Source organism: Schistocerca cancellata, chromosome 4, assembly GCF_023864275.1.
Source record: "Schistocerca cancellata isolate TAMUIC-IGC-003103 chromosome 4, iqSchCanc2.1, whole genome shotgun sequence".
NCBI lineage: Eukaryota > Metazoa > Arthropoda > Insecta > Orthoptera > Acrididae > Schistocerca > Schistocerca cancellata.
Genome location: NC_064629.1, coordinates 341,862,306 through 342,106,098, shown reverse-complemented (window position 1 = coordinate 342,106,098; position 243,793 = coordinate 341,862,306). Strand labels below are relative to the sequence as shown.

At 40.6% G+C, this 243,793-nt stretch overlaps 1 protein-coding gene across 2 annotated transcripts; it reads right to left on the bottom strand.

Annotated features, from left to right (window-relative positions):
* Nucleotides 1-3,014: 3,014 nt before the first annotated feature.
* On the bottom strand, nucleotides 3,015-129,728 carry LOC126184826 (26S proteasome non-ATPase regulatory subunit 2). Of its 2 annotated transcripts, none has more exons than XM_049927409.1 (16): nucleotides 129,534-129,728; nucleotides 124,934-124,990; nucleotides 120,676-120,965; nucleotides 110,076-110,300; nucleotides 105,337-105,495; nucleotides 100,924-101,068; nucleotides 85,899-86,106; nucleotides 81,174-81,280; nucleotides 76,328-76,454; nucleotides 67,008-67,259; nucleotides 44,040-44,212; nucleotides 29,325-29,552; nucleotides 26,125-26,309; nucleotides 19,435-19,640; nucleotides 10,145-10,263; nucleotides 3,015-3,710 (listed from the first exon to the last, which is right to left on the bottom strand). In XM_049927409.1, exons 1-16 carry the CDS (start codon nucleotides 129,609-129,611, stop codon nucleotides 3,528-3,530), a joined length of 2,742 nt encoding a protein of 913 aa, XP_049783366.1. In that variant the 5' UTR covers nucleotides 129,612-129,728; the 3' UTR covers nucleotides 3,015-3,527. The 2 variants fall into 2 exon arrangements, with proteins under 2 accessions (XP_049783366.1, XP_049783367.1); XM_049927410.1 differs by having other exon boundaries at nucleotides 29,325-29,549.
* Nucleotides 129,729-243,793: the final 114,065 nt, after the last annotated feature.

The following is a 243,793-nucleotide window of genomic DNA, read 5'->3' as shown; positions in this document are numbered from 1 at the left end:
GTCAGAGCACTCGAGAGCGCAGTGAGACAAAATGGCGACAGGAGCCGAGAAAGCGTATGTCGTGCTTCAAATGCACTCACATCAGTCAGTCATAACAGTGCAACGACACTTCAGGACGAAGTTCAACAAAGATCCACCAACTGCTAACTCCATTCGGCGATGGTATGCGCAGTTTAAAGCTTCTGGATGCCTCTGTAAGGGGAAATCAACAGGTCGGCCTGCAGTGAGCGAAGAAACGGTTGAACGCGTGCGGGCAAGTTTCACGCGTAGCCCGCGGAAAATTGGCTCATGCCAGAACTGGAGACCGACAGCGCCGACTTCATCTTTCAACAGGATGGTGCTCCACCGCACTTCCATCATGATGTTCGGCATTTCTTAAACAGGAGATTGAAAAACAGATGGATCGGTCGTGGTGGAGATCATGATCAGCAATTCATGTCATGGCCTCCACGCTCTCCCGACTTAACCCCATGCGATTTCTTTCTGTGGGGTTCTGTGAAAGATTCCGTGTTTAAACCTCCTCTACCAAGAAACGTGCCAGAACTGCGAGCTTGCATCAACGATGCTTTTGAACTCATTGATGGGGAGGAACTTGATTATCGGCTTGACGTCTGCCGAATCACTAAAGGGGCACATATCGAACATTTGTGAATGCCTAAAAAAACTTTTTGAGCTTTTGTATGTGTGTGCAAAGCATTGTGAAAATATCTCAAATAATAAAGTTATTGTAGAGCTGTGAAATCGCTTCAATCATTTGTAATAACCCTGTATTTCCGTATGTCCTGACAAAATTCCCATAAGAACAATGTTATTTCTCCCCACTATAAGAAAAAGTCCACTGTTAAGGAATAAACACGAAACATTTTGTGAACTGAAACCCAGTTTTTAAGTAACTCCTAACATGTTTGAGTGAGTTTGTGATTTCTCTCCATTTCATCTTATACAGGTCTTTTTTTTTTTTTTTTTTTTTTTTGACATGTGATGCATTAAATGGTAACTGATTCAACCAGTTGACACACAGATCGTAGTCAACAACTCACTTTCTCTTGCAACGATATTGACAGGTGCATTGAAAGAATCAGAAATCGATTTCCATTTGACTTAGTTCACATGATGCAGTGTCATAGTCACTATGTCTATGAAGCGTCAAAATTGTAGTTGTTTGTTTACTGAAGTGCCAAAGTTAATTTTACTTTTGTGAAGGTATCGCCTGCAAACATTGAAAGCCTACAGCTCAGCAAGAGTTGACAATCATCCGTGATGCTGATGACAATCTTAACATAAATATTTCCATGGTGAAGAAATACAATTTAATGGCATCTACATGTGCGGCACATTAAAAAATTAGGATGTGTTCTTAAATGCTGAAGCTAATGATTCTTATGGATCCAAAAAGGGGGAGCATTCATACAGCTATATTCAATGATGTAGAAAATATTTTTCTACTGTAGTATGAAGGAGACAGAAGAGGAAGCATTCCTATAAGTGGAAACATACTGAAGAGAAGTTTCATGAAATTGCTCTGAAGATTGACATAGAAAGTTTCAGTTCATCAGGACTGGTTGAATCATTTTAAAGAACATCACTGTATGTTGTTTCCATGAAGTGAGGCATTGGTCATAGAAAGTGTAAACTACTGGAAGAACATTGCCATGATTGATAGAGAGCTATGAGCTCAGATACATTTTCAGCACTGGAGAAACTTGTGTCTCTTATAACTTACTTCCTGCAAAATCATATTCTGTTAATGGAGGAAAATGTCAAAAATGCCACAGAGGTTAAAAAAAAGTACAGAGGTGAAGATGTTATTGTGTGCAAATAGTAATGGATGTGGAAAGTTGCCTCCCCTATTAATTCCCAGGCGTTTCCAAAACATATAAATGCTACTTTATTAGTAGAAGAGCACACCCTGGGGACATCAGGAATCTTTATGACTGTTTCAGGTATTTAGATGTCCAGATGGGTGCAGCAGGAAGAAATTGGACTTATTAACCTATGCCTAGTACATCCCAAGGCAACATAATTTCTGAGGAATGCAAATGATTTGTTCCATCCTCCACACTGTACAAGTCATCTACAACCTCTAGACCTGGGCATAATAACTGTGTCAAAGCCAAATACAGCAGAGCAGTTGTATAGAAGTCAATTTCATTCTTTGAGATGAGACTCAGCCTTGTAGGCTATGTATATGTTTGTTGCTGTCTGGAATTCTGTAATACAGCAGACTGTGTTAAGGCGTCTCGCAAAGGGTGGCTGTGGTACATTGGTTGCTGCTAAAGAAGACATTGCTCCAGAAGGAGGATGGTGTAGCAGAACTGATATTTCTGAAAATCCAACATTCCAGAACACTGTTGTGATGCTGCTGCCCTGACTTCCATACATGATATAGATGCAAGTGAAATGCTTAAGAAGGAACACAGGTACGAGCTTGCAGTAACAACAAGGAAGAAGAAGGAAAAAGAAGGGCACTGTGTCGAGTTTCGCTGCTGCTAGGCAAGGAATTAATAGTGTCAGAATTTATTTTCTCTTTTAATGTAGATGACTCAATCCTCGCTTAGTGTCAACCAGCTGGAGTGACAACTTCTTTCACTGAAATATTCTTGAAGGACTAAACAAGACTACTACTTTTCTTTTTCTTTTTTTTTCTTTTCAAATAAGAGATATGTTCTGTGACAAGTATAAAAATTGTATACTTACTGCATTTAATATGTAGCACATGATATTGGTAATTTTGTAATTAAGCACTTACATCACCAAAAAATGCTTGAATTATGATTCTGAGCCACTCTTTTCATGTACGCTGGGGCAAAACCTCTTAAGGAAAAAAATAATTGGATCCCCAGAGTCTCATTAAAAAGGGGTTTTACTGTAATTTTGTTAATATTTCATTAAAATTTAAGCATTTTACTAACAGCAAACATGTGGACTGACTTACTCCTAAAAATATTTCAAAAATTAAATAAAATCAGTCACCAACAGAAAAACAATCACCAACTGAAAAATGAGTAATGAAATATTTTACAAGAATCAGTTTTATTATTACAAGCATCTCATTTACTTGCAAGAAGTTATAAATTAATGTACAAAACACTTATATTTATTTCCATTACTCTCACACAAGCAAGTCACACCAGTTACTTTAAGCAAATCTACAGATAAAATTTGTCTTCTTTACAACAGTAGAGGCTTTTAACCACTCACACAAGCAACTCATGCCAAATACTTTTAGCAGCTCTACAGATAACACTTTACTCTTCTTCACAACAGTGTGACCCTTAACCAAGAGGTTCAAATGAGCAACATATCTCAACTCATCTGCATCTTCAAATTTAGCAACAGAATCCTTTCCATATCATGTTCACTGTAGTTATGAAACTCACATTGTGCCTTGCTCCTTATGAGACACAAATGTCACATATCTCAAGATACTAAAAATCTTTGGCATGGCACATGGAGAGACACTACATATCAAAATGCTTTTTCTCCATGAAACCAAAATTCCAAATAATCATCTTCACACAATCCATTTATGAACGGAAGTCTGGATTCTTCCTAAGAATCACGAAACCCTCCATAATTGGTGTCAGAGGTATGTACTCTTCTGTTGCCAATTCTGCTCGTTCACCATACGCTAACAGAACTGGCGTCGTATGTGTCTGAAACCCAGTAATAGTCTTCGGTTTCCCTGCTTGACCCACAACATCCACAGCCTGAAATAAAATGGAAAATTATCACATTAATGGTTTACAAAGTTTGATTATAGATATATAAATGCTTTTAGCGCATCTAAACAGCTGTTTTGTTTAAAGATAGTCATCGAAAAGGAAGGAACAAAGGAAGATTTAGTGTTTAACTTTCCACTGAAAGCATGGTCATTACAAACAGCGCAAGTTCAGAATACAAAAGGATGGGGAATGAAATCGGCTGTCCATTTGCATGGAGTCATTTAGGGGCATCGTGGAAAACCTAAATCTGGATGGTCGGACATGGATTTGGATCATTGTCCTCCCAAATGCGAGTCCGCTTTCCAAACATGGGTTCATGAAAGCAGAAATTCATTACAAAGTCATGAAATGTTTAATTCTGGTTTCCATCGCTGTAGTCCCAGTATTTGTGGGATAGAGGAATATTACAGCTTTATAGGATCTCTGCATTATGACTGGTACTTAGACGCAGGGTTTCCAAAATTCATGGTTACAGTTCAGTTAGATTTATAACTGAACCAATGAACACTTTACGAGTTTTTCAGAGAAGCATCTCCTGGCGCAATCAGTGAAAGCAAAAATTTTTCTGATGGACCACAATGGAGGAAAAGCTAAGCTGCTGGACATAACAACTGCAGCAGGATACACTGGGAACACAACTACATGAATGTTCTCCAAGTGGACCGCGCAGCACAAGCCACAACACAATATCATGATTGCTGCTTGCCCTGTGCACTGCAATATGTTAGGAACTATTATTTCACCTTCTTCAAATGTAATCAGTTATTGCAATGAAGGAAATCAAGTCTGAGGTACACTAGCAATTTGTCACACAGCAGACTGGCACAGACAAGTGATGCAAAACACATGCTCCCTCATTTTAACATTTCTGCTGCTGAGTTCATGCTAGATGTGCACTTGCTGCATGTGACATAGCATGTCCAGTGCCAGTCCCTGCTATGCTGGTCATTTATGTTGCACAATGTGGCACACCTGCCTCTCTAAATTATCATCACTATTTTGTCTCTTTATTTATTTACTTACTGACAGTAACAAAACATTACATGAAGGAGGAAAATGTTACATTTCATCATTTTTTTAGGTACAGTACACATTTCAAAACATGGAATGACACACAGTCCCACACAGCACTGTTTGCCAAAAATCATGATTGATTTTTTTTTTTTTTTTTTTTTTTTTTTTGAGAGAGAGATGATTAAAAATGCTTTCCTTGTTAAGTACAGGGTGTTTTCAGCTTCCGATCAGCAGTCTTTTGGTTTTGATCTCTTTGGTCACACTTCTCTCTAGAATTTCATGAATAGTCAGATGAAACTGTAACATTGATAAACTTTTTTCCCCATATGGAATTTGAAAGTAACATGCGAATCCCATACAAACATATATAAAGTGTAAAAGAAAAAAGTATTTTACACCACATAATAGTTTTTCAAATAGACTAAGTATTATGCTACAGTTGTCTAGTGCTCCCATCCCTATAACCCAGCACACATTTTGGAGATAGCACTGGTGGCCCATTTTTCTAAATGTCATTTCGACAATACGATATGTGGTCAATGTACGCACATCTCTTCATAACACTTCAGTGCCACTGGTATGATTGTTGAACTGATTTTCAGGTCTCATCTCTGAAACTTGCATTAGAGTCTTTTATTAACGGGTGAATCAATTTTTTGACAACAACTGCTGATGCTACACCCATTTGATGCAATTATGTGATTTGTCCGATAGCTTGATACAATGAGACACACAGAGTCCTGTTGGAGCATATTCTGACTTGTCAGTGTTCAGAGACGCTAGATTGAGATTGTGTTTCCTGTGTCTGTCATGAATCATGGATTTTGAAAAATGTGTGAATATTAAGTTCTGTTTCAAGTATCAAAAAGTATCAAAGAAACACATGACACGTCAAAAATTGTGTATGGAGATAATGCTGTAACTCTGAAGACTGTTTACACGTGGTAAGAGCAATTTAAAAACGGAAATGACTCCGTAGAAGATGAGCAACGTTTGGGACATCCATTAACCCCAAAAACAGAAAAAATGTGCAAAAAGTGGCAAAAAAAAAAGAAATTGTTTAAACAGGGAAATAACTACTTGAGAGCTTACTGAGGTACCTAGCATCTTGTATGGGTCCATGCACAGCATTTTAATCAATAATTTGCAAGTGAGACGAATGAGTGCAAAATTTGTTGCCAGACGTTGAGTGATGAATAGAGGGAAAGGAAAATCATGTGTCAGTTTGGACAGAGTAAAAGGATTGTCTTAATTGAGATCTGGACTCCATGTAGCAATCTGTAAGAGGAAATGAAACTGAGGTCTATGGGTGTGGCCCTGAGACAAAACTCCAGACTTCTCAATGGAAAAGAAGTTAATATCCTCGCCCTAAAATAGGCATGTCAGTCAAAATCGAATATCAAAGTCATGCTCGGGACTTTTTGATACTGATGGTGCAGGGCGATAAGAGTTTGTTCCAAGGGGAACAACTGTAAATGCCAAATTTTAAAAGGGTGTACTGCAACATTTGCAAAATGATGTACGTAGAAAGAGACCAGAATAATGGGACATTGGGATAAGTGCATTGCTGGCAAAGGACAGTACTCTGAAGGAGATCAAATCAAATTCCACTTAGGCATATTATTTTGTTTCTAATACCATTGTTCACAGTACTTTTTGATCACACCTTGTAAATTGCATTACTTCTTGTGTTATGAAAATACTGGAATAGATTTGGAATTGTGTACCAGCTGTCTACATATAGGATGTGCCTTCATCCCAAATGAAGTTCCAGAAGTGTTATTGTATTGGTTAATTTTTCCCATCTAGCCTTCACTAGTTGTTATATCAGTCACTGCACCTATGTAAAGTGAACAATCAGTATATATTCTGCTCCACAGCAGCACAGAACATACAGATAAACTACAAAGTGACTTATTTTTTATGGAATGTACTGCTTAAAAGCCAGATGCCCTCACAACAGGCAAAGGCTTTCAACAATAAACTTATTTTTAAATGGTTTAAGAGCACATTTGAACCTTCCTTTTACCCACCCAGCAACTGACTGTATCTTGAACAGCCTGTTCCCTTGAGGAAGAATGTCATCACAAAGGTGTAGAATATGGAGGAACAACAGATATTAGCTTACCAAAAATTGGAGCATGGAGAAGAGAATCTCTTTGTCCTCTACTATCAATATGTATAGTTCAACATCTCCATTCCTGACACAACAGGGTTCCTGCCAAGAAACAATACATTTCATGCATATTTGTATCTCTCTAGACATTAAACAACTGTTTCCTTGATTGTCAACATTCTACACACTGTATTTACGATACTTGGCAGTCCCCCCCCCCCCCCCCCCCAAGCTATTTGTAAGTGTGAAACCAGATTTTTATGAATCAATGTTGAGTGTCACAGGACACAGTTCCTTTCCCACCTACTAAAAATTGTCGACAGGCTGAAGGGTAACTCTCTCTGTTTCATCACCATCATTAGTTTCATAGTTTCACTCCAGGAAGTTCAGCACAGGAAACACGAAGAACTATTTTCTTGGTCCTATCCTCATCAGAAGACCAAGGAAAATTAAATTCTTCCTCACTATCACTGATCATAAGTAACATTTCTACTTCCTCATCTGGCAAACTGGGTAGCACATCTATGAACAGCTTCCTAAACACTCCTGCACTGTAATTCTGGCGAAAGGTATGAAAGAAAATGAATAAAGCTATTTCTACCACTTATGAACAATACAGTAGTGGGAATTAGTATAAAGGCAGGCTTCCTATGGAAGTAATATACAGTGTCTGAAGTGTATATGTATTTAAAAGTAGTAGATACATATCAAAACATAAACAATCATGACAGAGTTACATAGTTTTTTTCATAACATAAGTAACAAAATAAAGCATTTGCAACTCCTGGATGGAAAATGGTATTTGCTGTCCTGTTGTGTTATTGCACTGTTAGTACTTTGTCCAACTTCTGTTCTTCCTGATTACCTCAAAAATTCTCTTTGGCACTGATTTTGTTAGGATTTGTGGTTCTTGCAGTGAAATTGTTGCCCACTCTTCTCGTATTGCTCTTCAGTTCACATACAGCCTCGAATTGCCTTCCATTGCAACAAAAACACCTTGCAAATATTCCCCATTGGTTTTCCACAGGGTTCAAACCAAGTCTATGTTCTGCACAGTGGAAGAAATCACTATCTTTATCTTCAAACCACTTTTCTGTTCTACAGAAACCTGCACAGATGCATCCTTGTTGAAAAAGGACTTTCATCCTATATGTCCTCACACATTATAACCCAGTCTGTCTTTAGCATCTCAGTGTACATATTACAGTTCATTCCAATGTTCACCCAAGCAATGTGTGATTTATCTTTACAGCAGAATGCACTCCGAATAATAACACTTCCACCACCAAAATTTCTGCACACCCATTCTCACCTGCTGAACTACTTCTCATCACTGTAGATCACTTTATCCCATTCACAACTCCATGTCATATGTTTTTCAGCAAATTTCAATCTAGCTTGTTAATGTTTGGGTGTTACAGCAGGTTTCTGCAATCATTTCTAGAATGCAAGATATCTTCATTTGACAAAATTTGTTGTACAAATCTGGCAGTTACTGGCAACTGTAAATCAACAACAAGTTGGGAAGAATAACAGCTAATGGCTCTTGCTTGGTGCAGAAGTAATCATTTCAATGTCTCAGATAATTTTTTACTTTGCCCACATTTTCCATTCTGTCCACACTGTGTGCTGAATCTAATGAAATCATAAATCATTGTACTTGAATGGTTCAACTTCTTGGTGATTGGATGATTAGAGAGGCCCATTGCCTTCTATGCACCAATTTTTGTTTTCCATCACATGAAATGTGGCTATGTCACAATTGTGATTTATGTACACAAAATGCACTGTCACTAATATTATATGTTTCCTATCTGTAGGAAAGACACCTACATACACACTAACACTGCACAGAGCTGACTGTCTTTAAACCGAGTTCCACCTTCTAACACCTGCATTGTTGATGTCTTGTTATATACTGTACTCCTGAAATCAAATGTGATACCATTTGACTGCATCTGTCAGTTACTGGATCTTGTATTACTGAATGCACACTGTACGCAACAATTCCAACTGATAATGTTGATTTTCCTACAAATAACAATGCCTTTATACTGATTTTCACTACTGTAGTAATGCTGTTACTAATATGACTAATAACTGCTTGAAGCTCTTCTGTGAGTAAAACACAAACACATCCATGGCTTCATCTGCGTACACATACAGCACATAAATTGTGCATCTCTCTCTGTCCATTGCCTGCTCCCTTCTCTTTGTCTGACCCTCTTCTCTCATTATCTGTCCATTTCATCCCGCCCCCCCTTTCACCATCCATCTCCTCCTGCCCCCCCCCCCCTTTCTTCAGCCATGGCCATCTGCACATACACCCCATGGAACACGTACCAATACTACCGGCACAACCCACTGGTCATGCTGGGAAGCCTAGATGTCAGATGTTGCCATCTTTTTCACCACACTTACTCTCACCCCTATTGAAGTGAGATGGTTCTTACATTCACAGTACGTCTTTCCAAACAATTAGTATGTGTACCAAATGCTGGTTATATATATTCAGAAGCAGTTAAAAGGTTAAATTACAGGCGATGTTAGTAGCACATGTATGACAGAGTGCTTGTGAGTTTGATGTATCAAAAGCAGTTGTGATTAAGTTGACGTTAACCCTTAACTGAGAGATTTAGTAAATGTCACGGTTTTGTAATACCTTCCATGCTGCAATTTATCATTTTTCTATCAAAAGTCATGTATGCAATAATCATAATAAAAATTAGTGTCCTGGTCTGGTCTGGTTGAGAATCTTGCGAATCAACAGAATAAAATTTGAGAACAGTAGGATTTTGTAGCTCAAAGTTTTTAGTTAATAGTTCAGAAGATTCTTTTAGTATGTATTGATCAAAAAGAAGCACACCTTCCTGTACACACCAAAACTGTTATAATTTATCAACATTTTTCTTTAGTTAACTGCAGTTATCTATAGCTATAGTGGCCGAAATGAACTGACCATGGTAAACTAATAAATGCTATCTAATCAAGGAAAAAGTATGTTGTGTCACATAGCTAAAGAACCCAGTTCTAAATATTATTAAAATTGTTTACTGAAACATTTACTACGATACCTATTGTTCCAATTAGGTCCTAAAGTTTTGATAAGCAGTTTCAAATATTTTTCACAGAGTGCCACATTGTGAAAGCACAATACAGTCAAAAATATTCTTAACTAAGCACATTCAGACTCTACTTACAGTATTTTACTGAAAATAAATTCTAGCTTAACAAGTTGAATATTAGTTTTCAAAATATCACATCAGCGATGGAAACTCTAGGTGCTTACCAGACCAACTCTAACAGCAACAGGCAGTGGATTCAGCTCTTCATCAAATGTAACAAGCATCCTTGGCTGCATTGCTGCTGCTAATGTAAACAGCACATAGTGAGATCGTCCAAGGATTACTGGAAATTTAATGTTTGAAATTAGTTGTTATATACTGAATGAGAATGTCAAGCAATCAACACCACACAGAAAATCATTTAGGCTCTCTCGGTTTGGAGGTAGTTTCTGCTTATGGTGCTTTTCAGTTCAGGTAATTGAAATTTTATCAATATAGGAAATAAGATACAGTTGAATTTAAAATAATTACAGACCCAAGGTACATACTTCTGCAAGAAAGAAAATAGTATTAGTCATATGCTCATTTACTTGAGCAGTTGTGTACGAATATATAGTGGAAATGAAAGTCACTATGGGTGGATATACCAGAAAACAAACATTCCAGCAAAACAGCTGGGTTTTAATGCACAGCAATGCACTTGTGCATGGCCTCCTAGGCAATTGTTAGCCTCAAAGTTGATTGATGTGATACAATACATACATTCTAAATCAGGTAAACTTTAACACTCTTGATTCCAGTCCTAAATATACTGAAATATTTTTCCTTACAAGAATTGTCTAATCACTACTCTTATCTTTGATCACATACCTGGCAAATGTAAATGGCAAACTAGTTGAAGCTGGATACTTTAACTTAGGTTGTCACATTGTTTAGTGGTCTTGTTGCATCCGTATTTTTTTCACTGACAATACAATGTAAAATCAAGTAAAATGTTGCTTGAATCTTCTTAAAATATTAAAAGTAAGCCTCTTCTTTAAATACAAAACCTGTCTACTACTATATGTCACTGGAGCTGGATAAATATCTTCGTGATGCTCTCATACTTTCTAAAGAACTCACGGAACACGCAGATCTCTTTTCAATCTCTACATCGCCCATCAATCTTAACTAGTAAAGATTCCAGACTTACACACAGTTCTCAACAGCTAGTTGAATCTCTCAGTCTGGCATCTACCTTCCCTACAATTAGTTTTATATTGGTTGTGCTACTTTAAGCTAATCCAGATGAAAGTTTCTAGATATTTAACAACTGCAACTGTTTCCAGGTACTTATAACTACTTGTATAATAGGTCTTTCTACCTATTTATGCACAACACATTACATATGTTACATTGAAGGTCAACAGCAAATTCCTGCTCCATGAGTCAAGCCTTCACAGGTTATGTTGTAGCTCACTAACAGTTCACAGCACTGCTAGTTCCTCAGTAACACCATCATAATCATGAAAAGTCTCACACAGCCTATAATATTATTTAGCAAGTTACACACACACACACACACACACACACACACACACACACACACCAAATATGAATAGTAATGGCCTTTTAACATTACCTAAGGGTGACTTGAAGACAGTTCAATATCAGAAAATCTCTCTCCAGTAAGTATGAGGTGCTTAGTTCTATCTCCAACGGAGTCCCCATTTAATTACAAAGCTGTTCTGTAAGCTCTTATTTTGCTCACCAGGGGATACTGTAGAACTGCACTGAACACTCTCCAGAAGAAAAGGAATATGACCTCAACCTGTATGCTAATATCTACTGCCTTCTGGAGCTCATTTACAAACACAGCAAGTTGAGGTTTGAAGGATTGATGTTTGCAGAATACATGTGGATTCCTGAAGAGGACAATTTATGTTTGTAAGGTGCATACAATATATTCTATGACTCTCTAATAGAATGAAGTCAGCAATATAGATTTGTAGCAACTTGCATTTGCCCAATGCAGTTAACAGTTGTTGCTACAACAAAGGCATCTTATCACATCCAGGAGCCTTTCTTCAGGTGAGTGAGTTTAGCCGATTTTTCTATTTTGCAATCACCTATCTCCATTTCTGTAATTGTGATGATTGTGTGATGACTGAGAAGAGAAACTGCAGTACAATTTTCCATAATGAAACAATTCTTGTAGGCAGAATTCAGTATTTTGATCTTTCACCATCCTATGTTTTCATGTCATTATGCTTTTACCAACTTTATGAAAGACAAAAAATTAAGATTTCTCATTTGACTGATGCATAAAATTTCACTTTTGAATTCACTGAATGGTTTTTGTATTGCTCTTGTTATGATAATTTTGGCTTCGCTCATCAACACAGTTTTGACTTCATTACAATTTGTGATGAAGCTATCTTTGCTTCCGTAATAACTTTCTAACACAGCAGCTCTGTTTAATTCCTCACAGCATTTCATGGCACATGCATGCACAAGGAAACTGTAGAATACTCTTGAATTTTATACACCGATAGTCCAAAGTTTCAGCTGCAGGGGCAGTTAATCTACAACTTGTTTGTCATTGTACTTGTTAAGCAGAAATATTTTCTTATCTTTTTTTAACAGTCTTCAAAAAACTGTAGTATTTGATGCAATCTCAGCATTATGATCATCAATTCCTTGCTCTATTTTAACTGAATTCAAATGTTTGTATCTTTTAGTTACTAGGAGATCTAAGACGTTTGGGTCTTTAACCATTTTTGTTCAAGAATCTTCAGAAAAGACATTTATAACAGTCCCAAACAAGTTTCTGTCCCTGGCACATATTATACATTGCCGAGTTGAAATATCTACCACATCATGCTCAGGAAATTTGAGTACAGTACTCTCCAAGTTTTCTCTGAAATGTTCTGCCACTGCAGTTCCCAAGACAAGTGATCTACAAATCATTTTTGACCCACCTTTGATGCATACAAAATTATTACACATTTGGAATCTGTAATGACTCCATTAGAAATGACTGTATCTTTATAGCAATAAATATGCCACCATCACCTACAACACACTTATCCTCACAATATATATGTCAATCAAAATTTGAGATTTTGTTACCATTTACTTAAGGTTTTGTTAATATTTCTGTTCCTATTTGAATGTAGCCATTGTTAGCATTCATAAGAAAGACTAATTCTATGACCTTACTATGATCACTCTCAAGGATTCCTAACACAAAGTCTAGATCATCTTTTTCTTAGCTGGAATTACAAATGTTCTCCTCTGTAATTAATCAAGCTGATATATTTCCACACCAGACTTGACATATATATCTCATCACTGGATCTATGGAGGGCTTTCTGACGTATGAAAACCACATGTGCACAACACACATTAGACTATATTACAAAACTTTTCTACTCATAAGTAACATTTTGTAATTTCTAACAACAAAAAGCTTAGAAACTGTATATTGGCGCATTAATACAATGAGTATTAGGTTTCAAGCTCCCCCTATTGATCAGTTGAATAAATGGTTCTCAGGAGTCCAATCAGATATGATTCTGTAATTCCCAAAATGAAAAAGGTACATTGAAAATCATCAGTCCCATACACAGGGATATAGCATACAAGATGACAGCCAGCAATTTCTCTGCTCCATTTCGTGTGTAGCAACAATCCAAATTTCTACCAATGCAGCTACTATGTGGTGCCGAGACTGAGACCCAAGTAACAGTAGCTGGGAGCAGCAGAAATGGCAACCAAAGAGGCAAGTACAGAAGGTATCCTCTGTATATTTGCTACAAACTCACTCATTGCAATATACTAGCCTCAGCTCACCCAGCAGCCAGAAATGCGAAGATTTTAAGCCACAGTGTATTTCCTTCAGCACCCATCCATCAGCCTTTGCTACCCAACAATTAGTGCAACAAAGTATCATCAATTACTGAACATTATGAAGCTATATGCATGTTCACCACATAAAACATGTCAGCTGTAAGGGTCTGTTTCACAGTTATTTTGGTACGATGCAACTTGGACTGCAAAATTATGCTGTGACATCAGTGTGTTGGCAGAACTGATGTTTGCGTCCTAGTTGCCACATCGGCTATTCAACTTTTCTGTTGGTTCTTACTACAGGTACAACCCGCATTACTGCAATAAACCCACTGTCAATTATGACATGGTCAATGGAGACCTGACGGCAGGAATGGTTTAGGTCACGCAGAGTCTGAACACTGATGAAATGCAGGGCACAAAAGAAACCATTTGTAGGCCTATTCACATTTTTTAAACTTTTTGTTTCACTTCCATTCAAAATATGAATATAGTGCTTCATAAAACTTCGCAAGCTACTCACTGTTCCAGCTTTGTACAATGACTCACATTACTGGCAACAGATAGTTGCCTGCTACTGTAGGCATCAAACTGTACAGACTATCTCGAAACCAACTTATACAAACTATCTTAAAATTTATCATGAACTATTACAACTCACGTTAAAAACCAGAATGCTCTGTACCATAAATTAATAAAGCTTAAGTCTCAGGACAGAGCAAAATTTGCAACAAACACCACAGGAAGAGCCAATGCTAATACATTGTAACAGACTGCTTAGGAAACCCTGATCTATGAAATGTTTAGTCGGGGAAGCTGGATACCTAACACTACTACATTCAGTAGTAAAAAATGAATGCAATACTATATCTGAATGGGTTAAACATTAAAACACACATAAAAAGGAGGAGGAGGAGATTAGCGTTTAACGTCCCGTTGACAATGAGGTCATTAGAGACGGAGCGCAAGCTTGGGGGAGGGAAGTATGGGGAAGGAAATCGGCCATGCCCTTTCAAAGGAACCATCCTGGCATTTGCCTGAAGCGATTTAGGGAAATCACGGAAAACCTAAATCAGGATGGCCGGAGACGGGATTGAACCATCATCCTCTCGAATGCGAGTCCAGTGTGCTAACCACTGCGCCACCTTGCTCGGTCACACACATAAAAAGTTCACAGAGTTGCACTGAAACATAGTAGACCAAACCTACTGTAAAGACACGCTGGATGAATTTAAAATCAGAGAAAGATACATAAAAAAAAGGAATCACAAAACAGCACTACAGTACCTAAATTGTCACTAACTGTAATACATATAAATTTTGGTTATCAAACTGTTTTGCTTAGTAGGACTTCATCATTTACTGTGAAGGTACAGCAACAAATGATTTTTAGGCCACCTTTGTTAACAATGTAAAGCAAACAGCTTCTGTGCACAGTACTGTGATGTAAGTTCTTAATTATGCACAGTAGACCAGAGTGGTACATAAACATCGAAAGAAAATATCTGTGCCAGTTTGTAACACATAGAATATGGTTTAATAAAGCACTCACAAAAACCGTGTTTGTCAAATGTTCAAAAATCCACACAATCTTATGCCAATTACCTATTATTTCTAGTTCTGTACAACCATGCACATTTAAAGTCATATTCCTAGACAGTGTTATAACTTTCAAAACCGGAAATGATTAATTTTCTCCAAAAAACTGGGCATGAGGCCACGGGACCTATAGTATGCACTGCCTAGTGACCAAAGCAGCAGTGAGTTAAAATTGGACTCTGCTGATCAGATACTCTGCATTGTGGATAGACATCACTTGTTTGGTAAAATACTCCCGAAAGAAGGTGCTTGAGGAAAAACACAAGTTGACTGATAAGTTTCAAATTTGTATTAAAACAGAGCATAATTTAAGGAGCACGACTACTGACAAACACGATTAATGTAATAGTTTTATTCTAAGTTCCAAATATATGCATCATGCAATTGTTTGATGACAGCTACCTGCGTGATCAGTGTCACATATTTTGTAGAAACATTACAAGAGCCACAGGCCCAATATGAGAGCGAAGACAAGAAATTCTCACGTAGGCATGTAAATGATATTTTGTTTTTGTTATGTTAGTACATGTTACAAACACCAGAAGTAAAGTATTGAATTTTATCTGCAGACTGATTTGTTTATATTGTATTTTAAGCAGCAGAATTAGTGCTCTCTCTCTCTCTCTCTCTCTCTCTCTCTCTCTCTCTCTCTCTCTCTCTCTCTCTCTCTCTCTGCAAGTCTGCTCCTTGGTTTTCTACATTTATGAAGTAGGTGACTGAACTCAAATGTGCTTTTACTTCTCTTTAAAATGATCCATGACAAAGATGATTTCCCAGAACTGTGACCACAGATTAAAACACCGAGAAATTCCACAATTTAATCATCAATTTAAGGTGCATAAAACAGCTGAACACATAAGTACACCAGAAGAAGAAATACAGGTTATTTTACATAAAAAATAATGAAAAAACTTTGTGCACAATGGCTGTTATATTTTTTCAATGCTGACAAAAAGCAAATTCATGCACAAGCAGGACTTTGAAATAGTTTCACATTCAACCTATTTTACAGATGTGACTCCAGTAATGTGCGAACCATTTTAAAAAGAATTTAAGTAACACTGTGCATTGATCCACTGGATGAGATGCACAGCTACTATTTATGGAAATGAAATGGCAATGAAAGCCCAATAAAAAGTAGGCCAAACACCATAGCTAGTGTTTACTAGGATGCAAGAGGGATTCTTCTCCTTACTGAATGCCTTGCAAAAGGTAAAATAATAACAAAATAATGACTGATACGTATTACAAAAATCTTCTCTATCAATGGGATGTGGAAAAAAAATTACACATGAAGATCGATGGATTGCATCCCAAGCAATGCATCAATACACAAAGGTGTTTTGGAAACTGGAGAAATCGGGTATTTGGAAGCTTAGGGAGGTTACAGCGAAGGGTATACTTTCCAGAATCATATTTTGTAGGCAGAATATACTGACTGGAAACACACCTGACAAAATTAATTGACGTAAAATAGGACCACATCAATAAAGAAGTCTTTCACTGCCACAGCAAGAAACTTTCAAGCTGACCCTTACACAAAATTTTTTGTAACAGGGAATTATCCAAACACATTATATTTTCTATCAAATTATTATTTATCAAACTCAGCAAGCTGTTGCGTCTCATGAGGGGCTACAAGATTCATTTAATTCTGTGCCTATTAAGGATTTTGCTGGTTCTTCTAGAGATGTCAATAAACATGACAAGTATGCCATTTTCATTTTATTCATCATATGAATTCCACTGCCACTCTTGTAATTAGATAATGAGTGATGAGAGATGGTGAGATGGACAGTATGTTGCAAATAATCAAAAAAGAACAAAGTGCAAGAATATTACTAGCATTACATTTGAGAATATTATTGAATATGTTACTTTATTCAGGGTATTGGGTGAATAGTACTAACTAATGCTGTCATCAGTTCAACTGGCTCACTATTCAGGCTTCACAAGAAGATGCACCATTAAGATTAACAGTGCTTTATCAACATTGTGTGCTTTTATGTATCCACCTATATGTACAATTCTTTTAAATATTTCACTGACTGACCCAGCTGTCTTCATCAAGTGTTGTAGCTAATTGCCCTGTGTGTGCTTATGGCCCAGACAGCAACTATACTGTTTCAGCTATTTGGATGATGGCAGAGTTTCATGATAATTAAGCAGCAAGTTAAACCTTTGCAACTTTTGTCACTGACACATTTCTTCGAGAATGCGATGACTGAAAAGGAAAATGTTACATCAAAGCTCCTCACTGATATAATGAAAGAAATTATACAAAGCACTCACCACATTTGAACAGGGTCATCTTCAACAAGATTTAATATTACTTTAATAGAGTGGCTCTGTCATATTATCTAGAAACAGCTTGTCTTGGCCATGACCAACATGTCTAGCAAGGTGGCACAGAAGTTAGGACAATGGACTCATATTTGGGAGAAAGTATGCTCAAAAACATAGGTAGCTATCCTGATACAGATGTGCCTAATCACTTCAGGCAAATGATAGGGTCTTTTATCAAAAGGATTATGGCCAATTTCCCATCCCATTCCTGTTTAAGTTTAGGCATCATCTGTAAGTAAATCAATCAATCTGTAAGTAAATCAATGCTGACAAGATGTCAAACTCTGATCAAATGACTTGACTGGCAAAGCCCTCAGGAAAAACTTGGCTTTTTGTAAGACAAGTTCACCTTAAACAAACACTGTTACATGTTTACCTGAATGAGTGGCTGTTCTGTCATGACTAGGTTGGTTGTTTTGGGGAAGGAGACCAGACAGCGAGGTCATCAGTCTCATCGGATTAGGGAAGGACGGGGAAGGATGTCGGCCGTGCCCTTTGAAAGGAACCATCCCGGCATTTGCCTGGAGCGATTTAGGGAAATCACGGAAAACCTAAATCAGGATGGCCGGACGCGGGATTGAACCGTCGTCCTCCCGAATGTCATGACTAGGGAGTACCAAGGATCTCACCCTATCATAAACAATAAACATGATGGTTATTAGAATTTTTAAATTTCCTCGTTCAGCGAAAAAGTGGAATCCCTTTTTCAAGTATCCTTAGTACATATGTTTGAGGAGGATGTTTTAGAATTATTCAAATGGCTCTAAGCACTATGGGACTTAACATCTGAGGTCATCAGTCCACTAGACTTAGAACTACTTAAACTTAACTAAACTTAACTAACCTAAGGACATCACACACATCCATGCCCGAGGCAGGATTCGAACCTGCGACCGTAGCAGCAGCAGGGTTCGAGACTGAAGTGCCTAGAACCGCTCAGTCACAGTGGCCGGGTTTAGAATTATTCAGATATATACCAGCTTATACACACTTTTATCTTCTTCTTATTCTTCATTACTACTACTACTGCTACTGCTGCTGCTACTACTACTACTACTACTACTACTACTACTACTACTAATAATAATAATAATAATAATAATTACAACAACTAACTCTACTACTGTGATTCTTCAGTTTCTCTCGGTGTATTTCTTGCTCGAACAGTCCACGGGTGTACTGCCGGTCCATAGTGTCCAACGGACACAATATTTTGGCAATCAGACATGTCGCCATTGTCAGGCTATTGAAACTCGTACCAGGGATGGACTCATCAACCAAGATTACGGCTACAACCTCAGCAGGGCATGGGAACCAGCACTGAGTCTAATTAAAAAGACGCTCAGCAAAGGAAACGAATGGGCAACTAGGGTGGATGAGGCAATTACACCGACGCCACCACAGACGTCGATGCCAGCATCTCACCGACACGCTGATGCATGGGCGCGCAGAGATTTAAGATGGCCACCCGCCCTCAGGCCTGACGATGGCGATATGTCTAATCACCGAAATATTGTGCCCGTTGGACACTACGGACCGGCAGTACACTCGTGGTCTGTTCGAGCAACTCTACTACTACTATAGTTACAGCTACTATTGTCATAATACTGTAATCAGTTTTTGTATAATACAAAAACTATTACTATTGGATAGATTTAACTTTCAATTAAACAACAAAAGAAATTTATAATTGCTTTTAAGTCTCAATAACTAAATGTACATGTGAAAGAACACTTACTGTTTTTGACATCAAGGAATCCAACTAGAGTAGCAAGCAATCCGGCAAGTGCTACTGGGCTTAACAACTGACGATCACTGTGGTATGGACTGAGGGTTAATGTGCCCTTACCAAGATGAGTCAAGCCCTGCGCTATGCGGACCATGAAGAGATTATTGGGATCCTTCCCATGGAATTGGGCCAATTGACGCAACATTGCGCTAAGCCTGAAACAGTTCCTTCATGTATTTTCAGATACTCATAAAATCACAGTATTAACAGTGGTTGAGTTGCATGGTTGTGGATTAAATCACGGGGGAGAAAAAAGAAAAACAGCACATAACCATTTTTTTATATAACTTGATTTATGCCAATGTGCATTTCAGGTTTCTAGTTGCAGAATAAAAGTCAGTGTAGCATTCAAAATACGGTTGAATAAAAATGTAGTGCTGATTATAACATAAATGTATTACACCAACTGGAGATGGATGAAGACCTGAAACAAACCTCAGCATAAATAGAGTTATATAGGAAACAGCTAGCTGTTGCATTTCTTGATTAAGTAAAAAAAATAGTGTCAGAAAATTAAAGAGCAACCTATATCAATGTCAGCAATTGAGTTCTGGCAAAAAAAAAAAAAAATTGGCAGTAGGGTGGACAGTAACAACAACAGCGCAACTTCCAGGATTCTCAATACTTCATTTGGGTGTATGTGAAAGGCAAGGGAGTGGGGAGGCAAAAATTAGAGAACAGTTGTAAATACAAAAGATTATCACAAGTCACCTGCCTTTCTCTACCTGTATGTTTAAAGGGAAAGGGGGGGGGGAGAATAAATGAATGAATGACACAAATGTGTTTGTTGCACATTATTTAACTTATTGTTAACCGATTTTCAGCTTATGTGGGCATCGATAAACAGCAACTGACCTTACTTATCAAAGACTAAAGCATAATGATGAAAAATGTTTGACATAAGAATGAAGTCAATATCTGTGTTGGAAATTTGCAGAAACAAATTTATCTTCAATAGAATAGATTCACATTATGTAAAACAGAGCGATAAAGTGAAATTAATCTTTTAATGAAGGAATACTCATTACAAAAGTGCAAATATCAGGGCAGGTTTACTAAATGTACAGGGTGTCATAGGAGGAATGGTCAATATTCAGCTATTTGACTGGAATGATCATTTGAAGTAAAACAGTCTTGTAAACATGGACTCTAAAATGCATACCTTAAGAGCTATGACCACTACTTCGATACTGTGAAAAAAATCTCTCCTACTGCATACTCTTTGCTTTCCATATTTTGAGAGGAGGTAGTATGGACCAATACAAGATAATTTTCTCTAGTAAAAAAGAGCTCTAAAAGAAATACCTTATGAGCTATGGGCACTTGTTCAGTAGAACAGATGTACTTTACAGTACCGAAGGTGAATAAGTGGTCGCAGCTATTAATGTATGCATTTTAGAGCCCATTGTTGCTAGACTCTCTCTTTTTTTTTTTTTTTTTTTTTTTGGATCGTTCCTGCTATTTCCCTGAATACTGAGCATTCCTCCTGGATATCTTGTATACAGGAAAAATAAAACACAACTAAAGACAAAAGGTGCATATGTGAAACTATTTAGTACACACAAAAATTCAAAATGCAGACAAGCAGAGCAGGAGGGATAGCAAGGGAAGCAGAAAGTACTGTTTTGAGGACTGTGTGAAGCTTAGGAGAGGTAAAATGATAGGCTGTGTTTGATCATTTAAAGTCAAGTGAAGACTGTGCGCCAGATATTTAACAATTTTTTTTAAAAGTTACCCAAATGAAGTACACTTCAGTGTATTAGTAGTGGTAATTACAAATTGTACTAGCTAACCCCACAAATTTATTTACATTGTTTAATTTGTATGTAAATAGTTACACAAATATTATTAACAAATTGCAACAAACAAATGACTAGCAACAATCTGACACTCCGAATTCTGAAAAAGAAACACAAGAAAACTGAGTGTGCTACTCAACTCAAATATTTTGGAAAACTTGCCTGGAAAAGACTGGTTATGAAATTCAATGCTGTAAAATGGAAACAGCATTTAGAATCAGAGAACATTTCTCAAATGAAATTACATCAGAAAATACACAAAACTGATACTGCAACACAGTCATCAAACAAGTGTGTCTTCTTGGAGCTGCAACATTCATTTCAAGCAGAAAGAAAGACATTGAAGAATCCCAAATAGGAGAATGATGAGTAAAATGGAAAATCTTAGATCCAAATTGCACTGTGACAGAACACGCAGACTAACCACAAATAGGCAATTAAAAAGTGACCTCAGTACTCATTAGACTTTGTGAGAGAGCATTATGGGGCACTCCACGGAACTCACAGACTTCGAACGTGGTCAGGTGATTGTGTGTCACTTGTGTCATATGTCTGTATGTGAGATTTCCACACTCCTAAACATCCCTACATCCACCATTTCTGATGTGATAGTGAAGTGGAAACGTGAAGGGACATGTACATACAGCATACAGGCCGACCTCGTCTGTTGACTGACAAGAGACCGCTGACAGTTGAAGAGGGTCGTAATGTGTAATAAGCAGACATCTATCCACACCATCACACAGGAATGCAAACTGTATCAGGATCCACTGCAAGTACTATGACAGTTAGGCAGGAGGTGAGAAAACTTGGATTTCATGGTTGAGCGGCTACTCATAAGCCACACATCATGCTGGTAAATGCCAAACGACACCTCGCTTGGTATAAGGAGCGTAAACATTGGATGACTGAACAGTGGAAAAACGTTGTGTGGAGTGATGAATCATGATACACAATGTGGCAATCTGATGGCAGGGATGGGTATGGTGAATGCCCGGTGAATGTCATCTGCCAGTGTGTGTAGTGCCAACAGTAAAATTCGAAGGTGGTGGTAATTATGGTGTGGTCGTGTTTGTCATGGAGGGGGCTTGCACCCCTGTTGTTTTGTGTGGCACTATCACAGCACAGGCCTACATTGATGTTTTAAGCACCTTCTTGCTTCCCACTGTTGAACAGCAATTTAGAGATGGTAATTGCATCTTTCAACACAATCGAGCACCTGTTCATAACGGCCTGTGGCAGAGTGGTTACATGACAGTAACATCCCTGAAATGGACTGGTCTGCACAGAGTCCTGACCTGAATGCTATAGAACACCTTTGGGATGATTTGGAAGCCGACTTCATGCCAGGCCTCACCGACCGACATCAATACCTCTCCTCAGTGCAGCACTCTGTGAAGAATGGGCTGCCATTCCCCAAGAAACCTTCCAGTACCTGACTGAACATATGCCTGCGAGAGTGGAAGCTGTCATCAAGGCTAAGGATGGGCCAACACCATACTGAATTACAGCATTACCGATGGAGGGCATCATGAACTTGTAAGTCATTTTCTTCCAGGTGTAGTGTATATAACATTTGAATATTTAGAGAAAGCTTTTTAAAATGTTGACAGAATCCACTCATCAAAATTCTGAAGGTGGCAGGGATAAAACATATGGAGCGAGAGGTTATTTACAAATTGTGCGAAAGAGAGATTGCAGTTATGACAGTCAAAGAACATGGAAGATAAGCGTTTGTTGAGAAGGGAGTGAGACAGAGTTGTAGTTTCTCCACCACGTTATTCAATCTGTACATTGAGCAAGCAGAAAACGAAATGAAGGAGAAATTTGGAGAGGGAGTTGGGAAGAAAACTCAGATTGTAATTCTGTCAGAGACCACAAACAACTTGAAAGAATGGCTGAATGGAATGCATAGTGACTTGAAATGCAGTTATAAGATGAACATCAGTCAAATAGAACCTGGTAATGCTGAAGGAATTGGTTTAAAAAATGAGATACTAGAAGTAGTAGGGTTTTGCTATTTGGGCAGCAAAACATATGACAATGGCTAGAGTAAAGAGAATATAAATAGCATACTGTCAATAGCAAGTAAAGCATTTCTGAAAAAGAGGAACACTTTAACATCTAATATAATACAGGGTGATTCAAAAAGAATACCACAACTTTAGGAATTTAAAACTCTGCAACGACAAAAGGCAGAGCTAAGCACTATCTGTCGGCGAATTAAGGGAGCTATAAAGTTTCATTTAGTTGTACATTTGTTCGCTTGAGGCGCTGTTGACTAGGCGTCAGTGTCAGTTGATGCTAAGATGGCGACTGCTCAACAGAAAGCTTTTTGTGTTATTGAGTACGGCAGAAGTGAATCGACGACAGTTGTTCAGCATGCATTTCGAACGAAGTATGGTGTTAAACCTCCTGATAGGTGGTGTATTAAACGTTGGTATAAACAGTTTACAGAGAATGGGTGTTTGTGCAAAGGGAAAAGTTCTGGACGGCCGAGAACGAGTGATGAAAATGTAGCACGCATCCAGCAAGCCTTTGTTCGCAGCCCAGGAAAATCGACTCGCAGAGCTAGCAGAGAGCTGCAAATTCCACAATCAACTGTATGGAGAGTCCTACGAAAAAGGTTAGTTATGAAACCTTATCGTCTGAAATTGGTTCAAGCACTGTCTGCAGCTGATAAGATTAAAAGAATCGATTTCTGTGATTTTATCCTTGCTCAAATGGAAACCGATGAATCTTTCATTTCAAAGATTGTGTTTAGTGATGAAGCAACTTTCCACACTAATGGGAAAGTCAACCGTCACAATGTCTGTATATGGGGCACTGAGAATCCGCGGGAAACAACTCAGTATGAACGTGACTCGCCTAAGGTGAACATTTTCTGTGCCATTTCAGCCAATAAAGTTTTTGGTCCCTTTTTCTTCGAAGGTGCTACTGTAACTGGACTACAGTATCTGGAGATGTTAGAGAATTGGCTGTTCCCTCAGCTCGAACAAGAAGCACAACAATTCATATTTCAGCAGGATGGAGCGCCACCACATTGGCACTTATCTGTCTGTAACTATCTGAACGTCAACTACCTGAGGCGATGGATCGGCCATCAGGCAGCCCGTGACAGAGCACTTCATCACTGGCTTCCAAGAAGCCCTGATCTTACCCCCTGTGATTTTTTCTTATGGGGGTATGTTAAGGATCTGGTGTTTCGGCCACCTCTCCCAGCCACCATTGATGATTTGAAACGAGAAATAACAGCAGCTATCCAAACTGTTACGCCTGATTTGCTACAGAGAGTGTGGAACGAGTTGGAGTATCGGGTTGATATTGCTCGAGTGTCTGGAGGGGGCCATATTGAACATCTCTGAACTTGTTTTTGAGTGAAAAAAAAAAAAACCTTTTTAAATACTCTTTGTAATGATGTATAACAGAAGGTTATATTATGTTTCTTTCAATAAATACACATTTTTAAAGTTGTGGTATTCTTTTTGAATCACCCTGTATATTTAACTGCTAGGAAGTATCTTCTGAATTATTTGTCAGAATGTAGCTTTGTGCAGAAGTGGAACAAGGAAGATAAACAACACAGACAAGAAGAGAACAGAAAACTTTTAAACTGTGGTTTTATTGAAGAAAACTGATAAGACGTTGTAATGTAATCGACCGTCGGAAATAAGGTTTATCTAAAGCGAAGAGTGTGATACCAATAGTAAGGAGTTGAAATAATTTCATGACTGTATTATGCTGCCAGAAAACGTGCTTAATTTATTAATTGAATTATGAATATGTTCTTTCGTAATAAATAATGAACTTGTTCAAGGTGTGTGTAAGGTCAGTAGGCCAAAGAAGCTAAGATGCGGGAATATCTGCAACTTCCGGACAGTCGTTGGCTTGCCTGCCACTTCTCTTTCAGTCTTGGAGGAAGACAGTCGTGCTTTTGTAATCAGTGATGTGCAACAGAGTTAGATAATCAATGTTGATAGTAAAAATGTTAAGAAGTGCAAACTTACATGGCAAATAATGTAGTTCAGAACAAAAAGTTTGAATAAATATAATGTTTAGCAAAAATTATTTCCAATCCGGTGGTGTTTATTTAAACAGAAGCCTTGTTTGATGTTGGAATGATCATTTTGCAGACAAAGAAAACGATGAAACCCCCTAGACAAACGAGATCTGCAGTTATTGGGTATGTAATCTTTCAGCAACTACTAACAAATTCCTGCTGAAATTGTGCTGGGACTGGACTTATGGTTCCCATTCAAATAGCTTATTGAATGGAAACCAATAACACGTGTGAATGCTGTCCTACCACACTATGCCACCAAAGGTTCTATAAACAATTATTCAGTTATTTAAGAAACCAGTAAGGTAACAACCCATACAATGTGTAGATTGGATAAGTTATGAAGAAGTTTTGAATCGAATTAGGGACAAAATAAATTTATGCCATAATTTAACTAAAAGAAATAATCAGTTGCCAGGACCCATCTGAGACATTAACAAATCGTCAATTTGGTACTGGAGAAAAGTGTGGTGGTTAAAAATTGTAGTGGGGAAACAAATGTTACACTACAGTGAGCAGTTTCAAGTGTATGGAGGTTATAGTAGTTATGTGGATATGAAGAGCATGAAGAGCTGCATCAAACTGGTCTCAGACTGAAAACTAAAAAAACAACACAAAAGGCCCAATGATCAAGTTAATAGACTGCCATCAAATTTTTTCAACAGATAATTAACTATTATTGCGGCTAGCTGTATGGTCGATGATGATGATGATGATAACATGTTTACAAAAGGAAGTTTACTTGTTATAAATTAAATACAATCATAAACTCCTACTGACCTGGCATTATTCGTGCCTGCACCTACGAGACCCATTGCAAAAATTGAATTGTGAGCAACTTCAGCATCACTATCATGTGAGAATTTACTCAATGTATCAAGAATATTCAATTTTGGATTTGACACAGAGATGAGTCCTAGTGCCAAAGGAACTGCTCTTCTGATCACAGGTTCACAGTACCTCAGCTGAAAGTAAAAGACAATCATATTATATGTAAATATACAGATACTATTTATCTTATGTTAAATGTCAAAATATTTTACTTTTAAGCTGAAAGTAATATAACTCTTCATTAACTATATTGGTTGTTTCATTATTTTAAATACTGCAGGTAGACACGTCAGTAAATATTATATGATGCTTTTTTTTTTTTAGCTCAAAAAAACGAATATGCAATAGTTTGGTCAGTTTTGGAAGAAAACTGGTCAAAACAATTGGGGATGAGATAAAATACCACACATTATGTAAGGCCTTATTTTCATTCAGTCTTGTACCATTTGCAGGGAGATACACTTTCACATACAGTATAACACAACAGAATATACAGTTCCACACCACTCTCTACTTCTTGTTTACAGAACTCACAGCTTACAGGACCATTTTTGCACCAGTGAAAAATCTCATTAACATGTTAAAATCTAACTAGAGTCCTCTATTATTGCTTATTGGCATTCCAAACAGCAAACACTGTATCAAACTTGTGAGGCAAATATTCAAAGAAATTATTCCCTTTATTTCAGAGGGAAATTATACCATTCATCATGAACAGCAATCTCCAGTGATAAAAAATTTACTGATGGCAGTATTCTAGCTGTAAAATGTCATCCAAAACCAGTTCCATGCATGTTCAAAAGTACCGGGCTATTACAAATGATTGAAGCAATTTCATAAATTCACTGTAGCTCCATTCATTGACATATGGTCACGACACACTACAGATACGTAGAAAAACTCATAAAGTTTTGTTCGGCTGAAGCCGCACTTCAGGTTTCTGCCTCCAGAGCGCTCGAGAGCGCAGTGATACAAAATGGCGACAGGAGCCGAGAAAGCATATGTCGTGCTTGAAATGCACTCACATCAGTCAGTCATCACAGTGCAACGACACTTCAGGATGAAGCTCAACAAAGATCCACCAACTGCTAACTCTATTCGGCAGTGGTATGCGCAGTTTAAAGCTTCTGGATGCCTCTGTAAGGGGAAATCAACGGGTCGGCCTGCAGTGAGCGAAGAAACGGTTGAATGCATGCGGGCAAGTTTCACGCGTAGCCCGCGGAAGTCTACGAATAAAGCAAGCAGGGAGTTAATCGTACCACAGCCGACGGTTTGGAAAATCTTATGGAAAAGGCTAAAGCAGAAGCCTTACCGTTTACAATTGCTACAAGCCCTGACACCCGATGACAAAGTCAAACGCTTTGAATTTTTGGCAACAGCTCATGGAAGAGGATGCGTTCTGTGCGAAACTTGTTTTCAGTGATGAAGCAACATTTTTTCTTAATGGTGAAGTGAACAGACACAATGTGCGAATCTGGGCGGTAGAGAATCCTCACGCATTCGTGCAGCAAATTCGCGGAAGGGTCACCACCCAGATTTTTGGCGAAATGTTTCATGTGCAACATGATAATGTACATGCTCACACTTTGTTGTTCCTTTGTAAATTTTTGGCCAAAAATACTACTGAGATGACGTCCCAGACTCCATATTCGACAGACATGGACCTATGTTACTTTTTTCTCTTCCCAAAATCCAGACAGCCTTAAAGGACCATCATTTTACAAGCGTATATGAGATTACAAATGCATCACTAAGCGAGGTAAAAGCTATTACAAAGATCAAGTTCTAGAAGTGTTTATGGATTGGAAAAAATGCTGGTATAAGTGTAGAATACCTCATGGGGACTATTTTGAAAGGGATGACATTGGTGTAGACTAATAAACAAAATTCTTCCCAAAAAACAAAAATTCTGATCTTTTTCCAACACCAGGCTGGGAAGCACCAGACATTTATTTGTTATCAGTTGCATTCCCAGCTATCCCTCAATAATCATTCTCACGGGGTATGAAAATGTTTTCCTCAGTCTATATCAACATGTTTTCACCAACACTGTAATTGTTCTGGCTAGTTTAGTCTATTCTAAACTTAATTCCGTAGTTTAACTTACTTGTCTCCTCTCTTTATTTCTTAGGCTGTATTTTCCCAACTGTGATAGTTATTAACCCTTTCGCTGCTATTGACATGCATACATGTCCTACTATGCCGTTCTCCAGGTGCTGTGGACATGTATACACATACCATTTTGGTTCTCTTACAGTACTGTGGATTTCTGTATGCTTCCAGAGCAGCTGACTCATTACTGATGTGGACAAGTTCCTTCCATATCTTGGTGAATAAAAAAGTTTAAGAGTATTTATCTGACAACATATGTGCCTCATTGTGTTCTATCATCTGCAAGAAACCTTGCTTCAATACCTTGAATCATTTATGAAATATGACGATTGTTATGCCCAAACGATTTGTGATGTGCAAAGAAATGAATGGACACATCGCATATGACCATCCATCGGATATAAAACCTAATTACTCGAGAACGAAACGAGATGTTGTTCTGCCCTCAATTTTAGATGAAATTTCAATATCTTATGTACATTTAATTCATTGCAATGTATGAGCTAAAATCAACTATGCAGTGTGTTTCTACCTCTGAAAACTCTTTAAAATTGCATGCAATATTTTACTGAATTTGATGCGGTGTACTCAGTATGATGGATAATCAGAAGAAATTCAGTTCTTTATCAAGTGGAGATATCAGACCATCAGACCATAAAATTTCAACTGTTTCCGAAAAATCGGATGATAAGTAATTCATACTGGCTGGTAAGCTCTCTCTCAGCACAGGCACCAGCATTTGGCAAGCAGTACAGTCATAACAGAAGCTTCCATCGGCACAGAATGGAATAGAGCACGTCCATAGCAGCGAAATGTTTAAGATTCTTACCATTACTGCTTTTCATCAAAAGTACATTTAAGCTCTTTTTTTAAAAAAAAAACCCTTGCTTAATTGTCAAGTGTTTTGACTAATGTCATTGTAATCACCCTACTGATGGAGTATTTTACAGTGTTAAACTCTCTTGACAGTAGTAGCTTAAAGTGAAGTGTGCAGAAAAAATATTTTATAACATATAATGTATTTCTATTATACTCACCAAGTGACCAAAAGTTCTGAAAGCCATCTCAGCACCAATTTCTTCACCCATGGCAATTAAAGCGATACCTAGAACAGCAACTGCTTGTCTAGGTGAAAGATCTACTTCATCTTTCTTGTCATCTTTTTTATCCTTTTCTTTTTCTTTCTCCTTGTCCTTATCTTTGTCCTTGTCTTTGTCCTTATCCTTTTCCTTGTCTTTATCTTTCTTATCTTCCTTCTTGTCCTCCTTAAACATACAAATGGACCTATTATTACATATAATACACGATAAACCAAACCAAGAATTCTTTTTCAATATATGAAAAGAAGAATCTGACCCTCAGTGGTGCCAGTATAATCCAGCAAATTAATTTTAATTCATGATATGATTGCATTAATTTAAATTACAAAACATAAGACAATATGCAAGGTCCAAATTGGAGGCAATTCAGCAGTTAATATAATGAGCTTGACACTGCCAAACCTTTTGTAAATTAGTGGACACCAGTGGTGTGCAGTGTAGAATGTGAACCACTGCTCCATGGAACCATGTAATTCAGATCAATAGTTTTACACTATTCCTCACCACAAGATGTGTTAGCATAGAGCGTGTAACAAAAGTATAGTTTTCAGACTATCTTATTTAATGATTTTGGTGGTCTTATCATAGTTTTCAATGTATTCTATGCTCACACTATCAGGAATGGTAACTGGTGAGGTCTAAGAAACCAGTTGATGTCAATGTTGTTCATTTAATGGAGCTGGTACTGTTCCAGTTTGATTTTGACTTGCTAAAAGGCACATGTGGATTGAGAAATTCATTCTGCAAACATTTTATAAAGCATGTGTTGTCACTTTGATGTTTATTACTGATATCAGGCACCATCAGTGCAGCCTCAGTAGGCCAAGCTTAAAAATATACCTGTAAGGTTTGAAACTAGTTGGCAAACATTAGTAGTCCAGATAACCTCAGAAGTTAAGTCACATATTGCTCAGAGCCATTAGTAGTCCATCTATTGACAGATTTGTTAATAAATGCTATGTGAAATTTAATAAAGCTGCTGGTTTCTTGTCAACAAAATGAAACTAGGGAAAAAAATATGAATTTATCGGCGAACAGGAGGACATTGGTAAGAGGTAACCAAAATGCATGAACATTCTCTGATCTGTTACAAAAATTATCAACAGCATGTATCCAAGAGTTTGTTGTATCTGTAATGAGAAGTTATTAAGGCTAAGTGAACTTTCTCAATATCAAAACTTGATCATCTGTACTACATTCCATCAATACATCCATTTTTGTTGTGTTTTGCTAAAGGTGATAATGTTGCAGAGTTTTGGCTGGGTTACATCTTGTAGCAGCATAATTAGTGCACTGACTTAAAGAAGGTTCTGTCTGTGGCAGTTCTTGGCTTTTTATAAGCAATACTGTCACCACAGGACAATTTCTCCTGGGCTTTCATACCAAAAACTGGATCTTCGAAGTCAGTGTACTAATTATGTTGCTGCAAGATGTGTGACCCCCAACAAAACATGCAATGTTATTACCTGGGATAAAACATGACCCCAACAAAATGTGCAGTATTATTACCTGGGATAAAATATAACAAAGGTGGATGAATTAACAGAATGTACAAGGTGTACAACTTTGCTTCCGCCGTTTTTAACCCAACATTTGTGGCTTTAATGAAACAAATTGGTTACACATGTATCATTCAAAGTATTTTCCATCACTGGCCACTACTTTCTCCCATTTTCGGGCAGTGTACGAATCCTGGTCGAAAGAATTGTTCATTTTTTGATGCAATCCATAAATTGATCCACTTTGTGACTTCTTCATGAAATCAGAAGTGTTGGTCACCCAGGCCATGCGGCATTGATCTAAACAGATGATGATAGGGAGCAATGTCTGGAGAATACGGCGGGTGGAGTAGGACTTCCCATTTTAATGTTTCCAAGTAAATTTTGACCTCTTTTACAATGTGGGGTCAAGCATTGTCGTGCTGCAAAATCACTTTATTGTGCCTCGCGCTGTATTGCGGCCATTTGTCTTTTAATGCTCTGCTAAAATGCATTAATTGCATTTGATAATGAGCACCTGCGATTGTTTCACTTGGTTTTAATACCTCATAGTATACGACGCCGAGCTGGTCCCACCAAATGCAGAGCATGATCTTGGAGCCGTGAATATTCAGTATGGCCGTCGAAGTGGAAGCATGGCCGGGATATCCCCATGGTTTTTTGCATTTAGGGTTTTGGTAATGAACCCATTTTTCGTCCCTGGTCACAATGCGATGCAGAAATCCCTTCCATTTTTGCCCCTGAAGCAACTGTTCACAAACACACAAATGCCGTTCAACATCTCTTGGTTTCAGCTCACACAGGACCCAAGTACCTTCTTTTTGAATCATGCCTGTAGCCTTGAGACGTTTTGAAATGGCTTGCTGTGTCACTCCCACTAATCGTGCCAATTCTTCTTGAGTCTGACGTGAGTCTTCACTTGGCAATGTCTCCAATTATGCATCTTCAAAAACATTCTTTCTTCCGCCACTATGCCAGTCTACGACGTTAAAATCACCATTCTTGAAGCGCTGAAACCACTCACGACACCTTCTTTCACTAATAACGTCCTTACCGTATGTACTTGAGAGCATTCAATGAGACTCGGCCACTGTTTTCTTCATATTGAAACAAGGCAGTAACACCTCATGCAAATGATGATAATAAGGCTCGTAAACTGACATTTTCAATCAAGAACAACCTTATGATGCAGACACAAATCGACTAATGTCTGGATGAGGTTATGTTGACCGAGGTCCAAGCTAACTGCCTGACATCTGTGATCTGTTTCTTTCGACCGCTACTTACTGCTGTCGCCACCTATCGGCAAACAGAGGAAGCAAAGTTATACACCTTGTGGTTCAGGCAGTCATCAGATTTTTATGCTGTACAAGTTAACTCAGTATCATCACTAAATTCTCATTACATTCTAAATGCTTACTTTTTGTTGCAACCATTTGTTTGGACATGAGGATTAATACAGCAAACGAACAAAAGCTCAATGCCACAGGCACTGATTTCGTACCAGTTGTTTCTTACACTGCCAGCCCAAAAGGACTCCCTTCCAAGGCAACAATACAAGGAATCCATTTCCATGTTCCATTCAACTATTTTGAACACTGTCAATAAAGGTTTCTAACAAAGTTAGTTACAGCCAGATGCAGTTCTATATTGTATTTCACTTTAAAGTACAGGGCTATTACAAATTATTGAAGCGATTTTGTAAATTCACTGTAGCTCCATTCATTGACATATGGTCACGACATACTACAGGTACGTAGAAAAACTCATAAAGTTTTGTTCGGCTGAAGCCGCACTTCAGGTTTCAGCCGCCAGAGCGCTCGAGAGCGCAGTGAGACAAAATGGCGACAGGAGCCGAGAAAGCGCATGTCGTGCTTGAAATGCACTCACATCAGTCAGTCATAACAGTGCAACGACACTTCAGGACAAAGTTCAATAAAGATCCACCAACTGCTAACTCCATTCGGCAGTGGTATGCGCAGTTTAAAGCTTCTGGATGCCTCTGTAAGGGGAAATCAACGGGTCGGCCTGCAGTGAGCGAAGAAATGGTTGAACGCGTGCAGGCAAGTTTCACGCGTAGCCCGCGGAAGTCTACGAATAAAGCAAGCAGGGAGCTAATCGTACCACAGCCGACGGTTTGGAAAATCTTATGGGAAAGGCTAAAGCAGAAGCCTTACCGTTTACAATTGCTACAAGTCCTGACACCCGATGACAAAGTCAAACGCTTTGAATTTTCGGCGCGGTTGCAACAGCTCATGGAAGAGGATGGGAAACTTGTTTTCAGTGATGAAGCAACAGTTTTTTCTTAATGGTGAAGTGAACAGACACAATGTGTGAATCTGGGCGGTAGAGAATCCTCACGCATTCGTGCAGCAAATTCACAATTCACCAAAAGTTAACGTGTTTTGTGCAATCTCACGGTTTAAAGTTTACGGCCCCTTTTTCTTCTGCGAAAAAAACGTTACAGGACACGTGTATCTGGACATGCTGGAAAATTGGCTCATGCCACAACTGGAGACCGACAGCGCTGACTTCATCTTTCAACAGGATGGTGCTCCACCGCACTTCCATCATGATGTTCGGCATTTCTTAAACAGGAAATTGGAAAACCGATGGATCGGCCGTGGTGGAGATCATGATCACCAATTCATGTCATGGCCTCCTCGCTCTCCCGACTTAACCCCATGCGATTTCTTTCTGTGGGGTTATGTGAAAGATTCAGTGTTTAAACCTCCTCTACCAAGAAACGTGCCAGAACTGCGAGCTCGCATCAACGATGCTTTCGAACTCATTGATGGGGACATGCTGCGCCGAGTGTGGGAGGAACTTGATTATCGGCTTGATGTCTGCCGAATTGCTAAAGGGGCACATATCGAACATTTGTGAATGCCTAAAAAAACTTTTTGAGTTTTTGTATGTGTGTGCAAAGCATTGCAAAAATATCTCAAATAATAAAGTTATTGTACAGCTGTGAAATCGCTTCAATCATTTGTAACAACCCTGTAAATATGTTTGTTTGAATAACAGTCCATGCTGACAGTCTCAGATGTAGCTAGTGCTACAGAAACAATATCAAGTTTTTGTCAACTTTATGAGCAAAGTAACAGCTGTAAAAAGGGATTCATCAAATAGTCATCCCAATACATTCCTGGAATACTGGCAATTCAGAAATCATTTTTGTAAGAATTTTTTCATAGTGAATTTCAATTATTTGAATCAACTGATTAGTTTATGGTGATGGAATACACCCCAGGATACTTAGCATTGTGTTAGCTGAAAGTACTGCTGCAATCATGTTGTAGGTTAAGTTACCTATCTGAAATTCCACAATTTATAATTTTTAAGGCTCTCCTAACAAAATCATAGCGAAGTAGAGACTATTTTGTTACACTAATGGCACATGGTATACATGTCACTGACTGGAGGCCAATTTTGATCTTAGTTTGTAAAATAAACCCTGTTCACATATTTGATATGTTGTATGATACTAAACCTGGGCCAACCAAGTGAGGTTCAGAGTTGATCAAAGTTAGCAAGACACGCATTTGGCAAAATGGCTAAATCAGATCTTGACATGATTATTGTGCTTCAGTCACATATATTATTGAAGGTTGTGTGTTGTAAAAAAAGTACCAGTAACTTCTCAAACTTCTTCAGAAAACTACTCCACAGCTGAAAAACACCAAAATTGACAGATATTCTTAAAGTAAATGGAAAAAAGCAACATGATTCTCAGCATTTAAGGTTCCTGAACACAGAACACTGCCCACCACAGTGACCCAGAACACTAAGAAAACAGGAAGTACTGTTAAAACATAGTGTTGTGGTAATTCAGTTTACAAGCAATATCACAGAAGATACATTGTTTGACAGCTTATAATTCATGACCATGGCATTGACCATTAGGTGACGCAGTCATTCTGACTGCAAACGTAACTGTGGCATCAAGTCAGGCTTTTAAAAGTTTGCTAGAAGTCTTTCTGTGTGGACAAAAGCTTCAATAGTTTGTAGTCAATTTTCTTCAAAACTAAAGAACCTACTGATACAGAGAGCACAAAGGAATATATCTGCACCATCTTCTTAGGTAAAGCTGTCATCAAACCAAATGACATTGGTCAGCCACACTGATTTACTGAGTATGGTCCTTCTGGAGACTGTAAACCGGCGATATCCAGGAATTCTGCACACATACGGAGCTCGTGCATGTGTGCAACTCTCTCGTCTGACTGCATGATTCCCCACTATCACCCACACTGTCCGAGTGGGACGGTGTGGCAACCACAAATGTGCTGCTTGGGCAGCAGATCAGTCGTACAAGGGTCAAAGATCAACTTGCATGTGGCTTGGTTTCATATTACGATGTATTAGGAAATTAAAAAAATCTGAAATTATGAACAACACTTCACAAAGAGAAGTATTTTAAAGTTACTGACTGTTGGTACAAGAGAATACACCTACAACAATAAAAAGTAAATTTGGGTTTGCAACTGTATTACAGCAGTAATATTGTGCGAGCCACAGTGTTCCATGTAAAATTCTTACAACATTTAAGCTGATATATGTGTGTATGTGCGAATGTATACCCGTCCTTTTTTCCCCTTAAGGTAAGTCTTTCCGCTCCCGGGACTGGAATGACTCCTTACACTCTCCCTTAAAACCCACATCCTTTCGTCTTTCCCTCTCCTTCCCTCTTTCCTGATGAGGCAACAGTTTGTTGCGAAAGCTTGAATTTTGTGTGTATGTTTGTGTTCGTTTGTGTGTCTGTCGACCTGCCAGCACTTTCATTTGGTAAGTCACATCGTCTTTGTTTTTAGGTATATATATATATATATATATATATATATAGACAGGCAAGCTGATATATAAAAATACAGGCAAAAAGAAAGTCTCCATAGAGGACCATCAGGGATGGAATAAATGATCATAACTACATGTGAAAGAAACAAATTTTACTGCCTAGAACTTCCCTGCTGACACTGCCATGATTACAGTTCTCAACAAAATATGTCACAAACCAAACAAAATTTTCATCATTATTTAATTATTTTTGGTTCGCTGTAGGCATAATAAAATTTAAATTTGGTACAAACTGTCAGCACACAGGCATGCAAAAGCAGTTTCACAGATTTTTGTGATTCAGGTTCCCATGCAATCATGACTTCCTTAGTTTTGTTATAGAAAAAAACCTTTCACACACCGTACATTGTTCCAATCATGGAGATTACTTCTACAGTTCATCATTGAAAAATGGAAGCTCTTCCTGAGGAAAACCTTTGTAGAACTCCTGGACAGCTTTTACATAAAAGAATTTGTATTTTACACAGGAATTACACTGCAGACTGATCAGTTCCATCTGAAAACAGACTGGGGCACTTTCAACTGATGTGGCACACAGTCTTGAAAAATTCTCAAAAACAGATGCAATATTGGCAGTGTTCTGAAAACTACTTGAAAACTTTTCCTGTCTTTCTTCCAATGCCAAAATGAATTGTTCAAAATTACCATTTTCTTTCACACCAGAGAGCTTATAGGGAAATGGTTGGTATTCTTTGTGGAAGTGCCCCTTCCACAATATAATTTTCTTTTTAAATACATCCACTTTTCCTATTAAAGCAGATATTTGTTGCTTCTCATCTTGCGATGCCTTACTGAGGGCATTAAAGTGTAAAATCAAATCAACTAAAAACACAAGATCTGCAGTCCATTCTGTATCATCTACTTTTTGTTCCTGCATTCCTATTTTGTTCATAAATTGAACAAGGGCAGGCCTTAAATTGAAAAATAGTTTGAGGCCTGCACCTCAACTTAATCAGCATACTTCACAGTACTAAATAATGTCTAAATATTCTTTGTTCAATGCCATCAAAAACTGTTGTAACTGAGGGTGTAATAATCCACATGACTTTGTAAAATTTGCTATTTGGACCACCAGCTTCACGACATGCTCCATCACTGCAAATTTAGCACAAACTGTTTCTTGATGTAGGAAACAATGAATGCTGTACAAACTGTCTGGTTATCATAGCAGTTTTTTACACAACAATGTTACAAGCCCATTCACTGCCCCTTGCACTGCTGGTGCTCCATCAGTGGTAACTGAGACCATCATGTTCCAATTCAGGCCAACGGTTTTAATTGCCCCTTGAACTGTTGTCAGCAAGCTGATCCCTCTCATATATTTTATTGGCGCCAAATCTAACAGTTTTCCTGTCACCTGCAAATTGCACTAGACTTCACAAACATAAATCGCAAGCTACGATGTATCTGAAATGTCAGTCAACTTGTCCAAAGTAATCTAAGAGTGCAATGAACATGTTGGTATTATCAACAGAGTGCCTGTAGACATTCACTGCCATGACAGCTATGCGGTGAGTTATTGTTTGTCGTGAAAGACTAATTTCAGAAAACTTCTGTACCTCCAACAGCATCACGAGTTCTGCTGTCTCAACAATGAACTCTTTAATAAACCTACATGTGCTGGAAGATTTATGTGATCTGGCGATTTTGAGTGCTATTTTGTAGCTTGCTTTTAATTATGGTCCATTTTAGTTGGTTGCTGGCTAAAATAAGAAGCTATAGAACAGATTGTAAACACACTGGATTTCTCCAAGCAAATTCATACAAATACAAACAGCACAAAACATTTATTTTCACGATTTACTGATGTCGAGATCGGCTCATCGTGCAGCACTGCAGCTTTTTAGGTGCACCAACTTGTTTGCTCTTTCGCCACCAACTAAATCTTTAAATTCCTTTGTGCATAATGTTGTAATGCTGTTTCTATAGCAAAATTACAGTGCCCGGCAATTCTGCAGCTGCATAATAGACACTGAGAATTTTCATCCTTCTCTTCAAAACATTAACACTCATTTTTAAATGCTTGTGACAATAGGTCACCAGAGTTTCTCTTTTGAGTTTACGTGGCATTGTAACACTCACTGTACTTCTAGACTTCCTTTACACCACAAGCAAATAGTAAGGAATAAACAGCACTGGCACTATGAAAAATACCACACCATATACTGGAAGAAACAGAGCCGCATCACACTGCTACATGAAATGCCGTGCTGTCCCAAGTAGTTCTGAGAAGGACCAAGCAAAGCTGAGACGGACTTAAGAAAGTCAAGATGTCTGAGTAGTGGAGAGGCTGGCTGAGGCAAACTTGTGTTGCATCACGTATGTGTGCAGTTTTGCATGTGTTGGTCAACTCTGTGGTTTCCTTGGTCCTTGTAACAGACTTACTCCAACTTGGCCTCACCGTCCTTCCCCAGACCCCTTCCCAACAACACATACCTCACAACAAAAGAAAGGACAGCCATTCACATCAAAACAGACCAGTTTAATCATTCTTCCTGCAGACAACGGCTACACCACTGTCATGATGATTTGTAGAAATTACCTGACAAGAGGCTTATGCCAACTGACTTCTCCACCTACAAGCTCTGCTATAGTAGTCCCATCCCAGATGTTCAACATAACCTCCAATCCCTGCTGAAATCCTCAGGCCCATCCCAACATCTCTCTCCTGAATCTATCTCCCTCTTCACTCTCAATAACATCTTGCACAACCACTTCTACATGCTCCCCAAAATCCACAAACCTAACAGTCCTGTATGCCCCATTGTAGTTGCTCCCACTGAAAGAATTTCCACTCCTGTCGACCAACATCTCAACCAATTGCCTGAAACCTAGCCTCTCACATCAAAGATAATAACCACTACCTTCACCAACTCTTGACCCTTCCCACCCCTTTGCCGCATGGGTTCCTACTCGTCATTGTCAAGGCCACCTCAATAACCTCCCACTGACCCTAAAAATAATCTACAAAGGATTATCCCCATCACCCAGTATCATCCTGGACTGGAGCAACTGAACCATATTCTTCACCAGGGCTTGATTATCTCTCATCATGCCTGGAAATGAGGGAGAGAACCCAAGATCCTTTCCACCCCCCTCCCACCCCCTAAAGTGTATTACATCTCCCACTTGACAAACACATCATCCTTGTCCATTGCTGAGCCACTCCCATTCCCAACCCCTTGCAACAGCGGTATGCAAGATTCACCCCCCTCCCACCCCCTAAGGTGTATTACATCTCCCACTCGACATACACCTCATCCTTGTCCATTGCTGAGCCACTCCCATTCCCAACCCCTTGCAACAGCGGTATGCAAGATTCAGCCACCCAGCACTTCCTACTCCAGCCCTGTCACAGGCTTATTCTATCCCACCAGAGGCAGCGCCACCTGAGATAGCAGCTAAGTCATATACCAACTCTGCTGCAATTAGTGCACACCTTTTTATGTCAGTATGACAATCAATCGTCTACTCACTAGAACGAAGGGCCACCATCAAACTATCCATGAACAAAGTTGACCATTCAGTGGCATGGCACACCTTGCTGAGCACATCATGCTTGAGTTCAATGGTTGCTTCACAACCCATGCCATCTGCATCCTTCCCTGAAACTTCCAGGCAGATTAAAACTGTGAGCCAGATGGAGACTCCGAACTCGGGACATTTGCCTTTCATGGGCAAGTGCTCTACCAACTGAGCTACCCAAGCATGACTTAAGACCCATCCTCACAGCTTTAATTCCACCAGTACCTCATCTCCTACCTTCCGAACTTCACAGAAGCTCTCCTCTGAATCTTGCAGAACTAACACTCCTGGAAGAAAGGATACTATGGAGGCATGGCTTAACCACAGCCTGAGGATTGTTTCCAGAATGAATTTCCACTCTGCAGTGGAGCATGTGTTGACTTGAAACTTCCCAGCAAACGAGTACCGGCCTGACAAACAGTTTTAATCTGCCAGGAAGTTTCCAATCAGTACATAATCCACTGCACAGTGAAAATTTATTCTGGTTAAAACGTGCTTGTTTCTTTTATATATTTCTTTCAACCATCAACTAGAATGGGCTAAAATATAGGATGTTGATCAGTTGTTTGAACTGTGGAAGATTTCATAATCTCTCTCTCTCTCTCTCTCTCTCTCTCTCTCACACACACACACACACACACACACACACACACACACACACTACATTTAAGGACACGTTGCTGTTTAATTGCCTCTAGACTTTAGAACCCACTTGGGTATGAAAATATTTACCAGTTAGATGCAAAAGCGTGTCACAAAGCCGTTAAATTCTTTTTCTCTCCTGCTGGAATTAGCTCTTGGCATACTGGAATCTGAGGCACTCACTGTTTCCCAGATGGTATCCAAGCTCATTTAGCATTAGGTTAGGTTAATGTTGTGCTGATATTGCTGATAACAGACATACCTAAACACATTCTGCACTTCTGTAATCCTAGTGGCCTCAATCTCTGTTAATACATTGTCCCAACACCCTCTACCCAATGGTTTCCCCTTCCTCTGTCCTGTCACCCCCTCCCAATCCACATCTCCAGGTCATCTCCATCATGTACTTCACCTCATCAGCTCTGGTACCCCTGTATTGCAAGCCTAGTCCATATACCTGCCACCTCTCCCCCATACATACCTCGTCAGCACTCTTGCTCCCTCCTTCTGAGCCACTAACTACCCATCCCCAACTCCTCTCTGTGCTTCCTGCTTCATTCTCCCTCTACCCACCCTATCTGACAAAGCCCCTACCCCATCCTAGTCCACCTGCCAAACCATGACCCTGGTACTGAGTGTTTAGCCAGCACAGAGAGAGAGAGAGAGAGAGAGAGAGTGCGCATGTGCACTCTAGTTTGTCAAAGGATTTCTTCCAAAAGCTAGCAAAGTTTTTATTCACCTGTGTGCCTCGCAAGGACTCTGTGCTTCTGTTATTTGGTGAGTGGTTTCCTTTAATCCTAAATTACTTACATTCTGCCAGAACTTTCCTTACTACACAGTCTAGTCACAGTAATGTGACCACCACCCATGCTGATGTCAACATGCAATAAACACTCACAGATGGCAGGTGGCAGCTCTAGAAGTGGAGGGTATATAAAGCATGGATGGGAGGAGGGTGATGAGGAAAACAGTGCAGTACTTGTCATAATGTGGAAACTCAGAAATTTATCTGACATCCAAAAGGGCATGATCACTGGCTTTCAGGCCACGAGTGAAAGCATTTCCAAAATGAATAAGTTTGTAAACTGTTCACATGCCACTGTGGTTAAGTATACAATGCAAGCAAAATGTCACTATCCAAAACTGGCACTGAAATAACTGTGGTGCACCACAGTACGGGCAGACAGACATGCAACTGTTGAGCAACTGACCACCCAGATGAACCAAGGGACTACTAACAATGTCTCCTCAATGACCATCAGCGAACACTGCTGCATACATGCTTCCGCAGCAGGCATCTGGTTCCTGCACCCATGCTGACTGCTGTTCAACAACAACAAAGTCTGAAATTTGCATCCCAGTACTGCAACTGGACATCCACGGAGCGATGACAGGTGGCCTTTTCAGATGAATCACATTTTAGGCTTCATCGAACAGATAGCTGTTGGCATGTACATTGTCAAATGTCTGAGAGAAAAGGGTTCAGGTGGGAGGAGGGAGCTCTATGGTCTGAGGAATGATTTCGTGGTATTCCCTTGGTGATCTCATCATTCTGAAAGACATAATGGATCAACACAAGTTTGCATCTACCCCTAGGGACCATGTCCACCCTTATATGCAGTTTTTTTTTCCTCAGCATGATGGCATCTACCAACAGCACAATACAAAATGTCTCACAGTTTGCGAGGTTCTAAGAGCACCAGGATGGGTTTCCCATACTCCTCTGGCCACCAAACTCCCTGGATTTGAAGCCAACAGAGAAGCTGTATGACCTCCTCGATCAGGCTGTTTGTGTCATGGATCCTAAACCTTGAAACCTAGGGCAGCACGCCACAGCACTGGAGTCGGCGTGGCCCCACATCTCTGTCAGCACCTTTCAGAACCTCAATAACTCTCCTCCTGCATGACACACAATGGTTTGCACAGCAAAATGTGTTTATTCAGGTTTCTGACAGGTTGTCATATTAATGTAATTGGACAGTATATATTTACACCCAAACTATTCTCTCCATGGTCTCTTGCTTCCTCAGTTCTATGCCTCTACCACTACACTGTGTCACAAATTGCACTGCCTGCGCCATGGTAGGGTTGCTACATTCCAGTCCTGTTTCCCAAGCTGCCACTTCCTTGGCGTGTGTGTGTGTGTGTGTGTGTGTGTGTGTGTGTGTGTGTGTGTGTTGGTCAGCTAGCTCTGACGAAGGACACTGAAATCACTGCTATGCTTTTGTACAATCTTGTTAACTTGCACGTTGTCTGATCAATGCCTCAACTATAATCCTTCCATTCGTAAAATGCGGCTGTTTGGACCTGCTGAGGAGACCAGTGATCTCTGTATCAGATTAGGTTACGAAAGTCAATGTCTTGATCATATGCTACTTTACTAAAATTGGTAACTAGTTTAGGCTCTGGAGCCATGACTGAATCTAACAGTTAGAGCAGCGACACATACGAGGTGCATTCAAGTTCTAAGGCCTCCGATTTTTTTTCTCCGGACTGGAAAGAGATAGAAACATGCGCATAGTTTTAAAATGAGGCCGCGTTCATTGTCAATACGTCCCAGAGATGGCAGCACCGTACGGCAGATGGAATTTTACCGCCAGCGGCAAGAATGAGAACTGTTTTAAATATTTAAAATGGCAACGTTTTCCTTACTTGAACAGCGTGCAATCATTCGTTTTCTGAATTTGCGTGGTGTGAAACCAACTGAAATTCGACAGTTGGAGGAGACATGTGGTGATGGAGTTATGGATGTGTCGAAAGTGCATTCGTGGGTGCGACAGTTTAATGAAGGCAGAACATCGTGTGACAACAAACCGAAACAACCTCGGGCTCGCACAAGCCGGTCTGACGACATGATCGAGAAAGTGGAGAGAATTGTTTTGGGGGATCGCCGAATCACTGTTGAACAGATCGCCTCCAGAGTTGGCATTTCTGTGGGTTCTGTGCACACAATCCTGCATGATGACCTGAAAATGCGAAAAGTGTCATCCAGGTGGGTGCCACGAATGCTGACGGACGACCACATGGCTGCCCGTGTGGCATGTTGCCAAGCAATGTTGACGCTCAATGACAGCAGGAATGGGACTTTCTTTTCGTCAGTTGTGACAATGGATGAGACGTGGATGCCATTTTTCAATCCAGAAACAAAGCGCCAGTCAGCTCAATGGAAGCACACAGATTCACCGCCACCAAAAAAATTTTGGGTAACCGCCAGTGCTGAAAAAATGATGGTGTCCATGTTCTGGGACAGCGAGGGCGTAATCCTTACCCATTGCGTTCCAAAGGGCACTACGGTAACAGGTGCATCCTACGAAAATGTTTTGAAGAACAAATTCCTTCCTGCACAGCAACAAAAATGTCTGGGAAGGGCTGCGCGTGTGCTGTTTCGCCAAGACAACGCACCCGCACATCGAGCTAATGTTACGCAACAGTTTCTTCATGATAACAACTTTGAAGTGATTCCTCATGCTTCTTACTCACCTGACCTGGCTCCTAGTGACTTTTGGCTTTTTCCAACAATGAAAGACACTCTCCGTGGCCGCACATTCACCAGCGGTGCTGCTATTGCGTCAGCGATTTTCCAGTGGTCAAAACAGACTCCTAAAGAAGCCTTAGCCGCTGCCATGGAATCAGAAAAATGTGTACGTCTGCAGGGCGATTACGTCGAGAAGTAACGCCAGTTTCATCGATTTCGGGTGAGTAGTTAATTAGAAAAAAAAATCTGAGGCCTTAGAACTTGAATGCACCTCGTAGATGCATTGTCAGTATGTATGCTTATTATGTTTCTACATGTTGCTGCAGTAATTCTTAGGTATGATGATTCTCACTAAGCCACAACTGGTTATCAATTTTAGTGAAGTAAAATGTGACCAAGACATTGACTCTTCTCATCTACTGCTTCCATAATTTGTATTAGGACTTTCCATTACAATATTTTTCCAGTATCAATAACAAAAAAACAAAACAAAAGAGGTATAACCTTTCCACACCGACGAATACTAAATTTCCATGCCTGGGCTGCTTAATAAACTTTTATATTACCAACACAGTTAAAACATTTCAAAACATACTGCACTAAGTTTTCTCTTCCAGTACCATAATGTATATGTGTGCTTCTTTCTTACATTACCTTCTCTGGAGTTTCATAATGCTCACTGCAAATGTGCAATAACTTCTGAATTTTCAGTACATTTCCCGTACCAGCATATGCACATACTTCAATCATTGTATCTGCCATTGATTTAAAAGGCTCTGGAATAATTTCTAGTGCTGCAACTATTGCCTCGATTGAGTCCTGGCGTCCTGTACAGGCAAGTAACAATGGCTATGAGAAACCAAGCATATAAAAGAATATATAAAATTAAAAAATCATTATCAGTCACAATTAGCTTACCATGTGGAATGTTTACTTTTCTTATTTCCTATGCTAAATATCAGTTCTATTGCAATTACATAACATTATGCTAAATATCAGTTCTATTGCAATTACATAACAAATGTGGTACTAGTCTATGAAATTGCTACAGAAAACTGCCCATTCATTTAATAGGAAAGCATGAAATTCATCTCAACTTTCAATCTCATACTCCCACTCCCATAGATTTAAGACAAGAGTACACTTTTAACATTGTTGTATTGCTTTTATGTTCAACATCCCATTTCTTGGCTAATTCAAGTTTTAACAAACAAATTTGATCATTTCGAAGCATTCAGAGCTACGGCAGTTGACAATATTAGCTTGCAAGTAATCAAATTCAGTGTCTAGCGTGAGCTCAGTTTGTTGTTTAGGTACGTTAGTCCTAAGGGTAGCTTTACATTTGGAATCGCCTGCCTGAATATACTGTTTTTTTGTTTATGTTTCAGTGGTTACTTTCACTTATTTAAAAATAAATCATACTTTGCCAATCATGACATTCAATTTTCAAAGGAGATCATGAAGATGAGACTGGGACAGCAGTACAAGAATGGGCAGAAGTGTGTCACCCGACCTCAATCCATGACACAAAACTACATGGATCTTTAATACCGGCAGATGGAGGCGAGCTTACAATCATCACCTCATATTTGGCAGCAACAATGTCAGCCACCAATGTGTAAAACCTGTCTGTTGCATAATACCCAACTCACAGCACAGATCAATAATGTGCCAATTATTGTGCCCCCAAATCGACCAATCAACCTCCTGCACAGAAGATGAACTTCATCAACATACAGAAAACGACAAGTGGCCAAGTGTTGGGAAAAAGTAGCACAGTCATAACTGTGTATAATATGTATGATTTCGATACAAGAATAAAAATAAGTACATGAAACTGTGAAGATATAATCAAAAAGTAATTAGTTACACTTTCTTGGGCCAAGCGAAAAGTTCAGCTGATGCAGTCTCTGAGCGTGACTGTTGGTAAGGGGCATATGAGGTAACCTGTGTCGTCCAGCTAAGTTTATTCTGACAAGGGAACCTCCCCATCGGACCCCCCTCAGATTTAGTTATAAGTTGGCACAGTGGATAGGCCTTGAAAAACTGAACACAGATCAATCGAGAAAACAGGAAGAAGTTGTGTGGAACTATGAAAAAAATAAGCAAAATATACAAACTGAGTAGTCCATGTGCAAGATAAGCAACATAAAGGACAGTGTGAGCTCAGGAGTGCCGTGGTCCCGTGGTTAGCGTGAGCAGCTGTGGAACGAGAGGTCCTTGGTTCAAGTCTTCCTCGAGTGAAAAGTTTACTTTCTTTATTTTGGCAAAGTTATGATCTGTCCGTTCGTTCATTGACGTTTCTGTTCACCGTAATAAGTTTAGCGTCTGTGTTTGGCGACCGAACCGCAAAACCGTGCAATTAGTAGACGAAAGGACATTCCTCTCCAATGGGAACAGAAAACATTTGATCGCAAGGTCATAGGTCAACCGATTCCTCCACAGGAAAACACGTCGATATATTCTATACGACACTGGTGACGGCATGTGCGTCACATGACAGGAATATATTGTCGACCCACCTAACTTGTAGACTTGGTGAATGGGTAAAAAGATTCTTCTACCTTGCCCGATTTAGGTTTTCTTGTGAATGTGATAATCACTCCCAAAAAAGTGATGAAAACGTAAGAGTTAGTCAGATAAACTGCAACAAATGAATGCAACAGTTTCACAGTCGCACAGTTTTCCCTGTGCTCTGTCTAAACATATGTTTTTAAAGTTTTCAAATTTTTCCTTGTGTAGACCCTCAAATCCTGCATATGTCCAAGCAGATCTGAATATGTCCTGGAATTTTGAAGAGCGAAGTTGATTATGTGTGAGTGCCTGAACTTTGATAATTGACACACGATCACGTAAACAATACTGCTCTGTGTACCTGTGCAGCTTCGCAAAATCATAGAATCTTTTCACAAAGTATTTCACTTGCCGAAAACCAAACACATCTAACGGTTGCACAAGAGGTGTACAACCTGGAGGAATGGTAATCACGTCTACTCCCACACTAAAATTTTACAATGCCTGATCCTTCTGTCCTGTAGAGGTTGTGTAAAAAATTAAACTTTTCACCTCAGGGAAGCCTTGAACCAAGAACCTCTCCTTCCACAGCTACACATGCTAACCAAGGGACCACGGCGCTCCTGAGCTCACACTGTCCTTGATGTTACCTATGTTGCACATGGACTACTCAGTTTGTATATTTTGCTTATTTTTTTCATAGTTCCACACAACTTCTTCCTGTTTTCTCGATTGATCTATGTTCAGTTTTTCAAGGCCTATCCACTGTGCCAACTTATAACTAAATCTGAGGGGGGTGCGATGGGGAGGTTCCCTTGTGAGCATTTAATGGATATGGATTACTTACAACATGAAGAGCTATTTAATCATCATATCATGAGCCAAAATGTCATTAACAAAATCAGCAATACACAATTTTGCATTAACATGAAAAATACAAGATGGTTAGTAAAATACTGACTTCCTATATGAAAGATCCTTGTACTGTAACACAAAGAATACAGAGAAGGGAGACAGAATAAAGAATATACAGAGTATCTCCATCAACACATTACAATGAATGATGTACATAAGATGACACTGATTTCAGATGTTACAATGGTAAGCAGTTAATGCAGTGAAACTGCTCTTTCACACTCTTCAGTGTACTTTAAAAAATGTTGTTAGTTACGGGAAAGAGTAAATGTGGGAAACTACTTTTTAAGCACAAAGCATTTCATAGCCACATTGGTAGTTCAAACTTTTTGACGATAAAATGCAGAATCAGAGTTCAAAAATTTTGCAGGAGTCGGAAAGTGATTACATTACATATATACAAACAACATCAAACAGTAGGCAAGAAGTATATCTAACTTCAGATTATAAAAGTTATACATATGTAAATATGCAATGGTATAATGAAATATAAGTCTGTAGGACATGATACAGAGCAGAATGTATAGTTAAATTTTAAATGGCCAGTTTAAGTCTCCCTCCAAATCAAAGTTAATGCAATATTTTTTATGAAATAATATTACAACAATTCAATGTAGCTCATACTTTTCTCACAAAAGATGCCACATCAACATAGAGAATTTGAAGAGACCGATAAAAAAGTAATAAACAACAGGAAAATGTTTATATCGGACATGTAACAATGGAGTTTTTAATGTATGTGAATTCCAAAACCCACTTTGTGAAACATTGTCGGGACAAAATTTCAAATGCATACAAATTCAGTAAACTTGTTATGGGAGGCTTCTCATGTAGCAAACGTGAAAAGAAAACAATGTTAAAATTTTGCATGAGCTTTAAAAGAAACCGAGTGAGGTGCTGCAGGAGCAAGACACTGGAGTCACAAACATGAGGACCAAGGTTCAAATGCCCATATGGTCATCCAGACTTCGGCTTTTGCAGTTTCCCTAAATTGTTTATTGCATGCAAGGCCTATTACCTTTTAAAAGGGCAGATTTAAGATCACATTGACAGTAAGTTTATCAGGAACTTCAGTTCAATTCCAGAAAGGTGAGTAATAAGCAGTCATCAGATCATTCAAGGAATCATCAAGGCATTAGTTGTGAAGTAGTACAAAGAAACACCAAAAACTCTAAATGAAAGTTACGTCTACAGAATTAAAACTTGTTTCCTCATCAACACATTCAACACACTAATTACTGTGATAACTTATTACCTTTATGTGACTTCCAGACTAGCAGTATATGTAACATTCCCCCTTGAAACTTACATGTAGAGCCATTTGTAGTAATAGCTATATGAGACAAATGACCAAAAAATGTGAGAAAAAAATATACTTCATTCCTTGAACAAGGAACAGACATAATAACTGTCAAACAAATGGAAGGAGAGTACCACAATATAAGTAACAACAAGAGGATCTATATACAAGAGACAGAAGGAGTTATGTTTCAGTGATATGGACGCATGCTAATGTTTGATGAGGCACATGAACTGAAGATGAATGGATGAAAAACAAATACTGCAGAAAAAAGTGTAATTAAAAAATGAGTGTTCAGATGTCATCAACACATACAGTAAATCAGAAAGCTACTGAAAACCACCATAAAACAAAAAAAAGTCAAAGCATAATACATAATCATATTAGATTATATACACAGCTTGTTCCATAAAGCCATAGTGAAGAGCTCACTGACAACGTGAAGCATGCCATAAAAGCAAAAATATGTAGTACACATTTGCAAAAGAACATATATGCTATTTTTCCACCCATGGACTCTAACTGAGAAGGTCTTCAATGATGTGGACGAAGTCAATTTGCAATACAGACTTACAGATATTGCAATACTGTGTTGAAGCTGTGAAAAAGCCATGTATTACTTCTAGCTAATAATAAGTACATCAACTGGTTCTTCTCAAAAATCATCAATGCAGTAGGAGGAGTTGACAACCAATACTTCTTTAGGTCCCTCTTAAATTGTGCTTTATTAGTAGCTAAACTCGTTATGACTTTTTATAACACTGATGACGTGCAGTCGGTATGGTACCAGGCGGGCATTTAAACAGTACTGGTCCCGTTCTTTGCAAGGTTTTCTGTGCAGTCTAGGAATATATGAGGTTTTTCTTTTTTTTTTTAACTTACAAACCATGCAACAGAGAATCACTATATTAACCCCTGTTAGTTGACTCGTATGGACATTCTATGCACCTGAAGCTGGGACTGTTGTCCTGAAACCTGGTTTTGCTCTCCTTTTGCTGGATAATAAAAATTATACAACTGCCGTGGATGTTATCAATCATGAATAACATGTACAAAATGGTTCAAATGGCTCTGAGCACTATGCAACTTAACTTCTGGGGTCATCAGTCACCTAGAACTTAGAACTAATTAAACCTAATTAACCTAAGGACATCACACACATCCATGCCCGAGGCAGGATTCGAACCTGTGACCGTAGCGGTTGCTCGGCTCCAGACTGCAGCGCTAGAACTGCACGGCCACTCCGGCCAGCAATAACATGTACAACAGTTGTGGATATTCTACAAAGATAAACATGGGGGAAAATGACAGTCATACTAGAGGTACCCTATGCTATGTATTGCAAGTGCCTTGCAGAGTATGGATGTAGATGCAGAATTATTGAGAAAACAGTCTTCAAACAATGGTAGAAAGTTATCACCTAATGTGATGTATTTTTCAACCATGCCATGTGCACTGCAAACATTCTTCAGTTCATTTCTTTGAATAATTTCCAAAAATACTCAATTTTTCATGCACTAACTACCCTTCTGAACTCATATTTAGTAGATTTTTATCCTAGTCAATACAATTCACATGTAGTTCACACTTTTCTCTCAAGAGGTGCCACATATGAACATAAGAACTGCACGTAATGATCTGACAGACTATTATCTGTTGTTTTTGTAATATGAAAGCATTATCTATGACTGTCTTTTATGTGTTCATTGCACTTATTAGCTTCTAGATGCCATCCTCACTTACTTCATTCTGTACAAACTGAATGTGACGATGTACGTTGTGCAAACATGGCAGTGAAAGGAGCCTCTGACCATTGGAGATGCCGCCACAGGATGCTCCAAAGTTGTACACATGACATATACATGCCATCAGTTCACACAACTGGCAACAGTAAACGTGTAGCTGATAATAAATGTGGTCTGGACTACAGAACTCTGTCAAAACTAAAACCATCCTGGGCCTTATCAAGACCCAAAGTGGAAATTTACTCAAACCCTGTATTAGGACAGTCAATGGCTGGCAGCATAAGTTTTGACAGGTACGGCTTGGCTCTGACTTTAAACAGGTGCATGGCTCATGGGCAGCTGTTGTACATACTCTCCACACGGTCACACTCAATAGTAATGAAAGCTGATTACTGAGCATATGATCTGACCTTATTGATATTTTGCATCACGAGCTCCTGTCCCACAATGAGCAACGGCAGCTCCCCAGCTTCTATACACAAGCTGGATGTAGGATTGGTCCTACAAGCTCCAGTAGCTAACACATAACCTTGATTGATTGATTGACTGTTTGAGAGGGTTTATGAGACCAAACGGCAAGGTCATCAGTCCTGCGATTCCAAAGTGAATCACAGAAGAAAGAGGGACTGCTAAAACTGGACGGATCCAGTCAGAGGAGTCAAATTATAAAATAATGAACATTAAACACACACAGTAAAGGCATAAACGGTGAGACCAAATCAAAACACTGCAAAAAAAGGAGGGTTGTCATTGGGTCACAGACCGCGAAGACTGCAAAAAAGTCCCAACCACAACCAACCGGCCCCTGCTCCAAGACTACAGTACAATCTTATATCTAAAACTGAAAACCACTTTCACAGAGAAAACTGAGGGCTAGTTCAACCATCTGTGGATTGTCTGCTAATATTAAATTTAAGGAATCAGGAAGACTATACTTAACACAAAGGGCTGAAAGAAGGGGTCATTCCACCAATATGTAAGATATCGTCAGTCTGGCTCCACAACGACATTGTCGAGGTGGGTAGTTACGTAGGACGAAATACTGGGTGACCCGGGTATAGCCAATGCGTAAACGGCACAAAACCGTGGACTCCTTACGAGAGGAGCGGAAGGAAGAGCGCCTAACTGCAGTAGTCTCCTTGATTGTGCGGAGTTTATTATTATGAGCAGTAGTGCTCCAGATGGCATTCCACTTTTCGGCAAAGAGAGATTTGACGCAGATCTGCAGCTGGAATCATGAAAGGAAATAGGGGGTATGTATCTGCTTCTCTAGCCCAACTGTCAGCCAGTTCATTCCCTGGGATGCCCACATGACTTGGAACCCAGAGAAAGGTGACTGAACAGGGAGCATGTTTGGAAGGGCAGAGAGAATGTCATGGATACCAGAGACCAAAGGGTGATGAGAGTAGCATCAGTCGATAGCCTGCTGGCTGCTCATGGAGTCTGAACAAACTACAACACTGTGGAGGGAGGCCTGAGAAACAAAAAAGAGGGCTCTGTGAATGGGTAGAAGCTCTGCTGTGAACACACTACATGATCCCAGTAATAAATGGTGTTTGAAGCCAGTAGGAGACGTGCAAGTGTATCCCACCTTATCGAATATCTTAGAGCCATCAGTGTAAAAGATGGTGGCACCCTGGAACTCTGCAAGGATGGCACATACAAGACACCAGAAAACCACTGAAATGACAGAGATCTTAGGACCTCGAAATAAATCGGTCCTAATCCATGATCTAGGCACCATCAAGGGGGGAGGGGGGGTTAGGAAGTACACATCCCTCGTTGGCAAAGAGCACAGGATACACAAGATGGTCACAGAATTGGCGAATGGTGATTGCACAAGAAACAAGGAAGTGGCCCCATCAGATGTGTAGAGGGGGAATCTCCCCTTCTGTGAGGAGACTATCAACAGGGCTAGTGCGAAAGGCACCAATAGCCAGATGCATCCCACAATGATGGACAGGGTCAAGGAGTTTCAAAGTGGAAGGAGCTGCTGATCCATAAACCTGACTACCATAACCTAATCTGGACAAGACCAGAACACGGTAAAGATGGAGAAGAGTCTGCACCCCCAAAATGTGGGGGCCAGTAGGCGGAGAGCTTTAAGCTTCCGCATACATGTAGTTTTAAGGTGGCAAATGTGGGGCAGCCATGTCAGCTAGTTATCAAAAATAAGGCCCAAGAAACAGGACTGTGCTACAACATCGAGGAGCTGGTTGCCTAAATAAAGTTTTGGATCAGGGTGTACTGTGGGTCGACGACAAAAATACATACTCCGCATTTGGGAGGGAGAAAACTGGAAGCCATGGGCAGCGTCACTCGCAGAGACCTGTCGGATGGCACCTCGGAGCTGGTGCTCAGCAGATGCTACCGAGAGGGAGCTGCACCAGATGCAGGAGGGCAAGGTGCAGGCTTCTGCACGATCTGGAACCGAAAGAGAACGAGCGACCTTGGGGCGCACAGATGGTGCGCCTTGTGGTCAAGTGGTGGTAAGAGTCTTCTGACCTGAGAGATGCTGGGAAGAGGGGTCCCACCAGGAGGCAGCCCAACCACCAGCACATGTCGAAGAAAAGGGGGGTGGGGGGGGGCACCTCTTCAGCCAGGGAGGGGGAACGGCTTCCCGGCAGGAGGTCGTGGGTACTGCAGCGGAGGGGGAGGGGAGAGAGGGATGGGGCTGGGGTAAGGATGAGGGAGGAGGAAATGAAGTAACAGAGGCAAAAGTTGAAGACAGTGACACTGGATGGAGTCTCTCATACTTTTGGCAAACCTCAGCGTAAGGCAGGTGATCGAGAGACTTGTATTGTTGGATCTCCTTTCTCTCTTGTAAGCCGGGCAATTTGGCAAGCAAGGGCAGTGGCGGTCAGCACAATTGACACACACAGGTGGCAGAACACAGGGGCTTCCTTCATGGAACGATCACAGGTATGAAGAGCTGCAGATTGGGTGTCAGAAGAAGCTTTGATCAACAGGGAGCTCAACAGCATCTTACTAAGGGACTCCACTTCACCAAACTTGTCCTCGATATTTTCCACAGAAAATAATGGCTTTGTGGCAGTGAATGTGTCCCCATTCGTCCTAATACAGACGAGGTAACGGGGAAAGGGTTTCATCCCAAGACGGCGAGCCTGGCCCTTCTCCAACGGAGTAACCAGCGAAGGAAAGGTTGCTGGGTCATACTAAGCAGTACTGAAAGATCCTTCACCATTTGAAGAGACGGCCGTTTGAGAATGGCCATATTTTTGAAGCTTCATATGCTTCCTGTGCCAAGCATCCACCCTGATACCACCCACTCCGACCAGGGGCTCTCCCCATGGGCGCCACCCAGCCACAGAAAGTGGCGTCTGGCACTGTGGCTGTTATTGGGAGTTCCGATGCTCCAAGAAGATAAGTAACCACTCCTTGGCATACGTCAGGAGGGTACAGCTCAGGTATCAGAAGTGTGGTCCCTGTGTTGTCAGGGGGCTCAGCCATACGCATACATAACAGCCCCACCACATGGACTGGCTACAGGAATCGACACCGTAGATGCTCGGGAGGGAGTTCTTCCCCATATGGCTCACACCAAAAACAGGAAATTTTGAAGTGGAGTTCAAACCTCAAGTGGGGACCTAAAAGCCAAAAAGGATGAAAGAACAGGCAAAAGGAGCAACACTGCAACCAATACAGGAAAGCAGTTGGATAGCCAGGTCAACATAAATCAGAACACTGAGAGAGGGGAAGGATGTGGCAACGGGCAAGGAGCAAGGATAGGGAGGGAGGGCAAGGTGATGGAAATGCAGCCAGGGACGGAAAAATTGGCTGCAATAGCTCGGAGCCCCCTGTGCATCTCATGCACGAAAGAACTGTGAGTCCCCTGGGGGGCTGGAACCTTCATAGATGCATTTAGTCGAGAATTTTACAGTGTGCAGGTGGTGCTAACCCATACAATGGAACCATATTATCCAATCAGGACCAAACAAAACTCCTACACAACTGCAAGGGGCATAACCCGTCTGCACCTCAGTTCTTCCCATTCAGACATTTTAAATATTTGGCACAGCTTAAGAGGTTCTAAACTTAATGTGAGGCGTTCATGTGATCTTCTTGTGAAATATAAGGCCCAAAAATCTCAGTGATTCTTTAAAATCAAGAGTGATCTCCCTTAGTTTTAAAAGTGATAGGTTAAACCCTTCGTGTTGAACCATGGATCTTGTCATGGGTGGGAAAACTTGTGTGTCTCAGCGATACAGATAGCCGTACTGTAGGTGCAACAACAATGGAGGAGTATATGTTGAGAGGCCACACAGATATGTAGTTACTGAAGAGTAGCAGCAGCCTTTTCAGTAGTTGCAGGGGTGACAGTCTGGATGATTGACTGATATGGCCATGTAATATCAACCGAAACAGCCTTCCTGTGCTGGTACTGCGAACAGCTGAAAGCAAGGGGAAACTATAGCTGTAATTTTTCTAAGGGGCATGCAGCTCTACTGTATGGTTAAATGATGATAGGATCCTCTTCGGTAAAATATTCCAGAGGTAAAATAGACCTCCATTCACATCTGCGGGCGGGGGCTACTCGGGACGACACTGTTATCAGGAGAAATAAAACTGGCGTTCCACAGATCGGAATGTGGGATGTCAGATCCCTTAATTGGGCAAGCATGTTAAAAAATTTAAAAAGGGAAATGGATAAGTTAAGGTTAGATATAGTGGGAGTTAGTGAAGTTTAGTGGCAGGAGGAACAGGACCTCTGGTCAGTTGAATACAGGTTTATAAATACAAAGTCAAATAGAGGTAATGCAGGAGTAGGTTTAATAATGAATAAAAAAAAAATAGGATCACAGGTAAACTACTACGAACAGCTTAGTTAACGCATTATTGTAGCCAAGATAGGCACAAAGCTCAGACTCATAACAATAATACAGATGAAGAGATTGAAGAAATATATGACGAGATAAGAGATGTTATTCAGATAGTTAAGGGAGACGAAAATTTAATAGTCATGGGGGACTACAATTCAATAGTAGGAAAAGGAACAGAAGGGAAAATAGTAGGAGAATATGAACTGTGGGAAAGGAATGAAAGAGGAAGCCACCTTGTAGAATTTTACACAGAGCACAATTTAATCACTTTGTTTAAGAATCATGAAAGAAGGTTGTATATGTGGAGGACACCTGGATGGTAAGACAGAAATTTCGGAACCAGATTTTAAATTGTAAGACATTTCCAGGGGCATATATGGATAATTTATTGGTTACGAACTGCAGATTAAAACTGAAGAAACTACAAAAAGAACTAAGGAGATGAGACCTGGTTAAACTGAAATAAGCAGAGGATGTAGAGAATTTCAAAGGGAGCATTAGAGGACAATTAACAATTACAGCAGAAGGAATACAGTAGAAGAAGAAAGGGTAGCTTAGAGAGATTAAATAGTGAAGGCAGCACAGGATCAAGTAGGGAAAAAGACAAGGGCTAGCAGAAATGCTTGGGTAACACAAGAGATACTGAATTTAATTGATGAAAGGACTAAATACAAAAATGCAGCAAATCAACCAGGCAAAAGGGATCATAAATGTCTAAAAAATGAAACTGCCAGGAAGTGCAAAATGGCTAAGCACGAATGGCTAGAGGAAAATGTAAGAATTTAGAAGCATTTATCACTATGGGAAAGATAGATGCCACCTACAGGAAAATTAGAGAGACCTTTGGAGAAGACAGAACCACATGTATGAATATCAGGAGCTCAGATGGAAAACTAGTCCTAAGCAAAGAAGGGAAAGCAGAAAGGTGGAAGGAATATATAAAGGGTCCTTACAAGGGAGATGTACGTGAGGGCAATATTATAGGAATAGAAGAGGACACAGACGAAGATGAGATGGGAGATATGATACTGCATGAAGAATTTGACAGAGCACTGAAAGACCTAAATCGAAACAACGCCCCAGGAATATACAACATTCCATCAGAATTACTGATAGCCTTGGGAGAGCCAGCCATGACAAAACTCTTCCATCTAACAAGCAAGATGCATGAGACAAGCAAAATACCCTCCAACTTCAAGAAGAATATAATTCCAATTCCAAATAAAGCACGTGCTGTCAGGTATGAAAATTACCAAACTATCAGTTTAATAGGTCACAGTTGCAAAACACTAAAATGAATACTTTACAAAAGAATGGAGAAACTGGTAGAAGCCGACCTTGGGGAAGATCTGTTTGAATTCAGGAGAAATGTAGGAACACACAAATCAATACTAACCCTACGACTTCTCACAGAAGATACGTTAAGGAAAGACAAATCTATGTATATAGCATTTGTAGACTTAGACAAAGCCTTTGACAATGTTGACTTGAATACTCTTTTTCAAATCCTAAAGGTGGCAGAGGTAAAATAAAGGGAGAGAATGGCTATTTACATCTTGTACAGAAACCAGATGGCAGTTATAAGAGTCGAGGGGCATGAAAGGGAAGCAGTGGTTGAGAAGGGAGTGAGACAGAGTTGTAGCCTATCCCCAATGTTATTCAAACTGTATATTGAGCAACCAGTAAAGGAAGAAAAAGAAAAATTTGGAGTAGGAATTAAAGTCCAAGGAGAAGAAAGAAAAACTTAGAGGTTTGCCGATGACACTATAATTCTGTCAGAGACAGTAAATGACTTGGAAGAGCAGTTGAATGGAATGGACAATGTCTTGAAAGGAGGATACACGAACATCAACAAAAGCAAAACAGGGATAATGGAATGTAGCCGAATTAAATCAGGTGATGCTAAGGGAATTAGACTAGGAAGTGCGACACTTAAATTGGAAGATGAGTTTTGCTATTTGGGCAGAAAAATAACTGATAATGAGACAGATACCAAACCAGAAGGACCTCCCAATCACATACTGAAGAAGAAGAAAAAAAAAAAAGAAAAAAAAAAAAGAAGAAGTAGAGAGGATATAAAATGTAGACTGGCAATGGCAAGAAAAGTATTTCTGACGAAGAGAAATTTGTTAATATTGAGTATAGATTTAAGTATCAGGAAGTCTCTGCTGATACTATTTGTATGGAGTGTAGCCATGTATGGATGTGAAACATGGACGATAAAACAATAAATAGTTTAGACAAGAAGAGAATAGAAGCTTTTGAAATGTTATGCTACAGATGAATGCTCAAGATCAGATGGGTAGACCACATAACTAATGAGGAGGCAGTGAATAGAACTGGGGAGAAAAGAAATTTGTGGCACAACCTGACTAGAAGAAGGGATCGGTGGTTAGAACACATTTTCAGACATCAAGGGATTGCCAGTTTAGTACAGGAGGGACTCGTGAGGGGTAAAAATCGTAGAGGGTGACAAAGAGATGAATATGGTAAGCATATTAACAAGTCTTCAGACTGAAGACCGCAACAGAACACAGGTTAAAATGATGACGATGAACACACACAGTTTTTCCAAATGCAAGGCTAAAACTTGTTTTCTCTGCCCATAACCCTAGTCCCTCAAGTTTCAATTCTAGTTGACGAGTTAAATTCATGAATAGGTTTCTTACAGACTGATCCCAAGAACCCCTTTCATCTAAATTATCTCATTAGCCTGAAGTTCTGCTTTAGATTATTTCTACATCTACACGGCTAGTCTGTAAATGCCTGGCAGAGGGTTTAGCGAACCACCTTCACAATAATTTTTTATTATTCAGCTCTAGAACAGCAAGCGGGAAAAACAAAAACCTATATGTTTCTGTGCAAGCTCCGATTTCCCATGTTTTATTATGAGCTCTGACTTCCCTTATTTAATCAGGATTATCACTTGTCCCTATGATGATCAGCGTCAACAAAATGTTTTCACATTTAAAGGAGAATGTTGGTGATTGAAATTTTGGAAAAAGAGATTGCAATGAGAAATGCCTTTGTTTTAATGATGTCCACCCCAAATCCTGTCACATGTCCGTGACACTCACCCCCCCCCCCCCTCCACAGTTTCTGATAATGCAAAACATGCTGCACTTCTTTGAACTTTCTCAATGTACTCGATTAATACTCTCTGCTAAAGATCCCACACCACACAGCAGTATTCCAAAAGAGGACGAACAAGCATAGTGAAGGCAGTCCCTTTAGTATATTCTAAGTGTTCTGCCAATTAAATGTGGTCATTGGTTCATCTTCCACATAACATTTTCTATGTGTTCTTTCCAATTTAAATTGTTCATAATTGTAATTAGTAGGTATTTAGTTGAATTTATGGCCTTTATATTTGACTGATTTATCATGTAACCGAATTTTAATGGATTCCTTTTAGCATTCATGTGGATGACCTCACACTTTTAATTATTTAAGGTCAATTGCCAATTTTCATACCATACAGATATCTTATCTAATTCATTTTGCAATTGACTTTGATCTTCTGATGACTTTACTAGATGATAGATGACAGTATCATCCGCAAAACAACCCATGATGGCTGCTCAGACTCTCCTAAATAGTTTATATAGATAAGAAACAGCGGAGGACCTATAACATTACCTTGGTGAATGCCAGAAATCACTTCCTTCTGTTTTACTCGATGATTTTCCTTCAATCACCATGAATTGTGACCTGTGTGACAGGAAATCATGAATCCAGTTCTGGTGTAAAAACCCTTCTGGAAATCTAGAAATACAGAATCAATTTCAAATCCCTTGTCGATAGCACTCAACACTTTGTGTGAGTAAAGAGCTAGGTGTGTTTACCAAGAATGTTGTTTTCTATATGTGTGTTGACTGTGTGTCATGAGCCTATTCTCTTCTAGGTAATTCATACTGTTCGAACACAATATAAGTTCCAGAACCCTGTTGCAATCATTGTTAATGATCTTGGCCTGTAATTTAGTGGATTATTTCTATTTTCTTTCTTGAATATTGGTATGACCTGTGCAACTTTCCACTCTTAGCATACGGATCTTTCGTCAAGCAAGTGGTTGTATATTACTGTTAAGTATAGAGCTATTGCATCAGCATTTTCTGAAAGGAGCCTAAGTGGTGTACAATCTAGACTGGAAGACTTGCTTTTATTAAGTGATTTAACTTGCTTCACTGCTCCGAGAATATCTACTTCTAAGTTACTCATGTTGGTGACTGTTCTTGATTCGAATTCTGGGAATATTTACTTCATATCTCAATCTACTTCACCAGCAACTATTTTATTAATCATCTAAATATGAGAAATACTTGACCAAAAATGGTTTCATTTCCATGTTTGCTTCCGATAGTATGGAGGTAATACTGAAAGTTGAAACCTGCAAAAATGGTAAAACTAATTGAAATTAATGAAATCAACACCGTATTATACAGGGCAGTGAGAAACAGTCTGAAAAGCTTCTAAGGGTGTTGGGGTGGAGGTTGTGCTGAGAACCAGTTGTTGAGGAAAAAAAATCGATACACTGCAAAGTTTCAGAGTTACTTAGCATTGAAGTTAGCCAATCAGGTCATTGCCTGTGCAAATTCAAGCTGTCTGCCAGAGGCAGTGTTGTCAAATATGTTCTTCGTTTGGTTTCCTCAAACAGAAGAAACATTGGTTTGCTCACTAGCTTAAAATTATCACTTCTGAAAAAGCACATTTTAACTGGTAATAAGCATTTCAACAAGCGGTAACTCATGGGACAACAGATGTCCGTGCATTACTGCATTTTAGTGCAAGCAAGTGCTTGAATTTGCATGTGCTATGATCTGATTATTAACTTCAATTCTAAATAACTATGAAACGGAGAAATGTATTGAATTTGTTTCTTAACAATTATTTCTCAACATAGCCTCCCCTGCGACACCCTTACAAGCTTTCCAGGCTGTTTCCAACCACCCTGTATATACTACAGTCTTGATTTTATATAATACTTCTATAACTATAAAGGTCGTGTTAATAAGTTTGAATGTATGAACGAAAAACTAAAAATGATATAATACAGCAAAACCAGTAGAAATTTGTTAAAACAGGAATAGGGAAATGTTAAAGAATTGAATCGAAATTTGCATTTCGATGTTCGTAGGACTATTTGAGGAAGGACTACCAAAACATGCAGTCAGTTAATGGAGTGAGACAAACATAATTATTACCAAGATTATAGAGAGCAGCAACTATTTTGAGATAGCAGCTCTTAAAATTGTGGAAGTGGAATTTTCTAACACAATTTGAAGACTAACTTCTTCTTTATAATGACAATATAATAAAAAAAATGTACTTGATGGTCGTGAGTGAAGACAATAGTGTAGATAAAAATCTGCAAAACTATTGTATGTAATAATTTGACTATTATTAGAATTTTAAACTGAATCACATTTCTTATGATTTTCTCAGATTGACTCACAGAACCAAGTAAAATATTTTAGGTGCATACAAGAAGGCCACTGTTTAAAGATAATTGGTAATGTACAAATATTAAAGAATTCTGTGTGTCAGTAGAATTAACTTTTAATTTGAAGTACAAAGGTATTCTGAAAAGTGAAGCCTCCACATTTTCTATTTTGATCTCAACATTGTTTGAGGTATTACATGTCATGCATATAGCTGGGTCTACTTGCCCACGTCACTAACCCAGGTTGCAACACACTGTCGCTACAGAGCTTTGAATTTTAGTGTGTAACATGGCAATGTGTAATGTAACTATGTCAGTGAGTAAGTTCATCCACACATGAACCACCCTCTCCTTCAGCATGACAATGCCAGACCACATACGAGCGCTTCAACATCTGCAATAACACGGTGCCTTGGGTTCAGTGTCATCGATCATCCTCCATACAGTACCAACTTGGTCCCATCTGATTTTCATCTGTTTCCAAAACTTAATGAACACCTACGAGCACTTCACTATGATAGTGATGATGTGGTACAAGAAGAGGTGAGGTTGTGGCTCTGTCAACAAGGCCAAACAGTCTACAGTGACGGTATCAACAAACTGGACTCTCATTGGGAGAAATGTGTTGGTTGCCACGGTGAATATGTTCAGAAATAAATATGTAGAGATGAAATACATAGATGCAGAATGTTAATAAAGGTTGTATTATTTAAAAAGCATTACTATTCAGCACACTTTCATAAAAATTTTGAGATTCAAGTAACCCTTTTTTTCGCCCCCTTTAATGAAGAGTAATAGATTGACTAATTTCTGTATTATTAATAAATGTGCTTGCTTTACAACAGCAAATAACTAATATTCAATTCGTTTATTTGGGTGGAAAGTTGAAGTGAATTGCTGAACTGTTTATATATATTTTGTGGGTTGGAGAATACTGTTGTGTTCTCCCCTACAATTACAACTGAAGTCGAATGACAGTAAATTGATGTTATGAACATAAAGTATTTGATTATTTTTTTCCCTTAAGCAGACTTCTTTTGCACAGTATAGTTTGGCTGTGTGAGACAAGTAATTCCATATTTACTCGAATATAAGACAACCCCTTTTTTCAAGGAGATACTTTGAGAAAAAAAATTATTTTTAACATATTCTGACTAATCAGAATTACAAACTGTTTCACTGACAAAGTTTCTGCCTAAAGAGTTAACATTATATCTCTCCTAAACTTATACCATTTATAGACTGTTTACATTCTGACAATAGGAGGAGAAATAGAAAACAGAAAGAAATGGTTTGCATTAATTTTTTTCTTCACTTCCTTCTTTGCTTTCTACCTAAACCACTCATGGGAGTTACTATTTTTAATCATCATTGTCGTCGTCATTATCATCATGGTTAGGGGGGACCTAATAAACTAAACTCCATCCGAACAGGCCTTGGAAGGCTCGGTTGTCACAAATATCTCACAGTTTCTTTCAACTACCGGGTGATCAGAAAGTCAGTATAAATTTGAAAACTGAATAAATCATGGAATAATGTAGATAGAGAGGTACAAATTGACACACATGCTTGGAATGACATGGGGTGTTATTAGAACCAAAAAAATACAAACATTCAAAAAATGTCCGACAGATGGTGCTTCATCTGATCAGAATAGCAATAATTAGGATAACAAAGTAAGATAAAGAAAAGATAATGTTCTTTACAGGAAATACTCAATATGTCCATCATTCCTCAACAATAGTTGTAGTCGAGGAATAATGTTGTGAACAGCACTGTAAAGCATGTCCGGAGTTGTGGTGAGGCATTAGCGTCAGATGTTGTCTTTCAGCATCCCTAGAGGTGTCGGTCAATCATGATACACTTGCGACTTCAGGTAACCCCAAAGCCAATAATCGCACGGACTGAGGTCTGGGGACCTGGGAGGCCAAGCATGACGAAAGTGGCGGCTGAGCACATGATCATCACCAAACGATGCGTGCAAGAGATCTTTCACGCGTCTAGCAATATGGGGTGGAGTGCCATCCTGTATTTTGGTTCTAATAAAACCCCATGTCATTCCAAGCATGTGTGTCAATTTTTACCCCTCTATCTACATTATTCCGTGGTTTATTAAGTTTTCAAATTTATACTGACTTTTTGATCACCCGGTACATTGTATTGTCCATGGTTTTGATTATGGTGGGACCTGAGAACACAGCTGTTTTTTCTGAATAAATAGCGGATTTTATAATATATACAGATATGAAAATTTGACAGTATTTTTATTTGCCTCTCTACTTCCAAACATGTCCTCTGCCTGCTGCTCTCTCACTAGCTGCATTGAACCAGCAGCTGCGAAGCTCACTTTTATTCCTCTGATACCTCCCTGTGGACACTGACAACATTGCTGCATGAAACACATTAGGATGCCACTGGCTGTTATCTAGACTTTCAACATCTCCTGCATAAATATACCGTATTTACTCGAATCTAAGCCGCACTTTTTTTCCGGTTTTTGTAATCCAAAAAACCGCCTGCGGCTTAGAATCGAGTGCAAAGCAAGCAGAAGTTCTGAAAAATGTTGGTAGGTGCCGCCACAACTAACTTCTGCCGTCGAATATATGTAGCGCTACACAAGCATGCTTTGTGGGTACAAAGATAAATACTGGCGCCAAAACCTTTTTTTTTTCTCCGCCCCGAGTTTCGACCACTGCATTTTCATACATTGTCCAACGAAGTAAATACAAATTCCGTATTGTTCATCTTCGAATGTAGCAGAATTTCAATGTACTACGAAAATCCGACTGGCAAGACTGTTAGGGATGTTTGTCAATATGGCCAACTCTACGTTCCGAGTTTTTTCCTACCCGTGAGAAGAGATGGTTGCTAATAGGAACCTGATGAAATGTGAATCACATGCAATATTCTCTTCACCATAAAAATAATACGAAAATAAACATTTTGCCATGTATTCTTTCGTGTTTGCTGCTCTCATTTAAATCCTGTCTGCCTAATAAACTACGAAACTAGAGTGAAACAACAGCAAACGCGGAAGAATATATGTATCGTGTCATGTTTATATTCGTATTATTCTTATGCCTAATAGTGATATAGTCAGAAATGAAGCACGGCAACTGACTAGATTTTAAATGTAAGATGACTAATTTCTGTGCAGAATTTGATGTACTAAAGAAGCGGCCACAAAGATTTTCAAACGGAGAAAAATTTGCGCCTAACTCTCGTTCAGAACATGTTCTATCATACACAGTCTATTATTTGGTTCTTGTTGATCATTATCAAAGAAAGCAGCAGTGTAAGTAACAACAAACTGCAGTCTCTTGCCATTTTTTCGCTAATGAGACGATTCCTCTTTTTTTTTTTAAGCGGCGGTAGCGCGCACTAAAGCAAGTCATGCCGCGAGCGGCGACAGGCCGTACACACGCACTATCAGAATGCGACAAACAATGCATGACACAGTACAGTAATGCATTTTCAGCTTAGAGTGACGTAAACACCTATAACAAAGAAAACGGCACTTATCAGATCAAAGCAAAATAAGCAATTGATTCAAACTAGACGAAGCACGTGAAAAAGGAAGGGTACCCGTATAAATACGGACGGAGCGCCTGACGCATAGCAATGGCTACCTGGTAAAGCTTAACTGCTAAGCTTACGACTCGAACCAAACTACTGTAGCTGTATCGTCTTTCATTCGACCTAAATTGTATCTCGTATTACAATGGACCAACTTTGTTTAGATTTGGAGGTGCGGCCTAAAACTTTTCTCTCCCCTTGAATTTCGAGTCTCAAATTTCAGGTGCGGCTTAGATTCGGGAAATATTTTTTTCCTTTATTTCGAGTCTCATTTTTCAGGTGCGGCTTAGATTCGAGTGCGGCTTAGATTCGAGTAAATACGGTATACTATTGTTGAGTATTTGTCCACTTTTACAGTCAATTCAGTCCTGACTACAAATGAAAAGGCAGCCGATGCAGAAAAAGGTTTAGTTGTGATCTCTTTTTATCATTACTACAAAAAATAGTCAAGTTTTTTCTTTTGCTAATGTATAATATATTTTAGTAAAATCAATGCTGCATTTCTTCAATGCAGCTAATTAAAAAGTATTATTAGTTTTATGACAACTTTCTCTAATCAATCTAGAAACACAATTAACAATAATTCATCATAAAAAACAGCATATATGCAGCACAAGGAGGTTAGAATAGATTTTAACCTCCTTGAAGCAGTTTCATGGAGCTCAACGTCATTGGCCAGTGTGGCAGGTGCAACAGCGGCCATTCTACAATACACAGTTGACGTGTAACAATCAGTGGCAGTGCTCGCTCATCTCACATGAAGTTAAATACAATCCTTGTGAAAGAAATATTAAATAGATTAAATAATAGCCCATTAAAACAAATCATAGGCAAATTAGACATTGCTTGGCAAAAGTATGAACACTAGTGTCAGCAATTTTGTGATACTACACAATCATTCTGAATTGTTTAAAATAAATCTTCACATGAACTAATTTGTCCAAACTTCATCTGTAAATGTACGATGAACCCTATATCAATATATTACACAATGTAAAAACTTTTACCTCAGCAGTAGTGCAGGATGGTTATAATTAAACTTTCACTACTTGAGTCGACCACTATGAAAAGCGAGTGATCATAGGACACTGAAACTTTGTAGAAACATTTGTAAGAACATGTGGAAGAGACATAATGAATAAACCACTGATAAAACACATTTTAGTTTTCATGTGAGAGGGTAACATTTGTTAACTGTATACCAAGTTTCTATTCTGGGTTACATATGTTGCTCAGTGTGATGACTATCTCCATCCATATCAATTCACAATCGTTTGCAGTACTTTTTGAATGGTGGGCCATGGAATTTTCAGCTGTCATGACACAGCTCATGCACTGCTTAAAGATTGCACAGTGCATCCAGCATTCTCAGTCATGGCAAAAGTCACATCTTCAACAATTTGGGGCACAATTGCAGTTGGCCTCTTCCAAGAACAGTTCCCAAATCACCAATTGATTCAAACTTCTGAACCACATTCTTCAACACCAATGCAAAAAAAGAGGACCTCTCCGTATTCCTTTAATACGTTGATACTCGCGAAGAGCAGCAGTGCTATTGCTGTCATTCTGATAAAACAGCTTTACGAATAAAGCCCTGTTCGCTTTGTCCAGACTCATGTTGACTGCAACTGTAATGAACACTAATGATTGATGCTTGTGTTTCAATTCTTTGTTTCCACACCAGTACTGGCGCATAATGGTAAGTCTACACTATTAACAACACAAATCCTGAAGCGCACAGTCTAAATATCAATCTTATGACGTTGGGTACCCATATGGTACATAGTTTTCCACCTACACTGGTTCAAGTAGCAAACGTTTAACTATATCCACCCTCTAGTTTAATCTGTGAATGCAAGATAACACTGCATTTTTTGAATGATGAATCTGGGAAAAACCTCATCTTATAATCGAGCAAATAAGGTAATGTAAGGCCTGGCGGTTTTCATGCAGTAGACTTGTGCGTACATGTGCGTAAACTGGCTCTGTCTCGGAATTCTGATTACTGATGGTTGACGCTTGCTACAGGGCACCTCCACACATACAGTTGAGTCACTGGCCACCCACATGCAGTACTGCTGTTTTCAACTATTGTGGTTCAGACGTGGAATAAGAGTCTTTCTTGGTTCGCAATGGAATCTCGATAAGCCATAATTATCCAGTGCTAGGGTGAGACATTGTTATGAGAGGTCAGCTTAGCACGTGTGTTATTATAACCGTTTTTAACAATTTTTATGCAATATATTGGTGAAGGTCACTTATTTGGTCTTCACATATTTTTGTACCTCACGGACCCAATGTTTACATATCCTGACAAATGGCATAGAGGGTCATCAGCTGAGGACAAACCCCCATTACACTAATTGAATCACATTGCACATCTGTGATCAGAAATAGAACAAATTGCACAGATAAACACATCAACACTATTTATGACATTAATCGATTTTACCGAAATTATTGCAAGATTTTAACGATTACCAAGGGGCAAAATTTATATCATTTTTCTAATTAATAATTTCTTAGTGCTGGAGCTGCGATGCTGAACTGCTTCTACTGTAAGTTTTCAAATTGTTATGATTGATAGCCTGTAGTGAACAGTCAATACTTACAGTTAAAGAGAATCTAATTCAACTCAAATACGAAGGCAGGTTTTTGTCAATAACAGCTGTAAATACATTAACACACATGTACAAAATGCTCCCAGGCCCCAAATGTGAGTAATTTTTATTATTCAAATTTTACGAAAAGTCCATCTTTTTGTCAATCGCCTTTCAGCAGATGCGATAACAACTGACCAGTTCCTACCAGAACAGGCCAAATTGTTGTCAGCAAGACCACACTTGTGAATCAAATCACTTTGCAGTATCACCTGGCTAGTGAGACGGAGGGCTCTCGGAGCCATGACGGAAAAACATCTCTTTCCATGCTGCCACCTAGAGCAGACGCTAAATGGCTTAGCTTCTTTATCTTGGCATTCTCTTTCTTCTCTGAGATGTGTCTGGCTTTATCTTCTCTTGTCCCCCTGCCAATCCTCACCATTTATCCCCATAAGCAAATAAATCAATATGGTTCCTTCTTCTGAACTTGAGTACTGTGTATTAATTCCAAGCCCACAGCACTTTCCAATTCAGACTACATCCCTGAGGGAGTGTGAATATAATTAAGGAGTGTGTTGACTTGGTTTTTTTATTTGGCAAAGGGAGAGGTCACAAGATTTCAGCATCTCTGAAAATGAAGCAACAAAATAAAAATAGATATGTAATATTAGCTTCAGGGTAGACTTACCTAAATGACAAAGTCCTAACCCGAGAGGAAGAAATTTGGCATAGCTTTCAGTAAGTTCTGCCTCAGGTCTTTCCATTATTAGCTGCATAAGTGTCTCAGTAACTTCAGCATTACACGAGCCCACAGATATCAATCCACAAGCTAAAGCTGCCATGGCAAGAACCTCAAGGCTCGATCTTGGATCACTGAACACAGGATACAGAAGAGTTAAAACTGCCTCCCTATTGGAACCAGCATATGCCAACCCAAGCCCTGAAACAAGTAAACAACTTTAAATCAATTATTTTCATAACACACTATTAAAATTACGTAAAAATAACATTATTTTATCATTCTCTATTACATCAGCAAATTTCATTAAAGTTGTAGATACTATGAAGATACTTTTCTTGCAATGAATTTTAACTGGCACACAGCAAATATTAGTGTTCAAGATCGAAATAGAGTGGTTTCCCCGCTTGGGTGAGCTTAAATTTGATGCACCTTTCTGAAGATACTTTGCACGCAATTAAAAAAATTACCAGCAGTATAAGAAATGACAGTAACTCCATATGTAAATAGAATTTCTGTATATGCAGTCAGTTACATTATATGTAGAAAGTACAGTATATATACTTTTAAACAAGATCGACCCAGATTTGAAAATTAATACATGGAAGATAGTCACAATACCAATTCATACAAAGAGAAATGTGTGGAAAAAGGCATAAAATTGAACTAATCACTGAAAGACTATGTTTTGCAGAACCATCATTAACAAGAGTCTTCAGGAAAACAAAATAAGTCAACAAGTACAATAAAACAGTGTGGAAATCGGTATAAAGCAGAGTTTGCATGTTTAATTGTAGATATTAGCAGTCTGTTTATACCATGGATATGATGGTTAGGTATTTACAAATCATGACACTAAAATTTATGGATTAATACAAGGAACTCTAAATGGGTGAGTTTCCTTTCAAATTTTACACTGAATATGTTGCGAAGCTGCTCCACATTTCTGTTTGCTGTTTAGGGCTGATCACTCCTACTACTGGTATGCCACCTGTGTTCACAAGAGTGTTCATTCTGCAGAACTTTAGACTTGCATCACTAATTCCACAATGCTTTTCAATACTAAATCATATTTTATGCTCAGACATGATTTTTCTTGGGCTCTTTTTCATAGAAAACACGGACTGGAGTAACAATATGTGAAACAAAGATCTCCCGGGCAGAAGCTTATGTTCAAATTTGGAACTTATTTGTACTCATGAATACGAAATTAAATTAGCACAGTGAAATATGACAGTTTACGTGTGACATGTTACGATAGAGAAAGGAGCTTGTGATCACTGTTTACAGTGTCACAAGTTACTCCAAAATCATAACACAACACACATATGTAACTTCAACTGATGACGGAGGTTTAAACCTTCAAAATGCATTGCAAATAAAAATAAGCAGTGACTGGTAACAGTGAACTTGTTGTTTCATTTGGTATCAATAACAGTCACGATAAAGCATTTAAAGCATTTGAAGTGAAACACTTATTATTGTTATGCTGAAAAAATTGGCAGGGTTGAAAAAGGCTCAACACATACACTATGAGATCAAAAGTCTCTGGACACCCTCAAAAACATACGTTTCTCATATTAGGTGCATTGTGCTACCACCTATTGCCAGGTACTCCATATCGGCGACCTCAGTTGTCATTAGACATTGTGAGAGAGCAGAATGGGGTGCTCCGCGGAATTCACAGACTTCAAACTTGGTCAGGTGATTGGGTGTCACTTGTGTCACACATCTGTACACGAGATTCACACACTCCTAAGCATCCCTACGTCCACTGTTTCTGATGTGATAGTGAAGTGGAAACGTGAAGGGAGACATACACCACATAAGCGTACAGGCCAACCTCATCTGTTGACTGACATGAGACTGCCGACAGTTAAAGAGGGTCGTAATGTGTAATAGGCAGACATCTATCCAGACCATCACACAGGAATTCCGAACTGCATCAGGAGCCACTGCAAGTACTATGACAGTTAGGCGGGAGGTGAGAAAACTTGGATTTCATGGTCGAGTGGCTGTTCATAAGCCGCACATCACAGAGGTAAATGTCAAACGACACCTTGCTTGGTGTAAGGAGTGTAAGCATTGGATGATTGAACATTGGAAAAACATTATGTGGAGTGACTAATCCCGGTACACAATACGGCAATATGATGGCAGGGTGTGGGTATAGCGAATGCCCAGTGAACGTCGTCTGCCAGCGTGTGTAGTGCCAACAGTAAAATTTGGAGGTGGTGGTGTTATGGTGTGATCGTGTTTTTCATGGAGGGGGCTTGCACCCCTTGCTGTTTTGCATGGCACTACCACACCACATGCCTACATTGATGTTTTAAGGATCTTCTTGCTTTCCACTGTTGAAGAGCAATTCGGGGATGGTGACTGCATCTTTCAACATGATCGATCACCAGTTCATAACGGCCTGTGGCGGAGTGGTTACACAACAATAACATCCCTGTAATGGACTGGCCTGCACAGAGTCCTGAACTGAATCCTATAGAACACCTTTGGGATGTTTTGGAACACCAACTTCATGCCAGGCCTCACCGACCAACACTGATACCTCTCCTCAGTGCAGCACTCCGTGAAGAATGGGCTGCCATTCCCCAAGAAACCGTCCAGCACCCGTTTGAACGTATGCCTGCGAGAGTGGAAGCTATCATCAAGACTAAAGGTGGGCCAATATTATACTGAATTCCAGCATTAGCGATGGAGGGCACCACAAACTTTTAAGTCATTTTCAGCCAGATGTCCAGATACTTTTCAGTACATAGTGTATCAATGTGTGCCAACAGCTTCTTACTGGAATTGGAGCTGTCGAAATGTAGAACTATGCCAATCATGCTTGGCAACTTCTGCAACTTTTTTAAAGACATCCATTTCTAAGGTGTGTATGTAAAGAGATTTATTTTTATTGCTTGGAAAACTGCTAAATTCACAAATGAGCAATACTAAATGTTAATTTCCCCCATGACAGAAAATAATTAACATTCAATACTCAAAACAACAATCAAATAGTCCATAATATAGAAATTACTGATGGTAGTTGGGTTTGAATTGGGGACCCATGGCATGCCACCCAGTGATGCTAACCATGCATCATGCATGCATAACAGCTTGTGGCATTCCTAGTTCTCTCTCTCTCTCTCTCTGAAACTCTCAATGGAACTGACTATGAAACCCTAAATCTAAATCTTGTCAATGATCCTCTAAATGGTGGCATTGGCAGATCCTTGCATTCTGGCCAGGTTGTTACATCCTTTCACTATAATGAGCATCAAAGGTATCCCCTCCTGCTGAAGCTTTTTGATTGTTAAGTCTATTTTCAGTTTCCTTGAAGCTACACAGACGATCTGCACCTCTAGACTGTAATAGCACTTCATACAGAGGATATGAACAATGTCTCAGTGTTTTTGTCTTCTTGATCGAATGAAATAATCCTCAACTCCATATGTGCCATCTGATGAGAACTCTCATTCTTTCTCCTGAACATACAGGGCCTGTATGTGAACCAGTCGTCTCAGTTCACTCCTGATCATGGGGTGTTTCATGTAGCCATCCTGAGTATAACCTGGTTGGAAATGTAACAGCGTATCCACTGTTGTTCCCATGTACTGACAGTGGAGCAAAAAGAATGGTGTGAAGCCTGTAACATCCTGCTTCGCTGTGTTTTATACAAATGTCACTATGGGCAGTACTGTGTCCCAGTCTCTTTGTTCAACAACGACATATGTCAAAACCAAAATCCCAACACCTGTGAGGCTGTTCACCTGTGGATGATAGGCAGTTATCATGTGTGGGATGTGAAACTACCTCTGATAATAGTCTCGACTGAAAGACTTTCAGAGATTGTCAGACGGGATGCTCCATTTTCAGAATGATGTCTTCTCCAAGGAACTTTATAATTTCCAGGGTTTCGGCAGTTGGCATAACTTTAGTAATAGCATAGCATGTGAGGCAGTCAATTCAGACTATCATCCATCGATTCCCATTTGTGAACATTGGGAACCTCCTCAAAGACTTTGATTCCAATCCAGTGAAATGGTGCTGCTGTGGACAGGATTGTTATCATATACCTTGGTGCTTCAGTCACTGGCGTTCCTTACAGTAACTCACATATTGTCAAATGGATTGCTACAGGTCTACCCAGTGATAATTGCATCTGATCCTGTCTAGAGTCTTCACGAATCCCAGGTGACCATATGTTTCATTGTCATGGAAATAGTTCAGGATAGCTGGCTGTAGATAAGCTAGGATAATGGGCAAACATTTCTGCCCTATCACACCTCAGTTTCTTTTATACAATGTTATGTTTGTTACTTGGAATTCTCATTTGGTTCGTTTCTCCTTCTTCGAGACTTCTATGCTTCTCGGCAGTGCTTGATCTTCACTCTGTTCTGCAGCCATGTCACGCACTGCAACGATGATCGATATTTCATCTATGTTGCTTTGTCCCAAAGTAGTCCCTGAAAGGGACACTGTGGTATCATATACACAGGCTAGTCAGCCAGCGTAGAGAATGGTGGTCATCACAAGTGAATGGTTTGCCAGATAAATATTTCCGGAATTTGTTGACTGCTGAAAACAATAGCAAGGCACTCTTTCTCCAGGGTGTATAATGGGACAAGGAAAAAAAATTCCCGGATTATTCCCGGATTTCTCCCGGATATTCCGTTTAAAAAATATGCTTTTTCCCGGGCGAAAATACACTTTTTCTGTGCTAAGTGACAGTAGGTTTTCCATAGATTTTCCCTCGGAACTGTAAAACTTATCAATCCATTGAATGGTTAACGTTTTATACAATCGCGCAGAACTTCCCGGAAAAAAAAAAGAAAAGGCGGGGCAGAGAAGTTTTGGAAAAACCTTTGATTTGCAGCAACATATACGCTGCATATTTTCGTATTACGAAAGTATAAATTCGAATTGCACCAAACACAGCGCGTTAGTTTCCGGAGCGTTGAAACCGAGATTGCGATGTCCTTTTGTAAGCGAGTCATATCTCAAGCCACAAGATCTCGCCAGCCGATGACAGCAGCTATTCAGACCATAGGACACGTGTTATAGTCAGCCAATAGCAAGATCACTGGTTACATAGCGCGAACACGCAAGAGGAAAAGTTAACGGTTTACGTTAATGTACACAGTACCGTATATCTACAATAAAAGGTAAGCTTTCACATATAATTTTGGTCTCTAAGATTAACATGCTACAACAGAAGCTAAGTTTTCACATGTAATATTGATTTTTTTTTTTTTTTTTTTTTTTTTTTTTTTTTGCGTGTGTTACATTTTAAGATACATCACACAAATGTACCAGTCAATTTAAAATTCTGACATAAATGTCTCGGCTCGAAATTCTTGTAAGTGGCTGGTCCTCAAACTGTTCAGTTACGAACGCTCTGTGATTTAGATATCCATCCCACTTTCTCACACGTAACATAATTCAGAAATTTACTTTGAAAGTAACGTTTTTCTAACCACCGTTCGTAATATTATCTAGAGACCGTTAGAAATAGGTTCGATTTACCAGTTGCCAGAGAGCGCCAGAAAAACAGGCATTATTGTGCGTGTGCAACTGTATTGGTGTAGGAAGCCCGCATGTTCGTGTGTATAAAGTACTAACAGAGCTTACATTACAGCATACAAGAAACAGGTCATCAGAGGGTACTCCAAAGAGCATCGGAATTTCGTAAACTATACTAAAATCCATAATTCGGCTTGAGTGCAAATTGGCTTTTTCCAGATTCACAATGAAGTAGGTCCCATCTGATATTAAGCTTTTCAGTGTGGTTTTTGGGATGTAAATTTTCTTGGAGTACCAGTACTCTGCGATCTCATTTTTGGTTCTTTATCATGGCATAATGCCATGTATGGCAGAAGATGATAACGTGCACTTGAAATTCAGCGAACAGTTGGAACTAGGCAATACTGTAGAATGAAACACTTCGTTTCAAATAAAATGACTGCCTCAGCGGAAAGATTAATAAAGACAAATTTCTTTAGCAAACTTGCAAAATTAACTTCACTGTTCTGCAAGGCGATTAATGTTTGACTGCTACAAACTTGGAAATAAAATAAAATCAGAAAACTGAAATTAATAATATATTTTTGCCCTCCGTAATTATGTGAATGTATTTTAATTCACCTGATATCCGTTTTGTTTTCATTTGATGTGGGAGCAGTACACGAAGAGAAGCAGCGAAATCACTTAACGTAAACACGGGTCACGTGGAGGTTAACCCCCTCCCCACTACAACTCTGTGCAAGAGTGAATCTGGCAGCTAGGGTGGGGGAGAAAATTTTTTCTCGTTTGCATCTGGCTGCTTGCTGCTACTACCGATACAGCTAACAGCCAAACTTCAAGTAGCGGGAAGTGGGAGAAGGTACTCCTTATACGCGAGTCAAATGCGCATGCGCAACAGACCGCTGGCAATTGGTCAAACGAACCTAATGTGAACAGTTGTGACGTCATGCTCATAGTAAGCAGTTTATTGTTACGAAGAATTACAGTCTGCGCCCTACGGCCTTTGACATACTTTTGCTATTTGCAGACGCTTGTGCGTGCACGGTGTTTTGTTGTAAATTGCACATTTCCTTTGCCACTAAAGTTTTATTTTTTTCCCTCTCCTTTATATTTTCTTGCTGCAGTATCATTCTCCAGTAGCAGGATACAATAACATTCTTTGCTAGAGAATCAATTCTGCAGTCAAAGTTACAAAAATTTAACTGAAAGCTAAAACAATGAAAAATTCCCGGAATTCCGGAAAATTCCCGGGTTTTTCCCGGTTTTCTCCCGGATGAAAAAATTCCCGGGTTTTTCCCGGATTTCCCGGTTGTCCCGGGTCGTAGACACCCTGTTCTCAGTTGTTGAATAGTTCACCTCAAACTTGGAGAGTACTCTGGAAGCACAAGCTATCACCTTTTCAGCACATTAGTCAATTTGCATTAGAGCTGCACCAATCTCATAACCACTAGCGATGGTCTGAAGTTATGACTCAGCATTCTCATCATAGAATGCTGGGATTGGACAAGCAAAGATTTTTCTTGCACCCACTTCCAGGAAAATTTGGTATCTCTCTACAGTAGTTCTTGCAATGGATGTGCCTTGGTATTGAAGTCCTTTATGAATTGCTGGTAGTACGAGCATATTCTATGAAAATTTCTCACATCGCAAATGTGCTGAGGAGTCAGAAAATCTGACTGCTCTTATTTTCTTTGGATCGTGATGGACTCCATTGGCATTCACTTAATGCCCCAATATTTTTATTTCTTGGGTGAATTAAGGTGGAGGCCTGCAGTCTGCAAAACACTTCAACAAGTGGCTTAGATGTTCTTTAAATGTCGTTGAAAAAATGACAATGCCATCTAGATAGCAAAGACAAACCATCCATTTAAAGAGTCAAAGCGTGTTGTCCATCACAAGTTCGTAGGGGGTTGGGGCGTCACACAGTCCAAACGGCGTAACTTTCCACTCAGAGGTCATCAGGAGTTCTGAAGTTTTTTTCCAGGTCAGCCTCAGCAACCTGGCAGTCTTTTCCCTGTCAGCCTACTCAATTTCAGTTCACCAGTAGCTGGTTTGCAGGCTGACTGTTGAGAAATACTTTCCCCCTTTTGAGCATTCTAGCGTGTCATCAAGGTGCAGCAATAGATAGAAATCTTTCATTGTGACTTAGTTAACTCATCAGTAGTCACTACATAAACATCATGTACCATTTTTTTCTTCACAAGGGCCACAGGAGACGACCGAGGACACACTGAATGTTCAATGATGTCATCTTGCAACATCTTCTCCACTTCCTCCTGGAGTATATGTCATTTTACTGGTGACAGCTAGCTTATTAGTAAATGATCCTCAGTGTTGATATGATGTTTTACAATGGGCTGCTTGGTCTGTCTTTTTTCCACGCTGGATTGGGAAGCATCCAAGAACTGTCACAAAATGGCTATCGCTCACCAACGGCAAGATCCTACTGGCAGTTCGACTGCAGCTTCATTGACTGTGTTTTCTGTAGTGGTAGCAGAGCACGATTCTTTGTCAATGACACTAAGCTGTAGTTCCTGGACTGGTTCGGCTGTCCCTATGCACATACCTTTAGGGGTGAGTTGTGACTACTCATGACAACTAGTGATCCGTAGTTCTGCTTGACCACCTACAATGCTTCTGACTGTCACTGGCATGTAAATTTCTTTTGTGAACCTCAGTAGCTTTTTCCATCTGACAAAAACTTGACAGCTTAACTAAGCACCTCGACTGTCAACTGGAAATGTCTTCGTGATAAGGGGATGGTCTTCAACGGCAAACAACCATCCAGAGCAATCTTTTTTGTGTGTCCTTGTTGGTATAGCTTCATCAATCTGGAGCTAGGATCTTCCACAACCTCTGATTGCTTGTGATGCCTGCAAGAAGTTTCATTCAGAACAACACTGTGACTACATTCTGTTAAAAACGACAAATTTGAAGGACTTTGTTCTGCCATTGATAGTTATTCTAGCAATTCATGTTCCTATCCCAACAGAGGCAGGGCCATCTGCGAAAGCAGCCACATCTATCAGACCTGCTGCAATTTCTACACAGCATTTTGTGCAGGCATGACCACCAACCCACTGTGAAATCTAATGAAAGGCCACTGGCAAACTGTTGCCAAGAGCAGAGTTGACCACCAAGTGCCAGAACACATTGCTGAGCAAAACATGCTCGATTTCAGTGACTGCTTCACAATCTTTGTCATTTGGAACCCCTCCCCACCCCCTCCAGCAGGAGGTTTGGTAAACTACTTATATGAGAGTTATCCTTACAACACAACCTTCATTCCCATAATCCTCCTATCCTGCAATTGCATCTTCTTCCAAATTGTCACTCCTTCAATCAACTCCCCTAAATCTTAATCACCACCACCACCACCACCACCACCACACACTGCACAAACTCACCAGCTCTGATGCTCATACATTACATCCCTACCCTGTGCACCTGATGCCTCTTCCTCCTGCATTCCTATCTCACACACCTGCTTCTGGGCCATTTTTCTCCCTTCACCCACTCTACATGGCATAACCGCTCTTCCTCCCAACTGCAGTCCTGGCATTGTGTATTTAGCCGCCACAATGTAACGTGTGTGTGTGTGTGTGTGTGTGTGTGTGTGTGTGTGTGTGTGTGTGTGTGTGTGTGTGTGTGTGTGTCTAGAACATACTATACTGTACTAATTACAAGTCAACTACAGACAGTTAATTATAAGTCCACTTTGAAATTATTAAACTGGTAAGATTACTTACCTAAAATTGCTCCTATCCGCATGACATTGCTACTATGAAGCACATAATCAGAGAGAAGTGCTAGAGCTGGATCACACTCATTTCTGACTCCACAGTTAACAATACCACAAGCCAACAATGCACCAGACTGAAAACGGTTAAAACTAAATTAGTGTGAAGTCATAAACCATAAAATTAACAACTAGTCTTTGGTTTATCAACAATTAAAAACAAAAATAATATTAAATGTATGACATAGCAGACTGGGAGAAAAGCATTGTTTACAGATGCTCAAAAATTTTACTCATTCTATACACACTACAGTATTGTAAGTCTGTATTTAAAAATTACTTTGTAACAACAAACATTGCCACAAAACCTATACTTCCAACTGACATTATTTCCTCCAATGTTTGTAATATCATATTTTGAATCCAATCTTCAACAAATAATTTAATATACAATTTATTAACCAAAGACAATAACAGAGTATTGGCAATCACAGTTGCATGGTTGTAATCAAGCAGTGTCATGTTCCTACTTTAACAGATCACTCTATGACGACTAAAGATCTGAAGACAATCATTATAGACTGAAACTAATAATCTTGCAAATGTTTTGTACTACTGTGACTGTCAGTAAACATTATTAATATTATTACTACATCAAAAATTGCTGATTTCATCCAGACAATAAGTACACTTTAGTTAAACTACACAAAAATCTCCTCTTAACAGATTTTGCCACAAACGCCCGATTTTAACAGCATTACAGGTATCACAGTTCTAAGACGAAATGAATAAAATGCACTGTAATAACTGACAGGTGTGTAGCAACCCCACAAAGATTATTTTTTTGCTATCTTATTAGAACTGTGATCAACTGACTATATTTATTTTTTGATAATTTTATTTTTTTGATTTAGCACCAAAAACTATGGTGGTACATATATCACCATGACACCTTTGTGAAGTATTAAAACTATGGTGGTAAATGGATTTCCCACTTCACTTTTGTGAGCTGTTATGTGTTGTTATTACACGTAAAAAAAGCAATGAACAGGGTTTACTGTTTTTATTTTATGTTTTCTTTTACTTTATTTAAAAACTACTTCTACATCTACATCTACATTTATACTCCACGAGCCCAACAGTGTGTGGCGGACGGCACTTTACATGCCACTGTCATTACCTCCCTTTCCTGTTCCAGTTGCGTATGGTTCGCGGGAAGAACGACTGCCGGAAAGCCTCCGTGCGTGCTCGAATCTCTCTTATTTTCCATTAATGATCTCCTCAAGAGGTATAAGTAGGGGGAAGCAATATATTCGATACCTCATCCAGAAACGCACCCTCTCGAAACCTGGACAGCAAGCTACACCACAATGCAGAGCGCCTCTCTTGCAGAGTCTGCCACTCTAGTTTGCTAAACATCTCCAAATATCCCTGTGACGAAACGCGCCGCTCTTCTTTGGATCTCCTCTATCTCCTCTGTCATCCCAACCTGGTACGGATCCCACACTGATAAGCAATACCCAAGTATAGGTCGAACAAGTGTTTTGTAAGCCACCTCCTTTGTTGATGGACTACATTTTCTAAGGACTCTCCCAATGAATCTCAACCTGACACCCGCCTTACGAACAATTAATTTTATATGATCATTCCACTTCAAATCGTTCCGCACGCATATCCCCAGGTATTTTACAGAAGTAACTGCTACCAGTGTTTGTTCCGCTATCATATAATCATACAATAAAGGATCCTTCTTTCTATGTATTCGCAATACATTACATTTGTCTATGTTAAGGGTCAGTTGCCACTCCCTGCACCAAGTGCCTATCCGCTGCAGATCTTCCTGCATTTCGCTGCAATTTTCTAATGCTGCAACTTCTATGTATACTACAGCATCATCCGTGAAAAGCCGCATGGAACTTCCGACACTATCTACTAGGTCACTTATATATATTGTGAAAAGCAATGGTCCCATAACACTCCCCTGTGGCACTCCAGAGGTTACTTTAACGTCTGTCGACGTCTCTCCATTGAGAACAACATGCTGTGTTCTGTTTGCTAAAAACTCTTCAATCCAGCCACACAGCTGGTCTGATATTCCGTAGACTCTTACTTTGTTTAACAGGCGACAGTGTTAACAATATTAAAGTTTACTTATCACTATGTGAAAACAGTCCTTGAAACATTATCATGCACAAAGGTATGAGCTGATACAGGTCACAATAATGTATATTACAGAAGTGAAGCAATGTGTTCCTACAACAGTAGTGATTCCATGACACGCAGAAACTGATGGTTGTAACAGTTTTCATACACCTGGTGCAGTGTACCACCACAAAATATCAGGCATAGACAGAGGTGGTAAGATATAGTCCCAAAAAATTTGGATACCCCTAAGTTGGTGGTAAGTATGCTTCCTGAGGATCACAGATGACAGATTAATTTTGTGGTAAGTACAGTATACTTCCCAAGCCCCTTCCAGAAACTATTCTGGTGGTAGCCATACTTTCCATTAACAATTAAAACACTGTTGTTTGGTGGGACATATACTTCCCACAATTCTGGAAGGCTATATTTCACAACAGAAACTGCAGCTTGTGCAGCAGACTGCCATTGGATGCCAGGAGCATACAGAAGTGGCAACACATATTCCCTTAAACGTTTAAAGAAATATATTTAGTGGGGCATACATCCCCCCATGGCCCGCAAAAGGGCTAAATGATACGATATCACTACAAACATTCGAATATGCTGAAAATGTGATGTAATAAATATGTATAGACAACTGAAAATCTGTGCCAAAGTGGGACTCAAAAGCAGAAAACATGGGTTTGAGGCTCAGTTTGACGCAGTTTCTGAATTCTCATAACACCACTTTTTATGAAATGTGTATTTGAAGATTTTTACTTTTTCTCTCTGTTCTGCCCCCAACCAATCTACACAATTATTTCTACAACATGAAGGGGATTCTGAAGTCCTCATCTCATTGTCAGAAATTCTTTCTGTCAACATCTTCTAAACATTAAGACTTTTGTGATCTTTGAGGCTTTCTTGGCGACACTGATGGTTTACAAGTTTTTGGATTTGCAGCCAAGTGGTCATTTTCTTTACATGTTATTTTGATGACTCCACTAGTGTTCTTCCTCAGGTGCTTACAGTTTGAACACCAACTACACTGTGAACAGAACACACTGTGTGCCACCCTATCTATTATTGCCTCATGCTGTCAAAGAATGTAACAAACCAAAGGAGTGTGCCAAAATGTAGAAATGTTACAAGTAAGAAATATGTTATAAGACAATACCATTCCAAACAGACAGCATCGATATGTTTTCTGAATTGATTTACGCAAACTGAATGCTGGGTCCCACAGTTTAATCCCAAACCCTCTGTCCTAGGTAACTAAAGTATCTCAACTGCACTTTTTATTACACTGTCCCAGAAGTTTGCTGCCTGCATCACGATGCTGGTATTTTTGTATTTCATTCCATGCTCGCAGGTGATGCAATGTTAGGTGACAGTTGATTTTGTTGGATGCTTGAGTTGACTGTAATGCTTGTGTTCTTTAAAACTTCAAGAGTTCTTATGATTTTCTCAATACACTACATCACATTTGCGCAGTATGTGGTATACAGCGAAGCTTTGGAGCCCTAGATTAGCTTTCACACAACATAGTAGATCTTTAATTTCATTCGATTTCATTGGATTTAAATACATTTGAAACTGTATTTTTGAAGTATTTTCCTGATCTTCCCAAAAACTGAGCCAGCATATGGAAGACCTACCATTCTGACTTCTCCTTTATTGGTGTCATTTCCCTTTACAGGCAGTGTTGACTTGCACTGCAGGGCATACTCAATCTGTTTTTCTGAGTACCTGTTCTTTTTGTAAACTTTTCACAGGAGTGTCAATTCTTCAGTGTAGTTTTCATGGTCTAACAACATATACGCTCTGTGGACCAGTGTTCTATGCATCTCAACTCAATCCATCGATATACAAATTTCATTACGTTTCACCACGCAAATATAATAATAAGGAAAGCTACCTATTTTTGACATTTTGGTTAAGAGAAGGTGGATACCTGGGACACAGTGTCTAGAGGAAGGTCAACCATATCAAACTCTTCTGCACATGTCAAGAGCCATTGACACCCATCAGAAATACATTCCATGTTCAGAACACTGGTCCACAATGTGGAGAGTAGTTTCCAAAAAGAATGGGTACCCAGAACAACAGAACAAGCATATCCAATGTCTTTCTTAAGAAAACAGCTTGGTTAATTTATTTCACTCAATAATTGAAGCCCATGCATCCAATTTAATAGTTGTTGGAAAAGTTTTGCTTCTCTTTTAGCTTAGAGTCACAACACTTTTCAAATTTTGCACTTCCTTAAAAAGAAATACGCCATGGCTCAATAGCCAGCAGATAATTATGTTGTTGTTATGAACATCACTTTTGAGAAAATATATGTAGCAGTGGAAAAAAAAGCTTCATAGAAGTATGGGTCTACAGAAAGAACAATTTTTTTGCCTACTGTTCAAAAAGGGAGGGGGGGGTGATGGGGGTGGCGGGAGGGGGTGGGGGGAGAGAGAGGGGGAGGGGTGGGGGGAGAGAGGGGGGGAGAGGGGGAGGGGGTGGGGGGAGAGAGGGGGGAGAGGGGGGGAGGGAGGAGAGAGAGAGAGAGAGAGAGAGAGAGAGAGAGAGAGAGAGAGAGAGAGAGAGGCGCGCACAAATAATGTACGAATATACTTGATAACAACTGATGGCCCAAAATGTTACACCCAAAAGAGAACTGAAAAATCATATTTAAGATATGAAGCTTTGATACTTAAACTAAATAATAGGTGACAAATACATACCTTGATGTAATCCTCAGAAGAATAAAGGTATTTGTCTATTGGTGTCAATCCTCCATCTACATCCCACAGAAGTACCAATCCAAGAGAGGCTGTGGCACTCAACATACCTGCAATGAAAGGTGTTGTTGAAGATATAGAAAATAAAAGCAAAAAATGAAACCACTACCAAATACAGACGTGACAGTATCGTAACCACAATCCAAGTGCAGTACAGCATGAAAATAAGAGACAGGACTAAGACAAAATATCCTTCTTGAATCACAATGGATTTATAGTTCATGAAAAGAATGACTGGTATTAACATTTCATGTGGCCAAGTGGCACTGTTACCGGATGTAGCATAGAGCATCCTAGTCACTACTAATTGTGTACCCTAGTAGCAAAACAAATACCATAACATCATGCAGTTTGTATTTGTATGCACAAACCTGTTAACAGTTACTGGTTATAACACATAAACTTGAAAAATTGCAAAGAATTACTGACTATCTAGTATACAGAGACTTACTTTTTATACATACAATAGATATGCAAACTATTTTCACAATAGTGTAGAATATTCACAGCTTTTTTTCATTGTCAAAAATTTCCTTTATTAACAATATTATGAAAATGATAGCTGCTATTCACCATATAGCGGAGATGCTGAGTCGCAGATAGGCAAAATATATATATAAACCACAGTCTCTGGCAGCTGAAGCCAGACTACGAGAAGTAGCAGTACATGATGGGAGAGGCAACTAGGTGGGGGTAAGGAGGCTGGGGCACGGAGGGGGAGTGGTACGGGTAGCAGGGTAGAGGTGAGGGACAGTGAAGTGCTGCTGGGGAGTGTGCAGGGACAAGGTGGAGAGAGGGTAGGGCAGCTAGGTGCAGTTGGGAGGTTACATGGAGGGCGGGGGAGTGAGAGCGGGGGTAGGACAGGAGAGAAATAAAAAGACTGGGTGCATTGGTGGAATAGAGGGCTGCGTAGTGCTGGAATGGGAAAAGGTAAGTGGCTAGATGGGTGAGGACAATGACTAACAAAAATTAAGTCCAGGAGGGTTACGAGAACATAGGATACACTGCAGGGAGAGTTCCCACCTGCGCAAATCAGAAAAGCTGGTGTTGGTGGGAAGGATCCATATGGCACAGTCTGTGAAGCAGTCATGGAAATGCAGAATGTCTTGATGGGTGGCGTGCTCAGCAAGAGGGTGGTCCAGTTGTTTCTTGGCCACAGTTTGTCGGTGGCCATTCATGCAGATAAACAGCTTGTTGGTTGTCAGGCCCACATAGAAACATAGAATGCAGCACAGTTGTGCAGCTTAACTTGTAGATCACGTAACTGGTTTCACAGGTAGCCCCGCCTTTGATGGGAGAAGTTATGTTTGTGACCGGACTGGAGTAGGTGGTGGTAGGAGGATGTATGGGACAGGTCTTGGGTCTATGTCTATTACAGGGATATGAGTCATGAGGTAAAGGGTTGGGAGCAGGGCTTGCGTTGGGATGGACGAGTATATTGTATAGGTTCAGTGGATGGCAGAATACCACTGAGGGAGGGGTGGGAAGGATAGTGAGCATGATGAGAGGTAGAGTAAACCCTGGCAGAGAATGTAATGCCTACCCACAATCACTTCTCCTTTGACGGCATTAACTACAAACATATCTGAGGTATAGCTATGGGCATCCGCATGACACCATCCTATGCCAACCTACTCATGGGCCATCTAGAGGAATCCTTCCTAAACACCCAGAATCCTAAACCCATCACCTGGTTCAGATTCACTGATGACATCTTTGGGATCTAGGTTGAGGGTGAGGACACCTCATCCACATTCCTCTAGAAGTTCAACAGCTTCTCCCCCATTCGCTTCACATGGTCCTATGCAAACCAATAAACCACATTCCTAGATGTTGAGCTCCACCTCAGTGATGGCTACATTGGTACCTCTGTCCATTTAACAATGGTAAAGTTACTGATGACAGCTCCTTTAAAGTGGAGTTATTGAACACAGTTTTCTGAAATTCTTTAACTAAAGAAGATGCAGTAAATATTCAACAATTTGAATAAAAAAAAGCTGTCAACATGAGTATACCAATTAGGTTCCTTTAAGAGTATACTGATGAAATAGCTCCATTTTACCAAACATATATCATACACAATCACTTGTTTGATGAAACAACTGTACCTAGAGACAAAAGTTGCACAGGTCACACTGATACACAAGAAAGGAAGTAGGAATCAATTCGCTAAATTACACACATATCACCGACATCAATTTGCAGTAAGATTTTGGAATATATACTGTTTCCAGAATGAGATTTTCACTCTGCAGCGGAGTGTGCGCTGATATGAGACTTCCTGGCAGATTAAAACTGTGTGCCCGACCGAGACTCGAACTCGGGACCTTTGCCTTTCGCGGGCAAGTGCTCTACCATCTGAGCTACCGAAGCACGACTCACGGCCGGTACTCACAGCTTTACTTCTGTACTGCCAGATACTGGCAGAAGTCAAGCTGCGAGTACCGGCCGTGAGTCGTGCTTCGGTAGCTCAGATGGTAGAGCACTTGCCCGCGAAAGGCAAAGGTCCCGAGTTCGAGTCTCAGTCGGGCACACAGTTTTAATCTGCCAGGAAGTTTAATATATACTGTGTTTAATCTTTATGAAAATCTCTAAGATTGCTGGTATTTTACAGAAGCTAGAAGTTTTGTGCAGATTTCAATGCAAAATTATGTAATATCTGGAAGAAAATGATCGACTGACACACAGTGCACAAGAATTTGGAAAATATAGTTCTTCTGAAACACAACTTGTTCTTTATTAACATAAATTAATGAGTGCTACTGATAAGGGATTCCAAGTTGACTCCATATTTCTATTCTAGGTCTCCAGAAGACTTTAGACACTATGGCTTCTAATTAAATGGTACCCCTATGGAATACCACCTCAGTTTTCCTGTCAGAAAGAACACAGATTGTAGTAAGTGATGAGAAATCATCAAGTGAAACTGATGTGATATTTCGCTCTCCAAGGAAGTTTTATAGGCACTGCTATTCCTAATCCACATAGATGAATTTGTAGAGAATCTTAGAGGCTCTCTAAGACTGTTTGCAGATGACATTGTCTACAGTCTAGTAAAGTCATTACAAGATCAGAATGAATTGCAAAATAATTTGGGTACGATATCTGTATGGTGCAAAAAGTGGAAACTGACCCTAAACAATAACAAGTGTGAGGCCTCAATGTGAGTACTATAAGGAATTTTGGTTACGCAATAAACTATACAGATCTGAGTGTTGTCAATTCAACTAAATACCTTGGTATTACAATTACAAACATCTCAAACTGGAACAATCACAGAGAAAATGTTGGAAAGGCTTGGTATTACAATTACAAACATCTCAAACTGGAACAATCACAGAGAAAATGTTGGAAAGGTGAACTGCTGACTGGTTTACTGTCACAACACTTATAAGATGCAACAAATGACCTAAATGTCTGTCTATACTATGCTTGGCTGTCGTCTTCCAGAGTACTGCTGCATAGTATGGGATCATTACCAGATAGGATTAGTGGAAAACATCGAGAAAATTCAAAGAAGAGCAGTTCATTTTGCATTATCACAATATAGAGGAAAGAGTACCAACAATGTAAGGAATAAATAGATTGTTACTTACCGTAAAGATGACACGTGAAGTTGCAGACAGGCACAATTAAAAGACACTTATACATTAGCTATTAGCCACAGCCTTCATCAGAAAAAGAAAGAGAAACAAACACACACACACACACACACACACACACACACACACACACACACACACACACATTCATTCACACAAACAAGCACACCTAAAGTCTGAGTTGCTGGAGATGGCGGTCCTATATGCGTGAGGTTTGCTTGCTTTTGTGAATGAATGTATGTGTATGTGTGTGTGTGTGTGTGTGTGTGTGTGTGTTTCTCTTTCTTTTTCTGATGAAGGCTGTGGCCAAAACTAATGTGTAACTGTCTTTTAATTGTGCATGTATATAATTTCATCATATCATCTTTACAGTAAGCAGCAATCTATCTTTTCCTTACATTGTTGATATTCGAAGCCAGAGTTTCCATTGTTTGAAAAAAGGGCATCTTTTGTTCAGCAAGATATGTTCACGAAATTTCAGTCACCAACTTTTTCCTCCGAATTTGAAAATATTTTGTCCTCCCCCCGTGTTATTCAAGAATGTAATGGTTAGAAAGACTGAAAGTGGTTCCATGAACCCTCTACCAAGCAGTTAAGTGTGATGTGTAGTGTAGTCACGTGGATGCAGATTATCTACACTCATCTTTTCAATCACTGATAACCTCTTTATCTCCAAGTTACACTTATTAGTGCTACTTACTTGCTTCAAACAATTTCAATTTACCGTGCTGTTTTACTAACAGTAAATCTTAATTCCACTTTTTTGTTCCTAATTTTATGTTTCCCTACTTTTTTTCATTTTTATTCTTTGTCTTTCTCAGTATTTCTCCTCTTTTCATATGAAACAACACAGCTATCTTTCCGACTGTATGTGCGACCCCCCCCCCCCCCCCGCCCCCTTTCCCACAAAAACTGTGGTTTGCCAATGAGACTTTCTCTTCAAATACAGAACTGACTGCTCTTATTTAACAAAGTTTGATTTATAATAATAATAATAATAATAATAATAATAATAATAAGTCATCACATACAGATAAAGTAGAGTAATTTCACATGAAAGACCCACCATGTTCTTTGTTTTTATACAGCCACTTATTTCCATCTTCCATAAGTAACTTATCACGACCAAAGGCTGCATTAACAAATCCATTAACAAAACTTGCACCTAAATTCTGTCGGGCCGAGTCCACCTGGCCCCCTCCAAATGGTGGTCGGTTGTTTTCAAGATGAGATTTATAAACATCTTCTGGAGTTTTCGGTTCCATGATATCAAGCTGCAACAGTACAAAGGCAATTAGCATTAATTCTGAAATAAATCACTTACAGAGTACATACAATAATTAATTGCAAGAATAAGAGTCCCTGTGTTAATAAACAGGGTTGTAAAATTGTTACACAGCAGTAAAGGAGAAATTCACATAACCTTTCAGTCAAAAGAGTTAAACTGAATTACCTGTTCCTGTTAAATGCCACTAGTGGTGCAAATTAGTGTCTATTATGAAATATATCACAACATTAGACTACTGTTATATCATGCACATCCAGCCCCACCTCTGTATTCTCTAACTCTATACTAGTGCACTACTTGCGAGGTTTGTTCAACGAATATGCAAGTTCCGCCTGACAAGCTACAGTAAAATGCAGGCAAAATTCTGAGATTTACTGACAGAACACTCAGAAGATGGAATGGATCTACTAGAGAGACTGCCTACACTATGTTTGTTGGTTCTCTTTTGGAGTACTACAGTGCTGTGTGGGATCCTTACCCGATAAGATTAACAGAGTACAATGAGAAAGTTCAAAGAAGAGCAGCACATTTTGTATTATCAAGAAATAGGAGAGAGTATTATCAAGAAATAGGAGAGAGAGTGTCACGGATATGATACAGGGTTTGGGGTGGACATCATTTAAATGAAGACACCTCTCATTGCAGCAAGACGATCTCACAAAATTTCAGTCACCAACTTTCTCCTCCAAATGTGAAAATTCTTGTTGATGCCGACCTACATAGGAAGAAATGATCATCATAATAAAATACAGGAAATCAGAGATTGCACACAAAGATATAGGTCTTTGTTTTTTCCACATGCTGTTCGAGAGTGGAATAATAAAGAATCATTGTGAAAGTGGTTCTATGAATCCTCTGCCAGGCACTTAAGTGTGATTTGCAGAGTATTGATGTAGGTATACATGTACAAAGTGATACAATATGGATCAAACACAGAAATTAGTTGCACAGGGGTGGGGATATGAAAGCCTTACATTTAATGAGAGGATTCTGGATACACGTAGTGCATCTCCAAAAGAGATCACATACTAGACTCACGTGGACACAATTCAACTTAGCCAATGCAAAAACGTCAGTGACACCTACAGAAGTATATGAAAATTCTTCCCTCATATCACCATGTGCTAAGTACTACCTTTAACATCTGCACAGATGGGACAATGCGCTACACTACATGGTCATGGTGGATACTTCCTGGTGCAACAGTGACTTGGTGTTAGGCACGTGTAATGGTACTTGAATTACATAACCATTACGGCACCTCAACTCAACCTCTCGATACCAGCAATATTCTACTGTTTTTCTGTAAAGTAGTTGACATATTTCTGAGACAACATTCAGATTTGATTTCATTAATGTAGAGGTACTTTGATACATCAATATGTTTATGTTGCAATGATATTATTCTTATGTATATTCTTTCTTTTGTCACTATGATCTTTGATGTACTTGTAACTCTGATTTTTGGGCGCATAAGCAATTATTAGTTAGTTATTAGAGAGTGGGACCTTGAAAAAGTCAAGTCTTGGACGTGATGTTGCAAAGACGCGAATTATAGTCAGTTTATAAAATGTGAACTTTAACAGTGAGGAAAATGTTTTCAAGTATGTTTTGTATTGTGAAGTAATGTTTTGTGTGTTACGTGATATTGCAACAAAAGCAATAAAAAAGAAGTATAACTTAAATTCGGAGTGCTGATTACTTTTTTACATCACCATTGTCCTGCAAAAGTGTAATCTTCAAGAATGGTTTGTGAAGTGCATCTACAAAACTTTTGAATATAGCAGATTAAAACCTAGGTCTCTTTGCATCCAAGCTTGGAATCACCACTACCTAGATTTTCGACAATTGAGCCATGATTTTACAACGAGACCAGCGTGGGAAACACGAAAAGATGAGTGCCTAGTTTATTCATTATTATATGAAATGACTTTATTAACTGTGCTCTAATGACATCTGCCACATAATATGACTGTTGTTGCCCAAAAATGCAATATTTAGCAGCATGAGCAACACCACAATTATAAATAAATTTTGACCTTTGTTGTGGTAGGGTTGTTAGACACACAACAGAACCCCATGAGAAGAAAATTAACCACAGACCTCATAAGAGGAAAACGAACCCAGTGTGCAAGTAAATCTATGGAAAGCAGAGAGTCCACACCCATGCAGAGATTGGCATGGGAATCACTCAGCCTGTAACAGGTGTGAATGGCTAGGCACTAAGCAACAACATACGTAATGAAGCACAAGGCTCTGTGTAAGCACTGACCTGCTTGGCCTCTTGTCGCCCATAGGTAAACACCTCCCATCAGCAGGTCTGTTCCTACTACACGTCACATGCACCTTCAATGGTAGGTTTCAGCACTATCTCGCTGTGCTATCCCTGTCAACTCATCTCCATTGCAATGTCCACTGGCGGGTTTATTAACTACTTTATGAAGTATATAGGATATCCCATTTACCTCTTTCACCACAAACATATTTTGGGACATTAAATACACTCCTGGAAATTGAAATAAGAACACCGTGAATTCATTGTCCCAGGAAGGGGAAACTTTATTGACACATTCCTGGGGTCAGATACATCACATGATCACACTGACAGAACCACAGGCACATAGACACAGGCAGCAGAGCATGCACAATGTCGGCACTAGTACAGTGTATATCCACCTTTCGCAGCAATGCAGGCTGCTATTCTCCCATGGAGACGATCGTAGAGATGCTGGATGTAGTCCTGTGGAACGGCTTGCCATGCCATTTCCACCTGGCGCCTCAGTTGGACCAGCGTTCATGCTGGACGTGCAGACCGCATGAGACGACGCTTCATCCAGTACCAAACATGCTCAATGGGGGACAGATCCGGAGATCTTGCTGGCCAGGGTAGTTGACTTACACCTTCTAGAGCACGTTGGGTGGCACGGGATACATGCGGACGTGCACTGTCCTGTTGGAACAGCAAGTTCCCTTGCCGGTCTAGGAATGGTAGAACGATGGGTTCGATGACGGTTTGGATGTACCGCGCACTATTCAGTGTCCCCTCGACGATCACCAGTGGTGTACGGCCAGTGTAGGAGATCGCTCCCCACACCATGATGCCGGGTGTTGGCCCTGTGTGCCTCGGTCGTATGCAGTCCTGATTGTGGCGCTCACCTGTACGGCGCCAAACACGCATAAGACCATCATTGGCACCAAGGCAGAAGCGACTCTCATCGCTGAAGACAACACGTCTCCATTCGTCCCTCCATTCACGCCTGTCGCGACACCACTGGAGGCGGGCTGCACGATGTTGAGGCGTGAGCGGAAGACGACCTAACGGTGTGCGGGACCGTAGCCCAGCTTCATGGAGACGGTTGCGAATGGTCCTCGCCGATACCCCAGGAGCAACAGTGTCCCTAATTTGCTGGGAAGTGGCGGTGCGGTTCCCTACGGCACTGCGTAGGATCCTACGGTCTTGGCGTGCATCCGTGCGTCGCTGCGGTCCGGTCCCAGGTCGACGGGCACGTGCACCTTCCGCCGACCACTGGCGACAACATCGATGTACTGTGGAGACCTCACGCCCTACGTGTTGAGCAATTTGGCGGTACGTCCACCCGGCCTCCCGCATGCCCACTATACGCCCACGCTCAAAGTCCGTCAACTGCACATACGGTTCACGTCCACGCTGTCGCGGCATGCTACCAGTGTTAAAGACTGCGATGGAGCTCCGTATGCCACGGCAAACTGGCTGACACTGATGGCGGCGGTGCACAAATGCTGCGCAGCTAGCGCCATTCGAAGGCCAACACCGCGGTTCCTGGTGTGTCCGCTGTGCCGTGCGTGTGATCATTGCTTGTACAGCCCTCTCGCAGTGTCCGGAGCAAGTATGGTGGGTCTGACAAACCGGTGTCAATGTGTTCTTTTTTCCATTTCCATGAGTGTATATTGGTAATGTGTTTTTGCACAGACAAGTAGTTGCAAGGGGCTAATAAAACAGTGACCTGTTAACCACTGGCACAGAGACATCCCCCCCCCCCCCTCCCCCAAGGAACTCTTGATGATTTTTGGCACCAAGAAAGCAGTAATCAATGAGGCAAATTAAGTGATATAATTATTTCATGGTATGACAAAAATTTATGGATTAAAAATTCACTTCAAAGTTGGATTTCCTATCATTCTTTTCATGGGTTGAATAAGGTACCATCCACTCAATAAAAAAATGTTTCACTGAGATAGAATGACTTATCAGAAATGCCCTTAAGCAGATATGACACAACAACATTGAGGTATGCTGGAGTTTATTTACAATGACAACAATCACTTTTTGACAAAATAATTTAATTGGATAGATAAAAAATCTACTCACCTAGCAGCAGCAGAAAACACATAAACGAAGGTTATAATTAGGCAAGCTTTCAGTGCCAGTGGCTCCTTCTTCAGGTAGAAGGGTTAAAGGGGAAGAGGACTGGAGAGGTCTAGGAAAAGGGGTAGATTTCAAGAAAGTCATGCAGAACCACAAGTCAGGGGAGACTTACCAGAGGGCATAAGAGAGCTTTCCTCCAAGAAAGTCACCCAGAACCGCAGGTCAGTGGAGACTTACCAGAGGCGATGAGAAAGCTTTCCTTCTCATGCTGTCTGGTACATCTCCCCTGACCTGCGGTTCTGGGTGTCTTTCTTGAAATCTACCCATTTTCCTAGACCTCTCTAGTCCTTTTCCTTCACCCCTCTTCCTTCCTCTTCAACCCTTCTGCATTAAGGACGAGCTGCTGTCTCTGAAAGTTTGCCTAATTATATGCTTCTTTTATGTGTGTGTTCTGCTGCCACTTGGGGAGTTTATTTACAGTACTATGTGCTAGACCAGGTTCAGGTAGTGAGTTGGGCTTGGGTACCTCAGTCAGTAAAAGCACTATCAATGAAAGGCAAGGTACTGGGCTTGTGCCCCAGACCAGCACGGTAGTTTGAAATTTTAACTTGATGATGTCATCACAATGCACAAAGGCAGCAGAACTGAATGCAGAACAGTCTATTGCTACAAGGGTGGATCAAAAAGTAATACCTAATGTGACACAAAAAATTTAATAATGGACACACAACAGCATAATCGATACATATCATAGCCTAAATTGTTCTCTACACAACACTACAGTTCAACATAGTAACCACACATCTTTACACAACTGCACTGTCGTTGATCCCAGACATCAAAACCTGTATGGAAAAATTCAGGATTTGCTTCTTGACCCACGATTTTAAAAACCTAGATTTTGCTGTTGTCTGAGCACTTTAACAAGTCTGTCTCCTTAAATCACTTCATCAGTACATCCTCAACTGGCATCTGTGACAGATACTGTCAGATTGTTGGTCAGCTGCTGCATGGCTTATTTGCAATGTCTGTTTCTCTGTTACCAAACATCCTCACTCAATATTGCACACTTATGATATCCATTAGAGCATCCCCATATGTGTTCTTCACAGATGAGATGATTGGGTTCAACAATGGCACAAATGTGTACAACACATGGTGACTATGTGGAATGGTAGCACTGAGTATAAACAGTTCAGGCTATGAGCTGTACAAACTTTGCTGTAACATGTTCATTATTAACTTTGTTATGACAGACACGGCATTAATTTTTTATTCACTGTCATATGTGCTGTCCAGCTCATGTCATCTATATCAATAATGCCAAGTCTTCTCCAAGCTAGAAGTATTTGCCCGAGGAAAAAAATATTATCAGTGCACCTGAAGAAATAGTGGTTGTTCCAACTACTGCAATAAATCTCAATGATAATTCTCATCAAATGTAAATATGAGGGCAAGCTGAAAAACAATGCCTCTGAATTCTTTCTTAAAGCTTTTTAAATCAAACAATTTTTTTTAATTGAATAACAAGTACACTGTTTTTGTTCTATTGACATGTCCTACATCAGGGCCGGCCAGAAATTCTGCACGTGTGCAGTGCTCCTGCACATGTGCAACTTTCGGGTCACAGCGCGCACGCCGCAGCCATCGGCGTTCATGTAGTGCATGTTTCTACGCACAGATGTCGCTTTATCCACTTGCTGGGATACTCTGTACTGGCACATTCTAGTGCTCTTTCCACAGCTTGCAAGCCAACCATGGGAAGGTATTTCGCGTATTAAACATTTAAAATACTGTCACAGTCTACTCATTGAGACGTCTACTTTTATGGTAACGGTTTAACCCAGCAAGACAAGTAATACAGTTAACAACCGCGGGTTTTTATTAAGGCAGGTTGATTGACGGCACGTAAATACGCGTAATGTTTTTGATCTAGTATTTAAGAAAGAGAGCACTTACCAACTTGCAACAAACCTTATTCATGATTTCAAATAACATTAAACTAATGCAAGGTTTCCTATAACTAATTCTCAGTGCCCTCAGTTACACCCACATAATTTCTGTCTCACTGACCTCTGAACAGAATGATAACCGCAGACCTCTCGATGATCACCTGTTATTTCAATACCATTATTGCTACATTTTTTGTCAGTTCCGTCTGAAATTTGCATAATAACCAATAGATGAATGTTACGTTTTATAGACTTCAGCTGAGCGTAGCCCTCCATATATTTAAAAAAAAAAAAAAAAAAAATCTAAATGTAAGTATACATTGGAACAATCGGTTTAATGACCAACTATCCTGATAGTAATGTAACATGGAGCAGAATGAGGCAATAATGCACAGTTAGTAAACAATAATTTTTCATTATGAAAGGAATAAATCCAAACACGTTTATCACTGGTCATGAGAAATGATAATCGAGTTGATGTGTCTCATCCACTTTCTTAAGGACATTTAATTTAGCTTGCCGTTCTTCACTGTTGAGTACACTACACTCGTCTTTGTGATACGTATTGTAGTGTCTTTCTATTGAAAACTTACGCTGGACGCCTATTATTCAGCGGCATAGCAAACATTGTGAGTTTTCACCAATGGCTACAAAAAAGAATTGCAGTTCCCAGTCATTTTTAAATGACTGAGAACATAGATCTCCCGTCCTTTGCTTTTTCACAGTACCTGCCATTTCTCACTACTTCTCTGTTCATGTTACGGTTACCAGGGGTAAACGAGACTGGGTATGTTGCGCTCTTGCTTGTGCCACATAAACAGGGAAGTGGAGCTGCCGCCATTCATTTAGGACACATGTCTAATAACAGATGTCGCTGTTGCTTGCTGTTGCACATGTGCATTACTTCCGCACGTCTGCACACTGTGCAGCGTTTGGCCGGCCCTGTCCTACATAATGAACCTCTCAGTGATAGTATCAAATATTGGTACAGATATGTAGATGATGTACTGTGTCTGTGGACTGATACCAAAAGACAACTGAACACATTCCAAGAAAAACATACAGTTCACCATGGAGATAGGTGAAAAATCCCTTATATATCACTACACACACACACACATTGAGTTGGGTGAAAAATCCCTTACATATCACTACAAACACACACAGTTTCAAAATTTACAGAAAATCTACCACAGTAGACATGGTAATGCCCTCATGTTCACAACACCCAATATCGCACAAACATTCTGCCTTCCATTTCCTGTTTCTTCCCCTTACATGAACCACAATCAGACACCATAAAATGTATTGCATCAACCAATGGCTACGCCTGTGAATTAATTGACAACAGCCTTAAAAAAAGATGTAGAAGAAGAAGAAAGAAAGGAGAAAAATGTTTGCCTTTTGTGTATGCTCCCACTGCAGCACCAGTCATATCTAAAACCAACTGGTGTGCTTTCCATATTTAGCCAAAACCCTCAAATCCTGCAATTACAAAAATTCATTTTGTGTAAGATGCACTGCAGCTCATACCCCATTCAACAGAAAGGACAAAACAGATTTGTTAAGTAACAGTTGTGTTTATAAAATCACTTGCAATGACTGCAACAAACTGTATATTTGTCAGACAGGCAGGGCCATAATAATTCAGCTGATTGAACACAAAAACGGCTGGAGATTACGTAAGTCAGACTCCACCTTTGCCAAACATGTATTGAAGGAAGGACACAGTTACCCAGTCCACATGGAAGTACTACATACAGTCAACACGGGAAGAAAACTAAGCCCCTTAGAAGCACTTGAGATAAACAAACATGTAGCTCAAAATCGCCGGCTGGTTCCAAATGATCAATTACATCTGAGCACATCCCCACTCTTAAGCTTCAAATGATGCAATCAACCAACCACTTACATATTGCCACAGTGACACATACTGCTACACAAAATTAAAATACAATAATTTCCTATTCCTTACCTTGCTTACCCCACAAATTTCAACACCATAACTTATAATACTGTAATATTGTGTATTTTAACCAAGCACTATGTTCAATATTGCCCATTGCATAAAATGTAATTAACAAACTAAAACATGATTGTTGCACAACATAAATGAAGAGTGCTCTGTTTAACAAATGGAAATGGAAAAGAGCGTATGGCATCATTGGCCAGGAGGCCCCATCCGTGGAAGTCCAGCCACCAAGTGCAAGTCTTATTTCAGTCGACGCAAGCCACATTGGGCGACTTGCGCACCGGTGATGAGGATGAGATGATGATGAGGACAACACAACACCTAGTTCCCGAGTGGAGAAAATCTCCAGCCCAGCCGGGAACCGAACCCGGTCCCACCTGCATCGGAGGCATGCACATTACCACCTAGCTAGGCAGACAGACTCTATTTAACAGTTTCTCAGCCAATGTCAAGACCTCACAAACTTTAGTGTTATAACCATTTAACCTGTAATATTGCGTAGTTTAATTATTTATTGTGCTTAATACTGTCCATTGTGTAAAGTGTAATTTCACCATTAAGAAACAAATTTGATGTACAACATTCTATGGAAGTGGATTGTCTCTTTGCTTATGATGGTCGCTTACCTAAGAACTAGTGTCCCATTCAGATGCTAGTCACTTGTTTCCTGAAGCTGGCCAAATAATCTCAAAACAAGTTTGAAATAAACAAAAATCATTAGAACAAAAAAAAAGTGTACTTGTTATTCAACCTTAAATAAGGAATTGTTCTACGTAGAATTAACAGAAGACTCCATACATAAAAAAGATCTTTAACATACTACATCATTATTCTACATGTTTACATATTTATTTCTCAACATAGTCACACTGGTGATGAACACCTTTCTCTTAACGAGAGAGAAGTTAGTTGAGACCGTCAGCATAGAATGTTTGACTTTGCTGATGGAGCCACAACTTCACCTCTGCTTGCACTGCTTCATCACTATCAAAGTGATGTCTTCAAAGGTGTTCTTCAAATTTGGAAACATGAAAATTGGATGGGGTCAAGTCAGAACTGTATGGAGGATGATGACTGACAGTGAACCCAAGATGTCAGATTTTGTTCCAGATGTTGCAGCACTTGTTCGGTGTGGTGCTCCACGTGTGGACAAACTCTTTGAATTCGAAACTGGATTACAGCATGATGTTTATCACGCACTGACATAGTTACACTACACAACACCATGTTACATGCTCTGCAATTCAGAGCCCTTTAGTGGCAGAGGGCTGAAAATATGTAGACATGCAGTCGATCCACATGGTGATATCGATGTAGCACTGCGAGCTGCACTGTCACAATGTCTTTGTGGTTTTATTACATAAAATGCCGGATTCCATGATTTGCCCAAGCTGAAATCACTATCTCTATTAATTAAATTAATCGCCAACCGAATTTCAATTGCTTCCTTTGCTACTGAGTGCCAGAAAGATGAAGTCAAGGCTAAAATTTCGACATTATCGTACACCAGAGTGTGCCCATTAAAAGAAGAAGTCGAATTTATGTGGCTGCACGCCTGAAATTTTATGGATCAGTCACTGCGCCATGAAAATATGAAGATGCATATATGAAGAAGTTATTGCATCGATTTGACACCAAAGCTGAAATACTTATCTCATTGGTTAGTAAAATGTCATGAAAATACATCGGTTATCATTTGACAAGATCCTTGTGACTAAGTGTGAATGCAAATCATTACAGGACCATGACAAAACTTGAGGGTTAATAAATAGATCCTGAAGGTGAAATCCCATGACTACCAAGTAAACCTGTTTAACTTCATCAGAATCCTTTCATTGTTACGCAAGTTTTACACTAACCACTAGAAATCCAATTTGACAGGATTTACTAAAATTAAATGTTGGCATGACTTTCACAACAGATTTGTGTTTGACAAACTTCAAACTGATTCTACAAAAGAATACAGATTATAGTAAGTAATAGATAAGTGACTTAGTTTATACACCACAGACATTAACACACATCAAAAAAAAGTTTTGGTATCACCTCTGTTCAGAGTATTCCAGACCATGTAGAGAAAACTGGAATAGAGATCAACATAAACATCATTTCCGCCATTTTTATTGCTCATGAAAACCACACACTGCATGTTGTACCACCACACAGCGAGACCTTCAGAGGTGGTGGTCCAGATTGCTGTACACGCCAGTATCTCTAATACCCAGAAGCACGTCCTATTGCACTGATGCATGCCTGTATTCATCGTGGCATACTATCCACAAGTTCATCAAGGCACTGTTGGTCCAGATTGTCCCACTTCTCAATGGCGATTTGGCGTAGATCCCTCAGAGTGGTTGGTGGGTCACGTTGTCCATAAACAGCCCTTTTCAATCTATCCCAGGCATGTTCGATAGGTTTCATGTCTGGAGAACATGCTGGCCACTCTAATTGAGCAATGTCGTTATCCTGGAGGAAATCATTCACAAGATGTACATGATGGAGGTGCAAATTGATGTCCATGAAGACAAATGCCTTGCCAATATGCTGCCGATATGGTTGCACTATTGGTTGGAGGATGGCATTCATTCACATATCGTACAGCCGTTTACAACGCCTTCCATGACCACCAGCGGCATACGTCGGCCCCACATAATGCCACCCCAAGACAGCAGGGAACCTCCACCTTGCTGCAATCGCTGGACAGTGTGTGTAAGGCGTTCAGCATGACCAGGTTGCCTCCAAACAAGTCTCTGACGATTGACTGGTTGAAGGCACATGCGACACTTAATGGTGAAGAGAACTTGATGCCAATCCTGAGCAGTCCATTCGGCATGTTGTTGGGCCCATCTGTACCGCGCTGCATGGTGTCATGGTTGCAAAATTGGACCTCGCCATGGACGTCGAGAGTGAAGTTGCCCATCATGTAGTCTACTGCACACAGTTTGAGTCATAACACAACATCCTGTGGCTGCACGAAAAGCATTATTCAACATGGTGGCATTGCTGTCCAAGTTCCTCCAAGCTACAATCTGTAGGTAGTGGTCATACACTGCAATAGTAACTCTTGAGCAGCCTGAGCGAGGCATGTCGCCGACAGTTCCTTTCTCTCTGTATGTCCTCCATGTCCAAACAACATCGTTTTGGTTCACTCCGAGACTCCTGGACACTTCCCTTGTTGAGAGCCCATCCTGGTGCAAAGTAACAATGCGGACACAGTCAAAACGTGGTACTGACCGTCCAGGCATGGTTGAACAACAAACAACACGGGCCGTATACCTCCTTCCTGGTGGAAGGACTGGAACTGATCGGCTGTTGGACCCCCCTGTCTATTAGGCACTGCACATGCATGGTTTGGGTGGGTTTAGTGACATCTCTGAACACTAAAGGGACTGTGTCTGTGATACAACATACACAGACAATGTCTATCTTCAGGAGTTCTGGGAACCGGGGTGGTGCAACACTTTTTTTTGTGTGTGTACAATGAGAGTTTACTGCCTCCATGTAATTTTATATGGGAATATCTGCAAACATTATTAGTATGTATGACAACTCCACTATCTTCTTTATCAACTTTGTGTACTAAAAATTAGTATTAAACAATGGAAAGTCCAGAGTGGCATAACAACAATACGGAAAGGACAGACTCCAGCTAATCACACACAGGAGGCATTGAGTTACAGAAAGACACAATGAAAACAATTTGTCTTTTTCTCACTGTGCCTGTCTGTGACTCAGTGCCTCCCCTACGTGGTGAACAGCAATCTATCCTTTTCAAAAATTAATATTATAATTTTGCCACACACAGACTCTAAACATAACAAAATCCCAGATTTCTTTATGTTGTACCAGGTAAAATTAAGGATGCCAAAGCTGTGACTAACTCAGTTCAGTGTAATACAATTAAATGAACAGTGCATTAAATCTGAACATGTTAACTAAACCCTTATACTGGTGAAAATGTTCTATCAGTAGCAGTATTTCATAGCTTTCTTTCTCTTTTTAATTTAATTTTTATTTGATCATGCATCATTTAACTCCAAGAACCTCTCTAATTCTATGGTCAATTTTTTATCCTCATAGTACATGCATTATGCACACACTGTGTTCAGTTTCCAACTGATGATTTTTATACCTGTCTTTAAGGTTTCATATTTTATCAACATCAAGGCTGAGAGAGTTATAACACGATTTGGTTTCATGAATGGACAATATATTAAGTCTCAGAGCTGCTGAGATATCTTCCCATGATTTGCCGGGAGTGATTTAAATCCACATAAAATCTCAATCGTACCAGTTGCACTAGCATACGACTTAAAACATTAGCACTTCCCTAGTGTACCATCTTTCACACACTACGCATACTGCTTTAGGTGAACACAATGACCATCTTTGAAATGAATTTTTTATATTATACTTTTCAGCCTTAGGTTGACAAATGATACCATAACCAGTTTTAACATCTTTGCAATACATCAGTTTAAAAAAGAAAGAAAAGGAGGATAGTGAAACATTAGGAAACTAAATTATAAAATCAAACAATCTTCCACAGACAACTACATACACTTTAATATGTTAGCAACTTGTCAAAGTACAACTGGAAAGGCCAGGAGAGGCACTTACAATGTTAATATACCTGTGCTCTGATTGTCAGATCTCAAGGCTACACCTGACCTCATAATAGTTTACAGCTGGTTACTTTTAAATCACAAATACACTGTCTGGTCACTATAATGGGACCACCTGTCACAAGCCTGAATACCACCTTTTGCAGTGCGGAATGCTGAGACACACACAGCAAGAGAGTCAGTGAGGTACCGACAGGGATGTGAAGCCCTGCTGACTCCAGTGCCAGTCCCAGCTGCGCTAGGTTGCTCAGTTGAAGATATATGGTACAAACAACCCGATCGAGATGTCCCACTGATTCTCAATTGGATTTAAATCCGGGGAGTTTGGTGGCCAGTGCAGTACAGCAAACTCATCCTGGTGCTCTTCGAACCACACATGTACACTGCAAGATGCATGTCACATTGCACTGTCCTCCTGGTAGGTGTCATTGTGCGGAGGAAAACCAGACTGTAAATAGGGGAGCCTGTAGCCCCCAAGGATAGAGGCACACTTGTGTTGATCCATTTAACCTTCCAGAATGACAAGATCACCCACAAAAGCCACGAAAGTATTCCCCAGATTGTAAGGCTCCCTCCTCCAGCCTGGACCCCTTTGCTTTCAGACATTTGACGCCGTACATGCCAACTGCCACCTGTGCGACCAAACAAAAAATGTGATTCATCTGAAAAGGTCACCTGTTGCCATTTAGTGGGTATCTGCCCAGGGTACTGGTGTGCAAATTCCAGCCTGCACCGCCAATGAACAGCAATCAACCTGAGTGCGTGAACCAGGCACCTGCTCCAGAGACAGTGTTCACCGAACAGTTATTGAGGAGACACTGCCGCTACTCCCTAGGTTCATCTGGATAGCCTGTTGCTCAACAGTTGCACATCTGGCCACCTGTATGCATGTCCGCAGCCGTCGTTCATCCCTGTCATCTACAGCATGTGGTGCACCGCAGCTGCCTCAGTGCTGGGTTCAGATAGTGTCACTTTGCCATGCACATATACTTTAACCTTAGCAGCACAGGAACAGTTAACAAATAAACTCAGTTGCTTCGGAAATGCTTCCACCCTTGGCCCAAAAGCCAATGATCATGCTCTTTTGGATATCAGATAAATCGCCGCGTTTCCAAATTATGATAATAACTCCACTGTTTTCCTCATCCCCCGACATGCTTTATATACCTTCTGTTGCTAGTACTGCTATCTGTCATCTGTGAGTGTCTATTGCATGTTGATGTCAAACATCAGCAGAGGTCACATTAATGTGACTGGACAATATAGGAAAAGAAATATCCACAATCTAAAACTGATTGTGAGATATGCCATTCTCAAAGTGAAATACTTACCCATTGGGGTATGTGACCTAGGAATTACTAGAAGTGGGTGGACTTCATTTAACCTGCTTATAGTGGACCCCAGTGTGCAGATGTGTTTCCATTGTGTGTGCCTCTCCTGGCCTGTTCAGTTGCTATGTAACATATTCAAGTGGGCATAGTTGTTTGTAAAAGTTTGTCTAACTTTGTAATTTAGCTTTCTAGCATTTTACTATCCTTACTTTCCTTTCTTTTTAAACAGATCATCTGATGAAGGCTGGCTAAGAAGTCACAATCAGTTAATGATACCATTTGAGTGACCCGAACTGTAAATTACAATAAAAGAATCTCATGCCATTTCTTATGTCGCACAGATGAACGCACAAAGCAAAAACTGAAATAAAATTCTCACATGTACTGATTGTGCTTGCGATAGTAATACTTCAATAAGGAAAAGAAATTAAGAAATAAGAGAAGAAATTTTTGGATATACATGTTAGCAACATTTAAATAATATTAGAAAGTTATTCTATCAAATGAAATTATTCCACAAAACATATCACTTAACTGACATTTTTAAAATGTATTTGGCAATTTAATAAATAGATTACCTCTCTTGCTAAGCTCAAGAAATGATTGTTTAAGTGTGAATTGGACATTATTTCCACTAAGTCGTCATACTCTGGCATATTTTCATTCAATTCTAAATACACCTGCTGCCTTCCCAACATAAATGCCAGCTGTTTCTGGACAGACCTATAGAAACAACAACAAAATATGCAATGTTTTATTCACAAACACTTCACATCATATATAGTATCTCAATGAATACTCAAAAATGAATTCAAAACATAATATATAGTAACAATAAATAATGTCACAAGGAATTAAAGCTGAGCAAAAATAAATAATGCACCAGATACTCAATTGGCATAAAGAAAATGCCACAAATTTAGAAAAAAATTGAAGTACAATAGAAAAGTCTGAGTGGTACTTCAGTTAACAAATTTTGCATGAAATATAAATACGATTTTAACACTACAGTGCTTTATTAGGCATGGTAATGCTGGAGGTGATACATGCCTACCTTTCTCCAACCTTCAAACTGACTTACCAAGCTAGTTGTAGGGAAACATGGAGTCTAACATGGACTCCCAGCCACAGCACAACTTGCCAATGGCATTTTTCACATTAATATATCATTGCTAGAGGTGTGAAAAGATAAGTAACAGATAAAAGTAGGGCTAATTGAAGACTGAATCCCGTAACTTAGGATTTATAGTCTGAGCTGGACTGAAATATAAATACATAACAATCATGAAATTTATTAAAATTGTGTTCTTGTCAGTTTATGGGGAAAATTAGTTTCCATGGCGAATTCGATTAATAAGAAATCTTTCTCACATAAAGCACCACCAAACACATCTAGGGAATTTCTGTCACTAAAATAAAAATTACCACAATTTTCAGACTTATGGAGAGAAAAAACTGATGCCTAGAATGCAGGGAAAAAAGAATGAAGAGAAAAACAAGAAGCATGGACCCATTACACGAGAGATATATTCCTAAGCCCTTGCATGTACAAACAGCAGTTGCTTATTTCATCACATCTGTGTGGACCTTGCAGTTTACCTTTGATCAACATCTGAATACAGGAATTCACAATAAACAAATAATAGCATTATTGTCATGAACATTATTTTCCAAAATAAAAGTATCTCTGGTTTGCTTTGTGAAACACCAGTGACTGACACTGAAGTAATAGTGTATGACTTCTATAGGTCACATATTATGTCTTTTCTCATAGCTTTGAAGTAGGACTTGTGGGGGCAGCTAAGTGAGAGATTGATGCTGAAGAATGTAGATGGGAAAATGACAGGGTGTAATTAAAGTGATTGCTGACAACACACTACACACAGATTTCAAAATTTAAATATTACATAGGAAAAACCTATTTAGCGTACATGATGTGCTGGTGGAACCAAATGATATGAAAACTGGGCTGAAGATTTCGTTAGGAAACCATGAAAATTTCTCTGCCTAAGTCTATGAAAACAAAAAAATATTAACTCCCTGGATGAAAAATTCAGATCGCAGTTGAAATGAATGATGATTTTAACACAGAAATGTAAGCATAACATTACAGAATATGAGGCACCTTGTGGTACAACTTCTACTGCAACTTACTTGGATAAGCCCTTGTAAAATTGGATAGAATCCATGTCAAAAGACCATATTTGAAGACAAGACGAAAACTTTTTCACCTGGCATATAGATGGTGCAGCTGATCAACGAATTTTTTTTATACTGCTAAATGTTGTTTAACAATGCAATTCAAACATCAATTTGATTTTTTGAATAGTCCTGTTTCTAAGGCTGTCTACAGCAGTCATGTACTGGATGTTTCAGTCCAATGAATTAACTAGAACGCCACTATGAAACTGTCAAAATCATCGACTCCAATGATTTATAAACAACAAAAATGAATCCAAAATTAGAGCAAGTTTGCAATGAGTCTGCCCTTTCCTTTCCAACAATAAAGAAATGGGCAACTGAGTTTAAACGTAGCCATTTTTCTCGTGCAGATTATCCGCAAAAAGGAGTCTCAAAATCGCAACCACAGGTGAAACCATGAAAGTGCAAACCACAATATTGGGTTAATATGATTGAACACAGAGGAGAAGAAAACATGATTTGTCCACTGACTGCAGGCTGTTGGTTCGGCACAAAAAAGGTGGATTTTATTGCATATTACAGAACTATTATGACTATATTTGATGTGGTGCATAAAGATTCACCTTCTTGCTTACTGTGCAAAGGGTAAAACAGTGATAAAAATTTCACAGGTCAGATGATGATGTTTGGTTTGTGGGGCGCTCAACTGCGGGATCATTGGCACCCATACAAAGTCTCAATTTTTTACACAGCCCAATTTTTGTACACAGTCCAGTCTAACCACTGTCACGAATGATGATGATGAAATGATGAGGACAACACAAACACCCAGTCCCCGGGTAGAGAAAATCCCCAACCCGGCCGGGCATCGAACCTGGGACCCTGTGATCCAGAGGCAGCAACGCTAGCCACTATACCACGAGCTGCAAACTTCACAGGTTAGGATCAACTGTAGTGAAAAATATGAGAAAAACTGCCCTGATTATTGCAAAAGTGGGGAGGGAGCGCTTTAACTGGAAAATCCATCAGCCCTTACAGGTTAAAGTATGAATCACTAGAACATACATCCCAAATCACCAAGTATGATGTCCTTGCACTTTTACTAATGTGCACATCTAAAGGAATTTATGGCTGGAAACAATGAGTCCAAAGAGGAGGTAGATCTCTTGGCATTATAATTCCGGCATGGAATCTACTTACTGGAAAAATGTTGGACAATATATAGAGGTTTAAAAGGAAACGATCTCAAAATGTAAGAGCATTTGGGAGAAAATGTTATTTCAATGCCAGACCAAGAAATTTCATGTTGCACTTGCATAATGGAGTGATGTCTCGATTACACACATGGATACCTAAAATAACACTTTCATGAATAATGAAATAAATGCAGCTTCTTATGTTACCGTATCTGCCTTTCAATTTGAAAAGACCTGGTTAAAAAGCTGTTTAGGAGCAAAGGAGACCCACTCTCTGAATAGCAGAGGCACTGAGTCATCGACAGGCACATACAAATGAGAATGAAAACTTGCTATCTTCTGGAAACTGCAGACTGTTAACAAAGGTTCTAGCATATGGAATAGGCTCCTAGATATGTGACTGACTCGAAGAGTACTTAAGTAATAGGACTCAGTATGTTGTCCTTGATGGCGAGTGTTCATCAGAGACAGGGGTAACATTAGGAGTGCCTCAGGTAAGTGTGATAGGACCATTGCTATTTTATAGAAACATAAATGATCTGGCGGAAAGGATGGGCAGCAATCTGTAACAGATTGCTGACGATGCTGTGGTGTACAGGAAGGTATTGAAGATCAATGACTGACCTAAACAAAATTGGTGTAACGAATGGCAGCTGCACTAAATCCCGAAAAATGTAAGTTAAAGCAGATGAGTAGGGAAAACAAGCCCGTTCAGATACAGTATTAGCAGCATCCTGCTTGACACAATCATCTCGTTTAAATATCTGGGCATAATGTTGCGAAGACATATGAAATGGAATGAGCACCTCTCCCTGTGACCAACATTTGGCCAGCATATTTAAATCTGTGTGTGTGTGTGTGTGTGTGTGTGTGTGTGTGTGTGTGTGTGTGTGTGTGCGCGCGCGTGCTGGGGGAGGTGGGGGCACGCATGAATGACTCAATGCTTTTGCGTTTCAGTGAGTGGTGCCCTTTACTCATAAGTTATTGACAATCTGCCAGACCTATGATTAAAATATTGAAAATTGTCTCTGTGCAGCAAATGGTTTTTAAAAATGAAGACTTTCCTGCAGCCCTTCACAAAAGTATCAGCAACAGCATTTGTTCTGTAGAAAATGAGGAACATTCAAAAAGTTTGAGTATGCAGCCACGAAGAACTATAGTTCTTGACTTAATACTAGGGAATCTCTCCAGTGACTGTAGCTCTCCTGACAGTTATCCTATAAGGTAACACAAACAGAAAACAAAAAGTTGAACTATAGATCGAACAAAATAACTTTGTGCTTGATAAATTTTATTAGATGGAGGGAGTGAAGGGAGGGAGGAGGGGAATATTACTGGCTTGCAGCTATCCACACTTGCCGAAGCTCTGCGGATACAACCCAAAGAGGCAGCATAGCAAGCATGTGACACTTGATACAGAGCTATGATTGGCTGGCAGTTGATCCCTTGACTGGATGAAATGCCAATCACAAAGTTATTTTAGTAAAACCATAAACCATTTAGGAAATGGTACACTAGATCACAGTCTTATCTGTCTCGATAAATTTGAAATGAGCTGCAGTAATCTAGTGGATGGCTGGTAGTCTCATCAGAAGAACAACCATCTGCATAAATTCTAAATGTGTACATTACATTCCATAACTTATTACTTACAGATCAGGACAAGACGTGAATATTTTTTCTATTAAATTATGGTCATTTAGTTGCATCGCAACTCGCAAGGCTTGTGGGTATTGATTGAAACGGCGAAAAAGTTTAAGAGTTGCTTGTAACAATGTAGTATTCTCTGGATCAGCTACATATGGCACACAGCTGAAAGAGAAGAAATAAGATTACCACAATAAAACAGTGCACTGACAACAAAACACTATGTAAATTAAGTAACATTGCAGAACTGATAGCTTAAGCTCAACATGTAAGTCACTCAGCTCATGATACAGTAAAATAACTGACCCATTTCTGAGGCACAATACTCTAAGAGTGGTGGGGATATTGTGTCAGTGAAGAATGCATTTGTAAGTGAATGCCATGCCATTTTCTGTTGCCACAACAATTGAGATTTTTTAAAAACAATGAATCTTTTACAGTGACATAAAGAACTTTTGTGTGTACTTTTTAAACTTCATTAAACCTTTACTTTCCACACCACAACAAGTCGATAAATTATGGGAGAGGCAAGAGCCTCAGTTAAACAGTCTTCATGTCATTTAAGAACATCAACAAATAAATTTCAGATACTGGGTGCACAACCCTCATCAGCTGCAGAAATGACTTGCATAATCTTTGGCTGAATACATGGTGCAAAGCAACAGTTTTCACCACCTGGTATCTGCATTTCTTCAAAGAAGATAATGTTACAGTGATTGTGAAGTTTGATAGTTATTGAAATAAGATGGTATCTCATTGCAATGTAAAGCAAATAACTTTTGGTTTCACAGCCCACACACTGATGTGCTATGGGGACATCTACCTCAAGTAGAAGTTCCCTGGCCATTACATCTCATTGTGAAGTAACTTTGGTCATTGATGTCATCGATGTGTAATTTTTTTCTGCATGATGTTCAACTCAAACATGTACCATCACAGTCATCAGCCTACTGATTAGTTAAAAAACATAACTTCCCTAGAAAACATTTTCATTGCACACAAATTGACTGACTGGGGGTGATGGACAACTTTCATGAATTACTTCAGCAATATATGGACTGTAAATGTACCCCACTTCTTTGATATAACTTTTAAATGTGAATAAAACAAAATGGCATAACAAGTACTCTTAGGACATAAAAACAGACTGTTCATTGTTTGCTCTATTTAGTATTTGTTAGCCACAAAAATGTGTCAATTACATATGTTTTGAGTGGGGTCAATTACTTTTGCTGTACTTATATCAACACTGTAGTTTATTACAAACAGATTGCTAGTTAGAGATGAAAATTTCAACATAATTTTTAGATAAGTAATAAAAATACTTAGGAGCTGAAACCAAATTATAATACTAAAACAAGTGTGCCTTTTTTTCTTAATCCAAAAGATTTATATGCATTTCAGTAGGCAGAATCCTCCCGGCATCTACCTCTTTTCTTTTTAACTATCAAAAATATCATATTTACTTTGTCTACAGAAAACTTAACTGCAAGAAATAACATACTACAACTCTGGAGGTGAATCACTGCCAGTGCAGCATTTTTGTTGGCATACCACAAGTACAGAGTTACCTACACTTTGTGTGTGTATGTGTGTTCATGATCAAACTGCAGTATTATCATGAAAATGTCTACAAATTGTAGAAATTATTAACTTTTAAAAGTTATTGTGCAACCACTCGAAGTAATTTTGGTGCACTTCACTTCATGGTGGAACCTATTCTGTCAGTGACTATTAATTATCTCACTGACACACTATTGCAACAGATATGTTCTACAGCAGTCAGTGTTCCCCTTTAAAATGTAGACTGCCTAAAACACCAAAGAAATTGTTGCACAAAAACTAATTTTCATATTTAAAAGCAGTTATTTACTAAACCCAAACATGCTATCTCAATTAGTTTGAATAGTGTATAACACCCCATCTGAGATTTAAAAAAATTACGACAAATGAAGTGCAGGACAAGAAATTGCAAGAACACTGTTGATTTACTTCAGTACATATCCTACAAGCAGACAAAGTCAACTTGTAGGTCCAAAAAGTTTTTTCTCTTAAATAAATAAACTTTAAAGTTATATACAGTTATTTAAAAAAATAGTATTTTGCTTCACATTCCATTATACTACCACACAAAATTCTTGCACAGTAAGAACATTCTTTAGAATACAAAAAATTCTTTATTGAGATGAGTTGGAAAGTTGTGAACAACTATTTCTTTTTCAAACAAGAATAAATAGTCAAAACTTTTCCTTACTTTCTTTTCATTTCGTATTCACATTTGAAACTTTCAGCTAGCAATAGAAAAAAAAAAAAAAAAAAAATTACACAGCAGACTTCTACCAAACTGATACTCTCTGGAAATGCAAGGCAATATTCACATGAACTGGTTTTCACACGGACAAGTAAGATATCCATTTCCATTCAGCTCACAAATCTTTTGTTGATATCCCAATTCATTTCTATGTTGAAATAGCTTCACTTTAGAAGGCAGCACAACTAAATAATGCATGTTCATCTGTTTTATATCAAGAAATTATATCAGTCACCAAAATGAATTCTTTATTAGGCATCTCTTTATGGATCTCAAATCAATTATAGCTATAAATAGTTGCTACCAGTAAATTAGAAATATATTTAGCTTATTTTCATTGATAGTTTCAAGCCATTTCACACTCATCTTCAGATTTAAGTAAACCTCTGCAACTGGAGTGGCTCAGAACTAGAAAATAGACTAATATATCATTAAGTGACTCACTGCAGCTGTAGTTCCTTACATTCTAAGCTTCAAATTCTTACAAAAACCTACTCTCACATGTGTCTACATAAGGATGGATACAGAAAAGAAACACAATTTAATTTATACTTATGAATGGCATGAAACACAACATCAAGCTATCAACTAAGAGCCAAATCCGTGTAGGCGCATTTTTCCATCCAAGTGAAATACTGTATTTTTATATACTGTTAAACTGACTCTATAGTAGAACAACTTTACTATATTCCAACAATAATTAGCAAGTAATGCGATGTATCAAGCTCCATTTGTTAAAATTTTATAATCCTACCCCCTACACAAAACCTTGATGTGTTAACTATAGTAAACACAGAATGTATGTATTCTAATCAGTTAGCAAACCATATGATAAAGGCACTGATGCTCTCTGCTGAATGTCTCACAATCTGCATTAAATCACTTTGATAAAGTCTTCTATGATACTCCTGAGATGAGATGCTATTTGATAACAAAGAAATAAAACACTACAGACTAATAAAAATCTCTTTTCTTGTTAAAAAGGTTTGCAAACAGTACCAACAATAAATTGCTTACCTTATTTTAAGACCATGTGAAAAATAAAACTTCAATGCACCATAAATATATTACTCATGAACATATGCCTAATGTTAGCATAATTACAACTCAGGTTTCTACAAAACACAATTTGTGTTTCAAGGAATTGTTCTTACACTCTCTACATTCAACTGTATCCTCCCTACAGAGGTAACACGATGAAATATTGCTCTTAACCAAAACAGCATCCAGAAAATGGCCCAGTCAGCAGGGAATAATACCAATCTATGTAAGAAACACAACATATTTTGCGCAGTTGGGACACAAACCAACAGCTGTTCAGAAATATGCACCTGTAGACAACATAGCAACCACACAATTTCTGCTTAGTCACATCATATGATAGAATTCATTCATCATACACAAAGATCCCTCTGCCAACAAAACTTGACTGTATACTTCTATTCTCTACACAACTATGTACACTGGGAGAGAAGACCGGTAATTTTTTCATAAAGATGTGCCTAGAAAAGTGACACATACATCAGAACTAGAAAAAAGTGAATTCAACCAATGCCAAACATATTTTACAATCTTCTTCCCTTCAGAAATCTCGAAAACTTTTTCATACGAAACATGAAACAAAGGATAAATTCTGGATCATAAAGAAGGGTGAGCACAGTTGTGGGAAAGATCGGTGGAAAGGCCAGACAGGTTACAAAGAAAAGGCTTCAGCAAACATCTCTACATGCTTGAGATCGTTAGAAGCACAGTTCAATTTGGAATGAAAATGGATGGGGAAGGAATTCTGTCATAATCTTGTTTGTTAAAGGAACCATCCTGAAATTCAACTGAAGTGGGTTATAGTAACAAATGAAAATTTATATATAAGTCGTTATGTGGAGATTTAATCTTCTACTCCGGAATACATGAATAAGCAGCTTTACTTGATGAAGGAGGATTAAACAGTGTGAGAAAAATTAAAACCTTACGCCAGGAACACCTTTCACACACATTGCTCCAATTGCGCCATCTGAGCACGCTTCATGAACTGACAAAGTAGCAATTTTCCCCTAGTTATTCTCCAAATCTTCAAAAGCTTTTGAAACTACACAGAAACTCTCCCATGATGCTGCAGGTCTTGGAAACATGGGAGAAAGATTATAATAGAGATTTTGAATTAGCCACAAATTCAGAATTTTAAGAGAAAGTCTGCAGAATTTGCAAAGTATGAGGAATAACTAATGGAAAATCAGAGCTCCGAGTCAGTCAATGAGACATGCTGTGAATTGGCAGCATACTTCCCACGAACGGTATGACAGCCTCCTTTCAGTCCAGATGATACATAAACATTTAAGTTGTAACAAATATTCAGTGCAGCATATACTTCCCTAAAGGGAAAACATTTATCATCTTAGAGAAAGCTAGATTCAGTATGTAATATATGATACAGTACCTGCTAAGATATAGACAAACACGAGGATATGCACTTTCATCAACATATTGTTCCAACATATCAAGCTGTTCAATCTCCATCAGAAGATCACATGCCTCTGCTTCAGCATTGTGAGCCATATGATACCGAACTATTTGATGAGCTAATCCAATTAACTTCTGCTTCAATCCTGTATCTTCACTATTCACATCTGACCATTCCTTTGCAATCTCACCCGCTAAATGCCTGTAAAAAGTAATTACCTCTTTTCAGTGGAACATCAATAAATTTAAAACTAGCAATACCTATTTTCAGTGGAACATCAATAAATTTAAAACTAGCAATAGCAATAAAAGCTTGACATTACATTTCGCCTACTGTATCACTGTCTCAGAAACCAGTAAATTAGAAAACTACATATTATCTGATCACAGAAAAGAAAAATGAAACCCTACATGCAGCAGTGTGAGGATGCAATACTGGTGACAAACTCAATTAAATACACTCTTAGGCATAAAAAGACGACACACCACAAAGGTATTACTTGAATGGGGCAGAAATTGATAGATGTGATGTAAATGTACAAACAAATGAGTACAGTTTCAGAGAAACTGAATAATTTCACAAATTAAGCAAGTCAGTAATGCATTGGTCTCTCTCTGGCCCTTATGCAAGCAGTTATTCAGCTTGGCATTGATTGATAGAGTTGTTGGACATCCTCCTGAAGGATATCATACCAAATTCTGTCCAACTGACACATTAGACTGTCAAAATCCAAAAATGGTTGGAGGGGACTATGCACAATGCCCCAAACATTCTCAATTGAGAAGAGATCCAATGACCTTGCTGGCCAAGGTAGGATTTTGCAAGCACGCAGACAAGCAGCAGAAACTCTCATCATGTGCAGGAAGGCATTACCTTGCTGAAATGTAAGCCCAGGATGGCTTGCCATGAAGGGCAATGAAATGAGGCATACACTACTGCTGTACTGTTGTACTGTAACGGTGCCACAGATGCCAACCAAAGGGGTCCTGCTATGAAGAGGGATGGCACTTCAGATCATCACTCTCGGTTACTGGGCTGTATGGCGGGGGACAGTCAGTTTGGTAACTCATGGCTGTCCGGGGCATCTCCCGATGTTTTGGCTGGTCACTGGGACTCAATTTGAAGCAAGACTCATCAGTGAACACCATTCCACTCCAGTCAATAATATTTTAGGCCAAAGACGTCTCTGGAGGTACTTTGGACAGCAGTAGGATACCAACCTGACTGTTGCCTGCCATATGGCCCAACAATCAGTAGTGATGGTCTGGGGTGTCAATTCTTTTCATAGGAGGACTTTGGCTGTCATCCTTGGCACCCTTACAGCACAACAGTATGTCGACGATATTCTACACATCAATTTGTTGCCCTTCATCCCAAGCCATCCACCGATGGTAGCTGAGTGGTCAGCATGACGGAATGTCACACCTAACGGCCCGGGTTTGATTCCTGGCTGGGTTGGAGACTTTCTCCACTCAGGGACTGGGTGTTGTGTTGTCCTTATCATCATCATTTCATCCCCATTGACACGCAAGTCATCAACGTGGCGTCAACTTGAAAGACTTGTACCAGGCGAACGGTCTACCCAACGGGAGGCCCTAACCACATGGCATTTCCATTTCCATGCCAACCCATCCTGGGCTTTCATTTCAGCAAGGTAATCCCCACCTACATCTACATTTATACTCCGCAAGCCACCCAACGGTGTGTGGTGGAGGGCACTTTACGTGCCACTGTCATTAATCCCCTTTCCTGTTCCAGTCAAGTATGGTTCGCGGGAACAACGACTGCCGGAAAGCCTCCGTGCGCGCTCGAATCTCTCTAATTTTACATTTGTGATCTCCTCGGGAGGTATAAGTAGGTGGAAGCAATATATTAAATACCTCATCCAGAAACGCACCCTCTCAAAACCTGGACAGCAAGCTACACCGCGATGCAGAGCGCCTCTCTTACAGAGTCTGCCACTTGAGTTTGCTAAACATCTCCGTAACGCTATCACGCTTACCAAATAACCATGTGACGAAACGCGCCACTCTTCTTTGGATCTTCTCTATCTCCTCTGTCAACCAAACTTGGTATGGATCCGACACTGATGAGCAATACGCAAGTATAGGTCGAACGAGTGTTTTGTAAGCCACCTCCTTTGTTGATGGACAACATTTTCTAAGGACTCTCCCAATGAATCTCAACCTGGCACCTTCCTTACCAAACCTGCACATGGCGAGAGTTTCTATCGCTTGCCTTCATGCTTGCCAAATTCTAGCTTGGCCAGGTTGTCGAATCTCTCCCCAGTTGTGAACATTTGGAGCATTATGGGCAGGGTTCTCCAACCACCTCAGGATTCTGATGACATAACGCGCCATTTGGACAAAATTTGATTTGTTGGTTGTGGTTGGTTGGTTTAAAAGAGGGGGGAGGGGGGTGGGGGACCTAACTGTGAGGTCATTGGTCCCTTGTTCCCAGTAAAATAATTACACAAGGGAAAGAAGGAAAGAAAGCAGACGTACAGCACAATAACAGGAGAAAGGAAGAACCAAAAGAATGACAGAAGGACAACCAACACTACTATGGACAAAACAGGAAAAGAAAGCCAGAGACAGAAGCAAGAAACAGGTAGAAGGGGCAACAACAAGAGAGCAGATGACCATGAGAATAAAAAGGAAAAGCCAGCCATGTGCAGCACATTAAAACATTCGCCCTAAAAGCATTAGAGTGGAGACCACAAAGTGACAAAGGACGTGTGCTAAAACTTATATAGAAATATAAAACCCACCGTCACATATAAAACGTAAAACTAAATTAGCTGATGAGGCGCTGTCAGCTAAAATTAACGAGTCCGATAACTGAAGAGTCCATCGCAAGGCAGCCAAAGGACAGCTTGCCAAGATATGGGCCACTGTCAGCCGGGCGCCGCACCAACACTGAGGTGGGTCATCACGGCGCTTGAGGTAGTCGTGTGTCACCCAAGCATGGCCAATGCGGAGCCGGCAGAGAACCACAGAGTCCCTGCGAGAGGCCAGCATGGAGGACTGCCACACATCCATAGTCTCCTTAATGGCAGGCAGTTTGTTGTGCGTGCTGAGGTTATGCCACTTCGTTTCCCAAAGCCGCAAAACTTTGCAGCATAGTACTGAACACATGTCAGTTTCAGAGAAGCCAATTTCCATAAGCGGTTTCCGTGTAGCCTGTTTGGCCAGAATGTCGGCAAGTTCGTAGCCTGGGATTCCAACATGACCTGGGGTCCAGACAAACACCACTGAATGACCGGACCGTTCCAGGGCATAGATGGACTCCTGGATGGTCGCTACCAGAGGATGACAAGAGTAGCACTGGTCGATAGCTTGTAGGCTGCTCAAGGAGTCATTACACAGAAGAAACGACTCCCCAGGGCATGAACGTATGTGCTCAAGACCACAAGATATATCCACCAGCTCGGCAGTGAAAACACTGCAGCCATCAGGCTAGGAATGCTGTTCAATATGTCCTCCATGGACATACGCAAAGCCAACGTGACCATCAGCCATCAAGCCACTGGTATAAACCACTTCGTGGCCTCGGTACATGTCAAGAATCAAGAGGAAGTGGCAGCGGAGAGCTGCAGGGTTAACTGAGTCCTTAGGGCCATGTGAAAGGTGCAGGCAAAGCCGCGGCCTAGGTGTACACCAAGGAGGTGTATGTGAATGGACCTCAAGTATAGATGGTAAAGGCAAGGACTCCAGTTCGGAAAGAAGGGATCAGACACGAACTGCAGGAAGCCCTGACCTGGGCCGCCGATGCGCGAGATGAACCGCTGTGGTTGGGAAAAGGAGATGGTGATTCGGATGCAGAGGAGAACTACGAACGTGTGAAACGTAACTGGCCAGCAGTTGTGCACGCCTAACCTGCACTGGAGGGACTTCAGCCTCCACAAGGACACTGGTCACTGGACTCATCCTAAAAGCTCCTGTCGCTAGGCGAATACCACAGTGGTGCACTGAGTCGAGTAAACACAATGCTAAGGGCACCGCCGAACCATAAACCAGACTCCCATAGTCAAGGTGGGATTGAACAAGGGCTCTGTAGAGCTGCAGCAGCGTAGAGCAATCTGCACCCCAGTTGGTGTTGCTCAGGCAGTGGAGGGAATTGAGGTGCTGCCAGCACTTCCACTTAAGCTGACAAAGGTGAGGAAGCCAAGTCAATCGGGCATCGAAAACCAGTCCTAAGAATTGATATGTCTCCACTACAGTGAGTGGATTGTCATTAAGGAAAAGTTCTGGTTCTGTATGAACGGTACGATGCCAACAGAAGTGCATAACACACGACTTTGCTGCTGAAAACTGGAAACCGTGGGCTAGAGCCCATGACTGCACCTTGCAGATGGCTCCCTGTAGGCGACGCTCAGTAACACCAGTACTGGTGGAGTAGTACGAAATGCAGAAGTCATCTGCATACAGAGAAGGTGAGATAGACGGCCCTACAGTTGCTGCTAGACCATTAATGGCCACTAAAACTAGAGAGACACGATACAGAGCCCTGCAGGACCTCATTCTCCTGTATATGAGGGGAACTATGGGAGGCACCAACTTGGACACAGAAAGTACGAAACTACAGGAAATGTTGGATAAGAAACGGGAGCGGGCCTCGACTCATATAATGTGGCAAGGATATGATCATCGCCAGGTCATGTCAGATGCTTTTCATAAATCAAAAAAGACAGCAACCAGGTGTTGGCGAATGGAAAAGGCTGTTTGGATAGCAAACTCGAGGGACACAATATTATCAGTGGTAGAGCAACCCCGACGGAAGCTGCCCTGACATGGAGCCAGTAGGCCACATGATGCCAGGACCCAACCCAACTGCCAACACAACATACGTCCCAGCAGCTTACAAAGAACATTGGTGAGGCTCATGGGCCGATAGCTATCCACATCAAGCAGGTTTTTACCAGGTTTGAGCACCAGAATGATGGTGTTCTCCCGCCATTGCGACAGAAAGACACCACCGCACCAGATCCGGTTTTAGATGACGAGGAGATGTCACTTGTAGTCAGATGAGAGATGTTTAATCATCTTACTGAGGATCCGATCTGGCCCCTGCTGTGTCAGGGCAATGTGCAAGGGCACTGAGGAGCTCCCACTCCATAAATGGGGCGTTATAGGGTTCACTGAGGTGCGTAGTGAGCAAGAGGACTTTCCTTTCCATCCACCGTTTGAGAGAGCGAAAAGCTGTGGGATAGTTCTCCGACGCGGAGGCTCGAGCAAAGTGCTCGGCAATTGCGTTTGCGTCGGAAGATAACATGCCAGTGGTGTTAACTCTGGGAACACCTGTTGGGGTCTGGTACCCGAAAACACATTTGATCTTTCACTATATATGAAGGTAGTATCTGTTCCCAAAAGAACAGATACCATTGATGACCGTGCAGCTTCTCTAGAATGAAATGATAATTAAATCGACACCCTAGTTGCAAACAGGCTTTGATATACATCACTGGGGACATGTTGAAAATGTGTGGCCTGACCGGGCTCGAACCCGGGATCTCCTAATTACATGGCAGATGCTCTATCTATCTGAGCCACCGAGGGCACAGAGGATATTGTGCCTGCAGGTAGTTATCCCTTGCATGCTCCCCGGGTTCGAGTCCCGATCAGGGTACACACATTTAACATGTCCCCAATGACGTATATCAACGCCTGACTGCAGCTAAGGTGTCGATTTAATTATCATTACATTTGATCTTCATCTAGACTTGGGAAGGTGACATATGGTAACCAATGGTCGAGACATATCTCTCCCAACACTCCTGCTTCCATCGTTTGATAAGTTGGTGAACACGGGCACAGAGCCATTTAAAGGCTATGAGGTGCTCCAGGGAAGGGTGCCGCTTATGCTGCTGTAGAGCTCACTGACGCTCCTTAATTGCTTCAGCAACTTGCAGTGACCACCAAGGGACTACACAGAATTTGGCACGATATCCCTCAGGAGGACATCCAACAACTCAACCAATCAATGCCAAGCTGAATAACTGCTTGTCTAAGGGCCAGAGATGGATCAAAGTATTATTAACTTGCTCAATTTGTGAATCTCTCTCTCTTGAGTAAATGACCCATTTTTTTCTGAAATTGTAATCATTTGTTTGTTTATACACATACATCACATCTACCAATTTCTGTCGCATTTGGATAATTCCTTCATGGTGCATCTTGTTTTTTCTTTTTGTCTTAGAGTGTATGTGTTAAACAATTAAACATTATGTGAATCTACAGAACATTATTACATCCTGCTGGGAACATATACGAGGTGCGACAAGAAAGTAATGAGACTGATTTTCTTTGCAAGATGTGGCAACCCTGCAGGCTTGTGCAGGCACAATACCTTTGACCTTGGTCTATAAGCTGCTTCTAGTCCAAGCGGCACACCGATGCAACTGCTCAGTCATGAGTTGTGCTGTAATAAGTTAACATGTGTTTGTGTCTCTCGTCACGGAAATGGAACCGCATAATATTGCGCGACGGTATGCGATTTCTTTTTGCGTTAAATTGGGTGAAAACACGACGACAACTTACGGTAAGCTTCAGAAGGCTTTTGGAGAGGAAGTTATGTCAAGAGCTCAAGTTTTTCATTGGCATAAAATGTTTAGTGAAGGCAGAACGAATGTCGAAGATGAAGACCGCAGTGAATGACCATCAAACTCACGGACGGATGTCAACTTGGCCAGGATGCATGAACTCGTACGATCTGATCAAAGATTATCCGTGAAAATGATTGCAGAAGAACTGAACATCAATCGAGAAACTGTTCGTCTAATAATCACTGAAGATATTGGTATGAGAAACACAGAAAAATGTGGCAGCCGATCTGTTAGAGAAAATGGAAATCAATCCAGAATAGTTGAGCCGTGTCATCACTGGTGATGAAAGTTGGAGTTTTCAGTATGATCCAGAGACAAAATGCCAAAGTTCGCAATGGTGCTCAAAGGGATCACCCAGACCAAAAAAAGCTCGCATGTCACAGTCACAAGTGAAATGCATGCTTGTGTGCTTCTTTGATTGCAAGGGAATTGTTCATAAAGAGTGGGTGCCTCCTGGACAAACAGTTAACAAATATTATTACAAAGAAATTTTAGAAAGGCTTTCTAAAGGAGTTCTTAATGTCCATGCCAACATTGCTGATAATTGGATTCTGCATCACGATAATGCGCTATCCCATATTGCTCTGTCAGTACAGCAATTTTTAATCTCAAAACAAATTTCAGTATTACCACAGCCACCTTATTCACCAGATATCACTCCGTGCGACTTTTTTCTATTTCCAAGAGTCAAAACGGCAGTCAAGGGACACAATTTTCAAGCAACAGTAGATGTCCAAAAAGCTGTGACGAGGGTCTTGGAGGATATTACAGAAGATGAGTTCCAGAAATGTTACCATCAATGGCAGAAGTGCTGGAAAAAGTGTGTGCAATCAGAAGGGAACTACTTTGAAGGAGACAACACTAAACTTGACTAAAACGGTAAGCAAACTTTTTTTTTTTTTTTTTTTTCCCACATCAGTCTCATTACTTTATTGTCGCACTTTGTAAGATACTAGGAAACTGAAAATGAGTAGATGTTAAGCAGTTTTTATGTATAATTAAAACATAACACCAGAATCACTTTTATTTACCAAGATACTGATGACAAGCTAGAGTCAAAATCCTTGCAAGAGATTGACTTTTTTGTATTACGATCCCCCATTCCATTATCAATTTAGTTGATTACTGCTTTCCTATATTTTAAACAATAAATTTGTGGTAAATAAATTTTATCACTTCATTAGTCAATGACTTGTCATTAGATTGTGCTATGTTACTGTTTGTAACTCTGACGCATAGTTCCCACTGAGGCCATACAATACGTGATATGATATGCGATGTGACTCATCACAATACAATACAAAAGCAACCCCCAATGGTGAAGTGTGTAGAGAAGTAGTTTAAGCAACTTAATTGGTACACACTGGGATGACAGCGATACAACGCAGACATGTATATCTATCGTATCACCAAGAGCAACAGGGAGTGCTGGTTGCTCCACGAAACTGTATTATAAAATACAAAGTTTGAGCCATCTTTATGTAAATGAAGCAAAGCTACATCCATCTCTTTACTTAAGTTTTCTGGAAAGCTTTTACTTTCTGTGTGAAAACTAAAAATCACAGGTTTTAGACTCAGATGCGTATATATAAAATTCATGTTATAGTCCAACATGACAACATGGTAATGAACTGCTTTTCTTTTCGCTGTTGCCCGTAGTTATTGCGATACTTCACAAATACTGTAAGTAAACTATAGGGCATACTTTGAAAAGCTTGCTGTGGCGTATGTTGTCGCTGGACAGTTTATGTTTGGTGGGTTTTAGGTCATGCACTGCTGTGTACAAAATATATCAAATATATCAAAATTGTTTTTAACAGTGGAAGGAGAGTAAGAGCTCTTTCCATCCTCAAGCAAATAAGTAAGATATAGTGGAAGTTGTCCACGACTAAGATGGCAGCTATACACTATGCGCTACACGCAAGGCTATTTCCCTCTGCTATGCTGTCGATACAAATCACAAGCTACTGAAATGAAAAGTGTGGTGTCACCGCCAGACACCACACTTGCTAGGAGGTAGCTTAAATCGGCCGCGGTCCATTAGGACATGTTGGACCCGCGTGTCGCCACTGTCAGTACTTGCAGACCTAGCGCCACCACATGGCAGGTCTAGAGGGGCGGACTAGCACTCGCCCCAGTTGTACGGACGACATTGCTAGCGACTAGACGTACAAAGCCTTCCTCTCATTTGCCGAGAGACAGTTAGAATAGCCTTCAGCTAAGTCCATAGCTACGACCTAGCAAGGCGCAGTTAATCATATCTGGAGAGAGTCTTACTTGTATTCACCATAAACGATGTATACCAAAAGGATGGATTAAAGTTAAGTATTCCCAAAGCAACGTACTTTTCTTATTAGCATTCATTGAGCATCCTGTTTCAGACTTCACGATATTCTGGGTGAGCTTATAGCGTGCCTATTCGGCCCCTTCAAAATAACACTGTGTCGGCACTTCTGTCGACACATAACAAAAAGAGACAGGGAGTCATCACCTGATGATACTGACTGGATGTTTTTTCAGTCCACGCTCCCTGATTTCAGGAAACTTGGTGATCAGAATAAAAGAAATCTGAATGCTAAATTCCTGTTACTTCTGAATGGGCAGCTAGACAAAGCTGAGGACACACTGGGATTTTCCTTAACACCATGAGATTCTTCCATTTTTTCAAACACACTGCTTACCTCTAAGCAGCATTCACCACCCACTGGTATATCACTGATGGTGACTGGTCTCATTTCAAGTCCAGCATTTCTTCTGAATATTCTCCAGGCTGGATCATATGCTACTTTGTGAAATTGAAAATACTGTCCCAGCAAAATTAATTTGTAACCATTATATATGTATAACACTGAACCAAGTATCATTCTATGTGGTCTTACAGAAAACAAACTTTTAATGGCAGCTTTTTTAACTCCATTCACACACTTTCACAAACTTATCGTATTGTAATGAGTAGGTTCTCAGCAGGAGAAATGTCAAGTCAAAAATTTGTGTGCTGCACTGTCGGAGAAGCTAATACTGGTCGCTCCAAAAAGTGCCTGGACTCATTCTGTGGAATTTCTGTTCATGTTGAGTGACCTCACAACCAAACTATGTATAGTATTTATAATTTATAGCACTGTATGAGTGCACTCAGTACTTTCTTTTATTTGTTAGTGTTTTAAATAATTATAAATCACAGTAATGTTCTCTTCAGAAGAGCTCATGATTGCAAGTGAAACAGAAATGTGATTTGTGCTGTCTTGTCTGTTGTATCATGAGTTGCATTGTGTATCATATCACTTATTGTAACTTCCCAGTGGGAACATGAGCATTGCGCCGATAAGCATCATGCAACCTTTACTGCAACATATCACATAACATATCATATAGCCTCCACCATGCCTAAGAAATTTCTTTTACTTTGGGAACTTAGGCAACAAACTTAAAGCTTGCTACACAGTACACTTATAGTGGTTATCATCAATAAATTCGGACTTCACCTATTATAAATTTCCATACCACAACATCCTTCCTGTCCTTTAAAAGCTTTGCAAATAATACCTCTACCATAAATAACTCTTCTAATACGTTTCACTGGGTTAACTCCAATATTTTTTGCTTTTGTATGTGTTCCAAACAGTAGTATACGTATCAAACATTTGTAAATGGTATGACTACACAGATTCCAATAGCTACACAAGACTGACAGATCAATCTTCACTGCAGGAAGGAAGATAAAGGATTCTTCCCAGCATTTACAATCATTTAGAAAACTCTGGAAAACCTAAGTCTGGAATACATCACAGGAATTTGACTCCAACTCCTCTGGAATGCAGATTCAGTAAAGCAAACACTGCACAAGCTCCCTAAATTTTTTTCTGCACGACTCTATTCCATTATACAAAGATTGAAACTTTGTTCCTCATAATTTTTACACTTTAGCAATTGGGAACCACTTCAAGCTCCTTAATACTATAAAAATGCAATTACCTTACATATTCGTGACCCCAATCACCAATTTCACAAACAGATCCAAGTAGCCTATACTTAAGACATTCAGTCTTATCTCCAGTGACTGTCATTGCTAGCACTGATATCACATCAGCACAAAATTCTTTTGTCTTCTGGTCTTTAATTTTATCATATACAGTCTTCATTGCTTCAAAATGTTGCCTCATAAATTTCAGAGGTTTTGGAACACTGGTCATTGATGTGGTTGATGCTTGAATCTGGCTCCTCAAGCTCTCTAGAGCGGGCAAGTACTGAGTTTCATCATTGTCCTGCAACAGATGCACAGTAAAATTAACAAAAAACGGCAGCTGATGAATACTCAGAATACTGCAAAGTAAGTTACCACTGTACAAACTGAGTAAATACCAGTTGCAACTAGAGATAATTTAAACATTGTGTTTAATTTGTGCAAAACAATAACGAGCATTACATAAATTAATTTGAATGTCCCACTGGTATTCGGTAAACCAGGGTAACAATAATAGGCAGTCATATACATAAAAGGAAACAGCGGACAGTGTTTGCGATTTTAAGGTTCCTTCTGCAGTGCCAAACAAGGACTAAAAGTCTGTAAAAGAAAGAGTTTGCAAAGCAGCTCAATGGAAAAACTAGCTATAGCAAACCTGCAGCAAGAAAGAGATCATATACAACATGACAAGAAAAATGATAAGAACAGTTACTAGGATAATTAAAGAACACAACAGAAGCCTCAGGCTATACTATTGTTATGTCTGTCTCTACAACCACAGCCAGTTTGCTGGCAAGCAATGCGGGAGAGAGGGGTGGCAGGTGTTCGGGCCAGGCATGTGACGCATGGGTGCTCAAGCTAGTAGGATAGATGACAGAAAGATGTGAACTGGAAGGGAATTATACGATAGAGGAAGGGGAAACTTTTGGGTGGAGGGTGCGGGTACAGTGGGTTAATGGAGATTGAGGCCAGGAAGGTTATGGGAGGGAAGGATGTTTTGCAAGGATAATTTCCATCTGGGTAGTTAAAGAAATCTGGTGGTGGAGGGAAAGATCTAAATGGTACAGTTTGTAAAGTAGCCATTAAAACTGAGTGTGTTGTGCTCAGCTGCATGTTGCGCCACTGGGTGGTTAATTCTGCTTTTGGCCATAGTTTGGCAGTGGCCATTCATTCTGTTGAACAGCTGGTTGGTTGTCATACTGACATTAAAAACAGCACGGTGATTACAGTAGATTTGGTATATGACATGATTGCTTTCTCAGATGCCTTTGCCTCTGATGGGGTAGGATAAGTGTGTCACTGGACTGGAGGAGGAAGTGCCAGGAAGGTGGATTGCGGTCTTGCACCTGGATCGTCCACAGGGAGTGAAAGTGGCTCTGGCATGGCATGGACTGGGATGTTGTGTAGGTCAGATGGGCAATGGAATGTCATTTCAGGAAGAGTGGGAAGGATTTTGGCTATGACCGTGACCAAAAATAAAATTGACAAACCAGTGGCATGACGTAGCAGGTTTCAATGGCTGCTTCACATCACAGGCTGTCTGGATCCTTTCCTCAACAGCTAGCTTTTCTGAACTATGCAGATGGGAGTTATCTCCTTTGGCCCCTTAATCCTCCTGGCCTCAATCTCTCTTAACTCACTGTGCCCACATCCTCCACCCAATAGTTTCCCCTTCCTTTGTCTAATAACCTTTTCCCAATCCATGTCGCGACATCATCATTTTCATCTACCATGTGCCACTCCCTACTGGCTCCCACACTTGTGCATTATATGCCCAGCCCATACACTTACCACCCATTACTCCCATATTCCTAGCCAGCCAACAGGCTGCCTCCCACCAAACCACCAGTCACCCACCACCAAGCCCTCTTCTCTCCCCCGCTACCTACACCACCCAACACAGCACCCACACTACCTACAGTCTTAGTACTGTGTGTGTGTGTGTATGTGTGTGTACACACTCCAGTTCAAGACAGGTTTGTCGAAAAGCTAGCACAGTCTCGTTTATTTCTAAGTTATTTATATTCTACCAGAACTTCCCTATGTTACATCACTTTAATTATTTGTAAAAACTTTTGTGGAGACTTGTTACTCATCAAATCACCTCCTTGTCACCTTTACCCTTTGTTTGGAGGACAACACAACTGTGGATCTCACCACTTCTGTATATTACAGTACAGGAAGTTAATATGCACTACAACAGTAAGGATATTCCAAAATTAATGTGTCAGAAATTGGTAAGGAAAAGGAGATTGCATTATATGAGTTTGTTTTAGCAAGGAAAATAAGAATGTAGGCACATTCAATGTAAATGACATTACTCACAAGGTACCAAACAGTGGGTATTTGATATCACCAATGAGGAGACTTGTCTCACAGAACTGTATGGTAAGAAAAAAAAAGAGAGAGAGAGAGAGAGAGAGAAAAAAGACATCAAAAGTAAATATTGTTTTGTTTCTGCAATAAGAGTCCAAAACAAGCTCCAGAAACTTAACTGTCACAACCCGCTGGCAACATCAAAATCTCCGGTCACCACAAAAATGAGTTAGCATGACAAACATTGGGCCTAGATCATGTGCCATTGTCTAATCATTGTAATACACTTAGATGCGACATCTTGTACTAGTTTCCAATAACAAGTAAGGTTTATGTATGTAAGACAAAGAAAGTAGCTTATGCACTAAACTGCATATTTCCTGCCATTAAACTTGCAGACAAGTTTGCTAAAGTCATTGACTACACTTTCAGGGGAATCAGCTAGTACTTTCTTTACTTTAGACTTACAAACAACAGTCAATTACACTTTGCAATACTGATTGTTACCTACCAAAAATGATAGTGCCCAACCATACTATTATTTTCAGCTATACAGTTTGAAGTGCATCAACACCAACCCTGGCCTGATAAACGATTCAACTTGAACATCACACAGCAGTTTTGGTTGTCTTTGTAGTGCAAAATCTAGTGCATATTTCTTTCCCACATTATAATCAATGGATGTTTCACTCTGACAAATGTTAAAAAAAGGTCCCACAAGTCAATTGATATGGTTCTTCTGTTGCAATTATGTGATGGATCACACGTGGTCACAGCACATCAAGGTGACCAAGCAATGTGTTAACCATGCCCTCCCTGACTGTATATCTTATAATTGGAAATTGCCACACTGTTTTACAACTGAACCTTGTTAAAGTGCACTTATGGTGATGAGGCTCTTGTGTCACATACATGGCAATTTGTTGACGTTGGTCTTAGCAAAATGTGTGATAGTACATGGTAGCAAACGAGAATCACTCAATCTAATTCCTTTCAGCACAAGATACGACTTGATTGTATTGTTTTCAATACAGAGAGCACAAAAATACTTGTTAGTCATCCGGTTATTTTGAATTTTTAGGTTGCTACTTCTTATCATCATCATCATCATCATCATCAGGATTTCCTTCCAGCGAGCCAGATAGGAACTTTGTGAATGAATGCTTACTAATTTTCGTATTTCTTTGGAGACTGGAAAAAACTACATATGCTGACATATTAATCTGTAGTCAAGCCTGAGGCCTAGGTTAGGTTGGAATGTGACAATGAGTTTGTGAGTTGACAATGTCAACAAAATGAATAGAAGAAAACTAAATGAGCTGACAGACTAGCCTGTAGCGTAGCATAGGGCATGTGTTATGATGGAATGTGACTGTCTGGTTGAGAATTAGCAAAGGCAATTAATGTGAATGGAAGAAAACTAGATGTGTGGGCAGTGCAACCTGTAGTGTAACCCATGGCCTAGGTTATGTTCAAACTTAATAATTTTCGTGTGAGTTGGCAAAGCCAATGAATTTCAATATGAAAAAATGATTGCTATGATCGAGATATAAATTAGTCACTGAAATTACCTACTTGTATGCCTTATTTATAATTTTGCTGAAAATTCCAATGATGTGGTTACTTTTTAACCTAATAGAACAAAATATGAGCTACATTTATTTACAAACCATAGGAAATTATGAACAAGAATCTCATTGACTACCTACATTTGACTTGTGATTCATAGTGATACCTTTCCGTGATTTACCATGCAAATCATTACCAATAGCAGTACACAACAGAAAGGCAATGACACTTTAAATGCACATTTACCACTGAACTCTCCACTCATTCATAAGAGAGGAAAAAAGTGGTTTTTGTGGAGATTGAAAGGCACATGAAAGAGTATTTTACTTATTAATATATGATAAAGCATAATTACTTTGACATAGAAATATAAAATTTACTTACCAACAGTTTTTCTACCAGCAAGTTAAGTTCTTCCTGCAATTGTTTGTCTTCTTCAGACTACAAACAAATAAGAGAAAATGCTAAGTATGCAGAATGCTCTGCAAAAACACCAATATATATTATGCAAATAAGTAACTCTGTAGCACTATTCTAAAAACAAAATCTTCTAAGTTGGTCTATTAAATGAAAAATAAGTTTCTCTAATAAAAATGTGATTGAAATGTAACAGTATTAACTAAAGCATAGATCTGTCATTACCACAAATGATATAATTGCAAAAAGGCTTAATGGACACTGCAAGTGATCTCATGGTAGGCCTATACTTCACTATAATGCTAAAGTACAGGAACAAACACAGTGAAAAGTGTGTTTACACATACTCGTGTCAGCATTTACTGCACACAAATAGATAATAGCTTAACACAAAATTATATCAGTCACAGAAATTGAGGAAATACTGTAAGTTTTTTGCATATGGTACTTAAAGACGTTAAAGGCACGAGAAAGGAAAATACAAGAGGTTAGAATATGTAGAGATGACAACGTCTGCCTGGAAGCAAATTATGACAGAGTAAATAACAAACAGCAAACTAGATGGAAGAAGATAATAATGAAAAAATAAATGCAAATAAAACTGCAAAACTGACAAGTTTATGAAGTAAGCAGAGAACTTACAATGAAAGTAAGATGTTTGGTTACAAACTGTGCAAATTTGTAATCCTACTGCACCAAGTGAGTGAAAAATATTCCTCTGAAAAGAAACAAATGAGGAAGATTAAATATTAGCACCCTATTGATGACTAGGTCATTGGTGACAAAGCACAAGCTTATATAGAGGAAGAATGCCTTTTTCCAAAATAACAATCCAAGTATTTGCATTCAGTAATTCTCGGAAACCACAGAAAACTTAAATATATGTGGCCAGATAGAGATTTGAGACACCGTCTTCATGAATGTAACTCCAGTATCTTACCACTGTTCCACCTCACACAGTGTTATCCTCTACAACAGAAAAAGAAAATCGACCTGGATTTGCTTAGGCCAACAACTCAACTCACATGTGGTCCAATTTTGTAATGGGTAAAACGAATGGTGTACATGGTATGATAAACAGGGACATAATGGCATACAAGGAATAGGGTGTCTCAGTTCAGGTAATGTGAGTTACCAAACAAGTCACATCAGTCAAAATGCCAGAACTGAACGTATAAAGGGACTGATAAAGTAGGTGTGGCTTGGTTACTGTGTGCAGTGGTCTTTGTATCTCACTGTCAGCTTTCTACATACACCTTTATCTATATGAAGAACATTGTGATAATACCGTACTGAAAAAAAAAAAAAACTGCCTTCAAACTAATATTTCAAAATGATAATAACTGTCTCTAACAATTAAGATTCTTTGGGACATCAGTATGGAAAGATGTATACAATGTTATTAAGTACTTCCTGTTGGTCACGGGTAATGCTAAACATTGAACATCGTATAACAATAAACTAGATAAGTGTATAACAAATTACGAAATGCAGAATGTAGAACAAGACAACTTCTACAAAGAAATTTCAGGCAAATCACATGGACTTTGGGTTAAGATGATGTATGGGCCAGAGACAGCCAGTTGTTCTCATTCTAGTTGTTTTGTTTGGCATATTAGATCATCATGACTAGTAGTATGACAAGATATATTACCCATTGATACAGTTACCTTCAAACACAAAGCACACCAAGGATGCAGGAAGCAAGCATTGCAAAGGCAGTACAGAAAGGAAGGAAGATTGGGTTTAACATTCCGTTGACACTGAGGTCATTGGAGATGGAGCACAAGCTCGGACTGTGTCATGAATGGAGAAGGAAATCAGCTGTGCCCTTTTAAAGGAACCATCCCAGCATTTGCCAGGTGTGGTTTTGGGATATCGTGGAAAACCTAAATCTGGATGGACGCACACAGGTTTGAACAGTCGTCCTCCCAAATGCACGTCCAGACAGTAAAGAGACAGTTGTTTGTGTTCTATGTAAAGTTACATAACAATTTTATTTGAAACATTAAATAATATCAGCAGCTGATTAGTGCAAAAGAAGAATAGTGTCTTTTGTCAAAGCCACTTTTGTATCAACCCAAATACAACAGGACTAGTTGAAACTGTTTATTAGTTAGTATATATTGCAGAAGTAGCCTGCAGCGATTTCTTCTACCAATCAATGAATAATATGGGCTAAAGTGCACTTATGATATTGGCAGTTCTTGCATTGTGTGTGGATATTGGCTATTTGTTGTCACCTGTCAGAGCTAATCAGATGCAAATTTGATGGTAGCAAGTGAGAATCGCCAAATCTAATGATTCCTTTTGGCAGAAGATACAAATTGATTACATCTGCACACCTTAAGTGCACTTCTACCACTCTGGTTACTATGAAATTTAAGCTTTCTTGCTGATTTTAGTAGTCCTTTCATGACTGTAAAGACCAAGATGTGCCAAGAGAGAGACCTGTAGTGAAGCCTGCAGCCTCAGTTACATTGGAATGTGATAATTTGTTTCTGAGCTGGTGAAGTTAATGAATATGAAAGCAAAAAACCTGGTTGTGGTGACAGACCGACCTGTTTCACAGCTCGAGGCATAGGTTATGTTGGACTGTGACAGTCTGGTTGGCAGTTGGCGAAGTCAGTGAATGTGAACGTCAAAAAAACATGATTGTAGTGACAGACTGATTTGTAGTTTAGCCCAAGGTCTAGGTTAGGTTGCAATGTGATAATTTGCTTGTGATATGGCGAAGCCAATGGATCTCAACACAAAAATATAGTTACCACAGTAGACTGACAAGTAGCGTAGCCTGAGATATACATTAATCATTACAATAACCTACATGTGTGTTCTTTCCGATTTTGCAAAAAATTCTGATGATGTGGTTACACTCAAACCTTACAGAACAAAATACCAGCCAAATTTATTTACAAACCATATGCAATTGTGAATGAGAAGCTCAGTGGCTATCCTTCATCTCACTCGTGATTTGTCATGTCGACTTCCCATAATTCACTGCGTGAACCATTACCAACAGCAAAACACAATCGAAATGCCACACTTTTACCATAATTTTACATTTTCCATCTCTGAAGGCACATCTTCATGTGGAGCTTTATGTATGGATTAACAGAGCAGCTGAGTGAGTGACGCAGTGAGGGCAATGGAGTATAAACAGTGTCTCAAGAATTAGGATACTGTTGTAACGTAAGTTTAGTGTATTATACCTTTAATTTGGTATGTCATTAATGCATGGTAAAGCTGTCCTCAAATGCAAGTGTGTTTTCAATCATGCTTTGCTTTATTCGGAACAGTCCAACTACGTGTATCATGCCCTTGCTTCCTTTGGGCTTTAAACAGGCCCACCTTGCTAATTATTGGGGAATCCACAGGTTAATAAGCAGTTTCTCACATTAAAGAACCATTGCCAGAGGTATAAGAAGCAACAGGTGATCCATACATGTCACTAAGAAATGACTGTTACCCATTGTAAGTTCAACTGTATGTACCATTCTAAGACATGTAATTAGCAAACACGCGAATGGTGCAATGTTTCTGAATGACCATTTACCACAAACACAGCTACAGAAAGGTACCAACAAGATCATATCATAAAAGTCTGGCTTTGTAGTTAAGTGGAACACTACAAATCCAAAGGTTCAGGCTTCCATTTTAAGTTTCTTACAAATTTTATCTGTCACTTAAATTTTCTTCGACTCTAATAAACACTTGTGTATTCGCAAAATACATACAGTTCATGTCAGACTGTTGGTCCATAGTTAACTGACTGGTAGGTAAGATATCAGGAAGACAATGACATACAACAGGACCAAGCCTAGTAAAAGCATTGCTTTAACAAAATGGTTTAAATGGACAAATTTTTTATGTAAGGCACAAACACGAGTCATACAATTAAGCACAGTCCTTTTCACAGATTGTGATGAGGAGTCGATATGAACTCCAGAAGGCTTATTACTGGCGGAGGATTATTTATTGTAAAGAACTGGAGTTATTCGTCATTGCAGCAGTGTACAAACTACCTTGAGATTCATATGATGTAATTCAGTAACCCACGAAAACACGATTCTGGCTTGCCAGGCAGGTATTTTCATCCCACTGCTCCCGAATATGCATCCAATGAAATACACACATTATTGATATGCTGGCATTTATAACTTATCAATTATATTAGTGTTCCATCACCTGATTAATCAACTTTTTAACGTGGAATAATTCTGCTTAGGCTGAAAGGGCAATAATGAGTTTGGAAATTGAATTTTAGTGAAACCATTGCCAGAATCGTGTCATCTGCAGCTGAACACTGTTATAAGTATTGGAATTTCTCTAATTCTCTGTTCTAGCTGGCGCAGAATACAAGGAGTAGTGATATGTCTTATCACAAATATTGGGATCCGACAGTATTTTACACACGAAAGAATAGGGATGAAATGCATTAGTATTACGTTCAATAATCGGAAAAGTGCCACATGCTCATTACTGATGTAATATATCACTTAAATACTCTCGATAAATGGTACAGCACATGCTATACACAAACAAAAAATATAAAACTGTCGCTCACCAGTTCGGCTGTTTCTTCTTCGGGTTTCTTTTCTTGCTCCTCCTTCGTGCCTTCCGTCATTGTTACGTCGTCAGGCATTATGCTATAGTTTATTTACTAACTCACAACAAAAGATAAACAAAATCACTACACATTACACTCAAACGCCAGTCATCACCCGCAAAGAGTACAGTAGCATACCATACCAACGTTGGCTTCAAAGATATTAAGATTGCCATAAAGATATTCATCTAATGTCATACGGCAAACAAACGCATTCGTGTGTGTCCACAGGCTCAACATGTTTTGAGAATGAAATCATGGTCCATATAGGCTGTATTGTTTTTATTATCTGTGTGATTGGCCAATTTCAACCGTGGGTCATTTTCAAGCACGTGTTTTCGTGCTTCATTTTACATTGTGATGCGTGTATCGCAAGATAATGAATAGAATACGGCCTACTTGGACCATGTCGTTACTCTCAAAACAAACGGTAGTTTGCTGTTGAACAGAAACAAAATTTCCTTTGGAAGATGGAAACTTTTACGTAATTTGTAATCAAGTATTCTAACTCTGCAATAGGCACGCCCTGAATTGTCACGAGGTCAGGCGCGTGAGGGACTCCTGTTCCCCTTGGGGTTTTATTAATTACTGATGGAGACAGTTAACACGTATGTTATGCAAATGAGACAAACAGATCCGCCTTTACATTTATGACAACATTTTCTAGGTGACCTGTCTTTCTGCCACCCACACTTCTAGCAATGTCCTTATGAAACCTCTTGCGGTGTAACTGTTGAATTTATGCCCAGTGGAACACGTGCATGCAGCCACAATTTAATGGGAATTTGAGAGATAGCAGATATGTGCTGAATTTGAGCTTTGATCACTTCGCGGACCAACCTCTACAGAAATTCCGTTCTTCACACTTACTTAGGTGTTCTCGAATTTCCTCAGTATGTGCACAGTGCACTCACAGCAGAGACATTAAGCAAATTGTAGAAAACAACCATAGACCATCTCTGAGTGTTTCACGACTCGTCATTTTTTTTAATTACAGGTAGCTGAACAACTATATCAAGTCTCAACTTTGTCGTATTGTAAAAAATTTACGATTTCTTGTTTCAGTGAATCTTTTGTATCTTTATCAATGGTATCATTATGATATAATGTAGATATCAAGAGAAATCTTGATGAACTTAAGGGTAGACTAAAACTAGACTACAATTCTCTTGGAAGCCAAACAACGAAGAATATTGAGTTCTTTGCTTATTAGGTAGAAACCTACTTCTTGTTTTTTCTGAGTGTTCCAGTGAATGTCAGTCCCTTGCCTTCTAGTCGCTTCTTACTTAGTCAGTGGTACTCTGCTGAACCAGTAGTTACCATAAATGTCACAGTGAGAGCCGCTGAGAGGTTCCACCAATTTTATTAGTACATTTGTAAGAGGATACTTCCCTTGAAAGGACCCTCTGGCCAAGTGGCAACATAAGTTTCTAAGTTAAAAGTATAGACAGTTATAGCATCTACCAAAGCAAATGTCATAATGCCATATTTAGCTGGCCTTTTAGGAAGGTAGTATTTGAATTGTCATTGACCTCGAAATTGTAAATGTCAAATATTCACTTGGCACAAGGTGGTTTGAAAAAATTAAGAGCAACAATCTCAGAAATTTCTCTGATTGAGACTAATTTATCAACTTCTTTTCAAAGAAGGAGAAGGAAATGAGACGACACCGACTTCGAATTTATATCCAGATTTCGCTTCTTATAGGAAGCCATATTTCGTCCTTTCTAGCCTGTTTGAGAGAAACTCGAGCGTATAGCAGGCAGGTACCACTGTTTCCCCGTTTTCTTAAATAATTCTGTTTATTTGTAGTAATAAGAGTTTGAGTTCAATACTTGATGGATTCCGTCGTGTTATTTATGTACATCATGCATATTAAAATAATGATCTGTGTAAAAATAGTCTTGTTTATCTGGCATGTGTTACAATTGCGTCTGTAGTGGAAATGACTATTTCGTTTTATTTAGTGTAAGTGCTATAATAGACTTATCCAGATCGAAAAATCACACCAGTTATGTGTACTATTTGTTTAACAGCTTTTTCTGTTTTATACAAAACATCGATTTTTCATGTTTTAAAACGTTTTGATAAAACGGTAGTGCCCGAATTTCGCGCAGCCACATTTCATCAGTAGCAGAAAATACTGTTCCACACTCTGTTTTCTACTGGGAATGCCCCTTTTTGTAAACACTATAGCAGTGTCAGAAGAAATTTCCGCATCTTAGTGAAAATATTAGGATCACAGGTCCATTAATGCTACAGAGCAAAAAATTGTCTCCCACCCACAATTATTCACTGAAGCCTGTGAATTACTTGGGTGTACTCAGGTTAACTTTAGCACAGGAAAATTAAGAGGAAAGTCAGCATTAAAAAAAAGTTAGGCTTTCCCAGCAATAGAGCATAGCTTTTATGCTTCTCAGTTATTGTTATTATCCACAAAGCCCACTCATATATGTCATAAAATAATAACTACATATGAATATAAAGCAGGACAGGAATATAATTACTGAATCTGCATAGTTGTAGCATAGGGAAGGCATGCCTAGAATGCTATGTTTTTCACTTTCCTTGAAACTCAAGTAACTTTCAGTTTCCTCCTGGCCTAAAGAATGGGGGGGGGGGGGGGGGGAGGGGCAGGGGGATTGGGAAATTAGAGAAGTAGAGGAGGGGAAACTCTGACAACCAACAGGACAATGCCCCTTTGATTTTTCCCACTCTGGTTTGCCACACAATTGGCCCACTAAAGTTGGGAGAAGGGAGGGGAAGAAGGAAGGGGTATGAGGAAGGGGAAGATGGTGACCTTGACCTTGAAATTGAAAGTGACAGATGATAAGTCAATGGGGTTGAACCTGTAAGGTTCTCATATGTTTTCTGCTATTGTAATTAAATCACCTTTGCTGTACTGGGACAAAGGTGAATGAGCACGCTGTAGGAGTAGTAAATAAGATCCTTGACTGTGTGTTTAGTTTTATCTGTGGTTGGCTTGCTAGGTATTGATTTGTGTGGAGCTGAGACATTCTTATTTGAGGCAGAGTAGTGTGCAGTTGAGTTTTTCAGAGAATGAGAATTGTTGTTGCGAATCTGGGAGAAGCTATGTGGAATACTTTATGTTGGAGATGAAATTTATTTAACACTTTCTTGTTATTTGTGTTACTAGAGAAGTTTTTGGACAAATTTAAAGGTATCTGTCTTGTTTCTTTGTAATGAGAGAATTCTGTAATTGTTAGAATCTCCTTATTTTGTGCAGTCCTTTTCCCAATAATCAGAGTTTGACTTCACAAAAACGATTTTCTTCAAAGCAGCATTCTGAGCAAGAGGTAAGTCACTTTCATTTCAAGGCAGATCCTACCTTGCATTCTTGAGCAAAGTGTGTGATCACAATAGGGTATTTGACTGTTTTCTGGAAACTGTCTTAAATGATTAATCATGTCATTTTATGTCCCTAACACGCTTTTTTCCCTTGTATCTCAGCATTCCTTTAAAAAAAGGAAATGAAATTAAAGTAATTTGAAACCTCGCTAAAACGCCCCATTCGATTGATGTGACGCCTGTGACGTCACTGGATAACTCGCTACTCCTACTGGCAAAAAGCTAATTGGCATTGCTATTTTGTTTTGGATCTTACGTTTTGGGGAAATGGGTTAACAAGCGGTGTGTACTACCATACTGTCCAAATACATCTATAAAAACTCTTGAAAAGTTTTTTTTCAGTTCCAGAGAATTAGAAGACGAGTAACATATTGTTACACTATACCAGAAAATATCTACCACGTCGATGCACAGCGAAGATAACATTGACTTTCCTCTGAGATATGCTTTCCCGATGTTACAGGAAGAACAGCGTCATTTAGCGATATTAAAATCTTAGTGAAAAATTGTCGTTTTACCCAGCTTTACATAAATTGTTCAGTAGCTCAGTTGTGCTGACATGGTAGCACATTGTGTTAAAGCAAAGGGTTAGTTGCCCTCTGTGAACTGAGTGAATGGATCAATGATAAACTTGAATGGGTGTCATCACGAACAAATACAAAAACCAATAACGAACAAAATGAGATTAAAAAGTTGTTACAGTGATAGATAGATGAATTTCTCAAGATTATGTCCTTAGGTCACTGGTTCAAATCCAGCCTGAAAGAAGGCTTTAAGTTATTTGTGAAACGACTCCACAGTCTTCTCATATGAAAACGAAATCCTAATTACGAGGTGCATTCAAGTTCTAAGGCCTCCGATTTTTTTTCTAATTAACTACTCACCCGAAATCGATGAAACTGGCGTTACTTCTAGACGTAATCGCCCTGCAGACGTACACATTTTTCACAACGCTGACGCCATGATTCCATGGCAGCGGCGAAGGCTTCTTTAGGAGTCTGTTTTGACCACTGGAAAATCGCTGAGGCAATAGCAGCACGGCTGGTGAGTGTGCGGCCACGGAGAGTGTCTTTCATTGTTGGAAAAAGCCAAAAGTCACTAGGAGCCAGGTCAGGTGAGTAGGGAGCATGAGGAATCACTTCAAAGTTGTTATCACGAAGAAACTGTTGCGTAACGTTAGCTCGATTTGCGGGTGCGTTGTCTTGGTGAAACAGCACATGCACAGCCCTTCCCGGACGTTTTTGTTGCAGTGCAGGAAGGAATTTGTTCTTCAAAACATTTTCGTAGGATGCACCTGTTACCGTAGTGCCCTTTGGAACGCAATGGGTAAGAATTACGCCCTCGCTGTCCCGGAACATGGACACCATCATTTTTTCAAAACTGGCGGTTACCCAAAATTTTTTTGGTGGTGGTGAATCTGTGTGCTTCCATTGAGCTGACTGGCGCTTTGTTTCTGGATTGAAAAATGGCATCCACGTCTCATCCATTGTCACAACTGACGAAAAGAAAGTCCCATTCCTGCTGTCATTGCGCGTCAACATTGCTTGGCAACATGCCACACGGGCAGCCATGTGGTTGTCCATCAGCATTCGTGGCACCCACCTGGATGACACTTTTCGCATTTTCAGGTCATCATGCAGGATTGTGTGCACAGAACCCACAGAAATGCCAACTCTGGAGGCGATCTGTTCAACAGTGATTCGGCGATCCCCCAAAACAATTCTCTCCACTTTCTCGATCATGTCGTCAGACCGGCTTGTGCGAGCCCGAGGTTGTTTCGGTTTGTTGTCACATGATGTTCTGCCTTCATTAAACTGTCGCACCCACGAACGCACTTTCGACACATCCATAACTCCATCACCACATGTCTCCTCCAACTGTCGATGAATTTCAGTTGGTTTCACACCACGCAAATTCAGAAAACGAATGATTGCACGCTGTTCAAGTAAGGAAAACGTCGCTATTTTAAGTATTTAAAACAGTTCTCATTCTTGCCGCTGGCTGTAAAATTCCATCTGCCGTACGGTGCTGCCATCTCTGGGACGTATTGACAATGAACGCGGCCTCATTTTAAAACTATGCGCGTGTTTCTATCTCTTTCCAGTCCGGAGAAAAAAATCAGAGGCCTTAGAACTTGAATGCACCTCGTACTTTACCACACCGATCAGAAACAGAATATTATTGTGTTTTGCATGTTGTTTACGTGCTCGTACATTTGAAGTCGGTGTTCACACACATCACATTCAAAAAAGATATTTCATAGTTAATGTGATCACACACTTTTTACTTAATTAGAAAAATTTTTTATCTTTGTATTGCCCTGTTAGGATCCCTATTGTTCAAACCTTTGAAGTTTCACCATCTTACATAAAGATGAAGTAAGTCTGTCTGAAACACTCGCATTAGTTTACACTCACAAACATCACAGACCTTATGTTTGTGTTACGGTATGTGGATGTTGTACATGCTTTATATCTCTCTGTACAGGAAACCTCATTGCCACACACCTTATTGTAAGGTGTGTGTTTGATGATATCTTCACTGCTAATAATGTTTTCCAAAAAAGTTAGTTGTTTGTTCGCAGAGGGATTGCATTCCACTGCTCTTCATTTCTCAGTCTAAATAAAATATGGAGCTGTATATAATACATCCCACCATCGATATGCTATCCATTGCGTCACTGAATGCATCAGACCTATAGCTCTGCTGAGTACCCTCTATATAGGAAATCAGCACTAAGATTGGTTAAAGATAATTTCATTGTGCATTGGGCCTAGCTCATGACTGATAGCTGACAATCTAATTATAATATAGTGACCCATTTGCAAAAGCTCTACAACTCCTTAGTAATGAGCACGTTTAATGATGCTGAAGGGAGCAGAGAGAAGAATGTCCAGCGTTGGGCATACCATCGCTCTAGATGGGATGAGCATAAACACATCGACTTTTGCAGGGTTTCCAATATCAGCATTCACAAAATTCCTTTCTATTCTTGCTTAAAAATCGTATTTGCGTTTCCATAATAAATAGCTAAACTGTTTGCAGCAAAAATGTGTAGATGCCTTCTAACTTGGACTTACACTCCTATGACACAATATAGATCCATCTACTCCTAGTCTGTGATGTCACTGGAGAATCAACCAACAACAGAGCGTTTTTGATCATGTGGCCAAATCTCGATATTTAATGATTTTTAAGCTTTAATTACATAAAAACAACAGACATTTTGTTAGAATATTTACTATAAATACTATCTGAATTTTATAATCAATAATTCTGGACCATATTTTTAACACAGGAAAATAGCCTATTGTCAGGTGTCTTGCAAGCAAACAGGTTAATTTTCTACGAACAGTTTTGATAATTTCAAACAGTTATTTTCTTCCAAGTAGAGCAGTAATTTATTTTTTCTGGATATTCTTAGTTTAACTTTGTACTTCAAATAATGCATCGTTCATAGTGTGCTTTGGTATTGAGGTTTAGTTATATAGCTTGAATTGAGCACCCAATTAATTTCTTTTGGCATTTAATTAGATTCATTTTCTTTATTTCAAATTTCGCAAGTTTAAAGTTTTATTTCATGACACTGTTTACATGTGCAACACAGGATCAACCAACAGTAAGTGTTGTTCAGCAATTGAATACATTATCTAAATGACTCGTTAAATGAGTAGAAAGTTTTTTAAATCAATGTATTTAGTTTTCCCTTATAGAGAAAGCATTTAACAGAAAGCTTACACATGTCGACCCTATTCGCCTAGGATAGACCTCTGGGGTTTAAGTGATTATGTTGTCAGACTGCGACACAGGTTCTCATAAGAAAGTCAGCACTATGCATACATGTGCTAACATTTGTATTTTTTCTTTTAGCTATTGTAATTTCATTGTTATTTTTGTGTGTGACTTTTCTTGTGACTTTTTTTTTAATTCGTGAAAACCTATTCTGTGCGACATTGTAGAATGGATTTTGTGTCCAGTTTATTTTGTGTAAAGGTTTCGAATTCGTTTCTCTTGAATTTACAGAAACACTTAATCTTATTTTTTGTGACGTGTGTGAAAAGAATTTATTTTTTGAGTGATAAAAATTTTGCAAGAGCTGATTTTTTTACTACTTGTACAACTTGTTACAATGGCTTATTGTGCACAAAATGTAACAGTGTTGGGTTCTGTCGGCACTTCTGTTGAATCTGAGAATGCAATTACTGTAAATTTGATGCTACAGTTAAAGAAGCGTGTGGGTGATTATAATACACCAGGATAAGATATAAAGTCACTGGATGAGTATAATAAATCACAGAAAGAATTTATTAGGTCATTGAGAGACGCGTGTACTGCTTGGAAAGAAAATACTGTGTCACGGGTAGAAAATACCAAGAATCAGAAAGAAATGATTACTTCACATAGGGAAAATGTAGGTATGATTTGGGACAAAACTGGTGATTTACTATCAAAACGATACATTTGTCAAACAATACAGAGAGAAAGTCTGGTGACACATCACTGATTCTCTTTTCGAAAATAGTAGAATGCAAAGTTTCGAAACAATGTAATGATGATCCGACGAGAATAATCCGACAACAGAATCATGAAGTAAATACTGACACAAAAACAACGAACATGAGTTTAAACGGTGAAACAAAATCACACATTTAAAGTAGTAGAACGTCTATCTAAAGAATGAAATGTAACATACTATACCATTATAGCTCATGGGGAACAACAAATCGAATATCTTGCTATCCCAATCTATTAAGAACACGAACAGACAGCTATCATTTCGAGCAACATTAGGAGAGACTCACATTACACTTTTCTAGTTTGTTCTTCATGTATAAAGAAACGTGAAGCTTTTAAACAGTATACAGATGATCATATAAGAATAATGGAACAACGTATTAGGCCTAAACGAAAGTGCCATGATTTTGGTTATTGTTATTTACATTTTGGCACTTTCTGTATTTTTATGTATTCAGGACATTTAGGTGACTTCTCGTGAGAACACAGTTTCTCTTGCAGTCGAAACAGCGCACAGCCTTGGCGGCATACAAAAGAACTTTTATGGATACAGAAAGCTTACAGTTACGAGTACAAAGATTTTCATGCAGTCAGCTTTAGGCGTTTATTTTCTTCTACAAAAAGGCATTTACACACAAGACAATGAGCAATTTGTGCGCTATTATACAGGGCATTTGAGCAGAAGAATTGCGAAAGGGAGTAACAATCTGAATTCTATGCACTTTCATAAGTTTAAAAATAGGTAGCGTATTCATTATGCTTTTTTGGATACATCGTTTGGCGAACGATGCCTCCCCGAACTGGGTGTTACCTGTTTTTCAATTTCTTGGTACACTCGTCTTCCCCTTCCTTTTTAGTCGATAAATACAATGAATTTTCTTCTACTATCCTAATGAAAATAATTTAATGGCTCATGAGCTATGATTAAGCACGTATCATATTGGCGGCAAAGCAGATTCCGATACTGATGAAACTGAAAACTTTGATTGCACGAATTTCGTGACAGTTACAAAATTTTATGCAGGTAAAAACAATGTTAAAATGAAACATTACTCGCATTTTATGAATATTTGATCCTGTTACGAATCTAAAGAAAAACTAGTGGCATTTTATTGAAGTTCGACCGAGGCACATACGTAACAATACTCAATGGGAATGTACCGTGACTTGTAATTTTGCAGTAAACAATGCGTTACATCACAAAAAAATATACCACTCCTACAACACTAAACTTTGTTCATTTAAAAAAATATCTGGGACATTTTACTGATCATCCTATGCACAACAAAAAAAGGAACTGAATTCTAAATAAATATTTTCAAATAGGAAATTTTTGAAAGTGAAACATACTGACGAACTAAGTATAGCATTTCGAACACCATTGTTTTTGCATATTGGAGTAGCAGTCTTGAGTTATAAAATGAGAGATTTACTATCAGTTCTGATGAGGTAGACAGAGTATTGAGATCATAGTTGTGTCATCCAAATGAAAAGACGGTTTTGCAAATAGTAGTGATATTGAAGAATTACAAATGTATGAAGGATTTTCTACTAGTTCAAGGAATAGTTATAGGTTGTTAAAGGTAATATTGTGTTGTCTGAAGGAAATAGTCAGTATCAGAAGTAATATGTATTTTTGTGGAGATATCCTTTTCATGATCAGTTGTGAAGTACTGAAGGTTTGTTTGCTCAGTAGTGTTATTTATGAAGTGTAGCTGTGGAGTGTTTCTCATATAAGAATTGATCAATGTAACGGAAGAGGGAGTATTTACTTGTGATTATTTAAGAGATGTGAGGATATTATGAGATATAAGATTAGCGACCCTGTTTTTATAGAAATTGATTTTTCTTTGTATCTATATATTTTATTACCTTCCATGTAGTGAAAGGAAGGTGATGAACAGTTGTATGGACAGTAGCACAACAGATATCTAAATGGTAAGTAACACAAATATGGTAAAAGGCAACACAATTATTTTTATATGAAGATTTTTTGGGTCATCAGGTACAACTGGGATGGAATTCTTTTCTGGCATATTTATATTCTATGTTGTGGCATCAGTCTTTTCATTTGCTGCATATGGCATATGAGAATAACAAGTGTGTATCTTTTTTCTTTTATAACTAACTACCAACCTTTTTGTCTTCAGGTCAGATTATGACAGATGTTATGATATACACATCCAGGGTGTCCCAGCTATCTTGTCCACCCAAAATATCGCGATGTGATTGACAAGTAAGTGTCCCTCTTGATAAGTATGAAGGTGTGATTACACATGTCAATCACATCACGATTACAGGCAGCATGGGGTTCACGCCTCAGCCTCAGGACGTGCGCTAGCAGCGCATGTCGGGTGTTTCAAGCGTCAACTTCGTGTCTCAATATCTCGGGATGTAATGGGAATATTGTGATGCAATCAACACAATTGTGTATGTGCTTTGTCATGCTATGTATTGCTGAAGAAAAAATATAGGAGGTCCATTTAAAAAAACATAAGTTTGTGTTAAAAAACACATATGCTTTCGTTTTAGAATGTTTCCAAATATGTACATTCATGGGCCCCAGCCCTGCATTGATTCCGGTGAAAGTCGTTTTCCAATAGCTGTTATTGTTCCAGAGATATTTTGGGTGGACAAGATAGCTGGGACACCCTGTATATTGAAATGAACTTGGCTACTATGCATATATTCCAGGTTTATGAGACAACTGCATATAGGATGCACCATTGAATGATAAGTTTTTATGATGACACTATGGGGAGATTAAAATAAGTGAATGAGAAGACCATTAAGCAAAATATGGATGTACTTAGTGGTAAAAAGAATATTTCAATGAATTAATCTGTAATGTTTTCTTCCTTTTCACATTTTAGCACTTATTAATCAATTGTTCGCAATGGCTTAGGTTAGTGAAATACTTATGATGTTGTTGTATAATATGACCATCGCTTAATATAGCACTCTGTCTTCAGGCCACGAATGGCCTACCAGGACCTTCCGACCGCTGTGTCATCCTTGGTAGAGGATGTGGATAGGAGGGGCGTTGTGTCATCATACCGCTCTCCCGGCCATAAGATGGTATTCTTGACCGAAGCCGCTACTATTCGGTCGAGTAGGTCTTCAATTGGCGTCATGAGGCTGAGTGCACTCCGAAAAATGGCAACAGCACATGGCAGCCTGGATGGTCACCCATCCAAGCGCCGACCACGCCGGACAGCACTTAACTTCGGAGATCTCACGGGAACCAGTGTATGCACTGCGGCAAGGCCGTTATCACTTAATATAGCTTTTGCTTATTGTGAACTCATCCATTACACAATCATTGGTGCACCAACAAACTTCTGACACTGCTATCTTATTGGCATTTTGTAATGACACTGGTATCTGGCATTCTTTGATCACATACTTTGCCTTAGTTCCTGTATCGCTTTTATGATGAAACTTTTGTGTATGATTTGTCTTAGCTTAAGAATATGCTTTTCATTTTGTTTACTGATTTACCATAATGATTTTTTGCTACATATGCACAGATACTTTGCTGCACTGCTTTTGTGATGAAATATTTGTCGCATTTGTATGTGTGTATAATGAATTTGGCTGCATTGCTCTTCAGATGAATTATTTTTGTGAATAGTCTTAGGAGAGCTCATGTAGGATAAGCATTTGCTGTTAGAGGCTATAAATAAGGTAAATGTCATGACATAACAGAATTATGGAAAATGGATGTAGGAAGAGAGTAAGCTGAAAATGTAACAGATGCATCTAGAAATGAGAAAGAAATGTGACTGTAATATGCATGTTGAATAATGATTATTTTATGTGGGTATTGTAATCTCCCCACGGAAATTTACCCTCTACCACGCAATAATTAATAATGGTCAACCAAATCATCCACATTTATTCACTTTTGGAAAGTATCTGATCGGATTTCTAGTAATATATGCGCCGACAGCTCGTCGACGCCAAGGTATTTTTCTAGTAAGATTATTCTTTGGAATAACAGAGATACATAGATGTATTCTCCATGGTTATTATAGAGGGAGAAGGAGTACAGCTTCGGAAGTATCTGTTGGAAGATTGTCGGGTTGCTAAAAGAGACATATTTGCTCTTCTTCTTCTCGCTAAAGCGAGCTATTAAAGTTTGTGCCACTAGCGGGTTATTGGTGGATAGAGAAAAACGGTAAACGAAAATTAAGTAAGACTTGGAATCAACAGAAAACGGGACATGTAATGGAGATGGATTGAATATACTATTTTCCTCAGAAATAAGGTTTCTGACCCTTTTATTCTAGAGTGAATGACGAATGAGTTCTCTGTCTGAATCATTGATGATTGCCTTGGCCCTGTAATTAGTGGGGAAGTTTCAGCTGTGACGAAGAGAGCCTGCAGTCACCGAGTTTTGATAAAATCGTCCAAAAAGGCTTCGTCCACATCTGAAATTCTAAATCTGTCGTAAAAATGAACGAATGGTTCAAACGATCGATTTTTCCCAACTGAATGCAGCGCTTAACAATAATAACAAATGTAAAGATCTTTTCCAGCAAACCAGCCGCTGAATATTAAGACGAAGGGCTCCACCAGAGATTCTATTGGGCTGATTCCACGTAAATGAAATAATATATTTAAAACTGTACACAGATAAAGGACAGAGAGAGAGAGAGAGAGAGAGAGAGAGAGAGAGAATGAAATTCGAGAAAATACTCAGAATCCTCCATTAGCATAATTGTTTGCCTGTCTTATCACGGATCAGCCTCAAGATAAAACAGGAGGCCCTAACTGTATTGTACCGATTAGTGTGTGAGAGTGAAGGGGTAATAAAGGCGACAGATACACCTCTGTACAGACAAAACATTACACCAAGTTAGCGGCAAGCTGCATTCACATACTTTCATCAATTACAGTAGAATTCATTATAGTATGATGGTGTGATAATGAAATGTAGGCAGATTGACATAATATTTTTAGCAGATAAATTGACATGAAAGGTATAATTATGTGAATATGATATTTTTGGCACGTAAATTGAGATAAATGATATTAACAGGAATCTGTGAGGTTCAGAGAATATGAAGTATGCATACAATAGAGAAGTTGGAAAACTGATCAGAACACTAGAGTAGTATATGATACTAGGATACACACAAATTGACTGGCAGACGAAGGCCGGGGTGGCCGAGCAGTTCTAGGCGCTTCAGTCTGGAACTGCGTGACCGCTATGGTCGCAGGTTCGAATCCTGCCTTGGGCATGAATGTGTGTGATGTCCTTAGGTTAGTTAGGTTTAAGTAGTTCTAAGTTCTAGGGGACTGATGACCGCAGATGTTAAGTCCCATAGTGCTCAGAGCCATTTTGACTGACAGACTTTGATTTTGCAGTGTACTTAATTCCATTTCATTTTCCTTTACATGAACAACGATACATTTGTTTGTTTGGCCTTTATTTCTGGTCTATATATCTTCTTTCTCTTATGTTGTGTATATATTTTTATGTATGTAATTTTTTATTACTGTTCCTCTGATTTACAAGTTACTTATTAGTTCTGAGTAACTAAACATTTTATGTAATGTAAGATAGATTCTTTTGTGCATTTTCATGGCCATTGTCACCATTATAAGGTAATAATGTTTTGTCAGTTGCTTCTCTTGTTAACATTAGTGTCTATCTGGTACAGAATATTGTATAATTCTTTCTGTATTTAAATGTTTTCTGATCATGCTGATTATTGTTAACTTCAAATACTCGTATTTTGTACATAAGCTTCATCTTACATTTTCATACACTGCTCTTATATTGTGTCAGATATTTGTTAGGAATACGGCAATTTCTTAAAGAGATAATACTGCATATGCAGTTCAGATAGCTTATTTGTAATATAAATCACAAATTCAATGAAGTTACCAGGGATTTAAATAGGTTTTGCACACATTTAAAGGAAACAGTAGTAATTAGTTTATTCCCAAGACTCTAGTCCCCTACAACTCACTGAAGATTGCATAAACTTAATATTTATTTTAGCTTCTTAGTGTAATCTGTTGAGGTGTAGGCCATTTAATAGCATGAAGGGAAGTGGGCAATGAAACACATGTTTAATAGCATCTTATGTACTAATATTTTATACCTGTTAATCAAATTTTTATGCCCCATAATTATGGTTCACAGTCAGTCTGTTGATTTCTTTTTGACTTACTTGCAAAGGTGAAAATACAACTGAGGGCTGAGGATGCCCATGCTGTGATAAAAATAAATGAAGGAAGTGTTGTGTACCAGACCTGTGCATAAAATGTATTTAAGATAATTGCTTAATTTTCACTCAGTGTAGCAATTCATATTTTCATACTTTCATATACTTCATGGAGCTCCTTTTCACATTGCTATTAGTATATACTTAACTTCTTGTTTACGTTCAGTTCTCACATTCTCTTTCTCTCTCTGCCTCTCTGTCACACACACACACACACACACACACACACACACACACGAAATTACGCAGGTATGAGCTATCATAAATGTATAAAGAGGAACAAAGTCTAACTTTCCCCCCTTTTTTTTAGATTCACCACTGTCAAAAGAAAAGGCCAGTTTTTGAGCTGGGGGTTTCTTGCCATTTATGTCTACAAATACCAAGAAATGACTGCTTCAGATGGCCAAAGACTTTGCTCAACAACCCTACATGCCTTAGACAAATAATAATAGATTTAAAACATTTATTCAAAATGCAGTCAAAAACGCACAGAATTGTGCCAATATGTGAAAGTATTCATTCAGCATCAACTATTTATCCTTCCATGTATTTCTCTTTGTATTTGTAGTAAGTACAGTAAGTAACCATTGCTGTTATAAATAAACGAATTGTGAAAATGCAAAAAATGCGTGTAAAATTAGATGTTTCAAACTCAGACGCAAATACAAACAACCACCAACGTCCCAAGATCACGTGACACTCATCATTTAACAATGACAACATGTGCAGAACTTAGTGCTCACTCCAGAGATGTTTCTACTCTATGGTTGACTCGCTAGTCAATAAGTTGTTTGGTGCTGAGACATTCCAATTTGATATATACTTAAATGGATATGGTGTTGGTTCTTTCGGACAGGTCCAAAAGAACAGACACCATTGATGACGTGCAGCCATCTAGAACGAAATTACAATCATATTAATACCTTCAGCTGCTGATGGGCGTTGATATATATCAATGGGGACAGGTGAAAATGTGTGCCCCAACCGGGACTCGAACCTGGGAAGTTCTGCTTCCATCGCAGATGCCCTATCCATCTGAACCACTGATGGCACAGAGGATAGCAGGGACTATCTCGTGCACACCTCCCGAGAGACCCACATTCTCACCTTGTATGGCCACACACTACATTCGTAATGTCCCACCCCTACACTCTCATTACTCGTGGAAGATATTCCTACCAAGTCCCGTAAGAGTTTGGGGAATATGCGTTCATCTGCACAGAAGAAGAACGTCTCATGGTCGGTATTGCCAGAACTATATACTTATATGGATATGGTATCTGTTCTTTCTTTGTAAGAATATCTTCCATGAGTAATGAGTGTGTTGGGGTGAGACACTACGAATGTAGTGTGTGGACCTACAAGGTGACAATGTGGGTCTCTTGGGAGGTGTGCACGAGATGGTCCCTGCAGTTGCACTATCCTCTGTGTCCTCGGTGGCTCAGATGGATAGAGCGTCTGCCATGCAAGCAGGAGATTCCGGGTCCAAGTCCCAGTCGCGGCACACATTTTCACCTGTCCCCGTTGATATATATCAACGCCCGTCAGCAACTGAAGGTATTAATATAATTCTAATTTATTCCTATTTGAGGCACAGTGGCTCGCAGTTGGAGTTTTCCAGAGAATGAGATCTGTTATTGTGAATCTGGGTTATGCTCTCTAGAATACTCTATTTTGGAGATGAAAATATATCTAATAATTCCTTATTATTTATGTTACTAGAGAAGATTTTGGAGTAATTTTAGAGGTCTGTTTGTAGTTTCTTTGTAATGGGAGAATTTTGTAGCTGTTAGGGTCTTCTTATGTTGTGCAGCCCTTTTCTGAATAACTAGTTTGATTTTTCAAAAACGATTTTCTTTAAAGTAAAATCCACCTCCATGATTCATAGGAAATTTTTGAATTTTTATAGTGTGTGTATTGCACCGTATGCCACACAAAACAATAGGCTGTTCCTGACAAATAAATTTAGAGTACATTCTTTATGTTCAGCTGCTGCATCTGCTGATTTGTATTTGCTTTTGAGATCATCAGTACTGCATACACTACAACAGCATGCTGAGCAAGAGGTAAGTCACTTTCATTTCAGGGCAGGTCCTACCTTGCATTATTGTGCAAACTGTGTAGTCAGAATTGTCAGGTGTCAAGCTAGCGAACAGGAAGCTAGCAAACATGTTAATTTTCTATGAACAATGTTGATAACTTCAAACAGTTATTTTCTTCTGAGTAGAGAAGTGATTTATTTATGTGGACATTCGTAGCCTACTTTGCCCTTCATATCACACATGGTTCATAATGTGCTTTGATACTGAGTTTTAATTTTATAGTTTTCATTGAGCACACTATTAGTTTATTTTCACATTTAATTAGATTCATTTTATTTATATCAAATTTTGCATTTAATGAAGTTTAAAGTTTTATTTCATGACACTGTTCACATGCACAATGCAAGGCCAACCAAAAGTCAGTTTTGCTTAGCAATTGAATACATTATCTAAAGTACATGTTACATGAAGAGAAAGGTTTTGAAATCAATGTATTCAGTTTTCCTACAAACAAACAAAATTTTTATAGGAAGCTCACAAACTAGCTTTGCTCCTCTACTACTTTATGCAGCAGTCATTGCATCAGCTCATGTAAGATAGCACTGAGAGAGCTCACTGTCTGCTACTACATCCCCTAAGATGCCAAGATGTGCTACTCCTCCTTATAGTTTACCGATGAGTGCATAGTTGCTTTTACTGTGGTATAATTTGACCCATGGATGAACAATATTGCTGTCTGTCAGCTGTTAGTGAAATGTGGGAAGTAAGGAAACTTTCATAGCACAGAGAAAAAGTGCCTGTAAAATATATAAAGGCATGTGGTCTTCACATGTTAGTCAGTGAGGTAATAACTACTTACTCAAAAAAATATGTTATCTCTGTAACAAATCTGCAACTGATGGCCATCATCATTATCAACATTCGTGTGGTATTCATATGCAGTACATTTATTATATGTAATAAATGTCATTGCGTTAAGCAAAAGTAAAATGACTAAATATTAATAACTAGGTTTCTGATCCATTTCACTACTGTGGCATTGGCATTCATAAAATCATTCGACATGCCCTTATAGCAACATAGGATGCAATAATTTCTTATATGTCCGATAAATTGTTTCAGTTCACCACAGCCACAACTCAGAGAATCCACAGCACCCCATTTTTAGAGTGAGCCAGAGTACCAACCACATACAGTGTAGATTCTCTTTAATTTGACACACAGTTTCCTGTCAAGTTGACAACCACATTATCACAGTTATATTTCTTGCACCATTCCAATTCTTGGTAATTCCCTATATGTTGACAGTTCTTGTTTCAGAGATCTCTTACTTTGGTGGTACTTATGGCTAGCTGTTCAGGAAACAGTAGTGATGGGCGTTTTGAATGAAGCCTATTTCTTCATAAGACAGGTATGTTGTGGGGAATGGGTAGTACGTTATTCTCTTGTATATTGTGAGAATCTCTAAACCGGGTCTCAGTTGTGTGAATATGTGGTGGGTAGATATTGCTGACAGGGGAACCCAGTAGACAGTAGTTAGTCTGTTTTACCAGTAACCTTGAGCGTCATGTTGCTGAGCTGAGTACTGATGAGGCTGATATGATAACTACATATTACACCACACTGAAGCACAGTACTCTGACCGAAAAAACCAGTGCAAGAGCTGGTATATGCAAAGTCTCCATTGAATCTCATCACAGTGTGCCACACAGCCACTGAATGATATGACGACTAATTCATATAGATTCATCCGAAAAACAGGTAACCACTCCACCATAAGTGGCTAGGTTGTAACAAGCACACATTTTGTCTCTTCTAATATTACCCTCTAACGAGTCCTTTATGCCAAAGTATGAACCCAGATAGCACAGTAAGCCGGTTTCAAACTTGTTTCCAGAAGTAAAGTTCAAGTATATAAGCTTGATCAAAGCTGGAATATTCAGGCCTGTTAGTTGGATTCAAGCTTGAAACAAACATCAAAGTTGGCAGAGTTCAAGCTATATTTCAAGCTTGACTTATCAAGTTTGGCTCCAGCTGTATCTACACACATGGAATACAGCCTGATGATGATGTTTGGTTCGTGGGGCGCTCAACTGCGTGGTTATCAGCACTCGTACAAGTACCCAATCTTTTGCTCAGTCCAATTTTGCCACTTTCCTGGATGATGATGAAATGATGAGGACAACACAAACACCCAGTCATCTCGAGGCAGGTGAAAATCCCTGACCCCGCCGGGAATCGAACCCGGGACCCCGTGCTCGGGAAGCGAGAACGCTACCGCGAGACCATGAGCGGCGGACAATACAGCCTGATTTTTACAGCTTGTTTTAAGCTATATAATTATTAATCTGAATTTATTGAACCTAATTAATTAAATAAATATCAGAATGGAAATGGTGTGAAAAAAATTATCAAGACATTTATGTTTAAAATTTTTTATTTTCAAAGTGTTTAAAATTGTTTTATTTTAAAATTTTAATTATTCTGAAGCCCCTCTGGCCCCAGCACACAGACCAGAGCAGGATCAAATATCGCTGACTTCTGCCGGTATAATGATCCTGTAACAGGTAAAAGAAAATGTTAGCCATACCTAAACATAAAAAATGTAAAAAAGTTGAAACTGATCAACCTAAATATAATTTATGCCCCAGATTAGCCAAATAACTTCAAACTCACTGATGTAGTAAGAATCATTAACTAGTATAAACGTCACTGAGTAAGCATCTGCTTCTGGTGACTTCATTCCAAAGAGTTTTAAAGTAATTTGAAATAACTTTTTTGTTTGAAATTTTTTAAAGTAAAGATGACATATGGGTAATTTTGCGATGACTTCATGAAGAAGCCACACATCACTATTTCTAACAGTTTCAGGGCCATTTAATCTAAATTTGAATTATAAAGAAACAATTACTTGAAGTCATATACACCTCATACTGTAAACTTATAAGGAAACTACCGTTTAGAAAAGTGTAGACGTTTTATTCTACCCACAATTATATTTTTGGCGAGTGAAACAGAATCAAAATGAAATAAAAGATGAAATCGAAATTAATTTCAGAAATTACCAGTTCAGTGGAACTGAAATGTAAAAGAACAAAAAAAAGGCGACATTTTAAAAAGGTAAAATAACATTAAGTTTTAATTTATTGGTGCCACGTACTAGAGAGCTAGTTTAAAATGACCTCTTTTTGCTGAACATCTTGTAATATGTATTCTTAGCTGGTAATCCATTTCACTTTCATCCAGGCTCAATTTTTCTACGTAAAATAATGTGATATTTCTTTACATTACGTAATAATATTTAACATTTCTAATATTAATGTACCACCAGATAAAAATGCACCAACGTACCTGTAATACACTATATATCCTCTTCAGACTCGGTGTAGCAGTAAGGCAGGAGACGCCACACACTTTCCGAACTATTTTCTAGTATAAAACAAACTTCACAACAGTCAACAATCATTAACGCGCGTCACAAAGGTAAAATGGCCGTAAACCTAGCAGAGTCAGAGCAAGGCTTATAAACGCTTGTGGCGCTTCCCGTGGACGTCTATGGAAGCTATGCTGTGCGCGCATCTGCTGTACAGTCTTCCAGGGAAATTACAGTTTATTTCAAGCTTGGAAAAATTATTTTAATTCAAGCTAAATTTTTACAGCTTGATGTAAACTGTGTAACAGGTTGATTTTTCAATCTCGAATTTTCAACTGAACCTAAACTCAATATCCACCTTGAAATAAGCTGTGTAACAGGCTGATTTTTCAATCTTGAATTTTCAACTGAACCTAAACTCAATATCCACCTTGAAATAAGCTTGAGTGCTAGCTGGGAAGAGTTATACCAAGATGCTAGCAATCCAGGTTCTGATTTATTATTTCGAATATTAGCTAAGAGGCTGTTTGCTAACAGCCTTAAACACTCGCCAGAAATCAAAACGTTATCTATTTACACTGTACAGGCACTGGACGTTTCCACAGGATCCCTACATCATTTCTGATGAATGCCAGTGTGGTTTTCTCAAGACGGTCACTAAAGATTTATACTGTCGGCCGTGTGAATTAGCTATGTCACTAATGACATTGATGTCGATAGTACATTAAACTCCAATTCTCCTTCCGATAAGCAGCGTAGTCGGGATCATAGCTACACTTTGTGGAGGAGACGCTTTGTGCTCTTGTCAGCATTGCATTTTTAAGTGGGTTTTAAGCAATATCTCTCATCAATTTTAATGAGCGACTCGGTTTCTGTCTTACATAGCGTGTCCAGGAGGAACAGTCAATATTCAGGGATATGAGAGGAATGATTGTAACAAAGGCTTTTTGAAGACATACAACGTGCACAGCGCACCCACAACAACTGTACCAGCCAGTCCACATCAGAAAAAAGAAGAAAAACTTAATTTGATAATTGCAACCACAGATTCGAGCTGCCTACGCATTTCCGAACTCATTGGTAATAACCTGAGACCGATCGGATTATTTACGAACAGTTCATCAAATTAAATCAATCATTTTATGTCGTTAGATTGATTTTCACCCGCCAATTAGTATCACTAAGGATTGTCTACATGGAGGACGATGTAATGGAGGGGTCAGAATAATTTTCACATTCTGCATTATGTACAAAATGCTCAAAATAGCGAATTTCCTTTACAAGTTTTTACAGTTACATTTGAATGATCGCTGAAGCCACGCGGTAGTATAGGATTACCAGTCCTCTGTCTGAACCTGCACCTACTGTTCTTTCCGTTCCCCTGTCGCACTAGCTGCAGGAAAGTACTAAGCCCATTTAGGATCAGGTAGACGCAACTATATTTTTACCACTTTTGAGCTGTTAGAACCATAAGGTTCACGGAATCAAGACCTAGGTTACGATCAAACAAGCTAACTCTATCTTATGCAGTTTCCGTTTTAGTTGACAATGTATCTACATTTTACGAAAAGTAGTAAGGACCAGACAGACGGAAGATCTGATACGTCCAGAATGATATTTTCACTCTGCAGCGAAATGTGCGCTGATATGAAACTTCCTCGCAGATTAAAACTATGTGCTGGACCGAGACTCGAACTCGGGACCTAGCCATTCGGGGGCAAGTGCTCTACCAACTTTTTTTTTTTTTTAATCTCATTTTGTTCGCTTTTGTTCGTTGCATCTGCTCGGGGCGGACGTCGTAAGACATCCGATCCGTTTAAGTTCGTTGTTGATCGATCAGCTCAGTCTTTTTTTTTATTATTATAGAGGGCAGCTAACCCTCTGACCGAACACGCTGAGCTACTGTGCCGACTACCAACTGAACTACCCAAGCACGACTCACGCTACGCCCTCACAGCTTTCCTTGCTTTCAGGAGTGCTAGTTCTGCATGGTTCGCAGGAGAGCTTCTGTAAAGTTTGGAAGGTAGGAGACGGGGTACTGGCAGAAGTAAAGCTGTGAGGAGGGGGCTTGAGTCGTGCTTGGGTAGCTCAGTTGGTAGAGCACTTGCCTACGAAAGGCTAAGGTCCCGAGTTCGAGGCTCGGTCCGGCACACAGTTTTAATCTTCCAGGAAGCTTGATCTGATACGTTTTTAGACCACAGGAAGCAGTGTTAATTTGTGAAACAGAACAGCTCTTACGTTTCTCTGATTCTAACAGAACTGTTAAGATCGATATCGTTTCAGTAGTGAATGGGTCTACAAGCAAGTAGGAGCGCTGTGGAGTCCAGGGGAAGAAGGATGGTGAAAATGTGCCTGGAGAAGGAACAGAATTTAATGGAACCTTGTATTAGAACCTGTTTCTTTGTGTATGTATTTCGGTAGTACGTACTATAATAATTATTATTATTATTATTGCTATTACTGCTGTTATTATTATTATTATTTCTTTCCTTTCTCAGATGTTATGTCTGGTTAAAAATGGAAAGTGACGTGGACCTTGACCAAGCGTGCCTTCCTTTAAACTGTACGGTATATGTTACATTGCATTTGGAAACTTTCGGGTAGTTGAACATGTATCAATAATTACAGATTTCTGTAGTTATATATATACGTTTGGATGTAGCTGTATTGCCTTGATGTACTGGTGGATATTGTGTGGTATGACTCCTGTAGTTGATAGTATAATTGGTATAATGTCAATTTTATCCTGATGTCACATGTCCTTGACTTCCTCAGCCAGTTGGATGTATTTTTCATTTTTTTCTCCTGTATTCTTCTGTATATTTGTTGTATTGGGAATGGATATTTCGATTAGTTGTGTTAATTTCGTCTTTTTATTGGCGAGTATGATGTCAGGTTTATTATGTGGTGTTGTTTTATCTGTTATAATGGTTCTGTTCCAGTATAATTTGTATTCATCGTTCTCCAGTACGTTTTGTGGTGCATACTTGTATGTGGGAACGTGTTGTTTTACTAGTTTATGTTGTATGGCAAGTTGTGATGACATTGTCATGTCTTCTGGGGTATTCTGTATTTGCTAGTATTGTACATCCGCCTGTGATGTGATATATTGTTTCTATTTGTTGCTTGCAAAGTCTGCATTTATCTGTTGTGGTATTGGGATCTTTAATAATATGCTTGCTGTAATATCTGATGTTTATTGTTTGATCCTGTATTGCTATCATTAATCCTTCTGTCTCACTGTATATATTGCCTTTTCTTAGCCATGTGTTGGATGCGTCTTGATCGATGTGTGGCTGTGTTAGATGATACGGGTGCTTGCCATGTAGTGCCTTCCCCTTCCAATTTACTTTCTTCATATGTGTTGATGTTATGTGATCTAAAGGGTTGTAGAAGCGGTTATGAAATTGCAATGGTGTAGCTGATGTATTTATATGAGTGATTGCTTTCTGTATTTTGCTAGTTTCTGCTCGTTCTATAAAGAATTTTCTTAAATTGTCTACCTGTCCATAATGTAGGTTTTTTATGTTGATAAATCTCCTACCTCCTTCCTTTCTGCTTAATGTGAATCTTTCTGTTGCTGAATGTATGTGACGTATTCTATATTTGTGGCATTGTGATGGTGTAAGTGTATTGAGTGCTTCTAGGTCTGTGTTACTCCATTTCACTACTCCAAATGAGTAGGTCAATATTAGCATAGCATAAGTATTTATAGCTTTTGTCTTGTTTCTTGCTGTCAATTCTGTTTTCAGTATTTTTGTTAGTGTTTGTCTATATTTTTCTTTTAGTTCTTCTTTAATATTTATATTATCTATTCCTATTTTTTGTCTGTATCCTAGATATTTATAGGCATTTGTTTTTTCCATCGCTTCTATGCAGTCGCTGTGGTTACCCAATATGTAATCTTCTAGTTTAGTGTGTTTTCCCTTGACTATGCTATTTTTCTTACATTTGTCTGTTCCAAGAGCCATATTTATATCATTACTGAATACTTCTGTTATCTTTAGTAATTGGTTGAGTTGTTGATTTGTTGCTGCCAGTAGTTTTAGATCATCCATGTATAGCAAATGTGTGATTTTGTGTTGTTATGTTCCAGTAATATTGTATTCATAATTTGTATTATTTAGCATGTTGGATAGTGGGTTCAGAGCAAGGCAGAACCAGAAAGGACTTAATGAGTCTCCTTGGTATATTCCACACTTAATCTGTATTGGCTGTGATGTGATATTATTTGAATTTGTTTGGATATTAAGTGTGGTTTTCCAATTTTTCATTACTATGTTTAGGAACTGTATCAATTTAGGATCTACTTTGTATATTTTCAATATTTGTAGTAACCATGAGTGGGATACACTATCAAAAGCTTTTTGGTAATCTATGTATGCGTAGTGTAGCGACCTTTGTTTAGTTTTAGCTTGATATGTCACCTCTGCATCTATTATCAGTTGCTCTTTACATCCTCATGCTTCTTTGCAACAGCCTTTTTGTTCTTCATTTATAATTTTGTTCTGTGTTGTATGTGTCATTAATTTCTGTGTAATGAGTGAAGTTAATATGTTGTATATTGTTGGTAGGCATGTTATGGGGCGATATTTTGCTGGGATTGCTGCTTCTGCTTGATCTTTAGGTTTCAGATAAGTTATTCCATGTGTAAGTGTATCAGGGAATGTGTATGGGTCTGCAATGTAACTGTTAAATGTGAATGTGTTGAGGTGAACTTCTTTAGCCAGAAATTTGCTGTTTTATCTTTTCCAGGGGCTTTCCAATTGTGAGTAGAATTAATTGCTAGGGTGACTTCATGTTGCAAAATTATCACCTCAGGCATTTGTGGTATCATCTTGTATGTGTCTGTTTCTGCTTCTATCCACCGTGCATGCCTGCTATGTTGTACAGGTTAGACCATATGTTGCTCCAGAAGTGTTCCATGTCTGTTATGTTTGGTGGATTGTATATTTTAATGTGTGTGTTATCTATTGTCTGCCAAAATTTGTGTTGAATGTTTGGTTTTGTTACCTTCTATTTTCACTTTTTTTGTATCTTCTAAGTCGTTTGGCCAATGCTTGTCATTTCTGCTTCTTTTCATCTAATTGCTCTATCACTTCTTGTTGTAAGATTTTACCTAACCTTTTTCGTTTTCTGTTTGATATTTCATTTCTTATAAAGTGTGTTAGCTGTCCGATGTCTTTTCTCAGTTTTTCTATTCTTATCTGTAGCCTGTGTTGCCATGCTGATTTTGTGGGTTTCTTCTGTGTGTTGGTTGGTTCTGATCTCTGCCTAGTGTGTATATTTAGTCTAGTGAGTGCTCCTATATAAACCAGTAGTTGTAACTCTTCCATAGTTGTATTTTCATTTATTTTGTTCTGCATGATTGTGTTGATAGTTGTTATTGTTGTTTCGACTTGTGGGTTATTTGGTGGTCTATGCAAGAATGGTCTAATGTCTGTATTTGTGTCTTTGTATTCTATATATGTCAGCTGAAGTTTCTCTTCTATATCTAACATGTGTGTCTCTTCGTGTTCTATTTGTGCTTGTTCTGGTGGCTGTCTTAAGATTTCGTTTTCCTCTGGTTGTTTAATTGATGCGTGCTGATCCTTGTTTGTTTACTCTGGGATGTTTGAGTCCATTACTGTATTTTCTTCTTATTCTGATTGCACATTATTTTGTTCCAGTATTTGTTGTACTTGTTGTTTGATGTTTTCTAATTCTGACTGGGGTATCCTGTTATTTTTGATTTTTACACGGATCTGATCAGCTAGTCGTTGTTCTGTTAAAAATTTTAATTCTGGGTATCTGGTAATAAATCTTGTGTATACTTGTGATCTGTATCCAGTTGTGTTGGTTCCTAAGTTTGTTGCTTGGTAATAACAGAACATAAGGCGTCAGTTAACTTCATCTGACCATCTAATCCTCTGTCTTTGTTTTCCTTCTAGAGTGGTTGCAGGAAGCATATCCTGCAAAACACCTCTATTTTGATGTAAATCATTTTCCATGTGGCTAGCAGTGTCGTTACCATTGTGGATGGGCGCAGGGTTCAAGCTTCGTCCACGACCGTGACAGTGCTTGTCCGAGGCTTCATTAGTTCTGTCCTGAACCAACTAATCACACTAAAAGGGGGGTTAGCCCTATTAGTGGTTTGTTCTTTTCGTCGTTTATTATTATTATTACTATTATTATTATTGCTGTCACTGCTGTTGCCATTATTATTATTAGTATTATTGTTTATATTCATAGCTGAGGAAGAACATGATGTGGAGATGCTCAGGACGTTCAATGGTTCAGATACAGATGATGATGCTTCCTATGAACCAGACAACACTACAGATTCTGGTGAGTAGCCAAACAATTACTAGACACTGTGGCAGTTCCACTTAATTTTCTTTTCTCTTCCTCTGAATACCTGTCATGTTATTGTTACAGACAGCAGTGTTGAACATGGACCGTCACTTGTAAAGAATGTCACAAAAACTGCTGAGGACGCAACTAGTGCGCAAGTAAATCATCGCTATCAGGATGGGGAAATTGTAGATGACAATGCTGGTACTGAGAATAGTAACAAAAGAAGAAAACGAAAAAGGGTAGCGCTTAAAGAGAAATGGAAAAGAAATAAAAGAAAAATCAATCGACAGCATGCTAGGACATATATTTCCTTGGAGAATTCCGAAGGTCCTTCAAGAAATGTGAAGCCGAAAGATTGCTCTAAATGTCCACGACTGTGGAGCTCTAAGTTTACTGAGCAAGACAGACAAAATATCCATAGAGCTTACTGGGATCTTGGATCAGTAGAGCTACAAAGGCAGTACCTAAACAAGTTAGCTGAAGGAGAAGAGAAACAAAGTGTGAGGAAAAAATCGGATAACTAACGAAAGAAGAGGACCAAGAAATTCTATCTAATAGAGGGATCCGATAAGATTCAAGTGTGTATGCAGGTTTTTCTCGAGACATTTGATATTTCTAAAACCTTTGTAAGAAATACTATTAAAAAAAGATATGAACGTCATGTCATTGAGAAAGAGCGAAGAGGATGTCATGAGCCAGGTACAAGGAGACCAGAAGAAATTAAAGAGGCTATAAGAAAACACATTAAGTGTTTTCCTAGCCTTCCTTCTCATTGCAAGAAAAGAATGTAGAGCAGATAATGTATGAGTTATATTGGGAACAATGCTATGAGGATGGACAGACAGTCGAGAAATTATGGATGTATAGGGAGATATTAACAAAGGAATTTAATCCGAAATGGCACATTCCATGAAAAGATATGTGTGATAAATGTTTAAAGTTTTCACACTTTTTGGCTGAGAAAAGGAAGACAAAGATTTTAAAAGGGAGCAGTAGGAGCATTTGAAAAGGAAAGAAATGGCGAGGGTATTTAAGAACATTAAGAAAGAAATTGCAAGAAAAGGCGAATATTTGCAGGCTGAATTTGACTTACAAGTTGTGCTTTACTGCCCCAAAGTGAATGCAAAGACAGTATTCTATGAAAGTAGGCTCTCTGTGTACAATCTCACAGTTCTTAATGTAGGAGAAAAAAAAACCGACTGTTTCATGTGGGACGAGACAACAGCAAAAAGGGGCTCCATAGAGGTGGCTTCATGTCTGTGGGATTTTTTGAAAAATCATGCACAAGGAAAACCGATAACCTTATTTTCCGATACAAGTGGGGGCCAGAACAGGAATGCCAACATGAGCACTATGTGTTTACATGAAGTGAATACACTGGACATTCCAACTATCGACCAATGCTTTTTTGAGGCTGGACATTCACCAATAGAACTAGACTCAGTGCATGTGAGCATAGAAAGAAAAAGTAAACATGTGGATGTTTTTGATCCCATTGGCTGGTGAACTATTGTAACAATGACCTCCAACAAGCACAGAGTGACAGAAATGGATAACACTGAAATTTTAGATTTCAACCAGCTGCAGAAGAAAATAATTCGAAATAGGAAAACTCCTGAGAATGGAGAAACTATGAAATGGCTTAAGATTGTTTGTATGCAGTATAGGAAAGATCAGCCTGACATGATGTTTTTCAAGTATTCCTACGATGGGCTGGGTCGGAGAATTTCTCCGCTCAGGGACTGGGTGTTGTGTTGTCCTAATCATCCCAATCGACGCGCAAGTCGCCGAAGTGGCGTCAAATCGAAAGACTTGCACCCAGCGAACGGTCTACCCCATGGGAGGCCCTAGTCACACGACGACGACTCGTGGCTTTCAAGTTTTGCTTACCAAGAAAAGACCTGGCCCACTAAATTCTTCGAATTCAGGACCTGAAGACAATACTCTGTGTCCAGCATATAACAATCCTCTCTGCATAAGTAAAGTAAAGAAAAAAGACCTTATAGATTTATGTAATAAGGGTATTATACGTCCTAGGTATCACACATTATGTCAAGGACTCAATGCTGCTAACGATTTAGAAAATAAGGAAAACGTGGAAGAATCACAGTATTAGACTTAATGTTTATTTTCTGTTTTTTTTTCTCCTTTATTATTGTTGCTAGTTCATCGCCTTAGCTATCTTATGTAAACCGCCAATTTTGGCTCGTTTAAATACCTGTGTTGTATTATTTTCGAAACAGTATTGCACAAACAGAAAAATAGGGGTGAGAGAGTACTGTGTTTCATTAAATTGATTTTTCCTATGTTTGTTATGTGAAGATTAAAAAACAAAATATTGTTTCTGTTACCTGTAAATAATTTATTGTAAATTCAACGTTAGTGCAGACAAAAAATGCAAAATGAAAATAATAATGGCTTTCATGTATTCTCCATCATAGACTGATAATAATCTTCCTGAGAAACAGTTCTCTTGCTTATAGTGCTCACTGAATAGCACTGACACACATTCCCATAGCTTGTTCCGTGTAATCTGTATTTATAAAGACATTATTAACACAACTTCAGTAATCTTTAATATGATAATATTGCTTAAAACTGCATATAATTTGTTTGATGTTGAAACGTTATACAGCAGTAGCCGTTAAGGATCGGACAAACGTAACGACGTGTATAATTTCATAAAACATTTCACTGAGGCCCACCTAGAGACTGGAATGTGTAACATCTAGTAGAAAACAAGAGCCAATGAAGTATACTTTTTGTTTATGATAGAAAGGTTTGTGAAAAACTATTAGAAAGTACTCAGTTTTTTCGACAAAACATTTAAATCAAATTGTCTGAAAACACTGTTTTTGGAGTTACGTTTCTTTGATCCTAAATGAGCTCTGCGGACGCACACTATGGCTCAGTGCACACGTTTACAAATAGGATCGGGATCTTTTGACATGGTTCACGTTCGGAAAATTGCAGCTGTCACATTGGTTGCGACCGCGAAATTACACCGTTTGTACCGCGGGCACCCTGAATCGCGGCCTCATAAAATGTAATGAGGCAAGCTTTACTGTTCGGCTCCTGCACCTGTTTTCGTAATTCGGACCTGATGACTAGTCTCTTATAATTCTCTTGTTCAGCCATTCCTCACTCTCACCAAGGACTGGAGGTATTATCAATTACCATAAGGTGTTCTTTTATGTACTACACTCCTGGAAATTGAAATAAGAACACCGTGAATTCATTGTCCCAGGAAGGGGAAACTTTATTGACACATTCCTTGGGGTCAGATACATCACATGATCACACTGACAGAACCACAGGCACATAGACACAGGCAACAGAGCATGCACAATGTCGGCACTAGTACAGTGTATATCCACCTTTCGCAGCAATGCAGGCTGCTATTCTCCCATGGAGACGATCGTAGAGATGCTGGATGTAGTCCTGTGGAACGGCTTGCCATGCCATTTCCACCTGGCGCCTCAGTTGGACCAGCGTTCGTGCTGGACGTGCAGACCGCGTGAGTCGACGCTTCATCCAGTCCCAAACATGCTCAATGGGGGACAGATCCGGAGATCTTTCTGGCCAGGGTAGTTGACTTACACCTTCTAGAGCACGTTGGGTGGCACGGGATACATGCGGACGTGCATTGTCCTGTTGGAACAGCAAGTTCCCTTGCCGGTCTAGGAATGGTAGAACGATGGGTTCGATGACGGTTTGGATGTACCGTGCACTATTCAGTGTCCCCTCGACGATCACCAGTGGTGTACGGCCAGTGTAGGAGATCGCTCACCACACCATGATGCCGGGTGTTGGCCCTGTGTGCCTCGGTCGTATGCAGTCCTGATTGTGGCGCTCATCTGCACGGCGCCAAACACGCATACGACCATCATTGGCACCAAGGCAGAAGCGACTCTCATCGCTGAAGACGACACGTCTCCATTCGTCCCTCCATTCACGCCTGTCGCGACACCACTGGAGGCGGGCTGCACGATGTTGGGGCGTGAGCGGAAGACGGCCTAACGTCCACCCGGCCTCCCGCATGTCCACTATACGCCCTCGCTCAAAGTCCGTCAACTGCACATACGGTTCACGTCCACGCTGTCGCGGCATGCTACCAGTGTCAAAGACTGCGATGGAGCTCCGTATGCCACGGCAAACTGGCTGACACTGACGGCGGTGGTGCACAAATGCTGCGCAGCTTGCGCCATTCGACGGCCAACACCGCGGTTCCTGGTGTGTCCGCTGTGCCGTGCGTGTGATCATTGCTTGTACAGCCCTCTCGCAGTGTCCGGAGCAAGTATGGTGGGTCTGACACACCGGTGTCAATGTGTTCTTTTTTCCATTTCCAGGAGTGTATTTTTTGACCTACATCAAGATGGCTTCGTACCAAATCTCTCATATTAGAGAGTGCATGTTAGAAAACATGTAACTGGGCTACCTCCCATTCGTGTGCCTTACAGCAAAATACACGTCTAATTTATCACATTTACAGCCTATGATGTTTTGTAACACTCATTGTCCAAATGGTTCAAATGGCTCTGAGCACTATGGGACTTAACTTCTAAGGTCATCAGCCCCCTAGAACTTAGAAGTACTTAAACCTAACTAACCTAAGGACATCACACACATCCATGCCCGAGGCAGGATTCGAACCTGCGACCGTAGCGGTCGCGCGGTTCCACACTATAGCGCCTAGAGCCGCTCGGCCGCTCTGGCCGGCCTCATTGTCCAACTGTGATTAAATGAAGTTTGCAATTAGACTATGAAATACCTGGCGAGGGTAGTCTGGGGACAGTAGATCAGCAGGTAAGTGTAACTTCCTGTTTCATAGGATATGGTGGCAGGCATACCACTATAGACACACTGATCAACCCACAGACCTGATAGTTACAGACAGTGGCGGCTGCTGTGTAAGCACATGAACACCTTAACTTTTGACACCTTGCAGACTTTGTTATGTGTGTCGACAGAAGTGCCGACACAGTGTTATTATGAAGGGGCCGAATAGGGCACGCGTCAACTCACGCCGTCCTGCGTTAAGTCTGAAACAGGATACTTCATAAATGCTATAAAGAAAAGAACGGAGCTTCTCGTATACTCAACTTTATTCTCCTGTGTGGTACATCTCCATGGTGAATACAAGTAAGACTCTCTCCAGATATGGTTAACTGCGCCTTGCTAGGTCGTAGCTATGGACTTAGCTGAAGGCTATTCTAACTGTCTCTCGGCAAATGAGAGGAAGGCTTCGTACGTCTAGTCGCTAGCAATGTCGTCCGTACAACTGGGGCGAGTGCTAGTCCGTCTTTCTAGACCTGCCATGTGGTGGCGCTAGGTCTGCAAGTACTGACAGTGGCGACACGCGGGTCCGACATGTACTAATGGACCGCGGCCGATTTAAGCTACCACCTAGCAAGTGTGGTGTCTGGCGGTGACACCACAGACTTATTGGTTAATTTTCTTTGAATGTTGTTATATGTAATATAGATGTGGTAATCTGAAATACACGGCACTAAATCTACAGCGCTGTGCTACATTGCTCTTCTAGGTTCGGTGAAACTTGTGATGGTTCACAGTGTGCACTGCCAGCCCTTACCACTCATCTACAAGTTTACATCAATGCCACCAGGTGGTAGCATACTGCAGAAGAGCTTATTGACATTTGCTTGGCATAAATCCTGCTAGGCTGTAGCACACTCCACAGATATGCCAATCCACTCACTTTATAGCAAAAGTAGATCAAACGTCACTATATGTTATAGTTACACTGATATAAAAACCTATTTTGAATGAGATATAGTACATTAAGTTTTGGATTTTACCTTACAGCAATCCATTTGAGGCGCTGAGAACCATAAAGCACATCATCGTCGATTGTGAGACTGTAACCTTTATTCATGCTTCTGACATCTGTTGATCTTATGGTGGGTCAGGTTTATCTGTACTGTAGGCCCACATTGTACGTATATCTGAACATCACGAAAATCTGTCTCACTGGTTTCTCTGATATCAGCTTTCCTGTGCAGTGTCAACATGAACTCTGTTCAACCTGTATTAAGCGCTGACAGAAAAGAAAATTACCAGCAAAAGTTAGCCGCAAAGGAAGAAGGGTCTCCTAGGCCAGATCCGTTGTCTGAGAAAGTGACGAAATGAAATAAGCGTGACTACAAGCGAACATTTAACAAAAAAATGGTTCAAATGGCTCTGAGCACTATGGGACTTAACATCTGAGGTCATCAGTACCCTAGAGCTTAGAACTACTTAAACCTAGCTAACCTAAGGACATCACACACATCCATGTCCGAGGCAGGACTCGAACCTGCGACCGTAGCGGTCGCGCGGTTCCAGACTGAAGCGCCTAGAAGCGGCCGGTGAACATTTAACAAAGAAGATGTAATACGCTTAAGTTGTTGTGCGAGTGCAACGTAAGACTGCCTGATTTCCAGCCCGGAAGTGAGTTCATTAACTAATACATGAATTAGGGATCTTGTACATTTTTTCCGATGAATAAAAAAGCACGAAAATTCCCACTTGTACAAAAATGCGAAACGGAGAGTTGCGAAAGCTTAAACATTATTTCGTGCTTGCCATAAACTTTACTTAATTATGTACATTACAACAAAATTCCACAAAAGGAATTCTCCCTTTTTCAGACAATTTATGCATATTATTATTATTACTATTATTATTGACAGCGGTTGAAGCTCACATAAATATGTTGATAAGCATAACTATTATTCAGCAGAGGCTATTAATTTCGCACTATCATATTCATCTGAAATTACAAAACTTTGAACACCCAGACTGTATACCTACGAACCGCCACTGGTTACAGATGATGGCGACCATGGCAGGTTCCGACCAGGTTTCATGATCGTCAAATTTTCTTCGCAGTCTCAGCGAGTGTTTATATTGTTTCCCACCAATTACATATTGTAGGCGACGACCGAATTTTTTCATTCGATTTTAAATCATTGAGAGAGTATTTTTCTATGGTTGCTTACTGCAAATTTCCCAGCCATGAGAGATCTTTGCCGAACAGAGCAGGTGGCTCTGCAGGTGAGAAATGAGAACCGTGAGACATCCTGCTAAGCGTGGCGTTGCAACCCGCCATCCTCGCAGAATCAGGCGCTTTTGTTGGTGCGAATGCCGCTACCTGCATGAGGGAGTCGGCCCGTTTGTATAGGCAGGCCATCCTCATGCCCTGGAACTTGACGGCCCGTTCCCAGTGAAAACCACGGATAGGGCCAGCTCGCTGTCCCTTCGTGGAACGAAAGTCGACGCCGGCACCACCGTCGTCGCCGATGCGTAGGTGCTGTCGCACGACCTCGACGCAGGCGCTTATTCAGTTACATCTGCTAAAGGCAAGTATCGCTACGGAGCCAGCTGTTGCGACTGACGCGGTGCAGCCTATGTTGGGTCAGTTGCTGGCCATAATTTCCAAGTTAGGAGAAAAGCTTGATCAGCAGTCGCACACTTTAGAGGAAGTAAAGAAAATCGTTTTCAAACGCCCTTCAGGCACAGAGCCAAGAATTTTCTAGTCACCTGGATTCTCATGATATAGAACTGAAGAGGCAGCGAGAAGTGTCGGGTCAAATACTCACTGAGAATAAGGAGATCAAGGAAAATCTTGAATCTAAGCTGGGCTCAGTGGAGAAAAAATTCCAGGGAATAGACCTGTAAGCGGCTGCTATTGTCACTTAAATAGATACCCAACAAGTTACTCTGAAGTCACTGAACGAACGAGTAGGCGAGACTAGCAATGTTATTTTAGGTGCCATTGAGACCAAGTTCCAAGAGACTGAAGGGACATGGGAAGAAATTCAGACGGGGATGGTTGCAAAGATTTAGAATTACATCTACATCTACATGGATACTCTGCAAATCACATTTAAGTGCCTAGCAGAGGGTCCATTGAACCACCTTCACAATTCTCTATTATTCCAATCTCGAACAGCGCGCGGAATGAATGAACACCTATATCTTTCCGTACGAGCTCTGATTTCCCTTATTTTATCGTGGTGATCGTTCCGCCCAATGTAGGTCGGTGTCAACAAAATATTTTCGCATTCGTAGGAGAAAGTTGGTGATTGGAATTTCGTAAGAAGATTCCGTCGCAACGAAAAACGCCTTTCTTTTAATGATTGCCAGCCCAAATCCTGTATCATTTCTGTGACCATCTCTCCCATATTTCGCGATGATACAAAACGTGCTGCCTTTCTTTGAACTTTTTCGATGTACTCCGTCAGTCCTATCTGATAAGGATCCCACACCGCGCAGCAGTATTCTAAAAGAGGACGGACAAGCGTAGTGTAGGCAGTCTCCTTCATAGGTCTGTTACATTTTCTAAGTGTCCTGGCAATAAAACGCAGCCTTTGGTAAGCCTTCCCCACAACATTTTCGATGTATTCTTTCCAATTTAAGTTGTTCGTAATTGTAGTACCTAGGTATTTAGTTGAATTTACGGCTTTTAGATTAGACTGATTTATTGTGTAACCGAAGTTTGATGAGTTCCTTTTAGCACTCATTCACATGAAATGCTGAGTGCTATTGACAAGGGATTTCAGATCGATTCCGTATTCCTGGATTTCCGGAAGGCTTTTGACACTGTACTACACAAGCGGCTCGTAGTGAAATTGCGTAGTGAAATTAATATTAGATAATAAGATTATTGATAATACCTGCAGCGCTACGGCTGCCCGACAGGTCTCAGAGCCTGGTGCGGTAGCGCCTCTGTCGATCGAAACATAGGAAGTCTCCTCTGCCTGTACTGTTGCTGCTGACGGCGCCATCAAACAACAAAAGGTTCATCAAAGGCCACGGCTCCGCACGCGAACCCTTTGCCTGTTACCGATGCTTGTTCAGAGCCACTCGTGCTTGTGACAGCATCTGCGTTGGCCAAGCCGGTATTACACTATCATATTTCTTTGTCAATGTTGATATGTCAAATGTCTATGTCAAAGAAATTTAACAATGTAATAGGGAACTTTCTCGAAGCTCTCATTTCGACAAAGAAATATGATCAAATCTAGGGCCTCGCTGTAGATTTGATCATAAAAGCCGTTCGTCTTCTGTTCCCTGCAATGCGAAATTTAACTGCTTGGACCGCTGGCATCGCTACAGCTATTTGGCATCTGTAGTGTGTTTGTAAAGATGACTCCAAAGTTTAGTTGGTATGTTCCTTCGACTCTTTATAATAACCTCGCATCGACTAGGGTGGGGGGCGAGCAAGGGGCACAATGCACGCTATTAATCGTGTGCTGATGGGCATGTGGGATATGCTGTAGGCGACTTCAGATCTACAATCACAGCAACAGCCATCTGCCTCTACATCTGTAAACATCCAGATAGCTTTTCAGCGAGCCGGAATAGAGGACGACACGCTCTAAAATAAAAAAAAAATATCTCTCCATTCTACTTTGTCTATTTATGAACTCTGAATGTTAAAAAGTGCTTTAGCTGTTTCGCACTTTCTATTAATTTTGTAGTTGTCATGCACACACAATGCAATTGTGGTGCAAGCAACTGCAACGCTTAGTAACATGTTTTTGTCCGCCACCTTGAACTTTGTCGAAAAATATGATGATAGTGCAATACCGCTTTTTACCACCACATCAAAAATCTCTGTCAAAGAAATTTGACGATTATTTGATCATATTTAGTGTCAAAGGAAAATGATCAAATTCTCAAAATACTATCAGAGAAGAGTTAGCTAGCTCAGTTACTGCCAGCCACAGTATCCTCCTGTTCCATTCACTCCCCCTACTTGGGAACATTTCAGTGGGTTGAGCAGTAGAACCTATTCGGTACACTTTTTACAGAATTTCCGAGACTGTTAATGACACCGTCAGTATCAGTCACTGGCAACTGTTGAATGCATTCGGGCAACATCTCGTTTCCGAGGGGAGCCTTTGCTGGCGGACTGCCGGACGCTGCACAGAATCTGGTGCAATACTGGAATTGGGCGCGACTACAGAGAGTTACACGCTCTCTAATACCCTAATAAAGGGTGAGGAGCATAGTCCGAGTGGTGGAAGTCTGCTAGAGATTTTTTTTTGTGTTAAGTGTCCGCAGTGCGACACTTGGAGCCGCCAACAGAAAGCGAGGAGATGATGCCGCTAATTGGTCACCGGATGCCAGAATGGCCAAGGAGGCAGCTGCTGAACCCATGTTTGCTAGACATGTTTGTTTCTAATGATTGTGTAACCATCGTCAGGAAAGAACAGACTTGATAGTTACACGATCATTCGAAGCAAAAATGTCCAGCAAACATGGATCTCGATGCATACCTAAACAGCTATGAGCACTCCATCTTCGATACAGCAATACAAATCTCTTCTACTGCCTCTTTGCTTTCCATATTTTAGGAGGAGATAGTGTGGATCAAAACAAGAAAAAGTTGTGCAGTAAATCTGGGCTCTGAAGTGCATACCTTAAGAGCTATGCGTACTTGTTCAGTAGAAGAGATGTGTTTCACAGTAGCGGAGATGAAGAAGTGCTCATAGATCTTAAGCTATGCATTTTAGAGCCTATATTTACTGGAACACGTTTTACTCGTATTGGTCCATATTCTCAAAGTATGGAAAGCAAAGGACTTGTAGTAGAAGAGATCTGTTTCACAGTGTCGGAGATATAGAAGTGTTCATAGCTCTTAAAGTATGTATTTTACAGTCCATGTTTACGGGAGATTTTGCTTCGAATGATCGTTCCTGTCATACCCTGAATAGTGACCATTCCTCCTGAGACATCTTGTATACAGGGTGAACCAGAATCCCAACGACAAACTTTCAAAAGTTATTCAGGGATACCTTCTGAGTATTTAGTATGAGGGACCCGTGGTCTACGGCATTAGGTTACATACTTATTGCATTTCGTTTGGTTTCTTGCCCAATTAGCTTTGTATCTATATTGGACGGAAAATAGTTTAAGATAGTACAAATGTCTAAGGCGCTGCAGTCATGGACTGTGCGGCTGCTCCCGGCGGAGGTTCGAATCCTCCCTCGGGCATGGGTGTGTGTGTTTGTCCTTAGGTTAAGTAGTGTGTAAGCTTAGGGACTGACGACCTTAGCAGTTAAGTCCCATAAGATTTCATACACATTTGAACATTTGAAGTACAAATGTAGACGGTATCACTATGGGTAGGTTTACTGATGAAAAGTTGGACGATACGCACCTCGTGTATAGGTTCACTGAATGCAATAGAAGAGCAGCACAACGGCCCCACCAGCAAAAACCACATCACAGTATTTTTGCATGTGTCTGAGGATTGTTGCATTACTCCGTGTTGAGTGTTGTAGGTTTTGCTTATTGTGTAAGGTTACAGGTTTGTACGCAGTCGCCTTGTGGCGGTACGAGTGCGAGCTGGCGCTATCTTGGAATGCTGACGTACTGTGGTGTCGATATACGCCGACCGCCAAGCGCCGCCACACACGCTGTAGGCGCGTCGCGTCGCTGACCCCCTGCACGGGCAGAATTGTTTCCAACGCGGACGTCAGACACAGTTATGACGGGTCGGCGTAGTGAGCACGTTATTATAAATGTCCTTTTAGAAATAAAGTGGTAATGATCAATAACTCGTAGCTCGCATCTTTCTGTATCTCATGGAACAAATGCCTGGACGGAATACACAAACCTCATAACCATCTTATAGAAGTGGTGTAAACATGGGGATTAGCTGTGGAAATCCAACAGTCTACGGGAAGTTGGAAAAGAGAGAGGAAGATATATATGCGGATACGATAAACCCCTTCCCACGAAAATTTCTCTCCTTCATACTAAATATACCAGTCACGAATCCTGCCGCTCTTCTTTGGAACTTTTCAATCTCTTGAACGAGACACGACTGGTAAGGGTCCCATACAGACGAAAAATACTCTAAGAGTGGACGAACTAACCTATTGTGAGCAATTTCCTTTGTTGAAGGACTGCATCGCTTCAGAATTCAACTAATAAACCGGAATCTAGAGTTCGCCTTGCCCGTTACTTGTGTAATCTGATCATTCCATTTGAGATCATTTCGAATACTCACACCCAGATGATGTTACCGCTTCCAAAGACTGGCCATTTATTTTGTACTCGTACAATAATGGGCATTTTCGCCTTGTTATACGCAGTAGGTTACACTTACTAATATTGAGAGATAACTGCCAGTCATTACACCATGCATTTATTTTCTGCAAATCCTCATTGATTTGTTCACAACTTTCGTGTGATACTACTTTCCTGTAGACTACAGCATCATCGGCAAACAGTCTAATGCCGCTGTCAATACCATCAACCAGATCGTTTACGTAAATCGTAAAAAGGAGCGGACCTATTACGCTGCCCTGGGGCACACCTGAAGTTACGCTTGTTTCTGTTGAAGTCTTTCCATTCAGGACGAGATACTGCTCTCAGTCTGTTAGAAAACTTTCTATCCAACCGCATATGTCATCGGATAGACCGTAAGCGCGCACTTTTTGAAGCAAGCGACATTGCGGAACTGAGTTGAACGCCTTTCGAAAGTAGAGAAATACGGCATCAACCTGGGAGCCGGTATCTTGAGTCTGTTGTATATCATGCACAAAGAGGGGCAGCTGTGTCTCGCATGACCGTTGTTTCCTAAAACCGTGCTAGTTTCTGCAGATGAGCTTCTCAGAGCCTAGAAAGGTCATTATGTCTGAACACAAAATATGTTCCGTGATTCTACAACAAATCGATGTCAGTGAAATTGGCCGGTAGTTATGTGCATCCGATTTTCTACTCTTTTAATAGATTGCTATGACCTGGGCCTTCTTCCAGTCCCGTGGGACTTTCCGCTGTTCCAATGAACTCTGATAGATGATGGATAAGAATGGTGCTGTATTTGTAGCATAGTCAACATATAATCTTACGGGGATACCGTCTGGGCCAGATGCCTTCCTGGCGTCTAAGGATCTTAACTATTTTACAATCCCAGATACACTAAACACTATGTCAGCCATCCTTGCGTTTGTTCGATAATTGAAAGGGGAAATGATGCTGCAGTCCTCTACCGTAAACGAGTTTTTGAAAGCTAGGTTTAGAATTTCGGCCTTCTGTTTATCATCATCCGTTACATTACCCGTACTGTCACGTCATTGATCTCATTTGTACTAAGATTGCAGTACACGCGATGTGCCTATTTGTTTCCACCGCCCTGTGTGGAATGTATAAGTTCTGATAAGTGTTTACCAACCTGCAGTCTTCTATAGTTGTTCTCCTCTGCGCAAGAAACAGCACGCAGGTCGTGAATCCGTTATCTCCAGGCTGTAGTAAACTCTTAACGAGGAACTGATATTGTGTGAGTAATTACAATTTCAATCAGTTAATTTATACAGGATGCCACTCGCTTTTTATTAGCGGAATACGAGAAACTGCACAATTATTCCACATTATGAATCACAAACAATTTCTAGCCTTCACACTTCCATAAAAAAAATAAGCAAAACAGTGAACTGCTTGTTTGTGTAGATTCCATCAAACTGTCCTCAATTACACACCCAAATAATGAGAGACTGATAATAAAGCCCTTAACCGATACCGACTAAGGCAGACATGTCTGTCTTCCGAGATTGCCGAACCAGTTCTGATCTTACAGCCGAACCCCTTCGCCCGCCATCCAATTTAGTCGCGATCCGAAGATCTCCGATGTGCTTCGTCTGTCTTTTCGTTTAGCACCTGTTTACTATTCTGCTGGTAATTAACACTTTGAAATAATGGAATGATAGCCTACTATGGTGAGATGCTTTTACATGAAATGCAAGTAAAAACACTGTTTAATTTTTCTAATATTAAGAACTGAAGATTATCATTTTGGCGCGCAATTTCCGAATGCAGCAGCCAATCACGGAGGGGGACCACAATTTAGGCGGTCTCTCTCACGATACCCATACCGAAAAAACCATCTGTCAACCACATTACGTCATCTTCCCACTGCTGCCTTCTCAACTGCTCTATGAAGAGCTTCAAGTAGCTGAATATGATGGCTGCAAAGCCAGAAATATTACATTTCCTAAGGAGGTGTAGCGATGTGTGAACTTCCGAGAGCTTCCGAGTTCCTGCCATATCTCCATGGCGAATCAGAAGCAGCAGCAGCTGTTGCAGCTGCGTGGACGTCATCCGACATCACGGGGTGATCCAACGCTGGAATTCAGATTAGTCTACTGGAATTTGCTACAATACGGAAGGCAGGGATAGATTTGTAAACCTTTTGCTGTGAATGATTTTGTTGGTGTACATAAATCAATATGGCAGAATCTAACCTGAGTGACACGGTCGATCTCCAAACTGTTCTAAACGATTTGCGAAAAGACATTCAGTGGTTAAAAACAGATAGAAACAAGCGCAGCCGTCCACGTGATTTTTCAAATGACTGCTTTTGCAGTACTGTTCCAATAAAGAACCTCTCGTTATAGCTATCAGCACTAGTACCAGTGCTTATCGGTAAAGCCGTAAACTTGAAGAAGCTGTCTTGTTGGATTCCGGGACTGATTCAGATAAATTAGGAATTGCCAAATTAAGAATTCGGGGAGCCGCCCGAGATTTCATCAGCGCAGAAATACTTGCTTGAAATCAGACGGTTACAATGAATTCAAAGCGACAGTTGTTCTGAGATTCCAACGAAAAACGGTACCAGATTCTACAGAGAACAACTCCATAATCTGCGGATGCGTCGGGACGAATCTATTGTACAGTTTGCCGACAGGATCCGAAACATTAACGCTCAAACATATGGGGTGGTCGAAGACGAGACTGAGAGTCACATTCAGCTGTTCGAAGCCGACCAGAGGGCTTTAGACACGTTCATCCACGGGTTGTGTGGCGAGGAAGTAAGCAAATAATTCAAACTGGCGCGCTGTACGACGTTTCTGGAAGCAACAGAAGCAGCTGTTGGCTTCGAGGAAGCATTAAGACGACTACATGATATGCAAAAGGAAGAGCGTCGCATATTAAACGCAAATGCAAAATGTTACAGATATAACAAGCCTGGTCATAAACGTAAAGACTGTAAGCAGAAACGAATTTGCTTCTATTGCGGGGTACAGGTCCACCTATCGAGAGATTGGCACAATAAAAGGAAGGGCAATGCGAGCAACAGACATCTTGACAGATCGTTAAATACACTCCTGGAAATTGAAATAAGAACACCGTGAATCCATTGTCCCAGGAAGGGGAAACTTTATTGACACATTCCTGGGGTCAGATACATCACATGATCACACTGACAGAACCACAGGCACATAGACACAGGCAACAGAGCATGCACAATGTCGGCACTAGTACAGTATATATCCACCTTTCGCAGCAATGCAGGCTGCTATTCTCCCATGGAGACGATCGTAGAGACGCTGGATGTAGTCCTGTGGAACGGCTTGCCATGCCATTTCGACCTGGCGCCTCAGCTGGACCAGCGTTCGTGCTGGACGTGCAGACCGCGTGAGACGACGCTTCATCCAGTCCCAAACATGCTCAATGGGGGACAGATCCGGAGATCTTGCTGGCCAGGGTAGTTGACTTACACCTTCTAGAGCACGTTGGGTGGCACGGGATACATGCGGACGTGCATTGTCCTGTTGGAACAGCAAGTTCCCTTGCCGGTCTAGGAATGGTAGAACGATGGGTTCGATGACGGTTTGGATGTACCGTGCACTATTCAGTGTCCCCTCGACGATCACCAGTGGTGTACGGCCAGTGTAGGAGATCGCTCCCCACACCATGATGCCGGGTGTTGGCCCTGTGTGCCTCGGTCGTATGCAGTCCTGATTGTGGCGCTCACCTGCACGGCGCCAAACACGCATACGACCATCATTGGCACCAAGGCAGAAGCGACTCTCATCGCTGAAGACGACACGTCTCCATTCGTCCCTCCATTCACGCCTGTCGCGACACCACTGGAGGCGGGCTGCACGATGTTGGGGCGTGAGCGGAAGACGGCCTAACGGTGTGCGGGACCGTAGCCCAGCTTCATGGAGACGGTTGCGAATGGTCCTCGCCGATACCCCAGGAGCAACAGTGTCCCTAATTTGCTGGGAAGTGGCGGTGCGGTCCCCTACGGCACTGCGTAGGATCCTACGGTCTTGGCGTGCATCCGTGCGTCGCTGCGGTCCGGTCCCAGGTCGACGGGCACGTGCACCTTCCGCCGACCACTGGCGACAACATCGATGTACTGTGGAGACCTCACGCCCCACGTGTTGAGCAATTCGGCGGTACGTCCACCCGGCCTCCCGCATGCCCACTATACGCCCTCGCTCAAAGTCCGTCAACTGCACATACGGTTCACGTCCACGCTGTCGCGGCATGCTACCAGTGTTAAAGACTGCGATGGAGCTCCGTATGCCACGGCAAACTGGCTGACACTGACGGCGGCGGTGCACAAATGCTGCGCAGCTAGCGCCATTCGACGGCCAACACCGCGGTTCCTGGTGTGTCCGCTGTGCCGTGCGTGTGATCATTGCTTGTACAGCCCTCTCGCAGTGTTCGGAGCAAGTATGGTGGGTCTGACACACCGGTGTCAATGTGTTCTTTTTTCCATTTCCAGGAGTGTAGTACGGGGACGTACGCGCCACCACACCGTCCGCTCCGCGGTCGAGACTGTGATTCCTTTTAGCTCCACCGAAAATCAGGTCGACAATGACTTTGTGATAGTTGCTGCACATCGTGGACGACAGATCGAGCTACTTATTGCCAAAGGATCACACCTCACTAATATGGTGTTACATTGACAAAACGGATAGGTCAAACCTCTTAAACGGCGGGAAGTCACGTGACTACGGAGGAGTTGACGTAGAATTATGTTTAGACCAAGAAAAATGCACAGCTAGGGTGCAAGTAGTTTCAAACAATGAAACGCGCTACGACGGTTTATTTGGATTTGGTTTCTTTTCCGCTAAAGGGGCAGTGAGATTTGTTGCAGATAGAAGGAACAGACTAGGCTGTAGAAACTATGACCTAGGAAATCATTCTTCAGATCGTACTCAAAGGAGCGGCAACACTGACGTTGTGGGATCGATCAACGCGACCGACGCATCAGGCCAGACTCTCCGAGTCTATGTACGGATTGACCAGACTCAGCAACTTCCCCAGGGAGCAGGAAGTCGAGTCACACTGATGCAGAGAAGGAACTCTATTATTGACCGAACGGTCGGATAAATGTGAGTTACTGGACAAAATGCATTATGTTGCTACAAGTGTGGGTGTAGCTACGGTGGTGAGACAGAATGTAGTTAAGAGTCCCAATAACAATAACGAACATGAGCAATGAAGATGTTGTATTGGCACGAGAAACGTAAGTTACTGAAGTATTGAGCATAAGTAAAAGTGATGTCACACAGATTCTAAATAAAGTTTCAAATGTCGCAATTACGAAGACAGATATTTGTAGTGGTACCGTAAAATTGCAGTCAGGAGTCGAAATTAATAGCGAACTAAAGAATAAGATATGGCGGAAGGTAGAACATTTGACAGTTGAAGAGCAGAAGATTTTAGCGCCTGTTTTGTTAGAGTATGCGGATCTGTTCCGAGAACGTCGAAATTTACCCGTCACTCACGTGGTTTAGCATCGTATACGTATTGGAAATGCGACACCGATCTCTCAGAAACTTTACAGAATACTATTCCGTCAAAGAGAGCTGGTAGAAGAAATCGTAAAAGAAAAACTGGAGGCAGGAATTGTAGAACCAAGAGATCCTTCAGATGCACCATGATTTTCAGCGGTCGTCATTGTTAAAAAATAAATCTGTTTCCAGAGAACCAAAGTTCCGTTTTTGCGTGGACTGCCGAGCTTTGAATGCAGTAACCACATCAGACATTTACACCTGACCAAACCTGATAGCAATCCGGGATTGCTTGGGCAGATGTCGAATTTTTTTCGGTTTATGATCTAACAAGTGGATATCATGAGTTGACAGTTCATCCAGATGATCGGGCAAAGACTACGTTTGTTACAAACATAGGACTGTATAAATATTTGCGTATGACATTTGGACTTCGAAATCCGCCAGCCACCTTCCAGCGCCTGACGGATTCAGTTTTTACGAGGGCTCACACCAACACAAGCTCTTGTATACCTCTATGACGTAATAATTTTCGGTGAAAACATGAAGCAGCATACAGAGAGGCTTCAAGCGTATAAGAAGCGCAAATCTGTCTTTGTCAATAGATAAATGTCACTTTGCACAAAGTCAACTGAACTACCTTGGGCATGTTATAACTAGTGAAGGTGTCCATCCTGATCCAAAATTACTTGAAGCTCTCAAGAACTTTCCTGAATCACAGAATTTAAAGGAATTACAATCATTCTTGGGATTAACAAATTTATATAGGCGTTTCATAGCTGGTTATGCAAATATAGCACGTTCAGTGACACAGCTACTGAAAAAGGGAACTACATTCAATTGGCCAACAGAATGCACAAATGCAATGGAAGAATTTAGAACTGTCCTAACCACAGCTCCAGTGTTGACTTATCCAGATTTCAGCACGCCCTTTATTTGTTCAACAGGTGTTTCAAATTTTGCTGTTGGTGCTATTTTGTATCAAAAAATTTATGCCCATGAACATCCAATATAATTTGCTTCCAGATAATTAAACAAAGCAGATTGTAATTATACTACAACAGAAAAGGAGCTTTGAGCTTTGGTTTTTGGTATAACACATAACAGATGTTTTTTGACAGGAAGAGAATTCACAATGATTACAGACCATGCCACACTGAAATGAAATGAAATGTCGTGTGGCTAAGGCCCCCCGTCGGGTAGACCGTTCGCCTGGTGCAGGTCTTTCGATTTGACGCCACTTCGGCGACCTGCGCGTCGATGGGGATGAAATGATGATGATTAGGACAACACAACACCCAGTCCCTGAGCGGAGAAAATCTCCGACTGGCTATTGAGTTAAATGACCCAAGCTCCAGACTAACAAGGTGTGCTTTGAGACAGAGTGTGTTTCAGTTTAAAGTTATTCATCGACATGGCATACTATATGTAAATGCTTGCACGATGAGCCGAAAGGTGCGTGTTTGTATTATAATAAGTCGCGAGGAAAAGTTAAAAGCAGCTCAAGAGGAGGCTCCACAATGCACAACATGGAAAAATGATCAACGTTTTGACAAAATAGATGTATTACCATACAATATCGCTAGTAAAGGAAACTGTCTAGTCATTACTGAAAGCATGAGAGAGAAAATCATGACAGAACAACATGATTCTTTATTATCTGGACACTGCAGTAAGAAAAGCAACAAACGTTGAAATAGCTAAGCTATATTGGTGGCCAAGTCATAAAGCTAAAGGTTTTGAGTTTGTTTCACAATGTGCCTGCTGAAAAGATGGAATAATTCGGGAAAAATTAAGGCACCATTAGAACAACTGCCAGAGATTGATGAACAATTTGAAACAGTAGGACTCGATGTCGTTGGACCTTTGCCTAAGGATGGGAATAAATACAAATTGGTCATGTTAGATCACTTCTCCAGATATCTTCTCATGATAGCAATACCTGATCAGAGAGCCGAGACCATAGCCAAAGTTTTTGTAAAACAGTGGATTCTAAAGTTTGTATCACCATTAAGCATAATCAGTGACCAAGGCTCGAATTTCATGAGTGAATTGCATAAGCAGACTTGTAAGCTAATGCAAATAAAACAACTAAGAACCACACTAGCACACTCTGTAGGAAATGGGCGTGTTAAGCGTGCTCACAGGACAATAATTAAAATGGCTAGCCACTACATAATCAGCAATCATGACAACTGGAATATGTGTCTTCTGTACCTCGTGAGTGCTGACAATGTAAAAATGTACATGTCAATTGGCCTAAGTCCATATGGAATTGTATATGGAAGAAGGATGAATACACCCTTGGTATTTGCACCATCGACTACTGTAATCAGCAATGAACACATAAAGGAATTAGTGCGCAAGCTAAAGGAGGCATGGAAAGGAGTGGAACAGAGGAACCATCAGTCTTTTCTGCAGGAAGCGAAACAACATGATCGTCAAGCAGGTGTGCCACAGTATAGAGTCGGAGATCTTGTCTACCTCAGCAACGTAGTGTTAAAGAAGAGTCAGGTCAAAAAGTTTAAGAAGTTTTGGAAAGGACCGTACCCAGTCTTGGAGGTGTTGTCACTCTTAAGCTCCAACTGCTTTTTCGTTCGACTGCCGTTCATATCAATCGTGTAAAGCCATTTATGGTTGGACTCCCTGTAGCATCGAGAGACGACGACGAGGACCCACCGAGGGATGAACCAGCTGTTCCTAAATCCAGGAAACGAGCAACATGGGGTCTCACTCCAGTCTTCGAGGCCAAGGCGTCACCATACACTGAGCGATCCAGACTCAGACACCCCTAAAATCTTCGTAGACGTGTGTAGTGAGAGTGAGTGTAGAGCGTGCGTTTATTTCTCAGCCATGTGCATATGTGAATTCGGTGTGCAAATATAGATTGCATTTATTATATAAAGTGTGCAAGTGAAAACTACATGTTATTCAACGGGTTATTACAAGAGGCACATTTGTATTATATTCATTGTTTAACTCTAGTGTATAGAACTAATTAACCATGTTTACAGTAATTCTAATTTTTGTTACGATAATGTGCTCCATTAAGGCTATAGTAGTAGTACCATAGACAACAGGTGTGTTGAAACTGAAGTTAAAATCTTCTGGGTTATTAGGCCGCGTCATGTTTCTTTTAAAATGATCGACATTTCGACCCCTCTGCTGGGCTTTTCTTCAGGATCTTCTGGTGTCCACTACTGCTAGAGCACTGCTAGTGGACACCAGAAGATCCTGAGGAAGAGCCCAGCAGAGGGATCGAAATGTCGATCATTTTAGAAGAAACATGACGCGGCCTAATAACCCAGAAGATTTTAACTTCATTGACAACGGCCACGAAAGCCAGCAGACTTACATAATACAGATGTGTTGTCTGAACCACGATTAGACATGGTAGTATCAACAAATAATATTAAGTTTGTGCTTAAATACAGTTCGAGTGAAATTCAACAACAATTAAATTCTGTTAAGAAGCAAATTGCCTTAATTCGTTCATTCAAAGATAAGTTTTAGAAATAGGAAGGTCTCGATATAACAGTTGGATTACCGCCAAAATGCAGGTAGAGTCCACACTTGCTAATTATGAAAAACGGATTAACTGTTGCTACACAAAACCCTGATTAGGCGCAAACGTGCCTGGTTTGAGTTTGAAGGACGTGTCCTTCGTACCGTATTTGGTACTTTAACCAGTCGAGATCTAGTGGACATTAAAGACAAAATTTCAGCCTTTGAACAAGAGTCTAGTACAAATTCAATTCACCTCTCTAATGAAATAATTGAGTTATGGAATATGCAAAGAAGCATTACTAATCATACAGTTTTTTGAGCAAATTGAAAAGCAATTTATTGTACATTTCAGCATAGTTTGTGATGAGATAGATGCAACCATCCACGAGTTGTCGGAAGGATTAAATGATGTGAGTGCTCACCTAGATTTAAACACTCTGCTTTTAAGAATTGCTGACAGTCTATCGAATGCTAGAACTGATGTTCTTAATTTAAGAATGGCTCTAGAAAGTAGTTCAAATGATTGCTTAAGCAGTGTACTGTTGTATCCAGGCCAGTTCTTACAGACAGTGCTATTAATTGAACATAAGTCAGATGCAACATCTATTATGATCTACCCTGTTAATTATCATAATTTATATATTTACTACAAGTTAGCTACCACACGCTCTTCAAAGAATGAAGATGAATTGACTGTTATTGTTTCTATACCTACTGCTACATCAAAGTGTAATTTTGAAATATATAAAATTTATACTTACCCTGTCATCTGGCAACAAGGAGGCCTTCATGTCATGTATCAGCTACTGATCAGTAAGGATCGAAGGTATTATTTTGTCTCTGGATGAGCTTGATCTGTATATATGCAAACGTAGTCATGAGTTAATTTGGCCAGAATCGGCAGTATTTTTAAATAGCAGAGTGTACTTCCGTGAGAAAGAATTGTTGACGAATAATCTTCTGAGAGATGATTGGCCTAGGAATTTAATGCATCTGTATCAGCAATTTCTTAAACTATGTTCTGAAGGTATAATTTACTTTTCAGTTCTTCTCTCGATGTCAATTTTAGATGTACAAAGTCTGGTACCCTGGATCAACCTTTTACACTCAGATTAAATGGTAGTGGGTACCGCTTGTTTTGCTTATGTCCAGTTAAGATTAACCTTTAATACGCGTTCATCTGGAGATAGATTGGGTTGAAAGTTGAACGAAGAGTAGCAGTTTGAAGGGCAGAAGAAGACAAGTGCCAAGGCAAGAGCCAAGGGAAAAAAACTTCTGAAATAGTCGTGTCGAGTAGTAAGAGCAGTAGCGGATTACTTGCTATCTGCGACAGATCATGCAAGGGTTAGGTAAGTTAGTGGTGGGTACCATGCAGACGGATACCTTTGACGTAGCGAGGCGTTGTTACTCGGTGGCTGTAGCGGGGTGCCGGCGTTGACTTCTCTACCAGCATCAGCATACCTGTAACAGTTGGGTTCATCATCGGCTAGTTTCCGATAGGTCATACACAGGATTCACAGTGCAGGGTAGTGTTGGCGGTTTGTTTGTGGGGTAGTGTGCGAGCTTGCTGGTTTCCCTGACGTTGCCTGTTGGTCGGCTGTGACAGCAGTATTGCTGATGTGCAGGGGCTTGTGGATGTTGTCGCCTGTGAGTGTGTGTTAGCTCGCGTTAGTCGGTTATGCCCTAGCTAACAGTATCTTTGGTCGCTTATGCTTCCACCTATTTTACTATCATAGTTCCTCAGAGTAAGGATGAAACAATTGATCGAGTTCCTGTATAGCCGTGTGGTGAGTTTTTTGAATACATCCTTGAGGGTTTCAAGGCGGTATTCATTGTGAAGATCTATGGTGCGAGTGTAGCATGGAGCGTTGCTAATGATGTGTAGCACTATGTTCTGTTTGATCTGCAGCCGGTCGGTGTGGCCGAGCGGTTCTAGGCGCTTCAGTCTGGAACCGCGCGACCGCTACGGTCGCAGGTTCGAATCCTGCCTCGGGCATGGATGTGTGTGATGTCCTTAGGTTAGTAAGGTTTAAGTAGTTCTAAGTTCTAGGGGACTTATGACCTCAGATGTTGAGTCCCATAGTGCTCAGAGCCATTTGAACCATTTTTGATCTGCAGGCGGCGCAGGCGTGTAGGAGCTGCATATCCCCAGATGGGAGCTGCGTACGTCATCAGACGTCTGATCAGTGTCATGTATATGGACCTCGATACCCTCCTATTTAGTGTGCTTCCCCTTTTGAGCATTGGGTAGAGTTGTTCAAAATGTTCAAATGTGTGAGAAATCTTATGGGACTTAACTGCTAAGGTCATCAGTCCCTAAGCTTACACTCTACTTAACCTAAATTATCCTAAGGACAAACACACACACCCATGTCCGAGGGAGGACTCGAACCTCCGCCGGTAGAGTTGTTTGAGCCTCGAGTGCACACTGTTGGCAACGTATTCTGTCTTCCCCCCTCCCCACCCCATGTAAGTTTCCGGTCCAGCCAACCACCAATTTCTCTGACTTTCTCTCGGAAACGTATTGGGTATGCATATAGAGTTACCCGTCTACAGTGTTGATGTTTGCGCAGCAGTTCCAGTCTGCGTGTGAACAGAACTGCTTCGCAGTTGTCAATATTTACTTTAATACGTCATCTTTCCAACAAGGATCGACATTTTGTAATCCTGAATTAAGTTCGGTTTCCAATCTTGGGCAAGGATGGTTGTGTCACCAGCGTAGGTGGCCAATGTCGTGTTTTGTTTTGCTGGGAGATCATTAATGTAGAGGTTCAATAAGAAGGACCCCAGTACGCTTCCGTGGGGTATGCCAGCTTGGATACCGTGTTGTGTCGATTGTTTGTCCTGCAAGTCGATGTTGAAACACCTGTTCGTGAGATATGAGTCTATGAGACGTACCAGCCCGTCGGGGAAACCAGCATCGCTTAGTTTGCGTATGAGGCCGTTTTTCCTGAGACGGTCGAACGCTTTTTCGATGTCCAGGAACATTGCCCCTGTGGCATTGTTCATGTTGTAGCCGAATGTTGTATGTTCAGCTACCTGGAGGAGATGTTGTGTTGTTGAGTGGTGATTCCTAAAGCCGAATTACTCCGGCCTTAGGGTGTCATTGGCGGTCCAATACCTAGTGATGCGTTTTAGTATTACCTTGTCGACAGTCTTTCTTGCCGAGCGCAGCAGACTGATGGCTCGGTACTTTTGTGGGAGGGAGTGGTCTTTCCCCGGCTTCCTGAACATCACGAACTTGGTCGGGGAAGTGTTGGTGTTGTAAGATGGCATTCCTTATGTGTGCAAGGTATTCTCCGGCTCTATCCATAAACTGGAGACACAGTTCTGAATGCCATCGGGACCAGGGGTTTTCCTAGCATGGAATGCTTGATAGCCCAAGCGATTTCGTTTGTGCTAGTACGTTTGATTTTGTTGCCCGTGAGCTGGGGTACAAGTCGTGTACCCTCCTGGTCCGTTTCGAGTGTGAATATGGGGTCTGCAGGAGCCAGATCCGGCATGAAGGACGGTGCAAGTGTTGTGGCCATAAGCTCTGCCTTCTCGTCCGAGAAGTATGCAGGGCCATCTGGGCGTTGTAGAGTAGGAATGCAATGTTTCTATCAGGTGAAGTGTCTTGCTAGCTTTCACATGTCATAAAGTGTGGCATCTTACCCTAAGAGTTTCTGGCCCCAATGCTCGTTTTTGATTGTTTGTGGTTTCTCCTGTATTAGTCTCTGGAGTCTGTTAATGTGCAGTTTATAGAACGGACGCATGGTATGCTGCCAGTATCTCCTGAGGCGGTTCCTCATTGAGATAAGGCCCAGGATTTCCTGGGGCAGGGCCGTCGAGTGTTGTTGTGTTGTATGTGAAATGGCGTTAGACATTGCGTCTTGGGCAGCAGTAGAAAGCACTTTCACCGCTCCGTCAATTTATTGCGTGTAGTGCGAGCTGGAGTTATCTTGGAAAGCTGACGAACTGCGGTGTCGGTATACGTCGACTGCAGAGCGCCGCCACATACGACAGAACTGTTTCCAACGTGCGTAGTTTCAACGCGGAATTTATGTCTTTTTTCGGTTCACAGTGGAGTCTTGACATATCAGTATTTATTCGTGGTAGGACGTCAGGCACAGTTATGACAGGTCAGTGTAGTGAACACGTTATTATAAATGCCCTTATAGAAATAAAGTGGTGATGGTTAATAATTCGTAGCTCATGTCTTTCTGTATGTCGCGAACCCAATACCTGCAATTATCCTGACAAAGTATACATTCAGGGATAAACCTACTGTTCTTTTTTGATTGACAGGTCTTCACCTTTTGTTCTGCTCAGAGGATTAAGACCCTTTGGCGACGATCCATCTTTTTGCTTGACAGGTCCTTAACCTATTTTTTGCTTAAGTGGTTTTCCATGCCACCCCTGCCCCTCCCAACCTCTTGGAAACCCAGCACCACTTCTGATATCAAATTATTTGATTAATTCATTAAATTTATTAAAAATTGGCAAGAACTAGCTCAGTTGTGTCACCTTTGGTATTCACGAGCTGCTTAAGGTTATTCGAATAGTTCCCACCGCCTCTTACCACTGTAACAATGTGATTGACTAATTATAAGTAAATCGAGATCCATCAGTTTTCCTTGCCTCCATCCCCCTTCTGGAAATATTGACTGCTCGATTGCATTATATGGAGTATTGTTTAAGCAGTTTAGAAAATGTGTTGAATAATGATCGTTTAAAAAATTAGTAGATGCGAGGTGGTGTATGGAATATAGTTTATTTAAAGAACTTGTCAGGAAATCGATTGCAGCGCGTGGAATATTTAAACAACTGCGGCGCTTTTTGCATCCCGATCGCGTAAAGAAACACGTAATTACGTCGTCACAGATCACTTAAACATATCTCGGCACCCGCGCAGGCTGCCGCAGCTCGCATCCCAGAGCCCACGCCGCAACAGCGAAAGCCTGAGAAGTGGTTGCGCCCTCAGGCATGCACTAATCCTAGGCACACTTTCTGTCGGCAGCCGTCTCAAGTGATCTGTATGCTTGAACCAACCTGTCTGATACCGGCGCTCACGAGAGACGCTTCTTTCCAAAGCACGTGCCTGATTGGGAATCGATCCAGAAATGCTACTTACATTAATAAATAATTAATTCCCGATAACATGATCGTGATATAGGGGATATAAGACCGACACGGTAACTATTTCACACACACAGATTGATGATGTGACAAACTGGTAGTAGGCTGACTCGAAATACACTCCTGGAAATGGAAAAAATAACTCATTGACACCGGTGTGTCAGACCCACCATACTTGCTCCGGACACTGCGAGAGGGCTGTACAAGCAATGATCACACGCACGGCACAGCGGACACACCAGAACCGCGGTGTTGGCCGTCGAATGGCGCTAGCTGCGCAGCATTTGTGCACCGCCGCCGTCAGTGTCAGCCAGTTTGCCGTGGCATACGGAGCTCCATCGCAGTCTTTAACACTGGTAGCATGCCGCGACAGCGTGGACGTGAACCGTATGTGCAGTTGACGGACTTTGAGCGAGGGCGTATAGTGGGCATGCGGGAGGCCGGGTGGACGTACCGCCGAATTGCTCAACACGTGGGGCGTGAGGTCTCCACAGTACATCGATGTTGTCGCCAGTGGTCGGCGGAAGGTGCACGTGCCCGTCGACCTGGGACCGGACCGCAGCGACGCACGGATGCACGCCAAGACCGTAGGATCCTACGCAGTGCCGTAGGAGACTGCACCGCCACTTCCCAGCAAATTAGGGACACTGTTGCTCCTGGGGTATCGGCGAGGACCATTCGCAACCGTCTCCATGAAGCTGGGCTACGGTCCCGCACACCGTTAGACCGTCTTCTGCTCACGCCCCAACATCGTGCAGCCCGCCTCCAGTGGTGTCGCGACAGGCGTGAATGGAGGGACGAATGGAGACGTGTCGTCTTCAGCGATGAGAGTCGCTTCTGCCTTGGTGCCAATGATGGTCGTATGCGTGTTTGGCGCCGTGCAGGTGAGCGCCACAATCAGGACTGCATACGACCGAGGCACACAGGGCCAACACCCGGCATCATGGTGTGGGGAGCGATCTCCTACACTGGCCGTACACCACTGGTGATCGTCGAGGGGACACTGAATAGTGCACGGTACATCCAAACCGTCATCGAACCCATCGTTCTACCATTCCTTGACCGGCAAGGGAACTTGCTGTTCCAACAGGACAATGCACGTCCGCATTTATCCCGTGCCACCCAACGTGCTCTAGAAGGTGTAAGTCAACTACCCTGGCCAGCAAGATCTCCGAGTCTGTCCCCCATTGAGCATGTTTGGGACTGGATGAAGCGTCGTCTCACGCGGTCTGCACGTCCAGCACGAACGCTGGTCCAACTGAGGCGCCAGGTGGAAATGGCATGGCAAGCCGTTCCACAGGACTACATCCAGCATCTCTACGATCGTCTCCATGGGAGAATAGCAGCCTGCATTGCTGCGAAAGGTGGATATACACTGTACTAGTGTCGACATTGTGCATACTCTGTTGCCTGTGTCTATGTGCCTGTGGTTCTGTCAGTGTGATCATGTGATGTATCTGACCCCAGGAATGTGTCAATAAAGTTTCCCCTTCCTGGGACAATGAATTCACGGTGTTCTTATTTCAATTTCCAGGAGTGTACACATTAAAAAAAGATGTTTGCAAACAAAGAGAGAGAGAGAGAGAGATTGCTTTCTGCCATGAACTCTAAACTGTCCCTGCCTTCCCGGTGCACTTTTCTTGTGGTATACTTCATGAAATGTTTCACGAGCTATTAAATCTAGTGCGGAATATCACATCTTGAAGATGTCACAAACGGTGCTTCAGAAGAAGTGTCACGGGAAACATGAATTAAATCGTTATTATAGGCGTTTAAACAATTTGCTTTACACAGTTTAAAACAACTAGAAATGATAAAAGTTCGACACTGTACGGTACTCGACAGACTAAAGGCCGAAATACCAAATGTCTTTTTTCCAAAGCTGTTTCACAGAGGAAGACTGCACTGTAGTACCTTCTCTAGATTGTCGCACAGATGACAAAATGGTAGATATCGAAATAGATGACAGAGGTATAGAAAAACAATAAAAATCGCTCAAAAGAGGAAAGGCCTCTGGACCTGATGGGATACCAGTTCGATTTTACACACAGTACGCGAAGGAACTTGCCCCCCTTCCTGCAGCGGTATACCGTAGGTCTCTAGAAGAGCGTAGCGTTCCAAAGGATTGGAAAAGGGCACAGGTCATCCCCGTTTTCAAGAAGGGACGTCGAACAGATGTGGAGAACTATAGACCTATATCTCTAACGTCGATTAGTTGCAGAATTTTGGAACACGTTTTATGTTGGAGTATAATGACTTTTCTGGAGACTAGAAATCTACTCTGTAGGAATCAGCATGGGTTTCGGAAAAGACGGTCGTGTGAAACCCAGCTCGCGCTATTCGTCCACGAGACTCAGAGGGCCATAGACATGGGTTCCCAGGTAGACTCCATGTTTCTTGACTTCCGCAAGGCGTTTGATACAGTTCCCCACAGTCGTTTAATGAACAAAGTAAGAGCATATGGACTATCAGACCAGTTGTGTGATTGGATTGAAGAGTTCCTAGGTAACAAAACACAGCATGTCATTCTCAGTGGAGAGAAGTCTTCCGAAGTAAGAATGATTTCAGATGTGCCGCAGTGAAGTGTCGTAGGACCGTTGTTATTCACAATATATATAAATGACCTTGTGGATAACATCGGAAGTTCACTGAGGCTTTTTGCGAATGATGCTGTAGTATATCGAGAGTTGGAACAATGGAAAATTGTACTGAAATGCAGGAGGATCTGCAACGAATTGACGCATGGTGCAGGGAATGGCAAATGAATCTCAATGTAGACAAGTGTAATGTGCTGCGAATACATAAAAAGAAAGATCCTTTATCATTTAGCTACAATATAGCAGGTCAGCAACTGGGAGCAGTTAATTCCATAAATTATCTGGGAGTAGGCATTAAATCTAATCTACATCCATACTCCGCAAGCCACCTGACGGTGTGTGGCGGAGGAGTGATTTAAAATGGAATGACCATATAAAATTAATCGTCGGTAAAGCAGATGCCAGACTGAGATTCATTGGAAGAATCCTGAGGAAATGCAGTCCGAAAACAAAGGAAGTAGGTTACAGTACACTTGTTCGCACACTGCTTGAATACTGCTCACCGATGTGGGATCTGTATCAGATAGGGTTGATGGAAGAGGTAGAGAAGATCCAACGGAGAGCAGCGCGCTTCGTTACAGGATCATTTAGTAATCGCGAAAGCGTTACGGATATGATAGATAAACTCTAGTGGAAGACTCTGCAGGAGAGACACTCAGTAGCTCGGTACGGGCTTTTGTTGAAGTTTCGGGAACATACCTTCACCGAGGAGTCAAGCAGTATATTGCTCCCTCCAACGTATATCTCGCGAAGAGACCATGAGGATAAAATCAGAGAGATTAGAGCCCAGACAGAGGCATACCGACAATCTTTCTTTCCACGAACAATATGAGACTGGAATAGAAGGGAGAACCGATAGAGGTACTCAAGGTACCCTCCGCCACACACCGTCAGGTGGCTTGCGGAGTATGGATGTAGATGTAGTTTGCGCGCATAAACAATAGTGTTTTGTTTTTGGTGAGAAATTTCATTAAATAATGGAAACATATTATTTGACGTCACGGTTGGAGCGGTGATGTATGAAATGATAGCTGGAATTTCAAATTTCGGTGTGAATTTATACCGTCACAGTTATAGAGATCCCGACCACTACGGATCTGCTAAATATATTTTCTTCTTAAAAGTGGTATAGAATTCCTAAGCTGACTGGTTGTCTCAGCTACACCAGGATGAAGAAAGAGGGAAGAAAGGATCTACCATGTAACAGGATAGTGACAACAACAAATACCGCTGCGATGTATAGAGAAACACGATCCGTTCGTGGCTAGATGACTGAGATTGTTGAAATCAATCTTACGTGTCATGTACTCACTTTCCAGACGCCCACACTCACTGTGCCGCAGTACAGCGCCAATACTCAGAGATCGGAGGAAACTACCGCCGTAAAAGCAGCCCAGGGCCGAAGTCGCGGAAACGCGTGTCAGCCAGAAAGAGGCCTGCCAGCTGTGGAGGGCCAGGAGGACCTGAGTGGTAGGAGTTCGAATTCTATCAATACTCCCAGCGTAAACACTCATCACAATGAATCTTCTCAAGTTACACGCAACACATGCGATCCCAAAGGCGACTCAACGATCACTGGATATTAGTTCACTGTTCACCATCCAGGGGGAGCTGTGAGCCAAATTGTGATAAGCCGGAATTTTTCCTGGGCTCTCCGAACTGGTGTACAAAGGATGGGCTAGTCCCAGCTGGAACGAAGGCGTCCGCTGAGGTACTGTTTCTGGCCCCGACTTGCTTGCTTGCTGCTATGCTTTCTACGGCCATCTCAGGCTCACAAGAATATTGGGAACCAAGCACATATTTATCAGTGTAACTACAGTCAAATATTACGTACGATTGCTGCGGCCGTCTGACACCGATCAGTCTAGTGGAAACGTCTCTTCTTGATGGCTGTGGTTCTGGAACGAATCTCACGTTGAAATTTCAATACCTGGAGCACAAGTAATTTTCCACACAAGATCTCCCTCATATCCTTACAGCAGTCGATGCGTTGAATCTATACCTCCATCACGATAGGACAGTCATTTTCTTCGCACATGCCGGAACATAATCGACAGTAACTTAACACTGCCATGCATACACATATCAGACAAGCAGTGCAGTTATCGTTTATATGTGTACATCACCCGAAAAAAATTATCGTATGCCCACACTCACACCAGCTACGTGTCTCGATTTCCCTCGGTTCTAGGAAATGATTTGACGCTTAAGTCTTCCAGTCAGCGCTTCTGGAAGGTTGTGCATCCTGACAAGACTCTCTCAAACAAGTGCTGTAAAAGCACAAGCGTCCGGTACTATGTGATAATCAACAGCATCCCGTGGACGAAAGGGTTCGAAAGACATCGCCGATACGGGTTGGTGTACTGTAATCAACGTCGCAGTCGATAGTGCAACAAGGAAAACATGAGGTTATGCTTAGGAGATTCGATGAGGGATCGTTCTAGGTATCCATTTTGTTATAGCCGTATTGCACATCCAGTTTGTACACTACAGCAGATCCAGCTGAACCGTCGCATTGCTATATTGTGCAGCTGTTTATAAAATTAATCTATCACTCCTTATGTTCGGATATACTCGTCAATGCGTTGAAATCACTATTTATCACGTTAAATGTATCCTCCAATCACGACTAGAGATATGTAATTTTTTTTACTTCCCACAAACGTCTGGTGATATATCGGAATATAAGCCACAGTACCTATACGTTCAAGCAGCATAACATATATGACTACCATTTATAGATATATAAAAAGAAAATGTATTATACATCCACATTCACACCAGCTGGGTGTCGTTTTCACACTGACCAGTAGCAAAACAGTCGCCCGTTATCACATATTTGTCGATGAGTAAAGGATATAATTAGAAATTAAAACAGACCTAGCGTCTTTTAGTTTGTTTTATCGATTTCACCACTTTCACGAAACCTTTTCGTATTTTTGATGCCTGTAACTCCAGCAACACGCAGTGACGTCTTATATATGTTCAGACAGCCAAGTAATTGTTTGCGTCAGTGCATTCCATGCATAGCTACCATAGACCTACCTACCACCACGCAGATCATGCAGATCTCCACTGACTAAGAAATCATTGCGAGTGGAATATATACTAGTGTACGTCCATTCGTAGTCAGTTTTCAGGAGCCAAGCAGATGGGTGGACAAACCGCAGAACTGTTCTAGTCTAAGCATATTTTTAAGTTTCTACTGCTAAGCACGGTACCTGTTCAACGCTTTGGAGCAGAAAGAAAATCATTGTGAGACGGATCTGTTGTTGCAGCTGGCAAAATTGAGTTTATTATAAAAAACAAAACAGTCTGTTAGAATGACATACAAAGATTTTGTTTGTTACATGTACGACTAATGATTTAATGATATACACCTGTTTAGATCCTATAACGTGTGTGTGGAAGCTGAATTCTCAACAACTTTATGAACTGTGCACATTAGTAACAAATTTCCACAGTCTAAATAGCAGAGGTTTTTACAATAATACTAATTCTTGTGGACTGTGAGCTGTATAGATATATATACGCTTAAAAACTAATCTGAGTTGGATGGCTATCGGCAGGTGAAAACTTATAAACTATTCTACTTACAAGACGCACATGGTGTGACTATTTTATTTACAAGACACACATGCTGTGTAGATATATATTTACAGGGTACACATGTGTATGAATAAATAAATATACTAATACTTTTTCTGTTTATGGTTTTTTAAAATAAATATAAATACATTTTTTGTTTATGATTTTTTAACTTTTTTTCTTTTTCTCACACACACACATGTTTATCTTTTTCTTTCGCACATGGTGTGTGTGTGTATATCCACGTGTACATAATACACATAAATAAATATTTGCACGACGCACACGCGCGGACACACACACACACACACACACACACACACACACACACACACACACACACACAGAATTACTTGCAGTATGATAAAAGGGTCATACTCTCCAGACACAGTCTCTCTCTCTCTCTCTCTCTCTCTCTCTCTCCCTCAATTTCAACCCTGTCGTCACAAATGACCCTTTTATCATCATGGGGCGACAGGCCGCTTTTAGACTGCAGCACAGTGTACACTTCGTGTCCTCTGGATCGAATACTAGTTTGCCATACCATATGCGGAGGCTGTGGTGCAGCATTGCGAACACCACTGTACAGACACCGCAAATAGTTTTTGATAGAGAGGGCTCTCGATGCCATACGATGCACTGCCTTAGCCAACCTCTGGGCGGCACATTCCAATGTGCGATGCGCATACATTTTTGATCGCAGACCTACAAAATCCACAATCGGCAATCCATTCGCCACGTCTTTCATAAGGCCGATAACGTTCTTGGTCTGTGGAACAATTCTGTCAAGATTATCGGCCGTGTATGTGTCGCGTGTGTCGAATTCATTACCGTGGTACCCTCATAACTTCATATAGAGCACAGTTCTTCACCCAATAGATGAAGCTATCTGTATCCATATAACGTAATTTAGGATCTGCGAAATGTGTTTTCGCAAACTCATGATGAAAGCGGTACATGTCGAGTTTGGATAGGTCTAGTATGCAAATCCGCACAGTAATTAGATTTCATGAACTCTACTGCAGTCTTCGCCATCTCCACAGCAACAAAGTTCTTATTGAATATGGTGACCCACTTAAAATTTGGTCTGGCAGTTCATTTTCTTGGCCATAGCGCCCATCCCATTCAGTTATAATCAAAATTTCATGTCGATCACTCCCTCAAATTCTCCATTGTTTTACCTAAAATTGAATTATTCATTATTTTATAAAAATCTTTCTCAAAGTCATACGTCGTGGAAACTCTGTCTTGTATTCAAATCAATATGCTCCTTCAACCAGAGGAGCTACTGGAAGGAATAGCCCCAGTGATTCTAACCAGTTCCATATCCACGCTGAGACACTGCTGGAGATTACGAGAATGATTAATGTATCTCCGCTTATTCTCTAGCGTTGTCATCAGTTTTGGCGTGGAGCCTCCTCGCGGAACTAGTTGCTCTGGACACAGCGGCAAATCAGCGAAACATTGTCTCAAAATGTGATAGAAAACCCAAAGAGATTCTGGTCGTATGTAAAGCACACCAGTGGCAAAAAACAGTCAATACCGTCACTGCGCGATAGTGATGGAAATGTTACTGATGATGGTGGAACGAAAGCGGAGTTATTAAATACAGTTTTCCGTAATTCCTTCACGAAAGAAGATGAAGTAAATATTCCAGAATTCGAAACCAGAACAGCTGTTAGCATGAGTGACATAAAAGTAGATATCTTAGGTGTTGCGAAACAACTCAAATCACTTAAGAAAGGCAAGTCTTCCGGTCCAGATGGTATACCAGTCAGATTCCTTTCAGAGTATGCAATCATATACAACCTCTCACTTAACGAAAGGTCTGTTCTTAAATACTGGAAAGTAGCACAGGTCACACCAATATTCAAGAAAGAAATAGGAGTAACCCATGGAATTACAGACCCATATCACTGACCTCAATTTGCAGTAGGATTTTGGAGCATATACTGTACTCGAACACTATGAATCACCTTGAAGGAAATGACATAACCAACACGGATTCTTGTGCAACACAGCTAGCTCTTTATTCCCATGAAGTAATGAGTGCTGTCGACGAGGGATCTCAGATCGATTCCATATTCTTAGATTTCCAGAAGGCTATTGATACCGTTCCTCACAAGCGACTATTAATCAAATTGCGTGCATATGGAGTATCGTCTCAGTTGTGTGACTGGATTCGTGATTTCCTCCCAGAGAGGTCACAGTTCGTAGTGATAGATGGTAAAACAGAAGTGATATCTTTAGTTCCGCAAGGTAGTGTCATAGGCCCTCTGCTGTTCCTGATTTACATAAACGATCAAGGTGATAATCTGAGCAGCCCCCTTAGATTGTTTGCAGATGATGTTATAATTTGCCGTCTAGTAAAATCATCAAACGATCAATTCCAATTACAAAATGATCTAGAGAGAATTTCTGTATGGTGCAAAAAGTGGCAACTGGCACTAAACAAAGCAAAGTGCGAGGTCATCCACATGGGTACTAAAAGAAATCCGATAAATTTTGGGTATACGATAAATCGCACAAATCTAAGGGCTGTCAGTTCGACTAAATACCTAGGAATTACAATTACAAGAAACTTAAATTGGGAAGACCACATAGATAATATTGTGGGGAAGACGAAACAAAGACTGCGCGTTGTTGGCAGAACACTTAGAAGGTGCGACAGACCAGCTAAAGAGACAGCCTACATTACACTTGTCCGTCCTCTGCTGGGATATTGCTGCGGGGTGTGGGCTCCTTACCAACTAGGATTGACGGAGGACAGCGAAAAGTGCAAAGAAGGGCAGCCCGTTTCGTGTTATCGCGTTATAGGGGTGAGAGTGTCACTGATATGATACGCGAGTTGGGGTGGCAGTGACTAAAACAAAGGCGGTTTTCTTTGCGGCGAGATCTATTTACGAAATTTCAGTCACCAACTTTCTCTTCCAAATGCGAAAATATTTTGTTGACACCCACCTACGTAGGGAGAAATGATCATAATAATAAAATAAGAGAAATCAGAGCTCGAACGGATGATTAAGGTGTTCCTTTTTCCCAAGCGCCATTCGAGAGTGGAATGGTAGAGAAGTAGTATGAAAATAGTTCGATGAACCCTATGACAGGCACTAAAGTGTGAATTGCACATCAGAATCAGTCGCTATACCGCTCATGATTTTTTCACCTAATCCCTTGCATTCGCCTCTGGGTAGCCAATCGGCAGCGATTGTTGCATGCATGCCCGTATAAGTTATTCACATCCATGTACATTATGTAACTCGAATCAAGGGATGCACTGAATCTGTCAACCATCCGTGGGTTATTTGCCTTCGCATACCTATAGACACATTGGCAAAGTCCCCCACAGATCCCTCGCTCAAAGAAAAGCATTTCAGCATCGGTAAATAATTCGATGCTGCTCCTTCGTTTCCTTTTGCACTGCGTCCCAAGACAACTCAGGTGTTGTGTAATAAAAGGAGGGATCCAGAGAATATGCGGCCGAGCATAGACTCCGGAATTTGCCGAAAACGTCCACAATCAAGCGCACGTCTGTGTCCATGTAAAGCTGTGCGTACTCTCCTAAAGTGGAGATGTTGAATTCCCGCCAGATATTAACAGCATACTCCTATTCTGCATGTGTTATGGCATCTCCCGCAAGGTCGCTGGAGAACGCAGTTATGTTGGATAGCCTGGTTTCGTTGAGTTTTCCCATACTATCCGCATACTCATATGGGAAAACCCCCTTCCTAGTCATATGTTGAAACTTTTCCACAACAGGAAATGCAACTCGAGTGATATGCATATCCTTCTGAGGTAGAGTTTCAACGAGTTTCTGGAGTGGCACCTGCATAAAACGTAGTCTGTCAAGGAAGCGGAGTGTAATTCTTGGCGTCATTCGTTTGGAGAATGAAATGTATTTCTCGACGCCCTCAGGTAGGACACTGACCTGATCTTTCTCCATGCCGGAATCAGCCAAGTGCTCAACTGGAAAATGATTGTCGTACCCACTTAAATTATGGAAGAAAACGGGTATGTACTTTGGTAACCAGTATTTCAAATTCCACGTATTGTGAGCTGCGCCGCAGAACTTCCCCGTAAGATGACAGTGGTCCCATGAGGAGTTTCCGCTTTTCTATCTAGAGGCAGCTCACACATATGACAGTCATCCGCGTTATTATACAAATCCTCATTCTCCTTCGATTTGGTGATGGGAACGTTGTCGCTGTGAAACTTATCAACCTCCCATGAAAGCTTTGCGAGCTCATTTAGCAGCCAAACCGCAGGATTATCCCCGACATAAGATTTGCAGCAGTTAAGACTTGAGTCATAGGACGATACAATTTGGTAAGCTGTCACAAATGGTACATGCTTTTCTGTAAAGCTGGTATGTGAGGTCGTGGGGTCACCTTCACAGCGGGTCACAGGAGTGAGTAGGGATTCAGAGTTGGCATGCATTACAAATGGGCATCATTCCTGGTGGAGAGCGTTTTTAAACTTTATGAATTTGTTTTCCTCAGTGGCATAGTAACACGTATCAGCTCCTCGGAAGCGCAATGTACTACATGCTCTGCTAATAACTTGTCCAAGGAAAAGGCATTAGGCACCTTAAGCAAATATGCTGCTTATATGCATATTTACTCAGCTGGGCAGAAAGGAGTCGGGACATGTCTTTGATCCAAACATAATGATAATTGCCTTTCTCGTTATTTTTCTCAGCGGAGAAAAAGAGCATGTTACATACATCTCACGCTCACTGACAAATTTTGAGAAATGGAGGGGGCCTACGGCAGTATGCATGTCCTGCTCATACCGATATTCTGGTATTGTGCACCTCAAATTTAGGTATGTCCTGGATCTCGATGGGCAACTCGGTACCATTAAGTTATACCCTCGAGGGATAATACCTTTGGGTACATTGTAAGTACGTGTACGCTGCGGATGTATCTCATACTTTCTCTTGCAAGTCACGATTGACCATGCAAAACAAGCCTGATATTTCCTATTTTCGACATTAATGCATGCCCTCTCATCAGCTACATCTTTAAGTAGCTCTGTATAGCTGGACCTTCCATTTACCGGATCACAGACATGTGTATGGATGGCCAGGTGTAGTATTCGGCTGAGTGCTTTAGCTGACCCCCCTAACTTAAATCTCAGTCCATTATAGCACTCAACGCGTTATCACGCCATCCCCCCTCCCTCCCTCTCCCCTCCCCCCCCCCCCCCCTAGTAGATAATGAAAACTTGTCTCTTCAGTACCAGAATCAACTTTGGGGAGGTGCGACAGTTTGATGCAGAGCACTGCACCGCATTTATTGGCGGGATACTGCGGATCATTGATTGCCTTGATGAGCTCCTTTTCACGACACGAAGGCACGCTTTTAGAAGCCCGACAGGGTCGCTGTACCCTCCTGCTGGATTCTGTATCCTTGTGGACGAGATTCGCACTTCAAAGGCGTGTGCAACCACCGAGTATTGTAACTGCGGTATGGTGTCACTGACCTGATGTCCTTCGTTAAAAGGACAGGAGAGAGACCTGCCACTACGCACAGGTCGTTGCTATTACTAATACTGTAACTACCACTAGATGACGAAGCTGCTTGCGGTGCTGTGATGAGCTGTATGTGCTGTACCAACCGGCCGCGGTGGCCGAGCGGTTCTAGGTACTTCAGTCAGGAACCGCGCAAGTGCTACGGTCGCAGGTTCGAATTCTGCCTCGGGCATGGATGTGTGTGATGTCCTTAGGTTAGTTAGGTTTAAGTAGTTCTAAGTTCTAGGGGACTGATGACCTCAGATGTTAAGTCCCATAGTGCTCAGAGCCATTTTTTTGTGCCGTACCTCGTGAGATCGGAGAGGACGGGGTGGTGGAGGAGGAGACGCTGCGGAATCGAGCCAGTGCGAGCAGTCCTGCTGCTGCAGCTCTGACCCGCTTTCCAGAGGGAGCGTCGCCCATGGACGCCAGTGCGGAGCCGGTGTGGGGGTGGCGTTGGGAGCGAGTGCGGCGGCGGCGGTGGCAGAGGCGGCTTCCCGCTCGGCGACTAGCGTTCCGCAGCGTTCCGCACAGGACCTCGCCTCGATGCTATAGGCTTCGCCGCCCCCTGCACCCGAGCCACGGAATATTTCGGGAATTGTTCCCCTGACGCAGCCGCTGTAGTAGAGAGAAACCATAAATAAAACAATTAACCCTGTGGTGCATGAATTTCACTGCAGTGGACGACTTTTAATGGTCAATTCTCTGGCGTTTTCAATCAGTCATGAGGCTGAAAATGCATGCAGGACACAACACCACTAGAGAGCGCCCACTGCAGTGAACCGTGTGCATTTGCAGCCTCAAGACTGATTGAAAATGCCAAAGAAACGACCTTTAACAGCTGTCCACTGTAGTGGACGCTATGCGCCACAGGGTTAAGTAGTACAACGTTCTAGACACCGCCTTTTGCTGCTGTTGGAAGGAAAGAAAGATTGATTATTTGTAAGCAGACAAATTATGAATCAACTATTTCGCTCTGACTCCTTGGCATCTCCCTTATCTCCTTATGACAACGAGGGTATCTCTCCATCTCCTCCACCCACCGTGGCATTTCGTCCTCGCCTGAAGTGGGGAGGGCCCATCGATTCATCTCACTGATATCGTTTATAACTTAATGATCTAATAAACATATATACACAGAAACTACAAGAAACAAAAATTTTGTTTAGAATATACACTTACACAACATCCGCGATGGTACCTGCATATCTCCAGCAGATACTCCCCCCCCCCCCCGACCCTCTTCTTCATCTGCCAGAAAATCATCTACACACCATATGACATATGCGATGAAATTTAATACACAGTACTATGGAGATGAAAAAAATAATAGCTATAATAGCTATATATATAAAAAAAAGTTTTGTATCACCCCAGTTCCCAGAACTCAGGAACATAGACGCTGACTGTGGATATTGTATCACAGACACAGTCACTTTGTCTGCTCAGAGATGTCATTAAACCTGCTCAATGATGCAAACAACCGAGCATGAGCAGCGCCTCTTAGACGGAGGGGGTACGACAGCCGATCAGTCAGGTCATTCCACCAGGAAGGAGGACCACGGCTCTTGTTGTCTGTAGTTCAACCAAGCCTAGATGGTCAATACCGCGATTCGATCGCGTCCGCATTGTTACTTTGTGCCAGGAAGGGCTCTCAACAAGGGAAGTGTCCAGACGTCTCGGAGTGATCCAAAGCGATGTTGTTCGATCATGGAGGAGATACAGAGAGACAGTAATTGTGGGTGACATGCCTCGCTCAGGCTGCCCAAGGGCTACTACTGCAGTGGATGACCGCTACCTACGGATTATGACTCGGACGAACCCTGACAACAACGCCACCATGTTGAATAATGCTTTTCGTGCAGCCACAGGACGTCGTGTTACGACTCAAACTGTGCGCAACAGGCTGCATGATGCGCAACTTCATTCCCGACGTCCATGGCGAGGTCCATCTTTGCAACCACGACAACATGCATCGCGATAAAGATGGGCCCAACAACATGCCGAGTGGACCGCTCAGGATTGGCATCACGTTCTGTTCACCGATGAGTGTCGCATATGCCTTCAACCAGACAATCGTCTGAGACGTGTTTGGAGGCAACTCGGTCAGGCTGAACGCCTTAGACATACAGTCCAGCGAGTGCATCAAGGTGGAGGTTTCCTGCTGTTTTGGGGTGGCATTATGTGGGGCCGACGTACGCCGCTGTTGGTCATGGAAGACGACATAACTGCTATACGACACATGAATGCCATCCTCCGATCGATAGTGCAAACATGTCGGCAGCATACTGGCGAGACATTCGTCTTCATGGACGACAATTCACGCCCCCATCGAGCACATCTTGTGAACGACTTCTTACAGGATAACGACATCGCTCGACTAGAGTGGCCAGCATGTTCTCCAGACATGAATCCTATTGAACATGCTTGAGGTAGATTGAAAAGGGCTGTTTAAGGACGACGTGACCCACCAACCACTCTGAGGGATCTACGGCGAATCGCCGTTGAGGAGTGGGACAATACAGGCATTCATCAATGGAAGAGGACATGCTACTGGGTATTAAAAGTACTGTTGCGTACAGCAACCATGGACTACCACCTCTGAAGGTCTCTTTGTATGGCGGTACAACATGAACTGTGTGGTTTTCATGAGCAATAAAAAGAGCGGAAATGATGTTTATGTTGATCTCTATTCCAATTTTCTGTACAGGTTCCGGAACTCTAGAAACCGAGGTGACGCAAAACTCTTTTTGATATATATATATATATATATATATATATATATATATATATATATATATATATGAACCGAGGTGATGCAAAACTTTATACATATACTGAAACAATACGAAATCTCAGCGAAAAGAAAAGAGTATGTTACGTAAACAACGAAATTTTTTAGAAAGATACTACGTATACACGACATATACTGCAGCAATACGAAATTCTTAGTGAAATAGTAACATTTATCGATTTTGGTCCCTCGAAATCATATACAACAACCTCAGAGTCGTTGGTTACACATGTCACGTATTCGATTAAAAATATATGTACTGCTTATGATGACATTGCTGCTACTGCTGCAGTTCCTGTCATTGCTGGTGCTGCTGCTACAACTGCTGCAACTGCTGTTGCTGTTACTGCTGGTGCAGCTGCAGCCACTGTTGTTGCTGTTGCTGCAGCTGTTGCCTCTCGGCCTCTTCTACCACCCGCTAGACATACACTGAAACATGTATTCAGTACGAAATTGTTTGTGACAAAAAAGTTACAGTTATCGAGTTTGATCCCTCGAAATCATATACAGATTCGCTGGTCACACCAGTACTACAAAGATGAAATATACTTACAATGCAGCTGCCACACTCCCTGCTGTTGCACCACAGCACTCATTTCATCCACAATTTGGTGTTGGTGGACATTCGCTGAAACAATAACAAGAAGAAATGTATTCAGTACTACCACATTCTTAGTGGAAGGGAAATGTTAGAGTTACCGATTTGAATCTTTACTTACCAGCTAATTCCCCATCCGGCTCTGACGGTCTCTGCCGCCAGTGGCACTGCTTGCTGCAGCTGAAATTTCCATTTTTCACACAGACTGGTAAAACTCACGCAAAAAGGAGCAAACTGACGATTAACACACACAAGCGAGAGCAGGACTATCGACCTAACACTACGGCGGTGGACGACAGAATAAGGGCGACCTGGAGTTGGCAAATGGTTCAAATGGCTCTAGGCACTATGGGACTAAACATCTGAGGTCATCAGTCCCCTAAACTTAGAATTACTTAAACATAACTAACCTAAGGGCACAACACACATCCATGCCTGAGGTAGGATTCGAACCTATGACTGTAGCAGCAGCACGGTTCCGGACTGTGGTTTTATGCAGTAATAAACAAGAAAAAAGCCAATGCAGTTTTGCAAGAACAGAAAAGACATAATCAATCAATGTAGGAACAAAGGCGCAGAATCTCGAAAAAAAATTCGAAAAAATAATCAAAAAATATAACAATTCTTTATCTATTTTCACATAGAAGATTTAGTTAAACAATTAAAAATTAAATATTTTCGTGGCGTTTTTATGATTGATGAATTACCTAATGAGCCAAAAAACTTAGAATGTGGAATAGTTAATTTAAATGTATCTGACCATTCTGAAACTCATTTGGTTTCTTATTATAAGACCAAAAATTTAAATTGATGCATTTGGTGGAAACATTCAGAAATAATTGTTTAAATATCTCAGTTCAAGTGAGTTGAACTAGAATGGGGATCGAATTCAGAATTTTGATGAGGTAGTATGAGGAGATTTTGGTCTGTTTGTTTCTAAACTATTATGCCTGAAATACTAGTTTAATGATATTTTGCTTTAATAAATGGACATTTTTGGAAATAAGGCACAGCCTAAAGGTCACATGATTAATGCACAAATAAATTTAGAGAACATAAAAGATGAATTAGAAGCAAAAATTGATCCAAAGATAGAAAGTTTAATTATACAATTTCATAAAGAATTATGTTCCATTTTTAAAACAACTAAAAGATTTATTAATTTTAAAGGTAGAAGAACTGTGAATATAAATGATCCAGTAAATAATTATAATGCTATTACTACGGAATAGAAAAAGGTTGTGTAACAAAATCTGAGCATATGAGTACTTTAATGCAGATGGATAATCATGTCAGTAAACGAGATTTAAATTCATACATAAACGATTTCAGTAATCTTAAAGGAAAGTACATGTTAAATAAACTATAAAGTTTATTTTTATGACTTAGGCGAAATAATACACAATTTCGGATATAAGTTTATTTTTTAAAAAAAATGTTGTTGTTCGAAATATAAAGGAGGAATTATCTTTCAACAGATTTGATATTACAGTAAGTGTTTATCATAATCTTTGTGAAATAACTACTACTAATCAGATGATAATAGTAAATAAATCAAGTTTTCTAACTGAAAGATTAAAAGATTCTGTTAAAACTTTTCCAGTTGATGTGAAATTCATTACATTTGGTGTAATAATTTAAATCTGATTAAATTTTTGTTCTACATAAGTGGGAAACTATATATACTGTTTTAAGTCAAAAAAATTTATTGAAACAAATAATCCTCACAGAATAACAACTAAAAATGGAAGACAAAGTATTGAAGGTCTTCATACACTACATACAACTGAAAAGAATAAATTAGTTAAAAAATTTAATAGGCAATGCAGTGTGCATATCGCACACCTTTAATATTTATGAAGAAATTATTAGTGAATTTCATACCAGTGAGAAAAAAATTTTAAAAGAAGAAGTTTAAATTTGGAATAGAAGATTTATGGCAAGCTGATTTAATTAAAATGGAGTCAGGTAATCTGAAAGGAATTTCAAAAATATATAAAGCATACAAATATTTGTTAATTGTTAAAGATGTTATTTGAAACTTTGCTTGGGATAGTCCAGTTAAAGATAAAAAAAGGTAAAAATGTAGTTGATTGTTTTGAAAAAAATTTAGTAAAGGCTGCAATCAAAAAAATTTACAAACAGATAATGGTAGAGAATTTTATAATAAAGATTTTCAAGTATTATTAAAAATATATCAATTAATATTCAAGTTTTACAGAATAAAAAAGTTTATGTTGTTGACCCAGATAATGGAACATTGAAAGAGAAAAATTCGAGGAAACTTGCTCTTTGAGAAAATTATAAATTAGTTGATTTTGTTAAAATCCAGTTGATGAATACAATACTACAAGACATTCAACTAGAAAAATGAAATCAACAGAAGTTAATGAAAATAATTATAAACTAAACATTGTTTTTGATAAAGATAAAAATAAATTTAAAAAAGGAGATTAAGTTGAATTATTGAACTTAAGGTATTTTTGATAAAGGATATACAGCCAACTGGTCGACATAAATTTTGGAAATCGAAAATGTCATTGTTTCTGGCAGCAGTCAAAGCAGTCTTCAGACTGTGTCTAATCCAGTAACATATAAAATAAAAGCTTTCAAAGGTGAAGAAGGGAAAGGAAATTTTCATGAGTGCGAATCACAGATGTATACCTTGTTGAAAAAGTTTGGAGAAAGAAAGATGACCAAGTTTACATTAAATGGTTATGATTTGATAATTGACACAACAGCTGGGTAAATAAAGATGGAGTATTTGGACTACTTTACCTGCAGCAAAATAATACTATCTTATAAAAATTTTTATATATAAATGGAAGCCTTTATTGAAACCTTAAATGAGTTTGACATTGATTGTAACATTCATCCTGGTAAGCGTTTTATTAAAGAAGATAAAGTATATTTTGATGTTCAAATAAAAGTTAAAAAAACGATGCAATGTCAGAATTATTTGAAAATTTTAAATTTGAGCTGATGGAATTAAATGATGGATTTAGTCAGTTTTGCTTATTAAAGGTATATAAAGATAGTTATGAATGTTATATGAAATTTAATTATGAAAAAATTAATTGAAATTTACTTTTTTGAGAAATAATTAAGTTGCATGTTCGAAAATCCTTGTTCTTTGTATTTTCATCATGTCCATCAACTACCTAAATTTAAAAATATCTTATAAAAATTTTTATATAACAATGTACCAAATGCCATGAATGAGAAAATTAGCTCTTTCATTTTTTCTGTCTGTATGTTATCCTGATGACAATGCAGATATAGTCTCTAAATTCAATAATGAATTAACCGTCAAAAATGTGTATTACTTACACAGTCTCAATGGAGAGAAAATTTGTATTGATTATGAATACTTTAAATAGCAAATTACTGTGTAATGTTTACTCTTAAAATATCTGCTGTCCCTTTACATATCTTTATCTTTCTGTTAATTTTATACCCTTTTGATTCTAACAGTACTTTGAAAGTTTATTTAACCACATTAATTTTAGTTGGATATTCTTCAAACACTTCAGAACCAACTGAAACCAGTTTTCTTTACGCAAATTATCTAGCACAGTACCAATCTACAACTGTACAATAATTCATTTTGTTGAATAATAATTGAATCGAATTCTATCAGTTCTTTGCTATGAATATTTGAATAAATTGTTTCTCTATTCGTATTAATTAGATCAATTTTTAGTATCTTCTCAAAATAAAATAATGTAATGTTTTAAATCATCAAAATGAATTTGATTCGTTTCCTCCTCTTTATTATCTTTATGTACATCTAGAAAGTTTTCAACTATTTTTCCAATTATTTTGTAATTTAACTTACTAGTGTGTATACAAAAAATAATTTGTCATTAGCTAAGCGACCACTTTTATAAGTGAAAAGTGCACATTCAAGTGTAATTTCAATTAAACTCCATGATTTTTTAAGAAAATTTCTAGAATAGTGTTTAGTAGTTGCTATATAAATTATTTCCTATTTTTACATTTTGACGATTTATTTATTACCTCTTTTAAATGTAAACATTCTTTCCCTTTTCTTCTACTTTCTGTTGTTTTTCTTGTTCATCAGTTTTTAATTGAGTTGAAACTCGATAGCAAGTTGTTTCGTTTCAGTATTTTCATGTTCTTTTGTATTGTTCAGATAATTAACGAATATATCGTCCATTGTTATATAATAATCTTCTATTTCATCAGCAACTTTAGTTCTTAAACTCATTACAAGTTTTCTAAAATTTCTGACATTCAAAATGTACGCTTTTTGAACTACATTATTTGTCGTTAATTGTTTGATCGCTTTTTGAATATATATCAAATTCTAAAGTTGAAGATCATCATATTTTATTTCAGTGTATTCTAGGTTATAATTTGTCAATGATTTAATTAAATCTCCTTTGAAATTTTTAATATTTTTTGGAGTGCTGCTCCACACCCCTGGCTACAATTTTTTTGATGCTAGGATTGTAGCTTCTGCAATTCCATAATGAATAAAACATAAAACATCATTACTAATCAAACATTTTTTGTTCAAATAAAGGAATACAAATATCTATAAATCAACTTCCTAAATTTAACTCATAATTTTCCGTTTGAGTAAATTCAAATATATTCAACATAGAAGATTCTGAATTAGATGTCACTAGAATAGCTGGCATTTATTAAAAATAACGTGAACTAGATTTTTCAATAAAAGTTATGGTTTTTCTTATTCTTATTTCAGTGATCATAATATACAACTGCTGACTTTTTTGTGTAAATTGTTTCATGTATTTTTGCAGGGTGTCAAATATTTGACACTCTGAAAATATTGTATTGGCACCTCAGCTTAAGACAGTAAAGTTTTATTCAGTGCAACATTTCTGAGCACACAAGTTATAGCCAGGTGCGAGCCAGTTGACAGTAAGTTATGCTGACCAGCAGCTGCGAAGTAGAAAGGAGACTGTAAGGCCGTTAAACTGCTGAAAAGAGTAAACACAGCGGTCTGCATGTCGCAAGTTATAGGCAGAAGGGGCCCCCTGGCGCAACCCAGATGTGGGGCCTATGTGATTCGGAGTGGTGCGTTAGCAAAACAGGGGCGCACACCAAGTATAAATAGGTACTGTTTTCTAATGAAATTCATAGATGTGTGATAGCTCTCCTGCACGACGGGGTGGGGTGTGTCGCATCACTGGCTACACGCAAAGCACATGGGGCGCCAGCATTCCAGTCCATGGCAGGTCACTGGTTCGACATTCTGAGGCCAACAAGGGGCATTCAAGGGTGGCAGCTCTCATTGACAGTGGGGCATGTCACACCACCGTCTACATGCAGCAACAGATAGGTCACCAGCATCCCAGTCCACAGCGTGTTGTTGGTTCGATCCCTCTGAGGCTGACACAGGATCCACAGCTATCCAGCGGTGGGCCACTCCACAGCTTGCTACTGCCAGCTATGGCAGCGAGGAAGGATGCAGCGCATGGCTCGGTGACTCCCAGAGGAGCATCGCTGTGTAAATGGGGAAGATAACCGCTGAGCCAGCTGCAGGAGCAGCACTGACAACGCGTCCCTACAAGGCCGACACACAGCTGCGTGTTGCTCTGGGTTGCTAGGAGGTGGCCTCAGCATTATGGGACCCTGTGACATGGACCGAGGAGAATGGGGTGCTGTAGTGTGTGAGGTAATGGGCAAGTTGTGGAGCCCTGGAAATATATGTTCGGAGTAGGGGCGGCCACACAGGATGCTCGTCAAAGCTGCAGCCCGGCAGCAACCACGTGGTGCCAGACATTGGCCGAAGCAAGAGGGGTCCAGCTCGTCCGCGTGGCTGGGAATTCCATGGCGACGCTGTGTCAATGAAAGAGACGTGTATACAAGTAAGACCCAGTTATTTAAATGTAAATCCAGTACTTCGAATGTGTTTCATTATGTTTGTGTAGGTGCATTGGCATGAAGACATGGCATGTGTGCTCTAGCCAATCACAGCACTCGTGAATGGGGAGACTGGATGGAAGGGAGTTCGAGAGAGTGAGGCGTGAGGGACGGGACAGGACACAGAAAGTGCTGGACGGCATGGTGGACGCACAGTCGCGTGAGAGACTTGGAGAGTGTGGAGTGGTTTGCATGTGGTCGTGGCAGATAGAAATACTTACATGATTATGATGTGATTTTAATGGCTGAAAAGGGAATAAGAGGAGGACTATCACAATGTTGTAAAAATGTGTTAAAGCAAACAATAAATAGGATTTTGATAGTAAAAGTTATCAAATCATCCAACATGTTTACATGCAACTAATTTATATAGGTATACTATGAGTCAGTATTTACCTTATGGAGAATTTGATTGGAAATCCAGATTCTTTTGATAGTGAAATTTCAGATACTGATGAAATTGGATTTATTTTTGAAGGAGATTTAGAGTCACCTAAAGAATTACATGATTTACACAAAAATTTACCACTCACTCCTGATAACAAAATTGTGCCTGAATTAAAGCAAGTAAATTGTTAACTACTTTAGAAACGAAAAATAAGTATGTAATTCATTTTAGAAATCTTAAGTGGTATTTATCATTAGGCATGAAATAAACAAAAATATGTAGAGTTTTAAAATTTAAACAATTGGATTGGTTGAGGAGGTATATAGGTTTAATTACAGAAATGAGAACTAAAGCCAAAAATGATTTTGAAAAGGATTTCTATAAATTTATGAGTAATTCAGTGTTTGCCAAGACAATGGAAAATATTAGAAATAGAGTGGATATAAAATTAGTGTCAGATGGAGAAGATGTGATACATTAATAGCAAAGCCAAACTTTAAAGCAAGAAGTATATTTAATGATAATCTTGTTGCTATTCATATGAATAAGACATAAATCACATTTAATAAACCCATCTGTGTTGGTATGAGTATACTTGATTTATCTGAAGAATTGATATAGGATATTCACTATAGAATAATGAAACTGAAATATCGAGAAAATATTGAATTGTGTCATCAAGATATGAACAATTGTATCTATAATGTACAAACTTCAGGTATTTATGAAGATATGAAAATGATTATTGATAAATTTGATACTAGTGATTATCCCGAAAATAATATTTATGTATTTCGCAAGTTAACAAGAAAGTTGTAGGAAAAATGAGAGATAAATGCAATGGAAAAATAATAGAAGAATTTTGCGATCTGAGAGAAAACATGTGTGCTTATAGAGTTGGTAATAAAATAGAGAAAAAATCTAAAGGAATACAGAAATGTATTGCCAAAAATAGAATAAGCTTAATAAATTATAAAGATTGTTCTACAATAGAGAACAGTACAGAAGAATTAATATGATTTGAAGTGAAAAACACCAAATATACACAGTTGAAATAAACAAGAAAGCACTGAGCCCTCATGTTGACAAAATATATGTTTTGGAAAATAAAATAGATACATTACCATATTGGCATTACAAATTATAAAAATCTAATTAGAAATTTTCTATATAAATGGGGACCATAACCAAGGAGCTCAACAACGCAAGTGTCTTGAAAGAGATTAATAAATGTATGAGCTAACACCCTGGAAAAATTATAAATACTGTTAACATTCACCATAATTCATTGTAATTATTTCCTTATGTTCACCTTTTATAAAGCAATATTAAATTTTATTTTCTTACATTCATGTGTTATAAAGAAATATTAAATTTTATTTTCTTGCATTCACATTTTAGAAAAAAATATTAAATTTTGTTATGTTCACCTTTTGTGTTAAAAAATAATTATTTTGAAAATTGGTGAACGTGATATGAAAAAATAAACATTTTTATTAATTTTCCTAAGTAATTTAAATGAAATTAAGTGAGCTACTCCTGAAAAGTGGATTATAGTAGTGAGTTTCAGTAGGTTTTGGGTAAGTTCTCATTTTCTAGTGAAAGAACGAGTAAACCGAGCGAGTGAGCTAGAAAATGGAAAGTTAGTCAGAACTTACTGAATTTAGCTACCCCTCTGAATGTGGAAAACAATATATCAGACAGATGCTACGCTGCACCACACAATGCCTCTCTGAACACATGAGAAACGTTCACCTCTGACAAAAAGAAGAGCACACGTTTTAGTTTGAACAAACCAAGGTGCCGTGTGGAGCGAATGTTTTCTGGGACTCTATTATTAAAGACGCAGTGAAGATACGAGTGAATGACAATCTAGTCAACCGGGATAGCGGCATAGCTTTGCAGCGCATGGGGCGCATTGACTTGGCTGTCAACCTTAGAAGATTTTATCATAGAGATTCGCCGAGAAAGCCTGCATTCTCATATAATCTATGAGGAGTGTTCAAAAGAAAAGGTATGAAACTACACTGCGGGTATAATTAAAGTCTCCTTTCTAAATTAAGCAGTAGGAGCCTATCGCAACTATCCCACTGTTTCAAAGCCATTGTCTTCCTGTTCAGAGAATTCCTGTGGGTGGAACAGGAGACAGTCCTCCAATGTGTCCTTCCTCTCTTCGTCGTCCGTGTTAAAGCGCTTCCCTTCGAGATGCTTTTGTAGCGGAACAAACAGATATAAGTCGCAGGCGACATGTCCGGGCTGTACGGTGGATGATCAAACTGCTTCTCCTCATTGAACTTGGCCATTATACTTTGTGTGATCTAGGAGATGTGCGGACTCGCTTTTTCGCGGAGTAGAATCATTCCCTCCGTGAGCAGCCCAGTCCGTTTGCGCTTGATGGACTTGCGTCCCACATTACACGTCACTATTAATGGTTTTTCCGTGCTCGAGGAATTCAATGAGTACCGAACCTCGGAAATTGAAAAAGACGGTGTTCATCATCTTGCCTGCTGAGGCCAGAGCTTTGAATGTTTGAAGGGGAGGTTGACACACGTGTACAACCATGCTGTACACTACTTTCGCGTCCCTAGATGTCTCACTACGTTATCCCAAAGCGGCATATGCAAGTTTCAACCGGTTTGGTTGTTACAACGTTACGGATCTTTTCGACTGAACACTCATTATAAGCAATGAGCGAGGGGAACGAAGAAGACTGTCTATATGTCTCTTTACGCCCCCTAATCTCTCTTAGTCTCATTCTGACTGTGGTATCGATAGCTACGATGCCACGACGTAGGTGCAAGTTCTTAGGTTGGCACTATGACACCGACACCGACGATAGCGCCCTCTAGCCAGCGCTGTGCAGCTCTACGAGCGCCGCTCCAGATTCAGCCCAGTTGATTCCGAGGAGACGACCAAGCAACATTGTTTCTATTTCGTAGTGGGCGAGCCACTTCAGATTTTGCCTTTGTACCTTCTAGCCGATGTTTGATTGATGTATAGCTTCACATCTACGTGCTCTTCAGTGCAAAGTTACGTATGTCAGTGACTAATATTCTCTATTACATGTTCTGTTAAGTTAATTGCAGTACCAAGTGTTCTACCACACCTGCTCCTCCTAGCTTCCTATATTCGGCCTACCCTTTAGTTTACAGGAGCAGACCCACGCGCCGCCTTACAGGCGGAATACGAAACTGAAGATCCCTACGCGAGGCACAAGATAGTGGCAGCATGACGGCTACATAGTTTTCTCTGGGAATAGGTTCTCTAAATTTACCCAACAGGGTTTTGCGAGAGCAACGACGTCTTTCTTCCAGGAATTCCTATTTAAGTTCTCCGAACATTTATGTCATATTTTAGTATAGCCTATATCGACCTGTAACGGTCCTAGAAAGTATCCCTGAATTCGCTCTGTGTCTATAGTAACGTCTACTTGATAACGACTCCAAACACTGGAGCAGTACCTTGGAAAGGGTCGGACTCAGCGTCTTGAACGCGATTTGTTTTACCGGCTCACTGCAGTAAGAGTACGATAAAAGGCAGCAGGACAGCTCTCTTCTTCTATGAGACGTTGACCTTTTACTTACAGAACTAGGCAATAATAAATACAAGAATTGCTACACTTACAACTACGCTGTTTGTCGATAACACTAGCTTGGTACTGACGGATGCTGAGTGCAACATGGACGAGATATCAGTTTGTGCAGTTCAAGACACAAGTTCATAGCTTGTGCAAACTAAATTGATGCTAAATCACAGCCAGACTCAGTTTTCACAGTTTCTAACACACAATTCAGCTGCAACTAAAATTTGAATTAGACAGGCTGAACATACGATTGGTCAACAGGAAAAATTCAAACTCCTAGGTGTTCAGATAGATAATAAGCTATCGTCGAAAGCCCATGTTCAAGATCTTGTTCAAAAATTCATGCTGTTGTATTTACCATTAGAACGGTATCTGCTATAAGTGGTAGTCCAACAGGAAACTGATCTACTTTTCTTATCATCATTCGCTTATGTCATACGGCATTATGTTCTGGGATAACTCATCCCATTTCCAGTGGATATTTTCGTCTTAGAAACGGGCAGCCCGCACAATGTGTGATGTAAGTTTGCGAACCTCTTTTCGACTCGTATTCAGGAGTCTGGGTATTCCGATATTGGTCTCTCAATATTTATTTTCTTTAAGGCTGTTTGTTGTTAAAAATATGAAGTTATTCCCAAGAATCAGCAGCTTTTACTCGGTTAATACTACGAACAAATACAATCTGCAGTTATATCGCAACTCCTTGACTCGTCTGTAGAAAGGCGTGCAGTAAACTGCAGAATCCGTTTTCAGTAAGTTATCAGAAGAATTATAAAGGTGTTAGCAGTAATCCTCGCACAGTCAAGTCAAAACTAAAGAATTTTCTCATAGCTCACTACTTCTATTCTGTCGGAGATTTCCTGAAAAAAAATTAATCTAATTACTGTGTTATATCGTTGATTATGCTAATAATTGCTCGCAGGTTGTAGGTTATATCGGATTCGTGTAAGTTTTATGATTCCTGAGGAGGGGCAGCAGCCTTTTCAGCAGTTGCAGAGGCAACAGTCTGGATGATTGATTAATCTGCCCTTGTAACATCAACCAAACAGACTAGCTATGCTGGTACTACGAAAGACAGAGCTCTACTGTATGGTTAAATGATGATGGCGTGCTCTTGGATAAAATATTCCGGAGGTAAAATAATCCCCCACTCGAATCTCCGGCAGGGGACTGCTCAGGACGATGTCGTCGTCAGGAGAAACAAAACTGGCTTTGTACGGATCGGACTGTGAAATGCTAGCTCTCTTAATAGGGCAAGCAAGTTAGAAAATTTAAAAAGGAAAATGGTTAGGTTGAAGTCAGATGCAGTGGGGATTAGTGAAATTCGGGGGGAGGAAGAGGATTTCTGGTCAGGTGAGTACCGGGTTATAAATACAAAGTCACGTGGGGGTAATGAAAAAGTGGGTATAATAATGAATAAGAAATTAGCCCCCCCCCCCCCCCCCCCCCGTGAACCATGGACCTAGCCGTTGGTGGGGATGTATGATGAGATAAAAGAAAATATTCAGATTGTGAAGAGAGACAAAAATTTAATAGTCATGGGTGACTGGAATTCGGTAGTAGGAAAAGGAAGAAAAGGAAACGTAGTAGGTGAATATGGAATGTGAGTAAGAAATGAAAGAGGAAGCCGCCTGGTAGAATTTTGCACAGAGCAAAACGTGGTTCAAGAATCATAAAAGAAGGTTGTATACATAGAAGAGGCCTGGAGATACTCGAAGGTTTCAGACAGATTATGTAATGGTAAGACAGAGATTTAGGAACCAGGTTTTAAATTGTAAGACATTTCCATGGGCAGATGTTGACTCTGACCACAATCTATTGGTTATGAACTGTAGGTTCAAACTGAAGAAACTACAAAAAGGTGGGAATTTAAGGAGATGGTATCTGGCTAAACTGACAGAACCAGAGGTTGTAGAGAGTTTCAGGGAGAGCATTAGGGAACGAGTGAGAGGAATGGTGGAAAGAAATACAGTAGAGGAAGAATAGGTAGCTTTGAGGGATGAAATAGTGAAGGTATCAGACGATCAAGTAGGTAAAAAGTCGAGGGCTAGTAGTAATCTTTGGGTAACAGAAGATGTATTGAATTTAACTGACGACAGGAGAAAATATAAAAATGCAGTAAATGAAGCAGACAAAAAGGAATACAAACGTCTCAAAAATGAGATCGACAGGAAGTTCAAAATGGCTAAGCAGGGATGACTATAGCACAAACGTAAGGATGTAGAGGTACATATCACTAGGGGTAAGATAGATACTGCCTACAGGAAAATTAAAGAGACTTTTGGAGAAAAGAGTACCTCTTGTATGAATATCAAGAGCTCAGATGGAAATCCAATTCTAAGCAAAGAAGAGAAAGCAGAAAGGTGGAAGGAGTATATAGAGGGTATGTACAAGGGTGATGTTCTTGAGGACAATATTATGGAAATGGAAGAGAATGTAGATGAAGATGAAATAGAAGATATGATACTGCGTGAAGAGTTTGACAGGGCACTGAAAGACCTAAGCCGAAACAAGGCCCCGGGAGTAGACAACATTCCATTAGAACTACTGATAGCCACCATATGGTGAGCAAGATGTGTGAGACAGGCGAAATACCCTCAGACTTAAAGAAGAATATAATAATTCTAATCCCAAAGAAAGCAGATGTTGACAGAAGTGATAATTACCAAACTATCAGTCTAATAAGTCACGGCTGCAAAATACTAACACGAGTTCTTTGCAGACGAATGGAAAAACTGGTAGAAGCCGACCTCGGGGAAGATCAGTTTGGATTCCGTAGAAATTTTGGAACACGAGAAGCAATACTGACGCTACGACTTATCTTAGAAAATAGATTAAGGAAAGGCAAACCTATGTTTGTAGCATTTGTAGACTTAGAGAAAGCTTTTGACAATGTTAACTGGAGTACTCTCTTTCAAATTCTGAAGGCGGCAGGGGTCAAATATAGGGAGTGAAAGGCTATTTACAATTTGTACAGAAACTAGATGCCAGTTATAAGAGTCGAGGGGCATGAAAGGAAAGCAGTGGTTGAGAATGGAGTGAGACAGGGTTGTAGCCTATCCCCGATGTTATTCAATCTGTATATTGAGCAAGCAATAAAGGAAACAAAAGAAAAATTCGGAGTAGGAATTAAAATCCATGGAGAAGAAATAAAAACTTTGAGGTTCGCTGATGACATTGTAATACTGTCTGAGACAGCAAAGCACCTGGAAGAGCAGCTGAACGGAATGGACAGTGTCTTGAAAGGAGTATATAAGATGATAGCCGAAATAGAGAGGATATAAAATGTAGACTGGGAATTGCAAGAAAAGCGTTTCTGAAGAAGAGCAATTTGTTAACATCGAATATAGGCTCAAGCGTTAGGAATCCTTTTCTGAGGGAATTTGTCTGGAGTGTAGCCGTGCAGGGAAGTGAAAAAAGGATGATAAACTGTTTTGACAAGAAGAGAATAGAAGCTTTTGAAATGTAGTGCTAGAGAAGAATGCTGAAGATTAGGGAGGTAGATTACGTAACTAATGATGGGGTATTGAGTAGAACTGGGGAGACAAGAAATTTGTGGCACAACCTGAGTAAAGAGAGCGATCGCTTGATAGGACGCATTCTGAGACTTCAGGGGATCACTAATTGTGTACTGGAGGGAAATGTGGAGGGCTAAAAATTGTAGAAGGAGACCAAGAGACGAATTTAGTAAGCAGGTTCAGAAGGATATACACTCCTGGAAATGGAAAAAAGAACACATTGACACCGGTGTGTCAGACCCACCATACTTGCTCCGGACACTGCGAGAGGGCTGTACAAGCAATGATCACACGCACGGCACAGCGGACACACCAGGAACCGCGGTGTTGGCCGTCGAATGGCGCTAGCTGCGCAGCATTTGTGCACCGCCGCCGTCAGTGTCAGCCAGTTTGCCGTGGCATACGGAGCTCCATTGCAGTCTTTAACACTGGTAGCATGCCGCGACAGCGTGGACGTGAACCGTATGTGCAGTTGACGGACTTTGAGCGAGGGCGTATAGTGGGCATGCGGGAGGCCGGGTGGACGTACCGCCGAATTGCTCAACACGTGGGGCGTGAGGTCTCCACAGTACATCGATGTTTTCGCTAGTGGTCGGCGGAAGGTGCACGTGCCCGTCGACCTGGGACCGGACCGCAGCGACGCACGGATGCACGCCAAGACCGTAGGATCCTACGCAGTGCCGTAGGGGACCGCACCGCCACTTCCCAGCAAATTAGGGACACTGTTGCTCCTGGGGTATCGGCGAGGACCATTCGCAACCGTCTCCATGAAGCTGGGCTATGGTCCCGCACACCGTTAGGCCGTCTTCCGCTCACGCCCCAACACCGTGCAGCCCGCCTCCAGTGGTGTCGCGACAGGCGTGAATGGAGGGACGAATGGAGACGTGTCGTCTTCAGCGATGAGAGTCGCTTCTGCCTTGGTGCCAATGATGGTCGTATGCGTGTTTGGCGCCGTGCAGGTGAGCGCCACAATCAGGACTGCATACGACCGAGGCACACAGGGCCAACACCCGGCATCATGGTGTGGGGAGCGATCTCCTGCACTGGCCATACACCACTGGTGATCGTCGAGGGGACACTGAATAGTGCACGGTACATCCAAACCGTCATCGAACCCATCGTTCTACCATTCCTAGACCGGCAAGGGAACTTGCTGTTCCAACAGGACAATGCACGTCCACATGTATCCCGTGCCACCCAACGTGCTCTAGAAGGTGTAAGTCAACTACCCTGGCCAGCAAGATCTCCGGATCTGTCCCCCATTGAGCATGTTTGGGACTGGATGAAGCGTCGTCTCACGCGGTCTGCACGTCCAGCACGAACGCTGGTCCAACTGAGGCGCCAGGTGGAAATGGCATGGCAAGCCGTTCCACAGGACTACATCCAGCATCTCTACGATCGTCTCCATGGGAGAATAGCAGCCTGCATTGCTGCGAAAGGTGGATATACACTGTACTAGTGCCGACATTGTGCATGCTCTGTTGCCTGTGTCTATGTGCCTGTGGTTCTGTCAGTGTGATCATGTGATGTATCTGACCCCAGGAATGTGTCAATAAAGTTTCCCCTTCCTGGGACAATGAATTCACGGTGTTCTTATTTCAATTTCCAGGAGTGTAGGTTGCTGTAGTTATACGGAGATGAAGAGGCTTGCACAGGATAGAGTAGCATGGAGAACTGCATCAAGCAAGTCTTTGGACTAAAGACCACAAGAATAACATTACTTTTCTGGTGTTAATTTTATATACTGAGTCACTCCAACACCACGGGGATTTGGTCCTCGATTTGATCCTATGGAACTAGGCGTGTAAAATAAAAAATACACTTATTTCCGTCGCATTCCCATCAGAAAGTAATCGCAACTGTTGATAATGATTTCTTCATCGGTTCTAATTTTGGTGGTCTATGATCTCTTCTGTAGTTGACGTGGTAATAATTGCCCTTGACGGCTCAACCATCGCAGTACCAACATCTTGAAAATATTGAAATCTAGTCATGTACTTTATATTTTGAAATTTGTAAAAATATATTTATTGCTTTTAATGTTTCCTTGTAACAGACTCTGTAATTGTACCAAAATTTTCAGTTAAACGTAACCCAAAAATGTATGTCTTAGTAGTAAATGTGACTTTTTGCAAAAGATGTCATATTCGTATTTTAAAGTTCAGAACACCTCTTACACGTCTACATATATCTTTAAAATGTATGTTGTGAATAGAACGTAACGATAACTAACGAAATCTATATTTTAAAAAAATTGTGGTGGTCGTAAAGTACCCTTCCTCGCTGTGTACACACTACACAAAGTGCGTTGGCACTGCTAGGTTTGTGCTAACAGATATTTTCAGGACCTGGACCCTTCTTATACATCAGCACCTATTTAAAAACGATGTTTTTGGTAAAATTTCACAAGAATTTACGAATTTTCTTAAATTTTCTTGTGGTGAGGATAAAGTACCTCCCCTCCCTTGGTAGTACGCGTCATGGAAAATATGTTGTTATTGCTAGGGTTAATGGTAGTATTGTATTGACGTCAGGACTGCGACGTTGAACAGTTTTCAGCCTGAGCAGCGAGCGGGGGCATGACCAACGCGTGACAGCAGAATGCAGGGCCAGCGGCCAGACGCATTGCCGCACGGTGGCCGTGCTCAGCCTCACCTCAAAAGCACTGCCGGCCCACATCCGTCCAATCGTGCGCGCGCCCTCCTCACAACCTACCATTTCAGACTCTCTTCGACTTACTCCGTTTCTTTATGTGCTGCACAATGGCTTATAAAAGCTACCTGATTTCTTATTTCATTTGATGCTGTAACGCGGAGTAAATGACATAATCTTCAACGGCATTGTAAAATGACAAATTCCTCGTATGTTATACGACGCAGGCTTTCAAGACCGCTGCAAACTTCGCGGGTGACATAAGTGGTAGTTTCTCTGTCCTACCTCTTTCTGTAGATGCTCTTGGCAATAGCACATGAACATTCGATCAGTTTCGTAGTTTTCGAGATACTCGTTCACAGGCTCCGTGTAATAATAATATGTCCTTTGTTGCGGTGAGTTATGGTCATAATGTTTCGGCTTATCAGTGAGTGAGTTAAAACTGTTTTCATTACTTAACACCATACCCCACAACTTGTCTTTTTTGAGCTCGTCTTCTTTCCTGCTGGAGTTGTTCTGGTATTTATGAATTTCTATGGTCTCGCTATCAGGCCGCACTCTAGGGGCGGACAACGCGGACATTTGTCCGGGGTTACATAATTCAGTGGCACAATTTTGGGTGTAAGTGTGAGAAAAATATTGGTTTGTTAAATATTCAGTAACAGATGCAGGCAAATATAAAATATAAGTTACAGTCATACGAGTGGTTCCGCCACGTCGGTTACCTACATTTTCTTTATTATGATGATGTATCTGGCTGCGCGGCCTGTTGCTGCGCGATCCAGAGCGTCTGTTTGATCTTTGCCGCTCTCTGCGGTGGCGAAGATTCTTCTCTTGCTCTGATACACCACTCTCAGGTTGTGTGACCTATTGTTTCGTGGCTCGCGGTAAGTTGAGCGGCAGCCGTGCGCCATTCGCATAAGAATCTGCCATAAGAATGAAAAGGAACTTCTTATACGCAGCACGAGACGAACCCATCAAAGATCCAAAAGAACAAGATAAACTGCATTTTTTTTTAAATTTTACAATCGATCAAGCACTAAATGCCCTAGATAATAGATTTGAACAACTTAGCAGTCATAGTAAATATTTTCAATTATTATATAATATATACGATTTAAATACCATGTTCAAAGAAATGCTACTAAAATACTGTAAGCATTTAGAACGTATTTTAACTGATGGCGACTCTGTTGACATAAATGGGATAGAATTAGCAGAGGGAATTTCTGCAGTATCTGCCCTTTTGGACAAAAAAGGAAGCCTAATCGATGTACTGAGTTTAATAACAATGGTCAATTTTGCCCGAAATCTTACTAATCGTTTAAGAATATTGATAACGACACCAATAACTGTAGCGAGTGTCGAAAGGAGTTCCTCTAAGATAAAATTAATGAAAAACATTTTACGTTCGACTACAGAAAATCCTCTAAATGGTTTGGCCATTTTGGCATTTGAGCATGAAATTACTAATCAAGCACATTTAAAAGATGTAATAAGGAAGTTTGCAGAACTGAAATTAAGCGAGAAAAACGCTTTTTGTGATTTTAGAGTAGTTGGTGTTACCTTGTTTTATTTTCAGAATAATGGCAATTTAAAATTTAAAAATTATGTGGCTAACAATTTGTGGCTAGGTACAGGTATTTCTTAACTAATTTCTACTTTTTTTATACTGCTTGATTATCCATGTTGTCTTACGTTATATGTTTCTTTTCTAAAAATACGCTTTTACTACAATTTAAATAAACTGATTTGATTTTTAGTGGAAACTTTATATATATAGGAGCGGCAGTTTGTCTTTTTGTACGGGGTGACGTAACCGCTAGAGCTGGCCCTGCCGCTATGCACTGTTGCATCGTTAGGATTATACCTGGACCAAACTTTAGTCTCGAAGAATCGTGTTTCTTGATTCCATGGCCCCAGAGTATAGTACGCAGTTGGCGTATTTCACTGTGTTGGTTAGTAGATAATTTATTGCCCTCGCGTTTCCTGTAGCGAGTGCTAACGCTTCTCTTAGTGGTTCAAACATGCACGTTACCATACTGGCGATATATGTGTACCCTTCCTGTGGCTAGCATACAGAGCTGAACTAGAGAACACACCTTAGCTTTCAGATCTTGTACGGGATTCGATTATTCATGCATCTCTGTTTATTGGTTTGAATACTGTGTATTTCCTATATTTTCTTGTGACAATGCTAATGCTATCTTTGACAGTTTGATCGGACGGGAGCTAAACATTTCCGTGAACGGATTTTTTTTTCCTTCAGTTGCGTTCGATCTTTTAGGATTTAATACTCCATTTACCTCTTTGTTAGAGAAGCCATTTCTTCTCAAGGGAACCTTAAAATAACTTAGTTCTTCCTACATCTGTAACTCATTCATTCTTACACCACATCCCACGAATGTCTTCATTAATCCTATCTTCTGTATGGAATGTAGCTTGGAGTTTCTGTACAAAAATCTATCTATATGAAGGAATTTTCTACAGACTTTTTGCCACAAAATACCATCAGGTCATGTGTATACCTGTAAATTAAAAAAAAAGGGGGATCAAACCTTTTATTGATTTTCTCTTGTGAACTTTAAATAACTGTACGCTGAAATTAATATCATTCTGAAAATTTTGAGAATTTGATTTTTCAAAGACACCGACTGATATATGTCATCAGTGAACCAAATACATGAGATTTTTCTCTTGGATGTCCGGAGACCTTCTTCTACAAAGTTTTCCATACACACGTTCGCTGTCACTGGCGTGGAATAAAATGGTTCAAATGGCTCTGAGCACTATGGGACTTAACATCTGTGGTCATCAGTCCCCTAGAACTTAGAACTACTTAAACCTAAATAACCTAAGGACGTCACACACATCCATGCTCGAGGCAGGATTCGAACCTGCGACCGCAGCAGTCGCGCGGTTCCGGACTAAGCGCCTAGAACCGCTCGGCCACCGCGGCCGACAATGGAGTGAGTTGCTACGGAGAATCACCAGGAATATTAGGCGCAAAATTATGGTCGTTACTACTACCTAAGTCCCAAAGACACTACTCATCAAGTAAATGTTTCGGGTTGCCGCTAAAGCATGCGCTGGAAACAGTTATCAATAGGTCCTGTCAGAAATACGTGGACTAAATTTTCAATACGACCCGTTTTGTTTACCGTTCTGTATTTGTTGGACGAGAAGCTAAGTTTCTTGTCCACAAAGGGAGCATCAGATATGGAGCACTAGCTCAGACGGAGAAGAGTGGATGAAGGAATTGGCTGTCGTTGAAGTCATTTCAGCGCTTGTCTGAAGAAGTTTATGAAAATGGCAGAAAACTTAAATCAAAATGGTTGGGCGGAGAGTTGAGCCACACACAACTCAAAAATATTTAAATGTCTTTAACTAATTTCCCAGTTGTTGTTGTTAAGTGCAATTACCTTAGTGCTATCTGAGAAAAGTATGCGATGTTCCAGCACTGGGTTTGACCCTGTCCCTTTGATTTCCATACCCGTTCACAATTACAGCCAAACACAAAACCGTCCAGCCTATTCTGTCATCACGTTCACCAACACGCTGTACCCTAGTCACATGAATCATAAATCATAGGAAAGAAATCGGACTTTCCTGAAGGACTTATCTAACCTTGTCACTATGCTCGGTCTTTGAATGCAAGGGTTCAACCGAGAACGAAGGTAAGGTAGAATTTCAAGTGCCTTTGACATCGAGATCTTTGGACACAAAGCCCCAGCTCAGGTGGAATAGCATGTCGGGAGAAATCTGATGCCACATGTTGACGGAGATAACCGCGCAGTCGCCTGAAGGGATTTATGGAACACATGTAAGGAACCTTAATCAGTGCGGAAGGTCGGGAAAGCGAATTCTATTGCTAGTTATCTAGGAGATTGATCAAGAATCTGTTGCATCACTGTACCTGTAGGCTGTACTGACACAAATCCGGAATTATTTTGTCAGACACGTCGCGCAGGGTATACTTGCACTGAACGCTGAGATGGCGTTGGTCTGATCGTTGTAACACACGTATCACTTTGTTTTCTTCTTGTTGTTATTCGCAGGAGATACGCCCGTTAGCTGTAATAAAAGTTTATACGTGGCTGTCTACTACTTGATGTGTAGATTCTGATGAAGTCATTTAAACAATAAAGATACGCCATTTAAATAATGTTTATGGAGGCAGCCACCAGCACTATCCCTCTGAATTTCAACACTGCATAAATCTGTCCTGTGAACTATAATGTTCATAACCCGACTGTCTGCCCCACACGAACCATTGACTCCGTCGCAGCGGGGAGTAGCGTGCCTCGACGACACAGATAGCCGCATAGGCTGTACAAATACATCGAAAGGGTAGAAAAATATTTGTGGAAAGGCCGCAGTGATTTATGATTCCCGAAGAAGCGCAGCAGCCTTTTCCGTAGTTACAGGGCAACAGTCTTGGTAAACGACTGATCTGGCAGTGTAACGTAAACCAACATGATCTTGGTATGTATGTACTGTGAACATGTGAAAGAAAGGCTTTGTCAAGTGTTTTTCTTCCGAAAAAATGATGTACAAGTCGGCATTATGAACGTCTGTCTGTAACGGGGTCAGAACTCGAACTTTTTGTAATTTCTGGAAAGTCGCCATTGGTCTCCCAAAATATTAAAAACAGTCCATACCCCAGGACTAGCCACCCCTCCCCTCCCCCTACAAACTGTCTTATCGGCGAATTGGCAACAGTGTGCATTATAATTGCAGAAGTCAACATAGATCTGGATAAGGTGAGCAGGGCCTTACTCGTAAAAGCTGTTGTATCAAAACAATAGCAATAGTGCTACTGCTCTTCGAGAATATCGACGAATTAACGAATATAGAGAGATCCTCTTTCCGCACCGGTGTTGAAGAACATGCCTCGGAAGTTTGAATTAACTGCTCATTTGAGAATTGCTGTTGTGAGAGGCCGACAGCCAATTGCGCCACAAATTGTTGAGCATATTATTGTTGTCATGGCTGAGAATGCTCGATGCAATATGCAATCTTCAAGCAGTGCACGAGCTGTGTCACAACAGCGGAACGTTCCATGATCCTCCGTTCGAAAAGTGCTGCGAACGACTGTGAAATGACATATCTAGTGCGGTTCCAGACTGTCGTGGAGGCAGATGATCGTCACATTGATAACGTTTGTAACCTGGAATGTAAACATGGTACTCAATTTACAAATTGTTGGTCAGTTCACTTCTAATCTCTTTTCTGGTTTCCTGTCCTGATGTGTTTGTGTCCCGAATTCTGGCCCTTTTATTTTGTATTTCATCACACTTGATAACTACACCAAAAACAACACACACGCACACTCACACACACACACACACACACACACACACACACACACACACAAATGGTTCAAATGGCTCTGAGCACTATGGGACTTCTGAGGTCATCAGTCCCCTAGAACTTAGAACTACTTAAACCTAACTAACCTAAGGACATCACACACATCCATGCCCGAGGCAGGATTTGAACCTGCGACCGGAGCGGTCGCGCGGTTCCAAACTGAAGCGCCTAGAACCGCTCGGCCGCACTGGCCGGCCACACACACACACACACACACACACACACACACACATACATACATACATACACACACAGACACTCACAATGATGTTAACGGAATACACACGTTTCATCCACAGCACTGGATCCTTCCGCACAAGACGCGATTCAGCGTCACATACAGAGATGTTATAATCACAGAGATTGGCTTACATTAGATAAGCGTTGCACAACATTACATGAAGCCGAATTTTTGAAAGGTCTAATTCATCGTTGCGACTGGATCACCTGAGGCATAAATATATCACTATTCTGCAGTCTAGAGGCGTTGTGCAGTGGTTAGCGTATACACCTGCTGGGTAGAAGGTTGTTTTCCAAGATTTTAAAGTACTCTATGCACCAGTTACAGCCCACTCCCCATCTCCTACAACCTGTCGTATGGGCCCCCTTGACAGGACATGCAGCTCAACTGTAAGGTTTAAAAATGATTGGAATCTTTCAATTTAAAATATTTCGGAGGAAAGTAGTCCCCCCTCGAATCTCCGGGCGGGGATTATCGTAATTTAAAATACTGTCATTGTGATCTCAAGGTGCTTGTAACATCATTAAGCGATAAATACTATTGTAGTTTTTAAGTAATGTAAGTGCTTTTATCATTTTTAAAAATAATTGTAATATTTTGTATTCTTTTTACCTCTCTAACTAGCGAGTCGAAATGTGTGTGGATGAAAGAAATAATGTAAAAAAGAAGCAGTATACATATTTAAGTATTATATCTATCCAGTAGTACAGACGTTCTCGTGTCGTGCAAATAGATACTGCTGTGCCAAAGAAAAGCAAATTTTTTTCACCTCCTGCACATACTTACTTACATATGCAGACACAGACCCGAGAAAGGTGGCGCATGGTGAACACACCGGACTCACTTTCGGGATGACGGTGGTTCAAATCCCCGTACGGCCATTTAGATTTAGGTTTTCCGTGATTTCCCTGGATCGCTCCAGGCAACTGCCAGAATGGATCCCTTGCCAAGGGCAAGGCCGATTTCCTTCCCCATCCTTTCATAATACGACCTAGTACTCCATCTCTAAAGACAGTGCTGTTGATCGATTCCTTCCTTCCTTCTCGCAGACAGATTTACTGCGTCTCCAATTATGGACCGACATTTGAGCTTTCGTGAAACAGAACTGCCAGTGCGTTGTCTCTTGTGCAGAAACATCAACGATGCGTAAGATTAGGCAAACTTGCTACTCTCTTTTTGAATCTGGACTTTAATAAAAATGACAAGGTACTGTTAATCAGAACACAGGGAGAAGTTGTGATCTAAATGACAATAGATTTATTCATCCTTAACATCACAAGGCAACAAAAATGACTAAAGAAACGTCACACAAACATTTTTTTTTACATACGCTTTCACTAACATGGGGTCTATGGTGGACAAAGTGATAAACTGGGGATCGACACACGACACTAACCGGAATACTAATCGCTTTATCTGACTTCATACAGGTGAATCCGGGTTATGGCACAAAAACTACGCCATCATCAAGCAACTATACTCTACTATTCCAAAAAAAAAGAAAAATATGGTTCGAAAGAACAGGGTGCTGAGAAACATATATTGGAGCCCTACGCCGTAGCAGCGGATACTTTACGCTCCTGCTGGTCAGGGCTGCACACCACGATGCGTTCGGCGACTGAAGTCATGGACGGCCGCAATCTGTTACTAATGGCACGCGACCGAAAACTGCAAGTACGCGACCCCCCGCTAAAGTCTCTAATGTGCGCTAGTGCGTTGGCGCTAGAAACGAAGAAAAGGGTGTGAGATTAGGGCTTACTGGCCACGTGATGCTTGGATCATTAGAGGTAGACCTCAAACTCGGATTACGTAAGAATGAGGGAGGAAACCGGTTTTGTCGTTTTGAAAAGGATCATCCTGTAATTTGCCTTAAGCTATTTAGGGAAACCATCCAAGATCTAAATGTGATTACCTGGGTGGGGATTTCAATCTCCCTCTTCCAGAATGCACTGAACCACTTCTTTTGGTTATTAAACGTAATCATGGTCTGTAGAAGGCTGTAACGTGATTTTTATTTAGTCGTGCGATTAGTTAATTTCGACTATTTGTCATTGTCAAGCACTTATAAAACCAACATGGAAAAGCACTGCATTGTTTGCATGCGTCACATGTATAACGAATGTGAGCTATACATGCGATGCATGCAATGTAGTGCTTTTCCATTTTCGTTTTACAAATGCTTGACAATGACAGGTAGTCCAAATTAGCTAATCACACGATTAAATCAAAATCACGTTACAGCCTACTACGGACCATGTTTACGTTTATCTCTAGGCGCTCAGTCCGGAACCGCGTGACTGCTACGGTCGCAGGTTCGAATCCTGCCTCGGGCATGGAGGTGTGTGATGTCCTTAGGTTAGTTGGGTTTAAGTAGTTCTAAGTTCTAGGGGACTGATCACCACAGATGTTAAGTCCCATAGTGCTGAGAGCCATTTGAACCCAGTTTACGTTTATCAAGCATCTGAAGCCTGTGGATCCTCACAAATTCAAAATTTTAACTTCTTTTGGGTGTAGTCGGGAGAGGCCATGTAGTGGAAGAATTTTCATCACCAGAATTGGCCGAGAAGATAGGAGAGATGGCACAGAACAGTTCCTGGTGTTTAAACTGTGCTTCAAAAGCGTCAACTGGAAATAAAATCTCGCTGTATTGTCACATGGTGGGAGTAAATGTCACACTTTTCATGATATACTCGCCGGATGCAGACTATAACAAGAGACGCAGGATACATTCCTGGCAGACCATATGATTCAATAAATGACATAAAATTCTTTATGAGTCTACGATTAAAATAGTAGGAATTAATAAAGTTTTCCTTTTTTATGACTTTTTATTTTATAAACTAAACAATTTTACGTGTTTAAGTTGAGCATCATCAGAACGTGTCACACAAAAAGAAACAAATAAGGAGATGTCTTTTAAAGAGCACAAAAATAAAACGAAACATACGACACGAAAAGTACCTCGGTACATAGTATCTCGTCAGATTACAATTTAGAACCGTACAATGTACTAGTGCTAGCTGTTCAGGGTGCAGCCTGCCTTAATTACTACAAACTCTAGCGGTCAGGTGGCGTTAGAGAAATACACTTTCATGTTAAATATCACACTATAAAGATAACATAACTTTAGATAACATCTAAAATTTTAGTATCAGCCCTACAGTCATTTCACAGAAATAAAATCTATAGGAATAATAAAATATACTGTGGATTACGAACGATCATTCGAAGCAAAAAAATCTAGTAAGTATGGAATCTTAAATACATACCTTAAGAGCTGTGAGCACTTCTTCATCTTCGATACTGTGAAACAAAAATATCTTCTACTGCAAACTCTTTGCTTTCCTTGCTTTGGGAGGAGATAGAATGGACCAATACAAGAAAAAATTGTCTAGTAAACATAGGTTCCCTAATGCGTACCTTATAAGAGCTATGAGCACTTGTTCAGTAGAAGAGACGTGTTTCACAGAAGTGAAGATGGGTTGGGTTGTTTGGGGGAAGAGACCAAGCAGCGAGGTCATCGGTCTCATCGGATTAGGGAAGGACGGGGAAGGAAGTCGGCCGTGCCCCTTCAAAGGAACCATCTCGGCATTTGCCTGAAGCGATTTAGGGAAATCACGGAAAACCTAAATCAGGATGGCCGGACGCGGGATTGAACCGTCGTCCTCCCGAATGCGAGTCCAGTGAGTAGTGAAAATGAATAAGTGCTCGGAGCTCTTAGGGTATGCACTTTAGTGCCCATGTTTAATGGACTTTTCTTCTCATTTTGGTCCATATTACCACCTTTCAAAATATCGAAGGCTAAGGACTTGCAGTAGAAGAGATTTGTTTCACCGTATCGAAGATGAAGAAGCGCTCATAGCTCTAAAGGAATGCATTTTAGAGCCATTTTTAGCAGACTTCTATGCTTCGAATGATAGTTCCTGTCCTATCCCTTAATAATGACTATTCCTCCTGGGACATTTGTGCAAGACAGAGCATATTCCTTTTAGTACCATTATAAGCGCCTGTGAAAACTCTACTGCAATATTATTTTATAAAATAGGAATTATAAGATATAATGTTGAATTTATTATTACAGTATATCACAAAGGCATTAAGATCTTAAAATTAAAACGGAATAGCGGACATTGATATCGGCTGCATCTCGCGATCGTTGTGTTTATTGGGGCTGTAAACGATGGAGCTATAGGTAGAATTAAAAAGCTGCACAATAAGAAGCAACATCATAAAACAATAATCACAAAGGAATTGCAAGTCGTCGCTCGCTTTACTCATAAATATATGTCCAAGTGATGCTAAATGTTATTATCTTTTTACAAATAAAAGTATTATCTCCTCAATAACCTTCAAATCGTGAGCTACACTCTTAATTTTTATGCATGAAATTAGTGAATTTACTCATGGCACTTTTGTTGCCTATGTCTGTGGTCACTTTCAGAACTCAAATTAATAATTAACTAATTTAAAATTAATTAATTAATAATTAACTAATTTAATAAGATTCAACCTTGAATTGCTGGTGTACCCATGTATCACCACAATAAAATAAAAACAGTAAATACTTGAAGGAGTAGGAATGAGAACAGTGGCATATTTAAGTATACAAAAATAATGACAAGTTCTTAACAATCCTTTTATAATTACAATAAGCTGATAATATTACAAAAAATTGTAAACAAAAATGCAGAAAATGGATGGTGCGTTATTGGCAAAGCATTCATTGGGATGGAAATTATACAAATTCCCCCCTGAATTGATCCCTTTTACAACGCAGTCTGACTTTGTTTACATGAATCCACTGTGAGGCCCAATTCTATACAAATGGAATCAACTATGACCCAGTACACCACAAACTGTGGTTCACCAGAGAACAGTGAACTGTGAATATCATTTAACAACCCTACACCGGTGCAGCAATACTTTACCCTTTCACCTTAATTCAGGCAGCAGCAAAAACTTGGCGCTGTCTGTGAGGAGCGGCGTGCTGAGGCAGCTGTAATGTTCTGATGTATCGACGACGATTTGCAAACTACGCATATTGGCGTTCTGATTATTAGAACGCGGGAAACTTCCCTATCAGAGCCTTGAAATCCCAGCAGATTTCAGTGTGAGATGCGCCCGTTCGCTGGTCTAGCCGAACCAATTTGTTTCACAGGCACGACGGTGCGTGCTGGAATTGTCAAATGACAGGCAGCTTACTCAGGAGGAATAAGTTCAACCTCGTGACACACGATATGTCCAAGATGATATGCAATTCCACTTTAGATACAGTTGGAAACTGCCACTGGCTCTTAGTCCACCACAAGTTACAGACTACAAGTCTCACCCACTGGGAAACACCTGGAGTTCTCCACCAGGGGAGGATCAGAAGAAGAAGAAACCAAAGAATCACAAGCACTTTCCATCAAGTCCTGGTACATGAGCCGAATTAGCAAAAACAAAACCGTCTCCACATTGTACAAACCCATCGAACTATCCTCTGCTCTTAGAAGCTCCCCTCTTGACTCTCCTGTTGGCCTGGTAGCCAATCCAGACACAGCACCAGGTTCCCTAGCTGGGGGAGCATGCCTCTGCTTTGCTTATCATCAGAGGGCCAATCAGCGACTCAGACTCTCTCTTGTCCGAAAAAAGAAGATTTTAGACTAGAGAGGCGTCCTTCTCACGGTAAGCATGGCCATTTTTCGACAAAAAATGTCTACCTAGATGGGAACTCAGACCCTCATTTACGGAGAGATCTCATCTTTCCAGGCCGACCATTTCCAGTTTCTGAAAGAAGGCTCTTAAGCTTCCCAGAAAGTCGTGCCCGTGAAAGATATGTTTTTGCCGCTCGCTAAAAGACCCTGGTGACTTCCTTGCGTCAGAGAAGTTACCGCCTTGCCCCCACTAAATACGTGCACCAGCCGCTCTGTCTGTATCGTCCCAGCTTCTAACATGAGAATGCTCGGAGTTTTATGAGGTTCCCACGATTTGCACAGAAGCTCAGATTACAGCAGTCTCTCTTAAATGGCGTCTGCAGCTCGTGGTCTCGTACTTGTATTCTTGCTTCCCGACGACAGGGTCCCAGGTTCGATACCCGGCGGGGTCAGGGATTTTCACCTGCCACGAGATGACTGAGTGTTTGTGTTGTCCTCATCATTTCATCATCATTCATGAAAGTGGCGAGATTGGACTGAGCAAAGGTCGGATATTTGTACGGGCGCTGATAACGGCGCAGTTGAGCCCCACAAACCAAACATCATCATCATCCCTTAAATGGCTTCCTCCACCCATTTTGCGCCAACTTGCCACCTTCGCGAGGACCGTCGTCTGGCCCAGGTAAAATGTTTTGCGAGCCGTCGGCCTCCTGCTCGGACCCTAAGAGGGAAGAGGGGAATGCCACGACCCAAAGTCCCTTTGCAGGTGCAATCCACAGAGTGCTGCTTTCCAGAATCACTCCCACAGTCATGTCGCTGGACTCAGCATTAAGGCCCGCAGTCCATTTCTCTTCCTGGTCTCCGTCGCCTCCACTATGGCCCCTCGGATACAAGATCTCTACAGGCTACACATGCAGTTATATGAACATTCGGCCCACAATTTCCTCATTTAAAGAAGTCATGAATCACACATACCAAACGTAGTACTGGGGAACACCAAGATCACGACCTAAAATATGAATAATAATCTGACTGACAGTGTTGTTAAAGTGAGAGAGTGGCATGCCACTTCTCAGAATGTAAGAGAAATCCATCGTCATGATATACAAGGACGACTATTAACAATGAATGATGAAGCTTTTCAATGCTATCGTTAGCAATTTCAGGTCAGAAGGAATGCAGTCACCAAATTTCAGAATGACATTAAAGACAAAATTACGAAGAATAGTTTCTTGTTCAATGTCATTAGAGACCAAAAGAAAATGATCATGATGAAGTTGGTCATTCCACAACCATGGGCCAAACTAAGCTATATACAATGCGTCACCTCCTAATTATAAAATTAATAAGGAATGTAACAAGCGAATTTTAGTAGCTTATATCTCCAGAAAATCACTACATGCGAAGAACAGTTATGAATTTCGTGGAATTGGTAGGATTTCAGAAGATGTAACACTTGCTTCATTCGACAACAGAAGCTTGTAAAGAAACATACATGTCAGAGAAAAGTTAGATATCATAGAGAGAATCTCTTGACACATAAAAAGATCAGTTATGATTAGTGAGTTGAGCTCATGGGAGTTTTAGAATTATCTCTGTGTTTTAACTATCCTATATTTAATGATAAAATGTTTGACCAACATAAAAATTTAGCCTTGAAAAGAACTTTAGCGAGACCTAGAGAAAGGCTCTTTTGATACGAACCCTGACGCACTTGACAAAATAATTTACTACAGAAGATTTGTTTGTGTCATTACACTCCTTAAAAGAAGTGATATGACGAAGTAGTAATACGGTGAAAAGATGAGTGCAGTGAGCCCAAAAATTAAATTGACTGTTGAATTCGAAAAAGAGAACTGCATTAACGTTCTCACCTCAAGGCGACCAAAAAAGGTGTTGAGTATGTACTTGGAATGTTCAGAACATCGACGAATATAGATAAGATCTTAAATACCGACGTTAGTAATCCAAAGAAATAGAAAGCTGCCTATTTTATATAAACAGTGCATAGGCTCCTAAAGTATGCGTTCGAGTGTGATGAAATCGAGTAAGAGCTTAGCGCAAAGTATCCAATCAAAAGTATATGGACACCTCTTCGTGGACATTAATATGGGGTGTGTCTATTATTCGCCTTTATTATCGACTGAACGCGGTTATGAAGTGTCTGAATATCTGCGGCGGAATGGCAGCCCATTCTTCCTCAAGCGCCGATCTCTGCGACTGGAGCTAAGCTAACGTTCTGACTCTTTGCAAAGGTGTTCCACTGGGTCGACGTTCCACTGGGTTCAGGTCGGGACTCATGTCAGGTCAGACCATTTCGGGAATGTTATTGTACACAAACGATTGCCTCACAGATGCTGCATTATGAGAGTGTCCATTCTTAGGTTGATGCAAGGGCGTCCTATACTGAAAAGAAATGGATTAGAAATTTTTATGTAAAAACTCTTAAAGCTTTTCAGATAAAATAAACATTCTTGACAGTCTACATTTTCGTTTTTCATATCTACACATCTGCAGCCCTGTGCCGCTAGAGGGATCCTAATTGTAGCTTGTAGCGTGGCTGTGTATAATGTAATTATGCAGGTGCTTGGGAAACAGCGTTCTGTAAACAAATTTTGAATTCAAAAAGTTCATCCACATATGGAGCAACCTCTTCAGAATGACAATACCAGCCCACACGCGAGCGCAGCGACAGATGCAGCAGTCTGACGCCGTGGCCCGACTTGCCCTCGTCCGATTTAATCTGTTTCTAGAAGTTACAGAACACCTTCGAGGGCTTCACTTTGATAGTGATGAAGTGGTGCAAACAGAGGTGAGGCTGTGGCTCGGTGAACAAAGTCAAACATTCTACAGCGACCATATCAACACACGGGGAGAAATTTGTTCGTCGCCAGGGGGACTACGTGGAGAAATAAATATGTAGATATGAGAAGCAAAGAAGTAGAACGTTTATAACGTTTGTTTTATTTGAAAATATTTAAGAGTTTTCACATAATAAATTCGGAGGCATTACTTTCCAGCACGCCCTCGGACGAACAATAATTTCTCTACTGTAAGAAGTACACAATGATGTACAATGTGTCCATATCCCTTTGCATTTAGCGTTTTCTTACGTGTAATAGGCGACCACACTTTAACCACGTAAAAGACCTCCATACCATAACAGTATCCCCTCCGTACTTCAGTGTTGGCACTACACGTAATGGCAGGTAATTTTCTCCAGGCATTCGCCAAATCCAACCTTCCATCGGATTTCCATGCGGTATCATCCGACATTGCTCGTTTTCAGTCATCCACTGTCGAGACGCATCTTGACACTACCTCAACTGTCGCTTAGCAGTGACTACAGATACGTGTGGCTTGTGAGAAGCTGACTGCCCGACCATTGTACCCCAATACTTTTAACAGTCTTCGCACAGTAATTGTGCTGGTTGGACTGCTGGTAACACTTTGGAACTCACAAGTGATTCCTGCCACTGGTTTCATGCGATTTTTTACAAGCATCTTCCGCAACGACAGTTCCCGACTGTTAGTACATGAGGCCTGCCTGGTCTTCGTTTGACTGTGATTATTTATTCGGATTTTCACTCCACAATCACGTCATGAGCAGTCGACACATAAGCAGCTTTAGAAGTGTTGAAATGTCCGTGATCGATTTGTTACTCAGGTGATATTCAATGAACAGACCACGTTCGAAGTCACTGAGCTTTCCCGACCGACGCATTCTGCTGTTACTGCTCACTACTGGCAGCTCAGATACTCCCTGCCTCCATTTATACTGGCGGCTCCACCTCTTGTGACATCTAGTGGTCAATGTCCCATTACATACGGTTATCCGGATACTTTGAGCAAATAATGATGCTATATATGTTGCGAGGACAAAGGATATAAGAAAGCAGCGCCAAGAAAATGTTTAAAAAGCTAAACGAACGAAAGGATGAATGCTCACGATAAAGAATATGTTGCAGCCAGCACCTCGAGCCATAATTCCAGTCCTACCTCCCACTTCACCAGCAGCTCTAACTCAACCTCCAATTCCATCTCCAACTTCAGCTTTATTCCGACTCCAACTCCAATTCGAATTCCACTTCCAGGCAAAACGAACAAAGTTGTATTGTTTGTTGTTGTTGTGGTGGTCTTCAGTCCTGAGACTGGTTTGATGCAGCTCTCCATGCTACTCTTTCCTGTGACAGCTTCTTCATCTCCCAGTACCTCCTGAAACCTACATCCTTCTGATTTTGCTCAGTGTACTCATCTCTTGGTCTCCCCTACGATTTTTACCCTCCACGCTGCCCTCCAATACTAAATTGGTGATCCCTTTATGCCTCAGAACATGTCCTACCAACCGATCCCTTCTTCTAGTCGAGTTGTGCCACAAACTCCTCTTCTCCTCAATTCTATTCAATACCTCCTCATTAGATATGTGATCTACTCATCTAATCTTCAGCATTATTCTGTACCACCACGTTTCGAAAGCTTCTATTCTCTTCTTGTCTAACCTATTTATCGTCCATGTTTCACTTCCATACATGGCTACACTCCATACCAATACTTTCAGAAACGACTTCCTGACACTTAAATCTATACTCGATGTTAACAAATATCTCTTCTTCAGAAACGCTTTCCTTGCCACTGCCAGTCTACATTTTATATCCTCTCTCCTTCGACCGTTATCAGTCATTTTGCTCCCCAAATAGCAAAACTCCTTTACTACTTTAAGTGTCTCATTTCCTAATCTAATTCCCTCAGCATCACCCGACTTAATTCGACTTCATTCCATTATCCTCGTTTAGCTTTTGTTGATGTTCATGTTATATCCTCCTTTCGAGACACTGTCCATTCCGTTCAACTGCTCTTCCAAGTCCTTTGCTGTCTCTGACAGAATTACAATGTCATCGGCGAACCTCAAAGTTTTTATTTCTTCTCCATGGATTTTAATACCTACTCCGAATTTTACTTTTGTTTCCTTTACTGCTTGCTCAATATACAGATTGAATAACATCGGGGATAGGCTACAACCCTGTCTCACTCCATTCTCAACCACTGCTTCCCTTTCATGCCCCTCGACTCTTATAACTGCCATCTAGTTTCTGTACAAATTGTAAATAGCCTTTCACTCCCTGTATTTGACCCCTGCCACCTTCAGAATTTGAAAGAGAGTACTCCAGTTAACATTGTCAAAAGTTTCTCTAGGTCTACAAATGCTACAAACATAGGTTTGCCTTTCCTTGATCTATTTTCTAAGATAAGTCGTAGCGTCAGTATTGCTTCACGTGTTCCAAAATTTCTACGGAATCCAAACTGATCTTCCCTGAGATCGGCTTCTACCAGTTTTTCCATTCGTCTGCAAAGAACTCGTGTTAGTATTTTGCAGCTGTGACTTATTAGACTGATAGTTCGGTAATTATCACTTCTGTCAACACCTGCTTTCTTTGGGATTGGAATTATTATATTCTTCCTGAAGTCAGAGGGTATTTCGCCTGTCTCATACATCTTGCTCACCAGATGGTAGAGTTTTGCCGAAGCTAGCTCTCCCAAGGCTATCAGTAGTTCTAATGGAATGTTGTCTACTCCCGGGGCCTTGTTTCGACTCAGGTCTTTCAGTGCTCTGTCAAACCCTTCACGCAGTATCATATCTCCCATTTCATCTTCATCTACATCCTCTTCCATTTCCATAATATTGTCCTCAAGTACATCGCCCTTGTATAGACCCTATATATACGCCTTCCACCTTTATGCATTCTCTTGTTTGCTTAGAACTGGGTTTCCATCTGAGCTCTTGATATTCATACATGTGGTTATCTTTTCTACAAAGGTCTCTTTCATTTTCCTGTAGGCAGTATCGATCTTAACCCTAGTGAGATAAGCCTCTACATCCTTACATTTGTCCTCTAGCCATCCCTACTTAGCCATTTTGCACTTCCTGTCGATCTCATTTTAGAGAGGTTTGTATTCCTTTTTGTCTGCTTCATTTACTGCATTTTTATATTTTCTCCTTTCATCAATTAAATTTAATATTTCTTCTGTTACCCAAGGATTTCTACCAGGCCTCGTCTTTTTACCTACTTGATTCTCTGCTGCTTTCAGAACTTCATCCCTCAAAGCTACCCATTCTTCTTCTACTGTATTTCTTTCCCCCATTCCTGTCAATTGTTCCCTTATGCTCTTCCTGAAACTTTGTACAACCTCTGGTTTAGTCAGTTTATCCAGGTCCCATCTCCTTAAATTCCCACCTTTTTGCAGTTTCTTCAGTTTGAATCTACAGTTCATAACCAGAGTCCACATCTGCCCCCGGAAATGTCTTACAATTTAAAACCTGGTTCCTAAATCTCTGTCTTACCATTATATAATCTATCTGATACCTTCTAGTATTTCCAGGGTTCTTTCATGTATACAATCTTCTTTCATTATTCTTGAACCAAGTGTTAGCTACGATTAAGTTGTGCTCTGTGCAAAATTCTACCAGGCGGCTTCCTTTTTCATTTCTTAACCCCTATCCATATTTACCTACTATGTTTCCTTCTCTCCCTTTTCCTACTATCGAATTACAGTCACCCACGAGTAAAATAATTCTTGTCTCCTTTCACTACCTGGATAATTTCTTTTATCTCATCATATATTTCATCAATTTCTTCGTCATCTGCAGAGCTAGTTGGCATATAAACTTGTACTTCTGTAGCAGGCGTGGGCTTCGTGTCTATCTTGGCCACAATAATGCGTTCGCTATGCTGTCTGTAGTAGCTTACCCGCACTCCTATTTTTTTATTCATTATTAAACCTACTCCTGCATTACCCTTATTTGATTTTGTATTTATAACCCTGTACTCTCCTGACCAAAAGTCTTGTTCCTCCTGACACCCAACTTCACTATATCTAACTTAACCTATCCATTTCCCTTTTTAAATTTTCTAACCTACATGCCCGATTAAGGGATCTGACATTCCACACTCCGATCCGTAGAACGCCAGGTTTCTTTCTCCTGATAACGACATCCTCTTGAGTAGTCCCCGCCCGGAGATCCGAATGGGGGACTATTTGACCTCCGGAATATTTTACCCACGAGGACTCCATCATCATTTAATCATACAGTAAAGCTGCATGCCCTCTTGAAAAATTACGGCTGTACTTTCCCCTTGCTTTCAGCCGTTCGTAGTACCATCATAGCAAGGCCGTTTTGGTTAGTGTTACAAGGCCAGATCAGTCAATCATCCAGACTGTTGCCCCTGCAACTACTGAAAAGGCTGCTGCCCCTCTTCAGGAACCACACGTTTGTCTGGCCTCTCAACAGATACCCCTCCGTTGTGGTTGCACCTACGGTACGGCTATCTGTTTCGCTGAGGCACGCAAGCCTCCCCACCAACGGCAAGGTCCATGGTTCATGGGGGGGGGGGGGGAGGAGGGGGAGAATTTCTATTGTATTGTTTATAAAATTAAAAAAACAATATGGACTAAAAATCATATTTATTAGACCATAATGTATCAATGAGCTGCTGAAGAGAATGGTTACACCACCTTCATGACTAACAAAGTTCCTGTTTTCCTGATCTTTAACCTCTTTCTCAATTATCTTTTGGCCACAGGAAGTCAGTATGTATAGCCGGCTGCATAATGGAGATAGAAGTAAACCAGGAGGATTCTTAATGGAGTTCAATAGAGTGTCTGCCTGTCAACATGCCTCAGAGTTATATTTCAAGCTTACTTTCTTCGTGCATTGCCACATTACAGCAGGAAGGGTGGTCAGCAGGAGAAGTTGTCCACCGATTTGGCTCACACCATCCCGACATCATTCGATAATTCACAAGGCATTTTGAGATAAAAACATCGAAGATCTGCCTCATAGCCGTCACCCACAGACAAAAACAGCAGCTGACAACCTACACCTGCAGATTTTAGTTCTTACGAGCCGAGAGGAGAAGGCAATATAAACGTGTGCTCTTTTTGGAGGCTATTGGAAAGTCTTTGTCGACCCATACATGATCCATCTGGCGTCTAGGCATCCAATAAGAAGAACAGTACAACACCAGCCCCTTCCCTCCGCCCCTCCTTCAGCGAAGAAGGTGGGCAAGGGAATACCTGGAACGTAACCTCTATCAGTGGCTGTCGGGTTCTCTTCAGTGACGAGTGCAAGGTTTGCTCGACGCCTCATGATCGTTGCAGAAGAGTTTGGAGGCGGTCAGGTATCAATGCAAGCGTCAGGCGTCAGTCCAATGTGGTCAGCAGGCAAGTGGTTTAAGTCGTGTATGTATTGAGCCAATTTCGTGTTCGGATGTCGGGCGTCTTTCATTGCTATCGACCATAATTTCAGTGCTGTGCAGTACCAGGATAAAACCCAACAACCTATTGTCGATGTCTATAGTGAGTATTTTGGCGACGGGGAGTCTTTCAAGACAGCGGGCCCAGGAGGCACAAGTGAACCAAATTTAAAGGCCTGCAGTACCCGCTGACAAGAGCCTGATTGTGCACACTTGGGACAACATGCCAAGGACGGTCCACAGATACACTGACGGAAAAAATTGCAACACCAGGAAGGAGTTGGGCAACATAAACGAAACTTGGTAAGCGTGTTTCTACATCTGAAAGATACTGTTTATTAAAATTCCAAACCAGTCGCATGAGTGGCGCTGGTAGCGCCACTATGAGGGTGCAAATAGGTTTGCTGATGACCTCAGCAGTTAAGTCCATACTGCTCAGAGCCATTTGAACCTACAACGTTCTGACAAGAGGAAAGTTTTTCCAGCCGATTTCTCTTACACGAACAGCAGTTGACCGGCGTTGCCTTGTGAAATGTTGTTGTGATGCCTCGTGTAAGGAGGAGAAATACGTACCATCACGTTTCCGACTTTCATAAAGGTCGAATTGTAGCCTATCGCGATTGCGGTTTATCGTATCGCGACATTGCTGCTCGCGTTGGTCGAGATCCAATGACTGTTAGCACAATATGGAATCGGTGGGTTCAGGAGGGTAATACGGAACACCGTACTGGATCCCAACGGCCTCATATCACCAGCAGTCGAGATGACAGGCATCTTATCGGCATGGCTGTAACGGATCGTGCAGCCACGTCTCGATCCCTGAGTCAACAGATGGGGACGTTTGCAAGACAACAACCATCTGCACGAACAGTTCGATGACGTTTGCAGCAGCATGGACAATCAGCTCGGAGACCATGGCTCCGGTTACCCTTGACGCTTCATCACAGACAGGAGCGCCTGTGATGGTGTACTCAACAACGAACCTGGGTGCACGAATGGCAAAACGTGATTTTTTCGGATGAATCCAGGTTCTGTTTACAGCATCATGATGCTCGCTTCCGTGTTTGGCGACAACAAGGTGAACGCACATTGGAAGTGTGTATTCGTCATCGCCATACTGGCGTATCACTTGGTGTGATGGTATGGAGTGCCATTGGTTACACGTCTCGGTCACCTCTTGTTCGCATTGACGGCACTTTGAACAGTGGACGTTACATTCCAGATGTGTTACAACCCGTGGCTCTACCCTTCATTCGATCCCTGCGAAACCCTACATTTCAGCAGGATAATGCACGACCACATGTTGCAGGTCCTGTACGGGCCTTTGTGGATACAGGAAATGTTCGACTACTGCCCTGGCCAGCACATTCTCCAGATTTCTCACCAATTGAAAACGTCTGGTCAATGATCGACGAGCAACTGGCTCGTCACAATACGCCAGTCACTACTCTTGATGAACTGTGGTATCGTGTGGAAGCTGTATGGGCAGCTGTGCCTGTACACGCCATCCAAGCTCTGTTTGACTCAATGTCCAGGCGTATCAAGGCCGTTATTACGGCCAGAGGTGGTTGTACTGGGTACTGATTTCTCAGGATCTATGCACCCAAATTGCGTGAAAATGTAAGCACAAGTCAGTTCTAGTATAATATATTTGGTCAATGAATACCCGTTTATCATCTGCATTTCTTCTTAGTGTAGCAATTTTAATGGCCAGTAGTGTAGTAAGGAATGCTTTTAAGGCGACAAACACGCCATTATTAACACCTCCCTGGGTTTTAACGAGGTCGTGTGACAGGGCTACGATGAGCTGGATGTTCCTTCTGTGTTACTGCAGAAAGGCTTAGCGGTAATGTACCCACTGACATGACTGCTGGCAGTGGTGGTCACGAGAATGTACGGTCGCAAGATGACCGACTCCGGACGGCCACGTGGCACTACCGAGAGGGAAGGCAATGGTGGTCGGTCTATGGCTCTGTATACAGCGCATGCATCTGCAGCAGCAATCTGAGCAGCAGTTCGAAGCACTGTGACGCAACAAACTGTTACATATCGGTTCCTTCAATGACAGCTCCGAGCCAGACGCCCTGTAGCGTGCATTCCACTGAACCAAACGATCATCATTTGCAACTTCAGTGGTGTCAAGCGAGAGCTCATTGGAAGGCAGGGTAGAAGTCTGTTGTGTTTTCTGATGAAAGCTAGTTCTGCTTCACTGCCAGTGATGGCCTTGTTTTAGTTAGAAGGCGGCCTGATGAGGGCCTGCATGATAGGCACACTAGGCCTGCACCTGGAGTTATGGTCTGGGGTGGGATTTTGTATGACAGCAGGAACACTCTCTTGGTTGTCCCACGTTGGTTGGTTGGTTGGTTGGGGGAAGAGACCAAACAGCGAGGTTATCGGTCTCATAGGATTAGGGAAGGATGGGGAAGGAAGTCGGCAGTGCCCTTTCAAAGGAACCATCCCGGCATTTGCATTAACATGTGTCTCACAATTTTTATCACTTAAATATGTTACCTATACAAATGTAGTCCAGAAATTTCATTACTCTATATTAATTATTCTTTGGCGATGCGACATTTTTTTCCTTCAGTGTATAACAGTGTGTGATTTAGAGCGAAGTGGTACTAAATATTATCCAGCAACAGATTTTATTTTCACAAATGTGCAAATACGTGCACTTTCAAACAGGCTGCTTTTATTTTGGTTATAATTTTCTTTTTGTTCCACAGTGAAGTTACTGTATTTCGTTAAACATACTTTCTTCCTATTCCTCTTCAGTCTAAGCCCACAAACATTCTGAAATAACCATGAGGTGAAACCCTTTTTTAAGCAGTTATCGTCACTAAGGCCCTACCTAGGGTAGCAGAGTGGAATTCTCGCTTTGTTCCCAACACTCATTAACTTGTTTGAAATGTTCCTGTGTTTTTGGAGCATTACCTACGACCAGCTTTGCGAAAGAAGCGGCGACATTTTCTGCGCAACCCATCCATCATTTTGCACGACAATGCGCGGCTGCATACAGCGCAAGCTGTGGCTGCTCTGTTCGCTCGATGGGACTGGGAAGTACTGTGCCATCCACCATACTCCCCGAACTTACGTCCTTGTGACTTTGATTTGATTCTGAAGATGAAGGAACCACTTAGTGGCATTCGCTTCAGAACTGTTTCAGAGCTTCGACAGGCAGTAGACCGCTCCATTCGCACCGTCAACAGAACAGGCTCTGCTAATGCCTTCCACATCGCTGGCAACAGGTTCTACAGAACGCTGGTGACTACTTTGAAGGATAAATAGTTGCCACTATTTAAGTTCCAACCTACGTAGAATGTGAATGAAAAAGACTCGTTTGTTTTCGGTTGTGGGTTTTATTGCTTTAAGCTGATTTTTAAGCATTTTAAACAATACAATTACAAAATTTCAGAGTACACAACATTTTTCGTTTATTGGATACTATGTTCTAAGAGTGTGAACTGGTTTTCTGAACTACCAGTTCGTGAAAGAGCAACATACAAGTGACCGTGCAGAAAACACTTTTATCTTAAATCAGTTCCAACTTATTTGAATGTCTGTCCTTGAGTCTTGTTTGTTGTTATTGCAAGCGAAACCTTGATTGGGAATTGAATCCGGTTAAAATGAATGGTTAAATCTCTTGGGACCATTGATATACGGGGTATGAGAGCGACATCCCCAATGCTGAACCTATGAGGATAGTAGCTTCAATGACATTACTTCTCACAAAAGTAATTGGCAAATAGATAACATTACAAAGTTTAGAAAGATTGAGTTTGCTCAGTAGCATTACAGGAACGCCAACTTAAAGCCTCAATTTTCTATGTGACGCAAAGCCAGCTGGATTCAGTGAATTTAGAAATTCTTGTGAACATTGAACTGCATCTTCAGTGATGACTACAGTATCGATGCACTGGTATTCATTATGTTCTCCAATTACTTTTCCTAAAATAATGTTGTTTATTTCAGATGCTTTACAAAGTTTCAGATGAATCAGGTTGCGTAGTAGTATTCTAATCAGAACCCCCTAAAACCATAAATACAGCTTTCATAATATACGTGTTTTCTATTAAAACCGACTGCGAGGAAGAAAACAAGACTGTTCTTGTTGTCTATACAGTTTCGCTTACTCACTCACTCACTCACTAAAAACTCTGGCTACATATGCCAGGTGTGGTGGCAGTTTAAGCAGCGGAGCTGCTTTTCCTGCGGTGACCTCTTTGGGGTGCAGTGGGACCTAACAGGTTGAGCTGTCCTCACTGGGCGTCGTTCATAGTGACGCCCTTTGCTTCGACGTCGGGCTGCAAGAGAGGATTACTCTCGCAGTAGGTCTGGCCAGCGAGTCGTTGGCCTGTGGTGGACCTGGCGGCCCAGACCACGAATCAGGCGGCTGCCAGACTGTTCTGCATTGCTGTAGAACACTCTGGCGATTTGCCGGAAGCGATCCCGCAGGAAAGGGATGCCAGCTTCTTCATGGAGCAGCCTCGTCGGGTAGCGAGGCGGCTTGTGGAGCGCTAGTCGCAGCGCCCTATTTTGCACGCGTTGGAGCGTCGCAATCTACATCTACATCTACATCCATACTCGGCAAGCCACCTGACGGTGTGTGGCGGAGGGTACCTTCAGTACCTCTATCGGTTCTCCCTTCTATTCCAGTCTCGTATTGTTCGTGGAAAGAAGGATTGTCGGTATGCCTCTGTGTGGGCTCTAATCTCTCTGATTTTATCCTCATGGTCTCTTCGCGAGATATACGTAGGAGGGAGCAATATACTGCTTGACTCTTCGGCGAAGGTATGTTCTCGAAACTTTGACAAAAGCCCGTACCGAGCTACTGAGCGTCTCTCCTGCAGAGTCTTCCACTGGAGTTTATCTATCATCTCCGTAACGCTTTCGCGATTACTAAATGATCCTCTAACGAAGCGCGCTGCTCTCCGTTGGATCTTCTCTATGTCTTGTATCAACCCTATCTGGTACGGATCCCACACTGCTGAGCAGTATTCAAGCAGTGGGCGAACAAGCGTACTGTAACCTACTTCTTTTGTTTTCGGATTGCATTTCCTTAGGATTCTTCCAATGAATCTCAGTCTGGCATCTGCTTTACCGACAATCAACATTATATGATCATTCCATTTTAAATCACTCCTAATGCGTACTCCCAGATAATTTATGGTATTAACTGCTTCCAGTTGCTGACCTGCTATTTTGTAGCTAAATGATAAAGGATCTATCTTTCTGTGTATTCGCAGCACATTACACTTGTCTACATTGAGATTCAGTTGCCATTCCCTGCACCATGCGTCAATTCGCTGCAGATCCTCCTGCATTTCAGTACAATTTTCCATTGTTACAACCTCTCGATACACCACAGCATCATCTGCAAAAAGCCTCAGTGAACTTCCGATGTCATCCACCAGGTCATTTATGTATATTGTGAATAGCAACGGTCCTATGACACTCCCCAGCGGCAACCCCGAAATTACTCTTACTTCGGAAGACTTCTCTCCATTGAGAATAACATGCTGCGTCCTGTTATCTAGGAACTCCTCAATCCAATCACACAACCGGTCCGACAGTCCATACGCTCTTACTTTGTTCAATAAACGACTGTGGGGAACTGTATCGAACGCCTTGCGGAAGTCAAGAAACACGGCATCTACCTGGGAACCCGTGTCTATGGCCCTCTGAGTGTCGTGGACGAATAGCGCGAGCTGGGTATCACATGACTGTCTTTTTCGAAACCCATGCTGATTCCTACAGAGTAGATTTCTAGTCTCCAGAAAAGTCATTATACTCGAACACAATACGTGTTCCAAAATTCTACAACTGATCGACGTTAGAGATATAGGTCTATAGTTCTGCACATCTGTTCGACGTCCCTTCTTGAAAACGGGGATGACCTGTGCCCTTTTCCAATCCTTTGGAACGCTACGCTCTTCTAGAGACCTACGGTACACCGCTGCAAGAAGGGGGGCAAGTTCCTTCGCGTACTCTGTGTAAAATTGAACTGGTATCCCATCAGGTCCAGAGGCCTTTCCTCTTTTGAGCGATTTTAATTGTTTCTCTATCCCTCTGTCGTCTATTTCGATATCTACCATTTTGTCATCTGTGCGACAATCTAGAGAAGGAACTACAGTGCAATCTTCCTTTGTGAAACAACTTTGGAAAAAGACATTTAGTATTTCGGCCTTTAGTCTGTCATCCTCTGTTTCAGTACCATTTTGGTCACAGAGTGTCTGGACATTTTGTTTTGATCCACCTACCGCTTTGACATAAGACCAAAATTTCTTAGGATTTTCTGCCAAGTCAGTACATAGAACTTTACTTTCGAATTCATTGAACGCCTCTCGCATAGCTCTCTTCACACTACATTTCGCTTCGCGTAATTTTTGTTTGTCTGCAAGGCTTTGGCTATGTTTATGTTTGCTGTGAAGTTCCCTTTGCTTCCGCAGCAGTTTTCTAACTCGGTTGTTGAACCACGGTGGCTCTTTTCCATCTCTTACGATCTTGCTTGGCACATACTCATCTAACGCATATTGTACGATGGTTTTGAACTTTGTCCACTGATCCTCAACACTATCAGTACTTGAGACAAAACTTTTGTGTTGAGCCAACAGGTACTCTGAAATCTGCTTTTTGTCACTTTTTCTAAACAGAAAAATCTTCCTACCCTTTTTAATATTCCTATTTACGGCTGAAATCATCGATGCCGTAACCGCTTTATGATCACTGATTCCCTGTTCTGCGTTAACTTTTTCAAATAGTTCGGGTCTGTTTGTCACCAGAAGGTCTAATATGTTATCGCCACGAGTCGGTTCTCTGTTTAACTGCTCAAGGTAGTTTTCAGATAAAGCACTTAAAAAAATTTCACTGGATTCTTTGTCCCTGCCACCCGTTATGAACGTCTGAGTCTCCCAGTCTATATCCGGCAAATTAAAATCTCCACCCAGAACTATAACATGGTGGGGAAATCTACTCGAAATATTTTCCAAATTATCCTTCAGGTGCTCAGCCACAACAGCTGCTGAGCCAGGGGGCCTATAGAGACATCCAATTACCATGTCTGAGCCTGCTTTAACCACGACCTTCACCCAAATCATTTCACATTTCGGATCTCCGTCAATTTCCTTCGATACTATTGCACTTCTTACCGCTATAAACACGCCTATAAACAATGTGCGTCGCTGCCGCGTTACCCCATACCACGGCCGCGTATTCCAGTACCGGCCGGACAAGGGACAGATACATGGTGAGGCCGTGGCGTGGAGGAAGTGGCGATGAAGGGTTGAGCAGTGGGTAAAGCGCACGAAGGCGCCCCACTGCCCGCCCTCTGACGTCTCGGACGTGCGGCAGCCACGTCAGGTGCCTGTCCAACGTCACCCCGAGGTATTTGCCGGTCCGCAACCATGGGATGGGGCCCCCCATGATCGTGACCGGCGGTAGGTCCGGTGGCAGCCTCTTTCTGCTGAAGATGACAGCCTGACTCTTAGCAGCGTTGAACTTCAAGCGCCATTTCGTGGACCATGCGCCCAGGACGTCGCATCCGAGCTGGAGGCGACGGCGCATCTCGGCCGCGTTCATTCTGCGGATGAACAACGCCGTGTCGTCGGCATAAAGTGCCAACTCCACGCGTGCCACCCGCGGGGCATCGGCGGTGTACAGGGAGTACAGCAGGGGGCCGAGGACCGACCCCTGCGGCACTCCCGCTCGAATCTGCCGGTCGGTGGAAGTGCCTCCATCTGCTCGGACGTAATTTATCTAGTGGTTTAAATACCCTGCTAAGGTACATCAAACCGACTGCGGGAAAGGAAACGAAACCACCCAATTTCGCAGCACAGCATGGCAATTTCTTCCGCGCTGTCGCTTTTAACAGATAATCTTTACATTGTTGTTGAAAAAATAAATAGCCTATGTCTGTCGGAATCTTTAGGAGTATCATGTAAAAATTTGAAGCAAATCAGTCAAGAACTTATTAAGAATTTTGCTAATAACGTGTCCCCTTCACATATGAGTAGAGATTACACGGTGGGCAACTATCAGCATTTACGCATTGTATGTTACAGTATATCACATTATAGGGCCCGTTTTTTCTTAGGCCTAATTAAAATGTAACTTTTTAACTGTGAGCTTAATAATAAAATTAATGAATATCTTGTGGGTTACGGAGAGAAAGCACTTAGATTTACAGTGATCAGCCAGAACATTATGACCACCGACGTACTACCAATATAACCCCGTCCAGGCGAGGAAAGACTGCTAGTCACACAAACACACGGTGCATTAGTATCAGTAAGCGTACTGTCCGTGTGTAGAATGGGGAAGCCGCGCGATTCATCTAAGTTTGATCGATGGGAGATTGTGATGGCCCGGACGCTCGGCGCGAGCATTTCGGAGAACTTTACGACTTGCCGGGTATTCGAGCAGTGCTGTGGTGAGTGTCTTCAACACGCGGTGAAACCAAAGTGAATTAACGTCCAGACGTCGTGGGGTTGGGCGGCCACCCCTCATTACAGATGTCGGACGTCGTATGTTGGGCAGACTGGTAACACAGGACAGGCGGCGAAATGTGGCGGAGTTGGCATCAGAATTTAATACTGGGCAGAGTACAAGTGTGCCGGCCAGAGTGGCCGAGCGGTTCTAGTCGCTACAGTCTGGAACCGCGCGACCGCTACGGTCGCAGGTTCGAATCCTGCCTCGGGCATGGATGTGTGTGATGTCCTTAGGTTAGTTAGGTTTAAGTAGTTCTAAGTTGTAGGAGACTGATGACCTCAGAAGTTGAGTCCCACAGTGCTCAGAGCCATTTGAACCATTAGTACAAGTGTGTCTGAACACACAGTGCACCGAACACTCCTAACGACCGGCCTCCGCAGCCGACGACCCATGCATATGCCAATGTTAACACCGCGACAACGGTAACTACGACTGAAATGGGCACGTGACCATCGGTACTGGACGTTGGCGCAGTGGCAGAGCGCTGCATAGTCTCATCAATCACGATACCTTCTTCATCACGCCAGTGGGAGGGTGCGAATCTGTCGTCTTCCAGAGGGACAACTCCTTGACACCTGTACTGAGGGTCGAAGACAAGCTGGCGGTGGGTCCATCATGCTCTGGGGAACATTCACGTGCACATCCATGGGTCCAGTGGAGTTCGTACAAGGCACCAAAGAGTGTCATACACTGGTTTCAGACCACGTACACACCTCCATGACGATCATGCTTAGCGATGGCAGTGGCATTTTTCAGCAAGACACTGCGCCATGTCACCAGCCAGGAGTGTGATGTAGCGGTTCGAAGCACAGGTGACCTATGTGTGCAGACGTTGTGCCAACTCCCTCCAGCGACCTACCAAGGCCTCATTGCTTCCACGCCAGGACGGGCCACCGCTGTTATACGTGCTATAGGTGAACATACCGGCTATTAGGTAGGTTGCCATGACGTTCTGGCTAATCAGTGTATAGTTTCTGTCTCTTGTCCGTAATCTGTTTTGTGAAGGAGAACATTTACAGCACTGTTCAGCTTTTGGGAAATGGTGTTACTTTGCAGAGATATTGTAGTTAAAATATCTGTATTACTTTCCTTCCACCTTTAATCATTTTATTGAATTACCCTCATCTTCTGGCTTCTTTGCGTTCTTCTCATCCCGAATAGCTTTATACACCTCACAATGCATTATGTTATTAACGGCCTATGTTTCCGATTCCTCTCTTGAACAGTGTACACAATTAAAGATATATTCAAATATCTGTATAATTTCCTCCCTATTTTTAGTTACTGTGACACCTGCCATCTTAACTGTGGAAATGTAATGTCTATGCAACATTAATTTCTGTTTTGTCTTTTTCTCACTCCCAATGTTTTCAATCGCTCATCTAACCACATTTTCAATGTATCCTCTCACATCATATCGAAGGGATCTCTGAACAGCTTTATTTGGTTCAGCGTATTCTATCATTTTTCTTTTTATCGTTTGCTTGTATCTTCTCTTCTCTTGAATGGTTTATTCATACCGTTTGATATTTTCTTTTTATCCCTTCTTCGAACATACATTTTTCCTGCTTGCCTAAGTACTTTCTCAAGTAATTGTCTTTTCGGTCGTACAATCTACATGTTCCAAGACCACGAACATTTAGCTTAGTTTAATCTGCCATACGTCTTTGAATCTGTATTCCTGACTTCCTACTCGGAGATTTTGTTGCTTTGCAGCGTTACACCTGTTTACTATTCTGTCTTACTAATTTACGATCGTTTGAAGTCCTTAAGTTCAAAAATGGTTCAAATGGCTCTGAGCACTATGGGACTTAACATCTGAGGTCATCAGTCCCCTAGAGCTTAGAACTACTTAAACCCAACTAACCTAAGGACATCAAAAATATCCATGCCCGAGGCAGGATTCGAACCTGCGACCGTAGCGGTCGCGCAGTTCTAGACTGAAGCGCATAGAACCGCTTTTTTTTTTTTTTGCTTTTTTTCGATTTTTTTTACTGTTTGCCGGACCGAGACAACCACTTTTTTTTGTTTGTTTGTTTGTTTTTAAGATGGAGAGGCCTGGCCACGGTGACCCCGTCTCCTGACAGGATAAGAGAGAGGCAACAGGAAGGAAACATTGCACATTGTAATTTTTTTTGTTAGTAACAATAATATTTTATTTATTCATTTAATTTTAATGTCCCAAAAAAAATCATATATACAAAAGAAGGGAAAGAAATATAGGGCCGAAGTGACATCCTCGTCACTTCACTGGGAGTACATCCTATCCCTCGAAACAACGTAAACCTGGGACTCCCCACCGCTTCGGGGGGTTACGAAACATGCTGCCTAGAAAGTTCGCAAAATGCGTTTTATATTTAGAGTGGCGTCGGATGATTTCGTGTTGTTCTAGTAGATAATGCCAATAGTCCATGCCCGATATCAAGGTCCGCGAAAGCACGTAGTGCGATGCGTGTCCTCCAATCCATCGGATTGCCGAAGTTTTTTGTGAGGGGAAAAAGACAGCGTCAGGGAAAAATAAAGCGTCCGTCGTGATCGTTGATTCGTCGGTGCGTCGGAGGAGGGCCGTGATGCGTTGCGTCAGCCGCCAAACATCCTTTGCCTCACCGCACTGCAGAGAATGTTCGTTGGTGTCCTGCATGCCACATATAAGGCAGAGCGGGGAATCTACCATGCGAATGTCGTACAATCGTTGGCGGTTGACTGACTTGCGGTTGATTAGTGTTTACCATGATGATCGCGCTGCTGTGGTGAGGAGAGGTGTATGGACAGCTCGCCAATTCTGTCGCCAGTTTCGTGTTGGGTATTTAAGTTCGACAACATTGCTGACATGATGACGCCGCAAGTATCGATGTATCTCACGGGTAGTGGGGATTCTTGTAGAAGGTATCTGTAACTGAACATAACTATAATCAACAAAAAATCGCGCGACGTGAGAAAAAGAGGGCGAGATTGTGTCTACCGCCACCGGTGGTTCAAAGGACGTGGGAAGAAGCACATCCAGGATGGCCGAAGTGATGGCGTGTTGCCGTTGG

What these genes read in the sequence shown, in the direction of transcription:
- LOC126184826 (XM_049927409.1), bottom strand. Translation starts at nt 129,611, where the DNA reads ATGCCTGACGACGTAACAATGACGGAAGGCACGAAGGAGGAGCAAGAA. An exon ending in TTCACGTCTTGTCCTGATCT is followed by an intron (nt 101,069 to 105,336) that starts GTAAGTAATAAG and finishes TTGTTTCTATAG; the next exon opens with GTCTGTCCAGAAACAGCTGG. An exon ending in TCTTGAGCTTAGCAAGAGAG is followed by an intron (nt 86,107 to 100,923) that starts GTAATCTATTTA and finishes GTACTGTTGCAG; the next exon opens with CTTGATATCATGGAACCGAA.